General features: G+C 41.5%; 9 protein-coding genes and 4 long non-coding RNA genes across 24 annotated transcripts in view; 7 read left to right on the top strand and 6 right to left on the bottom strand.

Annotated features, from left to right (window-relative positions):
* Window positions 1–9,694, bottom strand: part of BTD (biotinidase) — a 15,308-nt gene extending 5,614 nt beyond the window's left edge. The window contains exons 1-4 of one of the 3 annotated variants that reach the window (XR_002436057.1): window positions 9,539–9,694; window positions 5,065–5,299; window positions 3,366–3,515; window positions 386–1,661 (exon numbers count right to left, since the gene is read on the bottom strand). Coding sequence is in view for 2 of the 3 variants with exons in the window: in XM_021389030.1 (XP_021244705.1) it covers window positions 477–1,661; window positions 3,366–3,515; window positions 5,065–5,295 (1,566 nt within the window). In the remaining variant the exon portion in view is untranslated. Of the gene's footprint in view, window positions 1–121; window positions 1,662–3,365; window positions 3,516–5,064; window positions 5,300–9,538 lie in introns of those variants that run through there. The other 2 variants (XM_021389031.1, XM_021389030.1) reach the window with 2 other exon arrangements.
* On the top strand, window positions 9,792–29,172 carry HACL1 (2-hydroxyacyl-CoA lyase 1). 3 transcript variants are annotated; one of them, XM_021389027.1, is made up of 17 exons: window positions 9,792–9,909; window positions 9,994–10,098; window positions 12,813–12,853; window positions 14,102–14,182; window positions 17,959–18,031; window positions 18,545–18,622; window positions 19,619–19,713; window positions 20,163–20,275; window positions 21,588–21,723; window positions 22,546–22,651; window positions 23,677–23,760; window positions 24,029–24,130; window positions 24,383–24,537; window positions 25,735–25,893; window positions 26,197–26,304; window positions 26,880–27,066; window positions 27,484–29,172. In XM_021389027.1, the coding sequence occupies exons 1-17, from the start codon at window positions 9,859–9,861 to the stop codon at window positions 27,514–27,516; spliced, it is 1,707 nt and encodes a 568-aa protein (XP_021244702.1). In that variant the 5' UTR covers window positions 9,792–9,858; the 3' UTR covers window positions 27,517–29,172. The 3 variants fall into 3 exon arrangements, with proteins under 3 accessions (XP_021244702.1, XP_021244703.1, XP_021244704.1); XM_021389028.1 differs by lacking the exon at window positions 9,994–10,098 and having other exon boundaries at window positions 9,831–9,933; XM_021389029.1 differs by lacking the exons at window positions 9,792–9,909; window positions 9,994–10,098; window positions 12,813–12,853; window positions 14,102–14,182 and adding an exon at window positions 14,220–15,833.
* COLQ (collagen like tail subunit of asymmetric acetylcholinesterase) lies at window positions 37,992–79,609 on the top strand. Its single transcript, XM_021388511.1, has 17 exons — window positions 37,992–38,268; window positions 49,505–49,617; window positions 51,281–51,385; window positions 54,168–54,212; window positions 54,547–54,573; window positions 55,879–55,950; window positions 58,262–58,324; window positions 59,336–59,362; window positions 60,010–60,054; window positions 60,835–60,870; window positions 61,527–61,607; window positions 65,214–65,310; window positions 66,993–67,132; window positions 69,842–69,961; window positions 70,530–70,650; window positions 71,888–71,990; window positions 73,892–79,609. Exons 1-17 carry the CDS (start codon window positions 37,992–37,994, stop codon window positions 73,959–73,961), a joined length of 1,542 nt encoding a protein of 513 aa, XP_021244186.1. The 3' UTR covers window positions 73,962–79,609.
* On the bottom strand, window positions 79,681–108,933 carry PLEKHA8 (pleckstrin homology domain containing A8). Of its 4 annotated transcripts, XR_002435716.1 has the most exons (16): window positions 108,777–108,933; window positions 100,004–100,120; window positions 99,229–99,384; window positions 98,435–98,559; window positions 97,638–97,796; window positions 96,803–96,843; window positions 95,909–96,063; window positions 93,747–93,906; window positions 93,255–93,340; window positions 92,521–92,579; window positions 90,061–90,191; window positions 89,492–89,562; window positions 87,800–87,861; window positions 86,236–86,895; window positions 80,809–80,989; window positions 79,681–80,651 (listed from the first exon to the last, which is right to left on the bottom strand). XR_002435716.1 is itself a non-coding variant. In XM_021388509.1 (14 exons), the coding sequence occupies exons 1-14, from the start codon at window positions 108,814–108,816 to the stop codon at window positions 86,698–86,700; spliced, it is 1,560 nt and encodes a 519-aa protein (XP_021244184.1). In that variant the 5' UTR covers window positions 108,817–108,933; the 3' UTR covers window positions 81,127–86,697. The 4 variants fall into 4 exon arrangements, 2 of the variants coding, with proteins under 2 accessions (XP_021244184.1, XP_021244185.1); XR_002435717.1 differs by lacking the exon at window positions 80,809–80,989 and having other exon boundaries at window positions 79,686–80,651; XM_021388509.1 differs by lacking the exons at window positions 79,681–80,651; window positions 80,809–80,989 and having other exon boundaries at window positions 81,127–86,895.
* FKBP14 (FK506 binding protein 14) lies at window positions 109,235–122,141 on the top strand. The gene is made up of 4 exons (XM_021388519.1): window positions 109,235–109,690; window positions 111,007–111,158; window positions 113,367–113,494; window positions 115,031–122,141. Exons 1-4 carry the CDS (start codon window positions 109,497–109,499, stop codon window positions 115,187–115,189), a joined length of 633 nt encoding a protein of 210 aa, XP_021244194.1. The 5' UTR covers window positions 109,235–109,496; the 3' UTR covers window positions 115,190–122,141.
* Window positions 124,598–160,606, top strand: SCRN1 (secernin 1). Of its 4 annotated transcripts, none has more exons than XM_021388516.1 (9): window positions 124,598–126,167; window positions 133,819–133,978; window positions 144,168–144,349; window positions 148,445–148,647; window positions 152,152–152,346; window positions 153,927–154,092; window positions 157,808–157,988; window positions 159,436–159,595; window positions 159,865–160,606. In XM_021388516.1, the coding sequence occupies exons 2-8, from the start codon at window positions 133,820–133,822 to the stop codon at window positions 159,592–159,594; spliced, it is 1,245 nt and encodes a 414-aa protein (XP_021244191.1). In that variant the 5' UTR covers window positions 124,598–126,167; window position 133,819; the 3' UTR covers window position 159,595; window positions 159,865–160,606. The 4 variants fall into 4 exon arrangements, with proteins under 4 accessions (XP_021244191.1, XP_021244192.1, XP_021244190.1 ...); XM_021388517.1 differs by lacking the exon at window positions 124,598–126,167 and adding an exon at window positions 126,290–126,631; XM_021388515.1 differs by lacking the exon at window positions 124,598–126,167 and adding an exon at window positions 132,785–132,850.
* WIPF3 (WAS/WASL interacting protein family member 3) lies at window positions 162,407–201,205 on the bottom strand. Of its 2 annotated transcripts, XM_021388513.1 has the most exons (9): window positions 201,005–201,205; window positions 190,189–190,385; window positions 183,507–183,675; window positions 170,097–170,229; window positions 168,894–169,022; window positions 166,885–167,610; window positions 165,735–165,881; window positions 164,989–165,090; window positions 162,407–164,519 (listed from the first exon to the last, which is right to left on the bottom strand). In XM_021388513.1, the coding sequence occupies exons 3-9, from the start codon at window positions 183,588–183,590 to the stop codon at window positions 164,479–164,481; spliced, it is 1,362 nt and encodes a 453-aa protein (XP_021244188.1). In that variant the 5' UTR covers window positions 183,591–183,675; window positions 190,189–190,385; window positions 201,005–201,205; the 3' UTR covers window positions 162,407–164,478. The 2 variants fall into 2 exon arrangements, with proteins under 2 accessions (XP_021244188.1, XP_021244189.1); XM_021388514.1 differs by lacking the exon at window positions 190,189–190,385.
* Window positions 201,463–202,352, top strand: LOC110393044. Its single transcript, XR_002434760.1, has 2 exons — window positions 201,463–201,888; window positions 202,194–202,352. It is a non-coding gene; the product is annotated as an uncharacterized LOC110393044 (long non-coding RNA).
* LOC110394896 lies at window positions 209,687–214,873 on the bottom strand. Its single transcript, XR_002436006.1, has 3 exons — window positions 214,570–214,873; window positions 213,045–213,180; window positions 209,687–212,223 (listed from the first exon to the last, which is right to left on the bottom strand). It is a non-coding gene; the product is annotated as an uncharacterized LOC110394896 (long non-coding RNA).
* On the top strand, window positions 218,949–234,589 carry LOC110393261. Its single transcript, XR_002434911.1, has 3 exons — window positions 218,949–219,732; window positions 227,508–227,614; window positions 228,173–234,589. It is a non-coding gene; the product is annotated as an uncharacterized LOC110393261 (long non-coding RNA).
* Window positions 234,751–237,960, bottom strand: PRR15 (proline rich 15). Its single transcript, XM_021385922.1, has 2 exons — window positions 237,827–237,960; window positions 234,751–237,659 (listed from the first exon to the last, which is right to left on the bottom strand). Exon 2 carries the CDS (start codon window positions 237,641–237,643, stop codon window positions 237,287–237,289), a length of 357 nt encoding a protein of 118 aa, XP_021241597.1. The 5' UTR covers window positions 237,644–237,659; window positions 237,827–237,960; the 3' UTR covers window positions 234,751–237,286.
* On the top strand, window positions 238,017–245,801 carry LOC110393260. Its single transcript, XR_002434910.1, has 2 exons — window positions 238,017–238,154; window positions 244,268–245,801. It is a non-coding gene; the product is annotated as an uncharacterized LOC110393260 (long non-coding RNA).
* CHN2 (chimerin 2) overlaps window positions 245,207–280,928 on the bottom strand; it is a 163,429-nt gene continuing 127,707 nt past the window's right edge. Inside the window, exons 7-13 of the mRNA XM_021385921.1 lie at window positions 270,370–270,447; window positions 263,768–263,852; window positions 260,322–260,495; window positions 258,400–258,477; window positions 251,736–251,873; window positions 250,441–250,546; window positions 245,207–247,074 (exon numbers count right to left, since the gene is read on the bottom strand). Coding sequence (XP_021241596.1) covers window positions 246,903–247,074; window positions 250,441–250,546; window positions 251,736–251,873; window positions 258,400–258,477; window positions 260,322–260,495; window positions 263,768–263,852; window positions 270,370–270,447 — 831 coding nt within the window. The 3' untranslated portion in view covers window positions 245,207–246,902. The remainder of the gene's footprint in view (window positions 247,075–250,440; window positions 250,547–251,735; window positions 251,874–258,399; window positions 258,478–260,321; window positions 260,496–263,767; window positions 263,853–270,369; window positions 270,448–280,928) is intronic.

The raw sequence follows: 280,928 nt of genomic DNA, 5'->3' as shown, positions 1-280,928 counted from the left end.
TTGAGAATAAGGAAAAAACTTTAGCGCTCTAACCAGAAATCAGAACCCAACGTTATTCAAGCTATACATATCTATTTTCTTGCACGTCATGCATGGTATTTGTGTAATCAATGCCATTCGCTTTCCTATTTTTCTTCCTTTTTTAATGGCTTTCCACTCATTTCCACCCCCACCAGGACCCCAGAAAACCAAATAATTAAATTAAAAGGGGCAAATTCAGTTGAAATGAGATTATTTTCCTAATCTAAAACATCTCAACACATTGTAATGAGCCTTTAGAGTTGCAGGGCAATTCATTTACTTATGGTACACACTATGGTTTATAGCCTCTTTGGTCATCATTTCAAATGTAGAATCCAATTAGACAGTCACATAACAAACGTACCTGAAGATGCTGAAGTACAGATGTTCAACAGTTCATGTTAAGATATACACTGAAAATCTGAGCAGTTTTCTGATTCAGTTACATATCTGTGCTAGTCCTTTTCATACCATCGTCCATACAGAGCAGCTGTCAGTAGGCCGTTAGAAGTTCTATTTTTGCTTAGGAAATAGTGGTTGTTTTTCCAGCCCATGTGATCAGCAAATTCCAAGGTAACGCCAGATGTTAGCAGTAAAGGAAAGATATAAGGAGTACTCATATTTCCCCATAGCTGGAAATCTATCAGAGCAGTGGCATCTGTAACCTCCTGTCCGCAAGTGCTAAAGCTGAGACCTCCACATTTTACTAATGCACAGGCCTGGACGTAGTATATGCCATTCACTGTATGGAGCCCATCAAAAACTCCTAAAGCATATAATTCATCAGTTAAAACATCTCTCTTATAATTTAAGTAGCAACAAAGAGTATTGGCACAAACCTGAAGTTCTCCTTTTTCCGCCCATACAGGAACAAAAGTAAAATTGTCATACATCATTTCTGCATAGAAGAGGGGAGGTAACTGTTCACTTCCTTTCTCTGATACTTTGCCAGGGGCCTCTTGTCCTTCCATAAAGCAAACTTGGTCATCCACTGAGCTGCTTGTAAAAGTATTGCATGAATGATATCCGTTCTCTTTGAATCTTTCACTGTGCTCCAAATCGGTTCTGTAATCTGTGCTAATCACGGGAATTTCTGCTACTATGAGCTTGCCACCGTAACTTTCCATGTTGTGGTAGATAAATGATTTGACTGGAGTGTATATGCCACTCCCTGTCATGCCCAAGGTAGGGTGGTGGATATTAGCTGCTAAAATATTGACATTGAAAGCTGTTGCAAAAGCTTGTTGAAACTCTACAGCAGACAGGAGTGGGAGCTGGTTCATCCAGGCAGTCGGATATACAATTTGTTTTACGTTGTATTGTCTGATTAGATTCACTGCAGGCTCAAAGAAGAGTATATCAAAGCAAGTAAACATACCAAACTTGCCAGCAAAAGGGGTATCAAAGAGCTTATAGTCAGGCTCTGGAGGGCTATCAAAAGCATATTCAAAATACAGATTGTGTTTACGATACGTGGCTACAAGCGTACCAGCATCACTGAACACCACGTTGGTATTGAACTGGTATCTTCCATCGCTTGGACAGCGAGGGTCAGCGTGCTCACAGGGTTGCTTAGTTCCTAAGTTTGCCACAAGGAATATTTTGTTCTTCAGTGCCATGCAGCTCAGACGTTGAAGAACCTAGAAACAGGAAATAGAGAGGAAGTTTTACTTCAGCAACATACTTAATGCTTTTCAAATTATTGTTTTCAGCTGGAATTTGAACACACAAACTTGTCTGTAAGGTTGAAACATAATGATGATTTCATGATGAAAGATACTGGAAATATCTTTCTAGACCAAAAAATACTTCAGATATTAATTTCAGAATGGCCTTAAGAAATTATGAGTTTTATTTCCTGCAAAATAAGTAAATAAATCTCTCTACTTCAAGGGCTTTAATTTTCAGCAGCTTCTGACCGTTGCTGGAACATCAGTGGCTTTAAGATACCGTAAAACAACTGAAAGCTTTGAGAAGACAGTGCAGCTGATTTGTGTGTGCCTTTAGAAAAGCAAATTTCTAATACTTATTATTTGCACCTGCAACAGTTTGTTCCTGCAACTACTTCAGAATTTTTTACTATAAACTTATTAAAAAAAAATTACTACCTACAACTCACAGAAGCAGAGATGTAAACACATTTTGCTTAGTTGTAGAAAAGAAATACTGAACGTTACAGGCTATGGTACTATTGGGATGTTTCTTCCAGCCCACAGAAAGCTGTATAATAACTGCCATTTATTTTCCTTGAAGGTAAGACTGCCCAGCCTGATGCACCATGGTGCACGCATTCGAAGCTAAATCTGAACAAGTATAAATAACCCACTAGAACTTAAATCATTTTCCTAAGGTTCACCCCTAAACTACATAGTAGTAGGAGGAAGGAGGAAGTTTTTCACTCAGAGGGTGATGATGTGCTGGAACAGGCTGCCCAAGCTGGCTGTGGATGCCCCCGTCCCCAGAGGCATTCAAGGCCAGGCTGGACGTGGCTCTGGGCAGCCTGGTCTAGTGGTTGGTGACCTGCACTCAGCAGAGGGGTTGAAACTCAGTGATCTTTGAGGTCCTTTTCAACCCAGGCCACTCTATGATTGTATCATATGATAATGTTGCTCAGGAAGAACGCAGTTTGCTGGCTTCTGAGGCCCAGAGCTCTTGAAATTTCTTTCCATAGCACCGTACCATCCAGATCTATCAACCACCTTAAATCAGACTGTGCAGGTATTTCTGAATAGCTTTTTAGGTTATGGTGGGCTACCGTTGTAGTCTAAAGCCATGTGTTTATATAAACTTACAGCTTCAGAACATTTTGATGTGTAATTTGCAGGTCACCTCTTCTGTAATTAGCATTCCATCTATGTTAAGTTGTGACTTCTATTATGCTGTTGCAGGTCCCTTCCTGTTACTTGAGCCAATCAATTCACACGCAATCAAATGAGGCAGAATGTTCTGAAGTCATTGCATCCATAGAATGCTTGGACTACTTAAACTGAGTAACACGAAAGTATCAAATGAGAATAGTATGATATTGTTTTATTAAAACTATGTTAAAAATAAAATCCAAAACTACTAGTAATGTATCTTATTAGATTGCCATTTTTTAGGTTGGAGAGAGGAAGTTTAAAAGCCCAGAAGACTCAAAAGCAAGCTGAACTTCTTCCATGTATCTATCCGAAATCTGCTTCTAAGAATGAAACCAGCATAAACAGTCTATTAAAACAATCTGGTAACTATGAGTTGTTACACTTCTTCCTTAATTCCCTAAGAAAAACTAGATTTCTGCGCTTGGAGCACAAATTTAGCATTTAGTTGTTCCGCTTCTCCACAGGAAACATGTCTACATTTACCTCTGTGTCATTGAACAAATACTTCTCTCTGCATGGATTCCACTTCACAGAGTCGGAATGCGGAACAAAATCTAAGTAAGGATAAACTGATCTCCTTGTGAAGTTAAAGCCATGGATTCCATCTTCAGGAAAAACGATGATCTGTGCCCCCTGTATGTAAAACAAAGGCATGTTTTGTCGGAATAGCAAAACCAACCTAAGTATGAAATGAAAAAAGGGCAGTCTTTTGGGTGAAGAGAGCTAAAGAAAGTTAAGGATAACTCAGGTATGCTTTGATTTGAATGTAGTTTGAAAACATCATTTCTTTGACAAACATAGTAGGTGTAACTGTGTTTAAAAAAAAAAAACAACTTGTTTAACCTGACTCAGCTTTACCTTGAGAAATAAATGATCTGGCATTATTTTAGGGGCATGCAAATATGAGCAAACTTCATCTAAATTCTTAGCAGAAATTGTCTCCTTCTAGATGAGTCATAAGAACATTATTACTCAGGTTAAAAAACTAGTCGGGTTAAAGGCTTAGTTTTGTTTTCAGAACCATGCCATTTATGGATGAAGTCTAGGAAAGGTGCAGTACCTGCATCAAATGCGCAGCAACTGTGTCAAAGGTGCAGCACAACTTGAGTGCAGCCTATATACCTTGATTAGGTACGCAGGGCTGGAGAGGGCACTGGCAGTACTGTTTTCAGAAACAGTTTGACTGTGGAAGCAGCACGCGCCCTAGCAGCCGTGCAGCCATCACAGGTCTAGGCTGGCACTGCCTAAAATGATGGGACAGCTGTTCTTATAAAAAATATATTAATTCCATTTAAATCAGACAGCATCAGTCACTCAAATCCCCACAACTTCTCAAAAGTCGGTTCAAAGGTGCTATCTTTGCTACTGCTTTGGGATAATTTATGTTATCTCAGATGCAGTACTGCATAGAAATAGCTATCGTGCTTCTGGACTGCAAGGCCTCATAACCTGAATTTCTCAAACAAAAACCAAAAAATCCACATTTTGAATTTATGCAAAAAATGGTAGTTCTTCTGTTCCAAAAAAAAAAAAAATTGTGTAACTTCTAAGTCACTTCTTCTCTGCATAGGGACAGTAAAGCCTGCTTCTTCTGGCTAGAACCACACTGAGCTTTCTTCAGGAGGAAGGGAAAGGAGGCTGTGCATAAGAACTGCCAGAAATACCAGCCTTTCTACTCTGAATATATTTAGACTGAGTACCACCCCACGGAGGGAAGGGGAAAGGAATGGAAAACTTTACTTCCACAAAGCTGTTAATGGTGGAACATTCATTTCCAAGGCATTAAACTTCGGTGTTTAAAAACATGCAGGAATTTCCATTGAGAGTGCTGGAATGAAATCAAAGCCGAAGACAGAAAACAGTCTTTTAATAAAAACATTCCATTGAAGAAAACAGAAAGGAGGTGGGTATCCAGATTAAAATAGAAAATTGATTTCCCTATACTAAACTATAGGTACATTTTTTTCCAAGCTTGGAATAACTCAAGTCAGACAAGCTGCTAATGGGCCTGATTTTTTTCAGAGCTGCTGGTGGGTCGGATTATCTGAAAAAACAGACCATACTTCTGTATATAAATATGGCTGTAGTTGCCTGGGAACACAAATGTGAAAGCTTATCCTCAAATAGCCCTTACTCTACATATACGTAGGACACGCACAACAGCTGCTAAGCCACGGCATACCTGTCTTGCAGCAGCCACTACTTGCTGCTCATAGATGTCCAGGTTTCTGCCCATGAGCTCCAGTGCAGACTGTCGATCAATGAGGGCTGCTGGGTTAGGACTCAGGATGGACTCATGTTCGTACACAGCAGCGACGTAACGTGCCTCCTCCTTAACTCTTCCTGAGACAACTTGATAGCAGAAAAAGCAGACAGACAGCTTCCAGCACAGATCCATCATGTCATATGCCATAAATCTAGAGCAAAAAAAAAAAACCAGGTGTGGAGAGGGGGGAGCTTCAGTGACAACTCATGCCAGGAATTTACATTTAATATTAAGCATGGACTGTTACTGAGACTCTGCAGTGTTTGAACTGAGTGTGTTGTTTTTAAATGTGCATATTGTTTCTACAACTTCACTCTGTGATGTTGCTTTAAAAAACCTCTTTTTGCTACATATGTAGTTGCACTGTCTCCTTGCTTGATCTCCCTTTGCAATTAACGTTCTCGTTCGTCTATATCTCTACTGCAGCGTGTATCGCAGTATCTCTGGGAGAAGTTACAAGCAGCTCACAGATGTGCACTTTCTCCCCCAGCTGGTAACGATGGTGGTTTACAAGTAGCAATTCCTAAAACTACTTGAACACTGTATTTAGGAGACAAGTAGCAACATATAACATTTTATCTATTCAGACAAATGCCCAAAGCATTTGAAACTACTTCTGCATTTATTCATTTTTTCATCACGGGAATGGCTCTTCTGATGGATTCTGAATTTTCATTTCATTCCAACTCTGCGCATGTGATAAATAGACTCATTTGGCTTTTTTCAACATTTATGAAAGGTTTAATTCTTTTATTTCTTTTCCCATCTAGTTCAATCCCCTAGACCTCACTAGCAGCCGGAAAGACATTTCCTTGAGAAGAACACGTTTGTTGTATTCTCTCAATGGAGAAATCCCCTTATGCTCCAAACTTTTGAGGCTGTGCAGCAGAAACAAATGAAGAATTATAGAGGCTGGAAGGCTGGAGCACCCTCTCCGCTATGGGCTCCCCATGTAGCCTTTTCGACCCCTCGAGTACATCCTGTTCTTACACAGAAGTCAGTGACTGTGCAATACTTACGAAATAAAGCAGAAATGACACATTCTTCAGAATTTAATTAGATTAATGAGAATTCAGTATCTGTCACCCCTGTGTTAATAGCATTAAGAAATTAAATGCTGAATATCTGCGACACTGAAAGAGCACGAAGGAGAGGCACGCTGATGCTACATACTGTTGGCCCACAGCATTCAAGTTCAGTTACCGACTCTTTAATTGGATTTCTTCTTTGGAAACACTAATCCAGGAAAAAATGTGCTAAAACACCATGTTTTTCAATCCTGGTGACCCACAACACCCTGAACTTTTCCAAAGCAAATATGACTAGCTTTCTCTAGCTCTCATTAGGAGGAGTTCAATGGGAAAAAGAGATCAGTTTTAAACTAGTCCCACTTTTATTTTTTCTTATTCACGTCACAACAAAAGTAGTTTTCTACCTAAAAAAAGAAAGTCTAGGCAAGCTAACTTCAATTCCAGAATGAAAGGCGGATGATAATCAATGCTCTATATGGTATAGCTTTTCTTTCTTTTTTTTCCCCTCATTTTTCCTAAATGCCAACTTGTTCAGTACTTAGCAATGAGCAATTTGAAGTGTGTAGGAATCTATTCAGAAAGCATTTGCTAAGTAACATCTTAATTTAAACCACCTGTTCATTTCCACAAGCTCTACGTGCAATACTCATTTGAGAGCAACACAATCCCGTGTAGGACAGGAAAGTCCTGTGCCTGGATTAGACAACAGATTTGTTTGCTCAATGAAAAATTTCATAATATGTAATAACGCTTATCAGGGTCTAGATGTGACTTAGCTATTAGATGCCGCTAAGCTCAACTATCTGTTCATTTCTCTTGACCTTGAATTTGACTGTGTGTCCATATGTACATGCCTTCAGCAGTGAACTTAAGTTACCTAAAGCAGAATAGAAATAGAATACAGCACTGGCATCTCTGGAAACAGTCGTGTTAAAAATACTCCATTTGTATAAATAGTTTTGACAGTGATGTACAGTAAGTTCTTCTTGCTATCCTACAGTACGCTCCTTGAGGAAAAGAGTACTTAAGGGGAGTGATTTGGCAATGCACGTCAAAACCTGAGGCTCCGATTTTGTCCTATGCAGCTCTCTGCTTTGCTAATGAGATCTAATCAGAATTCAGCAATACCCAGATGCAAGAAAATATATAAAGCAGTAGCAGGAAAAAGAGTAGTAGAGAGACTGGAAGCCTCTCACTGTTAGGGAAGCCAATGAAAATAAACACGCTGTAGCACTTCAGTGACAAAACTGTCTTTTCTATCTGTCATCCCTTCAAAGCCAAAATGCCTATTTAGGACAGGAATGGGTTCACATCAGCTGTTCCTTAACAAAGTTGTCCACTAAGATGTGATTAGAATTCTTCACTACTAGCAACGGAAAAACTTGCAGTTTCAGATCACAGCATTGAATTGCCATGTATTATATACGTCTTATAAGCCAAACATACCAACACAGAAAATTAACAGGGCATCCAAAAGAAGAAGGGATTCATGTTAGTATCTCAAATGTTTCCAGCAAACAGAAAATAAACCATGGCTGAAAAATGAGAATTCTCCAAGTTCATCAGTGAAAAGCAACAATTTTATTTTTTTTTTATTTCTCTAATGGAAAGTGCTATGCTATCTAACAAATCCTTTCCCTGAAGAGAGGATAATTTGTTTAGGCTCTACAGGGCTGTCAGCTCACCTGAGTCACAACTTTAAAAAAAAAAAAAAAAATCACAACCTGAAATGCTTTATAATTTAATCTCTTTTCCCCTTTCCTGTAATTTACATGATCTCTTGCCTGGCAGCTGTACTTCAGTATGATCAACTTGCAAACCCACCTGCAGGTATTTCATAGCCGTATTACCAGCACGCAGTTGCAGTATTCTCGTTGCAGTACTACACACAAAAGGTGACTGGTGTTTTGAGTTCAGATGCTAATTCATACAGTCCCAGTTACAGTGCAGGATGCTTTCCTATTGAATTTTTCAGAGCCACCTACTCTCAGCACAGTGGTTAAGTGCAGCACCCAGACACGAGTTTTACAACAGCTTTGGAAACTTAACAGTTTGTCAATTCTCAGCACACATGGATCTATACACAGAGCAAAGCAATATACACTCTGCTTCTTAGCACTTTTATACTTCGAAGAATAGACTGTAAAAAACAAAAGCAGCGCTTGTCCAACTCCTCTTAAGTGAGTAATAGCAAATGCCTGGTAAGCTATATTAACAGCGATAACTACCAGGCAAAATACTAAATTTCCTAAGAAATAAAAGTCTTTTTTTTCAGTTGAGTTATGCTCACAAGTTATGCAGTGTTGCTGACATTCAATATACATAGGTTGCTCCAGAAGTAATACCTCCTATTCATTTCCATACAACAAAGAGCACAAAAAAACTATTTGAACAAGTTACCAGTTTGAAAAAAAAACAAAAACAACGCTACTTTTTCAACATAGTCACCACCATGAGCACTGCATTTTCAACAGTGATGAACAAGAGCCTGCATGGCACGCATAAAAATCTGTACCAGCGGAGGTGACCCATTGCTGAAATGCATCACCATTGCCTTGCTGTGCTTGCATCCACCGGTTGTTCTCCATAAACATTCAGCAAGCACTGATGCATTTCAGTGGGTGCCATTCTTTTCTGCATGGAGGAACTCAACGACACACCTCTGCTTCATCCACACTTAGCTGCCATTCAGGCAGACTGCCCCTCTGCTGCCATCTGTCACACGGCAACAACGTGTAATGGAATACTGGTCGGAAGGTTCAACTCTACTGCCATACCACCATCTGTCGCTGACATCATTAGCCAACATAACATAGGAGGCACTACTTTCAGAGCAGCCTTCGCATAAATATACAAGCACATAAACATGGATATAAAAAAAGAGTATCCCACTAACCCTTTTTTTTTTTTTCCCCCACACTGACTTCTCTCATCTACTGAATTCCATGCTGTCTCTTAATGTTTAACTACGTGTTATAATGGTGTTTTTCTTTTGGCAACACTTTCATAGCTTAGGGTAAACACACCTCCTGCTTCCATTTCTGTTAAGCACTTATTCCATAGGTAATGCATTATGTAACCTCGCACTGGCTTCTTGCCTTTTAAATCCAAAGACACAGCTATGAATGTTTTGCTTTATAATTGAGATATCCGTATACCCAGCTCCTGCACAGTCTGAGGCCAAATTCAGCCTGGCTATGCTAGGCCCCACGAGCAGCACAAGGCGCGCCACTTCAGGGCCATGCGAAGGGGGCAGCACAGGTAACACGGTGGGCAAGGCAGGCAGAGGAAGCACCTCGCTCTCTACCCACGTTCCTCCTGAGGAGCACAGCAGGCCGGAGCCCCTCACCAGCACCCACCTGTCCTCCGCCCTGCTCTGCGCCACAGCTCCCCCCGGGCCGTTGGCGCCGCCGTTTAACAGCCGCGCACGCGACGCAAGGCACCCGCCCCCTGCCGGCACGGCCGGGAAACGGCGGCAGCCATGTCTCGCCTTCTGATTGGGTGCCCGCTCTGGCCAATAGGAGCCCCCTCACCGCCTGCCCGTGGCGTGAGAGGCGGAGAGTCCTGGCCTTTAGTCCCGCCTCTCCCGCTGTCTCATTGGCTGGGCGGAACGCCAGTCAGCGCGCGGCCTCCGGCACTATATGGACGCTCCGCCTCCCCGCTGAGTGGGCACGGCAGCATGGAGGAGGTCAGCGGCGCGCAGCTCATCGCTGAGGCCCTCCGGGCGCAAGTAAGGGCGCGGGACCTATGCTTGGTGTGTGTATACTACGTTGTCATTTAGAAACCGTTCTGATTTCTAGCGTTTTCATTTTAGAATATCGAATACATGTTCGGCGTTGTCGGTATTCCGATCACTGAAGTGGCAGTCGCAGCGCAGGCAGCTGGAATCAAGTACATAGGAATGAGAAATGAGCAAGCTGTAAGTACGTCAGCCCAGGTATCAGGAGTTAGTTTCAAGGATGTGAGCATTTTGGTGGTATGACACTGGTTCTGGGTTTGGTTTTTGTTTTATTTCCTAGCAGTAACTTTTTCAGAAGTCAGTATCTCTTGCATGGCCTGTGGTTGGATTTAACAACCTCAAGTTTGTATTTGGCTTTCAAGAATTGTTTATAGACCACGGTTGGGTGGCTCACAAATGGCCTGTCAGCTTTCCATACTTGGATTGTCACCTCTGTGCTTGTCAGTCTTGTATAGCTGATGGCAGAGGACAAATAATTTCTCCTGAACAAAGTGGCTATGAGCTGTGTCTTTTTGCTGTCTAATCCTGGCATCATTACATGAATGAGTGTGAGGACTTAGAGAGGAATAGGTGCCTCTACATGGAAGATCTATCCCTAACACACGAGAGAGGTAAATACATGCTAACACGTTTAAAAGGTAAGTTTGATTCCTTTGAAGGATTAGGAATTCGGCACAGTCTTTATATTCCTGTAGGTCATTTAGCAACTGTTCTAATTTTGGTTTTGGTTATTAACATGATTAAAATTAGCTGTAATTAACAGAGAATATTGCACTGCCAAATTAGATGCTTTCCTACTTATCACTGTTTATCTCTTTTCTGTTAGAACAAAGAAGACAAGAAACATCTTCCTCTGTAAATCATAGCATCATAGAATGGCTTGGGTTGGAAGGGACATCAAGGGTCATCAAGTCCCAACCCCACAGGCAGGGATGACAGCCACTAGATCAAGTACTAGATCAGATTGCCCAGGGTTCCATCCAACCTGGCCTTAACCACCTCCAGGCACGGGGCATCCACAACGCCTCTGGGCACAACGCCCCTGTTCCAGTATCTTACCACTCTCTCAGTAAAAATCTTCCATTTACTTCCAGTAAATGGCATGATATTTTTGCTTAGGGGAAGACTTGTTTTAGCATCAAAGTGTTGAGGTTTCTCTAATGGTATCTTGTGAGGGTTTTTGTTTTGTTGATTATCCTCAGTGAAGACCTTGACGGAGAAGAGAGCAAGATCTTTGTATGCACAATTTATTCAATATACATTTAATATTTACATGTCATAGTTCTAATTGTCCAAGTTTATTGGCTGTGTGGTTGTGGAGTTCATGTGTACCGCTACTTCCTTTGTAGGTGAAGGCATACAGGCATCTGTAATCTGAGATGTGTGGAAGTCAGGTGCACACCTCATTCCAGGACTAGCTGTAGCAAAAGCACATTTCCAAAATAAAATGAAAAATCAAACTAAAGCATGAAGTTGAAACCTCAGTGATACTGCCAGTTATCTTTGGCTAATCTCCTGTGGCCTGCAATGTGGTACAGATGTGCTAGTAGCAGTTTAACCCATGTCCCACTTGGCCTTTGAACACTGGGTGGTTGTGTTGCAACTCAGCAGGGGCGTGTGTTGTGAGTCTGTCTCTGGCTAATTACAGATCACTATGATAGATTTAGAAGATGGATAGGTTAGCTTTAAACTTAAAAAGTATATATTCATTACCACGCATTGCTCATGTTTACCGCTTTAATAATAATTATCACTCGGTCCTCAAACCAATCTGATTTTGATAATCATATCCTATTTATGCCATAAGTAACCAATGTACTGTAGCTAGTGCAGATACTGATAGCTGCCAAGGAACTAAGCTTGGGAATCTTCCAGTACAAGGGCAGCTGGAAGCAAAATAGACCTCTGTTTTCTCCACCCCTCAGATTCACCATCTCATTTTGTAAGATCTTTGAGCCTGTGAACAGCTCACAGCCCTTGGCCTTCATGCCTGGACTATGGACAGTGCAGTGCTGGATGGGTGTTAATTTCTCAGGCCAGGATAGGTGCCCTATCTGGGTTTGTTTGGTCTGTTTTGCTGGCTTTTATTTTCCCAAGCTGAGCCACTGCCACTTTTTCTAAAGTGAAAGCACAGCCTCCCCATCTCTCAAAGCAGCTCTTTTGCAGTGGCCAGTAATTGGCCATCAACCCGGTTGTTTATTATTCTGGGACCTCTGCTTTCAACCTGTGGCCATATTTTCAAGGCCTGTACTTAATCTGTTCATTGTAACAGAAGACATCACGTACCAAGCGCCAAGCTCAGGTTAGCACAGCAAGCTTTTGCAACAAGTTGATTGCAAGTCCTACTGCCAGTTCCAGAGCATTTAGTGTAAGGGCTTTTAGGTTTGCTCCTTGACATGACAGTATTATTTTTACTGGACCAGTATGTACGAAAATACTTACAAACATACACAAACATAGTTTACTAGTTACATTATGTTAGTTTACTTGTATTTGAGTTTAAAATGGGGTAATATTTAATTAAACCCTCCTTTTCTAGGAGCAACAATCCTCTGCTTTGGCTACCTTTCAAACCCAGTGTTCACACGAGTGGTTTCAAATTTGAAGTTCAGTGCCTGTATCTGGACTGCCTATGTTTCTTGCTCATGTTAATTTTGAGATTAATGGACACGATGCTCTTTAGTGTCCCTTCCAACTTGGGATATTCAGTGATTCTATAAGCTCATCTTTGTAATGGGGAGGGCAAAGGGCTGTTTCTTGTTCTATTTAAGCAGTAATTATCAAGGAAACATCTGTACCTGCTTAATTTCAGTATTGCTGTTGAATGTTATTTACATACCATGGAATGTGTATATAATAAAAATAACTGTATAACTCTACACTATTTTCCATAGGCCTGTTACGCTGCATCTGCTGTTGGATATTTGACTGGCAGGTAAATTCTATATTTATCAGCATTTATAAGAGTGCGATTTATATCAACTATATTATATTCAACAGAAGCTTGGTTTGGAGCTGGGTATTTTTAGTATATGCAGATGTAGGACAATTAAAATGAAACATAAGTTTTAAACTATTTGTCAACACAGTTATCAGTATTTCTGTTGGTAAGATTCAGGGCAGGAACAAAGAAGCACTTTAGCATGTAATATTGTGAGTCTTACAGCTGTCTTAAGTTTTTCCCTTTTGATTTCTGATGAGTAGTTTAGCACTGTTGGTATGAAGGGCAGAAATAACAGCCATTGTCCACTGCAACTTGGTAGACCTGCTCTACTATACCTTAGTCTTGTCGTATCACTCAACACCTTGTTGATAGAGAGACTAATTACATGGTTGCCTGTTTATCATGTGCTTCTCCTGACACAGAAAGCTGGATTTTCTTCTTGTCCTGCATTTTGCTCTTAGTGTTGCTGGGAAGCATTCTGTGGCCTGTGAAATAAAGGGTATTTCTTCTTGGGTATCCTATGGATCCTTTCCTAAAGTCTGCATCTGGTTTGCAATTACAAATGCAGACTTGATGATGCAGATGATCAATCCTTTTCCTATCTGCAAGTATTAGACCTGTGATACACTGTTTTGAGTTTTTTCTTCCTTTCAGTAATCCTTTAGAAATAAGCTTTTCTTTTTTCTCATATGTACATAAGCCATAGAGCTGTTGATGAATGCTCAGTAATTAAGAATGATGATTTTTGTTTTTATTATTGTCTGGAATAAGAAGTGCCTCCGCTTGATTTACTATAAGCTTTGAGTCAAATACTTTTCTCTCTTTGTGAGCTTTTCTGTTGATACCTAGTGCTTAATTGGAGTTGAGACAACTTATTTGGCTTACCAAATTCCACATATGCATTAAATGATGGAACAGATGTGGCGAAACAAATAAAGAGCTGCATAATCGCGGTGCTAAATACGATAAGCCACCATATGTTTCAGACCTCTGTGGGAAGCACATGACAACTGTTCGCTTGCTTTTTTATTTGCATTGATAAAGACAAATGATTTCTGATTGCGTGATCTGTGTTTTGTCCTTCCTACAAATCCCACGTTGTTCATGCATTCTGACAACATGAATAGAAGTTTATTATCTTATTTTTCAGCATCTGACGGATTTTTGTTTGTGATTAATTTGGTGTTTACTGTACTCACTTTCCTTTTCTCTTTCTTTTTTTTTTTTTTTTCTGTCCAGGCCAGGAGTATGTCTTGTAGTTTCTGGTCCAGGCTTTTTACATGCTCTTGGTGGGATGGCAAATGCAAACGTGAACTGCTGGTAATTTAACTACATTTTCTCTTTAAAACTCTCAATAATTGTTCACTGTTATTTGTGTTAGATATTGAGCTCTGCAGTATTTAGTATATGACCTTCTTTTCTTCTTGTGGGTAACTTCATTTGTCTCCTCTAAAAGTAATTTTGTTTAGTTTCTTGTCTCTTGGATAAATTTTCCTTTTTCGTCCTGCCCCTAGTCTATTAATATACCTTATTGCATGGATACATTTGAAAGTGAGGGTAAGATTCAACCTGTAATGCTTTACTGACTTTTTGAAGAGTTTGAGAGTTTTTTCTAAATTTGAAAGCCATAATGCTTATGAATTACCGCATTTTCCGTATTTCATACATGAAGAAATTGACAACTGCGTTGTTACAATCTGTATTTGTTCCCCACGCAGATGTTTTGAGGGGTGGTTAAGCATTGAATTGAGTGATGGTACAGAGCGATAGCATTTACTCCCACAAGCCTTCACTGAGATGTGGCAACTTTAGCTGGTCTGCCACTAAAAGCTGTTCAGAATGCTGGATGAAGTACGTGGGGCAGAAGCTGTGTAACGCCAAGTACGTGTGACCTGGAGAAATAGGTTTGTAATGATTGATTGGCAAGGGGAGGTTGGTAACGGGAGCAGAACCAAACGAGGTCTCTGTCACTGAAAAAAGATCTCTAGTGTTCAGACTTCTTTTAATTTGTCAGTTGTTATTGACTAAAGATTTGCTATCCCTACATGGGTTTAGATAAGTAAGTTTTTCTTTTGAGCAATCATAAATTTGGCCGTAAGAAAGAAATGTTTACGGTACTGGCTGATGAGTTTACAGGACGTGTTTCTCTTTTCTCACAAACTGATTTTTATCTGAGATCAGCTCCGTTTACCCAACTTCATCTTGTGTAAACTTCTACTCTTGGCAAAAGGATGAGGGAGCGACTTGTTTACTTGAAGACACTGTAGTAAGAAGGAGATTGGTTTGCTCAGTGAAAACCACAGTTTTTGAACAGGTTCTTTTCCGTTAGTCCCATCAGTCTTGCCTTTTGCCCGTTATGTGCCTTAGGGAGAGAAATAGGCATATGCAAGAGCTAAATTCAGCTTTATGAAAGTCATTTTCCTTGGCTCTTTCATTATTCAGCACTTCCACTGCACGTTGGAGAGTCTCAAAAGTGTTTTCACCTTGGCATGAAAAGGGACGTAGGCCCAAATAGTTTCCAGATAGTCTTGGAGGGCAAGATTAAAGTTCACTGTTGTGTCTTGTGATTCCATGGCGTTATACCTGGTTTTGTGACATGCTGCTGTGATCTGAATTTCAACCCGCTTCTCACAGAAGTAGGCTGATAGCTGAACTGGCCCTGATGGTTCTGACTTTAGTAACTCTAAGTGATAGTCCTTAAAGCTCAGTCTGAGTTATCCTCCTTGAGCTTGGAAACCCATTCTTCTGATTCCCTTCTGTCCAGTCCCTCCCAGGTGAAAGAAACTCTTATGTATTGACTGGAAGAAAGTCAAGCAGTCTGATACCACAATTTACTCCCAGTTGTGTCTTTATATTTTATTGCCTGAGCACAGATGGGCTGAGTAGAAGAGCCTTAGTTTACCCTGGAAGCTTGTCCCAGCAAGCTGTTGGACATGTAAATCGAGACAACGAGGTAGCAAATGAGGCCTTGGTAAGCTACATTTCCAAGGGTAAAATGTGTTATTTCATGTTTAAAAATTACCTAGAGCACTGCCACCTTCTCTCCTGCCTCATTCAGAGTAAAAGTGTTTGTATTTCAGGCTGCAAAAATAGTCTGCAAAGAATAGTTTGCAATAGTTCTAAGATTTCATTACGCAGTGGCATGGTGCAATACTGTTCTTTACCTGAGGTTGCAGTTGAAATGTTTTTTCAGTTTACGTAAGTTCTTCACTTGCAAGTCCATAATGCTTGGTATTCTTATTAGTTTCATTGTAGTCATTGTTCTTCCTGCTTCACCATTGTTTTGGACTTCATGAAATTTAACTACGTGCAGTAATAAGCACTGCTCTTACAGATGCCTACTGTTGGACCAGTAGTACAGTATGGTGATTGCATAGAGGGAAAACCTTACTTCTGGTTACAGTTACGTAACTCAAACTCAAAGAGGGTAGATTTAGATTGGATATAATGAAAATATCTTTTACAGTGAGAGTGGTGAGGCACTGGAACAGGTCGCACAGAGATGTGGTTGATGCCCTGTCTCTGGAGACTTTCAAGGCAAGGCTGGATCAGGATCAGGCCCTGGGCAACCTGATGTAGCTGCGGTTTCCCTGTTCATTGCAGGGGAGTTGGACTAGATGGCCTTCAGAGGTCCCTTCCAACTCTAAGGATTCTTTGATTCTATGATTCTAAGACTCCAAGCAGAGACAAATCTTTCTGCAGTATAGTGGTTGGGGGTAGCCATGTTGAGGGTATAACATACTCTTCATTGTATTTGTATATTCTCTGTGTTGTATATTGGGACAGCTGCTACTAAATAGTATTTATTTTGTTTTATTTATTAGAATTTTTAAATAAAAAGAACTGGAGAAGATAAGTGAACGGAATGTCAAGTTTGTTGTGGTTAAACAGACTGGTTGCGTATGAATAGCAGTAACCATTTTGCTAAGGGGAGAGGACAAAAAACCCAAAACAGTACCGGAATAAAATATCTATAGAGTATACACCAAATGCATTTTCCATAAGGATTTTTCATAGAAGTGCAGCCTGAGGTTCTAGTCTCACCAAGTCAAGATGTTAGAACGGAGGTTTAATTTGTGGCAGAGAATAGTCTGAGTACGAATCGTGGATCAAGATAAACATATCCCAGAATTTTAGGAGTGTCTAAATGTAGGGTTATGCTTAGAGCATGCTGTTAATGTTTCGTTTTAACACATTGTATTGGTAAATGCAGTCAAAGGAAAGGCTGTGTCTGAGGAGAAATCATTTAGAAGCATGGAAAGCTAGGCTTGAAATATTGGGTCAGTGTTTCAGTTCAGTGCAGATGAATGAGCAGATTAATAAGACAACTTTCTCCTCTTGACCCAGCATTTAGCTCTTTAAAAAGTTTGATCTTGACCTACAAACTCAATGAAAGCCCAATTTTCATTCACCAGGGGATAACAATTGATTGTATTTTGTGGAGCTGACAATAAAAACGTCTTTGTGTGGAATGTATTACCCATATTATAATCTAACGCTGCCTTTCACACGCAGCTATAAACTAGTTTAAGAGCAGGGCCACTTACCAACATGTTAGGTTTTTGTTTTTCTCTTTGGTCTTTGGAGGTCTTTTGTAAGTAAAAACAGAATGCAATTAGAAGAGCTGTCAAATACTCACTTAATTTCTGCTGCCTTCCAAATGATACGCAAAGAAAATTGATTCTGAAAAGATTATTTCCTACACTGTTTCTTAGTTCCAGTATTTCTGCACATTACGATGTCTCTTGTAAAGGAATCTTAGTATTTGTTGTGAGGGAAATTATTTCTCTCCAACTACCTTGCCACTTATGCTACCAAACTAATTAAAATTGCTAGAAATATGAGTTTTTTAGAATTGTTATGCTAGACAGAGATCGTTTAATATGGCCAGAGTGTCCTGAAACTGATGATTCAAAGGATGCTAGGAAGTCAGCTATCTGACCATAATACTTAGGGTCTACTCCTGTAGTATGCTGGTCAGTTTCTATTCCTGCTGAGATCTCGACAAGATTAAGATTTGGTTGTAAGGCAAGTTTGCAGATGTGATTGCAGTTATAAAAATACATGCATGCATGTTGATTTTTATACTTTCCTAGGCCTTTGATTGTTATTGGAGGCTCTTCTGATAGAAACCAGGAAACCATGGGAGCTTTCCAGGAATTTCCACAGGTACGCAGACAAATACATTTCTCCAAAATGGTTTCAGTTAAATAACCGATGGTAGTTTTTCCTTAGCATAGGAATAAGAATCCCAGATACTGGCATTTCCCAGCAGATTTTATCATGCTGTTCATTTGCTCCATCTACTGGTTTTAAATTGGCACCGTGTACTCCGCCAGATGACTTGGAATTTCTTTGTCCACAGCCACGCTAGAATTTGTGCTGTGTTTTAGATTCTCAGCTGGTATAAATCACCCTTGACTGCCTCCTCTGAGATGGAAGAAAGCAAAATAAAGTTTCCAAGAAAGGAAGCACCGCTTTTTGGGAAGAAATATGTAAGGGCCCAGAGAAACAGTGTGGCTTGCCAGTTTACACCCCCTGAGGAACTGCATTTTTCTGTGTGGGATTTTATACCTCGTTGCTTTTAAATTGACAGTTTTTCATTTCGTTCATGTTGAAGCGAGTTGACAAAGGCTGAATCACATTGATAAATCAATGTAATGGTTGTATACATTTATTTAGGTTGAAGCTGCTAGGCTGTATAACAAACTGTCTGTCCGCCCAAGCAGCCTGGAAGTGATTCCTGCTGTTATTGAAAAGGTATGAAAAAGTACTGAATTAACAGCAGAACACCAAGTAGATGTCTCCTACTGCATAAGGTCTGTGGGTTTTTTGTTGTTCTTGTTTGCCTGCTTGCTTGTGTGTTTTGAGTTTTTTGTTTCTTTGTTTTGTGAAGTTGTAACTACAACTACTTTAATCCTGCAAATGTTAGGCAGTGGTTAACTGAGGAGGGTCACAACCAGAGAGGTTCTTACTATGAGTACTGCTACTGAATAGGTTAGAAATAGGTGCTGGTCCTCTCTGATTTTTCTTTTTTTAATGAAAAATGCTTTTAGGGAGGTATGCAAGAACTAGAAATACAACACCATAAGCTTCAGTTCTGTTAGCTCTCAGGCTCTGTTATGAAGTGCTTTCATTACGTGAAGGGGGTTTGGAGGGATGAGGGTGGAGGTAGTTGTGTTTAGTTTTGGGGGTATCTTTGCTTGTTTTCTGGCTTTTTTTGTTTGTTTGTGTATATGTGTGTATGAGAGAAAGAAAGCATCCTTATCTCCGTGCTTCAGGAAGAGTTAGAAAAGTCTCTTACTTCTCTAGTAACACTTCAGCCATGTCAGCCTAAATTCTGCATGCAATCATAGCTGTTTTCAGAAGTGCAAATTCAGCAGAGTGTTTACCTGTAATAGAAGAACTAAGAGCATAACAGAGGATTGTTGTCTTGTTTTTTTCTCTGTTCATGCTACTTTAAAGAAAAATTCAGCACAAAAGCTTACTTCAGTGTTTCCAAACACAGTTGCTTTTAATACAGTTGTCTTAATACAGATTAATTAAAGAATATACAATCTAGTACTGTGCATAGACAGAAATGTAAATAACAGTCTAACCTTAAGTCAGATGGTGTGAATCAGTCCGTGGGAGTTTTCCCTGGGATGATGGAACAACATGTTCCTTCACTACATACTGTGATCTTCGTTCTTCAAATGCGAAGATTTTTAACAGCCTTTCAAACAGTGCTTAAGACTCTGATCGTCTTCTTTCTAGGCTGTAAGAACCAGCATTTATGGCCGCCCAGGTTCCTGTTACGTCGACATACCTGGGGATTTTGTGAATCTTCAGGTGAATAAGAGCTCTGTCAAGTGCGTACTGCTTATATTCGTAATTTTTCAAGGCACTGAAAAGCTTTAGTTTTAAGTTGCTTAAGAAAAAGATTAACAGGAACAAGAGATTAAATATTTTACTATAAGGCAGCAATAATAATATCAAAAATTCAGCCTTGAAATTTAACGTTCAGTCATAACATGGTATGGATTATAGTTTATGATGCGGTGTGCAAAAATGAATAAATTACTGTGGTGGTGTCTTAGTCATGTCAATTTGTAAATGGCTGGAACGATGCATGTTTCTTCAATCATGCAAGCAGCAAGAAGAACTTCAGAATCTGTTTTAAAGATATGCATGTCCTGTTCTGATAAATTCTGTGGGTAACCTGGGGGTTTTTGTGCTAAGCAATATGTTTTATCTTTTGTTATTTCTTGTTTTGATTTTTTTTTTTTAACAACCCTCTTCTGCTTTGCTTGGCTTCCAGGTATGTAGCATGCTGCCCGCCACCTCCCATCAGCACAGCTGAGCATTCTGCTGTATCTGAAGCAGCATCTATCATTGCTCATGCCAAGCAGCCTCTGCTAATCATTGGCAAAGGTAGTATGCTTTGACTGTGTAAGTGCAGGACGAGAGCAATGACTAAAGTGATTTCTTTCCCCCCCTATTTCACATTCTACAAAAAACCATTGAAATTTGTTGTTAAAATCTTCAAACACCCAGATAACTTTATTCTTAACAGTAGAACCACTACAGGGAGTTCCAAAGTTCCAGACAAATTGCATCATAATATGGAAGTGATATTCTCTGCCATTGGCAAGAAACAAATTAACCAAAGGTCACTTTTCCATGTGGACTTACTGAAAGTGCCAGGCTATCTGTCATGAAGCAACGCAGCAGATGTTGCTGTTACTGCTGCTTCATAGATTTTCCATCATACTCTGCCAATGTATTTCACTCCTGAAAGAGGAGTCTCCCTAAAGACAGGGGATAATTATTTTCTGTGCTGTTTCACTTGTTTTTGTCACTTCTTCTGGAATGTCAGTCAGTGCAGGGACATTTCTGTTGCAGATAGAATTGAAGTAACCAACTTATTTCACCCACACTGTTCTCCTACAGACTTTGGAATAATCTCTATCTCAGAGAGAGGTTCTGTGTTAAATCGGAGACTGAAATGATTGAGATTAGATGGGTCTTATTATTGATTAGGTAGTGAAACAGTGGATAGAAAGTATTTCAGGAGAGCTTTGTTTGTTTTTTCCTTCTCTGACTTGATACACATGAATCAATGGGTGTTCTGTGACAGGTAGAAAGCTCAGTGTGTTTTGTTGATGTCAGCAATTGAGAAATACTGTTTTTTCTTCAAATGTAATCAACAGATTTGTCCAGACTTTCTTGTGTATATTCTTGTTAGCACAAACTCATGGACTTAAGCCATTGCGCAGGGACCGGTCAGTTCTCAGCTTTCTGGACAACCTTAATTCAGCTGCCTCGTACTGCAGAAAGTACCACAGTAAACGTATGCACAAATACCTACCTTCAAGGTCTTCTTTAAGCTTATCCTGTTTTCATTAATGCTTATCACAGACCTGCTTGGGTAGATTGTTACAACAGTGTGTGATACAATGGCATGCACAGGGCAAGCAAAAAAGGACATGACATGACACAAATACCATCTCCCGTTGAAGCTGCGGAACTGTCAGTACCACAGTATAGAACTTCACCTATGGGAAATCTAAAACCAAAAGCCTCTTTTTGATCTAATATATTTTGGATTTTCTAGAGTAAAAAATAATGGACAGCTTTCATAATGGGAAGTACTACTCTTTCTGCCACTGATGTAATCTAATTGAAATTCAGATGGATGCAGTAAGTTTCTGTGGTATTGAGCAGTCTCTTTTGTTTCATTCAGGTGCTGCTTATTCACGTGCTGAAAACAACATCAGAAAGCTGGTGGACCTTTCTGGACTGCCTTTTTTGCCTACACCAATGGCAAAAGGAGTAGTTCCTGATAACCATCCAAATTGTGTAGCTGCAGCAAGATCCACGTAAATATAAAGCAAGGCTTCTCACATCCGAGAAACAGCTGGGAACTGGGGAGGTTTACAAATTCCAGGGAAGACAAAATGTATACATATGAAGTTGTTTCAGCTATATTTTGTACTTCATTATAGAGCTCTGAAGATCTTCCTTGGAAAGAAGCAACAAATTTAAGTGTATTGCTTCTGACAGTGCTTAGAATGCTGGCCGGGAAGATACTTCATCTGAGAGATAATATTCTGTAGCTAATAAAACGTACAGCAAGTAGATGCATTGATGTTGTTATCATGCATTTCGTGACATAAAAGGAAACAGGTGAACAGTTCATCTGAAATACTTAGCTTAGTGGTCTAGAAGAACTATTAGCCTGTTATTTTAACACCATAAACAGAAGCATAAGATGCACGCGTTGCAGTTCAGGGTCTGCTGTCTGTGATACACCTTCACAGAATGGAAGTGTGGAACAGTGGATGTCAGCACAGTGAGGTGGTGGGTGGTGAAACACTATGAAACAGTGGGTCACTTCTGCTGGTGCAGATGTCTGTGAGCACGGCGTGCAGGCTTTTGTTCATTGCTGGCAAAAATGCCTAGCTAATGATGGTGACTGTTGGAAATAGCGTTTTGTAGCTGAGAATTTGCTCTATCATGTAGTGTTCTCATGCTCTTTGTATCGGTTGTAGTTTCCATGGATATAAATAGGAATTACTTCTGGAGCAACCTACGTATATTCTTGTGTTTGCTGTGATAGTTAGGATTACTTGTAAATTTGGAAACACTGTTAAATTTATCAATAATTCTTCCTCATCTAATTCCCATATTTACCTTTGTAGGGCATTACTACATGCTGATGTAATCATCTTGCTTGGTGCTAGGTTGAACTGGATTTTGCATTTTGGACTTCCACCAAGGTTCCGACAAGATGTAAAGGTTATTCAGGTAAGTAAGAAAACAACTGTCAGTTAAAGGATGTCCTCTGTGTTCCAGCATTGCCTCAAGTAGTTTTTGCTAGTTATTTTGGTAGCGTAGTTCATGTGGGAAATACTGCCATACAAACAGTGCAGCTGAGTGCATGTAAGTATGGTAGTTCTGTATAAATAGTTCTGATGTCTTTAATTTTTATTTATTTTTTACTTCCTTGTGTTTTTAAAAAATGGATACAGAGTTTTTCCAGCTATCAAGGACCTGGTGCTGATGTCATAGGAGGGCAGACATTTGTGAGCAATTGACTAATACAGGATTAGACTCATGATATGTATGTGATCTTTGGAGCACTGGAATTTCAGTGATTGAAAACAAATTGTCCTGAAATGATGAAACCTTTCTTACTGTTTGACTGCCTGCCAGGCAGATTTTTTCAAAATACAATTAGCTTCAGATTCAGAATCAGTCAGTCATTGCAAGAGCTTAATCAGTCAGAAATGCTCACGGGAAAAGAGAAGGAAAGGCTATTTAACCAATTAATTATTCGGCAATCTGCCAGCTCATAGAAAAGTTGTTAAACTGATTATGCCCTCAAAATCTCCTGTGAGAGTCTGTGACTGAGAAGTAGTTGGCTTACTTTGATGTGCTGCTTCTGCTTTCAGTGGTCTGGAGCGTCATCTCAGTTTCCAAACTTCATCTTTTCCAGAGGAGCAGCAAATTTTTAAGCTAGAATTCCTTTTACATTTTAAATCAATGTATCTTTTATGTTTTCTTTTTCTTAAAAATGCAAGAGTAATATTTTTAAGCTCATTTAGAGTTGTTTTTTCACTGTCAAAGATGGGTATTACAATTTTATTTTCAGTAAAGGATTTCCTGATGTCATGTCAGTGAAAGGGAGAGAAAATTATCTGTACAACCAAAACAAGGTATAAAGACAGTCAGACAAGGTATAAAGACAGTCAATGTTCCTCACTTGAATTGGAAAAATAAATCCCTCTAATATCTTTGAGTTAATGGTGGTCTTTCTTTTTGAAATACAGATTGATATTTGTGCAGAAGAGATGGGGAATAATGTGAGGCCAGCTGCAATTCTATTAGGTGACATAAATGCCATAACTAAGCAGGTAATGTAATGTCAGATGTCTTCCTGTTTTTACCTTAATTGTCTCTTACTTACATAGTTAACAATTAAAAAAAAAAAAAGAAAGAAAAAAAAAAAAGGAGGAGGAGCATGTTCCATGCAACATTTTCATGCTTTAGATCCAGTTTAGTCCCAAATTAAGTGGTAAAGATTCTGATTTGTGCAGGGACCTTTCCTGATAACATTGCTCGTGCTTGTGGTATTTTTAAATGTGTGGAAAGAAATCTGCAACATCTCAAATATTCTTCCAGCTTTTAGAAGAGTTCAGCAGAAGACCTTTGAAATATCCCTCTAATACAGAGTGGTGGAAAAGACTCAGAGAGAAAATACTGAACAACGAGGAAAGATCAAAGGTAGTATTATGTTAAACAAAGTAGTTTTCTCACCTTAAGAGGGACTGATACATTGTTTTTTCACTGCTCTGTGCTCAGATAAATATGTTGTGTCATTTGTGTCACTAGAATAGATAAAGCATAAGTGACCTTGAAGCATAGCATGGAAGTTCAAATAACTTAATCCCTACCTAACATAGTACATTTTTATTTCCATAGTAGTCTTTACATGTCTCAGTTCTGCACCTTATTCAAAATTCTTTTATTTTTAAGGATTTAGCATTACAGAAGTCCCTGCCAATGAATTATTACACAGTCTTTCATCACATCAGAGAGCTGATACCCAAGGACTGCATTTTAGTAAGCGAAGGAGCAAACACCATGGACATTGGACGGACTATGCTTCCTAATTATCATCCCCGTCAAAGGTGTGATATTTTCCTTGTTGTGCTGGCTCAACAGACTAGATTTCTATAAAACAAAAGTATTATGGTCCAGAATTTCTGTCATTCTTTTTAAAGATTCTAAGTAAAATAAATGTATGGTTGGGGAAGGTCTAAAAGGATGTTATACACTCCTATACTAATGTCCTGTTACAGATTTTAATCATTCTCTGTGATCTGTCTGTGTGCTTTGCAACACAAGGGTGATAGTTTCTCATTCTTTTTTGTGGAAAGTGAGTAAGGAGCATCATATTAAATTCCCCAATCTAGGTGCTTATTTCTGTAGTGTAAGGTACACTTTAAAGCTATACGACACAGAATGGTTATGAGTAGGAATTAAGTGCCGTTTTTTGAACGGGAAGGAAAAGAGCGAGTTCTGTCTGTTGAAGTGACACTTCTGATCTGACTGGGAAGCTTAGGGCCTTTTTGTGAAAGTAGCACTAAGATCTTAAGTGAACCTAAATACTTCTTCATAAGCAAAGCAAAAACCAACCAACCAACAAAACTTACTTCCTCTGAAGCTGGGTAAGAGTTTACATTTTTCCCCCTTTGCTAAATAAGGACACAGTAAAGTTAATTGTTGCCTTTTTCATATGGGATTGCATGTGTCTGAAAGCACATTTTAAAAGCTAACCCTAGAATAATCTAGTTCTTCACGTGCTTTTGTATCCATTATGTGCTTCTGACTGAAATGATCTAACTTAATTACAGCTTGCAATTTGATTTCAAAAGTTGAACAGAAGACTGAAGTTGGGACAGCATTATTTAACAGATGGCCTTCAGACTTCTAGTTAAATTTTCAAGGAATTAAATATAGAAAGATTTCATGTAGCCTGCCTATCTCTGGAGTAATTGAATGTTTTTGAAATACTGTTACTATGCAAGCTAAAAGCATATAAGAATAGACTTTTTCTATCGGAATAGTACTAGTGTATAAGAGTTCTCAACTTTAATTAGTTCTAGTATGTTTGTCTCAAAATATTTGCAGTCTTATCTGATATTTAACTGAATATAATAATCCATATATCTGGTATCTCTACACATACGTTTATGAAACATTATTTTAATAATCTATGAGGAATTATTAAAAGTTGAGATAAATCATGGATTAACTGGAAAGCTTGAATAGAACTTTCATTTTTAACTTATAAAGGGAAAGTAATTGTGTGTTCTTACCCTTAGGCTTGATGCAGGTACTTTTGGAACAATGGGAGTTGGACTGGGTTTTGCCATAGCAGCTGCACTGGTGGCCAAAGACCGAACACCTGAGAAGCGAGTCATCTGCATAGAAGGAGATAGCGCTTTTGGATTTTCTGGGATGGAGGTGGAAACTATTTGCAGGTGACCGGTTTTTTGCTCAGGAAGGCCTTCTTCATATATTGCCAGTATCACTTAAACTAGAAGGCCAAGATACTGCTTTTAGACAGGGTGGTCTTAAAAACCCGTGAAAACAACCCACAAAAGTGTACTTTCAGTAATAATTTTTCTGTTCTGACGTGTGATGAGAAGATCATGTTGCAGATCAATGTGATACATATATATATATATTTTTTTATTAGTTATTTTTAATGAAAAGCAATACTTTTAACGCCTTATAAAAAGGTGCAGGTATTTCGTAATTCTTCCACGTACATCTCTTTGTAGGTACAACTTGCCAATCTTGATTATCGTAGTAAACAACAATGGGATTTACACTGGTTTGGATGCAAGTAGCTGGAAAGAGATGTTACAGTATGGAGATCCTGTTACAAGGTGAATGTCTTTGAAATATGTCTTGTTAATTAGGGAAGGAGTTACCAAAATGGTCGTTCTGTTTCACTTTTAGTGCAGATGGAAGTTTTTGATGAAGTGAATTTAGTCCTAGGGTAAGTCCACGTAAATAAGAACCCATTACCAAAGGCAAAGAACTAACGTGATTCTCCAGACTATTATTTACACAACCGTGTGGCAGAGAAATTGAACACTGTTAGTCATCTCAGGTTCCTGGAGCAGTTCAGGCTCCATGGTATGGAGTTCATAGTTGGCCGACCTCCAATAAGCCGATGATCTCCAAAACTACCTGAGGCTTTTGTTGCAAGTCTACATTGAACTTCTGCTTCTAGAGCTGAGATCCCTGTACAAGGAGAACTAGGCTAAAAGCCTGCTGATGTCTCCAAATTGAAATGCAGCTCAATAGTGGTAAAGGAAACGTATTCCTCCAGCCTAGAAGAATTCATCAGGCTGGAACAATAATAATCTCATACTTGAAAATCAGTGCTAAAGTAATTAAATTTGTCAATCTGGCAATTCTTCCCTGCCTTTTATCAGAAATTTCTGTTTCTTCACAGCGTACCTCCTGTTTCCCTCCTTCCAAATGCACGCTATGAGGAAATTATGTCTGCCTTTGGTGGTAAAGGATACTTTGTTAATACACCAGAAGAACTGCAGAATGCTGTGAAAGCAAGTTTGGCTGACGGGCGAACACCTTCTCTAATAAACGTAATGATTGATCCGCAGTCTGAGAGAAAGAAACAGGTATTTATGTTTTCAGTTTTTTGTGAGCTTCGTGTGGGGGATTCATCTTGAGTACTCGGGAGGCATCACAAAAACTGCAGAGGATGCTGAGGTGATTGCAAGGCAAAAAGGTTCTCTTCACATTTGGGAGACAGCAGAATCAGTACCTTTACACTGCATTGTTTACTTTCCTTGGTTTTTTTCTTCACTGGCTCCTACTAATATGCAATAATGTGTTCTCTAATACGTCTTCACTGACTGTTACCAGAAGTAGCAGTTGTTCCTTTCCACTCCTGACAAAAGGAGACAAAACTTTTTTTATGAGCAGACTTTGTCATGTAGATTCCATGGTAATTAATACATCTCTGTAGCCTGTTCCTCTTATGGTGTGTCCATTCTGATGCATATTTTATTCTGTTTTTTTCCTTTTGCTTCCAGGAATTTCCCTGGCTTACTCGTTCTAACCTGTAAAAGAAGAAGAAGTTGACCATGGTGCAAGACAATGCATGAAGCAAAACTAAATTGGTTTTCAGAATAGGGAACAGTACAACTTTTGCATAAACAGTGGAACAAAACAGAATTTAAAGATTACTCTGATATCAATTTTTAAGTGCTGAAATTACGTAACTGTGTAGTGAACAAGACCCATTTTAATGTATTCCAGAATGTCTAAGCAGATTGCACAGAAATACGGATGGTAAGACTGCATAACTTTTCATTTTCTTGAAGCCATATTCATCAAGATTTGTGAATTAAAATCTTAAGCATTCTGGAAGAAGAGAGTACATTGACAGTTTTACACTGTAAAACAGAAGTTTTAGGCAGTCTGCAATTACAGTGGCTTCATTTTTAACTGATGCTACTTGTTTGAGACCTTGTCTTGTGACTACTGAAATGAAGTATTGTGCAAGTGCTCATTGGCCTAATTGTGCATTTAAGCCTACTGGGGAAATAGTCGCTTAATAATTTTACACGATGCTTTTTAGCTTCTACTCTAGGTAGAAGCAGTGTATCAAAAATAACTTCTTTACGGTAAGGAGTACTGGAACAGGCTGCCCAGAGAGGGTTGGAGTCTCCTTCTATGGAGATATTCAAGACTCGTTTGGATGCCTACCTGTGCAACCTATTGTAGGGTACCTGCTTTAGCAGGGGGGTTAACAGCCTACTCAAGGACTGATTTTTGTCTATTGCACTTTGAGATTTTCAAGAGGGGACATTGGTCTACTTGATTGATCTACTGCATCTTCACCCATTGTTGCATCTGGCAACCTGAACTAGAGCTCACACTTTAAAAGGAGCTCTTCCTCTGTGCTTCTGTCACAGTGACCTACAGCAGCTGTACTTCTGCAGTATGCTACCAAGCAGGTTACTTTATATGTTCTTACATGCATTGGGAGGTTCCTTGTTGTTATGTACATATAAGAGAAAATTCTGGCTCTCATTGGGTTTTGGTTGCTTTCTTGTCAGTTATTCCATTAAGTGTTACTTAACTAATGAAAGACATTGGGATGGATGAAGGAAGATAGGGACTGGGCTGCCACGAGATCCTTGTCTACAGTTTGGTTTGCTGCGAAAACCTTAGCTTAGTTCTTACGCTTCAGTCTGGGTCTGGCAGGAGTCTGTGGATTACTATTAAGCAGTATTATTTCTACACACTCCTGACATGACCAAGAGCACTGCACGCTACTGGAGATAACACTATCTATGCAATATGTTTGGTGATACTCATAGTGCCACATGGCTACTTGAGACTGTGAAGGTAACATCCACAGGACGGTTAAGAAATGCCAAAAGATAAAAGCCATTGAGTGGATACAATGCACGAATCAGTCTAAGACAGCTGAGACAGGAGGGTTATGTTCTGTGGGGTCTTCTGCGGGGAATGTGGAACAACACTGGATCTTGGCACAGATTTTCTTTCATTCTTCCTTCAACTCTCCACAAATTGGATTTAATATGTTGGGGCAATTAAACACACTGTATTTTGGTGATGCAAAATGTCTGTAAAAGGTAATGCTGGGGCTGATCAGAAGGGAGATCATTTGTATTGGATAAGCAAATACAGAGATTCTTGTTTTATATTTTTAAAATCAATAAAAAGTGATTTTCATGGTGTTTCTTCTTTAATGCTAGAATCACAGAATTAATGAGAGCACTTGAATTATAGCAACATTTTATGTCAGCTGTTAGAAACCAGTTTAAGTTGGATTTGCAGAGAACTTGTTGAATAGCCACAATAGCATGCACAGTTCATTTTAATAAGTCAAGACGGATGGAAAATGGGAAGTAAAGAACTGAAACTGTGGCCAGGTGATAACATCAGTTCAGATGCTGCTGAGCATCTGAAAAGTACAGAAAGGAATTGGCTCAATTTCTGATAGTTTTTAAATAGATTAGTAGCATGATAGAATAGAAACTCCTATGTTGTGATAATTAAGGATCTATATCTTAGATTTAGAAGAGACGGAGCATAATTTCTTGTCAAGGAAAGTGACGTTTTTACTGCTTTGTTTATATAGCTTACCTGCTTGATGCTGTATTTTACACCGTGGAGCCGCATCTAAGGGGGACGTTAGGCAGGTGAAACTGTATGAAGGACAGAGATGGGACACAAAGGTGATATCTCTGAAGTGTCCTCACAGTATTAAAAAGAGCAAACATTTACAGATCTTATAAGTTTAGGGAGTGTGACTCGCATGGCTGTAGCCAACATGAAATTTTTCTTCAAGGCCAGAGCAGGGAATTAAAGGTACCAAATAGTCACAAGACACCAAACTCGGGAGGAACAGAGTGCCTGGGGATCAGCTAAGGAAACATGCTGTGGAAGAGCTACTGAGTGTAACTTACTGAGATGTACCAGGAGAAGCTAGTGTTTCAAGAGGCACTGTTCTGGGTCTTATCATTGCTTTTGGGTAAATAAAGACAATTTAAAATTGTGGTACAGATGGTGTCCATCGATCACTGGTCTGTTTTCCATGAAGGCTGTTCTTACTGGGTACCTACTCGGGTTGGGAAGGAAACACAGTGCGTCAGGCCAGCAGCACTTGTCCTCTATATAGAGAAGACACCAGCATGCACTGAAGGGGCTTGTCACAAACCTATGGCCTGCAGGTGGTACAAGAAAAGCATTATGGGTAATTTAACCCTAGAACAACAGTTAATCAGCTGGAGCAAAGCCAGAAAGAATGGCCAGGTCATTGGACATGGGGAATAAGTGAATGTCCTCACAAGATAGCATGATGTGTTGACTATGTGTTTCTGCAGTCTCTTCGAATGCTGGGCTTGCTAACAGGTTTAGTTTGTAGTAATTCACTTTTTAATTGTTTTGTTTCAGTTTTAGCCCCTAGCGAGTTGCATAGGCTGCCTGCCCTGCAAACATTTGGGCATGTGATGAATGCTTGCCTTCAACTGTTACAGCCTTACAGCACATACTCATCTTGATGAGGAATCAAATGTGTACATCATCTGTCTAAATTTGTTTTTAAACACCAATTCAGAATCCCAAATACACCTGAAACAAGCTGCAGTGAATCTTGAGGCCTGCCACTGTACCCAAGAAATTAGCACACGCTGGCTGTAAGCCAATGGAAGGCTCATTAACAAATGTGAGCAGCGTCTGCCCTAACTACATTGTGGTGTTTTATGTAGGAATCAAAATCCCCATTGCAGCTTTTGTGCTATTTAAAGAGCTTGATAGCTGCAGTCAATACAGAAAAGTGTGTTTGTACCCCCTCTACTTAATGATGTTCTGATATCAGACCCAGGTATCAGAGCTGATCATCGTAACAACATACTGGCAGTGGGACTGCTGACTTATTTAATTATAACTGGGTACTGTAATGAGTGAGAAACAGTAATTCTGAAGGAGACGTTTTCTGTTTCTTTTGATGATTTGATTGAAACCAGATGGTCAAGGTTTAAAGAGGCCCTCAGTAAAGCAGACCCTTCCTGCTAATTATGGCACATGCTAATATAAATGGAAATGATTTCAGTGTCTGTTCTTTCCAGGAATATCTAGGCTGCCTGAAATAGTGCAGAAATAAGTAAGAGAAATTAATAGAATGACAATTGGCTTACTTGAGTTAATACTCCAAAAAAGTTTTGGTTTTCATGTGTCTTTTCAAGGCAGAGTGAAAACATCAGGAAACACAGTACTGAAAAGGCTGCACAGAATAGTTTATTTCAGACTTTTTTGACTTTTTAAATTGTCAGCTCCAGCAATCTGTGTAATTGTGTAATATCCTGAGTCAAATTCTAAATGGGATGCAGTGAAGGGATGCTTTTGAAGACAGAGTTTGGTTACTGTGTTTTGGAGTTGACTAAATGCTTTAGCAACTAACCTAGAGCTGGATATGGGACCATGGGCATGAAAGTCAGTAACAGAATATCTTTGCACCTAGCTGAAAGGCGATTTGCCTGTAGATCATAGTGTTGCTTATGCTACCAAAAGAGGAAATGGTAAAGGTAAGCCTTTATGCACCCCAAATGTACACAGCAACACCAATTTTTGTCTCTTGCTTCCAGAAAATAGCCACTGTATTTCTGAGCATTTCTGTGCAATGTCTGACAGTAGCTGTTGCAGCATGAGACGTAGCATAACCTGCTAGGCTACCTGAGAACCAAATATGCTGTCAGGTGGAGAGGCCCTCCTGCTCTCTGCGTGGTGGCTGCAGCAGGTTTGCACATCTCTACACCTTGTGCCTACAGTGGTGATTGCCATGCCGATATACACTCAGGCACTCATCCAAGCCAGAGCTCCACACTGTCTGGGTAAATGTCTCTCTCTAATGAAATCAGGGCATTAGAAGTATATATATATAAAAAAAAAAAAAAAACTGGCACTTTTTTTTTTCTAAGTGCTTGAAGAACTTGTCATCTGTCTGTCTCCTTGACACTTGTCATTAAGGTAACGTGCACGTCTGGCATTTTGTAGACCTTGGCCCTGGGAGATGCTGATACATCAAGGTACACCTTGAGTTTCAGTCAAAGTAATACATCCTCCTTGCAGCAAGCAGGCATGGCTGTGATTAGGTAAGAAAGCCTCATTAGCCAGGCCGTAAACCTGCTCCCTCTGCATTACTGGGATATCAATCAAGTGCTCAGAAAATAAGTAGAAATTACACTGGTAAAAATTACCATTTCAGCCCTCACAGGGATGTTAAACTACCACAGATAGGTAGCTAATGCTGGGCCTCATTCTGTGTAGTTGAAATCAGTGAGACCTTCTCACTGAATTTATTCAAGTGCTGACTTTATTCAAAGTTTTCATCCCTGTATTGCCAAACTGCCTCTTGGCATGGATGTCTTTGATACAAATTATGGAACCTTCAAATGTAGGACTTTAAAATGGAAATGCTGGCACAGCCTTAATTATAGCTTCCTAATTCTGCAAAGGGAGCTTGGAAAATGCATTTGTCTGGTTTGATTAGGTTCAGCTGCATCCTGCATTTGGAAGAGGACAACTCTGGTGTACCAGAATGACTGGGCAATGTGCAGTGCCCAACCGCTTTGTGTGCTGCTTGGGCTTCAAAATGTGAAGCACTATAAGGAGGCAAAGCTTCTCTACCCACTGCCTGACCCAGCAGCCTTAGAAATCAGCCATCACCTTACAGGAACAGCAGATTTAAAATGGGGATGTTAGCTTCCCAACAAGTACAGTGCCAGTGAAGTCTCATTTATACTACAAGGTAGTTCTGCTTGCTATGCGTAGCATCTTGGTCAGACTTTATGGTCATCCATTAATTTAAAATAAAACAAAAACCATAGCTAGTTGGCCATGTCCTGCTGCTCTACTGAGATCTATTTCTTTACCCCCTTTCAGTTTTATAGTGTAGATCCAGGGAGGTGGTTGAGCCATCATCCCTGGAGGGGTTCAAGAAACACTTAGGCGTTGTACTAAAGGACATGTTTTAGTGGGGAAATATTGGTGGTAGGTGGACAGTTGGACTAGATGATCTCAGAGGTCTTTTCCAACCTTAGTGATTGTATGATTCTGTGATTTTCTTCTCAAGCTTTTGGCTAAAACAGGAAGTACTGTCTTCTGCTGGTATGGTATGCTGCAAGGCTCATGATCGCTCAGTATTTAGTGTCAGAGGAGTCTATCAGCGGAGAGGAAAACCAACCACTGGAAAACAAGATGTCATGCTATTTTAAAGACAAAGTATCTGAAGTTTTTTTCAGGCCCTTATTTGGCAAGGCACCCAGACACATGCTTGATTTCAGGAGCAGCTTCATTGGCTTCACTTAGATTCTTGAGGTTACTACACTGATGACCAAGTCTTCTCCTGAGTCTCCAGTAGGGATCCCCTCCAGAAGGCTGTGATGCCAATGTTAAGGCACATTTTCCAAGGTGTGCATGTCCCACTGTTCAGCTCCATGTTTGCCTGCATCTTAATGATGTAATGGTCTGTAGTGCAGTATGGAAATCGGGTGCAGGGTGCTGCATTGCCATCATCATTGCGCTCCAGAACGGAGAGTACTGAGGCAGAGTGAGTGCTAAAGCAGTAATGCTGGTGTTTTGTTTTTGTTTTATTGCTGGGTTTTTTTTCTGAGCAAGAATTGTTCACAGAGAAAAAAAGAGAGTGGTGTGCCGTGTTTTTCAAGTGACTGGGCTTCTTGGCAGGCTGGATGATAAATCACTTGAAATACGAGTCACGAGAGCCAGTTACTGCCAGACACTTCTTTTCTCTGCATCCTGCCTCTGCACAGCAGCAGGGCTTGCACAGGCAGCGATTTCTACTTTCTTGACAGAAGTGAGAAACAGCAAAGTGCTGAATGAAAAGAGATGAAAAAATTACCCTGAAAATTATTTCCATCTCCTCTGGATGCATGTGTGATGAGTGCATCACATCTAAGAAGCATCAGGTATTATACATGTCCTGCACAGTGGTCTGCTCCTGCACAGTAGGTAGAACACAATGAGAATGTACTGGAGGTGCAATGTAGGCACCAAATTACCACCTTGTACCTGAACATCTTGAGGAGCCATCAGGCTTTCCGTAGGTTTGATCAACACATTCAGCAACTCCATGGGATTCCTGACTGTATATATTTTTTTACAGCACTTTCTTGCATTGTAGCTGTTTTTCTGCATGTCTGCCATGTTAAGTATGCACACATTTCTGCCTTGGACAGCCCTGCTATTGTACAAAATCATATACAATTTCACAGCAAATGCTGAATGACTTTCAGTTTGAAAAACAAGGTCTAAGAGGCAGATGAAACAAACAGGAGAGAGGAAGAGGAGTCATGTTATTAAAGTCAGCAGCTGAATTATTGTTTGAAAATTGTCCTTCATTGTGCCTTCCAGTATTACAGTGGCACAGTGGGGTTCTTCTCACAGCTTTGATGGAAGACACCTGGCATTATCCCTTAATGTTTAATGATAACTCTTCAATGCTGTAGGAAGTTGCTAGGCATCAGCGTGCTGCCCTTAGGATGCACTACTGCAGTGGCTCACCTCAAGACTTGCTGGTGCCAGCTGCACAGGGACATGGTACCTGGCTGGGTGAGTGGCACAGGGGAGCTGGGAAGTCAGAGCTTGGCTGAGTTTTCTTCATTGCAGTTTGTGGGTCTGTTCCTGTACAGGCTTCGGTATTAAATCTAAATTCATCAGCAAGGAAATGATGAAGGCATTCTTTGTTTTTTAGCATTTACAGTCTGTTTACCTCAGCAGTTGCCTTTGTAGTCATATATAACAGCATGTAACGTTAGCTACGTTGTCCAAGTACTAAATCGAAACGTTAGGCATAAACAATGAAGGTGTGTGAACTTGAGCAGATATTTTTGTTGTGAAAAACTATTGTTGCTAAATAACTAACAAGTTTTGCAAGGAAAACATAATTATAAAGAATCTTTTCCATCTCCCACGCTAATTGAATGAGCAGAATTCTTCTGTGCTACTTTGCAGACATCAAGTTATTGAATTATTGGATTAACGCTGGGTTGCTGTTTTACCTTTGCCCCAGTCAGCAGAACAGTGTTGAATCTTTTGAACTGGAAAGCCTCAATTATCTTTTTCCCTTTTGATAGAACTGTGCTCATTCAGAACCCTGAGTTTAATGAAATTTTATCTGAACTACCTGCATTTTCCTTTGTTGATGAAGGATCTGCCAACAGAAAGTGGACAGGATTGAGAAAAAGCCTTTTTAACAATTACTTATTAATTCTTGCACAGAAGAAAGAGGTCCATAAATTCTATTTACACGTTAGATCAGCTGGATCTTCCATCCACTTCTAAGGGCTCATCTCTGGGCTGAAAAGATCAAGCAACAACAGGTAAACTGGTCAGGCTTTAAAAACATCTCTATAGAAATGCTAGTTGCCTTTTGACATTTTATTAGCTGTTATGGCATCTACTCAAAATAGGATATTTAAAACTGCAGTTGATTCCCTGTAATAACACTATGGCATTCCATTTCTTTGAATATCAGATTGGAGATGATTTTGGTTTCTGGGATTCTCACCATTGAAAGATTTTTAAGCCAAGTCCTCCAAACCTTGTTCTCACTTTAGGCCACGGTGGTATCTAGTAAGACCAGGAAACTGCAGGGTTTCTGTACTGTCCTGGGCTTCTTTCTTAAGCTAATGGCATCTGAAATAGAAGTCCTACTGAAAACATTGTATTCTACTTGATGGGCACTACTGGTATTAAAGCAACAATTCTAGGTGAGACACAAGTATGAATCATGCAGAACGCACTCCTTTTTTCCTAGAAACTGAATAATTTCATGAAAAAAATTATTTTTAATTTTATTTCAAAAATTTTAAAGGATTCTGGGGTTTAAATCATGGTAATTGTATTAACGTGGATTTTCACAACACCGCTGGTAGCAGCTGCAGTGAATACAGAAGGAAGAGAAAAACATTACTAATTACTATTTGCACGATAGAGACAAGGACTTCTGTTCTCAGAGCACTGGCCTTCACTATGTCATGCAGCTCCCTCTGAAGGGAGCAGAAACTTTCCATTGACTTCATGAGCCCATGGGCATAGCTGGAGGCATGAACTGCTTGGCTGAGCAAGTTCACAGAGGACAGATAGTTCAAGGGCTGAAAAACACACATCCGTCAAGCTTCTCACACTGTGTAAGACACACTGCTATGTGACACTTTCCCTCCTTGGGATCATCTCTGTCACATGAGCCAATGCCCCAGAGGCCAGGAAGCAGCCCTGTAACCAGGTGTGCGTCCTTGTTGTCTAGCGTGGAGCACCAGTTAGCATGGAGTCAAAAGCAAAAAGCCCACAGCTGCTCTCTGCTTTATTTCCAATCAACTTCATTCTTCTCCTGCTGAAATCATCAGCAGCTTTGCCAGCAGTTTCAGCTAGTAAGGCTGATGTCTTAGAACCAAAGCAAAGACCAGCATGTGCACCTGCTGATTGCAGCAAGGGCTCTTCTCTCTGATGACCTCAGGGTAGTTCCCCTAAAAACTAATGACATGCTGAACTACAGCTACATCACGATGAAGAGATCCCTTCAAATCTAAATCTGAACATCTCCTTTCAGGTTCTCTTTTGGAAGATGGCATGTTTGCCTCAGGCGTGTGCCTACAGAAGGAAATCTGGCATCGGCTGACCCAGTTCAAGTAAAGCAGACTCAGACTTTGGAGTGGTGGTGATGTTAAGTCAAAAGAGAGAAGAATGCTGACAAAACATCTACTTTCAATCAGGATTCTCCACTGAAGAACAGATGGACTGAAAGATTCTAATAAAAAAATGACTTCAAAGTTGACTTGCTTTGGAGCTCAGCAGCAGCCCTGGTTTTCTGTCACTTATCGCCATTTCAGGAAAGCACTCGCCCTTGAGAGGAAGAGGTATTTTCTTGTTTCTACCTTAGTTTGTGTAATCACAAGGGTGGATGTGGTTTGTGATAGAAATCCTTGCTCTGTTCTTCATGCAAGATCTCACTGCATTTTTTTTTACCTGATCATGCACTTCCATTCTACTTCAGAGACCCAAAAACACAAGGCGATAACAGGGTGGTAGAAGAAGGGAAAAATATGTGTCCTGCTTTCTGATCTTGGTTCTTCATAATATTATTGGATTCACTAATTTCCTTTTCAAGCAAAGTATTATTTGTACTACAAACATCTACCAAGTTTTCAGCTTCTCAAAGACTGCAGGAGGATTTCAGAGGGATTTGAAATTAGTCATTGCTTTGAATGAGTGTTGAGCTGATCTAACATTTTCAGAGGTGAATCTTTTAATAAAATCGTGACACTTCACATTTCAATGATTTTTTCCCATTGTTCATGCAGCTTCTAGCCTGCATTAGTTATTCTCATTGTGGAAGCTTATTTGCAAAGCCTTGCTGGCTGGAGCAAGGTGCAGGGACCCCAGGCTGTCATTCAGGTGACAGAGGCAGGCGTTGCTTTTCCAAAAATATGAGGTTTGTTTTCCTCCAGAGGTGCTGCCATTGCTGCAGAACTGCCTGGATTCCAGCCGCCCCATAGTGGCCCTCGTATTGTTTCTCTCACCTGTTGCACACTGTCAGTGTTCTCCCTGCAGTCGCACAATGCATCAGTAGCAGCGATGCTGGCGTTTTCACTTCTAACACCAAATACAGACCTGCTCTGTGCCTGCGGACCCCCAGTGGTATCCCTCAGCTCTGTGTGAGCGAGTGCAAAGCACTGCCAGCCGTAAACACATCAGATCTCTGCTCATCTCGCTCATTAAAGCAATTAGCGACCTGTAGAAGATGATCATTCAGGGATTTTAGCCCTCCCGACGTCGGTGTCTGGTTGACGGCACCAACGGATGCTGTTTATAGTCCAGTTTATAATCTCTCCCTTTCCAGCTCGTTATTATCATCCAAAGTGCCTTTTTGCTTCTGTGACCCAAACAGAATCCCCCCCGCCACCGTTTTAGCAGCTAACATCCACAATGGGGGCAACTGATCCAGTGCGGGAGTTAAATATAACCGTGCCTAGTGTAAGGAGAAGAGTGAATGGGAAATGGTTGGCATTCCTTCTTCCTGAAGGCACGGCGAGAGAGGGAGCGGGCGAAAGCCGTGCACACACGCAGCCACACAGCCGCACAGACGCGTGGCCGGCGAGGAAGAGGAAGCGAGCAGGAGGCAGAACAGAGCCCGCAGCTCGCCGTGCCCATGGCTGGCAGCATGTCCACCCTCAGCCCGGCCGCCTGGGGACTGTACCTGCAGCTTCTCTCCTGCTGGGCTTTCTCTCAGAGCCCCTACGCTGGCAATGCCTTCTCGCTCTCAGCAGGTAAATCGCTTTAAGTCTTGTTGCTTTGCCTCCTTTGGAACTGCACGCTGCTTCTCGTGCTTCCCAGCAACCGAGAGCGTAGCAGAAAGTAACAACTTGAATTGCAGGTCTGGGACATATTTCTTGCTTGGTGGCTTTTGCTTTATTATTTCTGGTTTTATGCCCTTCCCTTCCCTGTGAGAAATAACAGAGAAGAGCCCCAGATGTGCTAAAATGCTTTTTCTCCCACTGGTTTGGTGCTGCACTAATGTGTGCTGCTGGAGGACCTGGCCCAATTAATGTATTACTTGCACGTCTGCATGTTTCTTTCTATTTTGGATGATCCTTAGGTGGATTACAGCAAGGGAAAGAAAATGAATCTCAATGTATATCTGCTTCTATAAATAAAGCCCTGACCTCAATGAGTGCTGCTGGAGCCCGACTGGATGTTAGCAGAATAAACATCATCTGGCTCCGGCTATGACACTAACAAATATTCGGATGGCTCACATAGCGAAGAAGAGTCCGCTGCATGGAAAATCCCTGCTAGGCAAAGGCAAAACAAATTAGTTGTCAGCTGAGCCAGGGCGCTGGAAATCCCACTTAGCAGGTTTTACAGTGCAGTCAGCAAGAGTCCCCTCTACCCATGTCCTGTAGGAAGGGAGGGGAAGGGGAACAAGAACTCTGACTCTATCTCTGCTTGGAGGAACTCTCATCATGTAGTGGCTTATAGCCAAAAGATGCCTCCTAGATTCCTTTTGAGCCAAATATAGGGTGGTTCAGGTGGGACTTGCAGGTAGACATCAGTTTTGTCTTCAGATCCTCCCAGTGTTTCTCACATCAAGACAGCCTCCAAAGAGGGTGAACATTCCAAAACCATTCGTAAGATCGACTTTAGACGTGGATTTAAAGATGCACGATCTTTCTCTCTCCCTCTCTCTCATGTTTCTGTTTGCCCACAGCCAAGCGGTTTACACTCAAGGCATTTGTGGCACTGACGGACACGGTTAGTGGGCACAGTGCTGATGGGTTAGTGGTTGGGCTAGATGATCTTAGTGGGCTGTTCCAACCTTGATGATTCCATGATTCTGAGAGAGAACAACGATCAGCAAGACAGCCTGTGCAGGACAACAGATTTCTGGACTAAACTACTGTAGTGATACAAGTGATTTCACCTATGGTTTTTTTTTTTTTTTTTTGTTTGTTTGTTTGTTTTTAAGAAAACCTTTTGAAATGCATAGAACTAACACACTGTATTTCACCCCCAATGGTTTGAGCAAACCATTCTTTTAGAACTATTTGAATAATAAGATTCTGAGGGCCAAAGACTAGTTCTCTTATCCTCTGGGGAAAAGCCCTGTAGCATTTAATAATGTAGCCATTAGATTTCTGCAGTCATTTCAGATAGCTTTTAAGATAACATCTAGGGAAGCCTAATGCTTGAAAAAAGGCATCCCTTAAAAAAAAACAAATCCATCTGTCAAACCTCTAGGAACTGATAAGTTTTTTCTGCTGAGTTCTCTGCAATGCTAAAAAGCATTTTCATTTGTTATCATTTCTATTTTGTTGGGTAGGATTTTACCATAAGGTTGATATTAATTAATGCTGAAGTACGGAAACCATGAAAGTTTATTTTCTCTGATGTGTTCCAAATGGCCTTGTAATAACATGTAAGTTGTTAGACCTCAAAAATTGTTTTGAAGGGCTTTACCTTGCCTTGAGACTAGTAGTTTCTGGCCAGACAAACACAAAGTTCACATCTCTTGCATGGTCTGGCCTTTCCCATGCAGTGATTTTCTCCTGTGGAGTATGCTTCAGTGCCTAGAGATGGCATTTAAATTGTTATCATCTTAAAAAATAACAGTCTAGGAAACAGACCCTTCCAAGGGGGGAAAGTTCCTGTCTCTAGCAGCAATGTAGCAGAAGGGAAAATAGGGAGTAGAATGGAAACGCAAAGCCTGGGGTTGTCAGCACTGGTTCTTTGGGGAAAAAGGGTTCCTTTATATTTCATCAGCAACTCAGCTGTGCTAGAAGAAAGCTACGAAAACCCTTCGAGTCCTTAAATCTGCACCAGTGGAGATAGAATAACAATAATTGCAGAGTAGGAAGGAGTATTTTACAGCAGTAGTGCCACGTGTAAAGGTTTAATGCTCAGGGTGGTATAGTGACAAAGTAGAGAGTGTGGTTGGGGCTGGCAAGCTAGTTCTCTGCTCAAATATCTTTCAGACAGCAGTTATCTATACCCACAGCCCTTGATAAGGGCTGCTGCTGGGCTCTGTCCCAGCCAGCTGAGTTCTCTAGTAAGTTCTCTATTTTCTAGTAGAAATCTCACAGTGTGTAGAGAAGGTGAATTAATTCCATTTAAATTCTCAGTTATTTTAATGATTTCTCAAATCTTCTGTGACTGTCAGCTGATTGAATTATTTGAATCTGGCACCAAGACGTAATTTTGCATTTAAAGAGTGGATTTCAGCACTATACTTGAAAACTCTAAAACTAATCATTATCAACAGTAAGGATGTTCTTCAGCCACAGTCTGTCTTTCATACAATTAGAAGAATGCATATAAGTATTTTCCAAATGTATCTGTAAACCTCTGGGCTGAAACTACTTTCATTTCTGTTCTCACGCATCTTTCTATAGGAGTAGGTCACAAATATAAGTGTTCACATGTCACAAGCTGGTAACTGTAAAGCAGAGATAAACAACTAGTAGGGAGAAATGCGTATGTAGAATAATTAGGGAAAGAATAATCATTTGCATCATTTTCTATTTTGCTGCCGACTCCATGTTATAGTCCCATCAGACTCAAGCAACAGTGCATCGTTGCTCCTAGAAGTATTTTGAATGTGATGTCAGCACCAAACAGTGATTCTCCTGGTGCTGAAGCATCATCTCAGGGAAAGTGATTCAGGGATTAGTAGTACAACATTATAACACGCTTAAGCACGTGGCTGTGGTTCAGTGTGACAGCAAAGCCCCCCTGGAGGCAGGAGGCTTCTTTTTATGTCTGTCATATCACTGAGTGTATAATGTCCTTTAATATTTTTCAGAGCTCTGCTCTGCTGAGGTTCCTGTGCAGTGCACTTGAGCAGGACATCTGAGTGCCTCCACTGTTGCAATCACGCAACGAAAGCCAGGTGTGAACTTTATACTCAGCAGGGCAAAGTGGACATGTCTACATCTTGTAAGAACCAGATTGAAGGAAGCTGCCTTCCAAATTCAGGTAGCAGAAAGTCTCTTTTCCTCTTCCAAGGGATGGAACACCTCTCCTATGAGTACAGGCTGAGGGAGCTGGGGCTGTTCAGGAGAAGAGAAGGCTCCACGGAGACCCGAGAACGGCCTCTCAGTATCTAAAGGGGGGCTGTGAGATAGAAGGGGACAGACTCTTTAAGAAGGGTCTGTTGTGACAAGACAAGGGGATATGGTTTCAAACTAATAGAGAGGAGATTCAGATTGGATATAAGGAAGAAGTTTTTTACTGTGAGGGTGGTGAGGCACTGGAGCAGGTTGCCCAGAGAGGTGGTAGAAGCCGCATCCCTGGAGACATTCAAGGTCAGTCTGGGTAGGGCACTGCACAGCTACAGAGAGTTGGACTAGATGACCTTTAGAAGTTCCTTCCAACTCAAACAATTCCGTGATTCTCTGTGATTCCTTCCTGTTTCCCACTTCTGCTCATCCACACTGAAGGTTTCTTGGGCTTTGCATGGAGACAGAATGTAGTTGATATACCTCCAGGAGCTGGAGAAGAGCAGTATCTCAGTGCTTCTTCTGACCCAAATTTCCTTTTATGCATCATACAAATGTATTACTTGATTGAATTTTTTCCTGAGATCAATATCAACACAAAGCCCTATGAAAAAAAGTATGGTTGATTAATTTAAAGGAATGAAATGGGACTGAATGTTACTGGCAGTATTCCTAATGCCTTCTCTGCCTTTTTCTCTGCTTTCCCAAAGAAAGGGAGCTCCCTATTTCAGTTGGCACAACTTCTCTGAATCTGGATTACTGAATGAAAAGTCACACAGGTTGTAAAATAATAATAATAAAATTAATTGGTTAAAATGCAAACAAAACGTAAGAGCTCAGTTATATGCTTCTTAGGATGAGTATCATGAAATTTCATTTACTGCAGGAAATGCAGATGATCAGGTCAAAGGACCAGGCATTTCTATTTCACCCTGGTTTAACGTAAAGGTTATTGCAGCTGGCTTCTAAGCTGATGAGAATCCTGAAGTATCAAACTGGGACTTTCAAAGTACCAGCAGATGGGACAAGCTGGTGGCCAGTGCCATTTTATTTCTCTGGGACAGGCCTTGTGTTACAAGCAAGGCAGGTGTCTGTCTTCAGGCTGTGGAAGTTTCCCTGGAGACAGCACCTCAGGCTTGTTTGTGGTGAACAAGTTCTGCCACTTGGGGCAGAAGTCCGCACAGGAGTTGGCAGGGTTGCTGGCTTGGCATCCCAGTGGAGGAAGCTGTAATAGATCCAGTGATACTTCCATAACCTCCACATTTCTGAGAAGCGGCCACCAGGCCAAAAGAGAACGCCATCTGACAGCAAAGCTGCAGCTGCACGGAGGTCCCTGTGCGTGCCAGGGCCTGTCCGCACCATGTCACTGCTGTGGCCCACAGGCCTTGGCCCCCACTGTGAGCAGCTTGTTTCAGTATTACCCAGCCCCTACAAAGCGAACAGCCCACGACTGTGTGTTTTATCTTCCCTGCTTTTCAAAGCCTGTTTTGTGTTGGATACAGAGGCTGTCCGTGGGTGGGCTGTTGTCGGCATGGGAGCACCAGCACCAGAGCAGCTCTAAGGGAGCTACAGCTGCTGAAGGGAAACTGTCAGTCCTAGTTAAATCTGCAGGAAAATATCATCTGTGTTTGTGCATGAGGGAGTTTGTGTCAGGATAGGCCTTGCAGTCCTATGGTATTTAACTCTTGGTTCAGCTATAATGCAACAAGGTCTCAGTACACGTCACAGGGAGCTTGCTGGGCACACTGGACAGTGTGGAAACCATAGGGATGAGACATGTGCACAAAGAAAGGAAACTTATAGTGTACTGGGTAAAATGGAAGGTGTGTTGAATGTTTTATAGATCTGTGCAATTTTTAGCATGGAGGCTTTGCTAACCTATTTCATGCTGTAGCATAGAAGGTAGAAGAAAATGGGAAAAGCCCTTTCAGCCTTCAGGTGGAATTCTTTGAGAAGGATCAGGAATAGGAGAGGGAGAAAAACCCAACAGGAATTCACAGAAACCATCCTAAATGTCGTGCTTCTTCCCTTCTCATCTCTGAGGAATCATCTCTAATGGAAAGGGTATCAGGGGAATGCTCTTTGTATGCACACAGCTGTAATGGGAAAAGAGGATTTGGAGTAGAAGATGAATGTAGGGAAAAGATGGATATAGGAAGATTGCAAAAGAGGACTGATAGACTGGGGGGAAAGAAGGGCAGCTGTTGCCCATTTTTGCCATTATATAGGCATCCAGGTATGCACACAAGTGAATGGGGATGCTTCACTTAACGAAGGCAGGGCTGCAGTTTCAGTTTTCTTCTGCCTAGGGAAAAGTGTCAGTGGACTTTTTTAGCCTCTCCAACCTACAAAGCCATGACTTTTTACAACACCAAATCAATCAGAGCTATTTCTTTGTGAAAGGCCAGAGAGTAAAGTCAGCTGGGCTGTGATTCTGTTGCTGTGAAGCAGTCACAAGGAATTAATTTAGTCCATGGTATCAAAGTTTCTAACAGGAATTTAAAAGCATTTCTCTGGTGCCTTTCAGAGTGTACAGCAACACCCATGTCCCCAGATGGATTGTCTGGGACTGTCTGAGAGCACAGTGGACCAGCATCAAAGTCGACCACACTTCTGATCCATGCCAGCCCTATAATCTTGCAGTTGGAGAGGGGTGGAACTGGTGTTTGCTCTGGTGCTGTTAATCTCACGGATAAAGTGGGACAGGAATGTGTGACAGTGAATAGCAGGCAGAAGTCTTGAGGCTGACGCAGCAGCCATCTTGCATGAAGATTTAGGGCTTCAGGCTCTTCTAGGGGTGGTACTAAGCTCTTCGGCTTTAGTACTCAATGTATTTGTAACATCATTCTAGTGTGACAAGAAATTGAGTTTCATAATTCATAAAATGATTAGGACGGAATATTGTGATTTACAGGACTGAAACTCTCATTCTGGTTCTGTTATCGAGTCATCCATGACCTTGGGGATATTGCTTAACTTCGCTGTGCCCCAACTTCTCATGCATGGAAAAGGAGTGTATACAGCTGCCAGCATCTCTGAGCAGTGTCTAGAGCCCTGGACCTCAGCAAATGGAAGCCGACAGAAGCAAACCCAAACTGTCTGAGTGAATACTGATTAGGCAGCGTGCCAGGGTCCGTGCTATCTGCAAGGATTTTTGAGCACCAGCTCATTTTAAACATCTCTATGTATTTATTTATTATGACAGCCTCTGGCTGTGTGCCAGCTGTTAAAATGCGTGTAACTTCTGCCACAACTGGGAGCCACCTTGGGGATTAGGATTTTCATATTTCTATCAGTTGCTGGAGTATTTAATGTTGTATCAAAGGGGTGGGGTGATAGCTTCATCCTGTAGCTCCTGCAGCACCTCCCCAGCACAGGTATCAGTGCATAAGCTGTAGACTTGCTGCATTTCATTGCTATATTTACATCACCTGATACATAGGAAAGGGTATATTTAGGCCATAAGGCTTATGTTCATGAGGACACTGAGAGATGCAAGGGAGATGTAACCTGCTCCTGAACCCAGCTGTCTGACCCAGCTCCAGACATGAGCTCACAACTGGAGCACCCCAGCTCTACCTGCCCACCTTCACCCATGCCTCCTTGTGCTGCTCCTTGCCCTGGGAACAGGCATTTTGGCAGCTATTAACCTTTCCTGATTTCAAATGGAAGAAGTGGTCACCTTGCAGTAGGTAAATACACAGGATAACACCTGATGACCACTGCCTGTGGCGAACTGCTGTCCTTGCAAAGGAGGTTGAGGGGAGCCTGAATGAACAGCAACAAAGCAGATGGAGGTCTTATTTTCAGCTGGACAAGCCCACATTCATTAACTAACTCATCTGCCCAGCTCGGTTATTATTAATTCTGACTGCTGTCCAAGTGGGGAAGCACCTGTGGCAGGGTGTCAGTGGCCAGAGGTCTCCGGTGGGCAGGTCCTGCCAGCCAGTGAACGGGCAGGCTGCAGTGCTGCTACTGAGGGCAGGGCTTTGGAAAGCAGCTCAGCTTCTGGTCAGGGTTTGTGAGGTGAATGTGGCTGCAAATAGGAAGGGAAACACATGTTAAATATTTTTTTCATGCCATGCCCTTTTATCCTGCCATTGTCATTGGTCCAGCTAGCCTACACCTTCACGGTTGTAGCACAAAAGTCACTTTCCCAGTTTGCATACCAGTTATTGCAATGGAATACTGTAAATCTACCCTGAACCTAGTGGTACCTCTATGTAACCACAGGGGTTTGCAAAATTAGGTTAACTCTAGGATTATCTCTGGGAGGGCTTGGGGACCTTGTGTGGGCCCTACTCTGGGGGGCACTGCTGCGGGAGTGCCCCTGTCCTCTCTGGCTCTGCCTTGAACCATCTCACATCACAGCTTTTGACTTCCAGCTAGCACCAGAAACAAGCAGTCTGCAAGAACACAGTGAAGCAATGCAACAGCCTATCTAAAATTTTTCTCATTCTTGAAGCAGCCGCTACCCCTATACCATGATTGATGTTGTCACTTTCTTGAATACTTTCTGAAAAGTAAAAATAATTTTAGTTTGAAAATGCTTAAGACTTTCTATTTTAAAGCTGACTGTTTTAATTGTTATGCTCTCTGTAGCCAACTGCCATTTAGACAAGTCCATTAAAGAGTTTTTCATTTTATCTTCGTTCTCTTACTGAATACTTTCTTTGCTATCAAAGATGTTGGAAGGGCAGTTTCCATACAAGATGTGTAAACAAACTCCCTGTGTAGGCAGGGACTTTGCATTTCACAGAAAACTGACAGCCCTATTCTTGGGCTGAGATTTTTTCCACTGATGGGGACTAGAGTGTTATGAAGCTGTATTTAGCAAACAAAGCTGACCTGGAGCCTAATGATATATATTGCATTTGCTTAGAGCCTGCAAGCCTAACAATGAAAGCAATGGCTATTTTGCTACCAACTTTGTTAGCTGTAGTGGTTTTTGTAATAAAAAAACGTTCCAAAGAACTTCAAACTTGGCTTCCAAAAAAAGGAAAATCGCAATATTTTATAACCAGAACATGACTTTACTCGTGAGGACATGGTAAGTATAGAGTTAAAACTATAGATGCACATCTATTGTTAATCTCATCTTTGCAAAATATTTAAAGAACAAAATATTTAATTTCCTATTTTCAATTTTTTGATTTTACTTTTTTAAGTAGCATTACAACTGCAGCAATGCAAACCTTTTTATGCAGTGACTGTTAGTGATCTTTTAGTAACTATGCCATATCAGCCCAGCTTTGCTATTCTTATTCATGTTGAATGATAATAAACTTATTGAAATTGAGCTAGATCGTGGAATAAGGTATTACTGAGAAACAGCATGTTACTGGAATGTAGCCTCAGATAATATCATAATCAAATTGTATGTCTTTTTAAATTACCAGCTGCCCACTGTTTTAACAATATGCATTTTAGTCCCAATGCAAAATGTTCAAATGCGGTCCTAAAATTAAGATAACCGCAAAAGTATGTAGACTTAAAATTGAATACCTTTGTTACAGATATGTAAGAACTGAATTCAGGGCCAGACAATACAGAGTTTAACTCTGTATTTTATTGTGTGCGTAAACTGGAGCTTTCTGTTGAGTTCAAACTTGGTAGGGAAAGTTCAAGCAGAGTCTTCATTGTGGACCCTTTGACTCACCTCCCAGAGGTATCATCTCAAATAGTTTTATTAGAGAAGAAAATCTGCATAACGTAAATCACTTCTGAAGTCTGGTACCAGTAGAAATCCTTGGTGATTTTTTTCTGGAGAAAGGAAAGAAATGACACTTTGTGATAAGTATTTTTGTTAAGAAGGGTAATCGAAATGAAGTTTATGAAATGCATTCCCTTGAACCCTATGCATAGATTGTTTGTACTAGCAAGGTCTAATTTAGAATCATAGAATCTTTAGAGTCGGAAGGGACCTCTGAATGCCATCTAGTCCAACTTCCCTACAGTGAACAGGGACATATGCAGCTAGATCAGGCTGCCCAGGGCCTGATCCAGGCTCGCCTTGAAAATCTCCAGGGATGGGGCATCAACCACATCTCTAGGCAACCTGTTCCAGTGCCTTACCACCCTCACTGTAAAAAACTTTTTCCTTATACCTAACCTAAATCTACCCCTTTAAGCTATTTAAGCTGACATCAGTGGAACCAATTGCAACTGGCTTCTACGTACAGGTAGCTACACACCAGAAGTGACCCCCTGCCATACCCAGTGGGTCTGTTACTGAGACCAAACGAGCTAACAAAGCACCTGAGCTGCTGCTTGGGCAGCCACTCTGAGGTCTTAACAATCACACTCATCTGGACATCTGTTTTTTGTGCAACAGGACTGGGGGAATGCTGTCCCCATGAATGTGGGGTAGTGGAATATGATGTAATATGTTTTCTGAGACATTTGAAAACCTAGACTTATCTATATATGTCCCTTAGAGAGATCTGCCTTGCTCGAAGATGTGACTAAAAACCAGCCTGCAACCAATTTGCACACAAATCTAGTAATTTTGCCAAGTTTATCTTCCTAGAAACTTAATTTGGAAATTTTCTATTAATACCAGATACTTCACCATAGGCTTTTTCTCCTACTGTACCTGGCTCCCTGCCACCCCTCGCTTCACAGACACCCATTCTGGCTGCCAGTGGTCAGAGGAAAAGCCAACAGACGCAAATAAATATTTACTGCATTTGATGGGAACAAGAAGATGCCATTTCTAATAGACTTTTACAACAGAAAAGAGAGAGGGAGTGAGAGAGGAAAATATATATTTCAACCCACTGCCTAACCACTCACGAATGGTGTTCCCCATTCCCCAGGGGTTGGTGCCGGGGCCTGTCCTCTTCAGTATTTTTATTGATGACCTGGATGAGGGCATTGAGTGCACCCTCAGTGAGTTTGCAGACAACACCAAGCTGGCAGGAAGTGTCGATCTGCCTGGGGGTAGCAAGGCCCTACAGAGAGATCTGGACAGGCTGGATCTCTGGGCTGAAGCCAGTGGGATGATGTTCAACAAGACCAAGTGCCGGGTCCTGCACTTTGGCCACAACAACCCCAGGCAGTGCTACAAGCTTGGGGCAGAGTGGCTGGAAGACTGTGTAGAGGAAACAGACCTGGGGGTACTGGTTGATGCTTGGCTGAGCATGAGCCAGCAGTGTGCCCAGGTGGCCAAGAAGGCCAATGGCATCCCAGCTTGTATCAGAAATAGTGTTGCTAGCAGGAGCAGGGAAGTAATTGTTCCTTTGTACTCAGCACTGCTGAGGTCGAACCTCAAGTACTGTGTTCAGTTTTGGGCCCCTCACTGCAAGAGAGATGTTGAGGCCCTGGGTCGTGTTCAGAGGAGGGCTATGAGGCTGGTGAAGGGTCGGGAGCACAGGCCTTATGAGGAGCGGCTGAGGGAGCTGGGATTGTTCAGTCTGGAGAAGAGGAGGCTCAGGGGAGACCCCATCGCTCTCTATAACTACCTGAAGGGAGGTTGTAGTGAGCTAAGGGTCGGCCTCATCTCCCGTGTAATGAGCAACAGGACTAGAAAGAATGGCCTCAAGTTGCACCAGGGGAGATTCAGGTTGGATGTTAGGAAAAACTTCTCCAGAAGAGTGATCAGGCACTGAAGCGGGCTGCCTGTGGTGGGAGTAGTGGAGGTCACCGTCCCTGGAGTTGTTCAAGAAAATGTTGTACTAAGGGACATGGTTTAGTGAGAAATATTGGTGATAGGTGGATGGTTGGACTGGGTGATCTTGGAAGTCTTTTCCAACCTTGGTGATTCTGTGATTCTATGAAAATCAGCTTATGTTGTACTGCATTAAGAGCTTAAGAGTTGTCATAGCCTTCAGCATATGAAGAACATTGTAGATTTGAGGTACTGCACGGAATCTGAAACTTCTGCTTGGATTAGAATGCTGCAGTGGACATAGGATGTAGAAAAGTTCCTGTGGAATGGAAGCTGACCTTATTCTGTGAGAAATATTTGTGGTGTTCAAAACAACGGATGAGTGTTTGTATTGAACAGATCTCCCTTGTTTGGAACAGAAGAAGCAGCCTACCCACGGAGCGTGCTGCCTCCTCATCCCGCCACCACCACCCATGTTCCCACCACCGCACTTCAGGCAGGATTGGAGCTCCGTAAGTGTGGCCAGGGGGCCTTGCTCTTCTTCTTATTGAATTGAATTTTGATGTTTGACAAAGACTAACGCATCCTCTCTGAGCACTTCTTCATGATGTCACTCAGCAAACACTTCTGGCTGTGTTGGTAGGGCTCTGTTACTTTCTTTGAGCAAGGCAATCCTGAACTGAAGGAAACGTAAATACAATAAACCAAGATCAGAAAGGCAATATCCCATCCCACACAATGATTTCAGAGTGTATTCTATACAGATGTCTTATTTTGCATCACATTTGCCTTTGTGAAATCAAGGTCCCCAAATCCTTCTGTGGAATCTATTCCTACCATTTTGCAAAAATGAGAAGTGTTTCTGAGTAGCTGGTATGGAGCTTTCACTCACACACATATGGATATTCCTGCTCTATATGATATGTATACATCTATACATGTTAACATAGACAGCACAAGGTATACAGTGGGTATATGATACAGCAGTTTGACCACTTGCACTTACTGCCAGGGCCTGTTATCTCCAATATGTTTTCCATCCCAACATAATGAATTTTTCCACCTACTAGTAATTCTTATTTCTTAATTCTACTCTTCATTTACCATATGCAAATATAGCAATTTTTGCAAGCATTATGTAAGTAGTGATTAGAAAAATTTCTGATGAGAACTAATCCAAGAAACAATACAGCATAAAATCCCCTGTTGTCTCCAGAGAGAATGGGATTGAGCTCAGTGTATTATTCCCCCAACCCAAAGCCTAATTGCCTCTCCCTTTCTCATCCCCTGCCTAGCCCTCTCCTGCCTGTGCCGTGGTTTCCTGGGAAAGAAGACCTAGAGGAAAGATCCCCTTAGGAAATGTGGTGTACTGTTTCAGGCCCCTCAGTGAGGATGAGGTTGGGACCAGGACCAGATATTCCAGAGAGTAATCTGAATATAAAATTGCTCCTGGCACCATCTCCCCATAAAAACAAACAGTTAAATTAAGGGGTTACTAGGAAAGTGGGAGCTGTGTGAATTCACTCTGAGGACTCTGTGCTTTGGAGTTTCTAGTTGGAATTTTTCTGGGAAATGGCTTTCCACTTGGACGATGTAGAGCAGCTTTATTAACCCAGTGTTACTGCCTCAGTGTTTTTTTTTTATTTCCAAGGGAGATATCTTTTCTCATCGGACATATACATACCACTTTATTCATCCAAGCCTAATTTTAAAGTCAAACAATTAGAGATTCATTGATCTTTAAAGGAGTTACCCCTGGTCAGCAGTGAATGAATGCCTGGTTGATACCTACTGGAGCGAAGTTCACACTGCCCGTGTCCCTGCTGAGAGCAGCCTGTATTATTAGAGCAAAGCTGCTATTTTTGGAGAGGAGTTGCCACTTGTGAAGCGTGATGGAGGGAGCAGGGTGAAGGCTAAGAATAGCGCTGGGTCCCACGCCAGCTCAGGGGGGACGCGATAGCCCAGCTGTGGCGCGCGCCTGGAAAAGGAGGAGGAAACGTGGGACAGGACATCATGCTGAAGTGATAATGTTGAAGCATCCATGAAGATAACCTTGTGACAAATCACAGGCTTCTCCCTAAGGCAGTGAATAAGTGCTCTTCAGGCTGTAGTGGCTGTTTGTGTATTTCTCCGTGTTCTCTGTAAGTGCTCACGCGTACATTTTATCTTACGTAGGGGCTGCTTGATCTGGACGTGAAGGAATTGTGTCAAGCACTCCAGACAACACAGGCTTTCTCTCTGCCCGAGTCGCATTGCCCTGCAGGGCCTCCTGGCCCCCAGGTGAGTGATGCATTTGTGACCAAACCACAGCACTCTCTCACTCGCTCTGAAGTCCTTATAATGCTGTTAAACGTTTTCTGTAAATGCCTTTTATAGCTTAATAAGCATATCAAGCTCGGCCTTAATTTCATTTTGACATGACTATGCATAAATCATGTAGGCTTTTTACCTTGTGTCCTCATCCCTGCCCTGCATATTCCAGGTTTCAAGTTCAGCTTTCTTTTTCACGGAGTTTTACAGTGGGTAGCAACCCTGAAAAATCCCAGAGGTGCCATCACCTCCTTCTGAGGCTCTTTGTTGATTTATTTTTTTGCTTTAGACTCTTGTTACGTGAGGAGAAAGAGCCTGTGGAATTGATGCACAAGAGCTGCAGTGAGTGTGAAGGTTTGTGGAGTACATCCCTGAGAAGGAAAATATCTACAGTGCAGGCTAGAGACAAGGAAGGGCTTTGGGAAGGGCATTGGGGTGGGGCTCAGCAGATGTAGGGTCTTCCAGCTTGTTCTGCAAGCTCTCTGCCCCTGGCTTGCTGGGTGGCCCATTTGATATCTTCTTTCATTTTCTACAGTTTGTACAGTTAGGACAGGAGGTCAGAAATCTTCTGAGGAAATGTTCCATGTTTAGGGGAGAGTTTTCTGCAAAAGTCTCTGAGTTGTGGAGAATGCCACTCACCTGCCTTTCCATTCCAGTTTGTACCATCCAATGAAGAATAAAGCATAAGGGAAAGTCATTTAGCATGCAAATTAGGAGATGTGGAGAAGTGATGGTAAAATAAATGTTTGTGATGCTCAATGTTGAGAAAAGTTGTCTCTGTGTTATGGAGCAGTCCTGTGATGTGGCTGGCCACCATCTAGAGATGCAATACATGTGGAAGAAGTTGTTGGTTCTTCAGTCTTCACCAGACTGTCTTTCTGGAAAAAAAAAAAATTCTTTATACTATCTCTGATTTGAAGTGAGAGAACAGTAATATCCATTCTGTTGTTCTATAAGGTTCACTGCTACAAATAATAATTAACCTTACAAATGAATTAACTATGATCCCTCCAAGAACATTTTTAAATAGAGTAGGCCAACAGATTGTATCACAGCGTGGACAGTAGGATGGGTGTAGTATCGCTTTGGAATTTTTAATTATGTTTTTATAGAAGGAAAATGTGAGAGCCAGTAGTCTTCTGGACAATACTCTTATGTCAGTGGTCATGGGAAAACAAATGTTATTGTTACTACAAAAATCTAAGAATTATTTCTGAATTGCTTTCTGCTGTAAATGTGAGACTTTGTCATAATAAGGAGAATTAAATTTATAATCATGTGACTCTGTGTGTAATTCCTCCCATGTGTAAGCTAGCATAAAATGAAAAAAAGAAGGTAAAATTTGGTTCAGACTATAATTATCTGCATTCTGATTTACACTATTAAAAGCCTGAAATAATGTACAATTTGTATTGTGTTTTGCACGGTATAGGACAGCCAGGCTCCAAACCTGAAGTGAGTGATTTGTGTGGTGAACCTAATGCTCCTTTCATCATGGCTCATGGGATTTCCCTTAGTCATTCGGAAACAAAAGGGGATTTGGTGACTGAATCACTCTAGAAACAGCACTGCTTTTCTGATTTTTTTTTTTTTCTGAGCTGGGATTCAAGGTCTCCATGGATTAAGAAATCTTCAGAAAGGGGAATACGCTTCACATGAGAGAGAGAAATATCATGTTTTTTGTCTTTTCTAACCATGACTTTCAAATTATGTCATACTTGCCCACTACAAAATCACAGAATTGTAGGATTTGGAAGGGACTTCTAGAGAACATCAAGTCCAACCTCCCTGCAAAGCAGGCTCCCTACAGCAGGCTGCACAGGTAGGCGTCCGGGCGGGTCTTAAATATCTCCAGAGAAGGAGAATTCACAGCCTCCCTGGGCAGCCTGCTCCATCACCCTCACTGTGAAGAAGTTCCTTCGCATATTGGTGCGGAACTTCCTATGTTCCAGTTCATGGCCGTTTCCCCTTGTCCTGTCCCCACAAAAGGACAGCTTCCCAAAGCCATGTCACTTCATTTAGTTATAATTTCAGGGAATTAAGAAAAGATGTTCACAAAGTTGCTTTTGGTTATCTTTGAAAGGCACCTTCACGCTATGTGGGAAACGCAGATTCATATTTTTTGAAATCACACTCAGAAAACAAGTATCTCCTCTGAACAGTTTACATCTGGGCTGGATGTCAAGCAGTAGGAGATTGCAGAGAATGAGAAATTTAACGCAAAGTTTGCAATTTAACTAGAAATTTGGGATTTGTTTAAGCATGAAGGCTGGATATCAGAAAAAGGTTCTTCACCAGAGAGTGGTTGAGCACCAGGGCAGTGATCATGCAGTCCCATGCTGCCAGATTTCAAGAGATGTCTGGACAATGCTTTCAGATACAGAGTCTGATTTTTGAGTGGTCCTGTGTGAAGACAGGGGTTGGACTCAGTTTTCCTTGTGGGTTTCCTCTAACTCAGGATATTCTATGATTCTATGACCTTTCCTGTGCCTTAGGTCCTTTTTCTTCCTACTTTTCTTCATCTAGGAGATGCCTCTGCACTTCTCATGTTGGTGCAAGTCTCCAGTTGCTTTCAGCAGTGACACAGACCTGGCATTTAGAGACAGTGTTCAAATACCATGTTCAGCACCCTGACCTTGTGGGGTTACACCATTCCCCATTGACACCCACAGGGCTGTGGGTTGAGGGAAGGCAACCACCCAGTGCTTTCTTACTGATACAGCTCAATAACAGCCTTTATTTCTCTCCCTAGGGTCCACAAGGAATTCCTGGTATAATGGGACCAAAAGGAGAGAAAGTAAGTGACTGTTGTTATGGAGTTTGGTGTGGTTTTGAGAAGGCAAGGAAGAAGACTGGGGAGAGGGGGTTGTATTAATTTTTTACCATGATGATGCCTACCTGAAGCTGGGCACAATTGCCTGCTTTTCTTGACAAGGAGGTGGCCGTTAATTTAGGGCTGAGAGCACAGGAAAAGTCCAGGAGCTCTGTTAAAGTAATTCTTCTCATTTTCCTTCTGGAAAGAAAGTTCTGAATGCAAAGATATTCCCAATGTTGTTTATAAATGCATTGACTAAAGAGCCTCTGTGGCCTATGTGGTATGCCTGAGTCTAACACATTTCTTTCTCTGGCAGGGGGAGATTGGCAGGCCAGGAAGAAAGGTATGGACAAAGGTGCTGCCTCAGACACCAGCCCAACACTTGACACATAGCAGCTGTCAGAGAGGAGCACAGGCAACCACTGAATATAAATTGGTTATTGCTGAAGTTCAGTCTGCTTATGTTGCTTCAACAGCCAGGAGGTGGCGGGGAGCTCTGGGTGCAGGGCTGGAGAGCTGCCACTGCTGGTTTAATTCAGTTAATTCTATCGTTAAGAGCATCCATCAGCCAGGCAATTAAAAGAGTGAGAAATCACCTGAGCTACTTCTCTGTGGATAAGGGAAACAGAGTATAGGACCTAAAATAAAAGATAAATAAAAGAAACCAACCAAAACCAACAAAGCCAAACCAAATCTTTACTGCTCCAAAGCAGAGCCAGGCTTGACCCAACAGCCCCTATGGAGGAATGACCATTAATGATTACACTTCCAGAGCTTTGGCACCAACACAATATGCTGACTGCAGTCCTGTGCTTGGTGACATATGAGCCATGATACATTGTCAAAAATATGTGCCCCTACATGTGATGAAACAGAATATGTTTTCTCAGTTACTAAGTGCTTCCATTTAATGTAATTAATTTTAAAAGAAGACAGAAATGCAGGATGAAATCAGAGATATGCAGGGAGTAGTCACTAACCAGGAAAAGAAATACTGTTCTAATAATAAGCAAAGGATTTTAACACCAGCTACTGATCAGTGATTCAAATGAATATGAAACATATAAACAAAGAGGAGGTCTTTTTCTTTTATCTGAATTTCAAACACCCCACAGTAAGCAAAAGTATTATCTATATAAAAATTATCAAAATTAGTGTATCAGAGAGAGTCACCCATCAAGTTACAAGAGAGTGCAAAACCTCAAACCCTGGTGTACTGACATTTCTGACAAATACTGGTAGCTCCCGAAGGAGAAGTTGCCAATAAAATAATATAATTCCTGCTAAAAGCTGCCCAGCTCAAGGGGGGTCACGGTTAGCTTCAAAGCAGTGATCAGATTTCCAGGATTGTATTGTCAAACGATATAAAGCAGTGGAACAGCACTAATCTGCAGCATTTTAGGAGCTAGCCGGAAAGTGAATTAGAGGCAGTGGTTAAAAGAGATAAATAACTTCATGTATGTAATTATTGCCAACAGTATTATGAATATAAAACATTGGGGTTTTTTATGCTAAAAACGAGATAAAGAGCATTTGCAGTTATTTTCCTGAAAATACTATAATCTTCCATATCTCCTTTCTGCATTGGAGACCTGTGTGTAGGAATGATGTTACATGAATTGTTGTAATCAATTTTTTTCCGTTCAAGGGTAGACCAGGTCCCCCGGGTGTCCCTGGAATGCCAGGACCAATAGGATGGCCTGGACCTGTGGGGCCGAAGGTAAGACCAAAATTCATACTGAACAATCTACTAAACATCATGATCTAAACACAAGGGCTGTTCAGGAAGCCTACGCCACTGTCTGCTGGAGGCTGGGGAGATGAAGCAGTGCGAGGACACTCAGTGCTTGCCTGATTTCTTACACTGCTCTGCAAAGACCTATACCTTACACTGCACTATCTGCCCAACCCTATGCAGCACTTCTTAAAATATGTCACAGGTAAACTGAAAATCAAGCCTAATGAAGACTCACTGATAACCACTGTTGTTTCACAACCACATGAATCAGTGTTTCAAAATTGGCCATCGTCTCTTATGACTTTTTGATGATCTCTTTGCCTGAATATGTACTTTTTGACAATATAAAGGGAAAAGATCGGGCTACTTTCAGGGGAAAGGGATTACAAACCAAGAGGATTAATATTGTGTTCTTGACCTCACTCCCATATAAGCAGACATTCATTCCTGTGAATTTTCTTAGCGAATAGCAGAAGAAATAGCAGGACATGCTTTGCTTCTGCAGTGTGATTGCTTCATCTGTATTTGTAATAATGATGCTGCAGGACAGTGTTTTTCTGAGTTTTACCTAACACAGGTATACAGATCTTCACAGGAGCCACTGTACACAGTTTCTACTGGGACATTTGAGATAGATAACCTGCTTTTATTTATCCAGCATGTGTCAGGCAAAATGATGGCACGTGCTTATTTTGAAACTGCATTTTCTGGGAATATTTGACTATTCATTCACTCCATGAAGACTGCTACCCCATCTCAGAGACATGATGCCATAGCTTTTGCTGCTGCATGAATAATAGTAGATTACTTCTGAATTCAACTCATACTTGGGAAGCAGTCTCTTAAGCTCCTTACGGTTGTGTTACATGAGGAACATCATATTCTACATAGTATGCGGGAATGTAGGCAAGCAACCGTGTGCTTTTCAGTCAGTGTACTGAAAAGGAGCTAAAGATCACTTTGAACTGAGAGAGTGGAATGGTGTCTTCCCAAAAGCACTGTGTGCTGAGATCTCCTGCAGTAGGAGCAGTGAGAGCAGAAGGAAGATACAACTCCTTGTTCCCGCACGGTCTTAAGTACTAAGAGCGGAGCAGTCACAAAACTCATTCACTTTGCCCATTTTTTTTTGTATAAGCTCTAGTTATATTTATGAAGACTGTCTAATTTGGATTTTAACTCCTCTTTGCTACAGCTTTTTTCATTGCACTTCCAGAAGCATCCCTCTCATTCAGTAGTAATATTTTTTCCTATAGTTCAACTATTGTCTATTACTCGATGTTAATTTCCATTCTTCTGTTTTTGTTGTCTCTTCTGATACATCTCTATTCTGTTCTCTGGATATGTTCCTAAATTCATTTATTCTGTTCCTTATACATTTCTACTTGCTGCCTGAAGGCTCCAGAATAGAGGCCAAAGATGTCTGTGCTCACTTTGTTTGGTTGTGTCTCCCTTTTTCTTCTTCTGATTTCTGATCTTCCCAGAATCTGATAGCTATCTTCTTTATAGTCATCCATTGCACTTTATTCTTGCTGTAAATACCCAGTAAACTGAGTGGGTTTTTATTTATTTTTATTTTTATTTTTTATTTTTTAACCACATTCTCTTTGCCTTCTATTTCCTTGGTTGGATCTACTTCCTCTTTCTCAGACACAGCCTTGGTCCAATCTGTATTTCTCCTACTTTGTTTCTTTCGGTCTTTTCTGAACTGCTGAGGCAGCAGCCAACATGAAAATCCTCTCTAGTACTAGGAATGAGAGTTCACTGTGTTCTGCTGGTAGGGCTGCTGTATGTCTGCAGAGACTGCCCGTAGATATAATTAGCTGGCAGCAACCAGCGAGGATATTGTAAAGCCTTTCCATGATTTATTGTCTCTAAACCACTGTAAAGCCCATTATATCTCAGAATGATGATAAAAGTAATCATATCTCTCCAAGCCATAAAGACTTGCAACAAAATACCTTTCTTTTCTGCAACTGGAAGCAGTGTTTGGGAGAGACAATGCAACTTAATGTAGAAAAAGGATGTACTTCTGCTGTTCATTTGCTTTCATGTCCTTTAATGGCATCTGCAAAAACTGGAGCACAAATTACACACCCAAGAAAATGTAAACAGAAGAACAAGATAATACATGAGGTCTCAGAACACAATTGCAAAAAGAACTCTGTCTACAGCAAGGTCAAACTTGTCTCGTGTATTTGTCACAAAACCCAGAACACTGAACTATTAATCAGACATTCAGATATGACCTCATCAGAGAGCCACAATCAATAACTCTCTTTATTGACCTCTTTAGGGTGAAAAGGGAGATTTGGGTGTGATGGGATTGCCAGGTACCAGAGGACCAATGGGCTCCAAGGTTTGTTAAGCAAATGCTGCATTTTCAGACATTGGTTTCTAATGCTCTGCTGACAGCTGCTTCCCTCATAAATTTGCTGGAAAGCATTTATCAAGATATAGCTTTTCTAATACAGCTAAAGACATAAGTTCTCCTTCAGGCACGGTTATGTCTTTTGGTTGGGCTTGGCTGCATTTTTGGCTTTTCATAAAAATGCTTTGGTGTAAGTTATTGTAACGCAAAAATTATTTATTTTAAAAGCAAAGCACATATATAGCTATCCCACTAGAATACTGCAGTTCTTCAGTATACCTGCACCATTAACTCATACCAGCAATGGTTTCCACCCACCTCCAAAGACTGGAGAGCATTTGTATCTTCTACTAAAGCTATGTATATGTGTTGACAGTTGGATAGTAAGCACAGTTTGGTCTGGATGGTCTGTTATCTGCACATCATTTGCTATAACATGGCTTCCGCCTTTACAAAATTTATGCCAAAAACCCTTTAAGGAACTTGATAAAAATTATGCACTTAGATTATTCAGGTGAAGCAACGGAAAGAAGAGCTGGACACAGTTATTTGTTGTATTTTTCTTAAAGAAAAACTCAGCTTTATAGTAATCTTCGCTTAGATGATGGCTTAAGTGTAGTTTGAGGATGTGCTACAGGGTGAAAGAAAAGAAGAAAATTATTTCTGATATTAATTTAGATTATTAATTGTAGTTTCCTTCACTTTCAGTTACATTTAATTTCCTCTGTTTTAATTTTAAGAGCAATATTGAATCTGCTGGCTTTACCTGGCTTTTTCACGTTACCTTTTGGGCTGATTTGTCTTGCCTTTAATTCTTATTTCATAATGCTGTTTCAGTGCACTTCTAGAAGCTATAAATATTCTTTTGCCGTTACAAGTAGATGCTATTAATTACTTGTGCTTCATTTATTTTCTTCACTTTAAATCTGCAAGATATGAATTTGCTTCTTTGGTAATCTTGAAAATGAGAAGCATTAAAATATCTGTCATTCCCTTCAGGGTTTTCCAGGAACTAGAGGAGAAAAGGTCAGTGTAACAATAGAATAACGTACAATTTTGTGATTGGGAACAGTTATATAAAAACGGTAACTAAAAATAAAGTCAAATTTTGATGGAGTGGAGGCTGAAAGTCTCATTAAGAAATTCAAAGATGCATTGAGAAGGAGCACAGTCTTGTGACTTGGGGTGAGATGCTGAAGAAATGAGTCTCGCACCCTGTTTTCTTGTGAACAAGTTATTACAGTGAACCCCACTACAGTTTTCCCATCTCTAGCATGGGTATAATAATCCTTAATTGTTGGTTGGGTTTATTTAGGCTACGTATTCTTTGGCACAGAGACTTACTTATTTTTGTCATTCAAAGGGGCCTGAATTTCAATAAAGATAATTCAGGAAACAATCAAGTCTCAAGAGTTACATCAAAGGAAGCCCATATTTAAAGTAATTATCCGAGGAGAATAAGTGCCTTTTTTCTACCAGCCTTACTCTTAATTCTGTTGTAATATCAATGAAGGTAATAAGGAAACGTTTTAGGGTATCTACCGTGCACCTACCCTGAAGATACTACTGTATTCTGCGCCACAACAAATAATGCCTCACATAGGATAAATGTGTTTTGCTTCGTCATGAAATTATAGTAATTAAGCTGTTGCTACCCTGTTATCTCTCGCCAGGGATCCAGAGGGGACAGGGGAGACAAAGGAGTCAAAGGAGACCAGGTACTTTTCCAGATGGCTGTGAGTTTTAGCTGAATGAGCTCATAAACACTGGGGTATTTCTGATAGCAAAAAAAAAAAAGGGGTGATATGGAGAAAGAAGCACATTCCTGGGAGGATAAGAAGGCAGTGGTCCCACATTACATCGTCCTTTGTGTCCATATACGCCACCAGCCCCAGGGTAAGTTGTACTCCTGACTTGCATAGAACAGAGCCGTGATGGCTGGATGGCTTGACAAAATGTTCTTAGCTGGTGAGATTGTATTGCTGTAAGGAAAAAGAAAAAAGAAAAAGAAGAAAAGAGAAAAAAAAGAAAAAGAAGGAAAAAGGAAAAGAAAAAGAGAAAAAAAAACAAAAAGAGAAAAAAAAAAAAGGAAGTGATATTTGTGGCTTGGGAGGTCTTTAAGAAAGGAAAAGCAAATCACTTTTGATGTAGATGGATAAGTGCCATTCCCAAAGACAGGCTGTGGGCATTGTCCAAGTAGTTGGGTGGCCTGTGGACAAAACCATAACTGGTATGGTTTTGCCCAAGAGGAAGCAGGCTGTGGAGGATCAAAAAAAGGAGTAGTGTTATGGTACAAGGACCTTCATAGAAAAGCCCTGTAAATCCAAAACAATTCTAATAATTCTACTGTCACTTGTACTGATGAATCACGTTGTAGGGTTTTTTTTACTGATACCACTACATGGCACTTTCCATTTTTCCTTAAAGGCCTAAATTGGTGCTGCTTTGTCAAAGATCACTCCAAGTATTTTGATGATTTTTCTCTTTTCACTTTGCAGGGAGAAATAGGCTCCCCTGGAATGCTGGGACAGAAAGTAAGTGGGTACGATGTATTGAGGAATTGCAGTAAGTGCTGGCATACAGTCAGTAACCAGCTTTAGAGACATTCTGGAAAGCATAAGGCACTGAAAGTCTTGCTTGACTCAATGATGAACACTTCTTAGATGTGACCAAGTTCTTTTTTTTTTTTAACCTTAGAAGAAAACCCCCAAGATTTAGCTGCTTGTTTTATCTATTTTTTTTCTTTCCAGAACATTGGTTTAGTCATAATCTTCTTTCTGTTTAACAGTAAGACTCATGATTATATATACATGAGCAGCCTAATTGTTTGGGTTTTATTTTTCACTTATTTTTCCAATCCTGCAATTCCAAATATGCATCTCAACAGCAAACACGATATTGCCAAGAGTCAGAGAGTTTTGCTAGTCTTCACATCCTTCTAGAATATTCCTGGTCTCCTATTATTTGGCTTCCTCTTTAAAGAGGGATTTTTCAAGGAAATTTTGGTAAATTAAAACAGATGTTTTTGGCCTTACTCTTGTTTTAAAATATGTTGTGGATTTCCAAGAAAAATACAATGCCAACATAATCTGGAAGAATTGTATGAACAAAAACATCAGCCACCTGCTGTGTCGTATAAGGCAAGTATGCTCTACTTACGTTCTGTTTCTTTCCCTCCTCACCCGCCAAGGGAGAGATGGGCCCAAAGGGACAGTCTGGAGCACCAGGACACAGAGGACCCATAGGAAGACCTGGAAAACGAGGCAAACAAGTAGGTCCATGGTGTTTCCCCTTCCTGCAATTCCTGGTGTTTGTGTGATGGTGGGCTATGACTGTGTGGTCTGTTCTGTGGTGGTGCCTTGCTCTTGGTCTTGCTGGCAGCACTGTAACACCACACATGCATGTCCAGGCCTTGCCTTCCATGCTCAAATCCCTTGCTATGCAGCATAGCTAAAGTAGCTTTTTCCCTGGTTTGATAACTAGCTCACTGAATATAACCAGAGCAGACCTTGAACCTAAACAGTAGACCCTTTGAATCCTAAAAATCACAGAGCTATGCTCTGAATCCCACCTGATGACTGGAGAGCGGATCAAAGTGGATGTGTTCTGTCCACCACATCCCATTTGGTTCAGTGAGGCTTTGGCCAGGCCCAGTGCTGGTGATATAGATCATTTTGCAGAGCTGCAAGGCTTGGAAGATATCCAAAACAGTGCAAAGAATCAAAGCACTAAAGCACCCCTTTTTCCATCTGTTAATACTACAACAATATTTAATTGTTAGACTAGAATATTTATATGACACTTCTCACCATAGTACAGCATGCCAGGGGTAGATTCTTCTGCTCTGAGAAAGTTCAGGAAGACACACACTGACATTAAGGGGCAGTAATATTGTATGAAAGTGCCTTAGAGATGAAATGATTGCACGTGCTCCTTATTTAGGGATCAAAATAATTATGCTGGCAGAACTGATTTTGGAAAACTTTCAGATGAACTGTAAGGACTGGGAATTGTGTGTAAATGTGATCCTGGCTCCCCTAATACTGCATTTTCCAAGGAGGTAATAGTATTAGTGGTAGCTGCCTATCCAAGTCGCCAGATGAGCCTCTTCGATTTAATCTTTCCTTGTATATTTATTATAGGCAATGACATTGTGGAGAAAAGGGGAGAGTAGACACAAAGTCCAACCTGATGCCAAGGAGAACAGTTCCTTTAGTACTCTGAATTGCCCTCTGCAGAGTCTATTTCTTTCCTCTGACAGGGCAGGGAACAGACTCCTGCTGTCTCAACGCTGTTTTTAACATACATCTTCTCAGATACAGGACCTTGTAGATGCTGTGGTTAATGGTCTGTGCAATGTAAACTGTTCACATCTGTCCTGCCAAAAGGAATGTGCACAGAATATCATTCTGTAGCATATGGCAAAGAGAAGACAGAGTGCCTACAGATCTAGAGGAAAACAGTGCAGTGTCCCTTTTTTTCCAAGAGGACTTTATACTTGATCTTAGACATTTTGTCACATTACACAATGTCTGGATCAAAAAGCATTCACATAAGATGTCATAGTTTAGGGCAGCAATCAATGTGACTGGAAGAAATGTAATCTTGCCCTAAATTAGGGATTCATGGAGGCTTGGTACACAACCCCTATCTGTCACCTTGAAAGCAATTTCAGTGTTGATGTTCTGCACAAAAACAGGACTTCTCTTTCTGTAATTAGTGAACTATTTTCCTTTCTCATCTTTAAAAAAAAAAAGCTTTAAAAAAAACCTGCAAGTGGCATTTTAAGGAGGTGTAGGTCTGACTGCTGCCTTTAAGTGCTGTAGTTATCTGGCTGTTTGTTCAGCTGATGATTTCCATCAACATGGAGCCATTTCCTGTCTCTTGATCCAGCTGACATCTCCAGATAAAAGCAGCTAAATTAGGAAGGTGTCATTTCCACTTCCATTTTGAGATACATCTTGATTATCCCATTCACTTCTTCAAGTCTCCTGAGCCTCTGGGTCAAGTTCTTCCTGAATGGTGGCCAGGAGTTGGGAGCCACAAGTCACAGCCTCACTGTCCCCAATCCAGTCATAACACCCAAAGCTCTGTGACTTGAGAGTTGACTCCCGACGAGCAAGTTTAGGATTTCTGTCGTGAAGGAGAAATGACTTACAGCTTTAGACAAGATTACTTGGAAAAAAGGGAGAGGACTATAAATATCAGCTTTTCTGAATGCTATGGGCACGTGTTCTTTAATCTACCTGCGCTAAGGAAGAGAGCATTAAGCAGCCATTCCTCCAACACAGGAGTCACAGAGTTCAGCTCGTTTTCAGGCAGCATATGTCAGAATAGCAGTGGATTTCCTCTGCTAGATCCTTGTAGTGTGGGAAACAAGATTTCCCAATGTTTTCTATGGGGGCTACAAAGTATTGGTCTGCCAGTTTTGTGTATTTTTGTTGCATGATGTAAGAAGCAATTAGTGATCAGCATCACTGACATTCACATAAATCCTGGAATATTTTAATGGCACAGAGCTTATCTAATAGAATTAAACAAAGCAAATATTCAATTAGTTCTTTATGGGCCATAAAAAAAAAATAATCTTCCTCTGTTGAAATGGTGCAAGTGACATTCAAATGTATTCATGGGATACAGGATATTCTATAACAACAAATTATTTTAGCATATATTACTATGTATGCTTCGTTACTCTGAAATTAGACATACAACTGCCCATCATCTGTCCTTGAATGAACATTTACCCGAAATTACACTGTGTTGAAGGAATTAATCTCATTGCCATTGAAAGAAGAATAACACAGCACATTTTTGTTTTACTAAGTGATATGCTGTTACATAAGAATAAAATCAGATATCTCAACTTTAAGCTATGTAATACACTTCTGAAATATAAAGCTGAGAAATGCAAGCCTCAGAGAGAATATGAGCAGGAAGATAAATATAGTTATTTCTAATAAGTGTCCCCATATTAAATTCAGGAGCAAAAATAGGAAGGTGTTGAATAGTTCTAGGGTAAAGCTTTCAAATGCCTCATGGTATGGCTACACAAACAAGCTCCCCTGAGGCATACTAGGGCTGATTTTACAGAATATTAAATTATCGTATGGTAACTCTGTAGACTTGTCTTCCATGGATAATTTTACAGCATTTTGACTGAGTGATAAGGCACCAGAAAGACATCATTTGTCAGCATACAGCAGGGCAGTCACTGTGTGCTAGCTTACACTTTGTAAAACCAATCCCTTGTTTGCCTTGCAGTGATTTGTTAACAAAGGTATATTCACAGTGACAGCCAAGGGGATACATGAATTGAGGTTCTAAAGTACTTCTGAAAGTACTGTGGGTCTCAGAGCAATTAGTGTTCTTCTGAAGATCTATGCCCTAAGACTGGGAAATGTCACTGTGGAAGCCCTTGTGGATTCCTTACTGAATTTTCTCTTTCTGGAGGTGAAATGAATCAATTTCTTTCTCTACCCTGCAAACTCAGTCTACACTCCTGAAGTCAGAGCCACTTACTAAGGATTGCAGCTCCACCAACCCTTTGTCTCTGAGCTGCACTGGCTCCTAGGGAACGGGCAGGGATAAAAAGGCATCCTTGAAGGAAAGCCCCTGAATGACTGAAGTCAGATCAGGGTGATCCCTGACTCCACCCAGAGCAGATCTACTGGTACCTTTCACTTTCAGAAGTGGAAGTCCTGCCTGGACCCAAGTATAAGGGGACAGCGCCTCTCTTCCCTGGGGTGGTGGCTACAAACCTCATGATGTATGCTCCTGCTGGCTTATGTATTAGCTTTCTTGAAAGGGAAGCCAGTGCAGGGAACTTACTGACATTAATTGCTTAGCAAATAAATGAATGTCTCCTCTCTCTTAGGGGCAAAAGGGAGACATTGGACCTGTGGGTATCATGGGCCCACCTGGAAGGCCTGGTCCTTCTGGCCAGCCAGGCCCCCCTGGACCTTCAGGATTAGGTAAGCGGGGATCAGGCCATCTTAAGCAGTGTCCATCCTCCCCAGCCCCTCCTGGCTCAATACATACGCATATGTAGCCCCTTTACAAAAAATGATCCATCAACAGTAAGGAGAGGATTTCTCTTCAAGGCACATCATGCTTTCCTTATCCATTACAATGTCTTTATGTCTGATTTTAATGCCTACATTATGGCTTTTTGATGCCTCAAATAAAACCAAAAACATGGCCTATATGGTTCCTGTGGAACGTTGGCAGATGGGGATAATGAAGAGCTATCTGCCAGCTTTGGAGGGACTAGTTAATCTCCATCATCAAAGGTCTGCTGCTTCTCCAGATACCCTGGCTTACAGCGAAAGACTGAGATTTCTAATCAGCCAGGACATATTTACCCTGTACAGCTCTGTAAAAGGAAAACAAAGGAGACTCAAGAGAAGAAATGAGATAAGAGTTAGAGGAAAAAAAATTGTGATTAAAAATGTCATCTCTTTTTAACAAGTACTGTAAATGTTTGCTGTCTGCATTTCTGTGTGTTGTGGAAATCATAAGAAAAGCTCATAGTTGATTATTGTATAACTTCAAAACTGTGTTCACAGGAACTCTGGTCAGCTTGCTTTCTCTTGTGAGACCAAGCATAGACATGAAGTATGGTACACAAACTGTAATGTTCAGTGAAAATGGTTTTCCCAACCTGCATACACGTTCAAGTACTGGAAAAGAAAAGCAAGCTCAGCTGGAAACAGCTGTTGTCACAAATGGATAACAGCAGTTTGTACCTCAGCCATTCAGCCATTTAACATCCTCTTTCCATATTCTTTTCCTTTTTCCTTCTCTTGCCCACATCAGTGGACAGGAGGTCTCTTCTGAATGGTGCCAATGGAAATGGTACATCTGTGAAGCTGGGGCTGCTTCAACATCTACACATCTCTTGTCTCTCGTTAGAAAATACCTCTAACCTGAGTAATTCAGCTGGAAGTTTTCAGAGGACAGAATTTTCAGCATGCTGATGGGAAGGCTGCCAAGGTCTTGAGATTACTTTTAAAAGGATTTATTCCATCCACAGAAAGTTTATGTATCAGGCTTGTTCGTCGTTTTCCTCTAGAATATAAATTCTTATCCTAAATGACCTTCCTGTAATAATATCGCTGCTTGCAATATGAACACGTTGGCTCATAACTAATTCTGCAGAACACTGCATCCTTGCCAGAGCTTGAAAGTCAAAAAGCAGTAGTTTTTTATATATTTATTTGTAGCACTCCCGTATTTATCACTGGGTTTTCCTGCACAGAAATCTTTGAAGCAACACTACTGAAGTGGCCATACAAATCCAATGTATTGTGGTCATCTACAGAGACTGACTTCATGTCAGTCTTACCAAACTCACCACGAAGCTGTTCTGACCAGGCTGAGTTTTGTCTGTAAATCCTAAGCAAATGGCCATTCTCTTTCTCCAAAATGGTGGTTAAAGTGTGATCTGAAATCCCGTTCTTTCTTCTGAAGTGCTAGAGCTGGTGATTCTGGAAACCACTTCCTTCTGTCCCTGGTGGTGTTTGTGGGAGACGTGCGTAACTCAAAACTTACATAAACACATACGTCCACCTGACCTCTACTTTTCCCACGAAGGCTGTGTTTGTATTTTGTTTCTCAATTTCATAATAGTGCAACATGGTATTTTGCTTCCTAGGGCAATATGCAATAGGACCAAAAGGGGAACGAGGACTTCCAGGACCTCCAGGGAGATGTCTCTGCAGACCCCCACAGCATGTGAATAATCCACCATATGAGGAATCTGTGTTTGGACACAGGTATCCAAAAGTCCCTGCGGTAAGCAGATTTCTGGGAGAGGATGTGAATGCTTCTTACACGCTTTTATTATACGAATCATTGTATTAACTACTATGTTGGCTGTAACAGGAAGATGGCTGTATCTGAGCAATGCGTTATGTCCAGTATCCGAAACCTCTGAGATCAGTCTGTGCACAAGAATTTGGTCTCACAACTAGCCTGAAGGTTGTGCGACTGAGGTGCTGAAACACAGCAGTTTCAAACCACCAGTAATGTGGCACATTTTTAGAAACCTTTCTCTGAGCACAAGGGTGCTCTTTTGCTCTTTTCCACCTTACTATACACATACAATGTGTTCTTTTTATTCCAGTCAATTGCAGTGTATTTCAAATTAGCTGGTAAAAGAAGCATCTACTTCCTGCTTATTTGTCATATTTTCTTCTGCACAGACAGTGATTTCAGAGTTGAATATTGGGGTGGAGCATTTCACATATACCACAGAACTTTCCACCAAAACACAAACCCTCCACCTTGAAACAAAAAGGGAGTCAGACTTTTGAGTGCTGGCTCTAGGCACATGCTTACAGAGCTAATTTCAGTTGCTAGCCTTCTTGAAAGAATTTTTACAAGCAAATTTGAGAAAGTAATATAAAGGATAAGTCACTGTTAAAAAGTGACCTAGCAGTTTTTCATCTCTGATAGCCTAGAGCTTTGCAAATAGTATTTCTGGACTTTTCCTTCAGCTGGGCCTTGATTTCCTATTTTGTGCACTGCAGCACTTAATTAGCAACAAAATTGCCACCTTTCTGCTGCTGCTATGTACTAGCACAGCCCTGCCACTCAGCAAGCGGCTATGACCCGCTGTCTTGCGTCTGAACGCGCAGTGATTAGCTTTGTTAACTTTCCCATCCATCATGTTTTCAGAGAGCTCTTGCTTTCTGTGTGAAAGGGACATGTTTGCCACACACTGCTCAATTAACCGGGTCATTGAACTCAATCTTCTGCATGAGTGTGCTGCAAGTCTTGTCATCCCTGTTGCGTTGCAAAAAATGGTGATAGAAGAAAGTGCATGAAATCGAGGTGCATATTGCATCATGCAATATTGCAGTATTGCAAAAAAACTGTGATATATTTCATGGGGAGTTCATAGGTTAAGGTATAAGGCTCACAATGTTATGTGTAGGTCTTAAACACCCTCCTTCACCAGGCACTGTTAAAGAGTAGAGCTTAAAGGATTGCAGTGAGAACATAGCTACCTTGAATATAAGTAAGTCACATTACATTAACGCTCATATGGCGATAACCAAATGCCATTTCTCTTGAGGGATGGCAAAGAAGAAAGCCATGTCTCTGGCAGTGCAGAGCTGCCCACTTGCCTGTCCCAGTTGTTTCACTCCCTTGAGCAGCAGGGAGCTTAACATTGCATTTATTTACCTCGTTCAGATACTCACGCAGCAGCTCAGAAACCCTCCTTGTGCCACTTGAAGACTACAGTCAGGGCTGCTAAAGCTGCACGTGGGATGATGCAGAGAAGGTCCTCCATCCTTCTGCACATCCCTAGTACAGCCACCCACTTGCCCATCAGTGCTACACTGCTGGGGGAGAGGGTATGAAACAAAGTGCTGCTTTTCTGCCACTGGCTGTGATTCATTCAGGTTTTTTAATTCCTTGCAATTTCAAGAGGCAGTATCTATAAGAGATTTTCAGAGGGCACAATCTGCTATTGATTTCCAGAGAAACTACAGCTCTGGAGCTGGGACTTCAGCTCCTGAACACAGCTACAGAATTGGTTCTTTGCTGGCTCTCTATTTCTTTGCTCTCTTTCATTCAAGCTGAAGGCATTTTTATTCAATTGGCCTTTGTCAGGGGCTATGGGAATATTCTGCTATGTAAAAACTTCAGGGCAATTTGTTTTAAAAAGAGCCAGTTCTGATTATGCTGGTGGGAATCAGGCTTTGACCTAAATCTACTTGCTCTGAAGCATTCAATTTGCTTTTTCTTAATTAAAAATTTGTTTGAATCTTACTAAAATTAATTTGATTAAGCTTCCAGGGGAAGAAGTTATTTCCTAATGCCCCTTAGAACCAATTTTGGTGAATGAAACATTAAAACAATTTGGGAAAAGAGCAGCTTGTCCTAATTCTCTCAATTTGTTTCTAGTATTTTTCCATTTAACTGAAGACTCGAATTTAGACTAAAGTATGTGCAGGTAAAGAAACACAAATTTCAATGCCAATTAAGTCTAAACAAAGTACAAAGTAGAAAAAGATAAGTGAAGGTTGCACTGAGCAGTGCTTTAATTTGTAGCCATAAACACGCCTAAAAGTTATACACAAGCGCAGAAAGACTACTTAAGCCCACATGGATTTTGCAGTTGTTCCAGCATCTAACTATTGGAGCATCTGGAATTCCTCTCAATAGTGACTGTTTGCATTGTTTGATAAGTGTTTGCACGGTCATTATCTGCGGGTGTGTAAAAGTAGGGGTCACTGAAGCCTTAGCTGGGTACTCAGGAAAGACCGTGGGATTTTGAAGACTTGTGTCTCTTACCAATTGCAAAGCAGCATCTTATGTGTGTACCTTCTCACCCAGGGCTGGCATGCCATTGTGTTTCAGAAAGCAAACCCTTTTTCTGTGCAATTCTTTATATATTTGCAGATACGTAATTCTGTTTGCAGAACTGGATTCCGTGACAATTCAAAACACTTCTCAAGAGGGTTACCAATCACCTCTTTTTCTGTGCCCCAGATTTTTGTGGTGAATAATCAAGAAGAATTGGACCGGTTACATACTGAAAATGCCTTAGCTTTTAGAAGAGATCAGAGATCTTTGTATTTCAAGGATACCTTTGGATGGCTCCCAGTCCAGGTGAAAATATGACTGTGGTTTCAGAAAACCTGTGAGTGTATGTTTCATTTTTAAATACAGAAGATATATTATCATACAGAACCAATCAAGTGAATGAAGAAAAATCTTATTTTTCAACATTATCGCCAGTGTATCTAATTCTGTGGGTTTTGTTCACAGGAGTCTTGGTTATTTGTCAGTTAACTCGTCAGTGATCCAGGTTTTGCTAACCTCTCTCTGAACCAGCTGGTGAACCAACCAGCTGGGACTGAGTTTGGGGAATTACAACAGTAAGAAACAGTTTTGATTTAGCACAAAGTAAGGCAAAACTCAGCAGGAAGAAGAGTCGTGGGAAGACACAAACCCTGCAAATCAAAGTCATGTATTTTCTTACTGCTTCAAGTAGCTAAGTCCCACTTATTTTTTCCACTGGGTTTTGAATCAGATTCTGTATAAACCCTGTTTCCCATCAAATAGTGGGATATGGAAACGCGTTTGTGGTACCCACCTTCCACAGCCCATCACCTCCATTTGTGAGCCCTGCTGCTGGTATTCCTACACGGTAACCACAGTGTGTCTTTTTGTCCAGCTCACCCCTTTCTACCCTGTGGATTACCGTGTTGAGGTTGGCAGTACCTGTGGAGATGGGATCGTTCAGGATGGGGAAGAGTGTGACGATGGCAATGCGGTTGTGACGGATGACTGCATAAGTAAGTCGGGAGCAGCCTCTTTCTACATGGAAGGTGCAGTAGTTGTTTGCGTGGAATAACATGCACAATGGCTGCAGTACCAAAATCAAGATCTTTCATCCATGCGGATGCCACACCCAGGCAGAAGTCAGAGGTGATGCCAAGTGTTTCCCCACTGAGGACCATGTCCCTGACTGCAGAGAGGTATTTGCCATCGTAGCCCTTGCATTCCAGGGGCTGGATCCAGCCATTGTTTTACACACAGACCTTCCATGGGAAAGGTGTCTTTCTGACCACAGGATGTGGTACCTTTGCAGCATACCACAAAAACCCTTTGAACAAGCATGTATGCTGGCTCCTTCCATCACTTTCAGCCCACTGCCATCACTTAGCTTTACACAACATTTGACTCCTGTCTCATTGATCTTCCTCATGCTTTCCTGGTTCTGGGCAGCACAGGCAAGGAGTGCACAATGTAAGCCTGGCACACAAACAGCTATCACAGCCTTCACACCCACCTTTTAGTTACCTTGCTTTCATTGCTTGGCTCCTTCCCCAGAATGCAGATGTATAAATGCCCCTCCAAGCTAGCCTGACTACAGAACAATCCAGTGAGACTGAGCTCTCCAGGCTCCAAGCATGAGAAAATGATTCAATTAGAATTTGCAGTCTGCTATGGGGAACAAACATGCAGGACAAATAGTGCTCATTAGCTCTAGTGCCTGTGAAATTGCACATTGTGCATCTGGAAGCACATCATGTTGCTGTGTGCTATGCACTGGGCAGAGTCCATAGTGGCCTGGCAATACACAAAATTCTGACACTGATGCGACCTGAAGAGTTTTAATTGAATTGTAAAGTTATAGAATCATCAAGATTGGAAAAGGCCTTCAAGATCTCCAAGTCCAACCATCAACCTGACCTACTGAGTTGCATTACTGTACCATGTTACTTAATGTCACAAATTACTTGAATATGAACACATCGTCATCATTCTGACCTCCTGACTATATCCAAAGAGGTTAACAAGATGGTAAGTGCATTTATTTGTAAAATAGGCTCACTGTTCTTAGAAGCATTTTCCAATTATTAAAATACAGCCCACAAATTACTGCAGCCTACGTACTAGTCAAGCCCATCCCGAAATGCCTTAGTTTATGCTTTACCCTAAATCTAGCACCACTTGCCTCTCTGAAATCCTTTACATATGGAGTATTATGAATTTATGTTATGTATTTCCTTCTGTGTTTTTCACTAGGATGCCGCCGTGCTTACTGCGGAGATGGCTACAGACATGAAGGAGTGGAAGACTGTGATGGGAAGGATTTTGGATATTTGACGTGTAAAACATATCTCCCTGGGTATGTATGAGCTGTCTTCCCTTGGGTTTGTTATTTTTTCTTCACTTTCAGCATTAAAGGAGTAGAGGATTACACACATAAACCTTGTTCCTCTGGGACCACTGCAGATAGTGAGGGAGAAAGCCCCTATCACCTTATTTTTGTATGTTAAAGCTAAATTTCATTTCTCAGTTATAAGTACGTGTTTACAAAGTGAATGATCATACAGATATATGTTTACCCATTGTTTGCAAAGATTTATTCATTTGGTAACATTATTATTGCATTAGTACTCACCCATCACATACTAAGAGCAAGATGCACCACGATGAAGAGATGATGTCACTGAAGGAAAGAAAACCAACCAAACAAACCACAGCCTCCAAACAACCTCCTGTACTTTTAGTGAGTGCTCTAGAGGTATCTTTTTTTCTGAATCAACCATTCATCTATCAACCTTTCTAAAGACCAGGAAATTCACTCAGGAGCAAAGACATACATCTGCTTAGCAACACCCTTCATTTCAAACATTTGTACATTGTTGACTTGCCTCCTCTGCCTTTGTTCAAGCAGCCTCCTCTGGTGAGCATTTCGCCTCAAGCAGCAGCACCTCTATTTAACTGTCAGGTATTGTTACCCGATAACAGGAAACATTTAATTTGCAAATGAAATTATGTGCAGAGCCCTCATAATTCATGGAAGAATAATGTGCTAATTGACAGGAATAAGAAACCACAGGACATCTTTGTAAATCAAGTGCTGTGCTAATCCTTCCACTGCAATAGTTGGAGCATGCCTGGTGTAAGAGATTACTAGAATTGAGACTAGTAAACCTGACAGTCCAAAACATTTTGAAGAGCTCCCATCTGCAAACAGTATGGAGCTGCTCTCTTGTGAAAGCTATTCCATCTTAAGAATAGGAAGTTCAGTGCCAAAATGAGACCCACAAAAGTGTGAGGAGGTTTTATAAATTTCATTTTCCATGTATAATCAAGTAGTGAAAAGCGACTGAGATCTTTTATCTTTGTGTTTGCAGTCTGTATGTTGTCGTCTCAATCAGAGAAAGACCTGTGACTCATCAGTAAAATGAGATGAATATATGAGCTTGGCATTGCAGCAGGAGCTTCACCCTCTTCTCCAAAACCTCTGCTGCAACTGATTTTCCCATTATCTATATTCTTTCCAGCCACCAAGTCCCTCCTCACATTTCATAAACCTTCACTTCAAATTTTTGTTCAGTTTCTGAGAATGTGGTTTATCCAAGGACACATTTCAAAGGACTGGTGCTTTTACTACAGTTTGTGGATTATCTGATGGATGAGTCATTCACTTGGACTCATGGTAGCAATAAAAACTCAGCAAAAATGTTTTTTTATTTCATTAACATCTCCAGTCAGATGTTCAGTAGGTAGAGTCATTGCAACACAGTCTAAATCAGCAGAAAGACAAAAATGTTTTCTCTCATTTTGCAAAGGCGTCCTTTTAGTTCAAAGGGAGGCATCTGTCACTATTGTTATTTCAAGTGCATGAAAAATAAGTTAAAGGATGGGCACATTCATGCCTTCTGGAGCCCTTGGAAGTAACTGGAAAAACACTTAACTTGGATTCTCAGATATTTAGTTACACTCTTCCCATGAGTGAGTGCCAAGGCCTCCTGCACCTACGGGCATGAGACAATCAAGCCCCACAGTCAATTTTGTTTGTTTGTTTAAATTCTAATTATTGGTAATTAAGACTTTATTCATAGTGACAAGGAGAGCACAGCAGAGAACCGTGGGAAATCGCCCTTATATTTTCGTTGCCATATGTCATTGCACTTGGTGTTTTCTGATGTTCTTGATTCTTACAGAGAAGTCCATCCAGAGAACACATGATGTGAGCTACAGCACGTTTTGAAACTGAGATATTCTCTTTCATTTTAGGTCTTATGGAAAACTGCGATGCACTTCGTACTGCTACATTGACTCTACACAGTGCCGATACTTCACATGAGGGGAGCAGAGAAGGGCAGCATCCCAGATGTCACGGGGTGCGAGGTGCTACGCTATCATCTATCCAGGAAGGTCTGGCATTAAAAAAAAAAAAAAAAGAAAGAAAAAAAGCCATCTCTGTATGAAAACAAACAGACTTCGTACTGCTGATGGCCATTTTGAGATGTTTGTCTTTTTTTTTTATAAGTCAGCTTATGAAAAAAATAGGACCACTGTATCCTGTCTTAATAGAGAAACTCAGTGTTTGCCAGTAAGACTCATGCGGCTGTGTCTGGGGACTCACACTGTCACAAATGCTACAGGAAACGGAATGCCACTAACCAGGAATATTGTGTAACAAGACAACATTACCTCGGCTTAGCACTGTTCAGCCTAAATTAAGTTCTTCAGGGTTTTTGTTTTTCAGCCTTCTCAGCATAAACACAAAGCATATCTCGGATGCGGTGTTTATAGAGACTTTCTCTTTTATTACAATGTGAACTTCCTTTGTGTCGTATCCAGGGGAGCGATGATGCTTTCAGCAGCACTGTGGTTAGCTGCACACCTTTGTGGGTCAGAGGAGCAGGGGCCTTCCAGTAAATGCTTTAAAGATCAGCAAATGGGGCAAAAACCCTCCAGGTAAATGGTTGGGCTGCGTCCATCTGCACCATCCACAGAAATGTGAGCTATCATACTAGGCCTCAGCCCGCAGGCCACGAAGGCCAAAGGGGACAAACAAATGGTGACGCAGCCAAGGTGCTCTCACTCCAAGGAGGATATCAGGCTGGGACTGAAGATGCAGGATGAGTTGATTTCATTTTTTCACCTTTGCCAAGCCAGCTGCACTCTGTGTGAGCCCAACAGGACTGGGGAAGTGCTGGGTCAGCAAGGCTGCCCACCTGGAACCTCAGTGCAACCAGGCCTGTGCTCTGGTCTCTGCCCTGGAAGGCCTTGTTCTCCTCCCATGGTCCGCCAAACTCCGTCCTTCCGTGATGGCTGTACCCATCCTGTGTACTGACCTGTCTGGACCTCTCTCCTCTCCTGCCATTGTGTCTGGAGCCCCCCGCAATGTGCCTCCTCACTTTTGTATCCCCATGACACAAATCCTGGCCTAGTGCACTTGTGGGTGCTCATTCATGCTGTACAATGTACATATATCTCAGTTTTTCAGGAAGTTTGGTCAACTCTACTAGCTCTGATAGGAGTCAGAGTAATTATCTACTTATTTATTAGCAAGCATTAATGAACAAATTTCACATGGGAAGCATATTAAATACTTCATGTGCAAGAGAGTTCATAACAGAAGAATACGGTACAACGATATGTGGAATTCAGGACTAAGAGCCTCAAACCAAGGTGTGATTTTCATACAGGCCACTCTTTGCTGCTTTGCTGTAAATGCTGTACTTGAATGTTTGAAGTGTGTGAGTTGCTTGTCACAATGGCAGCACCACAGCAGCTGCACTTATATGGTTACTTCTTAAAAGTTGAATAAAGGTGGATGTTATGTTATAATGATAATGCATTAAAGCAACCAAGAATACATACGACTTCTACCACTTGTATAGGAGACTTTAGCTCTGCATGTCCAAAGTGATACTGGAAATCATCAATTAAAAGCAAAATAAAATTAATGTACTTTGTGGCTGTTGCTTACCTGGGCTGCTTGTGCTGTGAAACTGAGCCACCAACAGCTGTAGCCTGTTTCAATAGCTCAAAATCTTTCTTCTTGTTGCCTTTTTTTCATTATTTAAACAGAGGTCTTAAAAAAAGGTCAAAGAACCAAAGGGGCAAGGAACTTGCCATAAGCTCTGGGAATCTGTGCACTAGGATAGCTGCCTTGTAATGTCCCATGTTGGTGTAAGCGGTGGGTTTCAGCTGGTGGGATCCTGGCGGGATCCAGCACGTTCTCGAAGGAATCCATCTCCACTTGCAGCCCCCCAGAAGGCTGGAGTCCTTAAAAAATTCAGAAGTCCCAGCGGCCTTTCACTTTCAGCTTTAAGTCCTGTTGTTTTCAAAAGCTCCTACCTCCAAAGGACATTGTAAAGCCAAAGTGCACCAGGGGCAGGAAAAGAAAAATGAGTCGTGATCACACACATCAAATTGTAGTGTGCTGCACATACAGAAGGGCAGCATCAGCCTGGTCAGAAAACAAAGCGTGGATTTTAAAAGAACTGTATTAATACAGCACAAAAATTTCAACATCTTAACAAAAAGAACTGCAAGTTGTAAGAGAAAAAAAAAAAAGACATGGAACAAGTTTCTTACTACCATTACCATCTTGTTCCCCTCTGATGATAAAGCATCAGAAAAAAACATCTGAGGACTGTTAAGTATTCATGTTATAAAAGACTGTGAAAAAACCTTCCTCCTTATTTCAGATGTATCTACTTTATTATTAATTGAGGATTCTTCAGCTGGATGGTGCCTGGGCTGCTATGGTTTATATTCCCTCCTTGTCTGAGTTTCTTAATGCATCATGCCAAGTGTGGCTCAAAAGTTGACTGAGTTCAGTTCCTTGGCCTTCTGTAGCAGCAAATGCCCGTGGGAAAGTTTTCTAATCATTAGTGCACAGCTGTAGATGAACTCAGAATTAGTATGAGCTTACATCATGCACTGTATTTAATGTATACTAAAAAGCCAGCTTGCACTTAATATGTGATTAAATATGTGTAGTTATCTACCGCATGTATTAACAGCTCACGTCAATAAATCATGCTACCTTAATTCTGGCATTTCCTCGTTTTCACTTAGCTCCTTTTGGCTTTTACAACACAGCTTGTACATGCCCAGCCGTGTGCAAGCTGGGGCTCTCTGTGCTGAGGACTGGTGTCATACCGAGCATGGGGAGCTCAAAGCAAAGCCCGAGCGTGTGCTCCCTCATGGGTAATGTGGGGGTTCAGTGCATGTGGGGAGCATGGGCCTGGAGATGCGGAGCCAGGCCAAAGTGCACAAGAGCACAGTCCTGCTGAAAATCGCATTAGTAGCTGCTTCCCTCTCCCCTGCAACCCAGGTCTTGGAGCTTAAAAAGCACCGAGTCACAACATCCTTCCAGCAGTCTTAATCAGCCCTGACAGTTTCCCGTGTGGCTGACAGAGGGTACCTGTCAGATGTGCTGGTTTCAGCAGTTCTGCTGCTGGCACACACAAGCTATGAGAGACACTGAAAACAGGGTCACCTGAAACAGGGTGACTTTCTGAGCAGGACAACTGGTGTGAAACGCTGTGGGATTAGAGCATCTAAAAAAGGTACAGCCATGGAGCTGTACCTGCTGCTGCCCAGCGATGAGCAGGCTCTGCTTTGGGCTGCCAGATATTGTGCTGCTGGGCTGACCCTCAGACATTCAATGTTTATCCCCTGCTCTGTATGCTGAGGGGGATAGGTTGGGGGGTTGCCCAGGATAAAGAGCAATGGGCAGCAACACCTGGAGCAGCAGCTGCAGGCCCGGTTTTACGGCTGGCTGGTTGTCATAATTCAGCTGCCTGGCAGCCTGCTGAAGCCTCATTAGGCTCTTGAGGGACAGCGGGAAACAGGTGCCGTGTGGCGAGCGCCATGGGGAAGAATCTCTGTGTACATGTTGAAGGGCTGCCCCTGTATTTTGTAGCAGTAACACCCACCTTCGAGTCAGGGTTACAGGCAGACAGCTGCAGGCAGCAGCCCCAAGAGGCCAAGGGGCTCCAGCTGAGGAGAAAGGAGGTGAAACTCCCTCCCCCACAAGTGCAAGGCTGCCCTGCTTTAGGGATGGGCTGAGGGCTCGGTAGAGCAAAGCTCAGAGCTCCCCATGGAAAAGGGCAGCCCATCCCAGGTGTCACAAGGCAGTTAGCAGTACATCAGCAGCAGGGTTTCTGCAGTGCCAGGCAGTGTGGTGACACTGAGTTCTCCTCTCTGCCTGGCACGTCGATGCTCAGGTTTCACAGCAGGGTGGCCTGCGCTGCTGAGCATAGGCACACGAGAGCTGAAAACATTGTGATTTTTATCATACAAAGAGCTCGCGTGTAACGTCAGCACTTTGGAGTGGAAGGAATTCCCACTGCCTACAGCTCAGCTGGACATGGGCGTTGAGGCTGAAGGACAGTGTGCCCGACAGCTCTCATTTATAGAGATGATCAACTCTGTGCAACATTTATGTAGGGATTTGAACCACGGCAGTTCACAAGACTGTACCTTGGCTTCACCAAACTGAATTCCAAGGCAAGAGCCTCTTAGTAAAGGACACACTCACCAGCTGGTCAGGGAACATACAAAAATGACTTGATTTCCTGATGTTAAAGGATCAAGAAAATGTAAAGTCATATTTAATTACTTTTTCAGAAGAAGGTCTACATTTCAGAAGGAGCAGTAGCTTGGCTGTGCCAGCTTCAAGTAGAAGACCAATGTAAGAAAACAAAACACCAGATGGAGAAGTTTTCAGGCTGGCTGAGAAGCCATCCCCATCTTCCACCCTGGGGCTGTTTGGAGCCTCCTGCCCAAGGTGACCAATAAAGCACGAAGTGGGCAAACCCAGCAGTGGCTATTTATACATTGACAGCATGACATCTATTAAAGGGGAGAGAACGTGAATCCTTAAAAGATAGATAGGGCATGAAATTAAATTGAGGGAAATCAGCAGTGAAACGGCAGGAGTCAGCGGGTGATCGGGAAGCTCAGCATTCCCCTAGGAAGGGGACAGTTCCTTAAGGCCAAGTGCCTGCCCCTTGCCACCCTGCTGCATGCATGTTTTGTTGCCCACGTGAAGCTTTCTGTTCTGTGGCTTCTGGGCAATGCGCACATCACACAGTGTGGGACGCAGCGTGTCGGCCAGCATTGAATCCCTGAGCTGAGGCTCAAGTATCAGGTGGTGGGGACGCGCATGGTGCTGAAGGCACAGGGCTCCCTTGCGCCTGGTACCAGCTGCCAGGCAAGAAAGCAAGTGGAAAAGTGTGACCTATAGGAAACTATGTGAGGCACGTCTGTCTCTGGAGGCTACAGATGAGCTGACGATACCAACACTGGAAACAGATGCTAAATTAATTGGAAATTGTTTTGGCGGAAAGCCATCGCTGGAGCAGGAGCCTTGGTATAGAGACAAATTGATGCAAAATGTGTTTTTAAGTCTCAGACCTGTTTGGGTTTGAGAAAACTGTGAGCCGGACTCTTTTTGGCGTAGCTGCAGGAACTTTCACAGTTCATCTTTTGGAAAGCAGTGAAGTCCATGCTCACATGTGGTGGGACAGCACCAGGGTCAGCTTGGGATCTGGCAGGGAGGCAGGCCTTGACTCCTTGACTCCATGTCCTCTTGGCTCATGGCTCTGGAAGGATGCAAGGATCACCAATTTCAGTTCCTCCTGCTGCAGGCAAAGCACTGGCATCAATGGTGATCCACTACTCTAGTGGTAGTTTGAATAGTGAAAGATCTTTGGAGGAGTTTTAACAAACCTTGAAACCAGAACAACAGCAAATACGGGCTGGTAAAAGGTGAAGGTTACAGGGATGCAAGCATGCAGTGAAACTTGGAAAAGCCTTTTTCCCAAATGTGCAAAGTCAGGGGTTGAGCCTGCACTGCCATAGACTGGCTTAGGTTGGAAGGGACCTTAAAGCCTGCCCAGTTCCAACCTCCTGCTGTGACCAGGGCTGCCACCCACCAGCTCAGGCTGCCCAAGGCCCCATCCAACCTGGCCTTGAGTGCCTACAGGGATGGGAGATCCACAGCTTCTCTGGGAACTGTTCCACCTTGGGCAGGAAAGGAAAGCTGACAGCTTTCTAAGGCTGATGGATTTTTTTTTTTCCTGACAACACACAAGAAACTCAAATCTGTCTTAGACTAAAAAGTAAAAGAATAACTATTTATTAAAAATATATTTGGGCCAATTTACTGAAATATTAAGAAAAAATACACAGTAACTTCATTGACTAATCTTCCAGACAGACACACACTAGCTTTCTTGCACTAATGTCTGGAAGAAAACTTTTCTCCTGGAGGCCCCGATTCAGAGAAGAACTTTGTCCAAACACATTGAACTTGTATTAAAAACGTGCTCTGTCCTGATTGTATCACTGCATTACAGACCCTTACGCTGCATTTCAGAAGTTCTGTATTTCCTGTGGGCCAACATGATTGCATGCCAGCCCCACGCTGCCCCACTAGTGGGGTTTCCAAAAGAAAACAACCTGGTAAAGGTCTCATTCTGCCCAACAGCATTGGTCAAAACCTTGGTGCTGTGAGCTTGCATTGGTTTTCTTTCCTCAAATTCAGATTTTTTTTAGCGTTTTTCTGTATGGTAAAAGACTGTTCTGCTATCTTTTGGTCATTGCTGAATCTTTAATGTGTCCTCTTTAAGCTTCCTATTTAAGCAGCAGCACCTGTGTGTTCCTACATGTCCAATATGTTCAGCACACCACCACTTCTTATTTTGAGCCGCAGATCTAGATTCCTGTTGGGACAGGAATTTAACAGGCTGCTTGTCAAAGCCCATGACCTTTACTCGTGACCATCACAAATTCTGTCAAAGCTTTAGCTGGGGATCTTTCTGCAATTCATCTGGGACCCTGCAGTGGCAACAGATTTGCTTATTTTAACCGAAGGAGGTTGTGGTGGAGAAATGCTTGCCTGGGAGCTTTTTGTGCATGTGATTTCCATTAGTGCTCGCATGTGCAGTGCTGCTGGAGAGACAGGGCTACAGAAAGACAATCAGATGTGACAGATACACGATAGTTCTGCTCTCGTGTCCTTGCTCTGTTTATACAGAGAGAGAAAAGGGAATGAAAAAAGCAGTTACATCCACAATACATAAAGGGCACTTTGTCCTCATCTCAGGATGACCACAGAAATTTGAAAATCCTGAGGTACTGCTAAAGAACAGATTCAAGTCCAGGCAGAAGGGCATCCTTACCTGTAATTGTTACATACAAATCCTCTGATGGTGCCAGGCTGTTTTTTGCAGCAGCAGTCTTCAGCTATTTACATTAGCCAAGGACCCACAACTATATTGCCGATGCAGCTTTTATTCTCGTAATCAAAACAGGCTCCGTGTGTGTTAACATTCTTCATACAAAGATACATACACGTAGTTTCTATGAACCAGAAACATACTGTTTTCGACTGTTCACACAGTACCTAGAACAGATGCAGTCCTGAAGAGCACTTTAGGCCCTCTATTGAATAAAAAAAACAAATCCATGCAAGGAAGAAGTGAGATTTTAAAACATGCTTATTTAAAATAAGTTTATTACAATGAAATAATAAAAAAGTCTGGCAAAGGTCTTAACAATACTAAAAAAAAAAAAAAAGACAGATGCTGTATCATGTGAGAGATGATGCAGATTGGAAACCCCTAAGTATTTCAGGACTGAGCTGCTTATGACAGCACAGTTTGTGCAATGCTTAACGCTGGCGGAGGTGATTTCTGGGGCATGAACAAGCCCTTAGAATTGAATTTAAAGCGTGAGGCAATATACCTTCTTTTCATCTTACATTTAAGTAAGGCTCACTGTAAGCTCAGCTCAACATTAATAAAACAAATGCCCAAAACTGGATTGAAAAATGCAAGAAAATAGAAATGGAAACCACAAAAGCAAGCTGCTTTGGTTTTCAGTTCAGTCACCATATTCTGGAATGCAATTTGCTTCTTTTGTTTCAAGTAGACAAAAAATCACAAACTTTCAAGGTGGCTTTAAATGAAAGAATTGAAGAATAAATTTGCGACCCCTAAATGCTGCAGTGCACAATAAAGTAAGCAAACATGAAACTTCCTTGTTTCCATATCCTGATTCCTGCTCAATACAAAGTTTGTAAAAAGTCTTTAGCACATCCAGAGTATGGGGGTGCACGCACACAAAATACTATACCAAGAAAGGGATATTAACAAATGCCAGTGAAAGGCCACACTTTGAAGAAATGCACGCCAATGGAAGAAGTCTGTCAGTGAAACATACATCTGTGCTCAAACTTCAAAGCAAGTGCTTAAATCCTGGTGTGAACTGAGTAGGATGAGCTCCTGAATGGGTTTGCTCAGAGACACAGAGTGTGGTCTCCCCTGTGCACAGGGGGGGGATTTTATACTGGAGCATGCAGGACATCAAAGCGTGCAGGGTTTGCTCACCAAGGGGCTACCGAAGGCAGCAAAAAGGTAGGAATTCAGTTATTAGTTCTCCCTCTTCTCTGTTTTGTTATCAGTACTATGTATGCAAAGAGAAGAGAAATAAGCCCCAGTATAAAACCCCGTGCTTTCACTCGTAAGAGGTAGAACTGCCAATTGTGAAATGTCCTGACTTAAATTTCATCAGTGAAATTAAAAGTTCAGAGTGGCATCGTTGTCTTGGCAGAGTATCTCAAACCAGGGCAAAGCTTCAAAGAAAAGCAGCACATTCTCCATCCAACTCTGTACTTGCCACAGAATTCTGATCTGCTTTTCAAAGTTTCCTGATTTACAACTTATAAAACCTCCTACTTCACACTGCTATGAAGATGCTTCAGCTGGACAGCAACAGCTCTGACAGCAACAAAGGTGACAAATGGGAGGAAAGGAAGGGGTGGGAAACAAGTGGGGAAGAGGAAAGACAGCAAGGTGGGAATGTGCTAATGACCTTTTTTTGGTGTCTAAAAGACATTTTAGGGGTCTTTAAAGCTTTTCACAAAAGCTGAATCGATGATAAAAAGAGATGGTAAGAGGCTCCAGCGTAAGCACACAAGTAATACCATTCTCTACAGTGGTCCACGTCCCTTTGCCAAAGCACATTGCAAACAACTGGAGCACATTTTTGAGCATACTTCTATGTGGCCAGCTGAGCAAGTGACAATGTTCAATCTATGAAACATTTTTAAAGCAAACGACTGAAACCTGAATCCTGATGATGCTTTACAAAAGGTTTGTCAGTGAAGGTATATGGTCCTTAACTTTAAGTGCATTTGTTGAAGGGAGACCCATATTACAACAGTATCGAGACAAAATGTTTCAATGAGACCTTAATGCTAAAGCACTTGAGTATGCAGTTCATACTCTAAAATTGTAATGTCAGAGAACTTCAGTGTGCAACTGAGCGCGGTGCCTTAAAATAGCAGAGGGGGCTTCAAAACACAGTTTGTCTTAAAAAGAAATACAAAGTAAATAAAAGCCTCCCATTGCTACGCAGAACTCCACTGAAATCATTTAGGAACTCTGCTCTAATGCCAATAGCTCTGTATTACAAAGATGTGTGTATGGTCTCTACTAAAATATGCTGACAGCCATTATTCGGCACTAGATAGCACTTTCTTTCAGATTGCTTTGGGATTTACCATGTCTCAGCAAGGACGTGCACTGGACAGACTTTGTCCATGTCATGAGCTGTATCAGAGTTCTATACCCAGCTGTACTTACTTCACAAAAAGCAGTCTGACTCTCCTAGGGTAAGGCTGTGATTACTCTTATTTTCCCATGGCTAAGTAATATCCCTGAGAATATGCAACTGCTGGACATTGAAGGAAACAGCTGAAAGCACTTCTAAAGGAAAGGGACACAAAAACTTCAGACTAGTGCAGTTTAAGAAATTAAAGCAGTTCACACAAAGTATACAGAGCAAGGGTGCTGTTATCTGAGAGTCACATAGACTGCTATGTGTATACCGGTCAGTTGTTTATAAATGTCAGCCACTAAACAAAAGCAAAGAAACCCAACCCACCACCACTAATCAAAGAGCCAAATAAATCAAACAAAAACCACCCACCTCTTCTCCAATTCTAAACTTGAGGGCCAAAAGCTAGTTGCTTGTCCTCTACAATTACTAAAAATAAGAACCATCCTCTATGCTTGCCAAATAAGAGGCTAATCATCTAGCTGCGTATTTGTTTACGTGTAGTAATCTGGTCTATTGCATCCTTATGGTATAACTTGGAGTTCAGCTTTGCAACATGCTGCATAGATTTCTCAGTGGTGGTTTGACTGAAAAGATAGCAGTCGTAAGTCTTAAAGTGCTCAACATCCTGCAAGAACAGTGCATGAAGAAGCACTGGTTTTGAAGGCAAGGTGATCTTGCTCAATTCCATCTCCGCAAGTCCCCTATTAAACAACATGGACAGCGACGTCTCCTGAAGCCACCACCTTTGCAGAACGTTCCCAAGCACCAATTCCAGAGTTTAGAAAGACCAACTTTACACAGAAGAGCAAAGCTAAAAAGCCTGCTCTGCAGGAGGATGCCACGCTAATTAGGGAATATGCACTGCAGTTGGCTTCCTATTTGTTAGAAGAAAGAACTGTAGAAGTTAGTAATTGCGGAAGCTAGAGGCCAAATGAAGCTGTTAAGTTCCTTGCTTAAGAAATAAAGCTTCTTTACTTTTTGTATCAAATACTGGGCTTGGCGCGCTACTAACAAGCCAGTGGTTCTCTCGCTAGTTGAAAAAAACAAAGCAGAACAAATGAAACAAAATCAAAAAACCTCCAAGCCTTTAAGTGCTAGATCTGTTTTCCTGCTACTGGAAAAGCTTACAGTAAAAAAAGGGAAGTCAATTTTCATCATGATTTCACCATTACTTTTTAGAAAAGACCGATTTCTTCCTGCTCTCCCCACGCACTCCTGCTATTTTGTGGCAATGCAGTCTCTGTTACCCTATCACAGCACTAAGACCTCTTATAGCAAACTTTGCCACATAATAGCTGAAAACCCTGAGGAAACCTCAGGGGGTGGAGAGCTGGTTGTTCTGCTGTAGGTACAGGTTTTTTTGCATTCATACTTCAAAGAAGCAGACAGTCATAAACCAAAGGTTCTCTGCTTCATTTTTAGCACTGCAAATAGAGAAATAATTGAATGGAGCTTTGGTCAAAAGTTTTGACTTCATATTCAAACAAATATATTCTAATTAAAATAAGAAAACTTCAAGTACTAAAAACCCTACAGCCTTCTGATTCTATCCTGGTGCACGTTGGAACTACAGATAGGCACAATTCAGAGAAGACGACAGGAACAAGAAAGTCATACTACTTAAATGCCTAATTACAGTTCTAATATCTTGCTTTACGCACTAAGCGTGTCATTTGGTGTTTTCTTCACTCATCATATGCTTTTCTTAAAGCCTGCAACACTAGGCTCCTTAGAAAGGATCAAGTATTAAGTATGCAGAGAGGCTGCTTTCTCAGAATGATGCAGCAGGCCTGCAGTACATTCATTTTAGTCAGAATGCATTTTTTAGCCTAGCAAAAGCTAGTATTTACCCTGTGAGTATGGTGACAATGAAACTTCCGTATTTACAAGGATTCGCCGACTTTAAGGACCTCCGTACCATCAGTCTTTTTTCCTCATGAGGAAGACTCAGCTCTTTGGGCAAAGCTATCCAAAGCCCTGTGTCACTACTGCAAGACCCACTTATGCCTTGAACTGGCAGTAACTCACAGTATTCTAATCGTCAACACAAGCAGGAATTTCGTCCTTAACCATCTATCTATAACAAACTACCTAAACGGACTTCTTTATCACTTCACAGTGCTATTAGGAGCACATTCTTATCTGCATCAGTAAAGGGGGAAAAGAGCTAATTTTACCTTCTTAATTCCAAGTCACTTCTGCATAATTTCAGATTTTAAGGTCTGCAATTGGCATAATGTGCAACAACTCAGTGATAAATTCTAGCTTTCCCTAGGCTTTGCTATTTCTTGCTCACTTTCATGAAGTCTTGGCCCATAATAGCAACCTAAGGACTTCAATAAAATCAGCTTTTTAAACTGCTACCTGTATGCAATTTAAAAACAAATATATTTTTGTGTGAATTTAACTTAAAAAAATCCTAAACCCAAAACACAGAAAAAAAACCACTTTAGTAAACCAGGATGATGGACATATTTTCAACTGCATGTGTAAAATGCTGTTGAAACCCGCTGGGCTCTGCCAGTCTGTGCCAGTTGAGGCTCTGGCTCACCAGCCCCAGCAGTGGGACAACCACTGGGCAGAAGAAACAACAGTGGTACCCGTGCAGAGAGAATGGCACACCATGCTCACAGCCTTCCCTCCTCTTGTCATGCATACACTTTTCCTTCCTGCACCACAATATATGGTGCAGCACGCTCACTTCAAGCAATATGGGCAGAAGCATCCTCTTGCTGTGGAGGGCACTTGGGGAAATCTCCTTTAGATTTGGCTCACTGTCAGGAGCCAAACGGGAAAATGCAGTACGTACAGGTAGCTGGGACAGAACAGAACACAATAGCTAGTTTCCAAGGCTGGTTCCCAGTGGAAGCTCAGATCACCAGCCATGTGCTCATGGTGAAGATCTCTAATATTTGTGGAGATGCTGCACTAACAAAACAAAACAAAAGCTTAAACCCAAAATAAGGTAAAAACTCACTGCATACCTGTTAAGCTGGCATTTAACCACCCTTCTCTTCTGCTACCAGGGTAACAACAATGCTCAGTAGAGTGGGCAGCACAGGGCACGGGAGAGTCTGAGCCAGCAGTGCCTGCTTGGTTCCACATGACATCACAACACTGCTGCATGTGCGGCTCCCACACAAAGCGTGGAAGCAAAGGGCAAATTCTGCTCTGCTACTTTTACAAGGTGAAGGGAACAGGGAGTGAGGCAAGTGAGAAACAGTCCAAAACATTCATCACAGACAGAGTTATAACCCAAAAAGAAACTGTACCTCTGCATTTAAACACAAAACAAGCACAACAAGAAATAAAAACCATACACGCCCTTTCCCCCAAATGCCCACACCTCTCCCACCTGAAAAGCTACAGTGAACAGAAATGATGTTCAAAAAAATCTTTGTTAACAGAAGCAGTCCCTGAAGTTTTAAGATGTTGTCTTACTGTAGTCATACCACCTCATCTGACTCCAAACCATGTACTTCATAGAGAGTGTCCAAGATATTTAGCTGCTTTTCCATGGCTGGTAAGTAAATGCTGAGGTCCCTCTGCATTGCTTTGTAAAATGTTTCCTCCTGAGGATCACAGTCTTCTACAGACAGAGCTGCTACAAAGTCTTCATACGTTGGAGCTGCCCTTAAAGCTAACTGGGAAAGGAAACAAAGCTTTTAGATTTGCCAAACAGAATAAGAAAATAAACCCAAGTGAAGCTGTGAAAAATTTCTAAGACATCTCTTTTCACACTTAGATTGCCTAGATTTATTACACTGATACATACATGGGTATGTTAAGTTTTTTAACTGATAAGGAAACTAAAATTTTTATTATCTCTGTGTAGGTCCTCAGCTTAAGACATCCTCAGAGATGCCTGATTTTTAGGAAGTGTCAGTTTATCATATTTTGTACAAATAAAGAACAAACATCAGAAGTTAACTAAACAGAAAACCCAAGTAAGTCTAGATTAAGGAAGCTCCCAACTCAGAATCACATGCTTCAGCACTGACATCCCATTCTCAAAATGCTTTTTAGAAAACTCTCCCCAGTATTCCTTCTTCTCCCAGCCTCAGTCATGATCAGCTGGCTGAGGCATTCCTTTTTCTTTTTATAGTTTCAGTAATAATATCCAGTGAAAGACACAAGGGGGAGCTGGCAGACTGGACAAAAATAAACCACTGGAGCAAATATATTCAACTCCTGTCACAATCTACATCAGCCCTTCTCGAGTGCTCACACACAAAGAAAGATAAATCCTCAAATAAACAATCTCAAAAGTTCACTTATTTTAACAGGCCTGCAAGACTAAAGTGCAAAACACACAATAAAAACAATATGCATGCAAAAATAATCCATTTCAGGTCCAGAAAACAAGTCCCACCCTGAAAGCTCAATGCTAAATACCACCCTAGCTACAATCCCCACTCTGAGGATAAGATCTGACAAAGGAATCTGCTTATTTTAATGCTTCTATTTTAATACCATGTTAATTAAAAATAATAGAAGCTCTCAATAACAAGACCCCCAGGTTAAACAGTAACTATGAGAAGCTCTTACCGCAAAGACTCCACGGACAACCCAACCATGGTGCTGCCGTAATGTCTTTCCGTAAGCATTGTCTTAAAGTAAACAAAAAAAAGAGATATATGTATGGCATTTATGTTTGCATCACCAAGAGATATCACAGCTTAGGAACAACTAGTCAAGGATATATTATTGCTACTTGATGCAAATGATTGCTTTAAGCATTAAAGTTATGTCTGAGAGGAAGGAAAAAAAGAGAGGCAGATCAGGATTCTGCACTGGGGTCTCAGCTCTGCTGTCAGTCTCCTACAAGTCAGCCATGGCAAGTAAGTGTTCTAGCTGACAGGAAGGTAAAGATAATTATTTGACTAGCTGTGCTTCACAACTAACTTTTCCTCTACTATCTAGTTCTTAGTTCAGTGCGAGTCTGAGAAAATGTTACATGGGGTGAAATTATCTCATAAGCAGATGGTTAGCCAGCTTCAGCCTACATGGTTAACTCAGATATTGAATGAGAACCTTTTCTTTACACTCGAGGGCCAAGTTTTAAACCCTCAGAACAGAAAATAGAGGGCTCTTATTTAAAAAAACATAAACTCTGTGCCTCTCTTGTGAGTGCCTCTGACTGTAGCCTTGGATGAAGATCCCTACGTTCCTAGATAGTTCTGCTTTCATATAGAAAGCATTCTATATAAGGCTCAAAGGTGTTCATTTTGTATTTTCCCAGTTTGTTACTGTCATTGTTCAATATCTTTGGCATTCACTTTAATTTTTAAGCATCTGGCACTGTGTTATAGATTCCCTGAGCTACATCAAGAAAATATCTTTTGCTGCATTTGGATATTTGCTTAGAGAACTGCAGACAGTTATTCCTGAAGAGCATAAAAAGTCAGTAAAAGCTAGCCACATTATCCGCTGCAATATGAAATACTCCTCATCTATCGGTCTAATGACTGGTGAACGTGTCCTTTCTATCTTTACAGTAAGAGAGAATGTATCAGAAAGGTACAGTAGTAAGAGCAAAGAAATAAGGGGGAAATAAACATTATGTAGCAAATAGTATTGACAAGTCTATTCTCTGGCTTAACAACAAATATAGGGGACATTAAAAACATCAAAAGTTGACAAGTTTGTACTATTATAAGATTAAATAGCATGAAGACAGAAAGCATTTTAACTCAGGAAGAACCAAATCTAAAGTCGGTTTATATTTTGTTCTGTACTTGCTGTGGTCACTGGCCTGACTCAGTAAGTGACAAAAACCGTACACTTGGAGTATTTTCTTTTCTTCTCTTACAATCTTCCTTCAAACAGACATAGACAAGTCATGGCCATACTGGCAAAGAGGTGATTGATGGCCAACTTTGCAAGGAACTAAAGAAATAAAACAGCAACTGTGAATTTGGGAATGCTCTCACTGCCTATCAGTGGAGAAAATTGATTGAGACAAAGCACTTTTCTCCTAAGATATGTTTATCTCCCCTGCCAAAAGTATGCCAATTAAGTGAATATTTATCTGGCATTAAACCAAGATTGACCAGTTATTTAGCAATCTGCTTGATGATTGTCATTTTCAAAAAACAGAAATTTACAGAAAAAGTTGCGTCTTGGAGATTATTTGTATTATTAATCACTGAAGAAAAGAAGACATGTTCAAAACAAGAAGGAAAACAGCTAAGTATGTAAATTCAGAAGCACATGAAGAATAAAGCAACTGGTACTTACTCAGAGCTGTCTGGATATTCTTTTCTCCATTCTTCACTTCTGTCAAAAACCCTTTCAAGAACTTTAAGCCTCTGTCAGGATGAACCCACAAAACAAAGAGAAATCACGTTTATAACAAAGTAGGCTCCACAGCTTGCAATTCAGTTTTGGAGGTTTTGTAACATCAATATACAGTCAGCTTCTCATTTCTATGTATCAGAGGGATATTCTGGAGCCAACTCAACACCCACTGCTTATAAAACTCAGAATTACAGAACCATTTTCAATCTGAACAAAGTAATGCAGCCATGTCCTCCAGCCTCTCTTCCAGCCTAAGGAAAAAACCACTTCGCTAAAACCTTTGTGCTGAAGTCTGAAATCATCTGCCTGATGAACTGGCTCAGCAGGAACAGTCATTCCCTGTAACTTGTTCTGTTTTTTTATATAGAAAAAAGGCTGTCTGTGATTATTATTCAGATCTTTTGGTATAGTTGCAGTGACACAACTAGTTTGTTTCATGTACATACCCTTGTGCTGGCCCTTTGTTGCAATTTGATTGTTCAGAGTTGAAACAGATATGAAGCTGTTACCTTTTCAGCCATAGGAGTGCCTCTGTAGCAGAGTTTCTAACTTGTGCTACACCTGCATTGACTTCATGGAGAACTATCTTCTGCAGGGTATCAAACTCTTCTTTGTTGGTTATAAATTTCTGGTTTATTTTCTGGAGAAAAAAACAAGAAACAAAGCTTTATGTTTTTAAGATCAAACAGCACCCTGTCCCACGCATGCCACCTATTTATCATAATTCTTACTTGCAAAGAGATATTACAGATCCCCCCCACAGTCAGTTCCATCCTCTTAGGCTCATTATGTGTCATTTACATGTTGTACTGAGGGAGATGGTTCAGTGGGAAATATTGGCCATAGGTGGGTGGTTGGACTGGATGATCTTAGAGGTCTTTTCCAACCTCGGTGATTCTGTAATTCTATGCATCAAGCAGCTGGCAGGCTTATGTCACAAATTCCCCACTGTGGGAAAACAAAGACATTCTCACTTTGATGAACAAAAGACCTTGGGATGAGTAAACAAACTCGGCAGCTACTTGCTGCCAGATATAAACACATAGGAGGCTCCTGGCTTGTACAGGTGACCAAGGGGTTGTTGCGCGGGTATAAAAGGTTGTGAGCATGTACAATAAAGGTCTTTGTCCTGCACTAGCAAGGGCGCCCTGTATCAGGGACTTGGGGCAGCTTAGTCGGCTGACTGGTGGCAACCAAGACTGTTGAAAGGAAGCAGGAATCAGGCACAAAGCCACAATCACTTCTGCAGGACGGAGGTGAGCAACGGGGAACAATGGGATCAAACGTAACAAAGGAAGAGGAGGCGGTTTGCAAAATAATGGAAGCGATTTTGCAGAAGCACCACGCTAAAGTGGAAGGCTTCGATTTAAGGCGACTTTTGGTGTGGATCTGTCATAAGGTAGAGGGATTAGATGGGAATGAGGCTGTGGGATGCAGCTCCATGCTCTGCCCCTGTGGCTGAAGAACTTTTGGGGCCCTGGAGATCGGTTTTTGAGTCGCTAAAAAAACACGCGGAATCCACTGCGCCGATAGAACCCACCGCTCTTCCTGTAGAGGGGGCTGCTGCTGTTAACCCATTATATTTTGTTTGAATTTGGGAGTGCTAGGAATGTGTTGGCTCTATGCTATTTTTCTAGTGTGGGAGTTTAGTCGCAGTAAGACATGTTTTCAGTTTACTGAGACTGCTGTTTGAGTTAATACTATTCCTCTAGATAACATGCGTGCCATCACTGATAACATTTTCTGGAGAAAACATCGATAGGTTTTAGATAACAGTGAATGTGTCTTTAGGTTTTCGCATGCTTGCTGGTATGTATTCCTTGTATTATATCGTGCCTTAGAGCCATGATTAATAAGGAGATCAACCAAGTGCTTGTTGTTCAAACTAATAAAGAAGGGGGAGATGTGGGAAAACAAAGACATTCTCATTTTGATGAACAAAAAGACCTCGGGATGAGTAAACAAACTCTACTACAGCTCGTCTGCAGCTACTTGCACCAGATGTAAGCACGTATGAGGGGCCTGGCTCCTACACATGACCAAGGGGTTGTTGCACAGATGTAAAAAGTTGTAAGAACATACAACAACGGTCTTCATCCTGCACTAGCAAAGGAGTCCGTGCCTCAGCTGCCACACCTCATGGCTGCGCACAGCCCCATACACACCTGGCTGCTCAAGAGGGGCCTGCAGCTCAAGAGGGATCACAGATGAGCTGGATCAGCCTTGCACCACAGCACTGCCTGGCTCTACCTGCACCAGGACTTGGCTCCTACTGTGAGCCCACCACACAATGCAAACAAAAGCAAGTGGCTCGGTCAAGGATCTGCATTTTCTCTTTTAAACAGCATTCTTCCAGTGATTTGTTATTGTACACCAAGGAGATTTGTTTTGCTTTTCTTTTTTTTTTTTTTTTAATCCTTGAAAGAAAGGCTAGGAAGAGTCTCTGTGAATACATCTTATCTCACAAGAAGCAAAGCTTTTCAGACTTAGAGCTGGAAGAACTTTCAGGAGAAGCTAAGCTGAAGCATTCGTTCCCGATTCGCAGCTCCTGAGAAGCTGGTTCTTAATGAGCACATTTCCTCCTTCTTGGCTGAGGAAAGGTGTTTCTTTCCTGTTTGTCCTGCAGTCTAAAGTTAATATTGATACCACCACATTATGACTTAAAATCCTTTCAGCTCAGAATCAAAGTCATATACATTATGCAACAGACTTTTTACTTTGCAGTCAGGTATTTTCCAAGTTTGGAATATTTTCTATGTTTGGTCGTGCACAACAGTTGGATTTACTAAATACAGCATGTACTGTAAGGACAGAATTAGGAACGTTTCAGTGTTCTGATCTGGCAGATAGCAGAATTTTCAAATGCTATAAAGCCTTCCAGCATTGACTGCTATGACAAAAATTCTTGGGGTCTGGTAGCTAAGATAGATATTTTGTTTAAAAATGCAGTGTTAAAAATTAACAGTTACCTTGATGTTACCTACAAAATCCATTTTAACAGGAGCAAAAACAGTTGGTCCCAACTTGTCTAGAGAAAAAAAAAAGGGCACATACTTTAAAATTACGTCTCTTTTCAGTCTTCATGTCCTAGTAACAATTTTATTTACTGTCTTAACAATCCCTCTAAAAAGCAGGAGAAACTAGAGGAACAACATAAACTTAAGTCTTTCTTTGGGTTAGAACAAATCTATACTGGCTGGTATAAGTGTTAAAATACACATACTTTCAAATGCTAAGTCCTCAGGAGGATGCACACTCACAAGGACTCATACCCACTGTTAGATTCAGGGGCAAAGGAGGTGAAGGACTGCACCAGCTGGAAACAGAAGTATTTGGGGCATGGGAGGAGAATCAAAGAGCGACAATAGATACTGTAGCTGATAGTGTACAGACAGCTGTACTGGATGCATAAGGAATTACATGCTGCTCTTTTGAGGGGAAAAAAATTACTGTTCCAGACATACCCACAGATTTCCAGACAGCTTATACACAGGTCCTATCTAAATGAGAGAGGATCCCCTATAAAGAGCAGGAATGAGAAACATCTAGCACCAGTCACATTAGTTCTCTTAGTAGGAATTACTTATATTACCTTAATTCACAGAAGTAAAAAATTTGCCAAAACAACTGTTCCACCTTTTCTCCCAGCTGGTGGCAGATAAAAGGACTCAGAGGCACCACAGCATGAAAAGAAGCAGCTTACCCAGAACGGGCACAATTGCATAACATGACTCCAGAAACTCTTCTGTTGGTATGCCCTCTTCCTCCTGAAGTTCAATATCACTGAACCTGGTGTCCAGGACAAGCAGGAAAGATTGTTACTTTAACAATGCCTTTTCTGCAACTACTAAAAACCAGAACTACGTTTCATGTTTGCTTAATTTGAACAGAAATTAAATTTGTATGTATTAAACCACCAACATAGCCTTTGTTTTAATCATTTAACGGCTGCAGAAAATACCCATCTAGTGGCATGTGAAGCATGTAACTACAAACAAGAGAAAAACCCTCCCACTCCAATCTGTACAACTGGTTTTACAAAGGACATCTTCATCCATGTCTGTGCTGTATGCATTCTTGTTACATATTATTTCAGCAAATACAGCTTTGCAGACAGAACAGACTTGAAAATGAGTCAATTAAAGGCTTAAAAAGTTTAATTATCCTTGTGATTTAAATCTGCAACAGGTACTACCTATTGCTCATGACACTGAAGAAAGTAGGAAACCCATTTTCATTTTCATCTTCCTCACACAGAGTCAATCCACTTAAAGAATTTGTTTCTGACTGCAGCAACCTGTGGGCATCAAGGTTTTCTACAGCTTGCAGCTTGTTCTCTCCATCTTCTTTAATGCCTTACATTCAAAGGAAACAAAAGAATAACATAAATAGAAAAAGAAAACAGCCAAATACCCATCCTATTGCTACTGTTCCTCAAGATGTGTTCTATTTGAGGGAAGGCATTAGGATATCTGGATCATGTAAATTTTCCCTGCCAGCGCCATGATACCACACTTCTGCTCTCAGCTGCTAAGTCAACACTCAGACTAGTCCCCTCCCCACTGTTTTAAATCAGTCAAACCAAGCACCAGGCTGCAATGTCAGCAAACTCATGCATTCTCAGCAAAGACAGCCTCATTAGAGAAGAGCTTTGAAGAAGCGATTATATGCGGGCCAGTACAGACTCATCTATTTGAAGGAAAGTAGTTCTCACCCAGCTATAGCTTCCCCAGTACTGGTAAGTAGCACTGCCCATTTTCAGAAGCTGACTTGTTTGCTTTTCCTGGTAAGTAAGTAAACTGCCTGCTTAGGTAGGTACTGCTATGATATTAAAGGTTGCTACATTCTCATGATCTGAAATATTATTCTTAAAGTTTCCCAGAAGATCCTGTTGTCTTTTTCCCCACTGTGGTTTATTTTATTTCTTCTTTAGGGTCAAGTGCATCTCTTTCATATGTAGGACTACACAAGCACTTCAAAGGAAAACTTATCTAAGTCTTATATACCCCAAAAAAGGTCACACCCATGCACAGCAAGACCTTCTGACCACATAGAAAACTGCAGGTAACAATCTGAGAAGCAAAAATGTACATTCACAGCATCTGCAGTGTACAGGCCATGGGCCAAAGCATATCCTACTGCCTCACCATCCAATAAGCATATCCACACTGCCACAAAGATCCAGAATTTCTCAGGGAACTCGTCTCTCCAGGAAAGGAATACTTTCAAATGCCAGTGGAGATTTATAGACCTGAAGTGAAATTGAACTTCTGGCAGAAGAGATTCAGTTGCAACAAACTCTCTTCCTCTGAAGACAGCCTCAAAGCAAGTTTGCAGCAATCCCAATCATTTGCAGAACCACTAAATAAGCCTGGAATGCGTGCTGGGTGAAAAGAACTATTCACATCTGGTAACAGCAACAGCAATGAGACTTCAGACATGTCCCCCAGGGCAAAAAAAAAAAAAAAAAGAGAAAAATGGCCTCAGACATCACTGTCTGTGCCTCATTTCCAAGCAAACCAACTCTGGTAAGGAACTAGAGTTTTAAGGATGCTACCGATCTGTCCTGCAAAAAGACACAGGAGTCAGAGAGTAAAGAAATAGCTCATGTCCACAGTGACTTCACAGGAGTACCATGCATAAAGACCGGGGTCTTCTGAAATATCTAATTCAAATAGTAAACCCTAACTGACAAAAAGAGCAAAAGCTCTGAGATGAAGACACGTTACAGTACTTCAAATGCATAGAGAAATCAAATCCACAGAGAAGATTTTAATAGGCTTGATTTCAGGGCAGATGAGAAAAATACTGGGGGCAGATACCTCTTGTCAGACCAGGCAGTGTAAGAGGTGCTTTCTAATATACTCCACTGGAAGGAAAAAAGGTTTAGTTTTCCATAAATATTTGTCAGAGCAAACATTAGCAACTACAAGGTCAACCACTCTGACATAGGCACATACAACTTCAATGCTTCTTTCTGACAGTGCAACCCTATATACTAGCAGAGGTGCTGATTTTCCCAGCAGAGAGCCTCTGGGAATTAAATGTTTGTCCACAGATCAAGAAATGCCCAAGCTCTGCCAGAACATATCGGTGTGAATGTCAATCAGCATCTAGAGGAGCCTGCACCTGCCCAAAAAAGAACTTTTTATTTCTTCACCATTCAGTCCTAAGATAACTATCAATGAGGGAAGGAACTATGCTGAGAAGACTTGACAACAGGCAGGTATCAGACTAAACTACACTGACAGTCCCTCTCCTGGGAAGCAAAGCATCAGCAGCACTCTCACAGGCAGCCTACACCGCCCTCCACTTAAAGAATGATGATGCTGGATAAAAGACTGTACACATACTTACCTGCCAAATCTTCTATATGATCCTCAACAGAAACATCACTGCTCCCCTCATTTGTTTCCAAGTTTAAACATGATAGACTTTTTATAAGGGTTTGCTCTTGCTTGTTAATTTCTGCTTTTACAGAGCCATTTTCACAGGGATTCAATTCCATCTGCCTGAAGGAAGTGAAGGAATAATGGTTAGTATGAAACAGTGCTTTGTAAGCTTCTTCCTGTGAAAACACACAAATAACAATACGGGAAAAACAGTGGCCAGAAATTACATGCTGTCACAGGCTGCTCTGAGAAAAATAACTTCTCTACAGTAATAAAAGGAACCAGGCCGGTTGTCCACAGCAAGTAGGATATATATTAACAACCTCAGTTTTCAGAATACCAAATATACTGGCAATGATCTTTATTAAAAAGAGACGCAATCAGAAAAGCTCAACTGACTACAAAAAATGGAAATCAAAGGTAGGTATTGTAACTAAAAAACATTCATGTGTTAGTGCTTTTAAATACTATACATATAATATTTAAAGACACTTGTCATTTCATAATATTTCTTGCCATAAATAAAATAGCTTGCTCTCCATCAGTGATTTTATGAGGTTATGGAGTGGAACCTAAGATGTAGGAAGAGTACTGAAGTGGAAAGAGATGGCTGGTGACTGGCCAGGAATTCAAGCAGTGGATGGCTGAGAAGGAGAAAAATAAAAGGGAAAAGGCTGAGAAAGAAAAGACATGAAGTGGGATGAGCCAACTCCTTGTTGCATCTGTTTCCAAGTATACAGCTCAGAGCAATATAATTCTACCTGTACTCACTACTGGTAATATCAGAGTAAAAATATGGAAAGAATAGACACTATCAAAAACAGATCGGAAAAAGATTTACAGTAAAGATTTATAATACCTTTCTGTTGAGGTGTGACTGGACAAGAGCGAGTGTTTTACCTGTAAGATAAGAGGGGGTGGGTGGGGAGACACTCTTTATTATAAGACTGTATCGTGTTTCTTGAACTCTGCGCTGTAACAAATCCAAACTGCAGCCAGCAGAAATGCTAGGCATAGACCCAAAAGCAATATACAGAGAAATACAAAAAACATGACAACATTATTATGTTGGAAAGAAGGAAAAAAAAAAAAAAGGTTACTTCTTTCAGAAGCTAGTTCCCTAGCAAGTGCCAAGTGAGATGCCATACAGCATATGTACAAAACTAGGACAAAGTGTTTTCCTTGCAATGACATTTTCTTTACTTAAAAAATATCTGAAAAACTAGGTTAAGAAACACGAAGCCAGACAGCAGCTACAGCAAAGTGAACTCACTTCCTAGGTGCAGTGAAGCATCTACATTCCTACACATGCCTTAACCTCCTGTCTGTCAGAGGTGCTCCAATTTTACATTTGTAGTTGTGGATTCAAGATTCAGGAAAGTCATTAAAAAGATAAGGTCATCAGCCTCTGCTGGCACATTGAGATAGATGTGATGCTGCAGTAACGTAGGAGTATTAATTGCTGTGAGCTCCCACGATGGACCATCCTGGCCATATAGCCAGGATATCTTAAACACCACTGTCTGCAGCTGGATCAGGCCCTGGAAGTTAATGGTTAACAGCTTTCACCCATCATTAAAAGTTAAGAGATCAGCCACAAAAAAAATAAAATTAATTATCTGCTTCCACAACTGCTACTTTAAAAAATGGCACCTTCCACACCAAGACTGACAGAAAAGGGTACTGGTCCTTACCTTGTTAGTTCTGAGAACTGCTAAATGTGGCGATCCAGGAGGGGTCTGATGTAATAACTCAGAAGTAAAGGCAGTATTTGCAATCTGCATACATTCCTCAAGAGTCTTCAGGAAGGTGTCACAGGTTGATTTCAACAGGGCTCCCATGTCAATCCCACTCTGTAGAAATAAACCAATTAGAACACACAGACATACCAAAAGATCAGCTTGGAGCAACTAACATCTACAAAGCCCGTAACTGCTACAGTAGTGACTGTTGTTTGACATGAATTCAAATGAAAAGTGTCAGCTGCTGAGAGAACTGGCATCCCATATTACTGGGCCTATGCCCCTTTATAGCATTGCCACTTTCATCAGTCTGTCTCTACAACAAGCAGAGTAGACTTGTATTTTAAGGGCTATGCCTTTTACGTTACTCATCTCTGATGTTAAAAGGATATTAAATGCAAGCCTTGATGTATTCAGTAGCAGTACTCCACTAGCATCACTGACAAGGGAAATGAAATAAACAAATGAGACAGAATAATCTGAAGATAACTTCAAAAATCCCACAAACAAACAAACAAAAAATTACTGCAACTGAAAAAACACACAGAATGAAGTAATACATTGCCAACAACAATAAAGTGTTACTTCATTTGAACAAGAACTGTTGTGCGGGTATGCAATTTCCCACAGGTCCTCAGCAGAAAGACAGTGCAACAGTAGGAGTGAACAAATGCTGCACTGGCTATCCAGAAGAGTTCAGAAAGCTAAAGTCTTTATAGAAGGGGTCTACACCAAAAATAGAGCTGTACCTCTGGTTCTGATACAGCAGAAATGCTGGCTTCCTTAGTTTTATGCACTTGCTGAACAAGAAGGTTACAGTACAGTCTAAGTTCAGACATTTTAGTCTTCAAAGCTTCTGTGCTTTCAGTGAACTCTAAAATGAAAAATAAAAAGTAATGTTGAATTCAGTGCATCCATCTTGCAGTATGTGATTTTGTAAAGCTGCTGAGACATTATTATCCAATCTAATTCAATGAATACTACCATGTTTTAAAACATTTTCTATAAATTCAAAAAGATGAGCCGGATTGGCCAAAAATTACACTTGTGACAGGTAAAAGCATTTCACTATTTGCTGCCATAGGCAGGATCAGCACGTTCCTAGGCTTACAGCACAGAAAAAACAAGCAAACAACATTTGACCTCAATGGACCTTTTAAATAAGACAAAATCTCTACATAAGGTATTTTTGTTTGTTTTAAAGATATAAATATAATTATTATTATATAATATAAAGATATTTTGTCTTCTATTAATGGCATTTCTTGTACTGTTCTTTACTCACAGAACCCATCAGCACACAGTTTTCAAAATATTTATACATAGCATGTTTTAAGGAAAAGTGTTCAAATCCCTGCAGTGGGAGCTAATGCCTGACATAGCTATCTATTGCTCCCACATCTTGGTGTTTATCAGCACCAAAGGCGTGAAGCACAGGTTAGACACACAGATCAAGTATTGATTTTGTCATCTTTGTTTCTCATCTACTAGGGAATGGGGAAATAAAAAGCAAACATATGTGTGAGCAAAAGGGATTTCTTGCCTTTTTCCTTTTGTGTTCTGCTGTCTGTCAGACAGGCTTTGGCAGTTCCTAGCGCAACCAGCCACTTTTGCCTCTCAACTGCATTTCTTGCTTTCAGATAGAAGTATTGTTCCCCTGGGATGATCAGGTCCATTCGTGTGTTATCTGCAGGATGAACTGGAAGCAACACAGATTTCAGGCCAGCTCCTCCTCCCTTCCCAGCCAACTGAATATCCTAACAGATACGCTAGGTGGCAGGTCAAACCCTGATGGAAGAGTAGGAATCTATAGCCTCAAAACTTCCCCACTTTGTTACTTCTCTTCTGAGCAAGTGAATAGACAGGACACGTGTACAGCTGTGGGACAAAAGGCTATGAAAGTTAGCTTTGAGTTCAGTACAGTAACATTTGGGAGCCACACCTCAAGGTGCGGCAAGTAAACCAATCTGAGTGAGCAGTATCACAGTTTATTACCCATATTTCTAGTTTCAGCACTTTGTGCACAGGAAGAGTCACTTGAAGCTTTGTGTTCTTCCACCGTGGCTCATGAAAAAACAGTGACACACCTCCATGTAGAATGTCCACTGTATTAGAGACTTGAAGCTCTTGAAACATTTTCAAAATACTACAGAATAAAAACTTGTAAATAAATCAAGTTACTGAGTTACTAGAAATACATAACATCAAGATAAGAGCCCAAATAGCTCTCGTGACCTGAAATCTCATCTAAAATGCAATATATGCTTATTAGCCTAACCTGGTGCAAAACAAACCTTGCGTCACTGCATCTGACTTACCTTGAATTTCACACACAGCCATTTGTATGCTTCCCTTGCAACCCTTCCAGGCATCTTCCTGAGAATCATAGTAGGACAAGATACCACCACAGAGAAGAAACCAACGAGGCTGCCAGCCTAAAAGACAAAACTGCATTTCTCAGTTACTGGACCCCCTGCAGTTCCACCACCTCTCTAATTCAAAACTTGCTGCAAATAAAGCCCCAAAGATTCTCAGTTCCCCCAGGAAAAATAAATTGCTCAAGCAGGTAGGATTGCGACAGGTCTGGATGTTGTACACTACGACCATTGCTTGCCAGCAATTACATGTCCTTCCTGCAGGTAGTTGGACTTGAAGGCTTTCAGCTACACTCCGGAGATATGTTCCTGAGATGCCATATGTTATTTTCAGTAGTTACACTAGCATGGTATCACGGACTCTTTCTCTCCTCAAAGCACCTTTACTGACCACCATCTCTCAGTTCCATCCACTGCTCCTCAATCCACCCCTTCATTCTCTCCAGAAGTCACCACAGCTGTCTTGCCTTACATGTCTTCCTCCCTTCAGAAAGGCCCAGCCCAACTACCTTCAGAAACAAAGGGCAAGAAGATCTTAAATCAAGGGAAAGAGGGGGGATACACTGATTTCTGAAAGTTGTCTTTTAACAAAGTAGCTCTCAATAGCTCTTGAAACTCCCATACTGTCCCTATAAAAAGCAGTCTGTAATTAATAACTTGCACTTCTGGATCCATTCCAAGAGAATAATGAAAACATCAGGCTAGACCAAAACAAATAGTTTTGAGCACTGCTTTTGCCCACCCTGCTGCCCAGCTTCAGAACTAAATTATTCCTTTTGTTTCCTTCTTTTGGAAGTACTTCTCCAGCATGAAAACCATAAACCAGTAGCCACCATTTATTTCTAATTAAAAACTAAAAGCTCATTAACCTAAGAAGAAGTAAGACGGCAACGTCACTGGAGGAAATCAGCTTTCATTCCTGAGCTGCAACAAGCTTCTCTGACCAGGGCCACCCTTAGAAAGCCCTAAAGCCCCAGGCAAATAGTAGGAGATGGGTTTTGGTTTGTTTATAAACAGTAGCATGGCATGAAGGACAGCCTGGTCTATAGATTACTGAACCTTTGGGAAAATGAGAAAACAAATTGAATGTAGAGCTGTCTTCATGCTCTTCTAGAGCTCCTCTGCTCTTTTCTAGAAGAATATGAAAGTGACGTAAATGCCGAAACACTCTCAAAAGTTCTTTATTTTGTTTGAATGGTAAAAATTACAAGGATTGAAACTTCTAGAAGAAAAAAGAAAGAAAACAACAAGGTTGGTTTATTGGTCTTGCCACCAAAATAAAGAAAGTACCCTAAAATCATTATTTGTACGGAGGAGCTCACAAAAAGGAGGTGATTGTTCAGCAGAGAGAAGCAGTTCATTGCTTCAGACACTCGGTGGCACAGATCCAATCCTTTAAATAACACAGTGTCATAGTCAATACAAGCCTCTAATTCAGTCTGGAGATCCTGCTGGTGCACGCGAACTATTTCAGCTTTGCTCGCGCAGCCTACAATTGCAGCTGATGCTCTCCTAAATTGCATCTCATCAATCAAAGGCTAAGCTATCAATTAGCCAACATGCAAAGCACTCTGCCCCTGTCATTTCAGACACTGGTTAAAAATGTCATGAGTCAATATATTTTGTTGAGGTTTTTGTTTGTTTGGGGGTTATCTGCACTATCAGTAGTTATCTATCTTCCTTTGCAGAACCTAACTCTTCTTTATTAAGAAGGCAGTAAAAGTACAAAGATAGACAACTGTTAACTTGAGCAGCATATATTTTCTGAACGCAATCATTACTCAAATAAAAAGGCATTTTGGTAAAAGTAAACAATAAAAAAAACCCTAATCACAGCAGGATTCTGTCAGAAGATGCACTAACCACCTGGCTCTCAATGCCACCGGAAGGTTACCCTAAACAACCAGCTAAAAATAGAGTGTGGCTGACAAATCCCGGACAGTGCAACAGGGATACTATCTTCAATTACAGGCGCTTCACATTCACAGACAAGCAAAGAGCAGAGAAAGAAAACAACGAAGAAAGAAAAAGCAGCCAAGCAGCAAGATGATAATTCCGTGAGCACAAATCTTGGCTTTATTCAGTTTTGTTCTCTACCCATAAACTCTAGTAGGAATGCTGCAATTTCTGGAATTCAGGCTTCATCTGAGACAGAAAGTTAAAGCCAAACCTCTGGTGAGAGCACGAACACAACTGCAGAATTTACTGAGCCCATTCATAGTGCTGGTGTACAGGCAGGACAAAATACAGCTCCTGCTTCCACAGCTTGTCTTAGAGGCGCAGGGCCATCAACAATAAAAACCCAACAGACAGTGGTTATGGTCCTAATACATACCACACTTCTGTGTGAAACTTAAAGTTAGTGCCTGCAGAGCCCAGAAGACCAAATATTGTCAACTACAGAAACAAATATTTAAGCAGTTTCCCCAGTCTGAGAGATCGGCCTACTTCCATCACTACACTTCAGGAAGTCTGGATGTGGCTATCGCTGACCAAACTTGACATTTCCTGGTAACATAGCCAAAATTTGGACATAATTCAAACTTTAATGTCACACAAGTCAGGCTCTGGAAAGCTCTGGTTCCGAATTGCCAAGCCTGAAGAAACAAAACAAACAAAAAACAAACAAAAAACAAAACCCCACATTAGAAGACATGTAGATCATGTCAGACATCCACAAAGCCAAACCATCTGGGAGAATTACATACTCAGGAAGTCAAACTGATGACCCGGAAAACAAGCTGCAATTAAGAGATGCCAGTTCCAGTTGCATTTCTAAAAGGCACAAAAGCAAGACACACAGGTTTTTGTTACTACTTGCTTTCCAGAAGAATTTTCTAATACTTTATGCTTACTAATTTCTTGAGCTTCAACATACGTCTTCAGAAAAACATATACAATAAATAATCTTTGGATTTTTTGAACCTGAATTCAGATTTTAAGTGGGGATAGGAGATAACTACGAACCTTCCAGATTACAACAATATCCACCTCATAGGAGCCTACATCACATCCTCACTGCTAATATCCCAGGCCAGCAACGTGACTTTGTGGCAGCCCACAGCACTTGTTCTTTGCAAAGTCACGAGAGACATCTCAGAGCAAATGCAAGCAACATCCATCTCTTCATCCCATCCTGGGTAGGGTAAGCAATGTACAACATACCTCCACCCACAATTTTATCTCTCAGCACCCAAGGATGACAGCTTCTGCCTGGCGTCGTGTCCAAGACTGATAGCCTGATGAGAGCTGCTGCCGAAGCTCAAGCAAGCCCAAGGCAGTGCTGCTAGCTTGCAAAACTCAAGTGAAAAGCTGTTATAGGTCCTTCCCCAGTTGGCAGTGCTATTACAAGTCTACGAATGTAATACAAAGTTTGGGTCTTTGCTAAAGCCCAGACTGCCCCTGGTAGCAGCTATTGTCCAGAATACACCATCTTCTCATCATGTAACTGTTACTTATAAAACGCCTGCCTTATAATGATGAAGAAAATTAGGTTTTCCAGTTAGAGGATGTGTCTCCAACAGTCAGAACACAGGACTGAGTCAAGAGATCTTATTTCCAGGTGCCTGTCACCTTGCTGAGCTGTCCCAGGCTGTGCTGATAAACTTCCTTCTGCACTGAACTCCCTGCACTTCCTCAGCTGCACAACACAAATACTCCATGCCAGCCCACAAGTAACACTGTTGATTTCTACACACTAATATCTGAAGGATTTCCCAGTCAAAGAAAGGCAATAAAAATCTTCATACTGCAAATGACAAAAACAGTTTTCAAAACCCCAACTTGCTTGCAATCTCAAATATTAGGAACATGTACAATAAGTCTTACAGTTCTGTTCTTAAGAATCGATTGCTTTTACCTCTTATGAGACTGAGTTCAGTTCTTATGGCCACACATTTAATGCTGTCACTCAGGAATAGCATTTCAAGGAAGGGTATTTTGCACAGACAATGCTTGAAACTTTCCCCTTTCCCCTGCAGAAGCAACACAAGTAATGGGTTATCCTGACAGAAGTAACGTGCACCCAGAACTGCTGCCTGCTCTTTCCAAACAGCATTCTAAGGCTACAAAAGGATTTTGTGAATGTGCAACCTGAGGCACCGGAATGCATTTTGCAACCTTACCTCTGTAGTTAAACAGTTTGTCAGGATAAAAATCCACCCATGGGGGACAGCAGAAATGCAGATGAATGGGTCACGATTCAAACATCTCTGAGCTGTAATCCTCTCACCTAGAGAGCCGCTGCCAGGAATGCCTGCACCACAACTTTACTCCTGAGGATCTGCGTGGTTACAAAAGGTAGCAGTAACAAGAGCCTCTAAAAGTCTTGAAATTGACAGATATAGCACTTGAACCATTGTATCACTTTTTATAACAAATTCATCACTCTTTTGAGGAAAAAAAGAGGTTCAAGTGAAGCATGCCACAGCTAGAACTGGCTTAAACACAGCGATCCTCTCCCAAATGTTTTTTCTCCCAGAAGTTTCACAAAATCCAGTTCCATTCCAAACGTAACTGTTAGCACAGAACTTGCAGCACGAAAAGCAACTGTATGCATATTTGCAAATGAGTTCTATGGCCATGGCCAGCTACCCTTATGAGGAATGGAGAGCACTATGCCAGTAACCAGGCATTTTTAAAAGGGATGGTGAAAGGACAAAGGGCAGAGGAGTAATTACTGAGAGTGATGGAGGCAAAAGTGCAGCAAGTCTGCTCACTGCTAAGACACGCTAATTTAAGTCATTCTAAGCAACAAAACATTTGCCTATTAAAAGCTCCTAGGGATTTCCCTCCTCTGTTTGCACTTCCCCAGCTTCTGTCTGTGACCTGTGCTGCGGTTAACCTGCTAACCACAGTCAACACGACTTTACCAAAACACACAAGACAATCTCTACCATCATTCTGCCCCACCTTCTGCTTCTGTTCCCTGCAATCACTTATTTCCGTGCAGAAGGGCAGAATGAAGAGGCACCGGTACTGCAGCATACCTGGTGGGAAGTGCTGCGCTGCTCTGCAGCTCCCTCACCTAACAGAGGAGAGAGGGGACACTGCCAGCCTTTCCTGCAGCCTCATCAAACTTCTCTGCTGCAAAGCACGACGCTCGTTTCCAAAAAGGTATGACAGAAGCCAGACTGCTGCGTGAAGAAAAAGCAGGGGGTTGAAGGAGGTGTGCTTGAGGAGAATGGATAGGAAAGGTCAAATCACACAAACAATTACACAAAATGCAAAGGCCAACACCCAGTCTGACAGCAGCCAGTCAGTAACACTGGTTGGACCATTGCCCTTCTCATTTTATGCAGTCAGAAGCTGAACTATAACCAGAGCCAAAAAAAGCAGAAAAATGATAAACAAAAGCTTTTTGGAACCAAATGTTTACTTAATGTGCAGTTTTCAATTACTTCCTCCATCTCTAGAAACAGAGGACTTTATTTTTCAGAGCTTCGTTTCGAATAGACATGTATGTATCCCCCATCCTGAAAGGTCAGATTTCTTAAACTTTCAAATCAAAGACTCCTTCTAAACATTGGCATCCAAATATCCACAGATCTACATATCCATAGCTATAGAAATGTGAAAAAGCATTAGTTTTTTAAAGTTTTTCCCTCAAGTTGCTTAGGGAAGTCTGAATCATTACAGACAAGAGTAGCTTCAAGCTTTACGAAGCCTGAAATCTACTGCTTGGTGGTGGCTCTTGGCATCTTGGAAGAAACTCAAAAGAATTCAGAGTGCAACAATAAAATTACAGTGAACAAACCATAAAGGCAGATGAGAGGAGCCAGCTGTGGTATGTGGTGCGATGCGGCATCACCAGCGATGGCATGAACGTGAGGGTGCCTCGAGGAAGACGAATTAGGGAGGGTTAGAGTTACTCAGCAAAGGGAATAGTTAAACACCAGGAAAAGGTTAGGAAAAATAAAACCGATCAAAGCCACTTCTCTGAATATATAAAGAATGCTAGGCAAATCAGGGGAGGCAGTCAGCAGTTTTCTTTCTAATGACTAAGCTGCCTTTGATCCACAAGCCAAGTTCTGATACATCCCATCCCTTCCAGAGTCAGCCGCAGTCCTGCCTGGGGCCAGTTAACCCAGGTAAAGCGTGCCTTATGCTGAAGATCTGAACTTAATTGAATTTCAGGAGAAAAGTCAATCAAAAGTGCCAAACTGTTACACACATAATTGAAAGAAGGTATTCCTTGACTCCACCCGGTTTCCCTTTGGATAGTAACAGCTTGCTCGTTCTATAAGCCTTGTGAGAAATCAAAATTCCAGCTTATTTTTACAAGGCAATCTCCAAAGAGTAAAGAAATTTATTTTATTAATCAGAGAGCGTGATTAACAAGAAGTGTGACTTGCAGCTTGAGTTCAGCAGAAGGATCACGTGGGAGGCAGCTTCCAAGCAGAAGTAAGCAGGCTGCATGTGCAATGCGCCTCTGCTCTCTACTTTCCTCTGTTCTGCAATCAGCATCCCCCCTGTTTGGGAACAGTCATGTTACAGCACCGCAGCCAGAAATCTGCTTTGACACTGTCCATGTCAGAGAGCTCTAAGCTTGCCTGGGCCACAGGCAGTGGCACAATGGACCAAAGAGGCATAAGGAAGGTACACGGTGATGCTCTTAGCACTCAGACTGCTGGCTACAGTAAGCCTCACAATCTTTGCCAAGCAACGCGAACTGAGATAGAGTTTTGGCAAAGGATGAAATGTAGTAATTTTTAAGATCAAATTGCATGCCTTGATTGCAGACTTGGCTGAGGCTATCTAACTTACATGCCTTCAAGATTTAAGATACCCAGGGTTTAAGGATTTGTAATTGGGAGTTTGCTGATGCATCATGTATTTGCCAAGTGAAAAAGTTCTACCACACTTAATACTTGCAATGATTCTTGCAAAGGGCCCCGTTCTCCTAAGGTTTAATCTGCTTGAGAGGATGAGACATAGAAAAGAGCATCTGATCCAAAGCTGCTCTAGGGAATGTGCTTTAGCAGGGGCGTTGGACCGGATGGTCTCCAGAGGTCCCTCCCAATCTCTACACCTCTGTGACTCTGTGAAAGTTCACGTGACCTTAAAAAAATAGTAGTAATAATGACACTGAGAAATCACTGTCTGGTGACCACTGTATTGGGGTATAAAACAGCTCTAAATTCTAAAGCCCAAACTCTCTACACTCAGATTTCAGAGGCAGCATGGAGCACCTACGTGTAGAAATCACAACATGAATCAAGGCTCACCACCAGAGGAAAACCCATCTCCAAGCAGAAATCAATCAATACTAACTCACATCATCCTAATCTATAATAAAGCAAACAAATGTGTTTATTTTGAAACAAGGTAACTTGTTTGAGCAGTAAGGCAAGTTAACCTGACTTTCGGTTGGCAATCTGGGCATTCCAACCTTTGCTCATAGTAAACCCAATTCATTTCCTACTTCTGAAACGTTCTCGCTGTCAGTAAACATGTAGGTCATAACAAAGATATAGCTTCCTGCCCCAGGGCCGGGGGAAAATACACCACTGTATTTTTTTCTGCATCATCGCATAATCTTACAACCCAATGACCTCAGGGCAGAAAATATTCATTATATGCCTAAAGAAAGCATATGCAACATTGCTAGCTTGCAGAACAGCAAATTTACTATTCTCAAACACAACACAGACAGCCCTTAAACAACCTAGGAAAAGACAGGGTAACCTTGGCCACTATATTGACTAGCAGAAACAAGAAATAAGAAAGATAATCTAATCATCTATTACATACTTTCTCTCTGTGAAGAAAAAAAAAGCTTATCTAGCTTTCGCTGGTGGCAAACCTTGTGCACTCAGGGAAAGCACATTCCTTCGCTCTGCATTAATTTAGATTGAGGTCTGCACAGCGTCATCCTTCTTCACAAGGGTCATTTGGTTGAAAGGGAGTCATGGAATCATTAAGGTTGGAAAAGACCACAAAGATCACCGAGTCCAACCACCAACCCTTCCCCACCGTGCCCACTAACCATGTCCCTCAGTGCCACATTTCCACGGTTCTTGAACACCTCCAGCGACGGTGACTGCACCAGCCCGCTGGGCAGCCTGTGCCAGTGCCCTGCAACTCTTTTGGAGATTTTTCTCCTAAGGTCAGTGTGGTTATCAAAAGATAACGCGTTGACGGAGCTTGAACATTTCTGGCGGCAGAGCAGCGCTGCTGCCCCCACCACAGCCCGGCGCCGTGCGGTGCCAGAGGCGCTCGGTCACCTGCAGAGGCACTGGGACACGCTCCCCAGATCTCACGGTGTGAAAACAAGCGTAACGGTTCAAAATATGCCCCAGCACCTACGTGAAACCGGCAAAAACAAACACGTACAACTTTAGATCAAATGGACCAAGGACTTGATTTTTTAAAAACGATGGAGAAATGATTAATAACCCTGGAAATAACACGGAAAGCCGAGAACGGCTGCTCCCACAGCACAAATACCACAACTTAAGGGTATTTACAAACGAAGAAACCCACGCCTGGTGCCTCAGTGTCTGCTTCAGAGCCCCGAAGGCGTGAAGGGGAAGAGCGGCGGGAGCCCCCCAGCGCAGCAGAGCCCGCCGCCTCACTCACGCCCACCACCCGCCTGCACCTCGGCTCAGCCTTAACTGGGACTGCCAGCGCCCTCGCATCCGAACAGGAGGGCGCGGCTGACCCAACGCCTCCCCAGAGGATCTGGCCCTGCCGGTGGCGAGGGCCAGCGACTCACCGCTCAGGTAGTTGGTCCACTTGTACAGCATCCCCTCCATGGCGGCCGGCCCCCGGCGCGCTCACGCCGCTCGCCGCTGCCCCCCGCCGCCGCCGCTTCTGCCGGCACCCAGGGCCATAGCGGGGCGCCGCCCGCTCTCCGCGGCCCGGCCCCCGCCGCCGTGCCGGCCCGCTGCCACGCTTCTAGCGCAGGGCGCGCCCAAAGAACCACCCCGCAGCACTACGGTTGCGTAAAAGGTTCCAAGAATCATAACTCCGCCTGATCCGCACGGGAAAGGAGGAGGGAGCGGGCGCAGCACGCCCTAAGCAGGTGGCCTCCCGCAGCCAATAGGAACGCGCCCTTGGTGACGGCGCTGCCCAATCGGAGGCCGGCAGAAGCCGGCTCTATTGTGTGGACTCTTCTGCGCGCTAGCGTTCGCTTCCTGGAGCGCAGAGCCCGCCCCCTTCGCTTAGCGACTCTCTCGCGGAGCGCCGCTTCCGATTGGGCAAAAAGAGCCTCAGAAAAGGCAGCCAATTGGCGACTGCTTCTGCTAGAGCTGAGCCAATCAGAGGACGCACTTCCCCTAGTCCCGGCCGGCACGAAGTCAGGGTCTGCTAGGCGTGAGGGCCGCTGCCACGTCTGCGGCGGTTCGGGCCGGGCGGCTGCCGCGCAGCCAGCAGCTGACGGGCCATGGTGGCCCCGCGGCGCTGAGGTGGGCGCTGGGTCCGGCGGCGGGGCGGGATGGCGGCGTTGCGGGCCGCCTTGCTGGGCGCCCTGCTGGGCTGCGCGGCCGCGGCACTCATCCCCGCGGCCGACGTGAAGGTGGAGGTGCTGCAGAAACCGTTCCTGTGCCACCGGCGGACCAAGTGGGGGGACATGATGCTGGTGCACTATGAGGGCTTCCTGCAGAGCGACGGCTCCATGTTCCACTCCACGTGAGTCTCCTCGGGGCGCTGGGCGAGCTTGTGTGGACGGAACGTATGTGTATATGGGCATACGTGTGCGTGTGTGTGCTTCATCCTCTTGTAACAACCTGGGTATGAGCTTTGGTATCACCTCAGCAGCTCAGCCAGTCATCTGCTGTGTGCGCATTTCTTTTTAGTTTCTGATGCAAACTTACAGGGGAGAAGTCTGTTTCTAACTAAATATGTATATGCGTCTATCTTTTATAAAACAAAAAGCAAGAAAACTTTCGTCGTTGGCAGACACTGCCACCTTTGAGATTCTGAAATGCCATAAGTGATGTTCCTCACCTGTTCCAGGCCAGACACATCGTATTCTCGGAGGAACTCCGGTGCAAACACGGGGAAGAGCCTGTAATGTCCTTGCTAATGGTGTCTTTCCTGTAAAGCAACGGGGTGCTAACAGTGGGAGACAGCAAAATGCTCAAGAGTCCGTAGGCTGTGTCTGACACGTGCTTTTGGGGACATCATTTTAAATAGCAACCAAAAGAGACAATGTTTTGCATGTTCACGGTCTTGCAGATTTAAATTAAAATCTCACTAATTTTCTCTTGTAGTTAACCCGCCTCTTTAAAAGGAGTTCTAGTGACACTAAGTTTTTGCTGCTGACTAACTTCTGTAAGTGCTCGTATTTCTTGTTCAGCACCTTCCCTGCATGACTAGTAAATGGGGGCTGTAGTTAAAATTCTGTGCCTGTCAATAGGGTGGAAATAGTTGCCGAGTACCACCTGGCTTAAATGTGAAACGGGGAATGGCTGGCTATTTTATATGTAAGTGTTCTGCATGCATTTATTTCTCTTTCTAGGCTATCTGTTGTGTAGTCATTTTTTCTTATACTGGCTTTTTCATAAGAGATGTGACTGACTCTTCTAAGCGTGCTATAAGGTATATTGCAATTGTGGCCGAGCTGTTTTGTGACTTGCAACATACAAAGAATGTGCATAGCCTTGAGCATAACTTCCAAGCAGAAATGCCTTTTTAGTCTGATCGGTTTCAAAGTAAAATAAATGATCAGGAAGGTGAAGATGAGGATCCAGGTTGCCTCAGCGTTGTCATGAGTGCACCCTGTATGTGCTGTTTCATTCCTTTCCGGTTCTTAAGGCACCTTGTCATGTAAGGCATAACTTTAAGGACTTCAAAAGTTTAGAACTTTATCATTTAAGAAATACCGAGATACCATATAGGTTTTTTATTATATAAGTGGACTGTGAACATCTTCCATCTGTCCCACATGGTTTTTATGGAACTTGCTGTTTAAAGACTAAGCATTTTATTCCACTCTCTTCCAGTCACAAACATAACAATGGCCAACCTATGTGGTTTACACTTGGCATAAGAGAAGCCATCAAAGGCTGGGACAAAGGTTTGAAGGACATGTGTGTGGGAGAGAAGCGGAAGCTAACTATTCCACCAGCCCTTGCTTATGGAAAAGAAGGGAAAGGTAAAACACCTGAGCTCCTTCCCTTGTTTTAGTTGTTTTTAATCTCTATTAATTTTACAGTTTTTGACCAAAGAAGTTGGCAAGCTTTCCAGGTTGATATCATTAAATAAGGGAAATTAATGGAATTGGGTACTCTTTCTTGAAAACTTGCTTTCTGCAGAAAATCGCCAGTAAGTGTCTTAAGTGGCAAATGTAGGAACAGGTCAGAATTCATGACAGCAGCTGTGCTGTATGTTGTGAGTGTTACTTCTGTTAGTGCTGAGTTCAACAGTGCTCTGCTTTATTATTTATTTTCAGTCAAACTTAGCGTTAACTACAGTAATCACTTCATGGCTGTTGCATCTGTGTTTGTGATAACTCCATGAAGGTACATGTTCAAGCCTTTTTTTTTTGTGGGTTTCTTTTAGGAAGCTGAGGAACCATCAGTTCTGCTCCCCCTCCTCTCATGTTCTTAAATGTTACAGTGAAAACTCACCATTTATTTCTCTGTATAGGGACACTCCATTCTTTCCCTCTCACAGCTTTGGGCAGTTGTGCCTGTTACCCAAAATAAGATATGTGGGAACATTAGCAGACAAGCTGATACCTACGGAAAATGTACTGAATGATGTGCAGGCAGATAAAAGCATGGCTTGTAATGTTGTCTCTCAACCTGTGTGCTACTGGTGGTATTTTTTTCCCCTTTCAAACATTTTTAGACAGACCCCTCTTTTAATGAGAAGGTCAAGGCTGGAATGTGTGGTTAAATGAGTGACAGTTTAAATGATGCAGGAATGTTACTTTTTCTGCTTTATGCGGGCACAGCTGTAAATTTTTTTCTACCAAAAAATACTAAATGCTGTAGAGCTCACCTGGTAATTGCAAGCCTAATTGCCTTGATTGAAGGTTAACTGTAGTGCTTTACATACTAAAGGCTTGCAAGCCTCACTTATGTGTTTAATGCAAGAAGGGTGAACTAGTAAACATGGCTAGCTGTTGTCAGGATCAGTGTGTTTTAAGAAAACACTGAAGTATTTGAACATAATTATGTTGCTATGCTGTGCTGTTGAAGACAGAATTCCATTTTCTTCATGCTTTCCTCTGAACACGCATGAGTTCACTAGCTTCCCACCTGGTGCCTTTCTTTCTGTCTGCCCCGAGCAATGAGTCATATGCCTTATTTTGCAACCCTCAGGAAAAAAAATTAGCACCATTCCAAACCCCATGCAGGCCACCGTGGTCTGTATTTCCAGAAGCTTCTGTACATTTAATCATCCCAGAGATAAGCTTGTTAAATATACCCTGAGCTGTAGCAACAAATATCACAGCTCCCAAACAGTTAACTGAGGATTAATTTTCTCCTTGTTGTTTTGAGGCATGCAAGTGTTTTTGGGGTGCTTCTATTCAATATAGAAATACAGAGAGGTTGAATAAGGCCAAATGTCAGAGGACCAAAGTTCAGTGCTAAGTAGTCCATGACAGTAGTATCAGCCATTAGTGTGAGGATGTATCATGCTATTAAAAAAGCCAGAGGCTGATAAACTCCAGGGATGGTGGTAGTAAAATGTTCTCTGGCACTATCAGAAAATTATTAATTTATTGACTTGCATCAAAATGGAATGATGTTAATAACCTTCTGAGCTGGTTTATGTGCCCGGTTTCTACTGTGTGTTTGGAATTAGCTCAGTGCTTTGTGCCACAATTCAGAGACAGCTACAGAATACTGACAGCATTACTGCCCTTCTGCTCTTCTTGGCAAGAAGTGCCAGAATATCAGATACAGAGGTACCGTTCAATCCATCTGATGCACTACCTTCTTGCCTCGCTGTCCATTGGTCTGAGCTGTGCGCTGAAGCAGTGGCCACCTGACTTTGCAGCCTCCTTCACTGCTTTCCACTCAGACTCTGTCTGGCTCTAGGTATGAAGAAGTGGTGCAAGAATCTTGTCTCATAAGTCTGTGATGACAATTACTGAATATGGACTCACAAGAATGCATACTAGCCTCCAACAAAGCTAGTTGCATCTGAAGTTGCACATGTGCTGCAAGGGCTGCTCAGGGTCTGAGCTACAATCTAAAAGAGTTGTACTTATCACTGTTACAGATGCTTATTCATTTTGGCTCCAAATGCAGGATGCTTTGGAAGTAGTGGGATTAGCAGGCATGTGGCTTTTATGGTGCACTAATTGTGTATCTTTCTAACTTCTTTCCGTCTTTACTGTTCTGTGCAGGAAAAATTCCACCTGAGAGCACGCTGATATTCAATATTGACCTTTTAGAAATTAGGAATGGACCCAGGTCTCATGAGTCATTCCAAGAGATGGATCTTAATGATGACTGGAAGCTGTCCAAGCAAGAGGTGAGTGGGTTGGTTACTCTTCTTGCAAGCAAATCTAACAGAATTATGTAGTAAAAATGAAAAGATGAGCTAAATCTTGGAAGCTTAGCTTTCAGTAAACCTAAGCTGAAGATTCACAGCTATGGGTGTACCAAGCTGAGCCTTGGATCTTGATCTGCTGAACTGAGGTGTTTACAAGTGGACTTAGCAAGCTGAGGCATAGGCATGTGATGGAAATGTGCCTCATACTTATGGAAAGCTTGATGAAGTAAAATGTCTTAGAAATAAAGCTTCAGGGATTTTTTGGAGTTGGTTGCTGCTTTACTAATAAACTGGATTTTGAAGGTCACCTACTGTAGGGCAGTCCTGATTTGTAGCTTTCACTTCCTGAGGAACATTTACGGAGCACTATTCTGCATTATTCTTCTGGTTGCCTCTTATTTTCAGTCTTCTGTTTTTTACTATGTGTGGATGCTGTCCATGAGAAGTCAGGATAAACCACTAAGTTCAAAGAATCACCAAGGTTGGAAAAGTTCTCCAAGGTCATCTAGTCCAACTGTCCAACTACCACCACTATTTCCCCAGTAAACCATGTCCCTTAATACCATATCTAAACATTTTTTGAGCACTTCAGGGATGGTGACTTTAACCACCTCCCTGGGTAGCCTCTTCCAGCACCTTTTTTATTTGGGGCTGGTTCAGTTTGCCTGTCCCTAAAAGAGTAATCTTTTGTAATGCACAGCAGATAGACAGTGTCAGTGTTTCCAGCATGCATATTAGAAACGTGAGTAATGACCACAACACAGACTAGAATGTGAAATGAATAAAAGAGACCTGAAACGTGACCCATTTATCTTCGAGTCTGCTATTGCAGCTCCTATAATGAGTTCTATCTATTTAACAAAGGGATGTGTTGCTGTTAATATTCTGATAGAAAGCTTTGTCATTTAGAACACTTGGGCTGTCGGCAGTTAAACCTTAAACTCCGTAAAAATTGCTTGCCATTAGTAGCTGGCTTGGTGTGTACATAACTGTTATAACAGCAGTCCATTCAAAAGCTGCCTTGAGCCTATTTGCCCTTCGAAGCCTCGGGATTTCTAGTAATACATCGTAATGTGTTCCCACTAGAGCAGTAAATGCAGAGATTATGGATAGATTTCTGTATCGTTTTGGGGTTATTGTTTACATCTGTTAGTTTGGCAAATTGCTAAGATGTGGAAAAAGCTGTTTTAGTTTGACCTATTGGTAGCTAATCATTTCTGCCTACCTATTTATACTTTACTGTATAGACATCAGATGTCATACTTTCCTGGCACGGTTTTCAGTCAGATAGCATAAAGCCATGGCAACTGGTTTGCAGCTTTATTTTCTCTTTCATTGCTGAACAGGGCCGAAGAGTCAGTCTGACGAGTACTATTCCATTGGTGTCATAGGAAGGAAGATATCTATTAACGTTTAATACTACCATCCCAAACATAGTAGCTCTCTCTCTTAGGCTGCAGTAATCAATTATTTTCTTAAACATTAAGACATTAACTCTCACCTTTTGTCTAACAGGTGAAAATTTACCTGAAGAAAGAATTTGAGAAGCATGGAGCAGTGGTAAATGACACCCAGCATGATGCTTTGGTTGAAGACATATTTGATAAAGAAGATGAAGACAGTGATGGGTTTATATCTGCAAGGGAATTCACATACAAGCATGATGAGCTGTAGAAAAGGGTGACATAATTTTTTTTGACACAAATGGCAATGACTTAGACTGTCTGGTTCTCTTGTCGTCTTGATTCTGTGCTTTGGAGTTGACAGCTGCCATTGGCGGACAAGAAACGACAAAAAAAAAACAAACCCACACTTTTTTTATATAAAAGAGAATTTCTGTTCTTTATGAAAAAAATTAAACTATTTGTAGTTTTGAAATTGTACTTACTGCTGTGCAACAAATACTTGCACATTTTGTGTTTTTTAATTGTGTATTAACTTATTTTTTCAGAAATGAAACAAGATTTCCAGTTATCAAACCTCTTGAAAATCAGTATCCAGTACAGTGCCTTTCTGTGCTTTATTTCTTGAGATCCCATTCAATGACTTTTACATACGACTTCTAGTCTGACTTAACTATTTGACCTTCTTTCTTGTGTGTTGCTGCTTGGAAAGCAGTGTGCTTGCCTTGCTTGCTGCAGATTTTGAACAGCTATACTAGAAAGCATCAACACCTTGTAGCACAGCTGGGAAACTGATACAAAGATGAATAAGAATGGCTGTCCTGTGCTGATTCTGCTGTTCTTAAGGGAGAATACCAAAATAACTGTCTGCACCACTAAAGAAAAAAACAAAGTAGGAGTTAAATGTCAGACTTTCTCATTTTCATATTAGCAACATTCTAGGAAATAATGTGCTATTTTCCAAATAGCAGTTCTGTTGCTCTGCAGAGGTCCTTCACTTCCTTACATGTGTTGTTTTTGAAACTGAGATTTTGCATTTGCAAAGAGATTACACCTTCTTCACCTCAGGTTTTGAGGGACAGGTAAAGAAAAAATTTAGCAAATAAAGTTGTTCTTTTCCATTTTCAAAAAGGAAGGAGCATGCTAGCATGAATGTCAGTATGTCCTGAAGAACATTTTGTTGCTTGCCAGCTTTGCTACTGCCTGAATTGTAGAACTTGTCTTATTTTTGTACCTTTGCTGTATTTTCACAGGTAGCACAAAAGTTACCTGAGTCTTAAGTAATAAAGTGACTTTTTAGAAAAATAGAGACATGAGGTAAATGTTATGCTGCTGCATCTTTACGGGGTAGAGTTGATGAGGATTTCAACTCTGTCTTGTTTGAACCCCCTTTGGAGAGGAAGAAGCTTAGCCATCATCCCTGGCCCTGAATGAGTGGATGAGGTATCTCTTGGAAGGAGTTAGCCTTTATTCTGGCAACTCTAAAATGGGTTTTTTGAACACAATACTTGAATTCAAAAATATTGCCTAAGACTATGTAGGGACATGAGGTAAACCAAGTTGTATAAAATCAATATTGCTGCACTGTGCCAAGTGGGGGTTCTGCATTCAAGGTTATCTATTAACTTGATGAAAATTGTTTTCTCTGCAATCTAGTGTTGCATATAAGTATTAGAACATGGCTTTATTAGAGTTAAGCTGCTTATGGACATTAAGGATTTCTGTACGGTGATTCTGTTAAGTGAAGATATGCAGGGGTGGAGTTCTTGTGTTCCAGCATCTTGTATTTTATTACCTGTGGCCTACATGATGTGGAGTTGTGGTCACGTATTTTTGTTTAAAGAATTTTTTCCCCTCCATCATGCCTGTCTAGTTTTCATGAATCTATTTATTCTTTGGTTCTATGGCAATCACAGTAAAGTGGTGTAAGATGCTACTTCCATTTGTTTTTATGCTTGTTGCCTGTCCTGGTTCTTGTGAGGAAATAATGAATGAGTCCTAATTTGTCATCTTACCAGTCATGAGTTTATGTATAACTATTTTTTTTCCAGAAAATTCGTCTTGCCTGACATTGTTTGTGTGCTGAGCACCTTGATTTCTCCTACAGTCACCAGAGCGCTAGGCGCTTGGAATTAATTCATCACATTTATATGGTTTACGTTCTATCAGCGTAGATGCCTTATCAATTAGAGATGCCTGTCTTTCTATATTAACTACATGGGGAATCTAGACAATTCCTGCATCCAAGGCCAGGGACATCTAGTGGGTTACAAAGATGACCCTTAAGGCAATACTCCCTAAGATTCAGGAACTGGTTGGTACCAACCAACCAAATGGAAAATACTGTGTATGCTGCTGGGAAGAGTAAAATTGAGACTTGGATTGAGTATGTGAGGCTTTTAGATCGTCTGCAGAGTTTAGCATGCTCACTGAACGTCTGGCTGAGAGATTAAAGCATAAAAGCATGAAATAAAACTTGACCCTGATTACTGGCCAAATACTTAAAATTTGAGTTTTTTTTTTTTAATGGATGCCAGTCTACCTCTTCAGTGAAGACCAGATGTTTTGCTTGTGTTCGGTAGGAGTTAGGAGTCAGTGAATACTGTGAAATATACATTATCTTCTATTTGGGTTTTGAAGTTATTTTTATGAAATACTTTTTAAGTAAACGTGTAATATAGGCAATTAATGCCAGCAGTGTATTAAAGCTGCAAGACCAAGATGACTTATTTGGTGTGCTATATATAGACTTATGTGCAGTGAATGGGTTTTAATGCTTTTCTTGATGGCATGTTACATTTCTGCAATGAAACTTAAAAATGTTTCAAAAGTGCAGAGTCAGCAGCAGATCTCAGGAGCCGCTGCAACTTCATTACCATTTGCTATCATTCAAGTCCTTCTGTGAAAATGAAAAGGTTTCTTAGGAAATGACTCTGCCTGTCTTACCCTCAGCTGCGTCTGGTTGTTAATCCCTGGGGTGTGCTGCTGCAGTGTCAGCTAGAGCCAGCTAGCTACCTACAGGAGAGCAGAGATGAGCAGCTGCTCCTCCTCTGAGGGGAGAAGGAATATTGGAACTTCAGTGGCACTCAGCAGCTGGCTTCCGTGTGAAATGCAAGCTCTATTTCCATGAAGAAACAAACCTTTGCTTCTTGTCTGTAAGATGCAGCACTTGAATAAGTGGAGATGGCTCAGCAGTGTTGTGAGCGTATACTGAGTTGTTCATCCTGCAGCTTGTAGCCATCTTCCCACATTTCTTGTTTTGTGGTTACAGAGGAAAACACTTTTAATACAGCAGTCTGTCATTCAGAGCTATGACCTATCAATTACAATTGGAGTTGCTTTTTTTGTGTACTTCAGAGCTCATTTTACTTAAAAATCCATGATAAGCAATGCAGTGACACAAGAAGGCTTTTGGCAAAGCTTCAGGAGTGGTGTTTACAGTCTTAAGTGTTTTCTGAAGCTTTGTTTTCTGGGATCAACTGACAAAGCAAACAGTTTTGAAGCTAAAGGAAATTGCTTTATTGGATCTCAAATCTTTGCTTTTTTAATATCTTATGTCTTTGTGCTGTCAACAGCATTTCTGGTATTGAGGTGTTTTTGTTTATGATGGGGTCATAAGACTGCAGTGTGAAGTACGTATTGAACTGCTATCATAATTTATTGTTCACAATATTTAGAACTAAAGTGATCCATGGCATGTTTGAGTAATTCTGCGTAAAAATAGGTGGTACAGGTCAGCTGTTAAAGTACAAGTGTCATATGTGCTTTCCAGACCACATAGTCTCTGCTGCTGGATATGGGAGAGTCCACCCCTTGGTCCAGAAATCTCAGATTGAAGTGGCAGGTGAGTATCAGCAGGGTGGAGAAAGCTCAATGCTTTGGGACGTTTCTGGGAAAAGGAGTGAAGCTAGAGCAAGTGTGGTAAGACAGTGGAAGTATGCAGAGCAATTTTAGAAATGCTGAAGGCTTTGTTTCCTCAATCCTTTGGCATCTGATTCCTTGGCAGAAAACTCTGGCAGCCACTGCTGCAGGTATTGCAAATTGTAAGGAGTTTTTTTGATCTGTCTTGGGTTAGAAATCACTGCTTCAGCCAATTTCTTTGTGGGTTCTAACAACAGTTTAATTCACACTTTCAAGGTTCATTAAAGAATATTCAGAATAGTTATTCTGGGTTTAATGTTATCTTAGAAGTACCTCAGCCTCACTGTAAAGCTTTTGGAGGAAAAAAAAAAAACAACCATGAAATAAACCCAAAACAGAGCCTACTTATTTTCATATAATCCTGGATAATTCTAGCTTTTCCTGAAAGCCAATCATAATGCTTACATTCTATGCCCTACTTTTCTTCTGGTGTGCAGGAAAAACAACTGTGACATAATGATCTTTCTTTAACTATCCTGCTTCTGTTTTTATATTTGTGCTTGATTATGTCAACAGTTTTACTCAAGAAAGGTAACTGAGAAGCTCAGTAAGAAGCTGCAGGGACAGGGACACCCATCCTTAGCTTTCCCAACCTGCAGGGAGTTCAGATGGAAAACACCTCTTTCATTGCATTTTTTTCATTCCCAGAGCTTCAGTTCCAAAAGTAGGCTGGTTTAGCTTTTACCTGATTTGGAAGCCTTGGGGTATTTTCTACTATCCTGAATGATATTTTTATAAAAAGGAGGAGCTTAGTTTAGCTGAGAAATTTGCTCCTAATATATGATAATTTGAAACTTCAGCATGTCAGGCAAATTATTTGTGCAAGGTTTATGAATACCCTGTTCTTGAGGGAGGGTGAGAGTTTGTCCAGAAGGACGCATCCTCTACTAGAGAAACACCAAAAGCTCTGAAGGCTTACTTTAAAATCTTATTGGCTTGTTACTTAGGAAATAAAATCCTCTTCGTAATGTCGTTAGTAACACATAATGTATGTGGGAGGGATTCTTAGCGTATGTGCTGTGTATTCCTGGGATCTTTCTTTGTCTAATTTCCTGCGTTGGGTCTACAAGGGCTGGACTGAGCCATAAGTGGAAACCAGGTTAAATGGTTGTTCTGGAGCTTTTGCACATGTATGCAGGTTTGTTGTGGGGGTGGCTGGTTTGTTTTCTTTTAACTACTCTGTATCTTGACTGGGTAAACAGTGAACATAGACACTTCTTAAAATGTTAGGATTTATTTGACTGCTGAAATCTGGTGTAGCCAACTCTTCAGAGCTCCTCAAATCTCATTTATGCTTTCCTCTAATTTAAAAATTATGAGTCTCGTGCTACCATTAAGAGCTGCTCTTTGTATTAGGTACAATGGTTCTAATTTCTAGTTTGTGTTGTGACCTGCTTAAGGAGATTAAATGACGCAGGATAATTGATTTTTCATGTGAGACTCGGACTGACAGCATTAAATCAATTCTGTCCTCTTACATTTTGTTGCCATTGAAATTTCTTTAAAGCAGCTGATGTTTCTTCTCTCCCTGAGTAATAAACTAGGTAATGCCCTTTTCTTTAGCACATCTGGCTTGCTGCCACTCTGGAAGTAAATAGAACAGCTTAGCTCTGGTCTCTCTAATCTGCTGGCCTATGCTTTTAGAGAACAGGTTTTCATTCCATAAATGCAAAGCAAAAGGTTATTAGTGACTCTGTGTCCAACTCTGGGTATAGAATCCATATAGTTATATCTAACAGACTTGCAGTAGCTTAAAGAAAATCCTGATCTTCTGGATTACTCTTAGCAGCTCTGATGAAAATACTTTTTTATGCTCCTTCCTTTTAACAGAAGGATGCAAATGCAAATTGTTACCATATTCCAGCCCTTAGAAGATCACATGCCATCTTGTCTTCATTGCTATTGTCACTAGTAATAGTTGGGTTAAAACCTGGGAAACAGAAACAGCCAGTGTTAATTAATTTGGTAGCAAGACCTGCTATAGCAGGACTTTACAGCCTCAAGCTGCCATTCACACAGTAGTGGGGCAGTGCAAAGGCAGCCCTAACCTCTGCACTTTGCCTTTCCAGTAGGAAGCTGTGGGAGGGCAGCACAGAGTCAATAATGTCTCTGGATAACTAACTGAAGTGCTGTCAGCCAGGTCCTGCTGCTGCTGTAGGATAAAGCTAAGCACAAGACTGGGGAAAATACCAGAGCCCTGGCAACGGAGGAAAATAGAAAACAGAAAGCAGGCTTGTTGTACCATCCCCTTTTTCTTGGCTGATAACCACAGCCCCTATAAGGAAGTTTAAGAACTTTTGGGTAATTGATTGCTGACATTTCTTTATTAAAATAAGAACATCATAGCATGCAACCAGTGTGAAATAGTGCACAGTTCAAATTCTGCTATGTTCTTCACCACCTGTTCTCTACTGTTTTCCAGTCATACATTGTAGATGAGACCTGTGGGCTCTTTTACAAGAGAGAAATACTGACTTGGGAGTATTTGTCCAAGATGTAAGCCTCCTGAAAAACAGAATAATAAAAAAGGCTGCAGAAACACATGCCTAGACGGGACGTGCCACTGTTCACAGTCCCAGTATATGATGTGCATGAGATGGTGAAAAGTGGTTGCTGACACACGTTTAACTTGTAAGTATACTCAGCAGACCTGTTGCTGTGGTAACTATTCAGAAGACTAACCTCCTCCGAATGAGTGCTGTTTGCATTGCACCAGATGGCTGATGCATCACGTAGTGGCATTTTCTGTCCCTTTCATTACTGTTCAATCTCTTCTGTAAGTGCTGTGATTTAATTTGCAGCAATTTACGCACAAATTATTCAGATATGTGACACGCTAATACACGATATAAAGCTGCTTGGGTGGATGCAACCAAAAATCTATGCTTGAATTTTGATACTATTTCAATAGGGGTAACTATAGGGCACGTGGTTACCATAGCATATTTGTTGTAGAGGGAAGTGAGACCACTTTTTCAATTTATTGCTCTGCTACAAGCATTTCAGCACAGGCAGCATATTCACAATGAGAATATATATGAAGACTAAGGATAATTTCATTAAAAATTCTGTATTTGTATTTTCTGATTTTGTTACAGTTTTTTGTTTGGTTTTTGTTTTTATAATTGGCTTATTTTCTCAGAATGACAGATTTACTTCTTCCACCTACCTCGACTATTTTTGTGAGCTATTGCTAAGAGTTTTAACCTAATTGTTATAGATGCTGTTATAACTCACCTATAAAGTCTGTAGGCCTAGAATTTTTCTAAGTCAATAATAATAAATGTCTCATGATAACTTTATTATGAAAATAAGTATGCTGTCACAGATTATTATACATTATAAATGTTCTAATTCTCCCGTTTCAAAAAAATCAAGCAACAGAGTGATGCTTTTTTGGTAAATCCAATAATCACTCCAGGAAATGGCAACCTTTTAGAATGGATCTTTAGTTGTGTAGTTCAGTGCTGAGTCTGACAGGTCTCTAGACATCAAGCATGCCCTGAATCCTTGTGGTGTGCTGGCTTCCTCCATCCCCATGACACTGGTTAGCAGTTGTGCTTTGTTATGTCACTTCTACAATGGAGAAATGAATTACTTTCTGTGTGCCTGAGTAAGAACTGGGAATCTAAACATGCCATTGCAGGCACAATGGTATCTTATGTACAGCTGCAGCCATTTACATAGCTTAATCTTCAGTGGTATAACTGGATGAAGGGGTTGCACTCAGGATTTCTCCTATCTTTGTAATTCAGACAATCACTGAGCCCAGCAGATGTGATCTTTGTATCAGAATATCGCACCTGCCACTCTCTGTCTTTGTTATGGATGAAACTACCATTAGTGTGGGAGTACTCCTCTCAGCTACATGCACCAGTCTCCTGACTACAAAGAAGAAACCAGAACACCCAAGTACCATTGATAATTTTTGCTCCTTTTCCTTGTGTTATGACAGCACAGAATCACAGCTCATTTGAATGTACTGGCCTATGATATGACTATTATCCTAGGGGCTACAGGGGCTTTTCAGTGTTACACAGTTCGTTCTTCTATGGGTTAAGTTTATAGGTTAAGTTTTTTGCTTCTGTAACTCACTGCAAGTGCAGTCCATTAAGTTTAATGGAATGCCTTTATGGCTACAGGTTTAGAATCCTGACTTAGCAGCAGGCAGCTAATTTTTCTCTGTACAACTCCAATTTATCTGATTTTTACGTGCTCTGAAACAATGCTCCACCAGAGAGGACAAGACTAAGATAGTGGCTTGAAATAACAGAAAAGAATACCAACAAAAGGGGTTTACTGGCTGAACTCACCTTTCACAAAAATCTATTGTGGTCCATTTTCATATATAATTTAAACACTTAAGTGGTCTCTTTTGTTGTCTGCGTTAAGCGAACTTGTTTCCTTCTAAACGCTGCTGAAAAAAATATATTCAATTGGTTGTATGTATGCTTGTGTGTATGCTCTCTCAGATTTCCAGAGGAAAACAGTTTGGAGAGGAGGAATCAAATTTATTAGTGCTGAGGAAGCTGGATACTAGTTCTACTGAATGGGTTTTATTCTCCAGCTGAAGAGGTGTCTAAAGGACAAACAAACAGCGACTTGAACTGTGTGTTGCTCTGGTTGGTTAGTTTTTCCACACATTAAAAAAAAAAAAAATAGAACAAGGGTTCCTTAAATTTCTCTTCTGTAAAGATGCGTCCTTCCTGCGTTCCTTCAATGTGGCGTTTTTTACAAATCCATAAATTCTGATGTCATTATACTAAATGTGATGAACAAATAATAGATAAACATTATGGCTTTGTCCTAACTATAATAATTTTGTATTTTTGTTTATGCAGCAATCTCCATTCAAAGATTTCAAAGATGCAGCTGTAACTGAAAGCTCTCTCCATTTCATTCTCCCTATTTCATTTATGAGGCAATTTAATTGCCATGAGGTTAACAAGCAGTAGGCTCATGGCAGAACAGTTCTCCTGATTGCCAGGAATGTTCTCCAACTACTCATCCTTGCTGCTTTACACAGTTCATGACAGCTTACACAGAAAAGAAGCATCAAGGATTTCTGTGTAGTCAGTGTTCAGTCATTCAGTAGACAGTCTAATAATTCTTAGGTAGATTATACTCAGCCATAATAATCTCTAGAGTAATTAGGAGAACAGACTTAGTCATGTAAGCGAGCATAATATGGGCAATGTATGTGGTGTGTTATAGGATATAATTTAAAACTCCTTTTAAATTGCACCTGCTCTTTTCTTTTGCTATCTTTCCACTTCTCAGAAGCGAGTTGTCTATGACGTGGTTCATCCTTGATGTAATTCCAGAGCAAGGAATTTGGGTTGTTTTCTTTAAGTGAAGTTATTACAATTAAACTGGTATAAAGTCCTCAGCTTTTCAGTATTGATTCGAATGATTCAAATCACCAGTCAGGTGATTTGAATTACAGTCAGGTATTTTAAGTAGGAGGTATCCAACCTTTTTTGCTATTGTGCAACACCTTGAACTATAATTCTGATTACAGCGAACAGATCAGCACAGGAAATCAAAGGTAGTCTGTAATACATGATGGATGATCTTTATTATCAAGAGCTCCATTAAGCTATTGCTTAGCCCTGTGTTTTAATCAAGAGCATTAAACCTAAGTGGTGACTTCCATATTAGTCCCTATTCAGGTTACTGATGTACTCCAAGAAAGGTGCAGATGGCGTTGCATTTTTCATTCACTGAGATTTAAACTGTGAACAGCAATTATTATTATTTTTTTGTTACTAATGAAGTTGCAACTTCTGGTCTCCATGGTGTCTAAAGCTTACCCATAATTTCTGAACCCACGCAGTCTCATGGATCCACGTTGCTTGAGGTGGTGAGAAGAAATTACTGTCTCTGTATACGGTTCCAGAATTTATCCTTCTAAATTTTATTCCCATATGAAGTCCTGTATAAAGAACCTGTCTGCCTTTTTGTCTTTCCTTTGTCATATTGAACTAGATCTACTGGTCTACTGAGCAGTGTGATATTCAAATGTCTTGATTCCCACCACAAAGGAGTGAGTGACTTGTACTAATTGAAGTTGAGTGTGACTGCTGCTCCTGTGACTTTTGTGGTGATTCATTCTGCAGATCTGTTAAGCTGGCGTGGACCATGTTAATGATTCTGGCTACTGAAAAGAGATAGGAACTGCTTTAGTAGGGGGACTGGGCTAGATGATCTCAAGAGGTACTTTCCAAACCATATGATTCTGTGAAGTGTCCCGAGGAATCCAGCTCTGACCACAGAATTGCTGCCACCCATGATGTGCACCCTACTGCTGCACATCATGACAAGGAACTTGTCAGCATTACGTTCTGCTTGCTGAAAGCATAAAACCTGTGATAGGAGACAATAGTGAGAATAAACCTCTTAATCTTGGGCATTATGATCTTCTATAGATTTCTGTATTTTCTGTGCCTTCCCCAGATTCTACACTGCTACACAAGCCTCCTCGCATCTTTGCTTCTTCCCACTCTTAGGCTGGAAAGCTCTAGTTGTTAATGCTCTTTGTTCTGCCATTTGCCTCATCCTTGTCTTTCTGTCCTTCTTTCCAGCTGCCTTTCAGCCTTTCCATTCTCCTACCAAATATGGCAGCCCCTTCTGTGTAATGAAGGTCTGGGCTGGAGATGCCATTGGCAGAGCAATGTGGCTCCTACTGCCTCAGTCAGGGATGGTTTGGCAGACAGGGCAAGTTATCTGATCCCTGTGCTGAGGATGAGGCAGGCTGTGCCCTGTACTGAGCCTCAGAGGGATGGATGCTCAGGGCCGTGGAGCTGGCAGGTCCTCAGGGTTCAGTTTCTGGAGGGGTGACAGCCCACTGTGCCACGTCCCTTGAGGCCAGCCGAGAAGCCCCGATCTCGAGGCCATCCTCCCATCTTCAAGTTTGGGAGCCACGCGAAGGGCGAGGACGTGTGGGCCACTCTGTGCCCAAGCACACCCAGCGCGGCCAACTCTTCCAGGCGCCATTTTCACGGCCTCTCCGTGGCGCTGGCGGGATCCCCGGGGGCGGCCGCGAGGAGCCGCTGCGCTCCCTCACACGGGGGCGTGGGGAGACCGCCGTTACCACAGGGCCGGCGCTGAGGGCAGAACCGAGAGCGCTGGCCGCCGTGGCAGCGGGACTGCGAAGCGCGGAGCCCAGCCCGCTGCGGGGCCGCACAACCGCCGCGTCCTCCGCAGTCGCCGCAGTCGGCCGGGACTCGCCGCGCGGAGCGGTTCGGGCGGCGGCTGCGCGCGCAGGGAAGGGGGGAGACCGTCAGGGGCCGTCGCTATCGCCAGGTTGAGGTGGAGCGGAGCGCCAGGTGCGTAACGGTGCGGGATCGCCGCGGGCAGCGTTCGATGGAGCGGGGGGGCGGGCGTGGTGGGCAGCAACCTGCCGGGCGCGGCGGGTGGGAGGGATGGAGGCGGCGGCGGCCCCGCTTCTCCCCAGCCCACCGCCGTTCCCCGGGGCCGGTTCCCCAGAGGCTCCGCGCACCTGCCGCGGGGCTGTGGAACATGGCTGCCTCGGCTACCCCTCGCCACCCCGCTCGGTGCTACTCCGCTGTCCCTCGCCCTCCGGCTGACAGCAGGGCTCTCCGGTGCCCGCTTTCCCCTGGCTGCCCTCTCTGCTGGCTGCTTCCCTTCTGTTTTTTAAGCAAGCAGTAGCTTGCCGTTTCCCCTGCTCCCCTCCCTCCCCCGCCCTTCTTTTCCTGAAGGTGCCTTTTCGCGTGGTCACCTTGGAATGTAGCCGCCCCGGTGCCGTTTCTAGGCGCGCTGCTGCTCTCAGGTGGGTGCGCGATGCTTTCGCTTGCACAAACGGCTCCGTGCGGTGTCTGCAAAGCTGAGCTCTTGATTCATGCTGCTCTGTGATTGACCTGCCTTAAATGAAGTTGTTTTCTCCGGTACTGATAATTAGGGAGGAGAAAAAGGTCCTATTACAGCAGTATCCCAAGCAGGAGAGAGCTTTTTTAGGCCCTGAGCCTATGAGTGCGCATATGTGTAAATCCATCAGCGTGAAAAATCTCCTTAGCGCTGTGGGTGAAGCTGTCCATGCCTGTAAAACATGGAACTTTAAATGCAGTGATCATGGAGAAGGGATTGTGTTGCAGTAGAGTCGGTAAATTCTGTGATCCAAGCAGGCTGTGTGTGTTAGATTTACTCAGCAGTTCAGGAGGTACTAACTACATGAACTTGTGGGAAGTTGCATCCATTATAGGCCATTACCATTTATACTGTTGGTCTAAAAGCTGCTATAGATTTATGAACTTAAAGCATCTCTGAGCATGCAGTTCTGTTTGTAATGTGCACCCTGAACCCTCCAACCAAACAAGCAGAAACCTCAGAACAAATCTTCTCATATATTTTTGTGAACCTGGTCTCTGTGAACCCATCATGGAACTTCAGCCTTTGTTCATCTCCTATCAGAGAAAATCAAGCCATTCATGGTGCTATAAACTTTCCCAAGCAGTTTAGGTCCCAGAGTTTATGTAGGCAGTCTGAAAACACAGATGTAATATTGAAGCAAATGTGGCTGATGGAAAGAAATCCTTTATTGACACAAGGAGGGTTTGTGCTCCCCAAAATAGCATTTCTGATGCTGGGAGATTGAGATTCTTCTGGAAGATATTTGTAACCTTTGTTTTCCTGCTATAGTAGGATGTGGTTTAAGTTGCATTTGCTTACTCTTGCTGAGTTTATTTTTGGTGAAGGGTACTGATTTGTTCCATCCACCCTCCCTTCAAAAGTCAACCGTGTGTGCTTTATGCAGCTTGCATGTGGGAAGGTGTGCTAGTTTGTGCTAGAAGCTTCTAGTGAGAATTCCCTTGTTCGTTACGGGCTTAAAGATTTGTGGAACTGGACACTGTCCCTGTCGTGTTCTAGCTTTTTCTTCATGTAAAGTCAGTAGATGGAGAAATTGCATGGAATTGGGGTCTATGCCTGTCACTCCGAGGTACCCAGGTGGCTGGCTTCTGCCAGAGGGTATTTTATTATGTGGTAACTTTTACAAACTCTGTTGCTGGCGTTGCAGCATTTGCTCTTGTTTTGAGTTATATTTTAATCAAAACTGAGACTTCCGACAAGGCACTCGGATGCTTTTTATTTTACCCCTTGTTAACACCACAATGTTGCTAATTTGAAAGGACTGCCAGTCAGCGCACATCAGCCAGTTCTGTGTGGAGGTGGACGTCCCTTCCTGTGCTAGATCAGGACTTCACTGAACAGCACAAGTGGATTCTGTAAAGAGGGAGAACCACCCTGATAGATACTGTGCATCAGTAACACCATCTCACAGTGAACTTTTGTGCTGTACAAAGACCCTTTGGATGCCAGCAGATCCTAACTACTCTCCCTGCCTGAATGACAGAAGCCAAAAACTTGTGCAAGAAAACAAGTCCTTCCCGACCAAAAGGAGAGTCGCAAATATGACCCTAGGTCTCAGGCTGGAATAGCAGCTACAAAGGAATATAGTTCTGTATCTGCTTGGAGACTTAATTAAATGCACTGACATCCACTCAGTGAAGAGTTGGTATAAATAATGAATTTTCCCTGTGTGCACAGCCTGTAATGGAAATGAAATTGAAATCTGTTGTCTTCTGGATGGCTGACCCTAATTTGTTTTTAAATAGAAATAGTTTTCATCAATGTAATGTGAATTACTTGAGGCAAAAAATAAGATCCTATTTGCTTTTGAAAGATGTCTACTATGACAGGATGGTCAAGGGCTTATTAGACAATAAAATAGAACTGGTTGGTCGGGGACTGCAAACTTCCTAAATGGCTGAAATCTTACCATATGTTAGGACTGTAAATGCTGAAGAGTTATGTCAGTATATAATTTGCTATGTAGATATAAAAAATCTGACTGCAGTCATCAGGATCATCTCAAATTTTCTCCACATACAGCAAGAGAAATGTTTTCAATTCCTTTCAGGCCTATTGTGCATTTGTTCAGTAAAATGACCAAAGGGGGTGTGCTGTGTGGGAAAGCTTTGAAATGCAGCTAGATTTTATGCCTGTGTAGGGGATTGCTAGATCTTATAAGTAATAAAAGTGAAGCTGCTGGAGAAAATGGTCATCCCAAACCTCTGACTAGAAATTTGAGGCTTTGCTCGTATTTTCCAAAATGCGGTAGTTCATTCTGATGTAGTTAATGAGAATTTTTCAGCATGTAGATAGTGTACAAGGAGAACGACTGACTAGAGAGACAGAAGTTGAGCTTGGTTTGCAAAATTTCAACTGCTGCTAACTCCTCTTAGATACCTTCTCAGACAGCTGGAGAGACAGGCAATCAAAGTTGAGTTACAGTTCTATAGGACGTGGCACCTTTGAGTGGTAAATTTGTGCCACCGTGTGTCACCATGATGAGGAAAGAGTCAAACAGTTTGACTAATAATGAAACATCCAAACCATAGGAACACACAGATCTGGCACGGTTTTGTGCTTCATATTCAGGAACGGTCTCTGCTTTTCTAATTTCTTAATGAATGCAACCTTCCTCTTTCCTGGTAACTCAGTCTTTAAAACTGTCCAAATTGTCAATTTGAAAAAATAACATTTCAGTGTCTCCTACGATGGGAACAATATTATTACTGTGCCTTTCAGATTGCTGTCTTTGTTCTGTGCCTGAAGCTGAATGAATTTTGTTTTTCATTTCTGTTTTTGGAAACATTGCTTTTCTGCAGGATGCAGAGATCACATGTCTGTGCATAAGATGCTAGGCTTGATTTGTAATGGAAATTCAAGCTTGTCTCAGGCACAGGAAGCATTTTATTGTGAAGGTTGAAGTATTGGTTCAAAACCAACAGCTAAACTACAGAGTTTTCACAATTGAGACTGATCTTCCTCCTGCCACCCCATTAAGAACATGGGTGAGGTAAGAGGACGTAATGTATGGCACGTTTGATATATTCTTTCCTTCCCAATGAGAGATCATTAATCCAAATTTGAGGAATGCTGTTCAGGTGCTGCCTCTGAGTGTTTAATTGCGAAAGTTTGCTGCAGATTAGGTGACCTGTCCTTTCTGGTAGCAATGAAAACAGGCTTACCGGAATCTTTAAACATTACTGAATAGTTCAGAAGTATTAGCACAGCTGGGCTTCCGTTTTATAAGAGCACAAAATACAGTGAGGAAAAGTCATGCTTTAGTCACATAAACAAGCTGCATGTCTTTGTGAAAGGCTTAATATGCTCTCTGGAGTTTAGAGGCAGCTCAAATACCTTTTGCAATTTAAATATTAAAGAAAACATTGACATAACCAGAATGCATTCAGAACTTATCAGTAAAAGTTTAGCAGCCTCTGTGTTTTTGGTATCCAAAGCACCTCTCCCAGACCAACTTTAATTCCAAGAAACTATAGAAGTGAGAGTGGGGGAAAATAGTCCATATGATTATTAAAATTGCTGTGAAGGTCTGAGATGAAATCCTAGTGCTAATTCTCTCAGCCCTGTTTTTCTGGGTACAGGCTTGAAAAGATGTTGACCACCTCTGGAGATGACACTGAATTATCAAGGACAGTCACCGGCCTCCTTGAAAAACAGGGCATTAAGAGGAGTTCATCTGTACGGCGTAATAGTTATATCAACAAAACTCTTGGAGACAAACAGAAAATGTTTGAAGAGAGTCTGTGGTAGTGTCTGTGATTGTTTGAAGAGCGTCTTGGGCTGCCAAGATGGTAAAGGACTGGGAGCATCTCTCCCGTGAGGAGAGACTGAGAGCTGGGACTGCTCAGCCTGAAGAAGAGGAGGCTGAGGGGGATCTCAGCAGTGCATATAAATACGTGCAGGGAGGATGCAAAGAGGACAGAGCCGTGCTGTTTTCAGTGGTGCCTAGTGCCAGTACAAGGGTTGATGGGCACAAAGTGGAACACAGAAGGCAGCATCTGAACATTAGGAAACGCTCCTGTACTGCACGGATGATTCAGCACTGACGCAGGCTGCCCAGAGGCTGTGGGATCTCCTCCTTGGAGATCTCCAAAAGCCACCTGAATGTAGACCTGGGCACCCTGCTCTGGGTGTCCCTGCTGGAGCGGCCCTTGGACAGATGGACACAGAGGTGTGCACCGACCTCAGGTGTTCTGTGAAATGCGTGAGAATGAGAATGAGGACAACCTGAAGAGGAACGAAGGAAAAGGGAAAGGAAGCAGGAAAGTAAAAATCTCCTGCTTAGATACATAGCTGCTAGCAAACTGCTTCAGTTGCGTGAAGTGCGTGAATCAGTAGTGTTCTGAACAAACTTGGGTTGTGGGTGTATTAGAGAAACTGCTGTCCTTGTTGTATTTAAAATTAACCAAGTGAGGTTCTATGCTCCCTAGCAAAGTGAGTAGGTTTAAGTTGTAGCAGACTGCTTCCCTCTTTAGAAACAGAATTTAAGATCCCAGTGGGGACTTTCAGGATAATTGGGTGTTCAGTATAGGGCTGTAACATTTAGCTTGTGGTGTTTAACTGTTATATGCAGCCCTGTGTGGAATGTAATGTGTTATAGAGTGTTACAAAGTAGCTTACTCCCCAGTTCATACTGTTACCAAAATGGTAATTTGTTTCAGTAACTGTTGGTAAAGTTAAACAAATAAAAAACCTTATGGGTAAAAAATGACCCCATTTTATGCCAAGTAGGACTTCAGGATTTTATAGAGCATTAGATACTTACAGATTTTTAATTGTTTTCCCTACCTACTCAGTCTGAAGGTACGTAAAAGTCTTACTTGTATACCTTAGACATTCCTTTGCTTCCTATGGCATACCTGGCCATATATTTGGTATATAAGTAGAACAGTATGTAAGAAAACTTGTACTGTGTATCACTTTATACATCCAGCAGCACAGAAGGAAGGTTAGCGTCTTTCAGCTGCCTCAGTGTATCTCAAATAGACCCACTTAGTTTGTGTTTAGAATAAAAGAAAATTCTTTTGCTTACTGATATCTACTATAAGCCTGCAAGTTGTTGAAGATTTTAGCTGGTCTGGCAAAACATCAGAAGTCAAATTTAGAGCGCTGAGTGATGACTTATCTGAGTGTAGATGTGAACTCTTAAGGTTTGTTGGAAAGCAGTTAAATTGACATCATCAACATAGCAAAATTAGTGTACGTTCTTGGAATAATTCATGATTTATACAGAGCAAAATACTAAATTGCTTCATTAGTGATGCAGTTTGGGCAAATCCCAACATGTTGTATTTCAGTTTAATCACAGTGCTCTGATGACTCATAACCAGTGAGAATGGCAAATTAAAGTGGGGCTTTGTCTTCATGCCTATCTGCAAGGCACCTGTGTGCAACTCAAAATGTGCATTGTGCCAGTAAGACCCAGTACAAGTCTGTAGGTAGGTGTCCTCCACTAGGTGCATTTTTACCAGCTGAAGTCATTCCAGCTTATAGCTGCACAACCCTCCTCAGTGGTCTGAACTCTGCCTGTAAAGAGGGGCTTGTTAGTGCAACTTAGTGCATTTTCATCTTAGCTGGCTGGTTATTCTTGTATAAAACCTTACCTAAATTAAAAGGTTGCATGAGTTCCCTACAGTTTGTCAGCCCTCATCGTGTTGGCAGGGGATGCCTTTAGCACAATGTCTTCTCTTGGTGATATTTTTTTTTTTCAAAGCTGAGCGTGTGTATGATCTGTTCATGGTTTATAGATGAACTCTTAAGTGTTTTCTTCATAAACAATTGCCATTCAATGGGTTATAGCCTTTATCCAAAAGGCATTCTTTCTTTGGTTTAACACTGGAAGCCTGCTACTCTGTCTGAAAAACATGTTCTCAAATGGTACTATTTAGAAGAAAGTATGTGTCAAATTTGAATAATGTACAAAAAGAACTTTGCACATCTCCCTCCCAATGCGTATAACATTCTTTCAAATAAATTAGTAGCCATTTTGTGGAAAGTTTTGATTGTGTAAGTTGTGTCTAATGTATCAAAATATGTGCAGATGTTTTTACCTGTTCAGGATATTATGGAAGGAGAAGAGGAATATATCTGTTCATTTTTGCAGGAGGAAATTTCAGATGCAAGGGTAAGATCTATGAAACGATCTGAGACGTTGGCATTGAGTGCTATTTTAACAAGCACTGAACACCCCACCTTTTTCTTCTGGTGTGTGTCAAGAGGTGCAGTGAAGGGGAAAAAACTCAGTTATAGCAGTGTACACAAGACCAGCTACAGTGGTGTCATAGTCCTGAGACCTTTTACATTTTTTTTGTGAATAACTGTCATTAAGAACACCTAAAATGTTTGTGCTACCGTGTAAGCATTTTAAAGAATATTCATATTAGCCTGCATAAACAACTAAACTGCAATCAATTAACTTTAGGCAAAAGCAACAATGCAGACAAAGCACGGAGGAAATAAAGTGCCATTAGTGCTTCAGTCTCTCTGATCTGAGTAGATGAATTGACAGACAGTTGTTATAATTGTGCTATATCTTTGTTCTTTTTCCAGTTGCACCATTGTCCTCCCTCAGGAATCCCTCAAACATGTTTTTTTCTCTCTCTGGCTTTCTTGCTCTCTTTCTCTCTCTCTCTTTTTTTTTTTTTTAATTTATTTTTATTTTTTTTAATTTTGAACTGCATGAGAGCAGTGAGAGTAAATTAAAATTCTTCTGTGTCTCTGCACTTGTCTGAGTCAGCGGTATACAATCTAGGTCATATGTTCCCAAACAGCTCTGATGCAGAATATCTTCTTTCCTTCCATGGGGACTAAGTGGTTTCATTAAGGTACAGTCATCATGTCTTTTCTCCTCCTCTATATGCCTTCACGAGGCCTGGGTAAAACACGTCTGAAAATCGCTACAGTTCTTTTTATTGAACCCAAATGAGCCTCCTCTGAGCTGACATCATCTTCCACTATCATTACATAATCAACTGACAATTAGAGGAGATATGTTGTCTCTTAGCTGCAGCAAATCATCGTAGAATTAATGATTCTCTAATGTACGAAAATACAAATGAGACAAATATCAATTTTAACTCTTTTCTTTTATAGGATGGCCGAAGCTCCTCCAAGTTACTGTTTTGTAGCCTTTCCCCCATGTTCCAAAGATGGGCTGGTGGTGTTTGGAAAGAACTCTGCACGGCCTAGGGATGAAGTACAAGAGGTGGTCTACTTTGCTGCTGCAACTCACGATCCGGGAAGTAAAGTTGAGGTAAGGGTGAACTGCTACATTGCAGCAATGACAAATGAATATTATCAAAATAAATGAATGATGCTTATTTTCTTGTCAGATTATGGAATCCTTGTTCTCTTTGTTCAAACCTCTCTTGAGTAGGGGAAGATGACATTTCTGAAAGTTCTGAAAGTGGAATTTGGAATGTAATATTTTTGATGTTGTCGTTCAGCTGAGGAAATGTCCATGACCTGCACTTTTTCCAGCAGACAGGCTGAATTGTTCACATCTCAGAAAACTGCACTATGTAGCCTATGAGAGAGGAGAAATGAAAGGGTAAGCTAGACATAAAAGGGCTAAGAAAAGGGAAAACAAAGCGGGAAGGAGGAGGGGCAAGTGTGTAGTGAAGGTGAAATGAAGAGACTGAGGCAGCAGAAGGAAAGACAAGGATTAGTGGGGGTGACTGTTTGAGCAGAGGACCTGCATCCATCTCTGTGGCTGTGCAGAAGGCTGAAGGCACTAAGTGGTCTACACCAGAAGGGTATCAGCAATCCCTACAGATCATTTATGGGTATCAGAGTTGTTACTTCCCCAGAAGAGATCCTAATGTCAGTGCCAGTTTAATTTTGTCTTTGAAGTGGGACCACTTCCAAATTTCAGAGAATGTGGTGCTGTTTGTCTTTCCAGCCGTTAATGTTCTTCTGATTTGTTTTGCTACTCACATGTAATGGTTTAATCTTGAATGTAAGGTAATCCCTTCCCCCTCTCAAAAAGCACTAACTGCTGCTTACTGCAGTGCTGTGTAAGTCGCACTGCAGTAGACCTGTGCTAGTAACAGAACACAAGTGTGACAATAAGACAGGAAAAAAACTGCAAAGTAGTTTTTTAGACAGCTTCTCCTTGCAGAACTGAAGATGGGAAAAAAAGCACTAATGTGGAGGAAAATTTTCTTAAGGGAAGTCTTTGTGTCCTCAAAGGAGAATAATTTTAAGAGCTTAATGTTGAAGTATTTATTTTAGAGTCTTTGCCCCATATCTTATCCTTCTCCATAAATTATAGAAATATTTTTTAAATGGAGGTAATGTTTGTTGCAGAGTGGAGCAGATGCAGCACTGGACAAGAGACCTTAATTGTGTTTAATTTCACTTTTCTGAAGGTTTGGGAGTAAGCCCTAATTAAATGGTTACTTTGGCCTCTTCTAGACTATGCTTAAGAGTACTGTGATTTACAAAACGTATGGGCTCCAGCTGCTTACCTAAATTCTTCCTGTTTCCTCTTAGCACAGTATAAAACATCTTCAGTTGCTCTGGGTGTAATGCTAAGTGCTTGCTTGCACTGCATCTTTATCACACTCAGCACTAAGTATTGTTAATGAGTGGGACTTTTTCCTGTTTAAACTAATGTGTGTTAGAGAAAGGTTAAAACAGTTATTGGTTTTAATTATTTTATTAGGTCTAAAGATTCTTTGGTGGCTTTGCACAGTCCTTTAGCTGTTTTCTTTCAGATAGACCTAAGCATACATTTACTTGCTAGTTTTTCTTTGATGTTCAAGATGTTTTTCCCACCTTCATAGACAAGTAATGCCTCCTACTTATTTTCATGGAAACTACAACAGATAGAGCACAGTAACACTATTTGATAGAGCAAATTCTTAGCTACAAAATGCTGTTTCTCAACATAGTCACCACCATTAGCTATGTGTTTCCTCTGGCAATGAACAAGAGCCTGCATACAGCACTCATAAACATCAGTATGACCATCTGGAACATGGCCTGTCTTTCATGTTGCTGTTGCCACTGCTGAAACACACCACCCACCGCCTCACTGTGCTGACATTCACTGTCTCCATAAATGTTGAACGTCTTCAGTGAATGTCAGTGGGTGCAATGTTTTCTGTATGGAGGAATCCAGTGACACACCTTTGCTTCATACACACTTCTATGTCAGCCACCAATCTGTCAGGCTGCCCCTCAGCTGCCATCTGTCACGGCAACAACATGCCATCGAATATTGGTGGGAAGGTTCAACCTCTACTGCTACAATGCCAGCATCCACCTCTGACATTGTGGGCTGACGTAATGAAATAGGAGGCATTGCTTTTGGAGCAGACCTTATATGTTAAGTTCAATCAGATGAATGAGTCTAGCAAATATCAATGTTGGAGAGTAATTCTCTTTAGAAATTGCCCTTGATGTTTTGCTGTTTCCTTAAACTAGTCACTTCAAAGGTTTTTCAAAAGGCCCTATAATAATTAATTTGGTAGGAACTGTGAGTGACTGAGTGCATTAATGAAAGTTCTACAATCAACGTTTCAGGCTGCTAGGTTTGATTCCAAATTCTGCTGTTGTATAAACTTAAGGACTCTGATTAATAAGAAGATAGCCATTTCAAGCATGCTAGCTCTTCATGACATCAGAAGAGGAATATGATCTTCAGTTTTTGCTGACTAGCTGAAATGTATGTGTATTTCTCCTAATACAGAACTACGTGGCTAACATGCTGCTCGTCTCATGATAAATGCTTACTTACCTGTATGCAGAGCTCGTGCAAAACGTATTAATTTCCTGTGTACTGTTAATTGGACCCTTAAAAGTTAAGAAAAGCTTTGGAGGGCTTGAATTCAGTTGCTTCATATTTTTGCCATGCAGAACTCTATCTACCTTTCAAGCAAATTTATTGAGCTGTCAGAGGTAATTAGCTAATATGGGGAGCGTAGAGGAATGTCAAATCTAGGTGTAGCCTTTGACATCATTTTTACTTTTTTCTTTAAAAGTTTTGAGAACTGCCAACTGTTCATTTACTGGTGTTTTGTTTTGGATTGCTATAGCTTTTCTTCTTCTTGTGTTCTATAAAATTAATTGAGCAGGTATGAGAGAGTTAAATGCGTGATGTTTTACGAAATGAGAAGTGTGATTAAGCTGTTTTATGCTACTGCTTCTCCTAAGCCAATAATCCTTTGTGCCTCTGACTAATACTTCTCTCTCACCCATACTTTTTTTTCCCCTAAATGAAAAGCTTTTCTCTACTGTACCTTTGTATTGGCTTCTTATGCTAGATGCATATCCTTTCGTGTCACTGGGCAGTGATGGTGGACTTGCTTTTCATTATATTCTACTCTTTACATGTAGTGTACTCCAATGTCTATCCCATTTTGAATGCTTTTCCATGGCTCCATCACTCATGTTCTGAACTTACAAGAGGTGGTTTGGAACATGGGTTACAAGACTCTCAAGAACTCATACATGGCTGCTTACAAGACTCTTAAGAACTCTGTGTCCTGTTTGTTCTGTGCTGCTCGTATTTCCAACTGTGATAACGTACAATATAACAAAAAATTGAATAGTAGTTCAGCTAGATCATTGCTGTAAAGGAATCTAGCAGGCTTTGTTACGTAGCTATCAGTGTGTGACAGCACCTTAAACAAGGAAAGATGGATGCTCAGTGAATGCTGCAAGTCATTTTAAGTTAGATCTTTGTGGCACAACCAACCAGGCAGTAACCCTGCATCTAACTAATCAGCATAATTCCTTCCCTCTATGTCAGCAGGTTCCCAAGACCCCGAACAAAGGGGCTTTTCATTATGGTCTATTCTCTGTGTGCGTGTGTGACAAGCTTTCAAAACTTTGTTCACATTTTGCATTGTTATTTTGCAGCAGCAAATGCTGATTGTTGCTCGTTGTAGTGGTCAGTATAGCAAACTTGTGTGCGCAGGTTAAAATATTGCTTCCTTAAACATAAATAAGGCCCTTCTTGGAATCCCTGTACTAAAAGTAAGTATTTTATCTTTTCTCAGTTGTGGATTTTCTTGTGTATTAGTGAGAATTTGTGTTGTATGACTTCTGAGATGCAAAACTCTGTCTTATTTTTAAGGCAGATTTTACTGACTAGATGTCTCTTGTTCTCTTGTAGCTTGTCACTTTGCTGTGCTTTTCTTTCTCCTGAAGAATTCTTGGGCTGATAACTTTTTTGTAGCTTAATTTTCTAGATTTTTTTTTTCTCTCTTAGCTCAACCTTCCTTCCTTATAATCTGCCCTTTTACCCGTGATTTGAAAATAGTCATGATTGCTTGCTAGAACACGGGTATACAAACTCCTCTATCTTCATATCATGTAACATCTTATCGGAGGAATGGAGTGAAGAAATTAAAAAGAATGGTCCACAAGAAAGTCTATCACACTGTGGAATATGCAAAGTTTTCTAATGAATTGGTATTAAACAGTCTTCTGGGCTTAAAGCCAGCCCTCTGTGGGGTAGGAGGAATTTCATGTTCTCTAAAAGTTTTTGGCACAGTTACGCCTTAGAGATGTGGGGGTTCTTTTTGGTGTAGGGTTTTTTTGTTTTTGGTTGGAGGGGAGTGGGATACTCCTCCCCTTGTTCTGAGTTTTCAGAGGAGAATTATAATTTCTTTTGCTGTGTATGACTCTGAGCACTGCAGACAAAAACTCACCTGAGGTTAACTATGGGGTCTGATTTGATGTTAGAAGGTGGATATAAAATTTGGAAAGTAGACTCTGACAATGTTTAGGTTGGCTTTGCATTACATGGAGATATCTCACTCTGTTTTTTGTAACATAAGACAGACATCCTGCCAGCGCTGCAGTCCAGTTGTGATATACTTTCATTCCCTCTTATACTGGCTGACTGGGGGGTTATCTGTGTTCTATCTGGGAGTAAGATGTTCAGAATCTGGTAATAGAAACCAAGCAGCGGCTGAATCTACTGAGAACTTGCTTTTGGGGAAACCTCCAGATCAGATTGGCAGTGCAACACGTGCAGTTGTGTCACTGCAGCTGTGAACTTAAACCTGGGTGTCCCAGTGTGATACCTCCAGAGGTAAGTGCTGGCCATCAGGAAATCTTCAAGAAACAGAGCAATGTCTGTGCCCATGATAGAACTTTTAATTTCATCTGTGGAGATGCAGAAGATTGTAGTCTAAAGGGTTACAGTTCAGGCACAGTCTAGGAAGCTGCTTTTTCTTGCTTCTTAGCTGAGAGCCAGTGACTGTATAAGCAGTCATGCAGTCAGATAGCTTAGCTCAGCCCACCCTGTTTAAGCTAACCTTTAGACTTCAGAGGGGAAGCACTATGCAGGCAGACAGCAACTGATGAAAGAGAGAAAGTGGTTGCTGCCTTCAGCAGGGTCTATTGCTTGGCTAATGTAAGCTTTTTCTCTGTTCTGCTCCATTGCAAGCCACTGGCCTTTAAACTAATGTGTTTGACTTTGCTTTGTAACACAGTGCATGAGCCAACAGCAGTTCGGAGTTAGAAGTCATAATCTTTTGGATGTTTCTGCCTTTTCAAAGCCTGTGTTATGACCATAGAAATACTGCTGCTTTGCTTCCATTTGCCACCAAAGCAAAACTGGTTAGCTTGAGCTATGCAGAAAAAGACTTCTATCCTACTTTGACTCAGTGTTTACTTGTGACAAAAAAAAACAAGAGTGAGTGTCCCAAAGTGGCCAAGCATAGAAATCAATTTTAGGATATCTGTGAATTCTAAGAATATCTCTATGATGGTTTTTTTGTGGCTTCATTGAAATCTTTCTTATCGGTTTTAAAAAATGAAGTTAATAAGCTTTGTCCTGCTGTTAGTTTTATTTTTGTTCAGAACCCAAGAGAGCGCTAGATTTGTAACTTATAAAATAAGAGAGAAATTCTTGACTGCTAAATCACCTCTGACATGTAATGGCACCCAAGGCTGAGAGCGTGCTGGAGATGTGCTGCACTCAGTGGTTTATTTAACAACTTTTATATTTCATTTCATTGAGTTCAGTTCATAGAGCGGCACAATGCTGGAGGCTGTCTGGTGGCTTGGTAGAGTAGGTCAGACTATGTGTAGTTCTGTTCTTTGATGGGAAAGCAACTCAGCTTTTTCAAACTCTCTTGAGCAACCATATACTATCTTCCCAGTTCTCCCCTTCACCCTGCATGGGAATGTCCAGGATGCCCATGTCATCTGTGGAATTACCTCTTGCAGCATGAGTACAGTAGAAACTGCAGAGTAGTTTCTTCTCGTAACAAAAGAAGAAGTCTCTTGTGCTCATGACTTCCATATTTGTTTTTGGAAAGCCTCCAACATATCTGTATGCTGTAGCTAGGGTGGGAGGTACATTTGTGCTTTGTGCTAAGTTTAGAATTGCCTTGACAAGAGGTTTTTTTTTGATACTGTGAAATAAAGGAAGCATCATTAGTTTTCAGCCTGCTCAACTCTTCTTAAAGGTGTTGGCTACATCTCTTGCACACAAAGTCCCTATTCTTTACTTTGAGATTTGCCATTAGGAATTCACTGTCACAGGACATGGTGCAGTTATACTGCTTTCAGGACTGGAGTTCTAGTAAATCAACCAAGCCTGACACTTGACTCACCAGCAGCCAGTGCCACCAGATGTGTCACTAGTCTTGTGGTTATTAACATTCATACTGTAAGAAGATTGTTAGTGTTTTGAAATCCTGAGGCTGGTTGCTTCAGGACTTTAAGGACAGGATTGGTAGCAGGCAGACTCACAGCAGTACCTTCTGTCTGTTGGATTTGTCATTGCCCAGTTTGGCACGGCTCTCATTATGACAGGCTGCTATGCCACTGTGCTGGAGGGATTTGCCAGATCAGAGGGGCTCAGGATAGGGGATAGGGAGGTTGTGACTTATGCTTGTTCTTGAAATCTTGTCTTCACCTGAGCTCCAGCTTCTGGAGATCTAGTAGCTGCTGAGTTTTTCTGTGGATACTGTTGTCTTCCCTTAATATTTTCTTCCATGTCTCAGCTGTTATGAACATATTTTCTGATTTGTGTGGAATAGAATGATTTGCTGTACTGCAAATCTAGCAACTGGTTTTAGCTGACCTACCTTTATGATTGGTGCATCTTGGATTGAAGTGGATAGCCTAATTCCTATGCTTCTTGCATCTCATTTCTACCATGAAGATATTATTTCACCCAGAAAATAGTTTTCAGATGTTATTTTAAGGGGGAATTTGAGTTACGAAGGGTGAAAATATTCAAGCTTAAAATGAACAACGTATTGTTGTATCTGGACCTTGGATTTTTTTCTTAAAGCTCATAATATTATTAACAAATATTAACCAAACTCCTATCAACTGCCTACTTCTACCTGGTGAGGAGTGGCCTCACCAAGGCTGAGTGCAGAGGGACAATTACTTCCCTGCTCCTGCTGCCAGCACTATATCTGCTACAAGGCAGGATGCCATGGGCCTTCTTGGCCACCTGGGCACACTGCTGGCTCATGCTCAGCTAAGCATCGACCAACACCCCCAGTCCATTTCCTCTACACAGTGTTTTAGCCACTCTGCCCCAAGCCTGTGGCACTGCCTGGGGTTGCCTTAGATCTTTTATACAATTTACACAAATAAGACATGAACATTGTGTACATGTGTTGTTTTGTGGAAGCTGAAAATAACACGAAAATATGGCCTGTGTTTGCTTGCTGTGAGGTGGGGGATGTGGAGAATCAGTGTAGAAGGTGAGGTATGTATTTTTTTGGTTTGCTGTTTCGCATGCTCTCCACTGTGCTCAGCCAATTGCCTTCCTTACAGACTGAAATATTTCTAAATGAAGGAGGGGCCTACACAGGTCTCTGATTACATAGTTACAAAGCAAAGGCACTTTCTTTTTTTTTTTTTTTTTTTCAGAATTCTCTGTATCCTTCTAACAGAAGCGAACAACTTCCTCTTTCCCCTTCACTGACTGCTACTGTTTACAATAAAATCATCATAATGATTAGCAGCTTTGGAAATGCTTGGTTTTGGGATGATGCCCGAAGTAGTAAGTGTTTGATGACAGGGATATCCCGTATATGATGGTTTGCAAAGAAAAAATTGCAGCATTTTTCTTAGTGTATCACTTTTCAGAGTGTTCATCATTTTTTTTCCCTAGAAAATTAAAGCCCCAGTGTGTGCAAGGTCGTATAAGAAGATATTCAGACAGGGAATGCTCACAAGGATGGGCTGATGGAGTATTGACTTCTCCTCCATACTGCCTCAGGTTTTTGCTTTCTCCTCCGGTGCTTAGAAGGTTCACGTACTGTATGGCTCTGCAGGATGGCTCCAACTTGCTGACGGACCACCTATGAGATGTAGGGAGCCAGAAATTGCCCCGTGTAGGGGTTGAGGTCTCCCTGCGCACTGCCTCCTGATGTTTGCTCCTGTCATGTCTTTGTGTGTAATGTAGGAAGGTGCTTGGCCCAGCCCCTTGTTATACTGAGGCAGCTCTGTGTTCTCCTTTGCATATCCAAGAGATATAGCTGTTCTCTGTTCACTCACGCATATACAAAGTGCTTTTCCAAATAATAGTAACCTATAGCTCTGGAAAAAAATAAAAAAATTGCTCAGCATGCCAAAAATGAGATTTGCTTGCTGACAGTCCAAATGGAGAAGAGGGAGTCTGGATAAGAAATAGCTTGATATAACATAATTTGACTGGAAGAATAAATGAAGAGTAAACTGTGTACAGTGCTTTTGATTGGATGGATCTGGCTAATGCCAGATGTTGTTGCACTCCAATAGATTGATTGTGTATCTACCAAATCATATAATATATGAATATAAATAAGCAATTTATACCCTAGCTTGGTCAAATATTAGGGATTTTTCCCTGTCAGAGACTTATTGCCTAAGCCAAATATCAAAATTAAGCACATGGCAAAAAGGAAAAGGGGAGTATGTCCCTAATTTATTCTTAAGAATGGGAGAGTTTCCCTCTCTTTTGAGGCATATGCCCTCCACGATAAATCATTGTTTTACCTATAATTTTCCTGTTTTCCTAGAATTTCAAGAGTTTGTGTTCACACGTAATTCTTAATGAAGGGAGCAAGGTGATTGCTGGTGTCTTTGTATGGTCATAAAGGACTCAAAATGTCATCTCTGATTAAAAAATAAAATATAATAAAAAAAAGTCTGTTAAACATTTTAATTGCATGCAACACTAACAATTACCATAAAAATCATTATTAAAGATGGGAAGCTGAAGATCATGCTGTGTAATGCTTAGAGCAGAAAGACAGGTTAGAAGACAAAAAAAGCTTGTAATTGCTACTCTAAGATTCCTTAGACTTTAGGTTTTTATGTGGACATGCTATGTATTTTGAAGAGAAACAACTTTGAGTTCACAAATCTTTTCTGTTCATCCTGTTATGTCTGAACAAATATTCCTGCAAAATGGTGCAGATTATTTTCGGCAGAGAAGATGTTGTGCTAGGAATGCTAGGCACTAGGAGCTGTCACATAAATATGACAGCTTCAGTTTCCTCAAATGAAAAATCTGTGGTCCTTTGAAGAACTTAGTGAGACCTCAGAAATAAAATGCAAAGCCCATTTCTTTGATTTGTACAAGCCAATGATCTAATGATAGATCAAGCTTTCTTCCATGCTGCCTGGGAAAACAGTGCTTGTTTTTATATCCCAGAGCAAGAGAAAAGTGATTATATGGGAAAGATAATGAATGATTTCTTTCTTCTTTGCAGTTTCAATGACTTCTGTGCAGCCTTCCTCTGCGTCTTTGACTTGTCAGAATGTAGCCATAGAACTCAGATTACAGTAAACCATTTAAAATAGCTGAAACATCAGTTTTAAGCAAGAACAATGCCTGTGCTTTTCTTTCTGTAGCTATTTATCCACTGAACACTTTCAAGTCTTGATTTTTCTTTCTATCAGCAGTCTTAGACTTGGGCAGCTGCAGGGGAGGCAGTAAGAAACATGGGGAAACTTCCCAATGTGCTTTGTCCAGTTACTGTTGTTACACCATTTACATAAACTACGGGAGATGGTATTTAAGTGAGATGAGAGAATGTTTTGGTGTTGTTATGCACAAAACATGGACTGTTCTGTTAGCACTGAGAAACAGACCACCTAGTTCTGCTTTCTACTACTTCTAGTACTTGGATTTTGCGTGACTGTATGAAGCCTTCAGCTACTGAAATAGACATTTTCTCCCAGTCTTCTGTAATATCAAGATATAAAGGTTCAAACATAACAAATATTGTTAAAAAAAATTCCCCGGCTCATACTCAAGAGGTGGACTTTTTTTTTTTAAAAAAAACATTTTTTAAAAAAAATGTTTTTTTTTAAAACATTTAAATGTTTTAAAAAATTTAAAACATTTAATGTTTAAAACATTAAATGTTGCGCTAAAGATTGAAATCTACACTAAAGTCAGAAGGTTAAATGCAGTGTTTGCAGCTATGTGACTTTTTCTCTTCCTGCTCTTTCCGCCAATGCAGTGCACATATATTGAGATTGAGCAGGTGCCGAAGACTCATGCTGTTGTGCTGAGCAGGCCTTCCTGGCTTTGGGGAGCAGAAATGGGAGCCAATGAGCATGGAGTCTGTGTGGCTAACGAAGCTGTCGTGACCAGAGAACCAGCTTCCGAATCTGAAGCCCTGCTTGGAATGGACCTTGTCAGGTGGGTGGCTTTCTGAGCTGTGAATGTCCTTTTAAATGCCAAATGTTTAGGTGATGATAACGGGTAATGGCTTTGTGCTATTGGCATTAGAAGATTTTTTAAAACAAAAGTCACCAGATGAGTTAACGCTTTAAAGCACTTGGGATCTGAAGTTGGCTACTGTCTCTGCGCTACTTGTGCCTAATGTGAGTTTACTAAACCTACCTTGTCTACCTACTGTGCAGTCTAGCAGTGACTATTCTGACAGGATGAAATGGTTATGTTGTTAGTTAGGAACCGCTAACTGATTTGTAGTATCAGATTGCTGATGCACCCTTAGTTCTCCACTGCTTTAAAACAGCTTACTCTGACCTAAAAAACTTATCCTGGGCTTGTAGCCAACTGTAGGCATAAACAAGCTACTATGCTTCAATTCAGCCCATGCATTCCAACACAAACCATTGCCCTTTTTTTAAATGCTGGCAAACAAAACTCCATGGAAGTCTGTTCATTGAAGGCTGTCTGCCTGAAACACTTGTGCTGCATTGTAAGTCTCAATCTGCATGCTGGTGCTACAGTGAAGAGAATTTAAAGAAGACTTAGGTGCAGGAAGAAAGCTGAAAATGCAAGAACAAGAGAAGATGGTGCAAATCTATCACAAAGAAAAGTGAGCGAATATTCAGTTTAATTTAAAGATAACAGCTTCTTATGTAAGCAAATCAATTTCAGATCCAGTGGTCCTGTTGAAATTTTTCCTAATATACCTAATGAGCAGTCTGAACCAATTCCAAGATCATTCTCATTTTACTTGATCTAGTGAAAGATGGGAGAGATTCTGGATAACTGGAAAAGGTTAAATGTTGTGGTATACCTAAAAGCGTTGAAAAGAGCTGTGTTGAAAAGACCAGCTTAACTCAAGTTCATGAAGGGAAAAAAGGCAATTAAATATCAAGGAGATGACAAATGTTCAGTGCTGACTGTTAGTCGTGAAAAATCCTGTCAAACAGTTCTACTTTGCCCCTGTAATGAGTTAACAAATTTTAATGCTAAAGGGTAGGAAATAGATACTTTGACTTTTACGAGGGCATTAAAATCTTGGAAGGTGTTCTCATAAGTAAGCTGGGAATCATGAGTCACGTGAAATTGCTGCTAGATGTACAGCTGCCTGAAACTGTAAATGTTCTGACCCTAATGATGTCTCTGCAGAAATACAGTATTGGGTTCCAGCTACTGTAGTCAAGAATAATGTGAGCCAACTGGAGGGGAAGCAGTGAAAATGGGAAATACGATCAGAGATGTAGAGAATCTGATCATTGGGAAGTTCATGAGGGGATTGGTGTTACGTTCCTCTTCGGTACTTTTTCTAATTTCTGCGTCACTGAAGGAATCTACAGGGAAGATGTACATTGGAAGACTACTGAGTTTGATTGCATCAAGGGAGATAAAATAGACTGGGGAGCTTTTTTTAAGAAAATGCAGGACAAGCTTTTGTCAAGAGGAGGGATATGGTAGGTGATTTTCTAAGCTCCACCTTTATTTTACCCTTCCTACTACCATTCTCCAATTTTAACAAACGGTTGTTTTAGGTGTGCAGTTCTGTTTATTTTGTTTGTGGTTATTGCAGTCTCAAAGTACTGTTTAACATTAAAACATATGTCTTCCAGCAGCTCTAGGTTTATCCACACCAACATATTAGGAGATACCAAAGTACAGAGGAATGACATAACCTACCAGTGGTCCTCACCTGGAGATATTACTCTCCCTCTCTTCCTTCTTATCTGCAGAGGAAATTGTAGCTAAAAGACAGAGAGCATCTGAAGCAAGGAGAACTAGGGATTTTGCAGATTACCATCTGTCTCTTGTTGCAGCCAGAATGGTTCTTTCTCTTACTGCAAAGACTTGGCTGGTGGCATTAAGCGTAACTGTTTTGGATGATCTCATAGAATAAAGAGAGCCATCAAGTGCTAAATCAATCATATAGGCTGCAATGAAGCAGCTGGCACCAGCTCTTCCTCTCTGTACCCATCAGCAGAAATGGCTATCTCTGTCGCTCAGGATTTATTGGAATGAGAATTAGTGGAGGAATTTTAAGCCCAATTAAGAAATGCACATGTCTGCTAGTCCTTCCCCCCGCAATGAAAACCCTAATGGACATCTGTAAAGATGCACTTCACAAAGTTCTTAGCTTGTTTAGTGCCTGGCTGCTGATATAGTGGCCGAAAACAATGTGTTACCTACTATATTTCCATATGTGAGGATTAAGACACATTGGCAGTTTTTTATCTTGACAGTGTATCACAGTGCAGCATGTCAGAACATAAGAATGATTCTTAAGAAATGGATGGAGTTTATGCAGTTGACTTGAGGTAGAAGTTTGTTGTTCTCCATACAGACCTATCACCATCCCAGTTTTCTCTAAGTCAAAAACAAAAGTAGTTGTGACAGATGGAAATGTTGAAAGAAATCGATTCCAGCACAACTTCTGAAGAGATACTGTAAATGAGAATAGAAATTGAAAAGCTTAAGATAATTTTTGACAATCTTACAGTATTTTGAAATAGGTTATTGGTGGCACTAAGGCATTAGGTTGTACTAAGTCACTGAAAATTTCTTAATGGATAATTCCAGCTATCCAGTCTCAGTGCAAAATGACTTTAAGCTTTTCTTACAGTGTCCCTTGATGAGTGCTCGGAAATGTGCTAGTGGGAAGGTTATGCTACAGTCAGCCAGGACATTGATGCCAAGATAAGTGGCAAGACCAACAGTTTTTTAGAGATGTGTGGTTGCTGTGTTGGTTTTTTATTTTTTATTTTCCCTGGCCCTTGCAACTGACAAATAGGAGCACCCAAACAAAAGCAGAGCCTAAGCCTTAGTGAAGTGGAAGTAAATGTAACATTGAAGCTATTTGCCATACAGTGATCTAAAAGAGGTTTCTAGAGCCTAAATCTCTGCTGGAGTTTTCAAAGAGATAGCTAGACTAAACCATCTCAGTGAGAAAATTGCAAGGAGAAGTTAGAAGTTTTAGTGTGATGTTATGTCTCTTGCCATGTTTTGATCAAATTATAGCCTAATGCTTTTGATTATAGGACGAGGAGAAGAAAATAGATTATCGCTGAATTGAGTGACTGTATGGCCATTGAAGTAGTAGTTATTGAGCTATTAAATTATGCGGACCAAGGAAAGTTTGTGGAGTTGCCCTTAGAAAATAAGTAAGACATGCTTTTGGGCTGTCTTTTATTAGATGATGTATATAGTGTATGCTAAGATTAGCATTTCTGTATTATTCTGAAATAGTGATAGCACAAGTGAGGAAAAGAATGAAGGAATAATATAAACATGTAGAGACTAAAAATGGTGACAACAGTGCAAAATGAGTTTCAGCTCATACGAGAAACGAGCTGAGAGGGATGTAAATGTGAAGTCAAAGCATGATGCAGAGAAATTGTCACTTTCAAGTTAGGTTCTAAAACTTTAGTTGGCTCTCCTTTGTCACTAAGTGGTAAGTAGATGCTGCTGAAAGAGGTGAAATCGTTGCGTTCAATAACTCAGACTGAATCAAGGCTAACAGTGGACTATGCACAGATGCCTGTCCTGTGTGTAATAAACATGAAAGGATAACATACATTTGGCTTCCGTGGCCACTTAAATTTTGGAGCATTCAGAAGAAGAGGTTGTAGGGAGGTGGTAAAACTGATTACTCTGTCTCTTATCTCCTGTAATAATCATTTCTAATTTCCCACTGTTCTGTACAGAGCAGGGTAAATTTGTACATAGCTGTTACTTTAAGAAGACCATTTAGAATTATTCTTCATTGCATTCTTACTGTGTGGGATAGACCATTGAATGGTTATAGTGCTTATAGCGCAGCCAAGGTTGGTGATTGAACTTCTTTGGCCAGCTCTGATACTGAAAATAAAGAAAGCAGTGTAGAAAATAAAAGCTTGAAAACGTATGGTATTTCATCGTCTAGTAACTCATTAAAGTGAGAACTCTTACACCAGGCAGACTTAATACTTCTGTGTTTTAATACCAAATCAGTGCTGCTGTTCAAAATGAATAACTTCGACATCTCACTGTTATATGTCTGCTTGAAAATGTTTTACTCTTTTCATACAGGCTTGGCCTGGAAAGAGGTTCAACGGCCAAAGAAGCCTTGGATGTAATAGTTGCTTTATTGGAAGAGCATGGGCAAGGAGGAAATTACTATGAAGACGCGAGTTCATGCCATGCTTTCCAAAGTGCATTTTTGATTGTGGACAGAAATGAAGCCTGGGTACTGGAGACATCTGGAAAGTACTGGGCAGCTGAAAAAATCACAGGTCAGTTCATCACTCGCAGCAAGCCTATTTTATAAAAAAATGTTTATTATTGTTTTGGAAGAATTGTCTTATAGTAACTGAGTTTAAGTAACTAATTTATGCAAGTGTTCAATTAAACCATCAGTTTTAATCTTTTTAAAAAATATATTTGTACTACTTTCAGCTTTTAAGCATTGATTTACATTGGTTAATGTAACAGCATTTTCTGTGAGGTTGGAGAATGTTACCTGCTTACATAAGCTATATAATCATTATGTTAACATTTTTGTTTGGTAAGTGTTGTGTTTTCCCAGATTTATTTACTGCTTGGAATGTGTCAAGAATCTTTTCAGTGTAGTTAATGCAGAAATTATTACCTACAAATCTGAAATATTAAGAGGATAGAATAAGCATTAATAGCTTTGAGCTTACATGGAGGTGGTTGTCTTAATTTCAGCTGGGACAGAGATGTGTTCTTCAGAGTGTTTGATACGTTGCTATGTTTTGGTTCTAGGAGAAAAATGATATTGACAAGACACTGATGTTTATAGTTCCTGCTAAGCAGTGTTGTACAGATCCAAGGCCATTCACAGCAAAGGGCCCAAGGAACTGAGATTGAACAGAATTAGGACAGCTGACTTAAATGGCCAAAGGGATATTCTGTACCAAATGACATCATGCAGAAGGAGTTTTGAAGAGGGTGAATTGGGCTCTCTTCCACTGCTCAGGGTCTAGCTGGGCATCGGTTGGCAAGTGGTGGGCAATTCTTTGTGCATCACTTGTTATATAAATTTATATATATATAGTCATAATTATTTTCATTTTCCTTTTCTCTATCTTAGTAAATAGTTTTATCTCAACCCATGAGTTCTACTTTGATTTTTTCATTCTCTCCCCTGTCCCACTGGGAGGAGGGAGAATGAGTAATGACTGTGGTTATGAGCCACCTGCCAAGTTAAACCACAACAGTGGTAAATTGAATGGTCTGATCCTGGTTGCTTTACTGCAGTCGATATAGGCCCCTCATATTCCCATGTCTTATCAAACACTGCGGAGCTAAAGTTTTCTTCTCTTTAACAGGTCATTTGTTTTTCTCTGTGTGACGCCAGAGCTTCCAAAGTGACTTCTAAATTTCATTAACTTCATGGCTGCACTTATGCAAAACTTTATAGGATATATGTGCTGCCTGAATATGCTATGATTGTCTAAGGCATATATTTATTGTGATCTGGGTTATCATTTTTAGTTTTGAAGAGATTTTTATTTTTGTAAGAGAAGAGCTTTATAAAACTTACTCATTTGAATGAATTAAAAAATTCAAATGATTTAAGAGGATTTTTATAATCTCAACTTTGAGCTATGACACATCCAGTTCTCTTTTCAGTGCTCCTTAATTGAAAGTAGGAGGGAGCAGATACCGAGAGGAGGGAAGTTTAACACTATTGAAAGTATGGAAGCAAAGAAATAACACCTGGCTGTATAGCGTTGTATGGTGGCCTATTGTCAGTTCATACTATTAAATATGAATCAGCTTCCTTTGCAGGGATGATGGCTTTGCCAAGCAAAGCTTGCATTTCAAGAATATCTACAAAATGGAGGAAGCCTTCTAGTGCAAACAGATTCCAAACCTGGAAGAGGGAAGACTGATAATGCTGCCCTGATGAAATCCTAATTTTGGAGAGCCGTTGGCTGTTGCTAGGGTTATGAAATGACAGCTGTTCTTCTATTGACCTACCTGGCTGCTGTTTGAAGTGTTTTTCACTTAACCTTTTTAGCTGCATCAGCAACATATAACCTTCATGTGCAACTTCCCAGCAAGTAAACTGTTGACTTCATCTGCAGCTTGTAGCTTTTTGAAGTGTTACTGCAACTCTGTTCTCATATTTACCAGCACAATTCTCTTCCAGGGGTCCTTGTGAGCAGCAGATTAAAATGACTAGTTTCTATTTCCTTCCTGTAGCCTGCTGAGGCTGACAAGATGAAAGGGGATGGCTGCTGGCTATGGATGAACTGTGTATTTCATACTTGGTTCAGGAGGTTCTTTTCTGCAGCTGTATTCATGCCTCTTAGGCTTTCAAATGAATGCGTGGATGTTGTTAAAACAGGGAAAATGTGTCATTTCTCAGCAGTGGGAAGGAATTTTTTTTCCCTGGCTCTCCTCAGAATTATTATTTCCTAATTGCAGTAGTTCTGTAAAGCTTATAGTACATGTTTATCAAGCAACTTTTTGACAGTAATTGAAGGATAAACACTTGAAAATTCATCTTGTTGCTGTTCTTCAGTCTGAATAGATAAATTAATTTGCATTATAAACTTGTCCCCACTCAAGGGGATCAAAAACCATGGAATGCTATTTTCACATCAGTTATTAAGTGTAATAATTAAAGAGCTTTTACTGAGTAGCTTGGCTAGCTCGACATGAGCTCAAACATTTCTATGACACAAGTCAAGGAAATTCTCTGAAAGGTATGCTGCTTGAAAGCATGAACTCACTGTCAGTGAGCTAGTACAAATCAGAACTGAATGGCAGTAACTTTCTCAGACTGATGAAGAACTGCAGAAGGAAGTTATATTCCTCATTATGTAAATAGAACATATGTGACACAGAAAGGCAAGGTTACTTTTGTGGAAGGGAGTATTAATTAATAACTTTTAGAAATACTGCTTTGGTTTCTGTTTAAGAAAAAGTTTGTGCCAAATTCCAGAATCTGGCTTTATTTTAGTTTACGGATTTGTTGTATCAGCTCTTTCTTTGACTTCCTATGCATTTACTTTATCCTCTGTGAGGCATATCTGCAGCTGGCACCGTTTGTTAGTCATACTGTAGATATATGGATATGAGCACTGCAGTATTTTTGAGAAAAGCAGTTAAAAAAAAGCAACACACTTTAACATTCTTTGAAGGTTGCTTATGCTTCCTTTTTATTTCATGCCATTTTAAAATTTAAGATTGAAAAATAATTTTATTGTAAGCAGCAAAAGGTAGGCTTAAGTTAAAGAAGTTCATTTTCAATCAGGAAGCTTAAAGCAATCAGTAAGCTTTAAAACATTTTCCAAATTGTATTTTCAGTTTTAGAGTGGGAGACAGTGAGGGTTTATTAATCTAAATGAAGCTTGGCTAACATATATTTTCGAATCAAATTAGACCTCAAGTCTTGTTGCACCTGTCTTACTGGACAAAATATGAGACTGGCGTCTTCTCAGTGTTTAGGTATGACCTGTGGCATTTGGAGACCTCTTTTACATCATGCTCGTGTATGTGAAGTACAGAGGGACTGTGAATCTGCTGTCTGACTGAACAATGCTATTAATCACATGGTGGTGTAAATACCTAAATAGGGCAGAGAGAATTGAACTCTGCAACCTACAGTGAATGGTAACTGTATGTGTAGTTATGCGGTCATATTAAATGTACATCCTAACTGATGCTTTCATTTGTTTCCTAATTGCAATTACTTAGTCCTTCTAACTACCCCCATAAGAACTGTATTAATACTCTCTTGTAATATGTGGCTCTTTCTGTAGAGGGGGTGAAATGCATTTGCAATCAGCTTTCACTAACTACAAAAATTGATGCTGAGCATCCTGAACTAAGGGATTACGTGAGAAGTCAAGGCTGGTGGAATGGAGACACAGACTTCAATTTTTCTGAAGTGTTTTCTGTTGCTGATGACCATTTAGCCTGTTGTTCTGGCAGGGAGAGCCTGGAAAAGCAAAGTGGTAAGTGTGAACCAATTTTTTTTGCTTATGCAGGAGGATTTTTTTCACTACTGCTCACTTTCTACCATCTGTCCAGAGCTACAGGTGATTGAGAAGAATATATCTATATGTAAACCATGTCGAAAGGAAGACCAAACTGAAGGCTGTTCCTAAACTTGCCTCAATTTAGGATGTAGCCTTTAGTGTCCCTCACAACTTTGTTTTAAAAGAGGGTTGAAATTACAAAATAACTTACTTTGCTCTTGTTCCATTGTGGATGTTGTGCACTGTAATAGTGCTTTGATGCAAATACTGTGGCCTTGTTTTATTTTTTTAAATACTGTATTTATAATATTAAGAGGCCTCATATATCAAAGTTTGATCTCGGGGAATGCTGTGTTTTGGGACATTCAGGCTCTTTGGAGGAGGAATTCAGAACATAGTTTAAGGAAGATAAGCACTATTTAATTGGGAACTGAAGTCCCTTTTCCATTGTAGAGCGGAACTAAGTTGCCAGAACAGACAATGTACCATCAGTCAAATAAAGAGTTTGTTTCCAGACTGAAATTAATGGCTGTAGCTGGCCAAAGTAGCTAGAATATGACCAGCCTGCAGCAGTGCATAGCTGACATGTATCTGCTCTTTAATGACTGAAAAATGGTACAAATTATCTCTTTATGAAGATTCCTTTGGTAAAGATATGAATTTACTATATTTTTAGCATTTTCATAGATTGACAAATGTCAAGAATTGTGTAGTGTAGACATGAAATGCTTTTTGGAACGTAGGTTCCTGCTAACATTATAGAATTACTTGGAGCATACTTTGTGTGTGAGTGTTAGATAAAACAAGTGTGAAGGACCATAGGTGAAAGGTCTTAGTAAACCTGGATAATAGTCCTGAGGATCTTGATGGACATTTGGCTATGGCTACAAATCCTGCAGCCCTTCTGTGCCATCCCATGTCTCCTGGTGGATTAAGGCACTCACAGGTATAAGGGGGAGGTTTGGGAAGTTGATGTGTAGAGAAGCCCTGCTTGCTTCTAGTGCAAGATGATATGGAGGTGCCATGGGGAGAAAGCTGCAATAAGACATGTGCAGGAAACAGCATTAGAATATGAGTTTCTTGTAGGTTTGGAGAAAAATCTCTGTGTCTAGGTCTTGACCCAATGAATGTAAGATGATGGTTCAAAATGTTGACTGAGATCTAATGGGAATTGATGAGAAGTGGAAGATTACGGTGTTACTATTCTGTCTGAACTTGGATAGAGGTAGCTTCTTAAAGGAAAATTAGGTGTGTTATGTAAATAATCTTTTCACAGTGATTGCTGGAGCAGTATTATAGACGTGATAGCCTTCCTGAAAAATACCTTTTTAATGAGATTTCTTCCTACCTAGTAATTGTAATTCCTAATTGATGCTTCCTGCTGTTCTCTTTTACTGGTAGGTAGGCTCATTCTGGATTTACATTGTTAAACTTTTACCTGGGATTCGCCCATGACAAGTGTCACTGGACAAACTAAGCCAAACCCCATTCAGACTAACATCCTTCCCCGGGGTCCAAGCCACTGAACACTCAGGAATTTTTTTCCTCTCATGTAGGTGAAGTTTCTGCACAAACTATGATTGATGTCCTGCGTGACAAGGATAGTGGTGTCTGTGTGGACTCTGAATCTTTCCTTACTACAGCTAGCATAGTGTCTGTTCTGCCTCAGGACCCTAGTTTTCCCTGCGTTCATTACTTCACTGGCACGCCAGACCCTTCAAGGTAAGCTACAGCACTGGGGGTCCTCTGGATGCAGAGTAGATGATGGGTTGAAAGATATTAAACAAGCTCTGCTTTCAGAATTGGAATTGAATAGAGAAGTGTCTGTCTTCCATCCTGTCCTGTTTTTTTTTTTTTTTTTCAGAGTCCTTTTTAGCCAATAATATTCCCAGAATGGAAAGCTGAGTGAAACCATAGGGTTGTTCTGAACACTAGCAGAACCCAAAATTACAGTGACACAGCCAGCTTTCAAAATAATTGTCCATTCCTTGTAGCTACTAGGAAGGCACTTCCTTAAACGAGAAAGCCAATACAGAATTATTTCCTTCACTTACAGAATAGGTAAGATGTGTGTTGCCTTTTCTGTATTAGAAGAGCTTCAACTGACTGGAACATTTCCTGCTGCTGAAGGGGCTCTTTGCTGCATTCCCTACCAGTCATCTTATGTTGAAAGAGGAAGGGATGTAATGAGAGGAGCACCAGGTCAAGAGATGACATGAGTATGACTGGAACGCCACTGTACATCTCTAACAGAGAGGCTAACTAATGCAACTTCCAGGCTAGGCAGGCAGGATTGGAAAGATATCACACTGTTACATTTCAGCTTGAACAGCACAAAACTGGGGCTGATGAATGCTCTCTAGGGACACAGATTTTTTTTTGTGGAGAATGTTGAAAGATGAGCTATTATTATATAACCTTCAATTAACAGAGTCTGTAGAGGACTCTTCAATTTTAAAGCCTTCCTTATGAAGATGAAGAGAAACGTCTTATACCAGACTGCAGCATGAGACTTCTTTCTCTGGCTGTTCTTTCTGTTTCAAAAGAAATTATTTATGAATAGATCTGTGGATTATTTCACATTGGAAGATTTCTAGGGTAGGATTTTAGGGGCTGAAGTTGAGTAAAGATTTGTGTATAGCAGCTGTTAGGAACCACAAGCAGCCTTCTGACAAGGCAGAATTGCAGTGAATTAGTTCCTCTCAAACAACCTGCCCGTCATCTACTACCTACTCATTCTGGTTTTTGGTCAGATTTTGGGATATATTGATAAGTCTCTTCTGCATTTTGAGAAAGTTTGAGTAGACACAGTGAAAAATAAAAGATACTCTGGCTGATTTTTGGTGCATTCCATCCAGTTAGTCCGTAGATAACTTTATATGTGAATTGATATTTCAGCTTGTTTAGTGGACTATCTTTGGTCATCAGAGAGGGATATGCAATGGAAGCAAGGCCTTTTAGGGTGACATCTTCATTATTAAACAGACCCAATAAAAGAAGTTAAATTTTCTTCAAGGTATTGATGAGCATCTAAATTATTTTAAATTGTATTTGTAATTTATAAAGCAATTAGTTTTTCCAGACTTCAAGGTGTTTTGTTCATAGAATTGAAATGAAAATAACCTAGGTGGTAATTCTGAGTTAGAATTTTTTGCTCATTTTCTGGGTAATTAATTGTACTTAACTTTTCTTCTTTTGTCAGCGTGAAGGCAGTAATATGCTTAGAAAGAAAATAATCATGAAAGCTTAGCATACAAATAAACTCTGGCACAAGAAACAGACATCTATGTACAGAATGCTCTTGGATTAATGTGACATTTTAATTAGCTATTTTTGACAGGCCCCCGCTAGAGGGAGTAGATAGATGTCCTTGGAAAACCTTTAGTTTCTATCTGACCTGCAGACCAGCCAGTTAGTTCTCTGTGAAAAGGGTGTATTTGTGCCATCAGGTTAAAAATCCAAAAATTTAGTTATCTGAAAACTAGACGGCACTTTGGTGTCAGCCGTTTTTCAAGTCACTTTTTGGTCACTAGGCTGTAAGTGCCCCATAGTTAGAGTGGTGTTTAGGAATGTTAGTGTTTAAAAAAAGCAGTGCAAATCTTCACATACACTTTCTAACAAATACACTGCGTGATGTTTGTGTATTTATAATATATGCAAATGCTTCAAGAGCATGAACTAACCAGAAATACAATCAGTAGTCGGTCATGTGCAGTCTGACTGTCCTGTGTTACTGACCTGCATTTCATTGCAAGTTTGAATGGACCCTTGCATTGAAAGGCCAGGTTTGGGATCTTGCTTCAATTCAGAGCTTCTGGAGTAAATATGTTTTAGGAAAGACTCAGAAGCTACTGCTCCAGTGGTTATTAGCCAGCTGGATTCTTGTTGAGACAGGAAGTCTGTGGGCTGTTTGTTGCCTCTCTTGAACAGATGGGTGTAAAATTGAACAAAGTGCCTAACCAGCAAAGAGGGAGGGAGGTTCTCTGGCTAGCCTTGTATGGCATCAAAAAATGAACAGAACAGAAGATAATACAACTCTCCCAAGATGCTCCCAAGTATCTTTTTTATTGTAAGTTTTCCATTGCTTTAATGATGTCTTCTCTAGTTGGATGCATCTGAGAATACAAGGGAAGTCGCAGGGGAGATCATTAGAGAAATAATGTATTTATCTTCTGTTTTAAACAGAATTCATCTGGGAATCACAGATATTAAGTTATACCACTTCAGTTTATTCAGAGATTTGCCTCTTGCATTGAGGTAAAGAGGTTATAGGGAGAAGTAAATGAAAATGGTGTCTTTGAACAGATGACAGTTGTGCTTGTAAGAGTGGTTAAGCATTATGTGCTACCAAGTGCTACAGAAGTCATCCATGGCAAAGGCACTTCCCACTCACCTTGCATCATGCAACTCACATTAGGGTGTAAGAAAATAATTTTAAGCTTGCTTTCCAAAGCTTTTCTTTGACTTGATGCAAATTCCTTGGGATTAAAAGGAGCAAGGCTTCAAATTGTTTTGATGGAATTTCTTTTTTTTTAAAAATGAGTCTGGCTGTAAAAAACAAACAAAACTTTAGAGGCCTTTCTTGCTTTCTTTTATACTCTAATGCATTAAAAAGTGCATTATTTTAACTGTACGTATTGAGTCAGCCTCATGGCAGCGATGGATAGCGTTGCAGCAATGAACCTGCTGGGCGTATGCAGGCAGCGCTATTGGCATTTTTGAATGTCTCGCACTTCTCGCAGCTTCTCTGTGGAATGCAGGATGCTGTTTTGATGTGCATCTAAAGGGAAGGCAGTTTCTCCATGCATATGAGAATACCTTCTCCTCTCAGACTCTCAGGAATTAAGATCATATTTCTTTTATTTCTCCTCTCTCTGAAGTTCAGATCCAAATTAAGCGTTGAGGTTGCTTGAGATGAGTCACAATATTCTTAACCACGTCTTTTTTTTCCCTCCTTACATAAAATTCACCAGTGCTGCTGGTCGTATGCCAAGTCCTCTGATATTGAGCAAGCTGTGTAACTGTCCATGCTACGCATGGACACAAATCACACACAACTGCGTATGTATGATTTTAATGGAATTCTGTCTAGGGGAACATGAGAGATGGCAGCGTGAATGGAGGAGACAAAGCTGATGTGAGGCCGAATGCTGACATTTTTTCAACAACTCAGTGTTACTTTTCTAAAGTAGCAGCAGAATTGGCAAGGAAGAGACTTATGAAAGCTATAGGTAAACCTGGTGAATGAAGTCTTGCAGTAGCTGGCAAACATTGCTTTTTTTTAAAGCATAGTTATTTTGCTTTTGGACAGTACCAACTCTCTAAGCTAGCTTGTGGGTGGTGTAGGTGAATTACCTATGCTGTGCTTGGTGGACATTTGAATGATATACATAAAATCTGTCTGACTGCTGCAAGCAGTAATTCTCATTTCTTTCAGGTCTGTATTTAAGCCTTTTATTTTTGTTGATGATGTAAAATTAGTACCAAAAGTACAGTCCCCTTCTTTTGGCGATGATGATCCTGCTAAAAAGATACCTCGATTCCAGGAGAAACCCGATCGCAGGCATGAATTGTACAAGGCACATGAATGGGCCCGGTCTCTCCTCGAGAGTGATCAGGTAAGAACCGTGGGACCTAGAATCTTTTATAACCTTGTAGAGATTTCCTTAAACTTATCTGTTGATGACTTATTTTGAATTAGAGCGCCACACAAGTTTTATGCTCTACTCTCATCCTTTCTTGAAACTCTTTGGGTTTGAATTTAAAATACTAGCTATCTTTGTATTGTGTAGTGGTGTCTAGGCGTATGGGGAGGAGGGAGAAAACAGTGGGATCACCGAGGCCTGCCAGTCACGGTGGTATTGGTATTTCAAGCAGTTTGTGCAAGACCCACATAGTCGTGCTGTACTTTCACAGAGGACTTGCTTTTCTGCAGTTTTCCTCTGTAGCAGTCAGCTCTGCGTATTTGCAATAGGTCAGAGTCTTGCTAAGGTCATTACAGCATTCAGACCTGCTCATTAGGGATTAAGGAACCAATGGCAACCTCTGCTAGTACAAGCTTCATTTAAATGCAGTTTTGGCTAGATGTGGTTTTAATCCCTTGGAATGGTTCAGTTAAAAGCTGTGGCCTCTGTGGTAACATTGACTCAATATACAGCTGCCTTCCGCAACATTCATCTCAGTCTGTTCTGTGAGATGCTGATTTAGTGAAGACTTAGAAGGAGTACATTAGTATATTTTTATTAAAATAAGAAGTTCCACAGTGTGGCACTGAAAGTTCAGTTAAAAATAAAATGAACTTCTAGCCACGTCCATGGTATAATAACTGGCCAAGTGAAACCCAAAAGCTTAGGTGCACTGTTCTTTCTGTACAAATGGCAGTATAAATCCTGGGGACCCTCACTCATGCTAAACCACTTTTGTTTCTGGAATTCAATTTAGAAAGCTGCAAGCAAAACAGACCGCATGTTTCCATTAAAAATAAATCAATAAATAAGAGACTTTAAGCAACTTCTGGATAAAACAAAATGACACCTTCTTCAGGAGTGAATTTTCTGCCCCGAAATTTGTAGAGAAGTGAGCCAGAATGATGCCAGCAGCCTTTCCTGCTATCTAGACTCCTACTGCTGTAACATCATGCTTCATTTCAGACCTAGTCATTGTCTTGCAGGTGATGATCTGAGGGATAAACTTGCACGTACCATCACCTGTATAATCCTCAGGGCTTCTAGTCTTCTCATACAGATTTGTTCACTGGTTTTCAGGCACAAGAAGTTGCTTTACACTTTTCTCACGCCATATACCCTTTTCCTCTATCTATCTTTCACTTCATCTACCTTCTATGCTTTAAACTTAACAACTGTTCCTTGGTTATTATTTGTAAAGCATCAAGTATCCAGCACTGTTCCTTTTAGCCATCCAAAAAAGCTATTAACAGAAATAGTGTATATTTTAAAAAGACTTTCAAAAAACTACTTGAAAAGATCTCTGCAACAGAAGAGAACGGTAAATGCTTTAATGAACTGGTGTACTGGTTAATTCGGTTTGGTTATTTCATACTTTTAGGATAAGGGCCAGAAACTGATGAGGATTATGTTAGACCTCGAAAAACAAGGCTTAGAAGCAATGGAAGATATCCTTACTCGTACAGAGATTCTGGATCCCGCTGAAGTAGTAGATCTTTTCTATGACTGTGTTGACACAGAACTAAAGTTCTTCAAATGAAGTAAGCAAACACTTTAATTCTTTAGATACTGAGTTTCTGGTACCAGCTGTCAGTGAATGTGAAATGTTGGATCCAATTCTGATCATCCTCTTTCACGTGAAGTTGAGTGTTTCAAAATCAGGTCCAAAGCTACCTTTCCACTTCAGTGCATCTCATTGTCTCAAAATTGTCTCTTTCCCCTGTATTAAAGTGCAAGCATTTATATTTACATTTTTCTCACTTTCACTGTTGCTTGGAATGGATTTTAAACCAATTTTATCTCGTTTCAGCTACAGTGGCTACTGTTAGCCTTTTCACAGGAAGACTGCAAAGTTCTTCAAGCCTTGAAAGAAAGTCTTCACACTTGTGAATTTGCAGGAAAGACATTTCTAGAGGGAAAAAAATGTTACTTGCTAGCTATATCTGGTTAACAAATTGCTTTCCTTTGTCCAATCTTGTGGTGTTCCTGTTTGTGTATGTATATAGTGAAAGGAGAAAATCACTGACTGGTCCAATTACTGTGTGCATGCTGGCTAATTTAGTACAGAATGTTTAAATATGTATGTTGGGCAACAAATTAAAGCAAAGATTAACTTCATCAGGATAACTACCATATTGTCATTGAAAGCAATCTGTTTTTTTTTTCCTCTGCTGCTCAGGTCTAGGCTTGCAGCAAAGCTGTCTTGCATTTTTCTCTATTTGCTAATTCATACAAAGAATAATAGAGTTGAAATCCCAGTTTTGAGGGGACAGGAAGGTAAGTCCTGTTTCTTGACCTTGCTGTACCAGTCTCATTTTGGCAGATCTGGTTACAGAGACTCAGCATCTGACATTATGCCTGTGCAAATGACCAGAATTATGTCCCCCAGGATAAGTTTTGTCTTCATCTGCTACCCTGAGTGTTTGTAATGCACCTGGCTATTGCTCTAGTGCTGAATACTGCAATGCAGAGCCAGGCTGAATGCTGAAGACATCTGAACATACCCTATTGACTCTTAAGACAATTAATAAAAGGATGTATTTGTATACAAACTCAAAATTTGGAATATTTTGAGGGAATAGATGCTGGACATACATCATATTTTTCCTCCAGGCCTTTGTACTGCTGAACAGTTACTGGTGATCTCAGTAATGAGTGTACATGGCTGATGAATCCATTAAGTACCAGTGAGTTACTGGTGGGTCTGGTTAAGCTTAGAAGTGGTTGGCTTACACTTCTTTATATGAAGTGCAGTTCTGCAGCGTGCTTCCTTTTCTTGGCAGTCTTGTGGACAGGCCTGCTTTTTGTGTATTTTCTTTTGGAAGTCAGATGGGGGGAATACTTTAAGAATTAAACCAGTAAACACTGCTTCCTGTGTCATATTAAGACAGCTGTTCTAACAGGAGGGACAGACAAGAAATCCATGGTTTTAATAACTGGAAGTTAGCATTTGGAGTTAAAATCCTTCGCTGTTCAGGGAAAGGGATAGTGATGTACCACAGACTTCTGTATTGAGGAAATAAAAGCTACTTAGAAGGCATCACACCTAAAATTGAAACTAAAATTAGGAAATTTGCAGTAGTGGCATACTGGCTTCTCAGACTTTTAATTTTTTTTTAAATGAATTTGTTCCATCAGCCTCATTACCTTGATATTGCCTTATACAACAAATGAGAACTGTAAAAGAAAACATTGGACTTTCATGTACAGAACGTAAACATGAAAACATTTTCTCTTAGGGCCTACCTAATCATCTTCCTATTCACACTGTACTCCTCTGAGAGGCTCTGCCATAGGAACAGCTCTACCTGGCTAGATCTTCTCCTTTATTTCAGCTCCTGTGCCTTGGTATTATAAAACTGGATAAAGGGGAACGAAGAAATAGCCAAGTAAGCCTAAAACTTAACTTCTCTCCTCCTGCCCAGAATAGTGACTGCAAGGAGCACACTTCATTCCAGAGACTATTGTGCTGAATGAGGGTGATACAAGAACAGTGTGCTTTTCCTATCTGCTTACTACTCAGCTAAATGGATTTCCCGTGAAATCCACATGTGGAATGAAAGGGTGCTTTGAATGAAAATACCCCTATCAAAATACACTTAACACCCACCATGCTGAACTTCAAAGCTGCTTCTATAGCTGTTGCTTGCAGAGCACTGTGTCCTGAAAGGAGTAGCTGGATATTTGTGAACAAGAGGAGTCCAGTGATAAAATGCTTGTCCCAGCTAGAGAGCAGAGAGGCAAGAGTGAGTGTTCCTGCTAAAAATGTGGTATATATTGGCCCTTTTGAAGAAACACACATCTGCAATTATCTTGTGGGAAATTATGTACTTTTTGGGAATTGTTTTTTATGACAGAACTAATTGTTTTGAGCATAGTGATCCAGGTAGTGTTTCTAACAGCTGAAGCAAAAGCAAGGTATGTAGTGAATTACAAACAAACAAACAACTGTCTACAATAACGTGCTACAATCACTTTGAGAAAACCAGAGAAGTTCCATGGCCTGGAACTTCCAGTGGTCCTGAGCACACCTATGGACTAGAACAGTGCAAGGGCATAGCGATGCTAGCCTGAGTGATTCTTTGTATCCAAGTGCTAGGAATTACTGAAGCTTTAATAGTTCTTGAGCAACAAGGATTTCATATGTATTAAATAACACTGCACCACCACTTAAAAATATGTGCAGGCTTTTTAGTTTAATTTCTGTAAGGTGTTTCTTTATTAATGATTAAGAGTGCTTTAGAAACACAGGAATAAAAGTGGTCTTCCATTAGATGTTTTCTGGCATGTGGTTTGAGCTATAAATAGCTTTTAAGTATTTATGAAGATACTTATTGCAGAGTTGTACACGATTTCCAAAACAGATGAGAAGCAGCAATACATCAACTTTTAATAATATAGCAAAATATTCTTTAATACATTATTAAACTTCTTTTCCAGTTGTTTGAGAAGCAGTGTATGTGCTGACCCCTGCTTATTACTGTATCCATGCATATTTATTAGTAACTATAATACTGGTAACAGAAAGGATTGGTCAAAGCATTGCTATTTTTTTTTTTCTTTTGACACGAAGAACAAGGTATCATAAAAAGCTAGAAAAAGACTAATGATGCTTCTTTGGAGTCCTACAGGCAAGATGTTTAAATGTTTCTTACCCTTACACCACCTCCACACTGTAAGCATGCATGTGTGTCAGAGTAGGACTCACTTGGTCACAGAGTTGAACAAGACCTGGGGAACGCCACTAGTTACAGGCCTCCATCTAGACTCTGCGCTGCTGATCACAACTCTCTGAGCTCTGCCAGTCTGCTGGTTCTCAGTTCACTTCACTGTCCAATCGTCTGTCCCAAACTTCCTAAGCTTAACTATGGGCATGCTATGCAAGACAAAAGGCTTGCTGAAGTCAAGGGAGACAACATCCACTGCTCTCCCCTCGCCTCCCACTCGGTCATGACACCATAGAAGGCTATCACGTTGGTCAAGCAACTGGTGAATCCAATCACGTTGGTCACCCCTTGGTGAATCCATGTTGACTACTCCTGATAAAAGATAGAGGACTTCTGATAGAAGAGATAGAATAGATAGATGACTTTTCCAGACAGAAGAGATGCTCTAGTCCCTTCATCTTGGTGGCCTTATGCTGGATTCTCTCCAGTATGTCCATGTCTCTTTTGTTCAGGGGAGCCCAGCACTGGGCACAACGCTCCAGCCATGCCTTCAATGGTGCTGAGTAGAGGGGAGGGATCACCTCCCACAAGCTGATGGCAGCTCTTCCTAATGCAGTGAAATGCTGCATTTGTGTCATTCTTGCTGGAAGCGGACATTGCATGATCTGAACGTCATTGAGCCCAACAAACACCTCACTACAGGCTGCATCTTAAAAGCAGGAGCTCAAGTCTTGTCCCTGGCTGCCTTGTTTTTTTCAACCAATTCATTTGACAGGGATCACTACTTCAGGGACTCCTTATTCTGTATGGTGGATTTTGGACAATGCATCCTCACTGCTGCTAGGGGCTAACAATAGGAGTTCTAGTTGCCTGTTTACAATACAAGCAACTTTAAATGATTTAAAGGCCTCTTAAATGCTGGGTAAAGAGAATTTGTCAAACAAATGGTTAATAATATCCACTTTCCAGGAGGAAAGGCAGGACATCATATGCCCTTTCATACTCACTTGATGGTATGTGCATTCACACACACCATTTTTGCTTACAGTAGAAAAACTTCCTCTTTCTTTAACCATTTTGGAAAAGTTTCGTCATCTTTGTCAGGTCTATGGCCACCCTAGCCAGCTGGGTTTCTTCAGACATGTTTGCTATCCTATAAGGATCTGTAATCAATAGGAAGTAGCTCAACAGCAGCCACAACCCCTTATCTCCTCCTTCTTCATGCTCGATGAAGTTTATGGGCCTGTCTGTTCTTCAAAGTGCCACTCTGTTGCAATCATCTGAGCACAAGTAGAACAAGAAGAAGTGAAGAAGCATACAAAGAGACTAAAGATGTCATGTTAGTTTTTGATAGCTTACTGAAAAAAAAGACTGAATAATAACTGAAGGATTACTAAAATATTTGAAAATGGAAGCAGAAAAATGAACTCCAGGCACCTCATGCAAAAAGTATTCTTCGAGGTAACATATCAGCATGATAAGAATTGTTTGAACACTACAAAGATTTTAAATTTTATGCTTCTTTGTTTAAAAAATATCCACATATATACAGTATTTAAAAGCCCATGCTAACCACAAGGTACTTCCAAAAGTATCATTTACATCTCTCTTCTGACTTATAAAAATGTTAACATTGCAGCACTTGTGATTCAAATGTAATTTCTGTCACTGTAATGGGGACCCTTCAGTTTCATACGTTATCATCTTGATGTTCTCCATTTTTTAATAGCAGTCCAGAAAGCATCAGAAGATTCTTCTCATCTCACGTGTGTTCTTAATGGTGGATTTTTAGAGGGATCTGTAAATACGTAGGACAGGTTAATTCAGAGGAGATAGAAACATATTTTGGGAATGTATTTTGGATGTAGTTCTATCAGTTTAAACAACCAAAGTTGTGTTTATCACCTACTGTTAGACAGATGCATATTGCTCACACGCTGTAGCCCTTCAGTTGCAAAAAGTCTTATATACAGATGGTGATTTAGACAGACTTAATTGCTATATGCTCTACAAATTCAACAGTCTGAAGAACACAAACTGCATGTCTAGCCACATCATTTTATTTTTTGCTACTAAGTCTTTACAGTAATTAAGTGCTTTTCATTGTATCTTTGGTTTCTGCTACTACTGTAACAAATCTCAGTCCTATCCCTCCTATGCTTACAGCCCAGCTGTTCACAGTACTGCTGGTTTCTGTTCTTTATTTTCTCTCAATGTATATAATGCTACTGGATAACTGTATGACATTCCCACGTTTACACACTTACCTCTAGCTATCTTGCTGGGATATATTTTCTGAAATGGCTTGAATTCATCAGGTGGGGGGAAATCCTCCACAGAATGGAAAGTAAATTTAGATTCAAAGTCATCTGGGAAGTTTCAGGGAAACAAACATTAGTTACTGTTAGAGATTAAAAAAAATAAATTGCCACTATTAACGTCAAGGAAAGATGCAGACTAGTTTTCCCTGGAATAGATAATGGCTTACTCTAAATAAGCAGTCTTGAGCCAGTTTGTGAGCCGTACAAATTTTCTGGCTTAGTTGCAAACACTGCTAGTAACTGAACTTAAGCTTCTGGCAGCCGTTCCAGTTTTCTGCACTGATGATATTGTGGTAACAGATGTATTCCTTAGTGGTTTTCAAGCAATTTAGCAAGAATGAATGGCCAATTCATCAGACCACAAAAGTAGCGTTTAGCAGGCTTTGCTGCATAGGATTGAAGCTACAAAATGTCTGAGAACTGTTTTAAAGAATAGTAATGTAAGCAAGCACAATACAGCAAATTTTCAGAATCTTAAATAATTTTGCAGGTAGTTCCTGAGTTTGTCTGTTGAATTGCTCAAAACCTTTGTGAAAAAAACCTTCATTTTCTCTCTGCAAAAAAAATTTCTGTTGGTCTAGTTATACTCCTACGCTGTTATCGTGAGAAAGACGTGAATGAGTTTTTAAAGTCTGAGACACAAAGGCTCTCGTACTGAAGTCTTCAACTAAAGCTGATTTAGAGGACATTACCAATAATATGCATATTTCCATTTTTGAGTGGAGGATAGGGCTCGTGAACTGTTGCCCAGGCTGAGGCTGCAGACTTGCTTGTGAGTTCAGTCGTCGGTGATCTGGCTGGAGGCTGTGGAGGAGTGGCTAGCTTCCCAGCACCAGCTCCTGAGAAAGAGGAAGCAGACCAGCACATAAAGATCATCATGAATTAAAGACACTGACAATAAGCTCTGCACAGAAGTGGAGGGAGTTATAAAAAGGAGCGCGATATCTGGGGCAAACATATCCAGCTCTTGTAGGTGACCTCATACATCTTCTGGACAGACTCTGCAAGAGAGAGGGAGCCTGAGGCCTCCAATTTAGCCCCTAGATAACCAAAATGGAAACCTCAAAAGTTGAATGACCACAAGAAAGGCATCTTGATAAAATAATTGCTCATCACACAGTTCCCAAGCAGCATTAATCACTGTCACAAAGCAGCTGATCTACTGTACTGAGAACCTTTCCCATGGCTGTCACAGGGAGCCAGTAAGCTTTCTCTTGACATGTGGCTGCTGAGATACAGAGTACAGAACATTCTCTTCCAATGTTCTTTATTAAGTAGCTGCCTCCATTTCTCAAACCCACACTGATCTAGACTCATTTTTTATTATCCTCATTATATCATGTCTGAAAAAAGTTCCTCCTATCATCTGCTCAGGAAAACATATCCTCACTACCCAAGTACTCAGAGCAGCCTCACGCTCTACCACCTGGTAGTAGTAGAGCCACTGGCCACTCCTCTTTGTTGAAAACAGAGGACTACATCCATATTTGCCTTCACACATCTGTGGCTGCAGCTATACCATATTTATCCTACTCTTTCCTGTAAAGTTTCCCAACTGTTTTCAATATAGCTCCAGACTGCACAATTACATCAGAAGAGGGATGTTAAAAGCAGTCTGGAATTTGAGTAACTGCACATCAGGCAGATGTTACTGTCAGAAGAGCCCAAGGTCCAGCATGCTCATTATACGCTGTGCTAATTACATTCCTCCCACATTATGGACTACATCCTGTTTTTGTGTATACTGTATCCCCACCCCTGTGAGCTCTCTAGCCATCAATGCCACTTCCCTGCTGGCCAACAGAAGTAGAAAACCTTACTTCAAACAAACACCGCTCTCACCTGGGCCTCGGCCTGGTCTCTTCTTCCTGGTCTCCACCACTGTTGCTGGCTGAGGAAGGGGTGGGGTGGGAGGGAGAGGGAGCGACTGAATATTACTGGGCTTATGCAGATGGGACAGCAAGTGGGGAGACTTGGGGGGCAGTGGTGGGGGCACGTCACCACCGCTCACAGCACTGTTGAAGGCTGGGGGAGGTGGGAAGGAGAGCCTGTTTGAGGCTGGGGGAAATGTGGGGAGTGGAGGAGGAGGTGGCGGCGGTGGTGTGGGAAGTGGATAATCCCTTGCTTCTGATGGAGAGGAAGCAGCAGAGGAGAAATCAGTTGTCCTGGCTGGAAATCCACAGGGAGGTAAGGGAGGAGGAGGAGGCGGCAGGTGTGAAGCACCTACTGGTAACTTGGTGGGCTTGTCGGCCTGGGGAGGGAGCGGGGGCGGAGGAGCAGAGTTGGGGGATACCCCCTTGGAAGGCCTTTCTGCTGGAGGGGGAAGGGGAGGAGGAGGAGGGAAGGTGAGGGAAGGTTTGCTGGCAGCCGGAGGTGGTGGAGGAGGCGCGGGCAGGCTGGGCCGTGCGGTGCTGGCCCGAGAGGTGCTGGGAGGCTCCGGTGGGCCAGCTGCCCAGGGGCTGTTGGGTGGATTTGAGGGGCTGCTGCCCGCCTTTGCATTGCTGTTTGGTGGGGCTGCGGCCTTGGGAGCCGCTGCCCGGACTGCAGGAAGCTGCCCAGGCCTCCCACCTGAAAAAGAGATATCACACCTTATACACCAGCATTTTGTTCTGAGTCATCAGACAAAACAGTGCAAAAAGCACAATTCATCTTCCCTCCCCAGTGGTCACTCTGAGTGATTAAACGAATCCACTCAAAACACCTCATATCCAACAAGTTCTCCATGATGGAAGGGGCCTGGGAGGTGACGTGTTCCAGTGGGCACTACAGACTCTGCGTAGTCAAATGCCAGCGTACTGAGAGATCCTGCTCAACTCTCTGTTCTTCAGCTTCTACAACACAAAGCACTTGAAGGAGAAGCTGTTTTTCTGTGGTGGCAGGTGGTCCTTCATAGTGGCTCATCTGCCTGGCACGGCCAGCCGGACATGAATGATCCGTAAGCTTGGGAGCATCAAGGGTTGGGGTGAGAGGCCTCAGAGAACACAAGCAGACTGATACACACCCACCTGCATCCTTAAAGTTATGTACTTGCTTATGATTAAAAAATTCACACAAACGTTACACAAATCTCTCAACCCTGTGGATTTTTAAAAGTGGAGCCTCAAAGGCTTTCCAGAAGGTGCAGGCTCAAATGTTTTCCTTTCAACAGCAAATGCCCAAAGACACTTGACCTTACATTATTTGCCTAAGTAAACGTCCAGATTTTTCAGAAAGCAAAAGGTCAAAAGGTATCTCATTCTATATTCTGAGAAGCATGGTCCTAGTTTAAGAATAACTCGAAGTAGCTACTGAAGCTTTGTGAGGAAGCCCCATCACAAGCTGTGCTGAGCATCTTGAGCTTGTCTTACAGAAAAATAAACAGCTGCAGGTGCAGACAAGTTCTGTCTTTCCCTGCAAATGCCCTCTGCTCTGTCCTGCCCGAGCAGGCACCAGCTGCCCAGCAGCACTAGCGGCAATAGGGCTCCCACTCATCCCTTGCACCTATCCTTGTGAGGTGTCGACTACCTTCCTTTTTCAGGTCAGTAAATTACCTTGCTGGATCAGAACTGTCCATTATATAACCCAGCTGGCATAAGTCTTAAAAAATAAACTCTGAAGTTACATACAAACCTGTAACACCATAGAAATACACAGTAATGGAGGGAAGGAAGAGTGACTTTTTTGCCATTTGTGCTGAAGGTGATAAACAGAGTACTGAAATCTGAGGTTATCTGAAGCACAATTACAAGTTCACATTAAGCTAATATAAAAAACACCCATGTAAAATTCTGCAAAGTCTACTCAATGTCTTATCCAGTGTGCTAGAATTGCAGTTCCCCCCTGCTGTTCTTCCATGCAAATGAAGCCCTCACCTGGCACGTCTCTCTGGCCTGCTGGTCTGAGAACGGGAAAGCCACCAGCAAATAAGCCTCCCAGGGGCTGCTGAGAGCCACCCTTATTAACGGCTGGGCTAACTCCATCTCTGTTAGTTCCTTTGGGTTCTGTTATAGGAAGAAAAGAAAAAGCATAAGAGAAAGCCATTTCATCCAGGCTGTCAGGCTGCTAAGACTGAGCACCAATAAACACAGCCAAGAGCAGACTTCCTCCTCGTTCAGCTGACTCATTAAGGACAGTTACCGTTCATACAGTAAATTACCATTCTTCTGACCGGTATCTTGAAGCACTGCGCCCTCTGGTGCTTTTTAATCTCATGTCAATGACAGCACCAGCAAGAAGTTGTTTTCGACTACATACAAAGATCTTCAGATCACAATATTTATGTAATCTCCTTGTCGGAGATTCTCCAACGAACCTGTCAGGGGTGACATAGAGTTTGGCTGATCAAGCACATCAAGATCTTTATAACATTATCCTTGTGTCTTGCCTTTTCCCCCCCACTATTCCCAAGGTACTTTATTTTAGCATTACCACACTAAGGTAAGACAAGAAACTAACAGTAAATAAAACAACTAAACAACAACAGGGTTCCACCATTAGAAGATGCCTGGAAAAGGGTTCAGGTGAGGACAAACACTAAAAAGAAAGGGCTCCGGCAACTGCTGTAACTTGTTACCAGCCTTTTCTCCAATCTTAAATGATGATCAGGCATGTGTTTTCAGCTAAAAGAGTTTAAGAAGGTAAACATTCCTGTTTCAAAGGAATTAAGTTCATGCATGCAGATTTTTTTTGCATCTTTTGTTCTTTTCATCTAGTAAAGAACAACTCTTCTGCTGGAGGCAGTAATTCCTGTTTAAACAATTATTTTAAAATGAAACTCTCATGGGTTTCATCATTCCTGACTTCATTGTTTTTTTGGTTGTTTTTTTTTTTTTTTTGGAATGAGGAATGCCTGTTAAGGTGATACCCAGGTTCAGCCTTATTATGAAGTATTAATAGCTGTTGATCTCAGGACAAGATGTACGTTTAGAAAATTAAGCTCTCCCCTTCCACATCCTAAAGATGTCGTCCTTAGATGAACTCCAAACCCACCCCTCGGTTGGAGAACTGCCCAACTGCCCAGCGCCACAAATGTGGCTTCTGCAGAGCTCACCCAGAGCCCTCCCGCAGGAACTTACTCTCAATCTGTGGTGCACTTCGGTCATTGATTTGAGTCACTTTTCTTAAGCGAGTTCCCTGCTGGATATCAGCCAACAGCGCGTTTCGAGCTTTCTGCTCATCCTTTTGTAATTTGGGTAGTTCTGAACTCACCTGTTGACGACACGAGCAGGTACAGATAAAAATGCATGCTTAGAAAAGACAGAAATGTGACAGAAAATTTGAAATAAACCATCCCTGGCAGCTGTCATTCCAAAGCCTTTGGATTCAGCCAACCAGAAGAGCATTCAGTTGTACGGAAGGCAGGATTCCTGAAAGTTCAAATGTAACACACATCTAATATCAGTGAGGTTAATACTGTTGAAAGGAAATTAGAGGGCATGCTTATATGAAACGTGACCTCTCGCTTGGCTGCTTGGGGTCTCTGCCCCACAACTGCAGCTCCGACTGTCTTTATCTCTTTTCATTCTATTTACAATGCTTTGTAACTAAGGTTTTACATGCCTCCTTAGAACAAACATCCTTCTGTTTTACTCATATTTCCTCAGGGAAAAAGACAATTATTTGCATATCGAACTTATAATTGAATGTGATCGTTAACCATTAACTAATTTAGATTCTCTGTATTGGAGAATTTAAGCAGTTTAAGCAAGTAGTCTTTGCAACAATGCAATTATATTTCATTAAATTTTCTGGACTAAGCAAGGACCATAAATTCAAAGTCAGGTTGTAGTTTAAAGTTCTGTAATAAAAATGAAACATATTTTTATTTTTTATTCTCTTTTCATTAAGTTTCCTTCTATAAAAAGAAGCACGTTCTGCTTAAATCTTTGGAGGTTTTGCTTTTCTGAAGCAGAGCTATTTCCAAAACTATCATGTGGTTAAGAGAGCGGTCTACCAGAGGGAAATCTTCATAGCAGCAATGTGCTGAACGTTCCCACATCTACTACAAATTCCCACAGGTTACCAAAGGTTTTGTTTTCATAATGTGTTCTAGAAACATTTAGACATCGTACTAAGGGACATGGTTTAGTGGGAAGTATTGCAGGTAGGTGGATGGTTGTACTAGATGATTTTGGAAGTCTTTTCCAACCTTGGTGATTCAATGATTCTACAATAACCCCTAATTTTTCCATCATAATCATAATGAAGCAGAACAATACTGTCATATTTTAAAAAAGCCAACCACACAGAACTTGATTATAGCATTCTGAAAGCAAAACAGAAGCTCAAAAAAAAAACGTAACCAGCTGCTGAGTTAGTAAATAGTCTAACTTGCTAATTCTAAATGAAATTCTAAATGAAATCTTGTTTGCACTGTTATGACATTATTTCTAGTTACGATACTAACTTAAAAAATAGACAGATTTGTACAGCCCCACTAGATGGCGCTCCAGATTGCTGCTGATGCCAGCTGCATTCCTGACATCTGATGTAAAAACTCCGAATTATACAATCTTGTGACTGATAACATAACTATATATTCTTTTAAAATGTTATGAAAAAAACACACCCTTTTACACAGTTTCCCAAACTGAAACAGTGCTACTTCCCCCTGTGCTTTAAAGGCAGCGAGTCTCATCTCCCATTACGACCACCCTGAAATGCTCCATGTACAGCGAAAGCAACATTAGACCTTGGACAAGCCAGAAGCTCTTTCCACTCACATTTTCTCAAAGCTGACAGTACTTACTGTGAAAAATGGAAATACCATTACTGGAGCAAGGACGACTTCCCTTTCCACAAAGCTTTTTAGCAGTATCTTGAACTTCACGCCTCCCTATGGTTATGTGACAATTAGGACTGAAAGGGATCTGATCGGGAGCTATGTTTAAAATTAGCTCCAGCAGCTGTTTTCATTTCCAGGTTCAAGTGTCCACACACCCTACCAGCTGCCCTCTCTATCTCCCCAGCCTGCATTTCTCAGCAGGTAGACTCTTGGAATACAAAAATTCACGATCTCTACACAGCTATGAAAGTAAAATGCCCTGCTTGTGGCAACTTATATTTGCAAGTGACCCAACAGTTGATTTCACTTTAAGAGGGAGGAGATAGCAATTTGTTCACAATTTATAGCACAAGAAAGGAACGCTATGCTGGAGGCCCAGAAGACAATCCCCTTCCTTCAGGTCCCACTTCATGCCAGGCCCCAGTTGTTTCCTCAGCCTCCTCCAGTAAGAGATACCACGGCCAGCCTGGGTGGCTGATGAGCTGCTGAGTAGCTTGATATGGATTCTCTTTTTCCATCACAAAGTCGGGATGCTCTGGGTGTAATGTTGCCTGCCTGCAACCCGGTCAGAGCTCCTGCGGACTCCTTGTTTGCAACCTACTCTTTCAAGGGCTGCCACAGTTCTTGTCAAGAAGCATTTCACCATGGACCTCACCCACCCACACACTGCCCTGTCCTTGCAAATTCATATTTTCACCACTAACAAGAGGAACTCTTATCAGTGTTAAACCTCAAGTCTGAGCACGTGAAATAGAAATAATTAAGCGGGAAGACAAACATATTTTGAGTCACTGAGGGAAAACAGCTGCAAGACAAAGGACGTAAGTCTCAGACTGCTTCTTTTTCCCCTCACTGAAGGGCACTCCCACTTTTTATTTATTTATTTATTTATTTACAGAAACACCTCAGTCTTTCAATGAAAATCAAAAGGGAAGCAGAAATGGCAAAGATCATTTTTTTTATTAGATGCTAGAGCTGCCTGAGGTAACAGGCAGATTGAAATTAGATTCCATGCTTTATTTACATGAATCAGTAAGGGAATGGTGGGTTCTCATTGTTTTAATAACCACTGTGTTATTCTGCTACTAATTCAAACACAAGCAAAGGCGTATTCAATATGTACTTTGAAACAGAATGGAACAAACCATACATGCAAATAGTCTGAACATAACAGAAGTACTCCCTCTTCATCTCAAACTCCACTACTTTTGTCTTCAGTGTCCTAAATCAGGCTCTCTGGAAGGTATAGGATCAATATAGGTCCCCATCCCTGGAGGCACTCAAGGCCATGATGGAAGGGCCCTGGGCAGCCTGAGCTGGTGTGTGGCAGCCCTGCCCATTGCAGGGGGCTGGAACTAGACAGGCTTTAAAGCCCCTTCCAACCCAAACCATGCCATGGTTCTGTGATTCTACAAAAGTTTGGGCTATGTGACAGGTCACCAAAGCACTTGTAAACAGGAAAATGCCATCAAATGTGACGTTACCCACTGCTAGGGATGCCAGAAGAGAACCAAATTGGCATTCAGAAAGCAAACGTTCAGATTTAAGGAGCTTAGCCTGGTTGCTTAGCCATGAAGCAGCTTGAGGGGTGATCTGCCTGCAGAACATACAAAGCTTTGCAGGGAAAGAATGGTGACTGCTAAGGATCTGTTAACCCAGCAGAGACAGGCATTTTGTGATTTCATGTAAAACATAGGCAACCTATATTTGAAAGCAGGCAATTACAGAGTGACAATTCGTTGAAGCAAACATCTGAGGACAAGAGCAGATTATTTCTGTCTTGGTTTTCAGATTAAGGCTGTCCCTCTGTGGCAGAGAGCTTTTTGTGAAGCACAAGCCATTGGGCTTTAAAAAAAAAAAATTTTTTTTTTTTCCATCCTCGGAAAGTCACTTTATATCTTGCAAGCTGAATGGAAACACTGACCTACCCTCTGGGCTCCTACGACACTTAAAATATTTAAGAGGTATATGTGCTGAGATACTAAAATGATGTAAATGAAGAAGGCACCAGGCATTTGGAAAAGTTCACCGTAGTACTAATTACAAGGACATGCTAATTACTACCTTTCAGATGTTAAAGAGCAGCCCTGCACCCAGAAGAGGAGAATTCCTCTGGACAGGTAGTTCAGGTCACAGTGGATGCATAAATTGTCCCATAAATGGGGTTATATTTATGCTGATGTTCAAATGTCTTCCTTATTGAATTTGAAAAGTAATTTGGGATAGTGTCGATCTTCATAAACGTGACAGCTGAAGCACAAACGTACCTCCAGCCTTCTGCAAATCCAGCAGCCGGGCAGCCACAGGCCTTTGTTTCAGAATTAACCCATCACCTGATGGGGAAAAAAGGATCCCGTGCTCCATTTCAGCAGGGGGTAGGAGCCACGAGTGAGATAAAATAAAGGACAATTCCATCCAAAGACACTGCATTCTCTTTTACTTCAGAGAATTTATAATATTTTGTATCCGTACTCATAACATGTAATGAATGGCATCATCACAGTACATTCCCTTTCCCGGTCACTTTCTATAGGAAATACGCTAAGGAGAGCTGTGTAGAAAATGTATTTATTTACCTGAATTAGATTTTAAAGAAAGTCAAAATCTATTTAGCCTATCCTTAACAATATCTATTTGGTAAGATGCACGGCAACAAAATTAAAACTCAATCAATCAATTTGACACGCAGTATTCCATTATGGGCAGAAAGACAGCTCTCTCGTTTGCCGACAATTTCATTTATTTCTGTGAATCTGGTGTCAATCTTTCTTACTCTCTCCCATGCCCAATTTTTCCCTCGACAAAATAAAATTTGTTGCAGAGATCAAACACAGACAGTGGCAGGAGGCATGCGTATATTTCAGTAAACGAAGAGCTTGAGGACAACTCTTAGCAAATCCTTGCCTTTCTATTATTTTTCTACACTATTCCCAGCAGAACCTGCCCAGACATGGGCTAAGGCAAGGAATCTTCCCCCAGGCAGCACGTAACATCTCTCTTTTGCCTTGTGAGGAAGGAAAAATGTGCTGCAGTGATGAACAGAAAGCTCTAGGATAGGGGATGTCTGATCACAAAGACATATTAAGGAACGCAGGGCCAGAGCTGGCCTCCTCAGCACCCAACCAGACGCGATTCACAGAGAAAACCTGGAAATGTGAAAGAAGAAGTAAGGCTACGGCTACAGCAATGCACAGCTAACAGCAGTAGTGCCGAGCAGCAGATGGGGTCAAATCCAGTTCCAGGTGTGCAGGCAATGCAGCCAGGGATGCACAGTGCCAATCTGCGTGAAGGAACTGAGTGTGAGCACTGCCAAGTAACTGGGACATTGAAACCAGAATTCAAGGAACCTATGAAGCCTTGGGGAAGTGTCTGAACAACCAGAGATACAACAACAAAAAAGCACAAATATTGTTCCTATATCCACAATGACTGGAATCCTAGTGTGGATGATATAGACTGTTCAGGAAGGATGCCAACAAAGGTGAAGCTAGCTGTGTACACTGTTTATGCACAATGCTAGGGACAGGAATATCAAGCAGAACAGACAGCATTTTTGGGCGCGTTGATTCCTCTGAAGAAGGAACACTGGTGTTCTCACTGCCTATATGGCACCACGAGGCTCTACATGCAGATGAGCAGAGAGAGACGGGATGACTGCATCCCTAGTCAGCTCTACAGCTGCTGTTGACAGAAAGCCAGGCACAAAGCAGGTGCTCACAGCAATTGCAAAAGGCAGAGACATGGTGTGAGCTCACAGCAAAAGTGCAATAATCTGCTGAAGTACCCTTTTGGGAACACTAGTGATGGAAAAGAGTGAGACAGGAACAAGGGAGACCTGCCTGTGAGCAGCTTACTCTGTAACTTCCTTCCCCTCAGCCACCAGCTGCTGATCACTAAGTATATATTTATCAGAACGTCGCACAGGGAGATCCCCATGAGAATCAGGACGTAGGTATTTAAATTAATCCAACTTTTAAATGACTGCATCCTTTTCCAATACAGAACTGTAAGAGAAAAATATTTGCAGTAAGATGCCAGAATGTTTGAACAAACCACAATACTATAATTTGCATTGAAAGAATCAGGTTGTTTTGGAACAAGATGGAAGACTGACGATGACCAGAAATCTCAGCGTGAGCCTTCCCCCTCTTTGGCATAGCATAGAATTATGAAACTCACCTATACTTCAGTAGTACATAACCTGAAACACCAGAGGAACCTGTTTCCCTCAAAATCAATCTACTGTTACCAGATTAGGATTATGCCAGGAATTCACGATTTTAAATTTGTAGCAGCAGCAGCAGTTTGCCCAGCAGGCAGGAGCATTGCTTTTACAGAGTGTTCTCTGATGGGCAGCTGAGGTCTCCCTCAGGAACATGCTGGGAAACAGAACTGCAACAAAAACCAGGAGCTTATTAAAATAATGAACCCCTTTTCCAACAAGTCGCAAACAGAAGTGTGGTAGAGAAAAATGCTGTCACCCTTCTTGTGCTTGTTTTAACTGTGCATCAGGTGTGGTTTTACTCATGCATCATCAAATGTAAAATAAAATAAACAAAGCAACCCCCTCTTCCAGCCTGAGGGAGAATCCAACAATTCTCAGCAACAAAACATAAAACTTCTTGTATTCTAGGTATTCTAGAGTGTTGACTTACAGAGAAGTTTGTGAGATCCAGTACGTGCAAATTTTGGTTTGTCCATTCACAACAGAGTTTCTGATTTAAAGCTTCTCAATGAGGGAAACCTCACCACTGGGCAAGTTCCCCTTATACTCTCAATGGCAAGGTCAGAGCTACTCCTTATACTCCTGCTCTGCAGCATAGCATGAAACCAATTAATTCTTGGCACTTAGTCTACCTGTGTAAACACGGCGATCTCACACACTTATAGCAAGCTGAGCTCCAAGCACACACAGTGTGAGGGGTCATGATCCAGCCCACAGTATTTCCGAGGGAACCCACAGGACAAACTGGCCAAACCGCTTCCTGGCAGCAAATCAAGTCATTGTTTCAAGAGAATGACAAGAGCAGGGTTTCGTGATTCCATCTACACCCAGCTAAATAACGATTAACCTTGATCTTGACATTCATCACACAAAGCTCTGCAATCTGAATCTGCAGGGTTGAAAAGGTCATCGAGCAATGTGTGTGCTTAGATAGGCTGTGTCTACACCACACTCATTCCCCAAATTCAAGCAAGGGAAGCACGGTGCAGAAGTTGTCAGAGACCAGTTCCAGTGTTTTAGCCACAGCCTAATCCTGGCATTGACAGATCTCAGAAACGAGGTGTTCCATTAGCGAAGCCCTGTGTTCTGCGCTAGCATCCTACCTGCTTGCAAGGTACCACTAGATGCAAATGTGCCGGCAGACACAATGGCAGGGAACAAAAGATAAAATACAGCACAGCGGGAGTTACCCTCTCCTACGTCTCTATTGCAGTGTTCATTTCAATGGCCACCTGCAATCAAAGCCACCGTGCCTCACAGAAACCCTCGTCGCTTTATGTCAGTGCCACTTCATCAGACAATGACAAATTTTGCATACTGAAGAGTTAGATTGATCCTGCTATGAACAGAACGGTGGGTTTATTAACAACGGAGTACTTAACGTTTTCCTGTGTGGGTTGCTAAATTTTGTACCTGAATGCAAAAAGGCAGCAAAATCAATATGACGATTTATACCTGCTGAGCCATTCAGCTTTCACGTATTTAACTTCTTGACACCCACGCTTTGAACACAAATTCTGCCCATTCTTTCACTAAAATAAAATATCCAGGAACATAAGTCATCAAAACGGAGGCACTGCAAAACCAAATTACCATTGAAGTGTTTTCCCAGCAGCGCACAAAGATCACGAGTCAGATATCAAAAATACGCTGGGACTGGCTTCAGAAATTCACCTTCTGATGCTGAAATTTTTGGGATTCAAATTCTCAAGTTTTCCACTGCATAAGTTAAAAAAAAAAAAAAAAAGTGAAAATTCTTATATGAACAAGAAAACCCTTAGTCCTGTCACTACAACAAAAATGTCACACAGCACAAGGTTGAAAATACCGCAGTGGGAGTTGGTGACACCACCTGCTCTACCACAAAGGGATCTCCAGAATGACAAGGGCTATTCTGAGTGGTGATAACAAAATATTCAACAAGATGTGGCAAGCTACACGTATCAGAACTTGATCTTTCTTTGCTTAAGAATGCTACTCTGTCCATCTGACCCAACTACCTGGGTATGTCTTTTAGCATCAATACAAAATTAGAGTCAGCCCAAAATGGAACAATATTGAGAAACTAAAATTACTTGCAATGCCACATTCCAGCACAGGTATTGCTATAATTCTGGGTTCCATTTTAATTGAGAAGCTACAAGCGTAGCATGAATTGACAGATGGAATTTAACATGCATCTATTGCGTATACTACAGATGAACTAGTAATTTCTCAGGGCAATAACACCTTGTGAGAAGAACGGTAAATTAACCCTTAGCTCTCTGCAGCTTCTACTACCGGGGCTCAACCATTCACAGCCACTTATGGTGCCTCAGTGACATGCTGCAGTTTTCATACTTTTAGCCATTAAATACAAGAAAGTGGTACACAAATCAACCAGGTGAAAAACGGACAGTCAAAGCAAGAATAAACTTAAATGCTCTCCACTGCATTCAGACAGCACATCTGACACACAGCATTATGAAATGTACTCCAGAACAGAGCTCACTGCAAAAGCAGTGACCAAAGAGATCTCAAGGAAAGCAATCAAGAAAATTAGCACACATGAACATATGCAGTGTGTGTTCCTGTCCAGATGAAATACAAAGAGCAATGCCAGTCTAGTACTTTTGCTTTCTTTGTGTCTTCCTCATCTTCCATGGTTCCTACAGATCGGTTCTGTATTCGTTGCCTACAAGTGCAGAAGGCTACAGCAGCACCACCTTGAGACATCACAGCTATGCAATCCCCCATTTTCCATTCTCTGAAAATAAAATCAAAGAAACCACACATAGACAGCAATGTAATTGCCCCTCACTTCCTTATGAAAGCAGACTGGAGTGAGATACATTATTAAAACATGATAAATCAGTTTCCTTTATTTTGGCTGGAATGAAGCACCCTCAACAATTTCAGCCGCACCTTTTCCTGCCCTTTGCACAGTGATGGCCAGTCAGTAAGCAGATCACCAAGCCTCTGCTCCCTCTCACTCTGGTGTACTTCCACCTACAATAAACATTCTGATTTACTATCCCATGACCTAGGGACTTCATGACAAAGTAGCAAGTATCTTCTTACTCAAGGCTTGCAGAAAATTTTAATAAACGCATTCCTAAATAGCTCGTAATTGGCACTATGCACGATCCTGTTAATCTTTCAGCATTATGTTAGCACATCTTGGGCTCTGAATGAAAACTTGAGAAGTGGCCTTTACTTCTACGATCAATGCTTAGCAAGCATGCACTCATACCCATGCATACACATACATGTATGTGTACATTCTTTTTCTCATGGTACTATATTTGGTAGGACCAAATCAGAACACCACCAGTCATCATTATCTTCAGCCAAGCTGTTTTACATACGTTGTTTTTCTCTTTCCAAAGAACAGTAGAACCAAATGTCACAGGAGCAAAACCATCTCCCACACACTTTCAGATAAGCACTGTTGTTCTCTGGATTCCTTGGGAAGGTTGGGGTAAACAGCTCAACAAGGTCTGCACTCCAACAATTGCACAAAGGTGGGAAAAAAGCATCCCCCAAGGAAAACCATCAGCTGGTGTTTTCCTTAACGCTGCAAATCCTACCTCTGTGTAAATTATGCATTTATCCCTGTGTTATACCATGAGGAATTGTTCTTCTGAGTTTTCTCATTACAAGAAGAGAGAGTATGGCCAGAATAACAAACCTGGCAAACACTGACATACCTTCATCTGTGGCAGAAATTCTTTTTCTTTTAACTAAATGAGAATGCAGTAACTATTCAGATTAATTTACATACCAACTTCACGGTCAGTATTATTTCAAATTTCACATTTTTCCCACTGAAGTCTATTCCCTCAACAAATATATTTATTTCTTCTCCTTTACTCCTATTTTTTAGTAGGCCAAGAGGGGAAATAAGCTCTTGGTGCTGATGTACTGGCTTTAATCACATGATCCGTGGCAAATTTGGGGGTTAATTCCTATGCTAAGGCTTTGTTAATAACAATTCTAAAGAGAATAGAAGTATTTTCTTAAGCTCCACAAATGCACAATCATTAAACAAACATCTTCTGTGAATAAGGCTCAACTCAGCAAGCCTGTGACATATACACACTTCCTTCAATATTAACATTTTAATATGTGATGACTGAACATAACATTTGGAATTCATATGTACAAAGGCAGCACAGTGCTGCATGTAAAAAGTGAACATGGTTTATCAAAGCAAAATTCTCTCTTGATCATCTCTTGGGAGCTTTACCCGAGAAATTTCTTAATCTGTCTCAGTAGTGGTCTCTACTTTTGGGAATATGACAACCTAAACTAACCAGAACGCCTCGCACAACTGAAAGGCAAGGGGGTAAAAAGGAATATAAAAAAGAAAAGATCTGAATTCTGCAAGCCAGTGCCAGCAAATATACCGGGGCACAGTTTTATTCTGCCTACTCATCCCTCTCCTCTTTATCTATGACCCCCCGAAGGCAGGCATTTGAAGACATGCCTAATTAATCTAATTAGCTATATTTACATTTTGACTCAGCCACCTACATCTGCTATTGCAGATACATAGCATTCCCTCCTGAAAAATCCACTTGGTTTTCTTTTAAGTATGCTCTAGCACCCAGTAGCTTTTCAGCTGTTGGGCACAGGTGGCTCCGAGCGTGTCTTAAATATCATCTCCAAATCACTTTAGTACAGCCTTGCAACTATGTAAGAAGTCAGAATTCAGTACAACTACTTCAGGATATATGCAAGTTCAAAGCTTTGAAAATAATAGGATAGAACCAAACTTTCTTCTGCCTTAAGAGGGAGTTAACAGTACAAAAATGGCAAACACCAACAGTGCTTAGGCTTTCAACGAAGTGAAGGACTGAAAAATCATTTGGGACCATGGCTCATTATGTTCACTAGGAAAACGTGCAGGAAAAAAAGGTAATGTAATGACTATTTCTCTGAAAATCTCTTATTACTGAAAGCCAAGAGAAAGTACAGCTATTAACCATACAATTAGCAAAGCAACACTAATCTATGGTACCCATGCAATGGTATCATGCAAAATGACAGGATTCTAAAACCTGAATCAACACACACTCATTTCCCTTTTCGCATAAAACAAGTATGTAAAACCAGTAGATTGTTTACACATCAGTACAGCAATTAAACACTAGCTTTTATTTGCCAACATGTAAAGTATTACTGAGGTTTAATTATATCAATATAAAAGATCAAAAATCACAGAGCTGTGTACTTTGAAACATTTCTGGGTGTTGACCAAGTAAAACTTGCTTGTTTGGAAGGTTTGCTTAAAGCTGCATGCCTATGAGAATTCTTATGCCTCCATCCTCCAACTGTAGATTTAGCAGCTGTAACAACAGCTGTGCACATTAGCAGCTGTAAAAGGCAGGTGCCAAGTTCTAGAAAACAGCTTCACAGTAAATGAAAATAGGGCCTGTAGCAAGTTCTCATGGATTCCTCAATTAGAAGATTTTACTGGGCAGCTTAACACCAGCTGGAGATCAGATTTTTGTACTGCACTTCTGCTGAACTTGGACTACAGATCATCCCAACACTGGCCCTCTCTGATTCCGTTACGACAGGAAAAAATCCTTTTGCTGTCACAGAAAAGCAATGCTCTGCCACACTGGTATACTAATTCTTTACGTTGGCTCATGTGCTCAATACTTTCATTGGAAGGAAGGCTTTAACATCACAGAATCATAGAATCCTTAGAGTTGGAAAGGACCTTTAAAGGTCATCTAGTCCAACTCCCCTGCAGTGAACAGAGGATTAGAAATGAATTAGAAATATATTTGGTTTGTATCGTATCACCAAGATGAAGCTGAGTGTAAATTCTGTACATCTTACCCATAGAAGATCATTTTAGTAAAAGAATGATCTAAATAAAATGTGGAAATATTGTATAATTTTGTTACAATTCTTATATCAAAACCCTATCATAGCAGTGGCTTTGATGATCAGCAAAGGAGGATGAACAAAAACCAGAACTTACTTGTACTGGTTCTTAGGGGTCCTCTTAGCTTTCTCAAGTCATTTACAATTTGGAATACATTTTAGGAATCTCAAAAGTTCTCTAGATACTTACTGAACTAAATTTATTAGGATAAGAACATTTGCAGCCTTGTTGACTTTGATTGCTGTTGTGGGCATTAAGTTGCTCACAAAATGCAGCCCACTTGTTTCAGTATCTAACTATAGGTTGCGTACCAACTCAGTGAGCTGCTAATTGAAAACACTGCTGATGGTTCTCAAAATTAAAGCAGAACGATAAAAGGAATCAAACACTGCTGATTTAATGCACTCTGTCTTCCTCCTCTTCATCTCCACAATTCATGGAGAGTTTTACAAAATTGCTCCGCCTGCAAAGTAGTAAAGAGAAACATGCAACGAGATCTCCACCTGGATGAAGATAACATAAAAATGATATTAAAAAAAATAAAAACAAATTGACAGACCTTTGTGGGAACAAAACAGCAGAGATACTGGAAAACACAAGACAGAAATAAAGTCTTGACCCTCCCATGTCCCAGTAGATTGTTTCCCAAAAGAAACAAACAAACAAAAAAACCTTCTGAAATACATTTGAGGCATGAAAAAGTACTATTTTGCTATAGGAACTAACGTACATGACAAATACTTGCAACAGTGACAGAAAAATACACGAAAACATAAGGAGAGATTTTACGTCTTGAACATAACCAAGCCAGGTTTCACTTCTTCAAAAACAATCTAGCAATTTCAGTGCAGAAACAGGTTATGAACAAAAGATTATAGTATACAAGGAACAGCTTAGCCTTGTTTATTAATTGTGAAGCTCTGAAAATGTAATACCACGAAACTCCACGCACAGCATCCTTCCCTTATTGCAAATGTGCTGGCAGGGCACATGTTCTACTTCATGGCACACAAAGTAATGATCTGTTGCAAGCAGTAATTGTTCCTGCACGTGTATAAAAGCATATTGTGCTGTATCCCCAGGAAGATGGCATGTGCTAGAAAGAGAAACAGCAGCAGCTGAGCACTGCGAGTCTTAACAGAAGCTATATGAAAGCAGATGAAGAAATTAAGACTTACCACCTGCAAGTTACCAATACAAAAATCAGTTCTCTGTGACTGGAAAAAAATTCACAAACGCCAAATTCTCATCACGTGTACTTTAATGTAGGGGTCTCCAATCTTTAACTTTTTGTGATCATACACTCCTATTAATGAAAAATTTCTGAGCATGCACACCCAGTATATGTATATTTACTTATTTATAAATTACATACACGCACTACCGAAGTTCTAACAATTTCTTCCCTCACCTCAATGGACAGTCTTACTCACCTCACTCTGGAGACCACCTCTGTGATGAAGTGAAGAACAAAAGCAAGCAAAACAAGCACTTGCCCCAGGTACATGCTATGAACACGCACACCAAATTCTGGGAGCTCTGAGCTGGTTACCATACCTAAGATTTTGCTAATGGAGATAAAAAGTTAGCCTTACCGGAGGTGGTGGAGGAGGGGGCCCTCCAGAAGGTGGTGGAGGTGGTGGAGGAGGAGGCGGCGGCGGTGGTGGTGGCACAGGCATCCGTTAGGTTTCTAGCTTCACACAGCTATGAAAAATATAGCCAAGGTCTGTGTCCTTGACGGGAAGGAAGGGAGGAGAAAGAAAACTAGAAAAAAAAAAAAAAAGAAAGAAGATGAACGTGTTTATGCACTGTAAGCTGAAGATCAGCCAAATTTCTAGCTCTCGGCAGACTGAAGACTTCTGCTCTGCACCGCTTCCAAAACTACAGTAAGAACAGCCTCATTACACTTATCTGATGACAACAAGCATATAAAGACCAAGCTCACATATTTGGACAAGTGCCATGAATATCAAATGCATAGATGCCAAGCTGTCCAGCTTTAATTATTATGCCTTCCCTTAATCCAGCTCACAGTTCCAAAATGCAATTCTGCAGAGAACTAATCGCAGTCAACCAAATGTAGACGCTCCTACTGGGGCAAAAACTCTGATGTCTTTAAATCAGAGGTTTGATGCTCAAAAGATAGAGTAAGGAGCTTTGGAGTAAGTCCAGTGACTCTTACAATGTAAGGAAAAAAAAAAAAGAAGATACGTGATTGAATAACAAAAAGAAATAGTTCTACAGATTAGAGTTTCATTAAATAAAGTTATACTACTAAATAGCACCATATAAGGCTCAGATATTTCAAGTGCTGAAGTCAAATGTGTGTTGTTTTCTGTCATTTTAAAACGTTAACTTTACACAATTTCTTATTAATATGCTGACTAAAAGGACAAATATTTTCCAACAGAAGGCTGAAGACACTAATTTACAAATAGGAGGTGGTGAGTATCAACACTCAAAGCCTGTGCAGATGTACCTAAAAAAGTATTGGCAGACATATCATTAACAATTTTCAGAGTTTGGGTTAAGGACAGATTGTGGTTGGCTGCAATTCACTTTTGATACAAAGCTCCCATAACTGGACTGTATTCTAGGCAAATTTAACTGAACTGGATTGTTTAAGGAAAGATGCAATTTTACTCTGTTTTAACATTATTTTGTTAGAGTTAAGATCATTTTAAAATCTTTAAACTGGACATACTGAAATATGCCTGAATAGCTCTTCAAGCTATAATACAGCAAAAACATCAGCCAAAACTTCTACTATCCTTGCAACACCAGAATTCAGTTACTAGAAGAAAGTAAGCACTATTAGCCATAATTTTAAATGGTACTTCAAAATTTGATGAGACACTGCCACATGCATTGCAATAAATCGTAAAAGTCGGGTCAAAGACTTTCCCCTTTTCTCCCCAACACACACACAAACACACACACATTTATTTCTCCATGAAGAGGTGCACAGTGTATTATAGAACCATAGTCATTAAAGTTAAAAAAACAAAAACACACTAACATCATCTAGTCCAACCCCCAACCCATCCCACCATGCCCACTAATCATGTCCCTCAGTGCTACATCTACACAGTTCTTGAACACCTCCAGGGACAGTGATTCCTACACTTCCCCGGGCAGCCTGCACCAGTGCATCACCACTCTTTCTGAGAAGAAATTTTTTCTAATATCCAACCTGAACTTCCCCTGATGCAACATAAGGCCTTTGCCCCTTGTTCCATTGCTAGTTACCCAGGAGAAGAGGCCAACACCCACCTTGCTACCACCTCCTTTCAGGCAATTGTAGAGAGTGATGAGGTTTTCCCTGAGTCTCCTCTTCTCCAGACTCCAGCTCCCTCAGGTCCTCCTCATACAACTCATGCTTCAGATCTTTCACAGCTTCGTTGCCCTGACACACTCTAGAGCCTCACTGCCTTTCTTGTAATGAGGGGCCCAAAACTGAACACAGTACTCAAAGTGTAGTCTCAACAGTGCTGGGCACAAAGGGGTAATCGCTTCCCTGGTCCTGCTGATGATATTACTCCTGATACAAGCCAGGATGCCACCTCAGCACACTGTCGGCTCATGCTCAGCTGACCGTTGACTGGCATCCCCAGATCCTTTTCCACTGTGTAACTTTCCACGGTTGTTGCAACCAAAGTGCAGGACCCAGCACTAGGTCTTCCTGAACCTCGTACAGTTGGCCTCAGCCCATCGATCTAGCCTATCTAGATCCCTCTGAAGAGCCTTCCTACTCTCAGGCAGATCGACACTTACTCCCAACATGGTGTCATCTGCAAACTTACTGAGGATACACTCAACTCCCTTGTCCAGATCACCTATAAAGATATTAAACAGGATCGGCCCCAGTACTGAACCCTGGGAAACACCCCAGCTGGTGACTAGTCATGAGTGTTTTAACTCCATTCACCACCACATATTCTGCAACATCCTTCCAACACCAGAGAGAGCTTCCTGACCCAGTTGTTTGCTTTCTTTTCCCTCCAAATCTCTTATTCACTTTGGACAGATAAAAGAATACATACTTAGAACTGGTTTCCTCTGTTCCCTGCAGCTCATCTCTTATGTATTTAAAGGCTTATATCTCCCATTTGAGTCATCTCTTCTTTATGCCAAATGCCCTGTTTTTCAAAAACTTTATTTGTGGGTGATTTTTTCCCAGCCCCCGATCATTCCTGTTGCTCTCATCTGAATTCCTCCCAGCTGTACTTCCTGAGATGAAGGAACTCAAGATTAGGAGAGGCAACAAAATTAAAAGGTACTTGCAGCCTTGTCCACTTTCCTAGGAAGTGTATGTGAACAATATCCAGACAATATGTGATTGTTTTCCTTCTGCTACATCCCTCATGGGAGATCAAACACAAATTAAATATGCAGAGCCTCTGCAGCATTTGCTTTCACCCGTGAGAGAATGCTATGCAAAGGACTGGCATATCAAAGCACTCTGGATCTGTAAGAGAGTTGGTTATAATCACTTTAATAATAGCCTAGTGAGGCTTTCCAAGAAATGCAGCATCGACAGCATCACCAGCATCTCCACTGTTCCATCCTCATTGTTGGCCTGTGCAAAATGCTATTATCGGAAGATATCTCTTCCTCAATTAAGTCATTCAAAAACATGGACATAAGGAGAATGAGTCTTCCCTCTTAATAATATGTTTCGGGTTAGTATCTTCCTACCCTGCAATACAGGCCTTTGTCTTCATTAAGGATTTAGATTGGGAAATATGTTCTTAGTCAAATGAGAAAAAGCCCACAGCCCACGCTCCTGCGGCAGGCCATGTGCAAGGCAGCAGGAGGCAATGTACGCTGGGGGCGAGCAGCAGTGGGAGAGAGGAAACGGGAATCAGATCTTGGTATTTAGAAGTCGCCCTCTGAAATACAATCAGATGACTTTGCTGGCTGCTTGTCTCACCAGCCCCAACACCAGAACTGATTCCATATGGCCATCCACAACCCAAAATTCAGGGATTGTTACCATTCACCTCACCATGTATCCCCTATTCCTTGGTTAAAGGCTGTATTTCATTTCCTTCTTTCCCTTGCCAAGATGCTAGTTAAAATATGAGCTAAATAAACTCTGTGTTTTAATTTTTGCTTCCTTTTTTTTCTTTCTCTCTCTCTATCTTTTTTTTTTTTTTTTAAGAAAATAGTATCAGGAGCTGTTCTAGAGTCTGTTAAGAACCAAACAAGCGAGAAATGTCATGAGATGTCCTTGTGGGACATGCACCCTCTCTCCTCTCAGCTCCATTCATCTATTCCAGATGGGAATCCCATCTTAAGGATCAGGGGAAGGCCAATAAGGTGGACATCTTGGTGAATGTCTATTATAGACCACAAAACCAGGATGAAGAGTTGGATGAGGTGTTCTACAAGCAGCTGGCAGAAGCTGTGCAATTGCCAGCCCTTGATCTCATGGGGCACTTCAACTTTCCTGATATATGCTGGAAATACAATACAGCCCAAAGGAAGCAGTCTAGGAGGTTCCTGGAGAGCGTGGAAGATAATTTCCTTGCACAGCTGGTAAGTGAGCCTACTAGGGGAGGTGCCTTGCTAGACCTGCTGTTTGCAAACAGAGAAGGTCTGGTGGGAGATGTGGTAGTAGAGAGATGTCTTGGGCAGAGCAACCACAAACTGGTGAGTTCTCAATCCTTGGTGAAGTCAGAGGGGACTGAGCAAAATTGCTACCGTGGACTTCCCGATTTGATGCCCATCTATAAGAAGGGTCATAAGGAGGATCCAAGGAACCACAGGCCTGCCAGCCTGCCTTGGTGCAAGAGAAGGTAATGGAACAGATCATCTTGAGTATGATCACACAGCAGGTGCAGGACAACCGGGATTCAGGCCCAGCCAGCATGGGTTCACAAAAGGTAGGTCTTGCCTGACCAGTCTTATCTCCTTCTATGATCAGGTGATCCACCTCATGGATGAGGGAAAGGCTGTTGATGTGGTCTGCCTAGACTTCAGCAAAGCCTTTGGCACTGTCTTCCACAGTATTCTCCTGCAGAAGTTGGCAGCCCATGGCTTGGACAGGTACACTCTTTGCTGGGTAAAGAACTGGCTGGATGTCTGGGCTGAGTGAATGGACTTAAATCCAGCTGGTGACTGGTCAAGAGTGGTATTCCCAAGGGGTCAGTATTGGTGCTTGCCTTATTTACTATCTACCTTTATTGATGATTTGGATGAGGGAATTACATGCACCCTCAGTAAGTCTGCAGATGACACCAAGTTGGGGGGGAAGTGTTGATCTGCCTGGGGCTAGGGCCCTACAGAGAGAGCTGGTCAGGTTGGATCAATGGACTGACGCCAACAGGATGAAGTTCAACAAGACCAAGTGTTGAGTCCTGCACTTTGGCCACAACACCAGGCAATGCTACAGGCTTATGGTACGGTGGCTGAAAAGCTGCGTGGAGGAAAAGGATCTGGGGGAGTTGGTAAACGCGTGGCTGAACACGAACCAGCAGTATGCCCAGGTGGCCAAGAAGGCCAATGACATTCTAACTTGTACCAGAAATACTCCAGGACCGGGGAGGTGATCGCTCCCCTGTATTCAGCACTGGTGAGGCTACACGTTGAGTACTGTGTTCAATTTTGGGCCCCTCACTACTAGAAAGACATCGAGGCTCTGGAGTTTGTCCAGAGAAGGGCAACAAAGCTGTGAAGAGTCTGCAGTACAAGTCCTGTGGGGAGTGGCTAAGGTAAATGGGATTGTCAGTCTGGAGAAGGGGAGGCTCAGGGGAGACGTTATCGCTCTCTATGGCTGCCTGAAAAGAGGTTGTAGTGAGGTGGGGGTCAGCCTCTTCTCCCAGGTAACAGCAATAGGACTAGAGGGAATGGCTTCAAGTTGCACCAGGGGAGGTTCAGATTGGATGTTAGGAAGAATTTCTTCTCAGAAAGAGTGATGAATTATTGGAACATGCTGCCCAGAGAAGCAGTGGAGTCAGTGGCTCTGAAGGTGTTTGAAAGGGTAGATGTAGCACTAAGGGACCTGGTTTAGGGGGCAGTATTGGTGGTAGGTAATCTTAGAGGTCTTTTCCAATCTTAATGATTCTATGATTCAGAATCAACTTATATTTGTAAAACCTTCCTCTCTCTATGAATAAAACTTATTAAAAATATTGTAAGTGAACAGATTAAGGTAAACATGCTGGATGAACCAATCTTCCTCCTTATTATCACATTGCTACCCAAACTGCAAGAGTCAGGAAAGCTTATTTTAAATGTAGATGTATTTATACTTGGAAGGGTGGGGTCTGATCTATCCCGGAGGGACATAAATAAAAAGATAAAGTCATTTGAGTTTAAAAAGTTGGCAATAAGTAGAGGCGAGAAATCAAGAGTGATTAACCTCAGTTGCTCAGGCCAAAAGCAATGTAAATCCTCCCTTCAATTCCACGTCATCAAACAGAATCAGGCCCAACAATCTCAAAATTTATTGCAAGAAAAGAAAAACTCCAAATCTGCCTTTTCTAGTCCACCTCCCTACCAAAGCAAGGTTGTACAGTTTTATAGTGCTTTCTGAAGTCTAATTTTAGATGTCCCAAATAATGTCGCTTGTATTATTTCCCTCGGGAAGTTCTTTCACAGTCAAATAACTTTCAGTTGAGATTGCCTGACACTCAGCCTAATTTCTGCTTCTCTTAATTTGATCCTGTTTGCACTCCACTGCAGATGGCTCTACCCTGTACCGAGCAAAAGTTTCTTCTGCCCCTCAATATCAGTTCTGTGAAACATCAGAAGTATAATTCAGAAACACATTTGCAGGTACTTGTTATACTTTTCCGCTGTTTTGCTCCTTACAAGTCATCCCATCAGTCGCTGAACATTATTACTGTTCTCTGATCTATAAATAGTTGCTCTTTTTTGTCCTCTTGGTAATGCTAACACTAAAGCTGGTAATTTCAGGTGTCACAGACTGTTCTCTGCTTCTACTCACACTACACAGTTGAATAACTGCTGGGTTTAAGAACCACAGCAATCCTCAAAGCATAACTCAAGCACCAAACTTCTGAAGTCCCAAAGTCATCACCCAGATTTTCCTTTTGAAATGGAAGACAAGGCAGAGTAGATGCAGATTTTCTTTCTTCAGTACCTGCTCTCTCAGTTCTGTGTTAGACTCACCTGCACCCAACTCAGTGCATCCGCCTACGCTTTTACACAGATTTAGTCTCACTTTGCCTGCCTACCAGACATACACAAGATCTCATCTAAAAGCTTCCCAAAGATCTCCTTCTAAAGTATCACTGCCACAGGGCTCACCTTAAGCCAAAGTCCTCCTGGGAGCCTGGCACCATGAAGAGCAACAATGCGGTGTTTGGAGAGCTGCTGCCACCCCTGCTATCACACCGAAGCCCCGCTGAACACCACAGGTCTGTCCACAAGGACCGTACCAAAGTACATCACTTGTCATAGAAGGGTGAGGCATGGAAGAGCCATAACTCCACTTTAGAACAACGCTGAGAAGGAAAAAAGATAAAGGGAAAATCACATTTCAATATATGTGGTAAGCAACATAAAATGATTTCTAAATTAGTAGCTTTTCCTTTTTTTTTTTTTTTTAAATGGTTATAGCCTTTAGGTGATATAATCATTATGATACAACAACACAGCTGGATGAAAATTCAACCATTCTAATCAATTCAGGGAAAGGATTGCAAAACAACAGATTTACTATTACAGGATTTACAATCACTGCAACAGCGCATTCTGAGTTAGATAGTTCAGATGTGGGGAAATTTACAGATTTTTGCTTAATAATGAAAGCTAAGTTGGAGACTTCACCAGTGTGTAGGAAAGTTCATCCAAAATATTGATCTTATTTTGTTGATTAAAATCTGAAGCGTAAATGTGTACCACAAACTCCGTCTCTTCTAGCTATCTTTTACATAATCATATATGATTTCTGAACCATACTGTTCTGAATTCTGTCTTTTAAGTCCTTCTACTTCAACAAAAAATCAAGAAGATTTTAAAATTACACAAGAGAAACAGCATTAATAAGCATCTGTTCAGCTTTCATGGTCTGTGAGATGAATTGTGCCCACACTTGCTCCTCTCAAACATCACTGAAGAACAGCTGAAATCCCCAGTACAAATACACCACAAATGTTTTAATTCCAGTGTAACACATGTAGAGGCAGAACAGGGAGGGATCAGAGAAGAGTGCATGTGTGTTACAGACATTAATTTTTCAGCTATCGCTATCATGCAACTGGAAATAACTTGGAAAAAGCTTCTGTTTGGGATGAACCACATTAGATTTTAATTACCACAGAAACCAAACCAAGTCACACCAAATGCTACGCTTCTTCCTACTGTTTTTAGTGCGAATGATTTTCTGTGTTTAGAAAACAAAACTAGAAAAGAATCAAAGCAGAGCCTCTGAGTATCCTCACAGCCTCCATCCTCTGCAGAAATAAACCTGTCCAAAAATACTCAAAGGATTTTGCTGTATTTGAGAGATTTAAGAGCTACACAAAAGCATGAAACTTACAGCTCACTAGAAATCCAAGCCCTCATACACATACCTAGCTTACTATACGTATTTTAAGACATTCAGAGGTACATTCCCATAGCTGAATAATAAAACTTGAGTCTTTTACAATTTCCTAACAGACCACACCATGGACTGTATTACAAGAAATTTCTGCTCCCGATCTCCATTTACATCAACGCAACTGAAAGGAGAATTGGCTTTTCCATTTACATCGCAATGCACAAACCATGGAGGCTCTTCCTCCATTTAATACTCCATGAAACACTCTTAGGAAGCATTTGCCTACGCAGGGTTTGTGGAATTGTCTCACAGCACATAACAGTATTCCACATTTAAGCCAACCAAGGACCGTAAATCCTCCTCAGCATGGAATGTTTCCACCAAGCGTGATCCAAACAAGAGGGCTGCATCCCCTTTTTTTTCTGCCCCCCAAAAAAAACTCTACACAGTGCAACTCTTGTTCTGCCAGGAGCCTGATAACACTGCGACAAAGCAGCCAGGGCTGACCTAGTGCAGATTACAGGAATCTGAAGACGCCTTGCTTCCATGTGTGCCGTGGGCAGATATCTTTGCTGGGTCCCCGGTGGTGCTGAGGCTACAAATTGAAGTGCTGTGTCTTGACAAATCTTCTCTCAGAGGCAAAGCTGCGCACATGACTTCATATTCCCTACACATGACTATTTTAGGGTGTAGCTTCCTGTGCTCTTTGGGGATCTACCATAGAAGAATGATTGCTGTAATGCTGCAGAATTTGAGAATTTGTCATCCTCTTTAAATCAGGAGTAAGGAAACAGAACTATATATAAGAACAAAAAATGAATTATGCTCACAGCGTTGCTAACCTCAGGTTAAAGAGCTCAAAGAGACCAAGGTAGATGAGAAGCAATTAGGACTGGCACAAAGACTTAAATTTACAAAGGAAACAATTTATACAAAGGTTTCCTTTAAATGCACTGTATCATCCACACAAAGACAGGCCGTATTTCACTGCCAGATTTATAAACAATGGTGAATTTGATATACAGACATTAGCAAAGTTAATCATTGTCCTAAGCTAAATAAAGTGCAGCTCAGTTGAAGTTCAAGGTCAATGGCACATTCTGAAGACGATTGGTTACTTTTATACTCTCCAAGCGTTTCAGTATGAACAGCACTGGAGATGTTTTAGTACAGACAACCTCATGTTCCAAGTTACACCTCAAAGTTCTGTGGTCTCTGCAGAAAAGCAAACTGTATGTTTCCACATATTAATAATATATATTTACAATCACTCACATAGTATCGAGAGATTTGAAAGGTATACTTGCATAACAAATGGTTTCCACCAAAGAAATTCCTACAGTTGTTTAATCAATTCTCCTATCAGAAGAAAGTTTTGCCTTCTAATTAAATAGCAAGCATTAGAATAAAGGGCAGTATTCATATTCTTGCTTGTTTAAAAGATTTGTTATACACAGCTAAAAAAAAGTCTGTTTTCAAGCGCCAATCAAGTGAAAAGAATTTGCAAACATAGATGCTAGAGGACTACGGGACTTATGAAATCCATGTCTCAAATCAATCTAAATGTTCATGCTCAACCACATGATCCTACAATCATCTAATCGCTAACGTTGGAAAAGACCATTAAGATCATTTAGTCCAACTACTGACTTATTCCCACCATGCCCACTAGCCATGTCCCTCAGTGCCACAGCTCCACAGTTCTTGAATACCCCCAGGGATGGTGACTGCACCACTTCCCCAGGCAGTCTGTTCCAGTGCATCACCACTCTTTCTTGAAAAGAAATTTTTTCTAATATCTAACCTGAACCTCTCCTGGTGCAACAAAAGGCCATTACATCTTGTTCTATTGCTAGTTACCTGGGGGAAGAGGCTGACCTCCACCTCACTACAACCTCCTTTCAGGCAGTTGTAGAGAGCGATAAGGTCTCCCCTGAGCCTCCCCTTCTCCAGACTGAACAATCCCAGCCCCTTCAGCTGCTCCTCATAAGACTTGTGCTTCAGACCTTTCACAACTTTGCTGCCCTTCTCTGAACACACTCCAGGGCTTCAATGTCTTTCTTGTAATGAGGGGCCCAAAACTGAACACTGTACTCAAAGTGCGGCCTCAGCAGTGCTGAGTACAGTGGGGCAATCACTTCCATAGTCTTGCTGACTACACTATTCCTGATTCAATCCTGGATGCCATTGGCCTTCTTGGCCATCTGGGCACACTGCTGACTCATGTTCAGCCAGATGTCAACTAACTACCACAGAACTTTACATTCATAACACCTCCTTGACATTTCATTAAGGATCCTATTTTAAACATTCACATTTTTTCACCTTGAAAATATAAGATTACCGAGACCTGCACGCATGCTATATCAGATTGATCTCTACTAGCTTAAGAAACAGTCCAGTGCTTGCCATGCGAGAAAAACAAAAGTGGCAGTGCAATGTGAATCATTCCTCCCTTCAAGACAATTCCTTATGCTATAAGGATAATTATCTTCTAAGGGATGTAAAATGTGATTATACCATCACCTTTGGGAATAAGCTTCCAGGAAAACTTCACCTCAAAGAATGGGAAGTTTTGATCCACATTCTTCCTTTCCTGCTCTTGTTTGCCAGACCTGCTGAAACCACTGCTTCATTTCAATGGCATAACTGATAAATTCATCTTAGATGTTCCTCACAGCAGGGCAAGGCTTCCATACTTACAGGTAAAAGGTACATAAACCCCTGTGTTACTAAGGAAGATGAGCTACACTATGTTGCAAAAATGTTGCATTTTAAGTACTCTAATTAATTCTGTATCCTAAAATAAATAAATGCAAAGTGTTTTTTTTTATAGCTCCTAAAGTGTCATTGCCAATAATTAATAAAATTATGTGCATAACAATGTAATTACTCTCTTATACAGAAAATTATTTTTAAAGTCAACAGACAAAATACCTATCTTCATTGTCATCCATTTACTTCGGACAATGACTTCATTCTTTACAAGGAATAACATATTGTGAAGTCGCTTGTAACTGTTAATTCCCTGGCAAACTGCAGATAAAAGACGCTTCGATCTGCCAACCTAGTTCTGAATTCCTAGTCAAACAAAGTTCTCAAAGGAAGCCATCTGAGTTTTATTAAATTGAAGATTCAGCCCTTCAGTTTTATTAAAGGACTTGAGTTACAATTCTTTGTTAAAAAAAAATCGCATTCAGAGTGGACAATGCAATGGATATCTACACAAACATACAGAATAAGCAGTGAACACCAGACATCCAAAAATAGCCAACTTCCTTTGTTGCTTGCTGAAGAAGGAAAGTAATTCAAGGGGATTAACTGACAGCAGATTATTATTTGAAATTGCATCTACAAAGGAACGAAGGAACAAGGTGTTTTTTTCACAGTTTTCCTTCTCTGAACAAGCAGATTCATTTACAGAGCAAATGCCTGATGCCAGAATGAGCTCTCATGAACACTTTCAGGGTAGCCAGTATCTCCTACCATCACTGCAAGCAGGGACAAGATGAGGACTCATTTAAACTAACTCTCATATCAAGTTTTATCCTGGTTTGGGACTCCAGCTTTCACTTCTACCAGACTGGATTTAGCCCTCTTCTCTCTTTTTTTCCTTCTGTGAAAATCTCTCTCCTTTCCCAGTGGCTTACTGGTCTCTCCATTCCCCTCCCCACTTCCACCCTTCTTTATCTTTGCTCCTTTCACCATTCACCTCCTCTGCGGCTTGCTGCTGATGCCTGCCAGGCAAACTGAGACAATTCATTTACAAGGTTGAGTTGTCTGCCTTGGAGAAAGAAACGGCACATCTTGCACAAGTAAATAACTCTGTGTTGGCAATATCAGAGGTTCAGCACTGATTGCTAATACTGAGAAATACAGAAGAAATGCAGAATAAGGCTGACCTGTCTGTGAAAGGGAAATGTGATCCTAGCAGGTACCAGAAATGTGATTTCTAGTGAAGAAACATATCCTGAGTAAAGTAGACAAGTCTTAAAGCCAAATACAAAGCTTTACCTGATAGTTTTGTACTAGATTGGAATACAGGAAGAAAAAAAAAATAGCAAAAAAGACTGGGCAGAGGAAAGCAGCATAACAACTAAAGTATACACATTCTGCAACTACACAGGGCCTCTGCAGCTCCTGCTACAGCTTTTTTAAAGCAAGATCAGATATTCCTACAAAGCATGGCACTACTCATTCTCCAGTTAAGCCAAGGTAGATTCATGATCACTTGATCCAAGTTTTTTTCCACAACCCACTTCTGTATAATCACCTTGCTACACAGTTATTTCAAGGCTAAAAAAAGATTGCATTCTGCAGTAACCGTCCTGTTAGGCTCCACATCTGTCACTCCCACAGTACACTACAGTCTCCACACACTCTGTCAATTTACTTATTTAGGGACTAATCCATCTCTTATTAATTTTTATGCTCAATTTTCCACTATTTTCAGTAGAACTGATGTCAGTTCCTTAGGGCTTAATTCTGAAAACCCAAGCAAATAACAAGCTGAGGTAGCACAAGTAACATCCCTAAGCACGCTAAGCTGTTTGTGTTTGCACAACTGATCAGTCAAAGTGTCTTTCTGACCAAATCCTAGACAGAATTTGGCAGATGTTTTTGAAGTGATTCATGCATCCCCAAGAGGAGCAAACATTCCTGCTGAAAACAAGTTACTCAAAAATGTGCTGTTTTCCTCATATGTAAGCCTGACTTGCTTTCCCTCCTCGTGATTTTCTTATCTGTCTATTCATAGAATCAAAGAATCATAAAATCATTAAGGTTGGAAAAGACCATTAAGATCATCAAGTCCAACTGTTGACCCACCACCACCATGCTCGGTAAACCATATCCCAAAGCACCACATCTACCACTCAGCTAACACAGCAGATCTACAGATTTTGTGCAGATACTGTGCTTTATTCTTTTCTTCTCTAGCATATGATAAAGGCATAACTGCCTTGGACAGAAGCCCCCAACCTGCCAGGGGTATTTTATACACAGTCAGCAGTGCTGGCATGTGACAATTTTCCTGTACAAAACAATGCCAGCTAGGAAAGCAATAATATAATACCTTTCAAACATGAAGATTCAAGGGAGGAACAAAAGATCCCAAGACCTCCATTGTGAGCTGCTGCCATACTTTGCTCTCCTCATTCTTCCATTTTTTTTTTTTTTTTGTTATTTATAATGAAGAGAGTACATGATATACTAACTAGAAAAAAGCTAAATAGTACAACAGTCATTAATAGAACTGCTTATAGTTAGTGAAAAGGACTGACACAAAGGGGTCACTATCTCTAAACCCATTCATTCACTTTGTTCTCCACTTGGAAGGAAATATTTTCCCCTTATCAAGCAGAATCAAGCAGAAGAACTGGAGTTTCTAGCCAACTCTTTAATTTACGGAGACAGACATTGCAATTGCCACAATGTTAATGAAGGATATAGCATATCCATTACATAAAAACTACACAGCAGACACGGGGTAGTTTTCTTAGATATTTGTATAAGCTGTGTCAAAACTGAGCAAATGTTTTCCTGCTGAACTTTCTGGTTTTTTTTTCTGAGGTTAATGAATTTTATCTTGCAGAAACCTTCCATCAAGTTTTCCTACATTTTTCACTTTGTATTATCACTCATATTGGAGCTACAGCACAGCTATTTTGTTACTCTCCTCTACCCAGCCAGGCTACAATATCATACAACCACAGAATCATAGGATGGCTTGGGTTGGAAGGGACAGTAACAATCATTGAGTTTCAACCCCTCTGCTGTGGACAGGGCTGCCACCCACCAGCTCAGGCTGCCCAGAGCTCCATCCAACCTGGCCTTGAGCACCACCAGGGAGGAGGCATCCACAACCTCTCTGTGCAGTCTGTGCCGGTGCCTCATCACTGAGTAAAAAATGTCTTTCTAACATCTAACCTAAATCTTCCCTCTTTTAGTTTAAAACAATTCCCCTTTGTTCTACTACTATTAGACCATGTAAAAATTCAGTCCTCCTCCTGCTTGTAAGCTCCCTTAAAGTACTGGAAAGCTGCAATGTGGTCTCCCCGGAGCCTCCTCTTACCCAAACTAAACAAGCCCAGCTCCCTCAACCGTTCCTCAAAGGAGAGGTGCCCTCTGAGCATCTTCATGGCCCTCCAACAGCTCTGCATCCTTCTTGAGCTGGGGGCCCGAGGCCTGGATGCTGTATTCCAGATAACACCACTGATGGCACCATTCTCCTCAAGGAGGGCTGGATGTCTCCTCTTAGCAGCGGTCAGCAGTGACACGGGGTCAATGCAAGGAAGAATCAGGTTTCCCATGATCTTATTCAAGGGAGAGCTATTTCTGGTAATCTAAAGGAAATCCATCTGTTGTCTAAATTGTTGTCTAAATTACCAAGGCATGAAAACATGCTTTTCACATCCTCATGAAAATTCTTTAGTTGTTTCACATACCTTCATAGCAGTCCAAAGGTGTCTTTACAGCTGTTGTGCATACTACTGAATGAGGTCACTTAATGATACGCAGAAGTCTACTTAAGGTGGACATACTCAAAAATATACAAGTTGGTCCAAACATATACAGTTGGTGGTACAAAAATACAAGTCCAGAGAAGCTGTGGATGCCCCATCACTGGAGACACTCAAGGCCAGGCTGGATGGGGCCCTGGGCAGCCTGAGCTGGTGGGTGGCAGCCCTGCCCATGGCAGGGGGTCGGAACTGGGTGATCTTTAAGATCCCTTCCAACCCAAGCCATTCTATGATTCTATGATATGCTATTTCCCTTTCTGATCTGGAAGCCCTGAGGACATCTTTCTGTTTCCAAACACAGCACAATTTACACCACTGGTCACCCTGGCTACAAAGGCACAGGACAACCCTGATGCAGAGTCACCAGAGATTAATAAGTAACTGTGAAGTCCCATTAAGGTTCTGCTCTTATCAGCCCATTTTCAGAAAGCTTCAGTCTTTCAAGGAGCATAACTATTTCCTGTAAGAGCACAGGCTAACTGAGGAAGATCTCTAAGAATAACAAGTACCGAAGAGTTTTAGACTGAAGAATTTATTAGATGTTATATTTCATTTACATATTTATTTAGCTATTAATTTTACTTATACTTTGGAAGAAGCTATAAATTTGTATTGGGGCACAACAGAGCCCATCATCATTTTCCCAAAGCAATCACCTACTTCGACTTGTCATCTGATTTATTAGACCTTTAAATGCATGGTGTCAAATACCTACATAACAACGCATCTGATGCTCACACACATCCAGGATCAATCAATTACAGAAGTCCAGGGGAAGAGAGCTGAACTGATCTAGACCCATCTCACCTGTTTTTGTAACTAAACAGAACTTGTCCCAGCCACTGAGTAGAGACACATAAAGCTTCCAGAGAAAGAGATTCTACTGAAAAATCATGTATCTCTTGGAGGTAGGTTCTGACTAACAAAACACACAAAGAAGTTTGATGCCAATCCTTTCACTGCTCTGCTTCCCTTTGGAGCTGGAATAAGCATAAATATTAAACCTTGGTTGATATTTTAACATCATTTAACACATTTTAATTTGAAATATTAAATCATATGTTACTCACCTTTAATGCTTTCAACATTTATCTCTTAAAATGTGCACATACTCTTCTATTTGTTATGACTACCATACTGTTTTTAGTTCAAGGTCTTCTTTCCAGAGGACAATTAATTTCCCAAAATACTGACCTCATCAACACCCCCCAAAAAGTGACTCCTTTGAAATACAAAGAGCATCTATTAGCATAAACATGCTAGGTTCTGTCAAGATGAGATATTCAACAAGCACTGCTGACTTTTATGGTATGGTTACTGCTATGTTTTGATTTACAGTTAAAAAAAAAATCTAAATACTTTGTGCAAATTCAAATTTAATAGTAATCATAATCACATTCATAGCACGGCCCTTCCTGATGTATTACAGTAACCAAAATGCTGCAGGATCTTTACATTTTATTTTGTCTATATTTCCTTTTGGAGGAACCACTAGAGATGGAGAGAGAGAATAAAAAAGCAGTTGCTTTGTATTATACTACATAATAGATAAATGTAGCGCATGTTGCTTTTTCCAGTGCAGAGTCAGAACTTATAGAGCAGGTTCATCTTTCTCAGGAATAGAATAAAACCAGGAACGATCCGAACGCTGATTTCAGCTCTGTACCTATCCCCACATGACCTAAGCCTGAATCTTATGACTCTAACTCACATTCTGGCATCATCTAAAGCAAAACATCCAAGGCACTGTCAGTGAAACAACACACACTTATGCAATCCTTTAAGCATCCTACACTGAGTTCCTTCTACATGGAATCTGGTAACTGACAGCAAAGCAGGCTGCATCCTCCCTCCTCAGGCTGGGCACAGTCCCACAGCTGTGGGCGGCAGCAGTGTCCGGACCGCCTGCACATTCCAGCCAGGACTGCTTGGGTCACAGGGCCACGCAGGAGCAGGATCTGCAGGCACACGTACCTAACGAGTGTCCCAGATCAGACTGCTCTAAGCAAGCCTGTGTTCATCTCCTTCATCTTCTTCCCCGTGGATTGTTTTTCAGTACAAAGAGAGCAAACTGAAGACTTTAACAATGATTTCAGAAACACTCACGTGCTGTTAAATGATCATGAGTTTGTGCTGGACGTAGAGCTGGGGAAACTGAAAATACTGATAGTATCAGGGGCAGTTCAGCATACCATGCAGCACAGACAGTAACAAATTTTGCTGTTGGCAAAATTGCGGCAGTATCCCACTGTCTGAATCAGCAGAAGCACTCAGAAACTTTAGCCCATAAATTCAGACTGTCCCAAGACTGTTCTGTGTTGAAACCACCACCTCATTTCTTCTAAAGAAGATATTGCTGCCTTTCAGCCCTCTCACTTCACAACAGACTGCGTTCTGTCCCAAGCCCAACCCAGCCCACGGCCCTGAGTGCATCCTTCCTATCCCCAGAATCCCTCAATCCACCTGCAGCCACGCTGGCTCCTGCATCCCTCCATCTCTCCTTTCATCCCTCCCTGCATCCTCCCCAGGCTGGTGGGCCGCACCCGGCACTCCCACATTCCCTCTGCAATAGCCACACAAGCATTTAACACAGTGCACTGCTTACGGTTACACAAATCCCCCTTTCCTCATTTCCTCCACATTTACTTCAAGGGCAACAACTGGAAAAAAAGTTCTTCCTGCGCGCAAACAGCCCGTTTGAGGGCGATAAACAAACAGCGCAGCCCCGCAGCTCACACGCAGCCGTGCTCTCCCCATTCACAGCCCCCACCGCATCCCGCAGCCCGGGGCACCCCGACCCCCACTCTCCCCGGCCCTGCAGCCGCCCACCGCCTCCAAGTTTGCCCGGGGAGCCGTCCCAGCCCCGCAGAGCCGGGGAAGCCCCGGCCGTCGCTCTGCACGGCCCCCAGCCCTCCCGGCGAACCCCGGCTGCCGCCTGGCCCCGGTGCCGGCCCCTTCGCCGGCGCCTCCCCACAGCGGCCCCGCGCTGAGTGGAGCGAAGCGGCGAGGCGGGACGGGCCGGGGACGGCGGACAGCCCTCGCTTCCCTCGGCGCCCACCTGCTCGCGGTGCCGCTGCCGGTGTCGCCGGGGCCGGGACCGGCGCGCTCCTCCCCGGGCAGAGGGCGCCAGGTACGGCGGCTGCCCGCCTCCCCTCAGGGAGCGGGGGTTGGTCGGGAGGCGGGGGAAGGAGGTGTGTGTGGGGAGGGAAATCTGAAATCCGGAGGGGAGAGGAGCTCGTCACCATCCTCAGAAGGGAACAAACAAACAAATAACTACACATTAAGTAGTAATTTAATACACACGTGCACGCGTCCTGAACGGGAGACAGACGGCGGCCGGCTGCAGCCAGCTGTTTCTGCTGCCAGCAGCCCCGCAGCACCAGGTGCCACCCGTTCATGCCGGCTCGGGGCAGCAGCCAGGGGCTCAGCCCTGAGTACACGGGGCTTGTCCACAAGAGGAGGCCCTGGATGCCTGCTAAACCCATTCCGCATCCCCAAGCTCATCCCCATCCATCAAACACCCTGCTGCCCTGCAGTGTCCCATCACACAAGCGCACACCTTGGCTTCTCTTTTCAAATGCCCACGTGGAACCCAAAACATTGCCCAACATCACAAAGGTGACACTACTTCATCCCATTGCCAAAGGCCGTCCACTTGGTGAGCTGCATCTGTCTAGGAAGGGGCTGTGGTTGCAGCCAGATGGCTGCCCTCCTTTCTCACCCTCACACCTCAGACTGTGTACTCAGAATATACGCAAACAATCTTGGTTTCTTCAGGATTATTTAAAGACAGATTCCAGCTGGAAATGTTATGGCCTCATCTCTTGGTTTAGATCAGAAGTGGATTTCAGGGGAGCAAGCTACAAGAAACACAAAAAAGCTGATTTCTTCTTCTGTTCCTATGACTTTGCCATTGGGTTCCAAAATCTCCTTACTTCCCAGGTAAGTCCAACTAATGGCAGCCGAGTTTGTACTGCTCAGCAGTGACCATTTCTACATGTGCAGTTGCATTCTGCTGCTAATGTGTTTATGCACAGGTCTAATCTGAAACAGTCAGCTTTACCCACGGGACAGCATTCACGTGCATTTATTACACTGAAGTATGCACTGAAGTATACAATATTTGCCACTGGGCTGGTGGTAGCAAGTTACAGGAAACTGTGGTGCATTACATTTTATTTGAAGAGCCCTTCAGGGCTGCATGCCAAGGGGTTGTAAAAGTCTTCTCTTTCTGTTTCATCTTTGAGGGGCATAGGCGGAAAGTGTACAAGTGCTCACTTCCCAGTACTGAATCCAAAGACACTCCTGGAATGAGCAGTGCTACTGGAAGAGGCCAAGCTGTTTTGTGAAGGCTAGTGTGATGAAATCCAATTAAAACAAATGAAATAAAAATGTGTATCACTCAAGAGAAGACCCCTTCCATTCTTTTTTTTTTTTCAATACTAGATTATGATTATTATTAATAAATTGATCACTTATTTAAAAATGCCTTTCTACACCAAGAATATGTTTATGACACTGTTATCTTCAAGACTTCCTGATAATTCCACACAAGAAAAAAGAACACCTGAAATAAGTAAAACAATTTAGGAGGAGATGAAGAGTATCCCATGCAGCGGAAGAAGAATGACACTTCTATTTGGCATGATGGTTCAGTTTTTGAGTACAAAGATCTGAGATACTTCATTAACATGTGTCAGCATAAGTACTTGTCAAAGAAAGTACTCAGAAAGATGCATTCATGTTTTTTTTTTTTTTTCCATCCATAAATAACCAAATGTAGAAGGTTCTGTTCGATCCATTATTTGGATACTTTTACACATTACTGGTTCTTTAATTTGTTGGTAAGATCCTAGCAACTAGAAGATTTATACTGTATGTGAAGGTGACAGTACTGTTCATACAGATATCCTCAATCCTACTACAAAGTAGACCACCATACAATGATCTACAGAGTCAAAAAAACCTTCCAAGGACCCAAACTGAGCAGGCAGGTGGCTTGCCTCAGCTGAGTTTTGTGCTGCCTTGGTTCTGCTGCTAGCAGCACACAGCCCAGCTGGCCTAAACCAAACTCCTTCAGAACTTAACCCTGGAGAACTACGGGCTCCTGAGAAGAGCTGATGTTCCCACTCCAGCTCAATGTCAGTGCCACATGCGCAAGGTTTCAGGGCTGTTTTTGTTGCTGGTTGGTCAACAGAAACTGTGAAATCAGGTTTGATACCTGCTGTCAAATAAAAATATCATGTTTCCACATTTTCTTGTCCATAAGCTTGTACATTACCTAAAATCAGTGGAGAAATGTACACATAGGACATATTGCAAATGTGGCTTCTACTGGTTTTTTCTTTTGTTGTGTCATTTGAATTGCTTTAGGGAGCCTAGTACATAAATTTGTTCCTCTTTAATTAACTTAAATATTTAACTCAAGTACTTAAAATGCAAATGTGTCTGGAAGTTACTTTACAATATTAAGTATTCCCTCAGCTTTGCTTCTGGTGTAGCTCGTGTTGTACTTCTTGATCACATCAGTGGTTGAGTATCAATGATAATATCTTATCCTAAATCTAGGAGAAATGCAATATATTTAATATATTAAAATACCTTTTAAAGACGTAACAAAAATACTGATAGGCCAAGGCATTTCTGCATAATCTGAAAAATAGCTTTACATTAAAATGCATAGAACAGAAAAGCATTAAGAGCAGAAATAGAGATGTTTCTTGCTTTTAGCCTGCCATTTGATTGCACTTCTGAATAGCTTCCAACAGTTGAAAGCTGTTTCACTAGGTCTCAACCATTGTGCTTGACGACTTTGTTAGCTCTGATTCCACAATTAACAGAGACATTCCCTTGTATTAACATAGACATTCACATATATTTGCCTCCAAATGTTGATCTTTTCCTTGTTTTCTGTACAAATTCTGTACTTTATTCTCCATAAAGTAACTCAAATCCTTATTTTTGCTCTAGTATCTTTTGCTCTAATAAAACCTTATTTTTCTTCTAATAAGAAAGGCAACAAATTTCTAAAAGTGACTGGATTACTTGCTATAGAACAATGGAGCCATGTTTACAAATGCAGTTTAGGCAGCAATACTGAGGGAATCTGTAGACAAATAATTAACAGAGATGATTTCCCTAGAGGGGAATACTGGTGTTTACTTTTTTTTCTGTGTTTTTAATCCAAATCCTAAACCCTTACTCCTGATCTTGTTGAGCAAGCTGTTTGCTGAGTTCTTTGGAAACGATGTTGAAGTTTGTTCAGGCTCATAGTAAATAATTAGTACCTACTGTGAATTCCTTCCATTAACTGTATTTATTTTGCTTACTTCTGTTTGTGCTGTAGGATGTCTTTAAAAGTATCTCTTAGCAATAAAGCTTTGCATTTTCTTCAGTGCTTGGTTCTGCCATTCATTTTCTGCATGACCTCTGTGAAAGTACTTAATCGCTCTTAATAGCATGAGTGGAACAAGAATGCATTCATTAATATTTGTGAGGTTGCCAGACACGATGCTGCTGCGAGCATTTACAGTACCTAACAGAAATTATAATTGCACAATCCAGCTGGTTAATGTTTATCCAGTTACCGAACAGCTAAACAAAAAGCAGAGAGGCAGGCCTACTCTTGTCTCTCGATCAGTATTGAATTTTAAAGGAATTTTTCCATGTCAAAGCTGTAGAATTAAGCACTGGATGAATTACTGTTAGCGGGCCTCTGTAGAGAATAATGAGCTGAAAGCATGGCCGGTGCCAGCCTGCAATTAGAGTGAGAAGTGAAATACAGAATCAGAACACCATTTGCAAATCTCACTTTTCAGAGCATAACCTTTTCATCCCCACCAGGGGGAGTGTACTCAAAGATAACAATTAGCAAGCACAGATGCTGTATTTGGAGTTGATGGTGTCCTTTGCTTCTTTCTTGAAATAGAAAGGTACTTTGTGATCTTTGAAGAAGAAGCAGCATGAGTGTTTTCCTGCATCCTGCGCTTTGAACATGTTTTGAACACTATTTTTTTTAAGTATTGATGTCAAGTATAAGATTTAGCTCGGAGTTTATCTAGAACAGAATGCCCAACAAGAAGAAAAGCCTCCTGCACAATGGCAGACGCAGCTATTAACATGGCACATGGAGCTTAGATATTAGCATAGTCAAAGAGCAGTGTGAGTATGCATCTGTTGGTCTTGGCTATACATGCCCCAGTAACCCCTGCTGCTCCTGATGGTACCTCAGACATAACTGACTGTTCTCAGCAAAATACTGTCAAGCGTTTGCTCACACCCGGCCTCCAGTCTGCCCTTCTTCTCTGTCTAGTTCACACCAGTAAAAACTGAAATACTGTTCAGCTATGCAGTCCCTGAAGTCATGCTGCTGTAGAGGCATCATGCTGCTGTAGACTCATAATTTAAGTGTGTAAGCAAACTTGCAGCTTCCCTATGTGGATATTTCATTGTAAATATTTAAGGTATTCTTTGAGATAATTGGCTCTTTGTGTCTAAAGAAAGGTACTGTCTCATTTGAAACTGAGATTTGAACATACTGTTAGTAAATGCCTATTCAGCTTTTCACCGCCTCACAAGAAAAGATGAGATACTTTACAGTCTGCAACATAAGAAAAATATGCATGTAAGTCCCACTGGAACAAATGGATCCACACACATTGTTTACAAGTAGAGCTATCAACATTCTTATAGGTATTTAAAGACATTTTTCTCTTTGAAATGTAGTTGGTATCTCTCCCAGCCCTCGAGAGCACTTGAAGTACTTGAAGCTCATTGTAGGGATCTGAAGAAGGGAGTGCCCTCTGCTGCACTATATGCAGATAGGATTTTCAATCCAATTGTTAGCAGGGAAAGACTGCACTTGAAGGGCTATCATCTTGTTCACCGTCAATGTTCTCAGCAGCATTTACTGATATTATTACTCTCCGGTTTTGTCTCAGATGACATTATTATTTTCTGTCATTCAAAAAGATGAAATTAAATAAGGATTTATTATCCTGGAACACTTCTAAGTGAGGAGTTTCTCCTCAGTACATATGAAGCGAACAATACAGTTTGTGGTGTAACATTCAAGTACTACTACTAGCCACCATAGGGCAGGGATGAAGAAGATTATAATGGATAATTTCAGAGGAATGGCTGGTGACGGGGAAATAAAAAAAATCAGTTAGTAGAACACATGTCTTGGAAGCTGGAAAATAGGAGACACAAACTGTGAGCAAGAGAGAATTTTACAGCTGGGAATACAGCACTGAGATGCTCTTGTAGCTCATGAGAAAGGCACTGTCTTAGCAAAAGAGGGTGTGGCACGGCGAAGGGAATCATAGAACCATAGAATGGCCTAGGTTGAAAAGGACCTCAAAGATCATCTAGTCTCAACCCCGCTGCTGAGTGCAGGGTCACCAACCACTAGACCAGGTCGACCCAGAGGGAAGTCTTGAAGAAAGCTGCTGAGTACAGAAACACTGTCGTGCTGGAAATTTGAGTGGACAGGACATCTCTAGATATTACTGGGAGGAACACGAGCATTTTCCCTTACATTTAGGTGGTTGCTGAAGACACCATGCTGAAAACAGCTATCAGGAGGAAGGTTGTTGGAAAAGGGAGGCAATTAGATAAGCAAATGGAAGAAAATAATAGCTTATGATTGTGATATTCATAGTTCCCCTTTCTTGCTCTATAATTGAATCCCATTCAGACTGGACTTTCAAAGTACAGAGCTAGAAAAAAAAGATGGAAATGAAGAAATGTAACAAATATCTATGGACAAAGATATTTCTACCTCCCCCGCCAATCCTGAGTTCACTTGTGCTGTAGGAAGAGCAGGGAGATCAGTACAGAGCAGCCTGCTGCATGTTTTTTTCTGTAACACCCTGTAGAAAGTCTTCAGAAAAGATGTTCAAGGCCTCAGGTCTGTGGTAGGAACAGTGTTTTACTGAGATTTTCATCTCACTACATTAAAACACATTTTTTTGCAGAATAAAACCTGACAGCGTATTAGAAATAAGCATCAAAAGGAGAGGAGTGGATTCTCCTATTTGTTCTCTTTCTTCTGTAATTTTTTTCCTTTCTCTTTTCTCTCTCTCTTAAAAAAATAAATAAAATTTTCTATTTATGGCAAACTGACACGATAATTTCTGGGAGTCGGTGGTGTTCCCATAGAAACAGCCTTGATTTTATGATATCACTGCAAGTTGCTGCAGTTACTCTGCTATGTTCTAATTAAAACAAAATCTTCCTGGATAAATTGCATTTGAATCTTCAAACATTTTTCTAGGTAATTGGGCTTGTATAATCTCCATTTTTCTTTTGACCATGTCTGTGTAAGGGCCAAAAGACTTCTGTTGACCAAGACACCATTCTTTTTGAAATAATCTTTTTGTCTCAGACCTGCTATGTTCATAAAATCCTAGTGGGTTTTTATAGCTAATAATAGTATACATAAGTGGCTCTAAGTGATTTGTGGAGTAAGAGCTGTAACTATTACATGCCACCGAGGAGCTGCTTCTTTTATTCAACATTTAATACTTTGCAATAACAACAGTTTTTATTTCAGAATCTCAGTGCACTTCCTGTTATAGTGACTTAAAGTGCTAACAAATTCTGTATTAAAAGCCAGATATTTGAGTGACTGAAATTAAACTCTCCAGATAATGAGTTCAATTGCCATGCGGTAACTGCCCAGAACATTTTGTAGGAGGCACAGGGTGTCAAAACCACTCTTTTGTTTACATACAAGTCCCCTATATTGCAGAGAAAAAGCTTGATTGCCAGCTCATCTTTTCCGTATGCTGAGATGAAAGTAAAATTTTGGGCTTTTTCTCATTATGAAATGTATGAAGTTAGAGGATGGAAGGGCAAACTGAAAGAGGCACTGAAGTAAATGGATTTCTTTGAGTTTGTATGAGCTTGGGAGAGACCCACTGTGGTTCTTACTGGTGCAGACTAAGACACCTCATCTTCTCTGCCAAGAGAAAAATGCTGTTGTGAAATTTGCTTTTTAAAGGGACAAAACACAAAGAGAATAACCCAGCTCTCCTTCTTATACTTCTCAGAGCTGTGGCAAACTGACCGACACAGCCACAATCATCAGAAATTCTCAGTAAAAGGCAACACGATTAATGGTACAACTTTCTCATCTCCCTAAGAAAACTAAGATTAGTTATAATAAGTATTATAAGTTATAATTAGTTATATAACTTATTTGCCAAACAGATGGTAATTTACAAAAATGTATAAGTCTCACAGGTGGAAAACCTAGGAACAGAATTTGGGGAAAGATCTTTTCCATTTCTCTAATATAAACCTCCCTTTCAAATCCCATCAAACTTTTCATCAAATTTCCTTTTATTTGGTGCTATTATTGTGCTTTGTCATTTGTTTTTGATCATATATTTATCAAGTCGCCAAGCTTGTCCTCAGATAAACTCTCATAAATAAAGTTTACATGAACATGAAGTAAAATGGGTCAAAAAGATGAACACATTCTCAGAGGATAATGGGATATTAAACATGCCAGGGCAGAGATCATGTTTCTATTCTGAGGTTGGAGTGTGCTGTTTATAGGGGTCGGGAAAAGTTGTCTGAGCATCCTGGATATTGCAGCAGTAAAAAAAAAAAAGGAATATTTGTTCCTCTAAGAAGTACTGCAGGACCCATAGCCTTCCAGTCAGCTCATTTCATAAGAACAACATGAGCTCCAACTAAAAAGCGAAATGAATAAATAAACAAAACAAGCACGGATTAAATCATTTCTAATTGAGTTTCCAAGGTTAGCAAAGACACACTGTGGGAGGAACAGCTCAGCACTAATCTGACTAATTATTTTGGCATTTAGCGTGAGTGGGCTGCGGAAAAGTCATCCCAAGAAGTCAACCTGGTTGCTCGTGGTTTCCTGTCTCTCCAGAATGCTCCACAGCAGGGCAGTGCTGGGCTCTGCAGTTGCTCTGCAGGATCCCCCAGATGCCATTTTGTGTCTCAGCCAGCCCCAGCACGGAGGGCAGCACGACCCCATGGAGACAGAGCAGCTAGTACTGCTAGCAACCGTGCCATTTCTTTTTACCCAGCAGGCAGCTACTTTGTCTTAACAGATGATTTCTGCCTGTTCTGTTCCCTCTAGTTCTTTCTGTTGTATTGAATACTTCCCTCTTCTCCAGCTGGATGCCAGTTTTGGAGTCACCTCTAAAAAAAAAAGGGATCTAGAATTCACCAAAATTAGAGGTTTCACACCAAGAAGCATCTACCATAGCTACTTCTTTTATTGTAGTTAATGTACATTTCACAAATCTTTCTCTATACAGCTTTGAGGTTAGCTATGTTTCTTTCTCATTCTGATATGTAATAGATTGCCCACTCTTATAACTTTCCGGGATTTTCAGGTTTTTGGTTTGGCATTTGTTGTAAAGATAGAAAAAAAATTCAAGGGGGTTGACTAGAAAACTACTTTTTTAATTAACTACTCAAAAATATGTTTGTGAATTAAACAACTTCTTTTTGGAGAATGGTACATTTCTTTGTGAGTTAAAAAAACAAATAAACTGTAGACAGTTTTGAAGAAAATGAGATTTATTAGGCAAAGTTTTTGTGCTTTCACCACAGGCAGCTCAAAACATCTTTGTGGTATAGGCAAAAATGAATTTTTCTGTCTGGAGAAGAAGACTGGGGTCTTCCTGCCACAAGAGCTATGATGAAGAACTGAAAGGACAGTTCAGGAGAGCCAGACATGATGCTGCCAGTCGATTTGGTGAGTACAGCATTCTGAAATGGCTCATTTTCTGTCCTAGCCAACAGCCATGATATGGTTTTCAGTCTCTGGCTTTGAAAAATTGGAAGCAGGGCCATGGAAGTCTGCTGCCCATGTAGCTCTGTGCTGCTAATAAATGACCTAGAATCACTGAGTCATAGAATCATTTAGGTTGGAAAAGACATTCAAGACCTCTCAGTCCAACCGTCAGTCTGAACCTGCCAAGTACTGTCACTAAACCATGTCCCTTAGGGCCACATCCACACAGTTCTTAAATACCTCCAGATTTCCAACACTTCCTTGAGAAGCCCATTGCAATGTCTGACCACTCCTTCCATGAAGAAACTCTTCCTGATGTCCAATGTAAGCCTCCCCTGGTGCAACTTGAGACTGGAAGCCTACAGAGTTCCGTTCCTCTCCTTGCTTAATTTGGAGTATTTAAGTCTGATATTTTAGGAGAGTACCCTGCTCATTAATTGCAGAAAGTGAATTTCTACTCTTCAAAGTCTCCACTTTATTTCACTCCAGTCATTGGATCTGGGACTGGAAGTCACAGATGAGTGCCTTAAACAGCACTTGCTCGCTCTTTCACTCAAAGAACATCTCAGTTGTGAACTGTATGAAGCACCTGTGTGGTAAGGGCTGTGAGGAAAGTCTTGTTGCCTTGGCTTTGGCACTGAATGTGGATGTCATTCCCGGTTGCCAAAGTATGATATTATTCTTGATTCTCACAAAAAATCCAATTTTTTCATTCTGATTTTCACTCAGTTCACCACACAACTGAGATTTATATTTAGTTTTGCATTATTTTAACTACTATACTTTTATGTCATCAGCTTCCACTCTTATTGTTCCTGCAAGGTGTTGCATAAATTAAAACTGAACCTTCCAAAGATAGAAGAAAGTGGTTTTCTTTCTGTTTCTGAATCAGATTCTGTTTTCTCTTCCCAGTTTTAATGTTCTGCATGTTTTTATGGAGCTCTGCCAACCCAATTTGTCTATTACACGTCTATTTATGAACCTTAGGACTTACCCATGCAATTGAGGAAGAGGAGTAGAAGTTACTGCACATGAGTCAAGCCATGGCAACTGCCCCGTGCACAGGTATAGCCCACAGTAGATGGGTTACATTATACTCATAATGTATGAGTATACTCATAACAGTGAGTTATCTTAAACCTCTTTCAGTGATGGGCTTATCTCTCTTCTATACTTTCCTGGGATGCTACTGGTTATCATTATTCCAGTTATATAGATTTATCTGTTTGGACTCTCTATCCCTCTATCCTGTTAGTAATTAAACTGCCTTCTTCAATACATTTAACCTTTCATATCTTTCCTTTTTTATTTTGCTTTAGTTGACAGCCACTGCAGAAAACTTAGCAAACTTCACTCTGCTGTGGATGTCCCTAGTAAACATTGCAGACTGATTAGAAACAGGTATTCAGCGCAGGAGAAAAAAGAATGAGAGTGAATGCCAACCAGTCTGTACACAAAGGAAGCGACTCCCTTTCTAAATGAGCACCTGCTGTATAACAGACCTCTCATCTTACCTCAACACTCCGAAGTTCTAACCAAAATTGGTGGACAAAGAAGAAAATATGAAGGGGACACCTAAAAGCTATGAGAGATACGAGACAAGACTGTGTGTCTGCTGCTTTGGGTGACCTTGAGGCAGGCTTTCTTTGGTTATGAGGCAGATCTCAGAGGCACTCAGGGCTGCAGGCTGCATGTCAGGAGTATTTGTATTGCAAATGCTAGAGGTGCAGGCTCTGCAGGGAGTAATAGGTTAATGCAATGCAAAAAAGGGCCTGGAAAGCAGCAAGTCTAATTGTTACAGCTGTGCAACTAAAGTAAAGAAAGGAGCGAGAAAGAAGCGAGACTAACAAGGGCTCAGGTACCACACAAATAAGCAGGATGTCTATAGTCCTTCCAGGGACTAATTTGGTCTTTGAAAGGTACCTGTGGTATCACAGCTGTAGAGAGGGATATGTCCAGCTATTACTACCAGTCCAGCTACCAGTATTAATGGTGGGTACTCAGTATGCTCTGCGTACCCACCACTGATAAGGCATGGATCTCGTGTGCATCCTTAGGCTTTGAGTTAAGTATTTAACCATTTAGAAAGCGCCGTGATGAAAGAAAATAGCCATTGATATGCAAAAAGATGTAAGGAACAAAACAAACGTATACGAAAGAGACTTGGAGCTTGAGGGTTATGGGATTCAGGTAGCTGGACAACTGACCACTGCTTGATTGACAGTAAGCCACTGCTACTTGTAATCCTATCTTAATAAGGCAAGTCTGATGACAAACATGGTATCAAGTTGAGCTCAGTGGCAGAGCAAGAATGTGAATTAATTCAGCTCCTGGAAAAAGTAGGATTTGAAGTCCATTCTTGGAGCATCCAGTTGTGGCTGAGTAGCTGCACTCTGTGGTGCTGGCTGCAGGAGTGAGACCTACGTGCAGGATGGTCAACACAAGGGGCAAATAGATGAGACAGCTTTGTTCTCATAGCATGGAACACCGTGGGTCTGAAACAAATCAACAGGAGTCTTTTTAAACCAATATTTTCCCATCCATATTGTCAGTGTATAGAACCTTGGCTTACCCTGCTAACACGCAGAGATGGAACTAAAGCAATCCCTACATCTAGTCCCTCTCCAGAATCTAAACTCAACTTGCTTTCCAAAAATGAGCTAACTGTGGACAAAATGTGGACCACATTTTTTTGCATCTCAGCGTCTTTCTTACAGTTAACTCCATGAATGTTCTTCCCTCATTGTTTGTGTAACGAAATGCGACAGTTATTTAGTACCCTACCGTAAAATGAAGAGCAAGACCACCTGTCGATGGCTTGTGGAGCTGAGTGCAGCAAAATCACCTTGCCAAGTCACCAGGAGGCTGCCATGTGTTCAGAAGAGATTAGTGCAACCATGGGACACCTACAAAATCTGCCTGGAATGTCTGCAGTCAGGTGATTGCTTTCTGCAAGTGTTTTTATCTCTTTGACAGATTGTTCATTGCAGCATAGGGTATGTGAATGGAAGACAGTTGGCCTGCTTGACTGTTTTGTTACTTCAACATTAATGAAAGAGTGTAAACACATTATAATAAAGGCAGTTACACAGATTAAATGGAAGCAACCAAACACTGCCTTAGACCTGTGAGCAGATCTTTCTAACGCCAGACAGTTGCCAAAACTGTGACTATTTTCATAATATTCTCCTACATGGAGCAATAAAATCTGTGCTTTATGTGCTAAATTTCCATGCATGTATATGAATATGTAAAAAGGAAAATGATTTGGTTTGACATAAATGCAATTGCTGTAACTGTGACAAGGTATACACACCCAAACACAAGAGGCCACTGGTAAAGAAAGCTGATCCTCATTTTCTGCTTCAGTCTCTCAACGTGGCTCAAGCTGACGAAAGGATTAACAAACAGAGGTTGGAAGTCACAAACTGACACTGCTCCTACTGCAGTTACTGTAGGAATAAGAACAAAGGCAAAGAGACCAAGAGACGATTTTGAAAGTGTTGTTCATACTGCTTTATTCATAAAACCAGTAGAAACACACCAGTTCATTGTTCAAACCCTTGGCCAAATTTCATTTGCTTGAAGTAGCAAAGCCTGGCTGAACTGAAGTGCACACCTCTTTGTTGCATGTGATACAAATCCCACCTGTGTTGAATCACAGCAGTGTGTTACAGGTCACAGCTGCACTGCTCTGATTCTTCAGCTCAAAATGCAGCAGCATATAGAATCATAGAACCACCAAGGTTGGAAAAGACCTACAAGATCATCCAGTTCAACTGCCCACCTATCACCAATAGTTCTCACTAAACCACATCCCTCAACACAACATCTAAACATTCCTTGAGCACCTCCAGGGTTGGTGACTCCACCACCTCCCTGGGCAGCCCATTCTAGCGCCTGCCCATATAGAACTTTGAGGTTGTTTCCCCCAAGATCCCCAGTATCAGTTGAGACAGCAGCCTACACACAAGCTTCCACTGAAAAAAAATAAATTGCAGGCCATATAATTGAGAAGATAGCCTAGTAAATATAATTAGACACCACCACATCCTATACAGCCTAGATCAGCAGGTTTTGAAGTACAAGTTGTCCATGTAGTGGATTGGGGTGTCAACTTTGGATGATATTTCAACTAAGCAAAGCTTTACTCTAATCAAGGAATTGTAGTTTTGTAAAGAATTTGCAAGAACATTTTTACAATAAGGTGCACAAATCAGGCAGCTTAACCCACTGGCAGCTACACGAGTAGAGGACAGATAATACACAGATACTGAGGTATTTTACATCGTTATTCCCTACTGCTGCCCACTTTACCTCTAGATTTTGTACTGCATAAACTATACCAGCTTAAAACCAGATACAGTTAAGCCAATACATGGTAACCATCATCCATGTAAAATAAGATTGATCCAGCCAATTGAATTTAGAAGTTATTCCCAACCAGTGCCCATTCACACCACTGTCATAATCCAGTCTAATCCTCACCACTTTGTATGAACCATGACTGCTAGAGCCTTATGTCTCCCACACTTTTTATGACTACATCTTGCTCTTTACACAACAAATCATCAGCTACACCTTGTTCCTTAAAGCAACAGGAAGCAGGAAAATATAGCTCTGGCATTCCTCCCAGGTCTTAAACAAATACATACCAGGGTAGATGGTTTACTGAACATATTCTAACTATGAGTAATGTTTGTATACAACATGCATGATAAAGCACTGGACTATTTCAGTTTTGCCACAGTATCTTCAGGACATGAATTGTACATGCTGCACAGTGCAACTGTGACACTGGTAATGGCCACGTTCTGAGCACACTCTGCTCTGATACTTACGTGACTGGAACTGAAGCTTCCTTTAAGGTTGAACTTCCTCTGGTACCGGCAGAAGTTGGGCTTAAGTGTGAGATCTGCCCTGAAAGAGAAAATTTCCACTGCCAATTTAATGTAAAATTTCCTTAAGGTTTCCTCCTGAGAGCCCTTTCAGCAGTCCTCATCAGGAAGCCTGTTGGTATCAGCAGCACAGAGAATGGCCTTTGCTGAGACACAAGCCAAAGCTCCCAACCCAAGGTAACTCAAATTGGATCATCAGCTCAAAACAGACTGCAATACAATTACAAGAAGCTCTTTATTTCAAGAAGAGAGGGAAAAAACATCTTGTGTATATGTGTATTTTTCCATTTTTGCAGCTGATTGAACTGAGTGATATACGTGGTTGGTCACATCACAGTGAATTACCTAAAGGAACATTTCATGATGATAAGGTTCATGGTTCACTGGAGACATAAAAGACTTTCTTTGTTTAAGTGCCCAGAAAGAAGTTGCTCTTTGGCATTTTTATTTTTCATTGAATAAATCATGTGAAACTAGAGACTTGTCCCCCACCTCGTGTGTGACATTTAAAAAAACTGGGATAAACAGGAGAGGATTAATGATTATGTAAGCACTGCATTTCACAAAGGGCAGGATCCCAAACACCCTCACTGTTGTTGGCTGGAAGATCTCAGCCTGCAGAAATAGGGGATTAAATTACTTCTTGCAATGTTCAGCATCAGGGAAGGGATGCACCACGGACCAGGAGTGGCCATCTTTGATCTTCTAGCTGCTTCTAAACCCAAATTTTCTGAGGATCATGTTTTCCTTCTGTATAGCTGGCTTTTAGGAACAGCCAACAGCGTGAGACTAGAGAAGGACTGGCAATTGCAGAGCTTTGATTCAAATGGTACTGAGGAACACGGAATCAAATTGGTCTGAAAAAACAATTTAAGGACGACTTGGAAAAAAATTGCTAGTGGTAACTCCAAGCATGAAGATAACCTAAAAGTGATATGAAAGTCTGTCAGCTATGTAGAAGAATTAAAGATACTAATTTTGTGGTTGAGGTTGGCAGGGACCTCTGGGTCCATCAGTCCAACCCCTGCTCGAGCACGAACACTCAGAGCAGGGTGCCGAGGCCATGTCCAGGCAGCTCTTGGAGATCTCCAAGGAGAATCCACAGCACCTGAGCAACCTCTGCCAGTGCTCAGTCACTGGCACAGTGAAGAAGTTCTTCTTGATGTTCAGAAGGAACCTCCTGTGTTTCAGTTTGTGCCCACTGCCTCTTCCTGGCCCTGGGCTCCATGAAAATAGACATGCCTCCTTCTCCCTTACACCCTCCCTTCATATATTTATGCACATTTCTGAGACCCCCTCTCTGAGCCTCCACTTCTCCTTGCTGACCAGTTCCAGATCTCTCAGCTTTCCCTCATATGTGAGGTGCTCCATTTCTTTCACCATCTTTGTAGCCCTCCCTCCAGTGTGTCCGTGTGTCTTTTGAGCTAGACTACTCAGAACTGGGAACAGCACTCCAGATGCGGCCTCATCAATGCAGAGTGGAGAGGAAGGCTCACCCTCCTTGGTCTGCTGGCAACAATATTCCTAACGCAGCCCAAAGTTCTGTTGGCCTCTTCTGCTGCAAGTGCATGTTTCTGGCTCATGTTCAACTGGGGTCCACCAGGACCCTCCATGGGTAATCCTGTTTATGCAGCCATCACACAGCTTACAAGTAACATTAATTAGTCCAGAAAAATTGTGAATGAATGATAACATGCTAGCTTTAAAAACAGCTGCTTGAAATCCAACTGATTAAAGAAGCAGAAGTGTTAACTGAATCATTTCTACCGATTTTTATGAATGATGATCAATCAGAGTTACACAGCCCTTGTGGCTCTTGTCTTCATAATAACCAATCCAACAATGCAAATAAGAAGGTGCCTGCTTTCAGCTGTTTCTCGCAGCAAGGCATGATAGTGAAAGTTACGTCATTTACATTTCAAAGGTTTTACCTACTTGATTAATCCACTTTAAAAATTAAAAAAAATAATAATTACAGCTTCCTTAATTTTTGCTTGTACTGTTATGGCGATATTTTGATGGGTGCAGCCATTGCTAAGCATTGCTACACACTGCTTCTGCCTCCGGGAGCTGAAAAATGGCATTAATTCTCTTTTACCACTGGGTGGCGATCTCTTAAAAATTATGAACACCCAAAGTACCTTGCCTGAGCTTTTACTTTTGGTGTAACTAAAGGAAATGAGACTTTAATACTTCTGTTTTGCAGCAGTGCCGTCAGTGTAAAGGAAAACAGTACCTGTAGTCTTCTTTTTAAGCAGATGACACCAAAGCAGATCTGGCTATATTGAAAACTGCGTAATTTTATAATGACAGCTGTGCTGGAGTATTTTATGCTGCACAGTTTTTTGAGAAATCAGAAGGAAAGGGCATTCTATGCATCCACATGTAACCTGCAGTCTTGGAGGAATGTTTTAGGAGTAAATCCTCTCTGACTGGCATCCATTTTGAAGTGAATCGTAGCTGCTTTTCAATCGCTGGGTGTGAATTTGTGGATCCGGATACATTTACACACAAGCAGAACTGTTCCATGTGCACCCTAGAGGGACTTTGTCATGTCAGCAAGTCCCAGTTGCATGCCTGTTTATTATAAAGATTAGTGAGGCTGTAGACACACCTAAATGGAATCAAGTTTCTAGGTGCACCATTTCACACCAGCTTTAAATTTGTCTTTCCTTTTTTTTCCATTTGCAAATTTTACAATCATGAGAGTGAATTGTGACTGTCCTCTCATGAAACAGTGCTGCTTCCTAAAGCCAAAGGCTTTCTGATTTTTGCCCTATTTGTTATTTACCCTATCCCTGTACGCTGTGCTCGCAGTGGAGTAGATGGTTAAAATAAACATTTCCTCTCACACTTTGATTATTGCCCAGATTAGGAAGCCACTAGGAAGGCTTCACCTTCAGCAGTGGAGTAGCAAGTGCAGTTCTGCAGATGCATTCAATCCTTTGTAATGTCCTCAGATACGAAAACAGAGGAAGCAATGTAAGCAAGAAGGCAGACAAAAATAGAGAAAATTCTCAGAGAAAGCCAGCAATTAGGGGATTTAATATAGAGAGTGCAAGCCTTGTCAATGGACAGAATTTCTAAATGGTTTTATCATGTAGCCTTAAAATGCCACTGTCTGAATTGCTGAGCACTCCAAGTTCTCTTAACTGGTTGAACTGAGAAATTTTTCAAATAAGAATTAGGTACAGGTTAGATATAAAACTAGCCGCTAGTGCTGCAACCCTAGGCTAAAAGTCTGCCCTGCATGAGAAGTCTTACAAAAGTGATGGAAGCACACGTTATTGTACTGCATCTGTTTGAAAAGGTTCTTGCAGCTTAAGGATAATTCTGATTCATATTAAAAGTGGGTTGAAGAACTCCTTTATAGCTACAGCTCTGTTACAGCTTTTAAAGGTGCTTTAAAAATCCCTTCAGTGCGGAGTCTACATTTGACCTGGATGATGTCCTGCCCGCAAAAATTTAGTTTTTGTATGAGATGACCACTAGTTTTTCCTAATCCAATCAGGGTCCACAAGACGTGCTCATGTCCTCCTGGGGACAATTAAATACAGAGATATGGTTCCCAGCAAATATGATAAATACATGGAGCCTGGACTCTGACAAGTACAAACAAAAGCACATGAGCAAAGGTTGGCACCACACCCAGCTACCCTTAGCCCTTTTATTTTCATTAAATCAGCTTAGTTACAGCTGAACAGCTTGTGATAAGCCTTCCTGCAGTCACAGGACACGCTGAAGAGGTTAACAGGACCAAACGGACCAGGGTCTTTGGATCTCTACAATCTTCCTTCTGTTGCTTATCCTAATGAGATAAGCCTTGTTTTTGGGTTCCATGCAACAACAGCGTTCAAAGTGTAAAACAATAAGAAAGCAGTAACATGGAAGGCATTGAAAAGCACCTAGCACAGCTGCAGGACTTTAGGAGTGCAGCTCTTCTAATGTTCCCCAAACATTTCTCCTTATGCAACGTGTTATTAAAATAGTCACTCCTGCCACATCTCAGACTTTCTTCTTCCTTGTTGGTGTTAGGATTTCAGCAGGAAACTTAACCCTCTGGATGCTGTGGAAACGCACGGTCGCCCTTCTGAGCAATCTCTTGACCTGCAGCCAAGACATTCTTGCCTTTGCTTCGTAAAATGGAAAGGAATTATGACCACAATAAAGCATTCAGCTTACTAATTGCTATGTAATTGCTGCTCAGCTTTTCCAATGCGTTAACCAGCAATGATGGTGTTACATAAACTCTTGAAAGAATCAGCTGAATCTTCAGGACGCAGGGAAAGGCATAGCCTGTGTGTGAATATGTGTGTGCCCACGTGCATGTTCAGAGGTGTGTACGAGGAGGCTGCCCTTCCCCAGCCTGTGTCCCCATGAGCAGACGGATCTCTCTCTGAAGGAACAGCCACTGGTTCTCTGCTGCAGGCTTATCATACCCAAAGGACATATATATGCTCCACTACCAGCTGTAGTCCTGGTTTTTTTGCTTCTTCCCCCATCCAGAAACAAACCTCTCATAATACTGTGCTTCATTAGATGTGCAGTTTGAGAAGGAAGGCTGAAGAAAGAAAACAAAAACATAGCAGAGAAGAATCATCATCAAAGATTGCTCCGTTTCCTGCGAAAAATCCTTCCTGCCATTCCATCTCTGTCTTGTTTAGGGCCGCTATTTGCGGACAGCCTGCATGTACAGGGCAGATCTGGAGCTGCTGTAGGCTCAGAGTGGCTAAAGATGCTTGCAGAGGCTGTGCTGGTGAATGCATGGGATGTGCTGTATGCAGGCATTGTGCTTCCTCAGCAGAATTCAGTCCTCGTAAGGAAGGGGCTCATATTTCTGCTGGCACTGGCAGGTTAACAGCTAATTCACACAACGTGAATCTGATTTTAATGTCATCTGCAGGCTCTAATAAAAAGAGGGAACACTGATCTAGAAATCTCATCAGCATCTTCCCATCAGAAGCTGCAGATTTGCCTCCCCTGTGAGCTGCATGCCCATGCCAGTATTCCTCATCTCTCTGCACTCCTCCATCACCATCCTGCAGCACAAGGAGTGAGCCACCAGCATGGGGACACGGCAGAGATCTCAAGACACACCCTCGCTCTGTAAGCACCTAACATCAGCACATCTCAGTGAGATGTGGATGAGATTTTGTTTAAGATTGTGCTAAGGACTTTGCATATTCAAATCCATTTTCTGCCACAAGCTTCTCATCTGACCTCGGTCTGATTGCTTAATCTGTAAAATAGGGCAAGAGATAATTTTGTTTAGAAAGTCTTTGAGGCAGAGGCGCTTTTCTTGAGACATGGCTGTGTAGTATCGACTACAAAGAACTGTGGATCTTGCTTAGAGTTGATGGACATGCTTGTAATGTATAATGAAATAACATTGGGGTAGTCCTTAGAAATCTTGGTAATCCATAGATTACCTGGTCTGAGGGAATATTTCCGTTATTGAATCTGACTCCATTAGGAATTAGGAGGTTTTCATTAACAAATTCTTGCTTGAACCTCGAGCCTCTTTTCTTTAAGTGATTCTATTACTAGTTTAAAATTTCAATGGTTTTATAAAAAAATTACATCTTATTTATAATCTGAGTTTGCTGCTGTCCCAGATCTTGTTACATCTTTCTTAGATCAAGGAACCTGAGATCAAAGTTTTGTCATGCTGTGGCTCTTTTGTTAAGATAAATTGATTCAACTCCCCTTGTCTTACATTATGAGGAATATTTTCCAGTCCTTTAATCATTCTTGTATGATCTTGTAAGATCACTCTTCTCTCTAATCATTCTCAGATAAATGAACCAGACGTTATACTTAGATGTTATTAGAAGTGGCTACGCCAGTGGAAAGATGGAAGCAATATGCCTTCCCCACTTGTTCTCACACACAAATCAAGGTTTATATTAAATACTTTGGTCGCTGCAAACTCACAAAGACGGCTTGCCCTTCATGCTCTGGTTGCCCTATGATCTCTCTAAGAACCCAATTTGTCTGTACACTTGTTTGGCATGACTAGAAGGCCCAGTCTGGTCTCTGTCCATGACCTGTTCTCATCATTTTGTACCCACCACCTCTGGTCTTTCAGTCAGCTCAGCCATTCAGTAGTCATTAAGACTGGGAAGTATTATTTCTTACATGTCACTGATAAAAATGCTAAATTACATGAAAATAAGAGCCAATTCCTGTGAGACTGCCATCACAAGTACACTTCTTTCCTACTGATAATGATATTCTGAACCTATCAAGTGGTAGCTATAAAAAATATTCTTTTGCATACTTTCGATCCTTAATCAAAGACCAGGGTCTTCCCTTGAGGCAGAGGTACAGCTCAGAGAGCACAAAGATAGGACTCAAGCCCTTCTGCCTAGCAGGAAGACTGGGAATATCAAGGGCAGCTGGAAGAGGGCTCTTCTTACGCACTCGGTGACACCGCATCTGCACCAGACCTCTCCGCCCTTCTGGGAGGGATGTACCCTTCTGCACAGGGATGTGTTCCTCTGCCATCTCCCTCTCACTTGACAGCTTTGGCTTGCTCTTGTGCTATTGCTAATGCTGCAGACAACTCCTCTCCCTTGTATTTCGAAGTCTTCTTTTGGTACTGGACAGCGCACAGATTTGTCCAGACAATTTTCAATCTGTTTTCCTTTTGCAGATAAAAAGTGAGGAGTCTATGAGGCCTATTTACAAATCTGCAGTGAGAGCCTCTCATCATGGTGCTGTCAGTGGCCCAGCCACATCAGGGGAGCAGACAAACTTCCCCCAGAACCAAATGGGTGGCCAGCAAGTGCCAGTTCTCACTCTAAAACTTCTCATGCATACGAAGCATCTCCCCAGACTCTGCTTATGCTCCCTCCTTCTCAGTGCCTGAAGAATTCAGCCCTGCATGCCTGCTCCAACTGCATTCTCACCAGCACAGAACAGATTTGAAGCATTTCCTCCCAGGCACTGTTCTACTGTTGATTCAGCACCTTTCCTGCAATGTTACAATGGCATTGTTGTTAAGTAAAAACTGAGATGGTCCAGAGGAGGGCCACAAATATGATCAGAGGGCAGGAGCACCTCCCCTATGAGGACAGGCTGAAAGAACTGGGGCTCTTCAGCCTGGAGAAGAGAAGGCTCCAGGGGCACCTAATGGCGGCCTTCCAGTACCTGAAGGGGACCTATGGGAAAGATGGGAGGGATGTTTTATAAGGGTATGTACTGACAGGATGAGGGGAAATGGCTTTAAACTGGAAGAGGATCAATTTAGACTAGATGTAAGGAAGAAATTCTTTACTGTGAGGGTAGTGAGACTCTGGAACAGGTTGCCCAGAGAGGTTGTGGATGCTCCCACCCTGGAGGTATTCAAAGCCAGGGTGGATGGGCCTTTGAGCAACCTGGTCTAGAGGGGGGTTTCCCTGCCTATGGCAGGGGCGTTGAAACTACACGATCTTAAAGATCCCTTCCAACACAACCCAAAACATTCAATGATTCTATGTACTGTGTAAGAGACTCCAAGTATCAACATGATATTCCTGAGAGAGGTCAGAACTGAGCTTCAGAAAGAAGGACTGGACACATAAGATATAATGATTATTTTTTTAATTAAAAAAAAAAAGTTGTTTTGCTTTCAGAGAGATTTCTTGCTATTTCTGTAATAGACTGGAGAACAGTACATCAAATACATTGTCAGTAAAATGATAGGGATCTTACGCTCATTAAGGATATAGACTCTCTGGTAAATTACTGTCATTCTTCATTTTCATTGAATTACTTCTGTGATGCAGTTTATTCAGACTGCAGCAGTTCTCACTGTCCCTAGTTGTTCTGCTGCAGCCTATCATTAGTATGCAGCCCTTGCAGTACTTTCCTGGGCAGTTCCATACTGAAGTGAAGTTTTTCCTAACAGCAGTATTTCCATGGTTCTGAGTGGTGAACTTCCATCGAAGCAGTGAATGTTCTTCCACCTGCATTACTTCTTCTGTAAGATCAACAGACTGCTTAGTCTCGGGTCAGCTGGGGGGTTTAGGGGTTTAGAAAGGAAAATTCAGGAGTGGTAAGAGAGGGAATTTCATGCTCCCTTTCCCACTGAGAAGCAGCAGAAATTGCATGTCTAAAACTTAGAACATTTTTTCAAAAAGTCATAGAATCGTAGAATAATATAATGGCTTATGCTGGAAGGGATCTTAACGATCATCCAATTCCAACTCCCTGCCATGGGCAGGGCTGCCACCTGTCAGGTCAGGCTGCGCAAGGCCCATCCAACCTGGCCTTGAGCGCCTCCACCCACAGCTTCTCTGGACAGTCATGGAAGAATTTTGTAAAGTTCAGAGTATCCCTTGGCCTCCGAAGGAAGTGTAAAGTCTTAAGCTAAAAGTGGCCACTTGTTTTTTATAGAAGTTTTTTAATCCTAAATGGTGTTTGTAACTCTCTGGGTTTTATTTCTGGACATTCTGGCTACTCACACGAATAATTCTACATTTCATTTTATGGTGTGCATAAAGCAGTCACACAATGGGAAGAGAAGGTTTTTAAGGTGAGATGAATTCACATTTTGTTCTGCCACTCTCCAAGAGAGCTGTTTTGTTGTTTTCCTTCATTTAAATGTTCTTAATTTAAAATATAAGCTATTGAAACAGATCTCGTTACTTTGTGGAAAATAAACCACAGAAGAATTGTGGTATTTAGAGACTTTCATTAGATAATGCAACAATCTCCTTCTGGAGAGGTGCAGCAAAAGGGAGGAAAAGCCCAAGTTCCAACAGGGGCTAGAGAATGCTAATCTTAGTCAGTTAGCGTAAATAGCAATAATTGGCAGAATATGTTTCCCACATGTGTTTAGATTAACAGAAGTTCCACATGAACACTTGGGAGCTAGGACTGTGTGTGCAAAAAAAGGTGCACTTTGATCCTCCGTGGCCCATACCAACACACAGGCATCATGGCGTTGCAGGGACTGGAATGACTCAGAGAGGGAGGGAGACAGTACTTACACTCATTCTGGAATGGACTGCAATTCTGTTTATTTCATTTTACCACCCAGTGATTCACGATTTGGGTATTCACATTGAAAAGCCATTTAAAGGAACAGAATTTTCAATGAGAAGCTCAGCTGAATGCCAGGACTGCCAAAAGAGGCAGAATTTAATATTTCAGTCTGCCCTGCCAGCTCTGTGCATGTCAATATTAAGTCAGGGCTGTTTTCATAATTTCTCTTGGAAGTACCCCATCCAATTACTATGAAGCCATGCTCCCTGCCCACTTTGCACAACCCAGCAGACCACAGGTGCAGCTGTATGGCTAAATGGAACCAGCTTTATCCTTGTGCTCTCATCCATCTCTCCCTCCTCCTTCCTTGCCCTGCTTTTATACTTTGTGTTTACATTCACAGCCATTTTGCTGGAGCACAGCCTGCCACTACAGAAAGTTTTGTCAGGTGGTGGTGGTGGTTTCCTTCCTTCCCTCTTTTTCCTTCTCCTTCTCCTTCTCCTCTCCTATTTTATTTTATTTTATTTTATTTTATTTTATTTTATTTTATTTTATTTTATTTTATTTTACTTTTGGAATGGTTCATTGCCCTGAACCCCAAAGCCTGTTTGCTAAACCTCAAGTTTCTGATACTCCAGGTGAACCAAAACATGCATTGCATTTTCAGTAGCGCACAGCAAAGTGGCAGCAGCAGCAGCTGCCAGCTTTGTTCCACTGTGACTGCCAGCTTCCAGCTTCCCAAAAACACTACACTTACTTTACCCTTTCAAAAAGTTGGTCAGTGAATAATGGCTTTGTGATGGTGGGTGCATGAACTTAATTGGTGAGAAATATTCCAATTAAAGGGGAGATTTCTATACGAGCTCTTATGATTTCAGAAGGCAGCACTGCCATGACTCACAAGCTGATGGGGAATTAATTGCAGAAGTGGAGTTTGGAAACAGGAATAGGATTATGAAGAGGAAAGTTTAGTTGAACTCAACCGTGGCTATGAAACCACCTATTTTCCTACAAACTAAAGTTTTATACCTGGAGGTAAGATAACCCACTTATCCAAATACTTGTTATTTTCTTAATTGAAAGGAAAGTGTATCAAAATAATGTGAAAATACACCACAGCAGAGGCATGGATATTAGAGAAAGCTGTGTTCACAAATTTCACTTTTTCTTTGCCTTTTAACAGAGAAAATTTCTTACAGCATTTAAAATTTTGGCAGTGAAGTCTCATTATAAAAAAGCAGTAGTACAATGTTTGCCCACTCTGTAGCCCTCAGCAAATTCATGTTTATAAAGCACTTTGAGTTCCTCAGATAATGAATGGTACTTCCATGATGGGAAAATGTGGTTGATCTTTATTAGAAATAAACCACCACTTAGTTTGGACTTCTCTATAATCATAGAAAAAAAACACTTTCTCTCAGCCCTCTTGAATACATAGGCTTAGAATATTAATTTATTCAGATTTACTTTGTAAACTCTCAGTTCTTTGAAGTCATGTTTTATTTTCAGAGATTTATCTGAGACTGTGAACTCTAATGCATCCCAGACCCATGGTTAAGTTTTGCATATCTAAGTTTATAAGATGATGTATATTAATTTATTGTTAAACCAGACTGATTGGTAGCAAGACCTTGATCTCAAAGCAACTATCTGACTTTCATAGAGATATAACCTCTTAAGCTATCACGAATTCTGGCGCCAAGACTCTGTTATAACCCATGTTATGAAAACAATATAATCTGTGGCAATATATGAGAACTGAGTTACTACTGACAGTCTGATAGAGCGTAGATAACGAGTACATCATAACATTTTATAGTAGTTCCCCCGCAATATATTTGCAATAGAATGATAGATTGCTTGTATACTTTTTATGGGACTCCCATAAGATAGAACATATCTTCCAGCACTATCTGAAGCATAAACTTCATTTCTGTGTATCTGCCTGTCAAGCAGTCAGATTTATGGTGCCCAGCAGGGAGTTAGCACAGTCACACTGGGTTGGAGCAAAGGTCCATCCAGGCCAGTAGCTGGTCTCTGATGGCGGCCAGTGACAGGAGCCTGGGAGGGACATGTAAGGGTAAAGCAAGTGCACAATCAAAAATGAATGAAATATATAGCGGTTGCTGCACACCAACTTAAATCATTGGTTTGGCCACCTAGTCCTACAGTCCAGGGGATGTAGTCTGAAAATCACAATAAAGCATTCCATATGCATACTGATAACCACCTGTTTTCCAGAAGTAGCAGGAAATCTAGATTTTTCTGTATACAAAAAGCAGAAACACCTCATCGTTCACCTGTGGTTGAGGTCAGCAGGAACTACTGGTGGTATACTTGCTGAATATCAGATGCCAACATTACAGTCAGGAAGCTGTTCTGTCCTTGGCAGCTTTTCTCAATTGGGGAATTAAATGTCCTTTTGTCTACCAGCCAAGGACCAGGACCAACTGTAGTGCATCACCACTTAAAATCCCAATAAAGGATCTGTTAACAGGCTTTGAGTCATTCTGGTACAACACATAACCATAAAACATGGGCCGAGCATTAGCTCTGCCTGCGGCTCCTTGCTGGGTTATTTCTCGGCCTGTACCAAGCCAAGCTGCCTGCCTGCCCGAGAGCACACAGCGTGCATAAATATTTACACCCCAACTGCTTTATAATGGATGTCACTTCTGAAGACATTCTGTCATGTCTTGTTCCTTTGGGGAAGGTTACCCTGCTGCCTCTGTAAACAACCCAGAGCACAGTATGTCCTGCTCCTCTGCTGCCATCATTCCTGCTCCATGAACCTTTGCCTAGCACAATTTGTAGTTGAAACCCAAAAGCATTCGCAGCACTTGTGGCAAGTGTGTGAAGAATGAGCTCTGGCTGTGGTGAGAAAGAATCTCCCCTGAAGGCCTCTGGCTCCCATCTCCAGGCGCCATTTCCAGCAGCCGAGTGGTTGTGCCCAGTGTGTCAGCCTGGCTGTGGAGCTAGCAGAGGGTGGGTACATCCATTAGGCTTCCTCAGCCAGAAAAAGCAAAGCCACTTAGCATACAAAGGAGTCAGCTCCCCTCATGTGTGAAGATGAGAAAGTAAAAAGCATTGTGAAGAAAATCAAGAGTTTAGAGAGAGTGAGAGCGAAGGACCTTTTACCCTAGACCAGCAAGCCTCATAAAGCTGAACAGAGGGCAGCAGCAACCAAATGAGGGGAATGAAGATAACAGGGAAGGTGACTGAGCAGAGATTAAACACTGCTTTGGTGCCACTGAGATTGCACCAGGCCCAAGACAAAACAAGGCTGATAGATTGAACTGTTGAGAGGACAGTGTGCTATTTCTTAAAGCTTTCACTTCTGGCATGGTGAAATGTTCATTTCAGTGCTTTGAGCACTCAGACATACTTTTCCAGAACATCAGATTAATCTCTCTTTGGAACCTAATAACATCATAGGCTGGTTTAGTCATGACTTAGTTACACACAGCACTAAGCTAAATTAAGCTATTCCTACAATGTATTACCACCTGTGGGTAATATGTAGGAGAGAGTTGTAGAAAACTTGTGCAAGCTGTGGATTTCGTCAGTGTCCAGAGGAGGGCCTACAAACACAAAAATTAACAGTTACATGCCCCTGTTCCTCATGATTGGAACATTAGGATATTTATATCTAACACGATTAAAAGTCTGATTAAAAAAGCTTGGGATCCCATGGTTGTATTTACCTTCAAAGTACCATATGTGATTTCAGCATGCCTTTTCAGACTTCAAAGGGAGAAGGGAATGTTGTGACTAATGCATCGAAGATTAGAAGCTTCAGGTGTTACAGAGAGCTTAAATCTGAACAACATCACTCTTGGCAGAGTTGGAATCAATAACAACAGTGATTGTCAGTACCCAACAAACACAGTTTGCAAACTGTTTTCTAACAGGTGACAGGGCGAGAGAAAACTGCAAGCAGTGGGTTGAGCCTGGGATACATGTGGAGTCATGAGACTTTATGAGACTGACGCTGCTGATGAAGAATATAAATTACAAGGTACTGTTCCAGTTCATGAAATCACCAATGTTAAACAATTTATGTGTACAAAAAAGAGTACTATGTAATGCTCAGCCTTCAATAGTTGGAGTGATAAAGGTAAAATTTTCACTCTTCTCAGAGATTAAACTTTTACCACGACACATTAGATGACCTCGAGGTTACACCCTAAGCAATATACAAAAATACTCCTCCTGGTTAATAAGTTTAAAATCTGGAGTCACTAGAAGCAGAGTAAAAGCTGTTAATTACTGCAAAAGAAGGAGCTGAGGAGGAATATCCCTTAAGAAGGAGGCTGAGGGTGTGAATTCCTTCCAAAGGATGTGGGTGAAAAGCTGTGCACATCAAGCCCCTCCCATCAACAGGAAGGCCATTTTCTATTGCTCTGTAATTGTGAATATTTTATTGTTTGAACATTGGACAGTTTAACTGCTATAAAACCAGTTTGTCATGTCACCCTGCATGCCTGCACAGCTGTTTATTTTGTGCTGTTTTGTGTTTCCAGATGTTGAGCGAGGCAAGGCATTTTAAAGATATTTTCTTTATGTTTCCCTGCAGGGAGAGGCAGTCCTGCCAAGCACTTGTTCCCTTCCAGGAATAGAAAACCGTTCTTCTGCTCCTTCAGTTTCTGTGCAGAGGAATTCCAAAGCATTTGGTGAGGATTTTCTCTATAGAAATGAGAACATGATGTGCAAAAGTACAGCCACAGTTTGATAGAGGACAGCAAAAATTCAGCTCATTGCAGCAGTTGCAAAAGGTGCCTCCTGGTCTGAACCACAGAGAAATCAGCTCTGACAAATGCAGACAAATAGGTGACATTGTACTATTGTGTAAAGGGCCCTTGCTCTGTTGTGGATGAAACAGAACTTCTGGCCTGCGAGCAAAGCACAGATTCACTGAGGAGCTTTTGGTTTTGGACTCCATCCTCGGCAGTGGGCTCCTCACAGGTCAAGTGCTGGGCTCAAGTGGAAGTCCTGAACTTACTGGGTCAGCACAAACATCCATCTAAGCCTGTACTCCCTGACAGTAACTGATAGCAAATATTCCCTTTATTCTTCTGGACAGGACAGACAGATATTTCCTCTGCTATGCTTTTCTGACAAGAGATCAGGGCTTCCCGGCAGAGCAATTCCCATCTGGGAATTATAACCAAATCACTGTGTTAACAGCTCCTGATGGATTTTTCTCACCTGAATTTGCCTAGCTGTTTTTAAGCCCCACCAACAGCACAAAGATACCAAGCCTGAGATAAGAACCACTTAACAAGGAAGGTGGCTATCTCATGCCTGAGGGGACCCTCCTGCAGCAGAGTTACCTGAGGGTGCAAATCTTCCTGGTCAGTTAGTCGGGCAGGTTTCTCCAACTACCTGATAAAGCCAAGCTCCTTCATCCTTAGGCATATTTGTAATAGCTTCTGGACAGATTCACAGCAAAGATTAAGAGCACAGAGTAATAGAGCAGCTGTCCAAAGATGAAAGCAATTAGCTGGCCTAATGAGAGAGCAACCACAAGCATGACTGATCAAAATGACAGAGATGATACAATGCCATCAGCTCAAATGTGTCAGCATACCTTTCTTAAACCAATAATTTGAGTGAAAATAATATGAATACTGCTGGGATCTGACGCACTAGCAAGGGTAACAAGTCTCGTGTGTAAGGTCCTCAGAGGACGTACCACATACTCAAGACAAGAGGTAATGGCCTTAAGTTGTGTCAGGGGAAGTTCACATTGGGTACTGGGAAAAATTTATTCTCAGAAAGATTGGTGATGCTTTGGAACAGGCTGCTCAGAGAGGTGGTGGAGTTACCACCCCCGGAGGTGTTTAAGAACTGTGCATATATGGCAATGAGGGACATGAGTTAGTGGGTATGGTGGGGATGGACTGATGGTTGGACTCGATGGTCTTACTGGTCTTTTCCAGCCTTAATGATTCTATGTTCCATGATTCCTGCTGGAGCAGAAGGGTAGATCAACTCTCCACAGTGTCTTCAGAGAGGATCCTACAGCTCTCAGTCACCACAACCTCATGGGTGTGCTTGAGGACTGATACAGACCTTTGACAGGGGAATCCCGCTCCATAAATTTAACTAGGTAATGCAGGAGCTTTATCACATTAAAATGGCTCTCATCCAAGTTCTTTCTTCAGTCAAGCTTTCAGTGAATTACATATTCCTTCTCAAATCTGTCCAGCATATCCAAGTGATAACATTTCCACACTACTTCATGGCAGGTGAAAGCAGATGGGGAGCTGTGACTGCAACAGGCACCAACGCTGATTGCACAGGCCAACGCACAGGTAGCATTAATTGGGAAAAGAGGGTTAATGAAGTGCTCCTTCAGCGTGCCTGTGGCGTTAACTCCTCCAGTAGAAGTTTCTCTTTCAGTTTTATTCACTGAGCTCTAATTCTTGAGGGCTGCCAAGCAGCCTTCATGTGCAGTGCCACTGAGGAGCCTCATGGCTCATGCAGGGGCTCTCCAGACATCACTACAACCCCCAAGCCAGATAAGAAGTGCAACACTGTCAAAATGCTTCCTGTGCACGAGAGCTTATGCTGATTTGCACAGACCCACACCAAAATGCAAATCCTTCATGCATGCAGGTGATATTTTGTGCACAGATACCAAAGGATGAGTGTCATGTACATCCTGAAAACACCACATTTGCTTGTGCACACCGGGCATTCACGTGCAAACATGCTTAGTCTCAAGAAGTTCCATTTGTACTGCTATTTTTAACCCTCCCCAAACAGCTGAGACTTCCTGGTATCACTTCTAGAAACTGCAATAGAGCATGTAAATGCCAGAAAGAACAAGCAAAGCCGTGGAGGTGACCTTTCCCCAGTCTTGAAAAGAAGCCACGGATCTTTGTGGTGACAGTTCAGTCCTACAAGTGAGTTAAAATCGTTTTGCTGTTTTCTGCTCTGGATTGGCAGCTTTGGAAAGGTGTCATATGGCTGCTGCTTGACACAGGCATTTGTTGAAGCAAACATTCAAAAAAAGAGCTTGAATAGCTCTTAATTAAATGGGTTTGTATTGTGCTAGGTGAGGGTGTGCCCCATCCTGGCTGGCAAAGCTGAACAGGGAAAGGCCAAAGCAGTAACCAACACCGAGCAGCAGGGAGGGAGCGGGGGCTTGCACACCTCCGGACTTAAAACTATCCTCAACCTTTGGTCTTGTTCTCAGTACACACAAAAAGAGAGAAGGAAGATTTCATTGGGGCTTATAAAGAAGCTGTTTAGAAGTAAAAGCTGATCTAGAGGAAAAGAACAAAAGAACAATGGCTCTGTCGAAATGTTATACTAGTCTGAACTGAAACCACTTCACTGAGAGATTCTGTAAGGAATAATTTTGAGTCAAGACTAGAAAAGATCAAATAGCAGCTGGAAAGCAAGAATATACCAGGGAGGAGGGGAGAAAGGAGCTATACTGCTTCAGCACAAACAGCTGGAAAGACATAATAGGAAGTGCTTTTGTTGTTACACAGTCCTTTTGCGTCTTGTCCATGTAAATAAACCAGAAATTTACCATTTAAAATTCTTAGTCTTTGTACAATTTTGATAGTTTTGTGTGACCGCGCTCCTTTCTGTAAGAAGTTTCACAGAAGCGCAGATCCACAGAGGTATTGAGCCCCCATTGTAGCAAGTGGAATTAGACACCTCAGTGCTTTTGTTGATGTTACCCTTTGGCCATGCTGGAAATTTGCAGCTAGGTGAGGGGAGATATGCCCCAACACAACTACACTGCCTTATATTCACAGCTTAGGGTATAACAAATTTTTTTTCTCTAACGTGTACAAGTGGAATGCCAATGTCACAAGCACAACTACAATACTTTGGGACTTCTGCCTGTCTCTTCAGATCCATTTAATGTTCCAGGCATGGTTTACAATGCACAGCTACAGCAGCCGTACTGGAGGTAGCCATGCAATGATGTGCAAGTTTATTTAAGTGTGGTTAAAACTCCCACATTTCTGAAAGGTTCCTCTCAGGGATGTAAAACTTTACAGCCCATTTGAACCTTTTGTAACCACTCAGCACAGCTTGCTTTTCCTGGGCCGCATAATTTCTGCTCTCTGAGCAGATGCTTCATTCAGTTAATGCATAGATTCAAGAGCTTTACTTCAGCTCTATATTGCAAATTTTCTATCCTTAAGGTAGGAATGATGCATGCTTATTTTTGGGAACATGATCTGCCTTCAGTGGTGAGCTTACAACTGCAAAGTATTGTTATTAACTTGAGTTGAGGTTTAGATAGAGAAGGGTCACAGGAATGTCTTCAGACTTTGTGGAAATGTTTTGCAGGGGACAAGTCCAGACAAATTTCTATTCCAGAACAAAAAAAAAAAAAAAAAAAGAAAACCAATAAAACCAGCTAGGGAGTTAATACACAGTATATAAGATTAGTCATTAAAAAGATAACTGTATGGTAAATTACTATAGCAGGAAAATAGAAACACGTGAACTAAGGAAGAACAACTGTCCATAATGCACTTCGCATGCTGCAAGTGATCACTTAAAAGCTGACTTCAGCTTTCTAGAGCTGACACGATTTCAACCATAGTCAACGTCTGCTATTCCTATTTCACTCCTCACTTTCTTGCTGTTTTCCATTCCAGCAGATGTTAATTAACAGCTGTGATAGCTAGTATATCACCCAGAGGCATTTTCTGCTAACTGGTTGAGAACTGAGCCAGCAACAAACTGTAACTTTCTGGCCTTGAAGGAAGAGTTAAACTGTCTTAAAAAGTGTGGTGTAGTGCCTAGGGGTTGGTTTGTCTCCTCCTAAAGAGAGTGTCAGTGCAAAATGCTGTCCTTGTGTACGCTGTACTTGTGCTGACTGCATGAATTCTACTTCTCTAGCTGCTTTAGGGGCAAGTAAGGAGATTGTTATAGTGCTTTTATGCCAAATAAAGAATCCCAAAATAGAGGAGCCAGAAAATACATCTCCTGTAGGTTTTTCTTCCTCCTCCACATTGCACAGGTCTGAGCTACAGCATTTCTAGGAAGCAACAATGGAAGGATTTCTCTAAGGTTATGCTGTGTTCCTAGTTCTGAGCCCAAGGCTGTTCAACAGGACAGGTAAACCAACTGATTTTTGGAAAGCTCTCTCACTGAAAGCACATTCCGGGATAAACTCAACCAAAGATGTGCACACTATGTTTTCTCAGGCAGTGGCATTTCCAGAATCAAGATCAAGGCTCAATTCTGCTCCAGATCATAAAATTGAGTGGGAAGGTTCCCAGAAGTACATACAGAAGTGGATTAGCCCTACGTTTTCTTTTTCCCTCGGCCACTGCTGCCCACTCTTCTGTCACCGAGCACTTGTGAGCTCAGTGGAGTTTATCTGCCTTAACATTTGCAGACTGAGGACACAACAAAGATCTGGAAAGCAAAACACACTGATGTCAGCAGGGTGAAAAGAATGTAAGCTACTAAAGTACAAGGGAGCACAGTAACTCTGATTTTTCATTTCAGCTCACATACGTAGGTGTGATTCTTATTTTCAGTAACAGAGAACCTTAGGGCAGAAAGAGCCACCACAAACAGCAGCTTTGCATGAGGAGACCTGAGGTGTGGCAAGGAGGTAGCAGAAGTTTCCTGGCACTGAGAATCAAGCCAACTCCGTCCCTTCCAAAACATCCCGTAGTTTGCTAACTAATATCCTGAAAAACATTCTAACTCATTTTTACTCATATGAAACATGACATTTAGCTCTGATGAGGATTATACACTGCAGTAAATTTTTCATTTAAAAACAGGCCTTGGAGCTTTTTTGGAAAGTGGTTCGCTATCCCCAAAGCATGTTATTATATTATATCTGATATTATTATTATATCTGATATTATATTGCTTTATCTAGATGAAATGAGCAGCAAATCAAACTTTTAAGCTGCAGCTGCTAATCAATATGCTTTATGTGAAGACTACATCTAAATATTGTTTCTTGGAACTATTTGTGAATTTCAGATGTGTCTTTAAGGCTGTAACAGATAAACTACTTCTGTTGTATATACAGTAGAGCAAGTTTATCCCTTCTGTTTTATCGGGAAATGAAAAATCACAGCCAGCAGGTCTCCCGTCCTATTTACAATAAATTAGTGATGAAGGGGAAAGGTTTGTTTTTCAAAATGGTGTAATTGTATGGTCTCAAATATCATTCTATAATCGACACTCTCTTACCCCAGTTTTGAAATGACATCCTAGAAAAAACCAGGCGTGGGTTTCTTTGTTTAGGTAGGATCCCCAAAGGCTACAAAATGAGCTTCTAGTTTGCACCTGCACTTGGAACAGCTTGTCTTCCAATTAGATAGCAGCCATTTGAACGTGCTTAATTAAACACGGGCTTTAAAGTGAGACATCCAGATGTACTGCTCAAGCCAAGGCTGTGAGCTCTGTCCTTCAGCTCTTAGCCCTCCTATGAGATTATCTTGTCAACAGACAAGAGATTTTACTACATCTCAAATATAAAACTATCACTGTTTGCACTACAGTGAAGACAAAACTTACATAACTTTACATAAATAAATCTGTAAAGAGCTCACATAGTCTCTTCTCCGTTCTTTCAGTTCAGTTCAAGCAACAGCCTGACCTAAAAGCTGAGGTTTAAACTCCTGAGGCTTTCCAAGTATTTATTCCAGCATTTGACCCAGTGTTTCCAATTTAGGATCCTTTTCTGCAGGTGCTGCAGCAAGCTTCCTGCTCCCTATAATCTTTGTTGAGTCCCAGACTGACCAGCCTACAATAGCAGGGAATGATTCACCAGACAGCCACCCAGAGCTTTATTTTTAGCTTTGGCAAGAGCAAGAATAAGTAGGCATATACTTTGCAGGTTTATTTGAAAAGTTCACACTATTTACTAAATGTTTAGTTTTGCCCATAACCTGCAATCCTTAGCAGTATTCGGAATAATTTCAAGAAAAGTGCACTGCAGCTGATGTTGCTGGGGTTGAACCTCATCTGCTTATTTCTGTTTATTTCGTCAACAAGCTGCTTTTACTTTTAAAAACAAGCAGCAACTACTTCTGCAGTTGCCCCATTTCCTAAACCTGCTTTCTGATGCATTTTCTTTATAAAGAAGATGAAGAAAATATATATACTAAGAATGCCAGATGAGGAAAATAGCTATACAAAGAATGCCAACAGCCTTTTAATAATTTACTGCATAGAATTACACTATTGTTTTAACTGAACAAGTATGCCGATACAAAAGGAAGTTCAATCTTTCTTTACTTCAAGGATTAAAAAAATAATTCAGATGCTCCATAAAATGTAGTGTTTTTCCTGTATCAGTTTAATTCATTTACATACATGTACATTGCTTAAATCTTCATCTGATGCTCAGGCTGAGAAAGAAGAGGATTATTTCTGCCATATAAGTTGGCTGAGGCAAGTGGGGCTCCTTATGCTGAGCCAACCCAGGTCAGCACTAACCTGAAGGCACTGCTGAGTGGCCATTGCACAGAGGGTGTGGAAAGTGAGACACGGCAGGCAGCCAGTTTTCTCATGGATCTAGTTTTTCAGTGGCTGCTATCAAATTCATTGAAGCAAGGATTTGACTGAGCAGGAAGATAGAGTTACTTCTCCTTCCCACAGCTCAAGGTCACGATTAAGATGGAGGATGGTTGCTATCAAGTCATTTTATGTGTATTTATGGACTTCATATTCCAACCAAAGCTCCAGGCTGTAAGTACCAGTCATCAGGACTTCAGATATGACTAATATTTAGTCACACATTAACCTGTGTGTGTATCAAATCTTAGCAGCAACCATGTGAACATCATACCAGAGTTCTTCTCAGATAAAACCATCATTTGTAGATACCCTGTGCCCAAGTAAGGGCTTTCAGCCAATGAACCTGCAAAACAATTTCCAAAGAACAAACAGAGGATCACTGCAGAAACACCATCTTTTCACAACAGCGTTGCTTAAGTTATTTTTGTTATTACTGTCTCCATTCCCAGCTTTAAAACTTCCATCTCCCTCAGATCCCTCCATACAAGATGGGGTTTGTTCCAGTCACTTCTCATTCATGGCTTTAGGTGCCCCTCAGTGAACAAGTTCTACATAGGAGCAGCATCTCCAAGGAGCAGCAGTGGTGACTTCCAAGAGCTGCCCCATCCCCGCTCTGCAATGTCAGCATGTAGGCAGGAGCACACAAGGGCATTCCAAAAGCAATCAGTGCTTTGTAGCTTTACTAAATGGAAGGAAAAAGCACACTGGGCGGAAAACAGACGCCGTTATGGAAATACGTTTATGATGATACAGTCCCACTGTCCTCGGATTTAGGAGGCTGAAGAAGGAGCTGAGCGAAGGATCGTTAACTAAGGCAGCAAGATTGTCTTAGTTTATTGCACAGGAGCTTTCAAAGTTCATTATAGACCATTATGCACAGCGAACCACAGGGCACTAGCCCTGCCTCTGCTACATCATTTTGTTTATTGTGAGCAACAGGTTCAATCCATATTTTCACTCAGAATTCATCTCTCTTTTTTCCTTGCAGGTCACTTTTTGTTTTGACATGACCTTAAATAATTAACCAAACAAAATCATAACTGCATCATACTTGACTGCTAGGAGATAATTTTCGGTCCCTGCACTATGTAATATCTTATATCACATTAAAAAAAAAAAAGGCTACAACCATTTCAATGATATCAAGTATATTGCAAATTCATTTAAAAATAAATAAGGCAGTTGCAGCTACATCATCTACTGTCAAGAAATGTGTAATTGCTAAGTATTTTTAGCTGAGTTTGCTCTTTAAGGCACAACACCAGTGCAAGTCTGGTGGACGGTTTACTCTGTCTGAAGCTCCTGGAGCTGCTGGGATGGGGCTGCCAAGGCAAAGCGTGCCAGCCAGAGGTCTCGGGAGTTCTGCACCTCGCCCCGGGAGCCTGGTACACAGTAAACGTTGAAGAACACTTCCAGTGGTTCCAAAGCCAATCACCGTGCTTAGAGTACCACGCGGCCCATGCTCTCAAGGGCTGGTCTTGTCTCCCGCATTTCTTCATCACAGCTTTGTTATGCCAGTTCCCACCAATTATAACAAAAAGGTGCATTCTCTGGGTAGTTAACGGAGTTGCTAGACAATAACTGGCCTCTCTCAGTAACAGAGCTATGGGAGACTAACCCCTTGAATCACCTGCTTAGCACTAAGAGCAGAAAGCAATGTGCTCCTGCCTTTGCATATTTAAATGCGATGCCTGAGAGCACCCAAGCACCTGCGCCCCAAGCATCTGAACACAAGCAGGGCTCGTTTGCCTGCACACCCACCACCAAGAGCAGTTCGGAGGCACTGCTGGAAAAAAATTCCTGGCCCTGAAATCAGATCCAAACGTGTCGTTCCCCCTTCCTTCAAAAGGCAGTGGCGAACCTTTGACTTGGGGCTGCAGGCTGGCTGAGTGGGAAGTGCTGGCTTGCAGACAGGGCCAGGGAAGGCACGGAGACTCCGGGATAGCACCTTCGTGCCCGTCCACCGCAGTTCAGGGCAGGGGGTGTCCACTGGTATCATCATTAAGGCAATCACGTCGTCCCTCGATTGGAAGCGTCGCTCTTCATCATGCACACAGTCCCACAGGCCTCCGCTCGCCGGTGGCGCCACGCCGCGTACGGGGCTCCCCCGAGGCTGTGCCCCCTGAGCGGGGGCGGGGAGCGGGGCCAGTCCCTGGGGCTACTCGCCCCCAGGGGCTGCGCGCCCGGGCTCGGCCCCGTCGAAGACCTCGGGGCCGTCGGCCAGCAGCGAGGTGCGCACCTTCCGCCGCTCCTTGAAGCGGCCCGAGTGCGAGACGCGGAGGCTCCGTCGGGCCCCGCCGCCCGCTCCCGGGGGCTCCCCGCTGCCCAGCGCGGGGGGGAGCTCCTCCCGGGAGCCGGAGCTGGGGGGCGCGGCGGGTTCGGCGGGGGGCGGCGGGGCGGGCGCCGCTTCCTTGTGCTTTTTCTTGCCGGTCAGCGACTTCCACCAGTGCCCCGCCGAGCTGCTGCCCTTCACGGAAGCGGGGGCGGCGGCGGTGGCCGCGGCGCTGTCCGCCATCGCGACGCGGGGGTTCCTGCGGGTGAGAGGAGCGGACGTAAGAGCGGGACAGCTGAGCGCGAACGGACAGCGAGCGCTGAGCCGAGCGCAGGTGGGCAGGGGACCGGCAGCGGGGAGGCGGGGCGGAGTGGAGCGAAGCGATGCCCAACGGGGGGGTCTCCCTCCCTCCATCCATCCACTGACCTGAGGAACGCTCTCTTTCTCCAGCCGCTATGCGTCCATGGCCGGTGAGCCGGGAGCTGCGGCAGTGCGGCTCGGCCCGGAGGTGGGCGGGCAGGCGGCAGGTGTGGGCGGGGCGGCGGCCCGGGAGGCGGCGGGAGCCGCGCACCTGCCCTGACGTCCGGCCCGGCCCGGGGGTCTTCGGCTGGGGGGCCGGAGGGGCGGAGTTCTCTCGCTGTGCAGAGGGTGGGCGAGCAGGTAGAGGGGCTCTCACCGCTTGGGAACGGTGTTGGTAGCACAGCTGAAGTGAAAGGGCAGGAAGGAGGAGAGGGCACTGCGGAGCGGTTCTCAGGTAAGGCAGCGCCGCAAGCGTGTAATGAAATACAGGGCTACAGGTGCTGCGTTGGCAGGGCTGAGGCTGTAACACGTCCAGAGGTACCGGCTGCGTATTTTGTTTGTGCACATGATGCATGTAGATGAGCACTCTGTAGCCTTGAAGAAAATAGAATTGTCTTTAGTTGGGCATCTTTAAAAAGGGAGTGTAGTTGTAATGCTGAGGAAAAAAAAATAACAAAAACAGTGCAATGTGATATGTATACTAGTTATATTTTATGTGGAACCTTGAATTGTTATGTGATGCTGGCCGTAGAAATGTAGAATAGAATCATTAAGGTTGGAAAAGACCACTAAGATCATCAAGTCCCGCCACCAACCCATCCCTACCATGCCCACTAACTGTGTCCCTCAGAGCCACATCTACACGTTTCTTGAACACCTCCAGGAACAGTAACTCCACCACCTCCCTGGGCAGCCTGTTTTAATCCATCACTGCTCTTTCTGAGAAGAAATGTTTCCCATTATCCAACCTGAACCTCCCCTGGTGCAACTTGAGGCCATTCCGTCTTGTCCTGTCGCTGTTACCTGGGAGAAGAGGCCAACCTCCTCACCACAACCTCTTTTCAGGCAGCTGTGGAGAGCAACAAAGTCTCCCCTGAGCCTTCTCCTCTCCAGACTGAACAATCCCAGTTCCTTCAGCCGCTTCCCATAAGACTTGTGCTCCAAGCTCCTCACCAGCTTTGTTGCCCTTCTCTGGACACTTCCAGGGCCTCAGTGTCATTCATGTAGTGTGGGGTCCAAAACTGAACACAGTACCTCTTTTCATTCAACCAGAAAGAAGAAAAAAGATTTGCTATGTGTTAAACTCAGTCATTAGTCCTCTGGAGAAATATGACATGTAAAATTCATCTGATCCCTATCAGCCCTCTGGTCTGCCACCCTCTCTGTTACTCATGGCTGTTCATTATCCTGTGGAGCAGTTTGTGAAGCAGTGACCTTTCAGCCTTCTCTTCTTTGTAGCCCAACCTCTGTCACTGCCTGGCCCACAATGATGAGACATCAAGCCTGGAGAATGCAGGTGATTGTGCGAGGAGACAGGGTGTACACTTACATTGCTCCGTAAACTGCTCTCTTCAAACACAAAGGGTTTGGAACTGGGAAATGTGCATGTAGACACACACTTGAAAGCACTCTGTCATACAGCAAAAAAAATAAAATAAAATAAAAAATAAATAAATAATAAAAAAAATTCTATTCTGGAATAAATCAGTAACTTCTACCAAGAAAAGAGTTGCATCCTCACTAGTAAACAACTCTTATTTTCTGAGATTCACAGCATCAGGGCATTGGGCTCTGAAACCATGGGATCCAGTTTCCTGCAGTGAGTATAACCCATTGCTATGCTACATGTTTGAATCTATGGAGAAAGAATACAAGCATTTCTCCTGTCTTTGTGACCCCAAAAGTGCCAGGGGAAAATGGAGTTTGTGCAGTTATTAACAGTCCTCTTCACAGAGCATTATAGGTTGACATTTAAAACTTCCACCCTGGCTGTAGGCTTATACAAAACATTCACTGATACATTACTTTTCTTATTTTAATTTGATTACCGTAAGCCCAACCTCTCAGCTGACTTAACACAAAACTTTCATTGGTTTTCCATAAATCTTGCAATGAGATTTGTCCTTTTTGGCACCTTATTGAAAGTAGGGTCTCCTGAAAGGGGACAAGCCATTGGGAAAGCTTTGTAAGAGATGGTGTGAGTGGGAGGGCGTATAGAACTGAATGGGAGAATGGCAAAACCTGCTTGGTTCCTGAAAGTCACTGCTACAGACAGCCGCAGCACAGCTGAGATTGTCACTAAGATGAGTGTTTATGCAAAAACATCTCTGACAGGGAAAAACTTTTGTTCTGCTCCTTTCTTACTCCATCGGTACTTGTTGCATTACTTCGGTATGCATATACTTATCAAACTGATATTAAAAGAAAGCAAAATGGTCTTAAATGATTCTATCAGTGCTTGGAAGTTAGATAGTAGTTTCATTTTATGACTGCTGTGGTTAAATTCTGTCCTTTTTTTTCAGGAAGAGAGGATAACAACTAATGTGGTTTTGTAGTCTCAACTAGGGTGGATGTGCCGGATTGTAGCAGACACCCCAGTACACTGTAAAAGGAGACTGTATGGCCTATTCTCCTATGCTGTAACACACTCCTTTTGAGGATGATTGGACCATACTGACATCAGCTCTCTTCACAGCTCTGCTGGTTCTCCAGAACTCAGAAGTTTACAAGGATTCTCAAGATTTAGATACCCAAGGACTAACTTTAATTTCATATCTCAAACTGAGAGTAAAACAAAACACAAGAGAAATTTTAACTCCAATATGTTAAATGCAGCTACAGTTATACCAAGGGGATCAAATGATGTCCTCAGAAGAATAAAGGGTGTTAGTGAATATTGTTATCAGATCTCTTATTCACTCTGAAGCCCCAGACCATCCAGAACACATTATGGACTTTGGATGCTAACCTTAAGGCCAAGGACAAGTTTGAGCCTCCTATAGAAATGAACAAACAAAATTGGCACCTACAGAGGGCAGAGCTCTTTGTCAGCCCACTAATTATGGTTAATTATAACCAAGGGACCATGGGTACAGGAAAAGACTACAAGAAGACATGGAAGTGCATGGTTTAGTGGGCATGGTGGTGATGGGTCAGTGGTTGGACTAGATGATCTTAGAGGTCTTTTCCAACCTTTACAATTCCATGGTTCTATGATTCTATGATAAAAACTGGCTCCTATCTACATTAGGATGTCTGCTCTGAAGAAGTCTGCAATGATGTCAGTTCTTAAAGCTTTAGATTTCCAAGTGCTGGCAGCATTTCAAACCTTTGCCTTTGCTATAACAGTGGCGAAGGACTCCAGCCATTTTGTAGTGGGGAACATTTTCCCTCCTAACTCCAGGTTGCTGCTTAATGCTGTGGGACTGCATCATGCAGTAAGAAATTGAGCATTTCGCACCCAGCCTATGACTGTATTGCCAATTAAAAAGAAAAAAAAAAAAAAGAGCCAGGTAGTGAGTTTGAAATTTGTGCCTCTTAATTGGTCTTAGTGTTAATGGTGACTCCCTGGTGTGATTGTGGCCTAATGTCATTTAATACCCACTGCTCAGGCATGGTTTGGAGACAGTAAGAGCAAAGGTTTACTTCTACACAGAATGGACAAAACAACATCAATTTGTCTCCCTCCACAGTCCTCCAGCGTTATTGCAACAGGTCGTGTGCCCTCAAACAGGCCAATGTACAACCACTCCTCATGCCACAGTCTAGGACATGTACTGAACAACCTCAGCCTCAGGGACTGAAGATACCAGTTTGATAGGCTGCAGCATGGCCATTTCAGTATTATAGGCACTAAATCACAATTTTTTGATTCAGTGCTTCTAGAAAAAAATACTTTCAAAGGCCACAGGTGACACCTTTCTGATTCTGAAGCATCACCCTAACAATTCCCATGCCTAAAATGAATGCCCAAAGCTTCAGGAAAACAGACCTAAAGCACTAATGCCTATCAGTGCAGTGTATGAGTAGAGATGTTACTCCACATATATTGGCACTAACCCTGATTCTCAGGCTTCAGATTTCCTAAGTTTAACCCTAATTCCTACCTTAATTGTAACTGTTAGACTTGTGTCTACAACACCTCTTGCTCTCTCCCCTCTTGTCCCCCAGGGCTGACATCAGCCCTGTTCCTAATACTGAGGGCTGTGCAGCATCCAGTAACAAGTTCCTCAGTGTTGGATTCCTAACCTAACCCCAACCTCATTACCTTGTTATAAACACCTATGTACCCTGGGCTTCCTTAATGTTCTTGGGCAGCAGCACATAGTAAATTGGACCTTTGTGCACACTGGGCATACACATACCCGCCTGACAATAGAACAGAAAGTAAGATATCTTCAAATACTGTCAGCAGCAATTAGCATTCTTCAGGATCTATAGCTCCTAACCCTAAATTTAACCCTAGTCCTCATTCTGACCTTCCTATTAATATTGACAAATGGCTCATATTTTTGAGAAAAGGGATAACACTGACTCCTCGTCAGGCCCAACAGGACCACACTCTGAATGAAGCTTCCAGCATTCAGAGGTGAGCTTGGTTCACGACACCCCAAGAACAATATACACAGAACCCTGACAAGTTCTTCACTTATAACCCCTTGCTTGTTTCTATTGCAGCTTATAAGGTACAGGCCCCAGCGGACACATGCATTCTTCCTAGCTGCAGTCCTTACGCCACCCTGCAATAATCCAGGTCCTTCAGGCTGGATTGTTTGAACTCCCAATCCCAGTTTTATCCATAGCATCAGCATAATTACAACCACAAGACCATGCCTTCAGGGAAAGAGAGTGTAAGGTATGGGCCAAGTAAGATCCACCGATGTCGTAAATACACAGGCTCTACAGCATTCAGCAATAACCACCATTTCTTAAGGTGCAGATTTCTGAATTTTAACCATGATCTTTAATCAAGGAATGAATCTCTACTGGCTAGGGAACATAAAATGTACTGATGCGCTTTCTCTTCTTATCTCAATGAGATAAGAGTCTCTTCATTGCCTTTAGATAGCCTGGGAGGATAGCGCAATATAATTTTGCTTTGAGGATCCAGTTAGATGGCATTCTTCTTGTGTAAGTGCAAATTCCCTTCCTGCTCAGAGTTTTCATCGGTTCCTGGTTATTGGCAGTGGGGTCTGTTGGCACTCAAATCTTCTCCCTCCCTTTTCTGCAGACCTTTAGTCTGTACTTGTCAATAAAGAAATAAGAAGAATGGCAGACAGCTTCTGTCCTGCCAGAGCTCAGCTGCGTGTGGGAGCGGCTGGGGGTCCCACTGCTGTGGCTGTGGGCTGTTTTCTCCTCAAGGTGGGATGGGAGAGGGGAGAGCAGCAGCCAAGGTGGGCTCAGGCAGTGCCCTCCCTGCAGACGTGTGAGCCCAGGTTGTGCCCTGTTCCAACATGGTTAGGCACCTCCCAGTGTCCCGCCTGTACAGACCTGCACTGTGTGTGTTTGAGCTTATCACAGAAGACATGATTTCTCCACGTGCTCCGCAAACTGCTCGCAGTACCTATGCTCACTTTCACCTCTTTGGCAATGGGACTTTAAACTTTCTTTCAACCCAGCTGATTATTACCACAGGCACCTCTCACAGATCTTACTAACACCAGGGTTTTGGAAGATACCCACAGTTTTATCCAAAATTTGGCATGTCTCCTCAAGCAGCTCATCTCAGAAGAGATCCCAAACCTGATATAACCCTTCCCAGCGTCTCAAGTCAAGTGTCTCTGCAGATCTACCTCCTCAGATCTCATCTGTATATTTTGAGACTGCTACATGCACAGGAAACTGCGGCCATACTTTTTGCTTAGAAGTAAAATGAAATCACCTGTTCTGTAGCTTAAACTGACCTCAGCTCACAGAGCAGTGGCGTTGAGAGCAAAGCTGTCTTCTTTGTAACTTCATTTCTAAGTTTTCCCATGGAAACTGTCTGTAGGCTCTTTGTTTCTCTTTTTGCAAATTCTTTCCCAGTAACTTTTGAATCTTTTGTCCAATTTCAATGATATTTGACAGTGGGAGAGAGGAAGAATTAAGTTTCTTGACAACTAGTGTCTGAATGGAAGAGCCCAGATCAGAGCCCCAGACCCAGTATCTCGGCTGAAGAAACCCCTGGGCAGCTCCCCATCCAGCCTTGCACACAATTTGGAGGGAGGCACAGCATGTGCTGCCTCTTGTCCAGGATGGGATGGGCGGGCTGTGCAGCAGGGGACTCCAGGGAGGCCAGAGGATGGAGGCGAGGAAACCAGCTGGTGTGGGCATAAGGGGGAAAGCATGGCTCTGCGGTGTGTGGGACACAGCTGTAAATATCAGACTGCACTGTTCTCACGAAACATTTCCTCTAGTTTTCCCATCAGATTCAAAATATTTAAACCAGGCAGCAGTGAGTCGCACAATGACTCAGCCACAAAGAAGAGACTTCAGCAGTTCCATAGAACTGATGAAAGTGACTGCCTTATAAATCATTAACTCCACACTATGTCTTATTAGCACGACTAAGACGTTTCTGCTCTACAGGAGGTGAGTCATCTCAGCGTGGTATCTACAGGGACCAGCTTTGCTGGGGTGGAGAGCAGCTTGCACCCTGCTAAGAGATGAGGCTTGCTGAATGGCAGATGGCAGCCCCTGCAGCAGCCCACCAATGGCCTTCTCAAGGACCTGGAGAAGAATGAGGCTCTAACGCTTGGCTACATTCACCTGCTTCCCAGGCCACGTAGCTGTGTCCTGTGTTAGGTGAAAGGAGCCTACTATCTCCACAGCAAGCCCCTGAGGACACTGACCACACGTTAGCTGAGCAAACATGGACACTTCATTGTCTGTTTGGGCTTTGAGGTGCAGAACTGTATTCAACACTCCCGTGAACACATGAGAAACTCCTGTCCTTCTAGAGATGCTCTGCTTGGCTATTTCTGAACATCCTGCTTGAATCCTTAGGCTGGGACATGTGTTAAAGATCCCAGACTGTAAGACATGCAAAGACTAGGAGTTCGCCAATGGGAGAGGGGAAGGAAGGAACAGAAGCAGAATGGCCTGTCTTCCTGCAAAAATAAGAATAATGGTACTAGAATACTGCTTCTGCCTTTACAAAATAACACACTACTGAACAGAATAGAAAAAAAATAAAGAAAATCATTGCTAGGCAAATGTCTGCATTCAAGGGAGTGGAAAACTGCTATGATGGCATTGATTTTTGGGAAGCATTAAGATGGATTGAATTGACATTTTTGATTCTTTGCTTGCTAGAAGTTTTACACAGAGGTGGTTCGGAGTGATTGCAGTAAATCCTGGTGCACAGAGGCTTGGTTGCATAGGCTCCTAAGTACCCATCTGCAACTGCTTGCCTCAATTAAGCTCCTCTACATTTTCCAAGTGTTTTCCAGCCATGCCAGGACAGTAGTTAGTTAATGATTGATTTTCATTTGGCAGTTTGCCATGTAGTCAGTGACAGACACCAGAACTCTTTAACACATTTAATGGGATTTTCCTTCCATTTACACTATCATAAATTACAAAGCATATTTCACTTCACAAAATAAAACCATTTCCAGATCATTTTTATGACAGTATTAAGTAGTACATAACCTACAACAAATAGTCCTGTACAAGTCAGGAGGATCTATAGAAGTATTGGGAACTCAGACTATTTAGCATTTGCTCTGCAATCTGGATTAATCTATCTAGCCCTTAGTTATTTCTCTAGAAGACAACAATTTTACAGTAATACCCTCCACTTCCCTTCATTATCATAGTTACACGTATTTTTTTCAATTTGAATAGAAACATGTGCTCCCTGAAATAATTCAGGAAACTGAGTTACCCACTATATCATACAAATGACCAAGAGGAGGGATTATTATATTTCCTTTTGTATTGAGAATTGAGTTTGGTAGTAAAGTATGCTGATTTTCTATACTTGCAGAAACATCTCATGCTGAGAAACAGTTTTAACATTAGGGATAAGTTGCAGTTAGACAATGAACTCTGTAGTCAATGTTTGTGAGGGGAGAAAAATATTAAAATTTGGTAATAATTAAAATTACCAACTTCCACATTTCCATATTCTTGTGTTTTTTTGTCCTTTTTAAAACAAACCATCTGGAACACATTCAAGAGAAATAACCTACATTTTCAGCAGATTTACTGTACATTTATAAATACAGAAACATGACAAAACATAGCTTGATTTTTACAGAAAAACCAAATCCTTCATATTTAACTCAAAAAAGTGCTAACTTTTCAACAAGGCCAGAAAATATCCAGTGTCCCAGCATCACTTAACTTACATACTAATGTAATAATAATTAAAAAAATATCTGGCATGTGAAACTGATCCTACCACCAGGACTTCTGAAAATTCTCAATACCATATTTTATATGGGAGTAAAAATAAAAAAGAAAAGCGAGAAAATACTGAATGTTTAGGGAAATACAAAAATGCTTAAAAGTGTACTACACAATCTTGGAATGCTAGTGCTTAGATGCAAAGAAACCTAAGGAAAGTTGGAATACACACAAGAAAAAGATTCTCCTTTAAAACATTTGCCATGAAAGAGGTATGTCAGGATAATACTGCATTCGTGGTAATTGTTTTCAATATATCATAGCAAAAATGCAGGAAAGAATTATGTGGAAAACAATCAATGCACCGCATTGATTTATAGTTTGCTAAAATAAAATGCCATTCTTTCAGCTAGGTAAAGGAAAAATATCTATATAATATAAGTTTTGTTTCACAATTGACATATATAATTATGTCTTATGGAGAAGGAAATGTATAGCTGTATACTAGTAACACTGATTAAGTACCTTTTTGCTTCTCTAGCCATATTAAAATATGTTTTGTGTTTCTTAATAAGTTAATAATAAAATTGTTTGCAGCTTCTCAAAACAAATATACATCCGAGGCAAGGCAAAAGATACAAGGTGAGAGGATTTTTTCTGACCTTTTTTTTTCCCCTTCTACAAAGAGGCATATGTCTATGAGACACAGGCTTTCCCTAAACATTTTGGCATCCATCTGCAGCTTTGCAGAAACTGAAGTGCAGCCAAGGAACTTTTCCTTTATTTTTTTTTTAAAAATTAAAGAAACGTTGTTTTCCCTTCAAACTAATTGTTTTAAAACAAGTGGTTATGAAGATGTGCCCATTTTTGTCTAAAAGAGAACATCTTCATTTTCTATTAAAATTTGTACAATTAGCTTCTGGTACCGCATGTCATTCAGAGTAGCCAAGGTACTGTCCTCTGGAGGTCTCATTAAAGTAGGCCCAAACACTATTCCCAGGTTTTCAGCATTCATAAAATTCTCCTTTTCATGCAAAGTAACCCTAAAACAGAAAAGAAAAGTAAGTAGTTGTTTACTTCCCCGAAGAAAAATACATATTGCATCCTAACCTGCAGTCTTGCTTCACATCAAGCATTGCCTGATAATGGTATTTTTCAGTAACAATTTTTACTCTCCCTCAATATAGTACCTATTTCCACAGTAACTATTTCCATTGCAAGTATGATGCAATTATGGTTGGGCTGTGTATTCCAGAGCCTTTAAAAACTCCTCCTGCAACTCTTTAGTGATTATTCCATTATTATATCCATTAAGGTATAAGAATTAGTGGTAACTGCTTTTTTGAGAAGTGTAATCATGGTTGAAATTATCATGCATGGAGCAGTCTCCTACACTGCAGTAATTACAGCTGTGTTGTGCTTAGTGTGTGTCATGCTGGGTATGGACACGCTTCCTGATTATGGACCCAGAATTTCTTCTGATTACCAATGCCCTATTGCTCACAGAGATGCTTCCAGCCTTCAGCAACCGACAACCGACCTGATCACACATTTCTGCCTTCCTGGCTGTCTCAGGCCTACCAACAACTGAGTTTTTTTTTATTATTCTTCATATTTAGGAAGAGGATGAAAGCTGAAGCAGCCCGGAAAGATGGGCTGCTGTGTGTATTTTGTTCTTTGTAGGAAAGCTCTATCCAGATAGAAGTCAGGTGGCTACAAATGCCATCTATCCTTCACCTAGGAAGGCCCTTAGGCCTACTGAAAAATGCAAGGTACAACTGGAGCATATCAGCATTATCATAGCAATCCTTTGGCGTTTGAGTTCAGACTTGAGAGAGTTCTTGCACTGCAGTCCCTTCTGGATAGATGCTGCTGCTAAGCTGGACAACTCCTCCACACACAAACCCTCTGCCAGGGTGGAGCACATGTGGTGTTGGAGCCAGTTCTGCTGTCAACAGCTGGGACCGCCCCTGGACATAGTCATTCACAACTGGATTGTAACTGGGCAGTGGATGCCTCCAGGGGAGCACAAAGAGGTTGGAAAACAAAAGAGACATTCTGGCCTTCTCATTCACAAGGTCCATACAAGATCAGGTTTTCCATCTACAACCAGCTCTCTGCAAAGTGACTATCACTGAAAACCACAGTTTCTCTTTTCTTTTGGATCAGAAATTCATTAGTGCCCCCACTCACAGATGCATCACCACATTCTAACAGATAGGTTACTTGTTGCTTTGCAAGGAGAAAAGGCAAACCAAGGCTGCTTAGCCCCAGCCACTAATTGTGCAAGTATATGCCCAACACTGCTTTCCACCTGTGCCTGTACACAACAGGAATGTTGAACAGCTGTGCAATAGCACATACATCTCACTATATATCTTACTAGCACCTCTGTGCAGGTATATGGGGCTTGTTGCCGGCAAGGCCTGAGGTGTCCACGGAAGAGATTCAGCTGCACAGCTTCAGTGTGGATGGAGCTATATATGTTTCACCACAGGGGGGACTGCTCATTCTACTGTATTTCCTCCAGTTCTGAGTAAAATGTTACCAGAAAGAAGATTCTGATTCAGTTGAAGATAGCAATTAATTAATTGGCTGACAAACTCATTCTTCATTACTGACATTATCCTCTGCTGGATTTTCCTGACTATGCTAGGCTATTCCTTTGATGGAGGAAGGCGAAAGGCAATAAATAGATAGACAAAAGGGAGTTCCAATTTGACTGACCTCAATTTTGTGTCCCTTTCAATTGATAAACAAATATGAAGTACTTCTAACAACTCAATGCAGTTTCTTTTCTGTTAATAACCAATGCTACTGTAGAGGCTGTGACCCTATTGTCTTTACATAAAAGACTCCTTGAACACTGTATGTTTTCATTATGCAGGAATAACTCTATGGATGGAGTTGAGACCCTATGTTTAACCTACAGAACAGCATAGCCTCAACCTAGAACCTTCCCTCTTCCTCATTCAGATCTCACTGTCAAGTTCTCCACAGGAACTGACATGCACTTGATTTTAGTGCAGATGCTGAAAGCTTAAATTTGGAAAAGGAGAGCAATGTACTGTGTGGCTTGAAAGTATTTCAGAGAGTTGGATTAATCAGCTGATTGAGTATTTTTTGTCTCATCAGTAGTTCAGCTCAACAGTTGAACAAAAGCCTGTACTGCAGTTCATGAAAGAGAAAGAAGACAAATTCTTGGCTATTAAAAAATTGCTTCCAGGACATAAAAACACTGATCCTATATGTTGGTCCCTGGCTTGTCTGCAGCCTCCACAGGCCTTCTTAAAAGCTGGTGTGGTTCATCCTGAACTGTCCACGCAGACATGCTACAGGGATGGGTGTTTACACATCTCATTTCTGCAGAGTCCCCAGGTGATCCTGCATGCCCAGGTAATGTCTCATCAAAAGGAAAAATTACTTCGTGTAATGACCTGAGCCAACGAAGAAAAGTCTCTGCATAATGAGAACCTGCTTAAGCATGAAATGCACTTCACACAAGCTCTCTGATGCAATTTTACATGAGTTGAGGTCTTTTTCTTTTCACTTTGGTATTAATAGTGCAGAATATGCAGATCAAAATCAGAAAATTCTCCAAAGGCAAGTAGTTTTACTTCTCCCTTATCCCCTTTTCTGTCGTTTCCAAGTAGCATCACTGACTTTAACCAGAGAAAAGGGTTATATATTCTGAAATATATTCAGGCAATATATTCTTACAGGGAGGCCTGCTTTGAGATGTCTGTTTCAGTCTTCACTCAGCTTCAGTTTTTAAACACTTCCAGACAAGACTTTCTGAGGCATGCAAATGCCCAAAGTAGCCAGGTGGTTTTAGTATAAGTTTGAAAAACGTTTTTTTCTTGAAATTAATGAGAGTGAGGCATCCTATACCTCTGTTTAAAAACAAAGGAAATATGAAATACTTGGAAATTGCCTGTATTCCTTCTGCTAGTAGTATAAAAGAGGCCTCGCTTGATTCATGGCTTAAAGATGAAGTGAGCAAACAACTAGTGAGAGACAGCTCCCTCCTTTTAGAGTATAGTACAGGAGGACAGAGCGGGAGGTAAGGGGATGCAGAAGGAAGGCATGATCAAATGACTTGCCACAGAACATCTAACACTTCTCTATCTACCATTCTGGTAATTTTTCAGATACAATCTGTCTCAGAGAAATGTGACAAATCTCAATTAACTCTTCAAAGGCTTGCAATGATCTGCCAGAAGGATCTATATGCTATATATGCATAGTTTATAGGCATTTGTACAAACATAGCTTGTCTGTCTGTAATGTTGCTGCTCTAGTGGTAGTTCTGGAATGGAGGCTTTATTGATATTTTCTGTAATACTGCTCTTTCAAAGCAGAAAATTGCTATGCTCTTCAAGAATTATCCTGCATGCCAATTAACTCACTTTTTGAGATGAATCATTAGGTATCTAAGTGTCTCATAGTGAGCAGCAGGGAGTAACATCAACACTTCATGTATTGCTTCTAGTCGTTCATCAGGATTGGAGATTTCTGTAAAACACCAAACATATTAATGTTAATACAGCCTTTCATTTGTAAACAGCGATAATTCAGGAAGCTAAGTTGTCATTATGGAGTCCTTCACAAGCCACTGATTGTGCTTGCAGGGATAAATACTAAACTCATAAACAGGGAGCATAGCAGCAACTTCTCAAAAGAATGGCTTTACAAAGAAATCAGCAACAAAAACCACCCTAGTCATCTCTGCAGTCTGTAGCTCTAGCTACAGTAGTAGGTACAGTACCTAAGCATCATTAAGTTCTTCATAATACACTGTCTGGAACTGACTCTTTAAATCTCACTTAAGATTACTTCAATTAGACATCCAAAACAGATGGGAGTGTGGATATTCTATACATATATTCTATATGTGCTTCAGAGACTGTTCTTGATTATACTGGACTGTGCCAAAGTTTAGGTAGAGAGACTGAAGTAACATGGAATTACACAAGCAGGTGAAATTGCTGAACGTATTTAAATACGTTGGGATCAGTGATGTGAGAACATTGGTGCTCACTACAGAGTGGCAATCTCTCTAAAAATCTGATTGGGTTTTACATGTATTTTGCATGAAAAATATGAAGTGAGTCAAGTTTGTATCTGTTGCATGACTTTTCATAAAAATGGCATCAGGAACCTGAAATTTTAGAAGATTAAGAATCTTTATGTCCTGCTTTTAAAAGACTGTTGTATTTTGTGATAGGAACTGCTTCCTCTGAGCATGTTATTTATAAGTTATAAAATACATTTAAATATAAAATAATTATGAAATAATTTCTTTGCCTAAGGAGGAAGAGTGCAAAAGCTGCCTGTGGCTGCAAGGTTGGGTGACCAGAAGGTGAACCCAGCATGGTGACACAGACCTCTTGCTTATCGATCTACTGCCATTTCAAAATCACTAAGGATACTTTTAAAGAAGAAAGTGTGCTACTTCTTAGGTACCACAGATCTCCACATTCTTTGCTAAACAGTCAAGTACTTTTATACTCTACATTTATTTTCATTTTTTTACCTGCATGATGTTCCTTCTACATTAACAATCAGGCAAAAGTTTCATTTAAGAAAAATATATGGCTGAGAAATGCCCCTGTTTCCAATTTGTTGTCTGTCTTTAATGTGAACAGTGCTATGTATGGGAAATGTAATTAAAGAACAGTACAAATTACTATGCAATACTTACTTGCTGCCTCTATGAACTTGGAATAGGTGTCATAGGTGATCACAGGAATTGGTAAGTCTCTGAAATACAGCTTCAGTGCTCCAGCAATAATGTTTATGTCTGGATAAATACTGGCAGAAATATCAGCCTTGTCACCATCTGGAAGAGAAAGAAGAAATCTTTTTGGAAAACAGTCTAATTCTGACTGAAGCAAAGCAGGACTTAATTCAGATTTACTGTGCCCAACCTGACAAGAAAAAACAACCTGAAAGCATTTGGAAGGCTTAAATGAGAATATATTGCTACCAACTTTACAGTGGATGAATGAGGAATGGCCGTTTCCATATCACTTAGTAAATAATGTATTAGCTGACATCTTTTGGTGAGGCTGGTGATTGCATGAACAGTGCCTGCAGTGTGTCATCTCACATAGGATGTTTAATGTTGGATGAAAAAGTCATGTTAATAATGTATTTGTTGAATTTGGCCAATTTATTAAATGTCAAAACTAAACTATGTACAGCTTGTCTTGCTGTTGTATTTTGTATCCACAGATCGATACACGGGAGTAGAGCCCCCTACTTTTATTTGCATTTGGGGAAACAGAGGCATACAGAAATGACATAAATTTGCAGCATCCCCCAGGAGACAAGCAGCAAAAATCAGAGCACACAGCCAAATCTTTTGAGTCTTGCACTGATCCATCTATGCTGATTAGCTAGTCAGAAAGCCTTCTTATTTTCCAGATGCCTTCTAATGTCTTCATATCTGAATTATTTATTTGTAGCAAAGATTTGAATTTAAATAGACATGCTATGGCATTTAGCTACACAATTTATTCCCAAATGTGGATTGCAATTTGTTAAATGAATACGGATAGTTGTAATGGATGAACAGCTAAATAGTTGAATTATGCAACCCTAATGACATACTTTTTTTTTCCTTTTTTTTCCCATATATTGTAACACAGTTATTCAAAACTCCATTATGGAACACTTTTTTGCCATGTGAGTTTGAAATTTCCATCGCTGCTGCTCAGCCCATGCCCAACACATGGCTTGCAATGAGTGAAATTACAAGTAATACCAGCAAAGCTGAATGGATATTGTTTTCAAGTTCAAATGTCCAATCTGTTCTGTACTACCCAGCACCTTAACGCCCTGAGCAATGCGGGTGTCCTTCCTCCCTGGAGGTGGTGTGCCCATTGCCCTCTCCGGGCCTGGCAGCAGAGGGACAGGACAGGGCAGCAGTCAAGCAGCTGTCTGGATTTAATCCCCAACTTCACCTCGGGCTTCTCTGAGATCAGTTAAACCTTTGAGCTCTTTAAAGTGAGGATAACAGCACTTTGCTCGCCAGAGGCAGTGACGATAAAGTCAGCAGCAACTTGGGACCGCCTGATGATGGGGCCACGCAAGGCTGTACTTGCTGGAGCAATGGAAGTGAGTCTGCTTGTGCCTGTCAGGAGGTGCAAAGCACAAGTTCAGACTGTTACCACTGAGGGGCTTACACACTGTAAATCCACTGCCTTGCTTGTCTCACAATTGCTGGTGCTTGTAGACATGCCCTGATGTAGACAGATGAGGGGGCTGTGTTTGATGCACTGCTTCTAAGATGGTGATAAAGGCTTTCACGGCCAAGCAAAACAGTTTATATTGATTGCAGATGTTTTATACAAACCTATGGCATTAATCTTGAAGGGATACGTCCCGTCCAATGTATGCACATAATTCTCATTAAGACTAACAGCCCTACATGTTCTCATCAAGAGGAGATTATACGCTTAAGTGTTTAAAACAAGCAGCCTTTCTTGATGCAGCTGAGCAGTCTGAATACATCCATCAGCATTTAATTTAATACAGCATCAATAACCCCTAGGAGAATGTTTACACTGCCCCAATCTTTTGTTTAATCCACACGTTCCAGGCCCAGTAGCATTAGTCCTATAAAGCGTTGTGTGGAGAGCTCTATTTAATTGATGGACACTGAGCGCTCAAAATGCTCCACTGAAAACAGACACTTTCAAGGAGACAGCAGCTGCATCTGGACAGATATAGTAAAGCAGAAGGTTGCATCTATTATCCAGGTCACTGGTACACTAAATAGAAGTGTTATTTATTTAGTACTTTTGCACAGCAACCCGGCACGCTTCCTTAAAGGGGCACTTCGGCTTGAGGTACTTCAAACCACAACGTACTTCAAACACACCTCTGTTCACTGACTGTAGGAAAAAGGCATTAATTCCCGAGTCAAAATTTTTCTCTTCACTTCAGAGACAAAGATACATCCATTGGAAATGCACTGAAGATTTCTTCTGAGATTTTTGTTAAGAATAATAATATGTCTGTCACAATGCACCTCCACTTCTGTGGTGGATATTTAGGGGAAGGTGGAATTTTTCTCTTCCTTTAGTAGACTCTGGATTGTCTTTTATTTCCTCTCATTTTCAGTCACTGAAGGCTCTCTGGCAGGCTACACTTTTCTCTTATCCTCACCAAATTCCTGCATCTGTATTTTTATTTAAGTACGCTAAAAATTGGAAGCACTACGGATAGAAAACTGATCCACTGCAGGTAAAGCTGTGACACCTATTTTACAGAGGTTCATCTACACCAGCAAATTACAGGAAATACATCTGTTTGGTACAGTACCTTCTGCATTACCACAGCTGTCTTTTTAGCACCTCAGTACAGGAACTTTCCTCAGATTACTGCAGTGATACTGCATGAGATTGCATATGTTGATACAATCCTTTTTTTATATTGTATTGCAAGCACCTAGTTCATTTAATCTTTACAAATCTAATCCTACCCCAAACCTGTCATTCCTTTTTCCTTCTCACTTTGACTTTCAACATATTTTGCTGCATTATGGTGGAGTTTGAGCATCTTATGACAAGAGAAGTCTTTTTTCCTTTGTTTTGAGGTTTCAGGTGACTTTGGATGCCACAGAAATATATCAGTAGTTTATTAAAGAAGGAAATGGAATAAGTATTACATTCTTAAAGCTTCAGCTATGCCGTTTGAACACTGAATTACATTTCTACCCAAGTTCCTTCTCCCTTAATGTTTTCTTTTTTCTTGCACAGCCTTTGCCAAGCTATTGTGCTTCTTGGTAGCTTTTTGGATTTTCAGCGTGACAGGTTTTCAGACGCACTAGCAAAGGAGTGTGAGGATGAGTTAGGACGCCTCTGAGTACTCATGTAATATTAAACAGCAAAATATTTTTAGCAAGTGTATTGTACCAGCCAGTCATACAAACAAGTGGAAGGACAGAACGCATTTATGACAACGGCAGCTCTGTGGGTAAAGCACACAATGGGAGTTTTATGGCTCTTAGAGTGCCACAGCTCAACAATACTCACAGAGAGCAACTGTTGTTTTACAGCACCAACATTCACAAGGATAAATAAATCCACATTATTCCCCCCATTCTCATTACAAAATTCACTGAGATGGAACATTGTCAGAGCCCCAGCGAGCCCAGCCCTCCCTGACAGCACGAGTATTTACACCGCTTTCGCTCTGGAAGGCAGTCTTCGTTTAAACAAGATGAGGACCAACTTCTCTCAGTTTTGAAAATAACTGTCACGGCTTTACAGCCAAAATAACATTCTGTGGGATGCAATTCTCTTCCTGAGATGCTAACTTTCAAGCCTGGCTTCTCTTTTCAGTCCTCACTGTAATTCTCTGGCAGCAACAAGTCAGTGTCCCTTTGACAGCACTGGGACCATCAGTCACGGGGAGGGCTGACCTCTGTCCATTGTACCCCCTCAGCTGCAAACAGAGTAACCGGAGAGGGACCCTATGGCCAAGTCGACCCTGTGTGCCTAATCCATACATTATTCTGTCTTCTCTCTCCCATAGCTTGATGAAGGAAAGCTGTGAAACCAGAAGGCTTCATGGCATTATTTGGAGAATGCATCCTGTGTGTTAAAATAGCAGGAATCTTTTCTTGTTTATTTTCAAAAGCAGTTATTAAGAGCTGTATTTCTAGAGACGCAACAGCACATCATAGCCTGGGGGTGGCTCAGACACAAAGGAAAGGGGGGACCTCTGCAGTCGCTGAGTATGGCACTCTGCAACTGCAGGCACCATGTAGTACTGTCCTTTCCATAAATCGTTCAGCTTCCATTTTAAAAACTAGCTAAGGTGTTTACCCCTACCTTTATTAGAAGAAGCTCCTTTCAGAGTCTTGATTTCAGATGGTTAGAAAGGGGCCTCTAAACTGTCAAGCACCTGCCTCTCAGCTCCCTTTGCGCCCAGCTCTGACACCTACAGAAGAGATCTGGACTATGCCATGCCCTTGGGATGTTGTGCTCCTTGCTGCTCAGGCTCTGAGGGTGACACAGGGGAGGGGATGCAGAAGAAAGGCGAGGGTCCCTGTCTCTCTAGGCCTGGATCTGACAGGGAAGTCAGCCCTGAGCTGACAGGTTGGAAATCTTTTGCCAATGTAACCTTCTGTGAGCTGACAACACCTTCAAGCTGTGCAGCCCACAAGTCAGAAAAAAATCTGTTTTTGTTTTCTGTAGAGCCTTTCCCGCAAAAAAAAAAAAAAAAAAAAAAAAAAAGGAAGAAGAAAGATAACTTTCTGCTTTCAATCTCAGTTCAGGGAGAAAACATTTTCAGAAACAGAAAGCGAAGTTTTCAGCGTCTGGTCTCAGTAATACTGTAGTCATACATTCTCATAACAATCTTTTGTGCACTGTTCTCTGCTTTTAGCATTACTCACGGCAACACAGCAATCCTCTCTTTCCTTTCTTAGCCCTCTTCCCTCAGGAGATTGTCAAAAGAAAATGAAGACATAGCTTTTTATTAATTTATGCCCAGTAGGCTTCCTCATGTTCTGCGTATGCAAACTTGGTTCTTGCTTTCTCTGCTTCTGTGTTTATTCATACTTTTTCCTTTGGAAATCTGATACTGCCAGTGACTTTATTCTTCCTGTTTACAGATGCTGCTTTTTCCAGTAAATCACGCTATATTCCCCGCTGTGGCTCCAATTCAAGTATGCATTGCCACCAGATTATGACAGGAATATCAGCAACAATAACGGACTATTCTGTAAAACTGAGCTGACTCTGATGGTTAGAAGCATTTTCAAATGAATGACAGCTACAGCAGCACACAAGTCACACTCAGACACAAATTTCTGGCTACGTTCTTTAAGCCCTTCCCTCCTCAGCCTGTGCTTCCCCATTTGGGTTTCGTTCAGGTTGGCACACGTAGAAGAGAACTAACACACCAAAAAGAAGAGTTAGCCAGGCTAGATATAGCCAGATAGGCAGAGCTGGACCTGTGTGACCTGTGACCATTTCAGTAATGCTGCTTAACGCAGCATGTCTGCAATGTGTATCTTGGTACAACAGCAGCCATAGCACTTGACATCTCTTTCACCCAAATGATGTCTGACCTACGTGTGTATGTTCACAACTGCAGCAGCCAACATACTTCTTGTATAATTTTTTAAAGGATATCTGAGTATAGAATGAAAAAAGTCATTTTGGAAATTCCCGCTTACATAGTTGGACTTGTTTGCCAGTGAAGTCTGTGTGACACACTGTCTCCAAACAAAGAAGTATTCAGGCACAGTAAGTGTGCTGTGTGCCAGGCCCTGAGGGCACCCATAGACCTTGCTGGCCCTGAGCAGCCACACCTGGATGCGGCCCCCACAACTCCTGCCTGCGGGGCCTGCAGGCCTCAGGATCCAGTCCCTGCCTGAGCGACTCTGCACCTGTCTCCATATGCACCATGGTCATGCCTGTGCCTGGTCGTGCACCTTGCTGATCTGTGCCCCAACCTGCAGGTTGACTGCCTGGCTTGACCTGGACCTGCCTTGTCCCCATGGATGACTCAGGCTGTGTCTGACCCTGGTTACTATCACTGGAGCTGATCCTGATCTTGAATCATGGACTGACTGCTCAACTTGTGCCCGGACCTACCATGCTGCCAGGAAGGTGCCCAGTGATGGGGCTTGGCATGAACCTCATCTACTCTGATCCTGGCTGAGGTGGTGGGACAGGACCTGGCTGTGAGGTCCTGACCTGCTGAGCCACTGTGTGCAATGACTGTGTGCATGACCAGAACCAAAAGGATCAGCCAAATCGATTAATAACAGCTATAAGGCTAATCATGGTTAACAGGCAGTATTTCAATTAATACAGTTTTTCAATAAGCTGTACAACTCATCTCTTCCATGCTCCTCTCATCTGGACCACAGACACAGAAATGGCAATCACATGTGTGGTGGTGTGGTGCTTCCTGCAAGGCTGTGTTCAGAATGAGTGTTCAGTTGCAGTTCCTGCTTCTTGAGCTCATAAACTGATTACCATATTAGAAAGCACTGAGTATGCTAAAGATAGGGCCCAACAACTTTTCCCTGGCACTATCCAGGCTTATGCTTGAACTAGGCTGTGCTTCTAGGTTGAACGCTCACCTAATGGCCTAAGCACTTAGCCTTCTACCTAGTATTATTTATTGTTTAGTTAATCTTTCCAACTATGAAATACATTTTCTTCTTATGAAAAGTACTACTAATTAATGGAAGAAATCTACAAAAAAATGGCCGTTTTCTGTACTTCTGCTTTTCTGCTAATTTCATTACCACGATACCCATACAAACACAAAAGAATGAAGAAGTTCTCAATTAGAAAGTTTAAATAAAAACTGTACAGAATTTAAAAATGTTTTACCTCGATCAAAGGCCATTTTCACATCTTCAATGTGCTCAGTGAAGCCTGAGACTCTGTAGAGGCCCTCAGACTTCAAACCTGAAACAAAAAGTTCTCAATTAACTTTCCTTCAGTAACCACCGGGTTTTAAAGCAACAGGCTTAAAAACAACAAGGGAAAAGCAGTGGTGGGGCTGATCAATACAGCAAAATATTAATTGTAATGTGAAAATCTGGAGCATTCAAGGAAAAATAAAGGCATTTTAAATAGCTTTTTTAACAGAATTAAAGATTTTTGGTATTTATATTTTTTGATTTTGTAACAGTCAGAAAATGACAGTAGATACACAGCAGGTAATGCTAGAAGAAAATATTGCACATTGCTAATGGCAGGGTGTTATTGTCACGATTTATACTTTGTATCTTCGAGATTTTCCTGTATTTGTCCATAATTAATGAAGCTTTAGAGGCCTTCCTTGCTTTTACCATTTGCTTAGTAATAAATAACGATGACAGTAAGAGACTGCCTTTCCCTTTGAGCACACTTGCTCCCAGTTTCGTTGTCAGCCTACACTTATACACAGCTGATACATGTGACAGATGCTGTTCTCCATATCACTATATCCCTTCTACAGTTCTTCCAGCACAAGAGACCTGCTTTATGCCCTCCCATCTTTACTCCAAGGCAACATGAAATGAAGGACAGCCCAGCAAAGCAGGCACAACTAACCAAGTTAAAGTTACACTGATGTTACTTATTTTAACCTTAGAGCTCCTTATTCTACCTATGCACAGTGCTAACCTATCTAGAGGACCCAATGCACTTTGTTTTCCTAAGAACAAAATCAGCTTTGTAAAAGTAAAATGAAGTTCTACAACAATTAAAGAAAGAAATTTAAAGATGTTGAAAAAAAAAGAGCGGGCAGCAGATTTTCTCTTAATCAATAAATGTAGAAGTAAGTGATTTTATCTCAAATGCAATGTAGCTGACTGTTGTTATCATCTCAGTAAAGCTCTTCTGTCTTACTCCAAGCTATTCTATTTGTCCCTGCAATGATGATCTAATCCTGGTAGAGCTTTACAGAGCAGTGCAGGGGATTTACTTGTAAATCTTTCATTCATTTCAGGAGATGATGCGTGGCTTTGAAATCCCTATGGCTAGTATCAATGTGTTGCTATGCAGATTACTGTGATGCCACGAACTCAACATTATGAGATTTCTGTGCTAAAGCTATGACTGACAGGGAAATTTGGCTTATTGGGCAGCACAACACACACAACTGCTACCCAAAATTAAACTATATGATCCTTACTGTGTCTGGTAGATGTGTTGGGGGCAAGATGCTATTTTTTCCAATCTGGCAAGCATCTCTGAGTAGCAAAAATCTGTCTCAAGCTGGACGGGCTGCGAAGGGCTGCTTGAGCCACGGCATCCATCAGTCAGCAGGTGAGTGTCATGCAAATGTTCCTAATCTGAGCAGTTTGCAAGATACTACAAAATGCCACCGTCTGTGACCTCATTTGCCTGAGTCATTTCCAGCGATCTGTGTGCTCTTGCACAGAATGCCCTCAATGGTTATTAATAATGGGTTTGATTTAAACTGATTATTCTGAAGCTTGAAGTGTCTCTAGGTATGTTAAACAAAATGATGAAAAAAGACACATAAACATGAACTTAAAGTTCACTTTAAAGTTCACCCCTTTCAAAAGTGTAACATAATACCTGTTTTGACATGTTTTCAGAACACATTCCAGTAAATTGCATTATGAAATGTCATGATTTAATTTTACTAGCTAATGCAAAGCAACGTATCACCTATGCTAAAAAAAGCCCTTCTCTCATCCCATCCATATGGTACAAGAGCATACTCCCTGTCTTATCTTAACATGTAATTCAAGTCATTGTCATTTTATCATGCCTGCTGCCTTTTGAAGCATACAAACCTCTTGCTTCAATCTCTCGGATGCAGGAATCCACCACCATTGGCCTCTGGGTATTGTGGGCTTTCACCAGCGTGGTCAGATCACAGCAGTAGACACGCTTTATCCTCTTGAGGTCGGGCTGACAGTCGTTGGGCACGTACTTGGAGCACTGTTTGTGTACGTTCAACCCACAGTCTGTAAACAAAGTTAGCCAGGTTCACTAATGAATACCGTGCTGAGAGGTTTTGTCTAACAATTTATTTCCTCAGCACAACCAAGAGGCATAACTTCTCCATAGAAAAGATCATTTGTTTCCACATCACTCTCTATGATTTTGCTGGCCTCTCAATGTACGGCACTGACAGGAGTCGGTGACAGTTCACTGTGCTGCAAAACTACCAAAGACAAAAAGGATGAGCAAAGAAATTTCCTATGAAAAACTTCTGCTGGGCAAAGTGAACCCCAGCACTGTTGCTAAAAAGGCTGTAAGAGCTCTGACTGTTCCTAACCTCCCAGCCTGGTGGAGACAGCCACTGCCGAGGATGGGTCAGTTCAATGCTGGTCACTCAGTGTTGCATTTGTAAGTGTGGGACTTAGCTTCTGAGTATTTGAGTTTGGCCTTTTGTAAAATGAGCATGTGAATGGCGGTATCCTGCTGGCCAGCTTGTGCCTTTGTGCTGCTAAAAAGCTAAGGACCTAAGGCTCACTTGAGTACTGAAACTCTACCAGAGCTGTGAGTGGGCGTGCTTCCCCTCCCCTTCCAAATCCCCGCTGCACAGCATTTTGACTTGTTCTGCTCATCAGTTATAGCCTCACAGTCAGTCTCACCACTTCCCTGGTGACCAAAGTGACCCCTCTGTTTAGTCTATGGGTCAGTTTGAGCATATAAAACACAATGAAAGGCATAATGTAAACAAGAGCGATTCATGTTACAAATTGTTCTTGGTATCTTATTCCAAAATCGACTCTTGGTTGCACTGGTGAGTTTCTATTAACTTAAACGTGACTCCTTGATCACCACAAATTGAATTTTTCTAATAGATTCAAGCACTCAGCCAAATGAATTTATAAGCCTCAATAAAACAAACACCATTGTGAGTTACTTTATTTCACAGAAATGTGGTTCCTGTTTTAATGCTTTCCCAGCCATGCCTATCACTCAGTGCCTTTTGGATACTTCCAGTGTCATCACTAGCAAGTTGCTTACTGTTTTTAAACGCTGGCTTACTGCCCAACCTATTCAAAATACAAATGTGTCTCTACTATTTGAAACACATTTCAGTATTACTCTTGGTAAAATATTAATCAAGCAAAATCAGACTGTCACTATGAACGCACCAACACATTTAATGGAATTGGTGGGTTCTTGTATGTTTCTTCACACAGTTGTTACTGCATAATGCATTACTGTTGTGTGAAATCTAAGCACATGAGAACAGCTGCTGTTAGGATCTTCCCTGTACTGTTTTCAGTGCTGTTCTTCAAGTATGTGAAGCTAAGTCCAAATGCGTATGTCTAAGAGTTAATGTTGGTAATTCAGTGAAGGAGAGTATTATGTTTCATACTAGATAAATAAACCTTTTCATAAGTTCAGTATTTTGTATATGAATAAACACAGCTCTGTGATGGTCAGTCTTTGAACACTTGTGTTTAAGACCATATCGGTTTAAAAGCAAACTACTATTCATTTTCCGTTTCTATACTTTCCCTATTCTTCCTGATACCATCATTCATTTACAGGCAGAAAAGACATAGCAGTAACTTTGCATTCCTGAAAGCTATTTTAATCCTTCAAGCTGCTGTCTAAATTCTATGTTACAATCACCTCCCCCAGTCTCGAAAGGCAGAGGTCAGGGCAAGTGTGTTTGGTGCCAGCCTGAGTTCAGGAACAGCCTGGGGTCAGGGTAGAGAGAGTTATGGCAGAACTGTGTTATAGAATAGTTTGGATTGGAAATGACCTTAAAGATATTCATATTCATATTCACTTGTGACATGGAAGACACCGGAGATCTGTGGAAAGAAGTTATGAAACCCCATTTGCCATACATCGAATAAAATTTCACTTGCCGAATCCTAAAGATTGTGATTCAGTGATTATTGTATTTTTGGGACATGATTATTTTTCACAAGAGAGCAAATTTAAAGTAATTAAAATGCTACTAAAATGCTAATACAGTTATAGAGGCATCAGGAAATGAATCCTTCTGGAAAATGAAGTCATATTATTTGCTTTCCCTTGAGGCGGGCTATTTAGGGCTCGCAGCAACGCATGGTATTTTTACAGGAAACAGGTGATGGTTTTTTTTTGCAGACAAGGGCACATTTCAACAATTGGTGGCAAAAAAGACAAACTATAAAGCATAGCTGCTGGCTGGGTCTGCTGTTTCCAGAGCTTGTTCCTTAAGATGTAAAAACATTTAAGTGAAAACTTAATTATACCATAAAGGCCAGTTCTTAATGTATACACCAAAGCACGTGCACGTCCCAAGGCACTGCTGAATGGATGCCACCTTCAGTAAAGAAGAGCTAATCGATTCTTCCCAGTCTAGCCAATGTGGTAAAACAAATAGGACAAAACACTGTGTTTGGGCAGCTAGGGTTGTTTTTCCAAAAGAAAGCACATTTAATCTTTCCTTCCAGAATATCCGTTATGGTACGAGCTGTAGTTCCATTTCTTTTAGTTCTTCACATTCATAGAATGGTTTGGGTTGGAAAGGACCTTTAAGATCATCTAGTTCCAACCTCCCTGCCATAGGCATGGACACCTCCCTCTAGACCAGGTTGCTCAAAGCCCCATCCAGCCTGGCTTTGAATGCCTCCAGGGTGGGAGCATCCACAGTATTGCTGGGCAACCTGTTCCAGTGTCTCACCACCCTCACAGTAAAGCACTTCCTCCTAATATCTAGTCTAAATCGACCCTCTTCCAGTTTAAAACCATTTCCCCTTGTCCTATCACTACTGCTCTTATAAGAAGCCCCTCCCCATCTTTCCTGTAGGTCCTCTTCAGGTACTGGAAGGCTGCCACAAGGTCCCCCTGGAACCTTCTCTTCTCCAGGCTGAATAGCCCCAACTCTCTCAGCCTGTCCCCATTTTGGAAGTGCTCCAGTCTTCTAATCATCTTTGTGGCCCTCCTCTGGACCTGCTCCAACAGCTCCATGTGCTTCTTGTGTTGGCAGAGGAGGTGAGATGTGAAAGATGACATGCTTTTTATCTGCCCTATCAGAGATATCGCTTTTCTAACAGCAGACTGGACTGTGGATGCTGCATATATGTGATTTCTTTTTAAAACTGGTCTGTGCTTTCTGGGACAAGAGAAAACAACAGAGCTCTAATTGACACTGGAGGACTTCTTGGCATGTTTTGCAAAGTGACCCCTGCTTGTCCCTCCTGCGGGGCATGCAGGCTGGGTTGGGTGGGATGGATGCCCGAGCACTTCCTGATAAAGAATGAAAATGTTTGCAGGCTACCTGAACACCTCACTCCCTGAGCGATGAGACCCCACATGAAGTTGGCACAGTATTCACACCAATGCGGACCTCGAAATGTGTGGACCTGCAATATAAAGGAGGGAGAAAAAAAAAAGAAATGGGGTCACTGGGAGGCAGATGGTCTGACAGATGGAACAACTAAACTGGATAAACAATAGAAGACTCAGTAGGAGCAAATCGTTACCATGCAGTGCCCACATCTTTCCATAGTCTAGATGAAATAAACCACAAGCACAGAAATTTGCTTTGATCTTGAAGTTTATCTTTCAATAGGCTTAACGTAACAGAGAACTGGGCTGTGTGCAACACTAAAAACAAACAATATTTGGTAGCTGACATTTTAGTTCAAGTGGAGAGGAGGAAACCAGGATCATTAGTCAGAGGAGAAAGAAGTAAAACTAATAATCCAAGGAACTGTAGTGAGTGCTTTTATTTGATGAGGTCAAACCAACGAAGCATGTTTTTGAGATTCAAACACACTTCAGCAGATCATCTGAAAGAAATGAAGTGACAGAAGAGGCACAGATGCATCCCATTTTGATTTCCCACAAAGCCACGTACCCACAGATCTAGTGCAAAGCCAGCATGATGAGAGCACCACTCGGGTCTCTGATGATGCCGTTACCTGTGCATTTACATGCAACACTACTGACCAAAAATCATGGTGACTGTAATAAACTTGTATTGGGGATGATAAGGAATGATTTGTGCACTCATTCCAGGCAGTGCTTGGGTAAAGACCTGATTTGTCACATTGCAGTCCATCAGTGATACAAGCAAACTACATCTTTCCCCATAGCAGTATGCAAACTATATATCACAGGGGCCCTTCTCGGTACAGCAAGTGTTCTTCTACTGCAGTACAAATATCAGTAAATAAGGAGAAATAATGGAACCTGGGTGCTGAGAGATCACACGGGTTTCTGAGCCATGTTTTGCACACAACTGCTGCTTCCTCAACTGCATTTGCAAAGGCTGGTATGAAATAGCTTTTTGTTTAAGATGAATGTTCTGGTAAGGTAAGCATTTCACTTTCATTGAAAAGAAGAGTAAATAGTGAGGTCTACGCCTGTGTGAATGGACGTGGTACAAGCCGGTTCTGGTCAGAGACTTAATTGAGGTTAGCAAAACATAAATCATGCACACTCGGGCTGCTTCCTTTTCCTTCAGACGTGTTTGTGTTTACTGATGAGGCGGATTGCTGACAGGCCGCTTCCGCCCGTGGGACGGGAAAGTTGCTCTTTTCATAGAATAAAAATTGGCTGCTGCCCTTTTCAAATAAACTTTGTGAAGTTTGAAGGCAAGCGTTTGGCTTGCTAATGTTTTAGCCACGGTTGTCCACAGGACCGTGCATAAACAAGTCTGTACTCCAGAGTGGGAAAATGAAGTACAGCGATTTTAGTACAGACCCCTCTTCCTGACATAGGGATAAAATGTGATATTATTACTTTAAAGAGCCTGATCACAAATTACTCCTGACCAATTACCCACATCCAATAATTATGTGAATGAGCTTAAAGCGACAGTAATTCTTCCTCTTCTTTGATCATAAAAGGTCTCAGCTGGAAAATCTGATGGGTCAAATTTTCTAAAATGCCGTTTTGCCTCTCAGTAAAAATGCATATCTCTGGGAAATAACACCTTGTAATAAGGTTTGAAATATCTTGTATATACACGTCGTACACTCATTTATTTATTTATTTATCTTTTATTTTGAATGGGAAGTAGCACGGAATTTCAGGCAAGGCTTTTAGCAGCACCATTTAACACCAGCTCGTGACCTCAGTTTTAGGCGTATATTCTATGTGACCTTCAGTGGATAAAAAACTGCAGAGAAAATTAATTATGCCTGCATCTTTATCGTTTTTAGACTGATAACCCCATAACGGGTAGGTCTGCACCTGCATTTAATTGTGGGTGGAAGTTATCTGCCAAGGGAAGACAGCTATCTACATCTTCTCCTGCGCAGTGGTTTACCAAAGCTAACCTTGCGAGAAGGGGCTGTAAAAGCTCACTCGGTATTTTTAAAACTGTACCTCTTCCATTCCACACAAAGCACATCTCAGTTGCTAGGATATTTGCGGCCTACTTGCTCACTTTACATAAAGCTTATTTCAGCTGATCTCTCCGTGGCATATTTAGAAAATGGGAGCTGATGATTCCTTGATTTCTCCTGTCATTAACGGCAAGCAGCCCTCAGAGCTCATAGAGGGCTCCAGCTGAGAAGTGCTGACCACACACCCTGCCCTTGTTTTCTTCGGCTTGGTGGCCCTCAAAGGCCTAGCTCTATTTATGCATTCACTTCAATTTTTCATGGCTCTGCATTTTAGCTCAAATGGCAAGTTCCCAGCTGAAATACCCTGAGAAAAGCTAGTCTTGCTGATTTCTGATCAGGCTGAAACAGCAAAATACTCACTATTCCAACTGAAAAAGGAAGACTTTTAGAAGTTTCTGGATGAAAGTGCAAAAACCTCCCAAGATGCAGATTTGAACTAAGTCTCTTATTCTTGTCTTGCCATTAATTTTGAAGAATTAATGAAGGAATTCTGTCTTTGTGAACACATCACATGAACTCAGCCCAAACCTTGCATCTATCACCTTCAAGTGGCAAATGGGAATTTTATATATAGAATCACAGAATCATAGAATCACCAAGGTTGGAAAAGACCTACAAGATCATCCAGTCCAACTGTCCACCCATCACCAATTTTGCCTGCAAGTTTGATCTCAACTCTACTCTAAATAAGAAAACGTAACAAAAGGTCTTCAAGTTTTTGAGATGGGTCTTCAGTTTTTGCCCCATCCTTTGCAACTCTATCCCTACAAATGGACTGGACTTAGATTTTTAGAAAAATGATGAAGACCTAATTATTGTTGCCACTCCATTCTGCAGTACTGCGTGGCCTCTCTGAATACACACTGCATAGGCTTGGGCTGATTTTACTACAGTCTACAAAGAAGTCCAATTTACAACAATAATTTCTTCATAAAAGACAAAACTGTACTTTTCCTGTTCAATCTCTCATCTTCTTTTCTCATTCTCTAACATCTCATTTCTTCATTCTGTTTCCTTTCCAGCTCTATGACTTTCAACAAAAAGTTCTTTCTTACATTCACCTTCTCTTCTCTGCCAGTCACCTTTGGGTTGCCACTCAAAATTCCCCTGCATGCCTTTTCCTACTGCCTTTCTGCTCTCCTACTTTTGCCCTTCGGTTCTTTGGCGTCCCTGTTTCCTGGAACCAGGAATAACCCCTTTAGCAGTGTCGCAGAAACAAACTAAAAATTGTCCTGGATTGAAATGTATGGTTTTAATGGAATTTAGATGATGTTGCTTCTGAGATGATTTTGTTGTTTATCTGACTGTGTTTAAGACTCTTCTATTTGCAGCCAAAGAAAAATTTTTTCAGACTTTCACCTGAGCGCATGTGAATTTGTACTTTCCTGTGTACTCCTGCTGAGCTGGAGCTGTTTGTAAGGAAGACAAGCCGACTTTGCTGCAATTTTCGTTCAAATACACATGTATAATATTCGTGATGCCTGCAAAAAATGCCTCTCTTTTGTTTCTCAAAAGCAGTGTTTGTCTGTAGTGATTAATGCAAGGGAGGAATTTAACCCAGAGCTTCTCTTCTCCCAGCAGAGCTCCTGACTTGCAAGTAATCAACGGCCTTTGCTCTAGTAGCAAATCCTGCTGTCAGGTTTGCTCATACTATTGTGGCAAACAGGAGCAATATTGGGGTAAAAACACATTATTCAGCTATATTTGCTCACTTAAAGTATCACAGAGCTCCTGTCACAAATTCCTAGGAGGAACATGGCTCAGTGGGCATGGTGAGGATGGGTTGATGGTTGGACTGATGATCTTAGAGTTTTTTCCAACCTTAACGATTCTGTGATTCAATGATTCTATGTTGAGCATCCCCAAACTCCACACAGCTGCCCTCAGGCACAAGCCTGACCTTGTCACTGACACTGGTGGGTAAAAACATGCCAAAGTCTGCTAGATCCAAATCATGTTGAGACGCAAGGCGACTTCGCAACAGTCAGGCTGAAACCCACAGTTACAGAAATACCTCTGTGTTTTTATAAACAGGGCTACAGAGATTTATTCTTCTTCCTGAGTTATGGTATGTCTACCCAGCTTAGTCAAAGTTGTCCCGCCAGACAGACGCCAGCTCCAAATCTAAATCCATGTGATTGTGTTCTGCACTCAGGACGAACCCAGGTTAACAAATTAGGCTGAATCCTAAATATTTTTTCTGCTCATTTGCTCTGAGTGCCTTGAAATTTGGAAAAGAGTCTGAATGAGAAAGAAGAGATGCTCAGAATGGGACAACGCGGTGCCCTCACTCCCCAGAGTCCTGTTCTCCTTTTTAATTTCTATATTAGTTTGGAAAGGCAGGAGGGAGATCCTAGTAGATATAAGATCTCTTCAGTTTCACTAGAATTTTGGCCTTAAGATTCTTCATGACCAAAGAAAAAGAGCTAAAGAGTTTTTATTTGTTCATGAAGAGAAGCCTATGACAAGATTCAGATGAACACTGCGATATGTAACCTTTGTCTCTACAACTGAAATGAATGATACAGTACATGGCAGTATTCACCTAAAAACTCAGAAAGTGGCTTTGAATGTCTGCAAAATAGCATTCTCCTTCAGAAAAATCCCAGATCGTCATAGATTGAATGCCATCAAGAATTTTGCTCCAAGTTCTCTTTCATTCTTTCTCTTTCATATAATTTCCTAACATTTTTTGTAATTAATATGAGTATATGCTAAAGAGAGACATTAATTTACCTGTCCTTTAAATGCAAATATTGTACTCTAAGGATTCTATCCACATTCATTGCTCAGCAACTAGACATTTTTTAATATATTCTTTTGGAAAATTAACTGTATTTGCTTTGTGAATATGTTTGTTCATTACATAAATGTAACAGTTTTGACTGTCCTTTCTTTCTGGACAACATTTTCTTTTCATGTTTCTTTCCTAAGATCTTCGTGCCCTTTACTGGGAGAAACCAATAATTTTCTGTTGTCAAGCTTTCAAATGCATACATATTTAATCATGTGATTTTCCAGTTAAAACTATGACTCTTTCGAAACAGAAAGGAATAGAGGCTGTACAACAGCTAGATTGTGCAAACACAAAGTTAACTGGGCACTCTTCCAATTATAAATCAAAGCCAAAACAAGGGGAATTTTGAAGAGGAAAGAATGCATGGGTCAAAGTGGAAAAAAGTCTCAGTCATGAGAAAATATTTTCTTACTAAACTAAAATAGTTTTGATATTAAAATGATAATGAGGGCAAAACCCAGAAAGAATGAAAGATGTTTTAATCACGCAAGACAACACAGAGTATTTCCCCTATTTCTTTCAGTGTGAATCAGTGAAATAAGTATTGACTTTTCTGTAGACTGGGTCGAGGAGGAAGAATGAGAAGAGGGATGCTATTATTTGCCTTGCTCACTAATATTAAATTATTGATTTACCAACCACAGCAGAAGCACTGCAGAGGAGAGTGCTGTCTGCATGGAAGAACATACAGAAAAACAAGAAGTAGAGTTTTTTTTGCTAAACCACAGAATCAGTGAAATAATTTTCACTAGTGCTTCTCCTTTTTTGACAGGCCAGAGATGAGTATCAGTACATTTTCTTTCTGCTAATGAGTTGAAATGCTCTGACAGTGACCCAGATCAGCATCCTCAAGGAGCATGAAGCAAACCGAGGTTTCAAGGCTGAGATGCAGTCCTTTCTTGTGGTGTTACCGCCTCTCAGTCCTTCTGTATCCATTCTGACAACCATCAAACCACAGCCTGATGGCATTAGATACAGTAACTGGCTGGCATGCTCTGGAAGAGCACTGTCCTCTGGCAAAACGTTTCAGTCTAAGCTGCCTGGAAGTCCGTTTCCAAAGCTGAGTCACTTCCCTGCTCCTCTTGGGAAAAAGCGAGAAATCTGATTTTGTCTGCATCAGACAGCAGTAAGATGCTACGTCTAAACATCCCCAGCTTTGTCCAGCTACATGCTTTTGTTTGACAAGCAAGCACAAGCTTAGGTCCTATGGCTCAGTGGGACTCTAAGAGCATGTTCTTAGCATATGGTGCTGGAACAAAAGCTGGGAGACAAAACCCCTTTGCTGTATGGGTGAGCTCTCTCAACTTCTTCAAAGCAGAAAGGGTACAAAATGTTGCTGGTAAAGTGCTAGTGGCTTCCGATAGCAGCTGCATTTTGAGAAGGGGCCTTTTTGTCGTTTGGAAATGGATACACTTTAAGGTAATGACAATCAATATAAAGTTTCCTTTCTTTATGAACAATAAAAAGAACACTGAACGTGGGGAAAAAGAACTAATATACCAATCAAGCAGTCAAGCAAGCAGCAAAACCATTACTTGGATTAAGAAGCTATGTGAAAGCACATTAGGAATGCAGTCAGCAGAACTTCAGAAAGAAAAAAAAACATATTTTTCAACAGTTTTCCCAGAGCTAGAACAGACAGTTGCCCGAAAATCCACAGAAAAAAAATAAATCAAGAGGTATCAAAGCATAACTTTTCAGCCATGAATAATAGGAAGTCAAGCTTACCTTAAAATTGTGTGCTTTTTCATAGTTAAAATGGTTGTCATTTTGAGTTAAGGCTGCTCTTCTGACCAAGGAGGTGATCTGCGAATAGGCAAAGAGTTTCAGAGGTTGCCACAGGAGTGCCCCCTTCACTCCCACCTTCACCCCCAGGGCCACGGCCAGGAGCTCCTGGCGCTTCCTTCCCCGCTTCGACTTGTGGACGACGGCACAGCTTTTCTCATTTTCCAGCCACAGATCCTCTGAGAACATCGCGCTCGGGTCCCAGATCTTTTCCCTGTCTTCCCCAGCACCCGGCAGGCTCGCTGCCGTCAGCGCGGCACAGTTTGTCCAACTGCTTCTGATGTTAGACAGCAGATTTGAAGCAGCTGCAGCCCATTCTGCTGAGACCTCTGGCATGTGACTCGAATGGGCCGGCTTGTGGGACGGAAGGAGCTTCTGCATCTGAATAAGTAACGGCCTGTGCCGTGCTATTTCTGAAGGCAGATGTGCGCCTGGAACAATAGCCTGAATTCATGCAGCGAGCCCCCCCCCCCGCCTCCCTGGGCAGTGGGATCCAGCGAGGTACTGCCGAAATCCTGGCCAGAGGCACAGCTTTATGGCTCCACGGCCAAGAGCCTCTCAAGGGGAAGAATGCTACTGCTCTGCAGCCTGCTAGAAATGAACAAACAAACAGAAAGCCCCGGAGAAGCCCACACAACTGAATGTGATGCTGCATCCAATTACACTCTGAGACTTATAAGCCAGCAGCCTGCATGCCAGCAGATTAAGCCCTTAAAACCATCATGATTGTTTAATCTCACAGGGCTAAAAATCTCTCTTTTCCTTCATATCCTGTACAAGGGGAAAATCCAGCAGTACTCCAAGTACTCTGATACTGTTTTAAATCAGAACATTTTGTCAGAGTGCACTTAGTAGCATAGAGTGAGCTCACTGTCAAAGTTTGCAGTTTAGCAGGGGGAGATGCAAGCTAGGAAGCCCTATAATCTTATGCAGTGTTTGAGTGCAGACAGGGGACATCAGGCAAATGTAGAAAGCCCAGGGATGCAGCCCTGTTTGCAGAGCAGCATCTGCAAGGCAGAAGGAGCATTGTCCTTCACTCTGCTTGCACACATATATAGACTGGGGAGGGAAAGTGACTTTACAGACCAGCGACAGAAGAGACACAGAGCCCCGCCAGCCTGCACTACAGTTTGCAGTGCTGCTTTGGGCACCTGATAGGGCCTCATCCCATGACACAGAAGATGTGTGACACCAAGCATCCCCCTGGGCAGAACTATCAGCCCCCCCCCTTCCCCCACTCTAGCTCTCCTCTCCTACTCCTTTTGTGAACATGCCCATTCTCCAAACATAAGAGAAGGACAGAAATTATTGCGAGATGTAATTCTCTGAGGTGTGTGTAACACTTGATATGCCAACGCAGAGCAAACCAGTGCTCCTGTGAAAACCGGCTCTCTGAACTAGAGACACTAAAGATTACATGAGCCTGTTACAGTCTGCCTCACTTCAACCTACCCAAAATGCATGTGAAATTATTTAAATTGCTCATGTTAACTTGTAAAGTTGAGCTTGCCTTTTTGTAATTTTTTTTTCAGTCTGCTCTTACTTCAAGCTGAAAAGTCAGAAGGTTCATATAATTCATTTACTGAAACCTCCACACTATAGATTGCCCGCCCTTAGTAGAAATGATGCTCTCTTGATTTGAAAGCCCATGGGGACAGATGGTTGGCCGTCAGTTAACATCAGGCCATGCAATTTCATTTAGTGCCCTACTTAGGGTTTTCAAGAAATTCTGCAACCTGCAAAATCAGATTTTCAGTTATCAAATGATGCACTCATTTCTACGTACAAGGTAATTATTTTTTGGGCAACTTGAAGAATCCCTTTTTATGAGCTTCTGCTATATAGGTAGGATTTTGCTCCCAGAGCAGTTGCTGCCTGGCCAGCCTTTCCCCAGCACATGCACTGCTATTTGACCACCAGCGACAAGCGGCAGTGATGTATATATTAATATTGCTCTGCCTGGAGGAAATCCCTGCTGCTCTCCCATATGTCCTCCCACTAAGTCCTGATTTCTGCCAGCTCAGGACTTTTAGCTGCTTTCTAGCAGACAAAGGCAGACTACTCTTCCCCAGATGTCTCTCACTGTACTTCAAGAGATGAGGAGCTCTGGTTTGAGAGACATCCCTGACTCCCCACAGCAGCAGTGGCTTCAGTTTGGCCATCCAGAAATAAACTTCAGAGCAGTCTGAAGTTCTCATCGCACCCCCATTTCTATTCTCGGTACCATTTTAGATGTATTTGCATTTATCTTTAACCAAGAAAATCTAACTAGCCCTGAGTTTTCAGACACCTCTGGAGCTACAGCACCTAAATCCACATATATAAGTGACTTTCACTCTGACTTTCAGAATAACAGATCCAAAGTCACAGAGAGGTTTGTTGCCTAATAATGCTCTAATATTTGTATTTATGTCACTGGACTGATAAAAATCCCATTATATAACCAATATTTTTTACATAACATGGCAGATTTGATACTCAAGCTACAGGCTTACGATGATACATCTCAGAATATTTATTATGCTATTTTTGGAATATCAGCGTGTCATCCTAGGGTCAGACACACAGTACTGTATTTAATGGAAACTCTGACTGTTTGCATAGAAGCATTAAACTTAATTGACTTGGAGGCGGAAAACAGACAAACTACTTCATATGACTAAGGCAGATGAGTATTTACTGTTTATTGTATATGAATTTTTATTTATCCATTAGGTTGTCTTATCTGCCTTGCTTGGGCCCTGTTTAGATGGTTGTTTAACGGGATCCCTTGCAAACACTGGATGTGTACAGAAGGCCAACTGTGAGTGTATCCTCTTAAGAACCTTAATCATACAAAGCCCCACCAGGTTTACTGTCTAAAATGATGCTGTGAAACGGAGATGAGCTGGACTACAATACAACCCTTTCCTTCTCTAAACCAGGATCAAACAGCGGCAATGTCAAATTCCCAGCAGCAACCAGTTCTAATGCAGTGATACCCTAGCCTCAGTACCGAAGCACTTTCTTTTATCTATTTTCTTTTTCTTAATAAATTTACTGCACAAGACATGGTGTCAGCTCATTTAAAGAGTATCTCTTGATCAAGTTAACAAGTCAGCCTGAAGCTAAGAAACAGAGCACCAGTGGCTAAAAATATTATTGCTGGTTGTGACCAAATGTCTGAACTAGTAAAAACTGAAAGGCAAATACAGGCTGTCTGCATTTTCAGACCAAAGGATTTCTGTGTGACATATGATTTCAGTTTATTAGTCTCTCTGCAAAATACAAATACTATATAGAAAATTGAGCACTTAAAGCAAAATAAACGTCAGTGGACCAGAATAACAAAATTACAAGTGAGAGGAGAGTGCGACTCAGCTGCTGTGACATTTCCAGCACGCCTCCGTATAATGAGCTGAACTGCACAATTGTCTCTTCCCTAAGACACTGCCATCTTGTTAGCTAACAAAGGCCTTGGGGGCAATGTCATGGTTTTATGATTTTTGGTTATTGGTATTCCACATCATAACATCATGTAGTGTATGTACCTGGTTCTCAGAAGAGAAGAACTACTACATTCCCCAGGGTACTTTGCTCCCCGTTACTGTTTTCCAGTTAGAGGGAAAGATAAAAACTCGCAGATCACGAGACCTTTCTCTCTTTCCACCTGTCTCTTGTCCCGGCAGCATCTCGCTCCCCAGCCGTCTCACTGTTGGTATTAGAGTAAGGCCTACTTTAATTTTTGGACACTCTCTCTCATTGTATTGATCAGCCTAAATTGTAATTATATTGTATTATATTGTGTTATTTTGCATTCCGATATCTTATTTAGTAAATTAGTTTGTTTCTCCTCAGATTGTTGCCACTGTTTTGTTCTCAGGCCCATCTCCTAACCCTTTTTTCCCTTTTCCCTTTCCCGGGGCATGGGTCCATGGGTCCCCCGTCCCATTTGTCACGGAACCAGGCCGAACGCCCGTAAACCGTTGACAGGGCAAGAAGGAATAAATTTTAGTATGAAAACTTTTCATCTGTGTACATGTTGCATGATTTCAGTTTTAAGTCTGTGGGCAGCACTGAGGACTGGCTCAAAGAAAGATGCATCTTGCACTGTGTGTGTGTGGGGTGGCCTACCCTTTGGTGGCCCTTCCACTACATGGTGGAGAGCCATGGCTCACATCCTCCGTCCCCCAGCTGCTGTCACCCACGTGAGTGGCTGGTGGGGATGGGACGATGACACAGCTACGATGGGCAGAGGAGGGACACAGTGTGTTTTCTGGATAAGACAACCATCAAAGGAATCCTGCTTCATGATGGGGAATTTCAACAAACCTGTGGCTGATCCCTAAGAACATTTAACACCACACATAAACACAGTCATAGGTCAAAGAGAGGCCTGTTTCCTCACAGGCATAGCACACTGAGTCATCTGCCAGACAGACTGTGTTTGCTCAATTGCAAGCACAATGTGGAGATGACACACGGTGGAGGAATCTTGCAGCGATTGACTTTTTCCTGGTTTTCTCCCACCAAGTTCTTCTCACGGTACGCTCAAGAGACAACTCCAAGGAGCCAGTGAGTAATGCCATGGTCTAAGTGCACTCTTAGCACAACATATGGCATGAGAGGGACACGGCCATGGAGGCCAGTCAGCGAAAGGCCTTCATGCCACAGCACGGTGGCCAGACTGTGCCTCCCTCTGCCACAGCACCAGGGCTGACACCACAAGGCTTCTGTGCTGTTGGAACAAGGGGACGAAACAAGCTTCATACAGAAGATGTATATTAAACACAAAGCAGAGCATAACGCCTGCAGAGCAGCACTTGTGAATCTGATAATGCAAAACACACCTTCCTAAGAAATTCCCCATTTCATGAGAAGTCTTTTGATGCCCACTAGGTGAACATGGAGGTGTGTAGAACCATGAAGCTCCACAATACATACCTCAGCGTTAAGGAAGGAGCCAGACCACACAGAAATGGGTCTGATGCTGCTCTCACATTTGCTTTTGAGGGGAACACAGTCCATATGCTCTCAGGAAATAAGCATACAGAAAGTAATTATCATTAATTGCCTGCTACCCTCTGCTAAACCTCTGCTGCAGCTGCAACCAATGACAGCTTTTACCAAACACAGGTCTGTCTGATGTCCTCGAGGATGTAGTTTAATTCACTAAAAACTCAAGTCTTGTTTCCAGCATACAACTTCCTTTCAGGTGAGCTGGAGCTCAGTAAACTGAACATGTTCATGTTTGCGCCCATTAAAAAAAGCAATTTTTTTCCTTTAAAGATGAAGATATATCTATCATTTTGCTTCTTATACTTCAGAGTTGCAACTTTTTTTTTTTTTTTTTCTTAATAACAACCAGTTCCTCTACAAATTATGAATTTTAAGAACTGTCAACAATACACTGTAAGTAAGTAACACTGTGTTTATGGCAGCAGATTATTTACACTGACCAACTATTCTGGAGAGCCTGGATGCACTTCCATCACCACCAAATCCCACCACATCACCTTGTAGAAACTAGGTTCATATGTGCTCCATATCACTGAAGAGAGAACAGAGAGATTTTGGAAGGTCTTTGAAGGACTGCTGCTGGCCCATGCAAATTAAAGCAGACCCAAGAGTTCCTGACATCAATCAAAGACAAGAAAAGAACAGTTCCCCACTGGTGGCTACTGCTTTGGGGAACTCTCTACTGGAGAGACTGTCCTCACTGATAACCTTTTCCTTTGAAGACAAACCGGTTCAGAGCAAAGAGAAATGCTCATATAAGAGGACTTGTGGAGTTCTGAAGTTCTGAACCGAAATCCTTACACCTCACCCAAATTCATGTGATTGTGACCAATTGTCATTTATATCCACCTCTTTCTGACAGGGTGCTTGCTCCCTTCCCTTGTAGATAAAAGACATAGTTTACCTATAGCAAATGGAAACATAATCTCTCTTAAACTTCAGATCCCCCTTTTAAATCCTTCTCAAGCAGATTTTTCTGTACACTTCATGATTATTTTTCTCAAAACAATGTAGTGAACCAAAGGTGAAGTGCTGTAGATTCAGCAGGGCGCTAGGGAGACTGTTACTAAAAATAACAGTGGATGAAAGCCTCTTATGGAGTATTAATATACTAAACTATTGTCTGTTTTGGAACAACAACTGGAGGTTACATTAGTGGCAAGCAATTACATACTCATCTCCAATTAAAAATAATGGGTGGACTAAACCCTTTTATATTGTCAAACACTTGTATCACAATGTGTTAAATTGTGCGTTCCATGCCTGTCATTGGACTTAGTATGTCTAAAATAGTACTTAGGTTTTTCATTTTTGTAAACTATTATAAATATGTGTTGTACTATAAATCTACTATAGGTATCAAGGAAGAAATATATCGAGAAAAAAGGAAAGGATCTAGGTATAGGATTAACTAATTCAGTTGTTTCCCTGAATAACCCTGCAGAGATTAACATGGTAACAGCAGGCCTGGCCTATTTATTGCCTCAACTTCCTTTCCTCCCACTCTCTCCTTTATCCTTTCCAATCCATCTCCATACTTGTCAAGGTTATTAATGACGTTTTCCTGGTCAAGTTCACGAGCTCTGTGCTTAGTATTCATGACCCAAGAGGTAGCAAAGGGATGAAAGGGCAGGGAGTGAAGGCTAAGCAGGGCAGAGGAGGGAAGAGAAGCACCAAGGCCTTAACAGTGGGGCTAGAGAGAGCCATGTCATTTGCAAAGAGAGCCGTACCAAGGGAACTGCACTGGATCTATTTCTGAATTATGTACTTCTTGTTCTCTTTGTGCACACAATGTATATGACTGTCTGCAACGTACATCAATGAGTACTGTTTTCACACCTATGTATCATAAAGAGCAACTATGACAAGATCTGGTCTGTAGTCAGACCAAAATTTAACCAACCTTTATCCAATTTTTGTCAAAAATCTGCAGTAATCCTGTTATTCTATCAATAAAACCCCTCAAACAACAAAACTAACAGTATTTTTTTTAAGAAATAGACATCTAGGAATGGACTGGATGGATGGAAAGATGGATGGATGAATGGCAGACGTCTAATTTAAAACAGTTATCTGGACTCTTCACAATCAAAGGAGAAAAATACAAACCTCCAGACAACGATTCATCCTCTTCTATGACAGATCAAGTTTCTGCAGCTCTTTTATGCATGATATAAGGAAATTAGGTGACTGAGGTAGAAAAAGATAGCTTACTTTATGTTATTAAAAATTAGGTAAGATTAATTTCTCTCTGAGCTCTTTTGTATTTCTATTTTTCTATAATCTATTCAATTTTAGAATAAATTGAATAAGATACTCTTTATTCTTTCATCCTGAATTATATCAGTGAATAATTAGAATGCTAACTGTACTTCATTTAGGATATTAATACTTCCCATACTTTAGAATTGGCTAAGACTGATAACACAAAATACCTGGTTTACTGTACCATTTGTTAATCAGCTTCATTTACCTTTATAAGTTTATCTGGGGTTCACTAGATGAACTTTTTCAGGAAGTATTACCTTGGAGGAGTCAGTATGGAATTAATACAATTTTCTGATGCTGACCATACAGGTAGCCAGCATTTTGACATTTCACCCACAGAGGAAATAGCCTAGCAACATAATGAACTTAATATGATATACAATGGCCTCTCTGAATTACGAGGGAAGTGACTCATGCTGTCTGAAAGATACAGGGCATTAGTCAAAAGAGTCAACAGACAGAGTCTTTAAAAAATATCTTAAACATTATAGTTTTTACCGAGACACTCAGTGGATACTGATTTTTCAGCATCTAACTTACACATATACATGACCTGTGCATTATTTTATGTTTTTGCAATAAAGCTCTTCCTTTCTGAAGAAATAGCACTTTGTTTAGGAAAGCCAGCTTGCCATTGATTAAAACAATCATTGCCCTGCAAGGAGACTGCAGAGTTTGAATGAAAGCCAAGCCTGCTGAGCTACCACAATGAAGTGGAGAAATTAACACATTTACTTCCCAGTCTGGATGGAGAGGAAGGCAAAAATGTCCCCTCTGAGTAAGGTAACATACGTGAGTATGATACAGTGCCCACAGAGGGCTGGGAAAGAGGATGGAGGTGCCATGAGCATGGATATTCCGTCCTTGGGGCCCTTGGCTTGCTCGTGTGCATTTGCTGAACCTAAGTGCTGGTGCACTGAAGGAGCTGGTTGGGAGCCATGCTAAATCACAGCTGAGAACCATGGTTTGTGAGGTGGTGGTAAGTCAGTTTAATGCCAGGACATTAAATCAATGAACTTGACACGAAATCCCACTGCTATACAACTTTTATAGCCGATGGGCATAAGGCCTGTGTGTTGGACCGTATGCCCCACCACACACCCAAACACAGATAGCAAACACATACCTGCCTAATCCCTTTTGGGTTAATTCCCATTTCTGTCTCAAACTGTACTATGCCCTACATGCAGGTCCTATCTCATAGTAATTCAGTAACAAGCTATCTCCACCATGCACAGTGAAACTGAACATACAAAAATAAATAAAATACTAAAAGTTCTTCCCTTTCTCACTTTCAGTTCTGACACTGTATAATGATGGAAGTGAACTTCTTTCAGAGGGAGACCTGCAGCATATGCTCCAGGCTGAATGTTAAGGACCACAGCCACAGCTTCTTCTATTCTTATAGAGAAGCAAAACTCCAGTCCCCTGGGACCATGACAAAACAAAGAAGAAAATAGTTTTCAGGAAAGTTTCCCAGAAACCACAGAATAAGACTGAAATGGCATTTGTGTTCTGAGCCACTAACTGCTCGGCAGAGCCAGCTGATCTCCGGAGGGACTGCAGAGCAATGCCGAGAGCAGAATGTAAAGTATGCTTTACATTCTCAGGCAGCCTCAGAGGTTAGCAGTGTTGTCACCAGCTTTGCCAGAGCTTAAGACAGCTTAAAACAAGAGACTTCAGTGCGCGCTGAAGAAGTGATGTACGTAAGCGAAATAGAACAAATAATTTGTGAATCAGTGATTCGTGAGCCAGTGATCATCTTGTCTAACAAACTGTCAATCCCTAAAATGTAATTGTTCCTGGAAAATAACAGTTCAGGACTTGATCCTCAACAGCTTGGTGCTCTGTTTGTTTAGAGCTCACAGAGAGATGGAGATGATAGGCAATTTGCAGGAAGGAGCGTGCCAACAACAGCATCAAGCAGCAAACAGGGTTCTTCTCTAGTTTTGGCAGTTTCTGGCTGCTGTGAAGGAACTCTACAATTTCAGTCTCAAAATTACAAACAGAACAACCAAGTTACACTATTGCTCAGCAGTCACAACACTGTCAGGTAAAACACAGTGCAATGAGTTGGAAATGGACTAATGTGTCTTCCATCGTTAGTAACACTTCAGTCCGGTTTTACTGCAGCACCTTGTGACTTCTTCCTGCAGTAACACGTAAACTGAGTTGACAATGTAAAGGGAAAACAAAGATTTATTCCAATTATGTCTTAAAGAATGTAACCAGCAAATAAGAAAAGTGTATATTTAAAGGTTGCAAGAATAGTGTAATAAGCCATTGCATTTTACAGACGAAAAAAAAAGAGACATGCTTGTTTTATGAAATCACTGTGCTTTATGACTGTAAACATGCATTTCAGTATCCTTCATGGATGACATGGCAAAAAAAAAAAAAAAGATAGGGTAATAACAACCCATTTCCCACATGCATAAGTGGGTTTGGTGCTGGGCCAGCCATGACTTTCCTATGGTTGGAGCTGAGCTGTACGACCACGAATGTTCCCATGTCCCAAGACGAGTGTTTACAGCTCACCCAATTGTGATATACATACTTCTGTCCCACCAAGCTTCAAGGAATGTCATGCCTGAAAGACAGGGTCAAATCTCTGACTCTCATCCCAAACAAGTGGTATGGCTGTACGACCTTTGGTATTTTTCTGACTAATGGCTCTAAAATGCATCTTTGCTTGGAAACAGAGCAGGAATCCATGCAGAGAAAAGTAATGTGGGGTTAACAAAAAGACTGGAGGCTCTTCTTTCCACTGTGAATTTTTACTTATTTCCCTATAGGCATGAACTTTATCCCATATATTGCATTTGCCCTTGGTGTTTGAGAAAAATTTCTAGAGCTTAAACCTGCATGAGCTTCTGTTCTCCATATGGATACAGCATGGATATAAAGTAGTTGGGGTAAGAATTTGTCCATTTGGTGGATGGACACTGGAAAGCTACTTGCAGGATGGGCAGTTGTGTCCTGGACAGTAGGCAGTCTCCTTCACCTCCTTTTAACCCACTCTGAAAAAGCAGCTCAGTGCATCACCACCATCTTATTCTCCTGAATCAGAAATGGTATAGCCAGCATGGCCAGGTAGGTGATCGTCCCTCTGTACTTGGCACTGCTGAGGCCACACCTTGAGTACTGTGTTCAGTTTTGGGCCCTTCACTAACAGAAAGACATTGAGGTCCTGGAGTGTGTCCAGAGAAGTACAACAAAGCTGTGCTGGAGCACAA

This window comes from Numida meleagris, chromosome 2 (assembly GCF_002078875.1).
Source record: "Numida meleagris isolate 19003 breed g44 Domestic line chromosome 2, NumMel1.0, whole genome shotgun sequence".
Lineage (NCBI taxonomy): Eukaryota > Metazoa > Chordata > Aves > Galliformes > Numididae > Numida > Numida meleagris.
The sequence above is the reverse complement of the archived record's forward strand: the minus strand, read 5'-3'. Positions and strand labels throughout refer to the sequence as shown.

Coding starts and splice junctions, on each gene's coding strand:
- HACL1 (XM_021389027.1), top strand. CDS start 9,859: ATGGAGGAGGTCAGCGGCGCGCAGCTCATCGCTGAGGCCCTCCGGGCG. Junction 20,276..21,587: donor TCTGCTAATCATTGGCAAAG/GTAGTATGCTTT, acceptor TGTTTCATTCAG/GTGCTGCTTATTCACGTGCT. Junction 21,724..22,545: donor GTAGCTGCAGCAAGATCCAC/GTAAATATAAAG, acceptor TTACCTTTGTAG/GGCATTACTACATGCTGATG.
- COLQ (XM_021388511.1), top strand. CDS start 37,992: ATGGGAAATGGTTGGCATTCCTTCTTCCTGAAGGCACGGCGAGAGAGG. Junction 61,608..65,213: donor CTGGAAAACGAGGCAAACAA/GTAGGTCCATGG, acceptor CCTCTCTCTTAG/GGGCAAAAGGGAGACATTGG. Junction 65,311..66,992: donor CCCTGGACCTTCAGGATTAG/GTAAGCGGGGAT, acceptor TTTGCTTCCTAG/GGCAATATGCAATAGGACCA.
- PLEKHA8 (XM_021388509.1), bottom strand. CDS start 108,816: ATGGAGGGGATGCTGTACAAGTGGACCAACTACCTGAGCG. Junction 100,121..108,776: donor GTGGACCAACTACCTGAGCG/GTGAGTCGCTGG, acceptor TTTGTCTTTTAG/GCTGGCAGCCTCGTTGGTTT. Junction 93,341..93,746: donor TTCAGTGTCATGAGCAATAG/GTAGTACCTGTT, acceptor CCTGGACACCAG/GTTCAGTGATATTGAACTTC.
- FKBP14 (XM_021388519.1), top strand. CDS start 109,497: ATGGCGGCGTTGCGGGCCGCCTTGCTGGGCGCCCTGCTGGGCTGCGCG. Junction 109,691..111,006: donor GGCTCCATGTTCCACTCCAC/GTGAGTCTCCTC, acceptor ACTCTCTTCCAG/TCACAAACATAACAATGGCC. Junction 111,159..113,366: donor TTATGGAAAAGAAGGGAAAG/GTAAAACACCTG, acceptor TGTTCTGTGCAG/GAAAAATTCCACCTGAGAGC.
- SCRN1 (XM_021388515.1), top strand. Junction 133,979..144,167: donor ATCCGGGAAGTAAAGTTGAG/GTAAGGGTGAAC, acceptor CCGCCAATGCAG/TGCACATATATTGAGATTGA. Junction 157,989..159,435: donor CTCTCCTCGAGAGTGATCAG/GTAAGAACCGTG, acceptor TCATACTTTTAG/GATAAGGGCCAGAAACTGAT.
- WIPF3 (XM_021388513.1), bottom strand. CDS start 183,590: ATGCCTGTGCCACCACCACCGCCGCCGCCTCCTCCTCCACCACCTCCA. Junction 165,091..165,734: donor TGGAAATATGCATATTATTG/GTAATGTCCTCT, acceptor GAAACTTCCCAG/ATGACTTTGAATCTAAATTT. Junction 164,520..164,988: donor TCCCAGCAAGATAGCTAGAG/GTAAGTGTGTAA, acceptor ACGTATTTACAG/ATCCCTCTAAAAATCCACCA.
- PRR15 (XM_021385922.1), bottom strand. CDS start 237,643: ATGGCGGACAGCGCCGCGGCCACCGCCGCCGCCCCCGCTTCCGTGAAG.